General features: G+C 35.3%; 12 protein-coding genes, 3 long non-coding RNA genes and 1 other non-coding gene across 22 annotated transcripts; 9 read left to right on the forward strand and 7 right to left on the reverse strand.

Moving 5' to 3' along the window:
• Positions 1–8,489: 8,489 nt before the first annotated feature.
• Positions 8,490–12,329, reverse strand: LOC105379976. 2 transcript variants are annotated; one of them, XM_011549455.3, is made up of 4 exons: positions 12,080–12,329; positions 11,583–11,693; positions 11,070–11,184; positions 8,490–8,797 (listed from the first exon to the last, which is right to left on the reverse strand). In XM_011549455.3, exons 1-4 carry the CDS (start codon positions 12,128–12,130, stop codon positions 8,661–8,663), a joined length of 414 nt encoding a protein of 137 aa, XP_011547757.3. In that variant the 5' UTR covers positions 12,131–12,329; the 3' UTR covers positions 8,490–8,660. The 2 variants fall into 2 exon arrangements, with proteins under 2 accessions (XP_011547757.3, XP_011547765.3); XM_011549463.3 differs by having other exon boundaries at positions 8,494–8,797; positions 11,056–11,184.
• A 133-nt stretch (positions 12,330–12,462) lies between these two features.
• Positions 12,463–15,581, reverse strand: LOC105379994 (general odorant-binding protein 56d-like). The gene is given in 4 exon segments (NM_001305524.1): positions 12,463–12,865; positions 13,175–13,289; positions 14,810–14,920; positions 15,517–15,581. Coding segments are annotated over 4 exon segments (402 nt in total). The 5' UTR covers positions 15,562–15,581; the 3' UTR covers positions 12,463–12,734.
• A 6,294-nt stretch (positions 15,582–21,875) lies between these two features.
• On the forward strand, positions 21,876–23,908 carry LOC105380005. Its single transcript, XM_011549484.3, has 2 exons — positions 21,876–23,253; positions 23,774–23,908. Exon 1 carries the CDS (start codon positions 21,936–21,938, stop codon positions 23,241–23,243), a length of 1,308 nt encoding a protein of 435 aa, XP_011547786.1. The 5' UTR covers positions 21,876–21,935; the 3' UTR covers positions 23,244–23,253; positions 23,774–23,908.
• Positions 23,881–24,654, forward strand: LOC105380485 (protein tipE). Its single transcript, XM_038107089.2, has one exon. The coding sequence runs from the start codon at positions 23,881–23,883 to the stop codon at positions 24,652–24,654; it is 774 nt and encodes a 257-aa protein (XP_037963017.2).
• An 11,222-nt stretch (positions 24,655–35,876) lies between these two features.
• On the forward strand, positions 35,877–57,769 carry LOC105380014 (protein tipE). Of its 4 annotated transcripts, none has more exons than XM_038106945.2 (4): positions 35,877–36,204; positions 50,433–51,533; positions 56,022–56,074; positions 57,330–57,769. In XM_038106945.2, exons 2-3 carry the CDS (start codon positions 50,569–50,571, stop codon positions 56,047–56,049), a joined length of 993 nt encoding a protein of 330 aa, XP_037962873.1. In that variant the 5' UTR covers positions 35,877–36,204; positions 50,433–50,568; the 3' UTR covers positions 56,050–56,074; positions 57,330–57,769. The 4 variants fall into 4 exon arrangements, with proteins under 4 accessions (XP_037962873.1, XP_037962876.1, XP_037962880.1 ...); XM_038106948.2 differs by having other exon boundaries at positions 35,877–36,096; XM_038106950.2 differs by having other exon boundaries at positions 35,883–35,978.
• LOC125488794 lies at positions 42,664–46,282 on the reverse strand. Its single transcript, XM_048622274.1, has 3 exons — positions 46,135–46,282; positions 45,826–46,050; positions 42,664–44,738 (listed from the first exon to the last, which is right to left on the reverse strand). The coding sequence occupies exons 1-3, from the start codon at positions 46,280–46,282 to the stop codon at positions 42,664–42,666; spliced, it is 2,448 nt and encodes an 815-aa protein (XP_048478231.1).
• On the reverse strand, positions 45,824–48,181 carry LOC125488719. Of its 2 annotated transcripts, XM_048621999.1 has the most exons (3): positions 46,366–48,181; positions 46,135–46,315; positions 45,824–46,050 (listed from the first exon to the last, which is right to left on the reverse strand). In XM_048621999.1, the coding sequence occupies exon 1, from the start codon at positions 47,705–47,707 to the stop codon at positions 46,418–46,420; it is 1,290 nt and encodes a 429-aa protein (XP_048477956.1). In that variant the 5' UTR covers positions 47,708–48,181; the 3' UTR covers positions 45,824–46,050; positions 46,135–46,315; positions 46,366–46,417. The 2 variants fall into 2 exon arrangements, with proteins under 2 accessions (XP_048477956.1, XP_048477955.1); XM_048621998.1 differs by having other exon boundaries at positions 45,824–46,315.
• Positions 57,770–61,981: 4,212 nt separating the features above from the next.
• LOC119690920 lies at positions 61,982–62,100 on the forward strand. Its single transcript, XR_005253771.1, has one exon. It is a non-coding gene; the product is annotated as a 5S ribosomal RNA (ribosomal RNA).
• Positions 62,101–62,511: 411 nt separating this feature from the next.
• Positions 62,512–63,872, reverse strand: LOC119690781. Its single transcript, XR_005253708.2, has 2 exons — positions 63,250–63,872; positions 62,512–62,915 (listed from the first exon to the last, which is right to left on the reverse strand). It is a non-coding gene; the product is annotated as an uncharacterized LOC119690781 (long non-coding RNA).
• A 775-nt stretch (positions 63,873–64,647) lies between these two features.
• Positions 64,648–68,409, reverse strand: LOC105380034 (dynein regulatory complex subunit 4). The gene is made up of 8 exons (XM_011549528.3): positions 68,275–68,409; positions 67,704–67,746; positions 66,907–67,599; positions 66,611–66,798; positions 66,320–66,438; positions 65,477–65,588; positions 65,126–65,268; positions 64,648–64,827 (listed from the first exon to the last, which is right to left on the reverse strand). Exons 1-8 carry the CDS (start codon positions 68,275–68,277, stop codon positions 64,743–64,745), a joined length of 1,386 nt encoding a protein of 461 aa, XP_011547830.3. The 5' UTR covers positions 68,278–68,409; the 3' UTR covers positions 64,648–64,742.
• A 452-nt stretch (positions 68,410–68,861) lies between these two features.
• On the forward strand, positions 68,862–70,513 carry LOC105380495. The gene is made up of 4 exons (XM_038106888.2): positions 68,862–69,253; positions 69,473–69,592; positions 69,965–70,054; positions 70,256–70,513. The coding sequence occupies exons 1-4, from the start codon at positions 69,005–69,007 to the stop codon at positions 70,451–70,453; spliced, it is 657 nt and encodes a 218-aa protein (XP_037962816.2). The 5' UTR covers positions 68,862–69,004; the 3' UTR covers positions 70,454–70,513.
• Positions 70,514–78,337: 7,824 nt separating this feature from the next.
• On the forward strand, positions 78,338–79,697 carry LOC125488760. Its single transcript, XR_007266476.1, has 2 exons — positions 78,338–79,292; positions 79,388–79,697. It is a non-coding gene; the product is annotated as an uncharacterized LOC125488760 (long non-coding RNA).
• Positions 79,698–94,486: 14,789 nt separating this feature from the next.
• On the reverse strand, positions 94,487–184,440 carry LOC105380068. The gene is made up of 4 exons (XM_038106575.2): positions 182,653–184,440; positions 118,196–118,409; positions 117,543–117,696; positions 94,487–97,159 (listed from the first exon to the last, which is right to left on the reverse strand). The coding sequence occupies exons 1-4, from the start codon at positions 182,792–182,794 to the stop codon at positions 97,001–97,003; spliced, it is 669 nt and encodes a 222-aa protein (XP_037962503.2). The 5' UTR covers positions 182,795–184,440; the 3' UTR covers positions 94,487–97,000.
• A 26,353-nt stretch (positions 184,441–210,793) lies between these two features.
• Positions 210,794–212,649, forward strand: LOC105380075. The gene is made up of 2 exons (XM_011549574.3): positions 210,794–211,015; positions 211,123–212,649. Exon 2 carries the CDS (start codon positions 211,131–211,133, stop codon positions 212,496–212,498), a length of 1,368 nt encoding a protein of 455 aa, XP_011547876.3. The 5' UTR covers positions 210,794–211,015; positions 211,123–211,130; the 3' UTR covers positions 212,499–212,649.
• A 36,138-nt stretch (positions 212,650–248,787) lies between these two features.
• On the forward strand, positions 248,788–249,158 carry LOC125488779. Its single transcript, XR_007266501.1, has 2 exons — positions 248,788–248,844; positions 248,938–249,158. It is a non-coding gene; the product is annotated as an uncharacterized LOC125488779 (long non-coding RNA).
• A 27,428-nt stretch (positions 249,159–276,586) lies between these two features.
• LOC119690862 (MICOS complex subunit Mic10) lies at positions 276,587–280,129 on the forward strand. Of its 2 annotated transcripts, XM_048622256.1 has the most exons (4): positions 276,587–276,758; positions 277,323–277,440; positions 277,865–277,915; positions 280,026–280,129. In XM_048622256.1, exons 1-4 carry the CDS (start codon positions 276,689–276,691, stop codon positions 280,036–280,038), a joined length of 252 nt encoding a protein of 83 aa, XP_048478213.1. In that variant the 5' UTR covers positions 276,587–276,688; the 3' UTR covers positions 280,039–280,129. The 2 variants fall into 2 exon arrangements, with proteins under 2 accessions (XP_048478213.1, XP_048478212.1); XM_048622255.1 differs by lacking the exon at positions 277,865–277,915 and having other exon boundaries at positions 277,323–277,491.
• The last annotated feature ends 8,229 nt before the right edge of the window (positions 280,130–288,358 follow it).

Raw genomic sequence — 288,358 nt, forward strand, 5'->3', positions numbered from 1 at the left:
ACAAAGAAGCGAACCGCAAAAACCTGATTTAAGCTGGCATGTGACAGTTATTTATTTTTTTGCTTCTCCCCACCGCACCTGCACATAACTTCAATATTTAATGCACTGTAATACCTATCTCCATTTAAACGGAAGGACACAACGTCCTAATAAACTATGTAAAAACTTTTATCTAAAATCTAGATATGGCTGGTAATTATTGAGTCCAACGGCGGGGAAATGTTTTCAGAAAAAATGCCAGTTTTAAAACATCACAAAAGCGATTTGGCAAAAAATGTATTAAAATTACACCCTACATTCCACGTTACAAAAAGTTACATGTGATGTTCTTAGAAGCAGCTAAAAAACGGCTCTATAGCCTACGGTTACGTGTGAAATTTGAATATATGGAAATAATTTCCGAACGGATGTAGAAAAACTGTATTAACAGTAAACTTTCTGTAATCTCAAGCTTCATAATCCATATGCGGGAGCGAGACGCAAGACTCGGTCACTGTTGGGGTGGCAAATGAAAGAAAGAGACGAATAGAGGTTTATAAAGCGGGGCAGTTTAATTTGCAGGTAGCCAATCCGGGAGCAGTTATGGGCGTACCGGGCACAAAGGAAGGTGTTTCGAAATTCAAATTTGAAATTGGTTAATAATTCCAGTGCATCAGATTAATAATTTTAATATTCTTCCAGAAAATTCGAAATTAGTTATCTCTGTTCTGCTTTAAAAATAAAACAATTGGTTTACCTGATTGGCCTACATTATTATATCACGCCTAAATATCATATAAGTATTTTTCATATCATTAATAAACCTAAATCATCAATTCAACAGGGTTTAAAATAGGTTAAGTAAGTATATAATATATTTATCATTAAGTAGCTACTAGGTAAGTAGGTACATAAGTATGAGAGACTGGAAAATTATTTAAAAAACGGGATTTATGGACGAAATAATGCTCCAGATATCTTGAACATCTGTAAAGCCCAATTACCATGAATGACCACAAAATATCTGGTTTCTGTGTCACGCCACCAGTGGCCGCCACTGAACCTGGTTATAAACGAGTTTCCATTTTTACGTTTAAACCATGTTTAAACCGATACAATGACTACCGGTTTCACAACTGATAACCTAACCAACGTTAACCCCGACATTCAACACCAAAAGTCGCATAATTTTTGAACAGCTTAGGCCTGATTTTTCAATAGTCAGATAAGTGTTATCTGGGGAGTAAAATTGCTGTCACTTTCTAATAGAAACATTCAGTCGCGGCAGCATCAGAATTATTCCTCATATAACTTTTATCTGACTATTGAAAAATCAGCCCTAAGCCGATTTTGATAAATCATAAGCCACTGGGGTAACATTACCTTCCAACCAGCCCTTTTGTAGATACGCTACCACATACAATCAGGGCCTCAAGTCTGCTAAGGAATGACGGCTCAATGCTGTGTCGTCTGAATGGTTTTCCGATTTTAGGTATCCGTTTTCTCTTGGTGAGTGAGTCCCAGTAGTGCAATATGAAACGTTTACACTTATTACTGTTTATTAACGTTAGTTGTTTAAAAAAAATGCAATAAATATTTCCTAAAACGCAGATAATGAATACCTACAGTGCGAAGCCCATGCTGCCGACACACAACTGTGCCGCCATTCCTTAGCAGACTTAGGGCCCAGTTCAGCCGTTTGGGTTATTCGATACCACAGACAGATTCACATCACCATCTCTTTCGTCAGAGGCTTAAACCATCAGGAAAATCGGAACTTAACCTTTTGTCCCTAATTAAGTTGTTATGTCAAATCTGTTATTGTTTTGGTGTACAAATAAAGAGCAGGTACCTACTCTATTATATCTAACTTAAGTAGACTTAAGACGAGTAGACTAGGGCCAATTACCAAACACTAAACATATTTAAAAATGTATTTAAATGAAATTTTAAATACATTTTGTTCTGACAGCCGTTTGACAGGCTACTAAATACGTTTAGTGTTTGATGAAATTCCACCTTATATTTAGGAACGGTGGTAGCTCAGTCGGGAGCGGTGGTAGCTCAGTTGGGTAAACGCTCGCTTCTCACGCCATAGATGCAGGTTCGAATCCCAGCGCCGACATGTACCAATGAGTTCTTCGAATTTAAGTACAATGTATACCATCGCTCTTACAAGGAAGGAAAACAAAGTGAGGAAACCTGTATGTCTAGATTTAGCACATCTAGGTATGTGAACCTACCAACCCGCAGTGGACCAGCGTGGTGGTAAATGGTCCAAGTTTAGGAAGGCAGTTTAAACCTAGGGGATATGCACAAAGGTTCCACTCGAGAGAGCCAGGTACAGGTACTTACACCCCCACAGAGAATATAATAGAATAGACTTATGGGACACAAAACTGCGTTATGATATCGCATCGCAAAAACGTGCAACAGTAATCAAGCATTTGATCTGACAAATTTTTGCCTTGTGACGTCGCAACGCAGTTTTGTGTTCAAGCCCCAAGAATGGCATGCTGCGATTTGATTGGCTGATGTGTCATTGAACAGGACTCTACATGCTTAGAAAATTCACTCAAATGAGGAACTGGACCTCAGTGTTGACACCCGTTGTTGCAGTGCTTAGTATTGCCATAGACCAATATTAATCTATGGTATTGTTATTAGCTATCAGTAGGTCACTCACGGGTAATGAAAAGGTTCCACTGAGAAAAGCACCAAATTATTCCTTAACGGAAAAGGCTAGCATAAAGACGCCTTCTGCAACATTGAAGTACATTTAACAGAGCATCAGGATATTACCAAATAAAAACAGTAAACTGTTCTGTCACTCTCTGTCAGAGAACAATTTGTTTTTTGACAGAGAGTGACAATACCGTTCAATAGCTAAAGCGTCCAGTAAGGGGGTTATAGACTGCCCACATACAACTAAACGTCAGATAACTTACTTACCTACCATTTACCTACCTAGTATGATAGGCAGATTAGTTCCTGATTTTGTCGTAAGACTTCAGAGAAACTCTCAAGTGTTTTCCGTAAGAAACAATCGTTGGACGTTCACAAAAGTGAATAGTTTCATAACAAGAACGAGAGACATACATAATAAAAAATTATGATATTTACGAAAAAAACCCTAGATGTCTAGTCATAATATTATACACCTACTCTCTTAAAAAATAACAGCAGATACCATTTATTAAATACATAATATTATACATTTTTACCATCTAAAGGTTCTTTCGGCATCGTACCCAATGGACGTATCGCATTCAGTAAGCATTGTATTTAAACACAGATATTTGTTCTCGGGTCTTGGATGTGCCCGTAAAATGGCAATAGGCCCGCCCCTATTACATTGGGACTAACATAACACTCTGGCGAAAAGTGGGTGCAGCAATGCACCTCTGCCTACCCCGCAAGGGAGTACATTAGTACAAGGCGTGAGTGCGTGTTTTTTTTTTGTATAGAAATTCACACAAGTGCATTGTCCTCAACGTAAGATACCGATAGGGCGATAGGTGGACGGAACCTACCAACTAATAAAACATAATAGCGACAAAAAACAACACGTTCCAAATACTTATTCAGATAAAAAACAATCCAATTTTGATCCTCCATTTTGGATAAACGTAATTAGGAATGATGATTTCATAATTGTGTAGAAGAATCGATGGACGATTTTTTATCAATGTAGGTAGGTAGATTCTATTCATATTTTATATTTATAACTATAAATGCTGTTTTCAGCTATCTTAGTGTCTATAAATATATTATGTTAGAAATTCCTTAGGAACAATAAGGGTGGCATACACCAAATATTTTAACTCATTTTATCTATTTTGCTGTCATTATAAAAAAGTAGGCTAGTTAAAAAAAACTTGCTCTATCCTGATAGAATTGTGGATAATTGTCTGTAAATATGTCATATTTGATATGTTCCATACACTACCTCACAATTTTATGATCGTGGTTTTAGATTTCATAATAATTGTGTGGTTCATTGTAGTTAGTACCTACTAGGTACTATGATATTTATTTTTCATAATTGAGTAGCTGCAACGTAATAGGTTGTATGTACGTACGTACGTACTATTTGAAAGCAGACCCAATTAAACTGCCAACATAATAATAATTGTTTATGTTTCTGCTTAGTACCAATGTAAAAATATATTATTATACTTACCAAAGTCTTCGGGCAGCTTGAAAACATCTGACAGTCGGGTTGCCCACTTACCCGACAACTCTCAGCACAAGCTTGCTTGTGTTGGGGTCCACCAACCCGCACTTGGCCAGCGTAGCCGTAGTGGACTAGGCCTAAACCCTTCCCTCATTGGAAGAAGACCCGTGCCCCAGCAGTAGGGACATGATGGGTGGTGAAGATGATGATGACTTACCTAAGCATTTCTGTATGTATGAATGAATTAACTAAACTGACTGAACGTTATAGTTTTTACCACGTTTTTAAAATACGGCCTGGGTTCGTTGCCCGGCTGGAGTATGATTTTGCTCATGGATCTTAGGTTGACCCGAAAATATACTTACCTACTTAGAGTCCAGAATAATCGTTTCTGTCACATATTAAATTAACCATTAGTTAGACCTTAGTTACTAGCTAATACTTTATTAATTTTTTATGGATTACATACCTACAGTAAAACTATAAAGTCCTGAAAACGGAAGTGGATTCTAACTAATTGTTACCGACCTATTTAATCGATTTATTAAGGGACAAATTTATTTAAAATCCATAAACAAACGGTATTTTATTTAAAATGTATGTAAATGTAAGTAAATAAATAATAATGATAAATAGTCTTAGCAAAATCGCTCTCTTTATTGTCATGACTTTATAGTTGGACTATAAGCTAGTACTTACATACGTATGTCTAAATTATTCGCGAATATCGTGAAACGGATTCAGCGGGTAAAACCATGAATTTAACACTTTGTCGATGGATAATTCGATAGACACCGCAATTTGTACGACATCTGGATTAGCGCCCCTGTCGGTAATATTGGAAACTACGCGTTTTATTCGCATACAAATTCCCAAATTTAAAATATAGCGTGCTTTGGCTACCGACACAATAAGCAAAAGAAAAATATAGGTATTATGTCAATGTCTTCAACACGCTTGTTTTTTCCACAACCACAATCATTTTAAAAACATGAAAACTTATTCATACTGAATTATAATGTATTTATGTACTAGTAACGCCATCTACAATGACCAGGTAGAATCAATTACAAAAACAAGCTACATAGGCGCTCTCTACTTTATACACGAACTATGAGCATAAATTATTATGTTAGTTCCATATTTGTTGTATAGATGGCAGTATTGTTAATTTCTGAATACACTGAAAAACTAATTATTTATAAGTAGGTATCTCAATCACTGCATTGTAACTAGATTAGACCAATAATTACTTTTAATGTTCATACATCCAATTATTTTGTTGTGGTCCTATAATATTTTAAATCCATCTTCTACAGTTATTCTAAGCAAATTTTTAAAGTGACAATCATGTCGATTCTGAAGGCAGAAATTCTAATTTTAACGCTGTCAAACAAAAAAAAATGCTAGTATAAAATGAGATTTCAAGGAACAGTCATGGAGTCGAATTTTAAGGGTCTGCAAGGGGGAATCGAGGGTTGGCATTGTCATAGAATTATGTAGTAAACGATGCTCTACAACCTTGAAAAAAATCACACAGGTAGCCGAAGAGTCTAGCTAGGTGCTGAATGATTCGAATTCAAGTAAATGATTATGGATAACTGTAAATAAAATTCAGAATATGACGAATAACCAGAAAATCACACTCCCGTATTGTAACAACTGTGTCGTAATTATTAAGAAATTTCATATGATTTTTATCATATTATAAAGTTAAAGGCTTGGACTAGGCGCTAAATACCTTGTTTTTTAATAAACACACACTTATTTTGTGTAAATTAATCCCAAACTTGAGCAATTTTTTTCCCTCAAATCTTCATACAAATATCTATGGCGGCTTTCTGTGTTATAAAATCATAAACACAAGTGACGTTTGACTCAGTTGGCCGCTGGCCTCCAAAGAAGGGTCACGTCGGTTTAGGCAGCACTGACAGCTCGCGATCTTATCGTGTACAGATACAAAATCACTGCACATTGGTTGTCATTGCACTTTTTCAACTTTTATGACACCAACATAATTTGATTTGAAATTGAGGAAGCATAATTCTTCCAGTATATTCAATACATTAAATTAAATTAGATAGTGTGCAATATTCTCGTGACATTACAGTCTCGTAAAGGTCTGATGAGGAGTAAAGGAATATAGCGAATGGATCTAAGTGATGACAACACGCACGAACATTAGGTTAGGGATCAAAAATACAGTCTCTTGGTGCTGGTTGAGGTATGGTCTTGTGAGGATCTGATGAGGGCATAACACGGTGGTGGCTCAATTTTATTTCAAAGATGTTAATAGCTAAAAGCATCGAGTTTAGGCTATTAAGTATGTTTTTCAGAGAGGGAGAAAGAGATTTTATTTTTCCTCTAGATGTGTTAGGTTTACTGGGTTTACTAAGTTCATTCTGTTAATGGCATCAAGTTGTTATGTGTTCATAAGTAATGATTATTTATTAACAAAATGCTGTTGATTCTCCACGAAAATGTAAAAATAAAAATAAAATAAATAAAAATAAATTCGTAACGTAAAATTGTCAATGACGGAATTTCTTCTATAGACAGTAGCCACAAAAAAACAAACGATAGATGGCGTGATTTGAAGATAAAGATACATTTATTCGACACATAGACAGCAACAACAAAAAAAATACAGATTTAAAGAAAAGAAACACATACTTATACAAAACAACAAAGAAAAAAAAGGATACACATCAAAATAACTGGAAAAAATATAAGCCCCAATTTACTTGTGTGGGACAGGGAGTACCATAATATTTTTTTTAGGGTACTCCCCATCAAGGCGAAATATCAGCTTGATATCTTTACCCGTTTCTGAGAAAAAGGGCGGTGACAGACAGTCAGTCAGACAGACGGACAACAAAGAGATCCTATAACGGTTGCTTTTTTTCTTTTGACGTTCGAAACCCTAAAATTAAGTAAAAATATTATGCTGCTACCAAAAAATGTACTTACAGGTATTGAAAAAGCGGTATATAGTACTAAACAAATTATAAACAAACAAAAAACCCGACTGCACGCTAAAAAGATGAAAACAAGTCCCAATGTTAATGGAAAATATCGTAGGCGGGGACCAGCAGAGGGTTCACCATTAAGCTGAATGTTACTTAGAAAACGGCCTTGAGTGGCGGTCAAGTTGGTCCCCGCCTGCGATACTTTCCATTAACATTGGGACTTGTTTTCATTTTTAGCGTACAGTCGGGTTTTTCGTTTATATTTTTTATTTTATAATTGTATTTTTTTATTTGTAACTTTTGTTTTACTAGTTGTTTTTATTTTATGAAATTTTACGTCAGTAGTTCATGATCATTTTTTATTTCAATAATTTTGGTGTTGTTATTTAAATACCTTCAATATGCATATTTTTGTGATGTGAAAATCAAGTCCTTTCATTTGATACCTTACACGGCAAAGTTGAATTATTATTTTTTCGATCATCACGTTATGTCCTCTAGAGGGCGCTATGTACATTTTAATGGAACGTCACATAGCCTATAACCATCGCGCCATCAATACGCTTCTAACAATACCTCATAAATCAAAATCTATCAAGCCGTTTAGGGTACAGGAGGGAACACCCTCCTCCTCCTCCCTCCTTCTTCGGCAGTCGGGTAAAAAGGAGTAAGATAGGGGGTCATTCTGAACTTTTGCTCTACGAGTTTTGGAAATTAACAAAAAAAACCTTTTTCATAGAAACTTTGTTGGACATGTGACTTTTTACCATGGAAAACGAATATTTTTTTTCGCGAATTTGCAAATCTCGTAGAACAAAAGTTGTTCAGAATGACCCCTTGAGTCATCCCCTTTTGGTTTAGTATAGCCCTTTTGCGACACTATGTATTTACTTTGCTTTGTCGTCGGGGTTCAGTTGGCTGGAGGATGCCCGAAACTTATTATCTACACTTTAATACTTGTAGTTACCTTTCTACAAGTAAATGCCACATTTGTTTGAGAAAGCTAATCGAGTTCCGAGTATAGAGTAAAGTGGCACCCCTATTAATTTCTACTCTTTCCTGGTGCCTACCAGTGTAAGTAAGAATTATACTTACTTACCCTAAAATCACCCAAAATGTACTTGAACATAATTGTCAATAAAGTTGGCGAGTAAAAGTTTATTGACCCACTGTGCAAACTTACATGTGTGCGTGTCACTGCGTGTGCTGTGTGAAGAGCATTGAAAACCCAAAATTGGCGCGGCACGTCACCCTGTACGGGCCCTTAAACAAAGAATTTTGAGGTTTAGAATTTCCGCCTTCAGAATCGACATGATTAGGTGATTTTCTTAAAAAAAAGTTCTTAAAAGACGACTGACAGTGTTAGAAATTACAAAGGATTTTTTTAAGTTGGCGCTTGTTTTGTTATAAAGCTTTGTCGGACACACAATCCACACAAACTAAGTGTATCCAAATTCAAAACAAGAAGTTTCTTAATTCCTCTGTATATTTTTTATTGCGTGGTTGATCTTGATTTTTTTAATAATTAGTTACTTTTACAAAAACAATGTATGGACCTTATCAGGGTAGATAGCCTTGAAACATTTGTACAACAGAACAGCCCTATCCTCCAGGCGGTGGAAGGTACCTCTGTTCATACAAGTCATCATGAGCCTCTCCATCAGATCCTTATCTGTAAGAGAAAAAAATATGATTTACCACAAAAATAGTTAACATAATATGTTTTGCAAGAGTTTGATGAATGAGGATGTCTGAGGATAAAGTACATTTGTCTCCAACAATGGTAACGGTCTCATACTAAAGATCATTAGCCCGTAATTTATAAATGATTATATTTAGCAACAATTTAAATCCATTTTCACTATGTACTCACAAGGATTAGTTAGACATGTAGGTAATAGTGATTGGATGGTTCAGGCCGAGGAAGCTAGAGTGTTTTGGTTACGAAGTAACATTTTTTTCCTGTGGCTGTGGCACTCAAGGTGCCTATTATACAGGGTTATTGGTAAGTAGACCGGATCCTTTCAGGAGGTGATAGAGGAAGGCATTTCCAGTCGATTGAACCCAATAATGCATTATCCTAAACTTAACCAATTTTGAGATATTTGATATTTAAGGTTTTTTTAATTTTTTGCCAAAATTTTATGCTTAAAACCGAAAATAAAAAAAACTAGCCACATTTCACTAATTTTTTTGGTTGTTTTGCATAAGTGACACCTTAATAAACTAATTAAAATAATCAAATATGCACTATTCGACTTAAGTTAGACATAATACCTCAAAATAGTTAAACATTTTGAAAAAATATTCAAAACGCAAAAACAAATAAATTAAATTAAAAAAGATTTTCATATGACATTTTTTTGTGCACTTCAGCTTAAAAACATGGTCAACTAATAAGCTTTCAAACAAGATGATTCAATACCAAATCGATTAAGGTATCACCACGATATGGCCAAAACAACCAGAGAAATCGAAGAAAACTGAGCAGGGGTTTCCATACTAAAGTTAACAGGACTGAAAACAATCACACTTTTTACCTTTAAATTGGGCTAATTTTGTTAGTTTTCCTGTTGAATTTTGTCCGCTTTCTCTGGTTGTTTCGGCCATATCTTGGTGATACCTTAATCGATTTGGTATTGAATTATCTTGTTTGAAAGCTTATTAGTTGACTATGTTTTTAAGCTGAAGTGCACAAAAAAATGTCATATGAAAATCTTTTTTAATTTAATTTATTTGTTTTTGCGTTTTGAATATTTTTTCAAAATGTTTAACTATTTTGAGGTATTATGTCTAATTTAAGTCGAATAGTGCATATTTGATTATTTTAATTACTTTATTAAGGTGTCACTTATGCAAAGCAACCAAAAAAATAATGAAATGTGGCTAGTTTTTTTTATTTTCCGTTTTAAGCATAAAATTTCGGCACAAAATTAAAAAAACCTTAAATATTAAATATCTCAAAAATGGTTAAGTTTAGGATAATGCATTATTGGGTTCAATCGACTGGAAATGCCTTCCTCTATCACCTCCTGAAAGGATCCGGTCTTCTTACCAATAACCCTGTATATCCAGCAGTTTACAAAATAGACAACATTTCAAAAAACAAAAGCTGCTATAAATCGAAAACCATTTCGAGATTTAGCTCTAAAGACCACAAAAAAAATGTTTTTGTATTTTTTGGATGTATCATTTTCGAGAAAATCATAAAATAGTAAAAAAGTGCTGATGACGTCATGCATCAGGTGCGATGCATTTTGATGATCAAAGCCTATAGATTTAAAAACAAAGTAACTGTCACTTTCATTTTTGATTGACGTTGACGTTTTATCGTGACGTTGTTGTTTATTTGGGTCATTTTCATTAATTCTGTTCTGACACTTTCCGACTATTTTTTTTTATTTATTATTAAGAGATGACCTCTATATAATATGTCCCAGAGCATGTCACTGCCTTCACAGCTGAAAAAATGCTTCTGCTTATTTTTTTACACGATAAGTACCTACTTTCCATCATCAGAAATATCAAGGTCATTTGAAAATGACCCATTTGTTGGTTGGCATGTAAACAAAGTTTAAATGTCACTTGTCAGTGTCATTTATGTTTTTTTTGCGAGACTCAGGCAATAGACAAAAATAAAAATTGAGCCTAATATGTGACGTCACTTCCGGTTTTAAAATAATTAACTTAAAAGTTAAAAATAACATGGAAAAATTTATGTATATACAAAATAAAAAAATACGGGTCCCCTAATTTTCTATAAACTTTCCGAATAACTAATAAAAATATAGGGTAAAGAAAATGAAATGTTGTCCATTATAGGCTGATGAGTTGATGACGATGATGAATCAATAAAATGAGAAAAAAATATTGCTGTATGCCATAAGAGGTGTTAATTATTGGTTGATGATACACTAAAATGATACTTACATCGAGTCCCTTACCTTCGCCAGGGATCTTATTTAGGAACACATCGAATTTCAAAATACCCTCGTTTGACATCAAATCTGATTGCACCAGCAAGCAGTGAACAAATCTGCCCAATGGGGAATCTTTATCCTGAAAATAAATTAATGTTATCCCACATATTTACTGATAAACATCGCTATTAGTGATAAGACCGCCTTTTTTACCTATATATGTTACATAAAGTTCTGTAATTTTGTCCTGTTTTTGTGTAGGTACAAATAAAGTATAATCTATGTATCTTTTTATACCACGTTCCATTTATGAAGTACGTTCCAGATATGACATGCGATTGCAGACTTATATGCAGTGTAGCAATAAGTAGGTATATTCATCTTTTTTTGTACTTTGTAGGTTCTTCACTTTTACCTAGCTAGGCAGCTAGGAATCGTACCCGGGACTTTAATAGCGTCTAGCTTCTTCTTAATTTTTACATGTAAGAAAGGACGGTGTCGTTTGTTACGAATGTAAGTTCTAACAATGTTATTTACCCTGAAGTTGGTTCGCGACAGTTTCCTCACTAGACTTGGGTCCACTTTAGTGATCTCCATGCAAAACTCCTTCCGTTTCAATAACAAATCCCGTTGTTCTAAATTCAAACACTGAAATCGGAGAAAACCATAAATATATCTGGGTATTATAATTATTACTAACGGCATCAATATCTGAAGAAATTATTTTATGGCCTGAGCTGTTTCGAGAATAGGAGTAGGTACTGGCTGTACGAGGCTTTGCCGTTGTTTTTGATCAACTTGGCGGGGGCCCAGAGTAATTACTACACTTTATATTAACCCGTTATACCTTGTTCATGGCGTGAAAAATAGACCTGGACCAGGATTTTTCACCGTGGTGAATGGATTAGCAAGTCTTATTAATCTTCAACTGTTTTAGGATTTAAAATAAAATTTATTATTATAGTTATGTTCCCTGGTCAAATCGCAGCGGTGTAACTATTTGTTTAATATAACGTAATAATTTATCAACTTACCTGAACATAAGCAACAAAAGAAACAATAGTTATAACTATTACACACTTCATTTTGAATTTAATAATTTCTCCTACCACCGTATTGTATAAGAGCCGGCAAATGATTGATGGTAATGAAGTAGTATGCAATACGTTTTATAAGTAATCCAAGTTTTCATTCATTCAATTTAACTCATAACACTCATTTTATTTCATATCAAAACGAAAAGATTTCACAATAGTTATTATTGTATAGAGATTTTTATTTCTCAGTTCCTTGTTTACGTTTTAAACAAAATTATATGTAACTGGAAATGCATACAATCAGCTAAAGTTATAAAAACCATGTAGGTTTAGCAGGAAATTATCATGAACCCACATGCAAAGAAATAAAACATTCTATAGGATTTATAGCTATTTATTGAAACGGCAGTATTACTGTTCAATTTAAGTATAAATCAAATGGCAATTCGTACAAAAACAACAGCTATTAAACAGTCGCAATCTTTGAAACCATCCTTAGACGAGTAACAAAACAAAACTACTATCAAAATTCAACCCCTGATCCGTAGCAATCAAACATGGAGTTCCAAAACGCGATAACATTGGATCAAACGTTGGTCAAATCAATTCAGATGTTGGTGGATGTTGTTGGAATGTTGGTAGTATTTGGCATTTACAGGAAGATGGCGTGTTTGGGGTCCTTCTCGTGGTAGCACTTGACGTAGTTCCAGGCGGTCTGCTGGGGAGTGTCTCCCTTGTTGGCCAGGCAGGTGTCGATCAGCTTCTCAACCATGGGCTTGTCAGCTGGAAATTTAAAAGAGGGATTGTTACATTTTTTGGGAATCACTTTCTTACTGTATTGAAATATTTTTTTTGTTAGTTTAAGGTCTTGATTGTTTTCTCAGGTTGTCTTCTTTAAGTTGTTTACCCCTAAATACAAACACTTAAATTTTCTTTTTGGTTTTTTTGTCCTGAACCCAATGGGATACAGTTCAAAACGATGCGGGACCCATAACCATTTGGCCCAATAAAGGGTTAACCAAAATTTCGAGATATTGCATTTCGCATCAAAATTGTTTCTTGCTATTTTTATTTGCTTGCGTAGGTACTTACCAGGGTTGGGGACCTTAGCGAGGGCAACATCCTTCCTGAACTTGCCGTCCTTGGTCATCAGCTCCGACTTGATCATCATGCAGTGCGCGTACTTCTTCAACGCCTCGTTCTCAGTCTGCAATGAGAGGAGAGGTTGCTTTAGATTCATGGCGTCCTGGTACTTTTTGGCGGTTATGGAATTAATTTTGTTTCGTGTTGAAGATTTTTTTATCTTGGTACGTGTTACAATATAATTAGTATTAATGTTTCATATTTCATACTTCTTCATCGACTCGTTTTCAGTCTTCAATGAGAGGAGAGGTTTCTTTAGGTTCATGGCGTCCTGGTACTTTTTTGGGAATGTATATTGTCTATAATAATGGACAGTACACAAATTATATAAAGTTTGCTTAAAGTATGTTGTGAGCCACTGTCAATGAGAGGATAGCTAAGAATCTAACATTTAAGGATTAAGATGTTTAGATTTTTGTACACAACTACAATAGGTGAGTAGGTAAGCTATATCAAATTTAATTAGGATGATGATAATAATAATAATTAAATTCATTTATCCAAGTAACAAGACTCAGAGATCGTGTCTACACGGTAGTGATAATGGTCGTAGTTACTTTACTTTCAGCTACGGGAGAAAGAGCCTAAATCTATGTAAAACCTACAAACGGCTCTTAACAATCGTCGCGTCGCTTCAGCATATAAATCACTTGTTTGTAGCAGCAAGTGGCGTTTCAATTGAATTAACTGCCCATTCAATCAATTGAGAGTTCAAAGATCCCTGCAATAAGGACTAAGACCATGCTTAACTGAAATCCTACAGATAACAATGGATAAAACGTATCACGATTGATACTAGAATACATTGCATTCGCGTAAAACCGTACTAAAGACCGCTGTCAGAAGATTGCAGCTCGAATCCTGACAGGGACGCCATGTAAGGTAGGACTGATGGCTGACCAACCGATCAGGAGCCCTTCAGGGTTAAACATAAATGTTTGTTTTCATAATAGGTATACGTAGTTCGCCAACCGGTCAGCGGTCAAACAAACTTAAAAACAACTACTTTGATGACAATGCCAATGAAGAGATGGCAGAACCAGTTTAACCGGATCAGGCACTTGCAACATCTGGTTGGCATAGCAACTATTCTTTTGTTATTTATAAAATAAAAACCTTTTATTCTGGAGGTTAATGAGGATAAGCCAACTTCCTCGAAACGGTAGTTAGAGATGACTGGCTACCTCACTTACGAGCCATCGCTTATACTCAAGTTATTGATGGGTTGGAAACCATATCATTTTGCAATTACTACAATGAACCTACTAAGGGTAGGCATATGGTATAAATATGGAAAAGTTCCCTACGATGTTGCTTCGATATTTTTCTTCGCTGTAACTTCTTTGGTATACACAGCACATCAATCCTATAGAATAGCTTGAACAATGCATCGATGTGATATCAATTTAAATCCTTGAATATACTATATATATTAACTAGGCTTTAAATTGTATATTTTTTTCGTTAATAAAGAACTTAAAAAATCAAAATCATTTGGAATCTTTGGACTAGCGCTTCCATCCCATTTCGGAAAACGAAAATGAAAAAGTACCAGGAGTCTATAAATTATCAGGAAGTTCTCACCGTGTAGTCTCCGTTCTTCAGTTTGTCGACGTGCTCCACCTCGGGCTTGGTCTCGGCGAGGCACTCGGTCTTGTGCTTCTTCAGCTTCTCCTTCTGCTCGTCTGTGAGGGCCTGTTGAGAAAAGCTTCAGTTGTAATAAAATTAACTGTATTTTTAATACGTAGACAATGATAAAGATTTAAAATGAAAATGTTTCAGTGACACAATTATGGAACAAGGGCTTATGGGCTATTTATTAATGTAGACTTGGAACCTTAGCCGGTGGACCTACAGGTTGACGGTATAGGTTACATAAAAAGTTAATGGCATGATGCCATCCATGTCCACTGTGTCCACGACGGCAAAAATTAGCAATTTACAATCCTTAAGCAGCGTTGCTCGTGTCAAATCTGACGTACCTTGTATTAATCTGACATATGATAATATTTGTGAAATGGTGGTAGATTATGACGTCAAAAAAATAAATGATTTCATTTCATTTCATATGTTTGAAAGGCGAGCAACGTTGCATATGTATTGTTCATTTCTAATCGATGGTGGTACCGAAGCAGGCTACAGGTAATAATCGGCCAGAAAAAGCTTACCACTATCATTGGACTTCTTCACCAAACCACCGGCAACCTATTTAAGGTTGTCAGTAAACAGAACTGGTTGGAGTGCATCTGACGATAAAGATTATAATTATTATGAAAATAAATTCAACTCACCTGAGCCGCAACGAGGCAGATGGCGAAAACTACTAGGAATTTCATTTTGATTTTGTTTATTATTGTTGTTGATCCTTTGGACGCCAAAACTGGTCTGTGCCGTGATCCTTCGGGCACCGGGTTTTATACTCCGCCGCTTTTCAAACTTCGAATCACGATGCTAATTTACGATCGAATTCCGGCCCACAGTGTAGGCAGTGCAGAAGAGACGATCTCAGTGGTAATTCACAGAAAGCATGCATTTTTGTTGAGACATATAAAAAAGCACAAAAAGTTGTACGGAAATAAAAAGTTTAAGATGAATAGTTAAAATCATTATGTAGTCATACTATTAGACGATTGTGTAATGTTTCTTCAATAGTTCTAACACAAAAATGGTCTTAACAAGATTCGAACCGGTCACCAAACGGTAGATAAGTATGCAAACCTTCGATTTATTTATTGGATAAAAATGTTATTAATCATATTCGACTTCAAAATATAGGATCTAATAATACAATGTCGTTTCTACTTTACGCTGTAACGAAGCTCAAAGCGTTGCGGGGTAGACAACCTTTTTTTGCACCGTAATATTATGTATCAGGACTAGTTTTTATTCTGTTATCAATGATGTATAGATAGGTTTATAAATAAATAAACCTTAACGACCAATAAGTATGGAAAAAAAGTTTGACAATCCGGTTTTCTAAACAAACCATTTCGCAAAACTGGTTCAAGAAGCTTCTAGTGTTTCTATAGACAGGTCTTATAGGCGTGGAGTATTGACCTGTACAATAATATTTAGAAATAGATATAGGTAGTATTTACTATTAGATATTTACATAATCCTGCCTTATCCATACAAAAACATAATTTCGAAAATGGTGGTAGGTAGGTATAATAGTAAGAAATAGTTCCTTCTGAAAAGCCAGAAAAGAAAAGACAGAAAAGATTTCTACCAATTACATTTATTTAAGTAAGTACTTAAATAAATGTAATTGGTAGAAATTTAATAATATTATGTATCTCCAAATAAAGAAAAGGTTGGTACACACAAGAATCTCATCATGCTCATAGGCATAAAACTGTTTACCTCTGCCATCCTCAGCACCGACACAGAAAATATACATTAACAGTAGAGATGACTACAGTTTTTTACTAATAAAAATATGTCTCACTATTAATAAATATATATTTTTTTCCTAACCTCTAGTGTCCCACTGCTGGGCAAAGGTCTCTCCCTGAACATTCCACTTATCCCTTTCTTGGGCCTGCTCACACCACTCCATTAATAAAAATATATAAAAATAATTATTGTCTCTAATATTACCTATACAGGGTGTTGCAAAAAGAGTATACTAAGCCGAAACGCATGTGTGCTACATGTTATATCTTAGCCCGAAAATTAAATCAGAATATCAAAATTCGCGAAAAAAGTAATTCATTTTCCATAGAAACTTTGTTGGTTATGTGATTTTTTACTATAGATAATGTTTTTTATAGTATACTCTTTTTGCAACACCCTGTAGTCACTTTACAGTTTAAAGAACAATAAGAATGTTTGTATATATAGAGCTTCTCTAGCAAAAATTATTCCTGAATGTAAGTATTCCTTTTCATTAATCTAGGTACATTTTGTCAACGGAATGAAGGCAGTGGGGATAGTACTTACCTTGTTTAGGGTGAATTCGTCCAAACATCACGTTACACGAGAATAACTATACCGGAATAAAATTTATACGCGAGTAAATATCCAGGATAAGTACATTTGCATTCTACCAAGTTATACCATGATTAAATTGGATGAACGAGGAACGAAACTGTAATGCAACTAAAATAAAAATAGCTGCGTTTCAAAGCATGCAATAGAAATGACATGCCAACTTAGTTTGAATTATAAAAGTATGAAATTGTTTATGTTTTAATATTTTATTCGCTGTTGTTATTCGGAGACTTTGCCTTTAAACGTACTTTTGTTTATGTTTTGACAGATGTGTTTATATGTCATTATGACGGTTTTCAAATCAGCTGATGTGCTGCCGCCATTACAAAATTACTCTCGGATAAGCTCGTTACACGGTAAATTTTGGCGGTATAACATTTTATTCTTGGGATAAGCTACTTATCTTGGTTTCAGGTTTGGTAGAATGCAAAATCTGCTTACTCGCGAGTAACTGGTACTTTACTCGTGAGTAAAAAGTTACTCGACGTTGGTCGAATCCGCCCTTAGAAGCATAATTGAAAGATGATGAATCAAATCTTGAATTACTACTTTGAAAATCTAAACGTAAGCACTGTCATTTTATCTCAACCGACAATGTAAATAATGATATGACATCATCATGAATTCAGCAAACTAGAAGAGGGGTGTGACTATTCTATAGAAAATTACTGCTTTTACGACAGTTATACCATAAACAGAACGGTACAAATACTATTAAATTATAGATTTAGATGAAGTGGTTACAATGGGTAAGCACAATCCAATTGTACATTATTCTATTAGTTCAAATCTATTGGAGGATTAAAAAAATATAAATACTTAATATTTTGAGGATATATGTCATAGGACTAAGGTTAGCGAAATAGCTTACCGAGCTAATACCGAGTGTTGTGGCGCTCCTTAGGAGAGGCCTATGTCCAGCAGTGGATGATTATTATCTGATGATGATATCGAAGGACCGGTAAACATTGGGGTACCCATATATTTTCAAATAGTAACAAACTGTGAACTGTAAAGAGCAGCACAGTTAAGTGATCAAGTAGACAAATCCCATAAATTTATCGTAAAAACTGACTTGATGTAGTAAATATATGAAGTACCTATACTATACTGTAAATGCATCTGTGCCGGGCGTGGTCCAGCCTGGAATAATCCGCAGTCGGCCTGTGATCGCTTCACACGGGGTGGTATTTTATTTTTTTAGTATCTTAATGGATTTGATTTTGAAGTATACTATAGTATACTACTGCTATATGGAAAATATGTACATTCACAACATTAACATTCCTTATCGCAAAGTCAAAATGAAGTGACATTTACGAAGTAATTAGTGTCAAATTTAATACAATTTGAATCCCATTGAATTATACTAATATACTAATGTTACTTCAATGTTGAATCCTAAAATCGTTGTCAAAACAAGTTCGCGTTATAGCCTGTAGGGCAAATTACTTCTTATTTTTAAGTCCTAGAGAAAATATTATTTAATATTTCTATCGCTCATTTTACTGTTAACGATTCTAGATTAGATACGTACAGACAAGCCTATAGCTATAGCGTGGGACACCCGACTCTAAATTCCAGCCAGTGTGATCGAACACCGAAGCGGCTCAACTGATAAATTGCAGGACAATCATGTAACAACATAATGTAATAACAAAAACGTATGACAATTGCCATCCGGGCAGAAACGAAATTTATTGAACACCATGTCTTCATTTAAAAAGAAACCTTATTAACTTGTATCGTAACATGGCCTAATCATTATTAAATAATAAAATATCGCTAAAATTATATTGATAAATTGTCCCGGTTTTAAGTGAATTAAAGTTGAATTTAGAATGGCACCAACAGTTGTTGACCAACGACCTCTCTGATAGGGCGTAGGACGTAGACCAAGAAGTATGATTAATAATAAGAAAAATACATTTATTTAATAAGTTTTTTTTCCTTTTTTTACATACACCTAGGTGAGGATGTTGTGGTGGTGCTTTCTATGTCCAGCAGTGGAGTATTACGATCATGAAAGACATGTCAACTTCTGTTCAGAGTAGGTATTGAATGTGTTTAAAGATGAGTAATTTTATGATAAAAATTTTATAGTAAAAATCACTGTAAGTATTTTGACTGTTTTATTTAAGAAATTTTGGAGGTGGATGTACGTAGATACCTACTTACTGATTAAAATAAAACCAATAAGTGAGTCTTGGAACCCAACCAAAAATATAACTTGCTTGCCATAAACAGTCCCACTTGGTCAAGGTTAAGCCCAGACACAGCATTCGGAACCTGTTTTAAACAAACAAATAAAATAAAATCCTTTATGAAATGAATCTTACTTATAATTATTATTATGTAATGACAACGCCAAAAGGTAGTATTTTTAATACTCTTTTATTATGCAATAAGTATCAGATGGATTTACGATTAACCTTGCTTATAACACTACCTACTGTTACAGTACTCCTATGTACAATATTACGTACATTTCTAAAAACTCATTTATGCAGTGGTGAGGTATCAAACTTGAGACTTATTCGAAGTGGCTCATTGTTACCCACCCAATGACCCAACTATCAGTAAGCTCCCGTTACCAAACTAATATTTCTCGATAGTAGCAGTACCTAGTACATAGCTAGTACAGGGGCAACTGAATAGGTCTGTATCAATTACAATATGTAGAAAAAACATTCTGCAGACACAGTGGTCACATATTAAGAAAATAAATTATGTAACGGAAAATGCAGTATTCTACCCAAAAAGCCAAACTTCACACCAAAACTTTCCCGGGACCAGCATTGCGCATTGCGCAGGGGGGTTACTCTATACTAAAGAAAAACAAACGAACGAGAGCTGTCGTGCAATCGGCACGTTTAATACCACTAGATAGAGTCGTGGTTCGCGCGGTAACGCTCCGAAACTTAGTTTTTCGCCTAGAGAGTGACCCTTCAGCACTCGCAGCCAACTTAACAGCAATACCTCATGACAGGCAAGAAATGTGCTAGACCGAAAACACTTCGCTGAAACAAAAAATAAACACGAAAGATAAGATTGTAGATGGAAAATGAACTTAAACATGATAATTTTGAATTTCGTAAAGTGGACATAAGAGCAATTGAGTTGGGATTCGCCGTTTTCGGTAAGTAAATAGAGTAACTGTTGTTTTATTTTACGCTAAAGGTACGATCTGTAAGAAGACACTATTTTGTTCTGAATATTAAGTTACACACTAGAGTTGGAGCTAAAATTAGAACTCCATTGATTTTATTTGCAACATTTACAAAACTTACAACTTTTTGTGTAGCAAAGGTTTGTAAGTTTTGTAACCGCATATCTCAAATAAATGTTATGCGTATCAGTTAAGGGTTTCAGAATTCTTTGTAAAAATATGAGAAAGTACAAAAGCCCCCTTGTTACAAAACGTAGACTAAAGATATCCAGAGCTATCATACAAATCAGTAATCTAAAGCCATTTTAAACTAAATGTCTCTTTAATCTTCGTTTTATACTAAAGGGGAAAGGGTTTAACAGATTTCCTATCCAATGTAGCAACATAAATAAATATTCTAAAGTTATCTTCTACTTATTGTAAAGCCGTATTTAAATGGGTTAATTATTATCTCTATCCTCCACGGTACAGGCATTGCCTAGTGTGGGGGTCAGTACATTCACCATCTCTTGTATATTTTTAAAGGAAATAAACATTTTTACTTTACTTTACTTACTTTATCGTGTTGGTGACAAACACGAGAGAGCTAAATAGGATTTGTCACCGTTGCCGTTGTTGCAATGTCATGTCATGTATCACATACCCACATACTGTTGTCACATCATGGTTATTTATTTAGGAAAAACAAAATAACAAGGTACCTATGTAAAGTTTAATAAGTAAGTTTATTTAATAAAAAATAAAAGGAAACTACTTTGAATATAATACTGTCCCATAGTTTTCATCCAGAACATTATAGTACACTGAAAACATTTGGTGTATCTTAATAGCTCTAAGTTCACTATAATTAAATAGTTAAAAATATTATGTTACTTTGGTTGACCACATTTTTGATCAAATTCTTAGGTTAACCTCTATGAAAATTCACTCCATTTATGTAAACATCCAACAATGTATGTCCGATACCCATTACTTTATTACATACAGGCCAATTACTTTGTATTGTACTTATAGTAGTTCCCGTAAATAGATCGCATTCATACACAGTACCTACATTCTTCAACAGGTCATTGACTCCGAATAACTACATGAATCTGAAATTTTCAAGTATGAACATTGAATATTAAATCTAGAATACTGAATAGGTAGTTTATTTTTTATTTTCTTATAATATAATCCAACTGAATGAGACATTATACTTTTTAAATAATAAATTATATATTACGTAAGTAGTTTCCTACCAGATGTGGCAACACTGTTAATATTATTATGATAAACGAAACAATTCATATTTAAAATACCAAGATTATAAAATAGTTAGTAAAAATGCGAAACATATTTTTAACCATCGCAGCCAATTAGTCAATGACGTAGAATAAAGTAACGACAATTATATCGAGCGTGTGTTCGTAAACGTAACGTGAACTAGCACGACGTTGGGTTGCCTGCACTGCGGCGGTATCGACCGCCCCCGCGCCCCCCGCGCCTGCGCCCTGCCCCGGCGCGCCAGTCCCGGCCGCCCGCCCGACCGCTCGCCCGGCCGTCGCCATGCCTAAACCAACACCCATCGAAGACCTCATCATCCCGCCACAAGACCAAAAAATATGCGGGACCATCTGCATCTGTCAAATGACCGCTGTCCTCAGCACAGTCGCCATCGTCTACCTGACTGTCGCCATCTACATGCCCTACACTCGAGCCATCGCGTCAGGCATCGACCCGACCCCCATCATGTGTTCCACCACACGGGCCGTTAACAAAGACAACTGCGACTGGGGATCCTGCGGCGAGTGGTGCCTCAGCAAGACCTCAGGCGCCTGCATCCAAATCTACGTGAACGTACGCAAGAACGGTTCGTCCTTGCTTCTCGCTGATTGCGGCAGTGCTGCCAACAAAACATGTTACGGCATAGACCAGGAAAACGCTAAGAAATACCACTGCATCCGCGATGAGTGCAAAAATCTCACAGGCACTTTCAACTGTACAGAAGGGAAGTGTATAAACATAACAGATGCATTCGAGTGCGCTTTTCGAGATACGGATCCACCGTTAAAATGCTCGGGACGTCGAGGAAAAATAACATGTATAGACGTGCATGGATTGTTTTCCTGTGAAAGAGGAACATGTCGAAGAATCAGAACTCCTTACAACTGTGATCGTCGCTGTGTTGACATTCCGACCCGGAACAAGAATGTTATTGTGCTAAGCGGCGATCGAGTGTTTCTTGCTAGATGCGGAAAAATAGTGGATCAAGCCAACGCAACAAAGGAAGTATGGATCGACAATGGTGAAGATGTTGTTATGTTGTCGTGTCACTTCGTCCAAAACGGCTCCGCTGGTGTGGTGGCCGTCGATTGCATCAATGCTGCCTTGTTACCAAAAATAGAAATATCAGATTTGACTAATTTCACATACTTGCAATACCTGTACACTGTCAGAGCGACACCCAACAGAGACATAGCACCATCTGAAGTGGAATTAACGCTGAAGAATGACAGCCGACTAATGATCAACCTTGAAGGATGCGTCAACACTCTAGCCGATGAATGCAAAGAGTTCCTAAAAGACTACGGTCGCGACGGTACAGATCACAACGCCAAAGCTCGCTTCCCTTGTTTCTACACGGAGTACAGTGCGGAGACAGTGGTCGCAAGATTTGACCTGGAGACTACGTATCGCCAGTTCGTAGTGGCGCTAGTCCTGCCAACGGTGTTGATCATCGTGTCATGTATAACGCTGATATTCTGTCAGAGGACAGTAGAAGTAGGTGACGACGCTAAGATGCGTATCAAGTTCTGCGGCGCTGGCTCGACCGAAGCGCAGTGCCATCCGACCGATCCTGTGTCTCCACTCTGAGATCAGTCACGTAAGCTTTCTTTTACGTCACAACTGGTTTTCTCTCTATAACTCAGAATTATTTTTGTTTCTGCGGTACACTTTTGGGTACATAAAATAGTAAATAAACTAATTATGTTTTAAAATAATAGCTATGTTTTACAACATAGTTATTATCTTAAAATAAAATTATTACACAAGGTCTGGAAATAAAAGAAGTCAGTTGACCTTGACCTGAGGCATAAATATCCCTTTCGATTGTCGTTTCACAGTGTGGCGTGCTTCTGTGAAATGAATGTATTATTTAAGGGCTACTCCACATCCATCACGAACGTTGATGGCCACAAACATTTATAATTCAACCGAAGAACCCTGATGAGGGGGTAAATTTAACGCGTTTCCAATTTCCATTGTGAACTTTATGTCCTATTTAATTATTGAGCTCCCCTCGACGTGGCCTTTCAAGTAACATGTGCCCTTCAAACTGATGAGATAAGAATAGCATGCAATTCAAAATCTCAACTTATATTATGTTTTTCTTTTGATTCCAGGTGTTCCCCTCCTATGCGAGGGACCGGCTAGTTCACTAAGAGACGACTAAATGCTTAGCATGCCGCCCACTTCTGCCTCCTGAGCCTGAGCCTCGCACTCCGACGCCATGTCAACTTTAAGCAGATCGCGGGCCAGTCTGTCCCCAGCGGCGTCCGAGCGCTCCACTCTGCCCATGGGCGCTTCTGGGGAGCCAGAGAGCCCGGACGACCTAAAGCCGTTGGAACCGACGAGGGAAGAGCTCCTAGCACACTTCTTTGAAAGATTTAAGTTCTACACGTCGCTATGCCTCGGCACTTCAGCTATACTGGCTGTCTTTGCATTCCTCTTCTTGATACCGTTCGTCGTAGAACCAGCCATACAGACTATTCTGGCGGAATTTGTTCCAGAAGCCGGCATCTGTTCGGTGTCAGAGCATGTCCATGCGGAGACCCTGACCAACTGCACCTGGGCATCTTGCAGGGAGGGGTGTACTACCGCACACACTAAATGCCACAAAATCCGTGTTAGTCTAGCTAGAACACCCTTCACCGACCGCGCTAAGGTGCCAACGGAATGGGATGAGACTGATTTAAAATTTCTAATTAATCCCGAAGGTTGTGGTTACCCCCCACGGGTGAACTGTTCAGAGTTTGCCCGCGACTACGCTGGGCCTAAAGCTCCTAAAATATTTCCATGCTACTATAGTTTGACACGACCAGATTTGGTAGTGGCAAGGTATTCTTGGGATTCTACTATAAGGGGACTTGTATTGGCTCTGGTTCTACCGACTACTGTATTCATATTTAGTCTGAGTGTGCTAGCGTACTGGCACTGTCACTGCTGTGACCGGGCCTGTAACAGACGCGTGCACGCCGAATCCTTCGCTAGCAAGGAAGAGTAAGTACCATTTGTTTATATTCATTACAGTAGTTATAATACCACTTATAAATGTACTATTAGCTATTCCAGTATAGTATGAAATGATGGACTTTCAGGTCTGACAGTGATTTCAACTTCGGTGTCAGAACGTCCTAGTATTGTTTGTACAAATTGGAGATCGTTGCAATGCAAGTACTGTTTTGTTATGAACTTTGCACTGTGCTCAACTAGCTACTTCTTCGTATTTTTGATTTATCTATTTTATAGTATGACTCATTAGTAGTTGGTCTATTTTTATACTTCAACACCGACATTAGCACAACTGATAATCTAGCTAGTTAGTGGTGCAAAATTCATCATTGCACGGTCTTCAATATGTTTGAAGCTGTATTTACTTGCCTAACTGATTTTCTCGTTTATAGTCTTGACTGTTATAACCTCTTAAGAAAACTGTCTCCGTATATTGATTGGATTGGCTTCAGCATCAGCGTGTAATTTCCAGGCAATCTCTGAACCACATCTTATACCTCTATGCTTAATACAAAACTTATCTCCTCAATCGCAAAGTACATTAGACCCCTTTCCGATTTCATTTCCCAAAAATATTTCGACTGTAAAAACGCTTTGACTTCTTCGAATACTACTGTCCTAGCTTCGGCTTTTGGAGCCAGACTTCTATGCGCAATGAAAAGATCTCTTCGCACTTCGACATCCTCATTCAAGCCTTCCATTTCATCATTGATTTTAATTGTTTCTTTTTCCGTTTCTACAGCAGCAAGCTCCTGTGTGACTTGGACGACGAGCCCAGTGATGACGTGTTCTGACGCCGCGCCTCTGCCGCCCGCCGCCGCGCCCTCCCCCGCTCTCGCCATGGCTACGTGCAGCTCTAGATCGCTTCTATAGGCTTGAGCACAACACTGCGATATACCCGTCTCTCTCTCACTACTGGGAGTTCCATTGGTGGGAGTGCGACGTCTTGAGGGTTGCAAGCTTGAATCGCGCGGGGAGGCACTCTATATGACGAAAAACTAACTAAATTTCAGGGCGCTGCGTATCGTATTAATCGTGCTGATTGCACGTCAGCGCTCGTTCGTTCGTTATTCGTCAGTATAGAGTAACCCTCATGATTCGCAGTGTTGTGTACGGGCCCTATGACGTTTTTCTTCTCTACGTATAGCCGTATTTTCCGCTCATGATCGAAGTATTTTGCGCGCATGCGGTGTTGCGGAAGAAGTTTGTTCTTAAACTTACTGTCATTTTGGCTGTTTTTAATAGCATGCGGGATTTCACGCCATTTTCTCGCGTCTTGCGTGCATATTCCACACGTTGCAATTAATACTTGTATGAAAGCATGTGGGGCAATCCCGCATGCATGATCAAATCCGCATGCTGTTAAAAACAGCCTTATGGAATGGCGTGTCTTCGAAACTCATGATAATAAAAGCCCTAGGCTTGGTGATTTAGCGCAGTTAATACAATTCGATTTCTATTAAGTATTATGGTTAAAATATTTGCCATCCTGATCCTTATTCGGATTTTAAATCGATTCAGTATTGCTATAAATTATGGGGAGGGTATGAACATTTTATAATATTTGGGCGGGTTGCTAAGCTTGATATTTAAAAGTAATAATTCGAAATTTGTAAAATAAAACGTCTCTATTTTCTCAATTTGAGCTAAGCCGGAGTTATTATAATAGGATAATAATAAATAATTATGGTTATGACGCAAAATTAGTTAGTGTTCAAATTATAAATACCATTCTTTTTCGATGCTGTCGAATAATGTCCTTAACAAAGCACAATTGAGCCGCAAAGAGTTGTGTTCGCTAGAATTTAATAAGAATAAATAATAGTTTAAGGTTTGTATTATGAAAGCTTACACTGAATATGTTATAAAGCTGATATTTTTAAAAATCAAATTATAATGCCACAAGATTACATGTAAGTTTATTTTTGTTTTACATTAAGTATTTATGAAGTTCACTAGGATTTAGTTGCTTTTGAAGATAGTTTACTTACCTAGTTTTCTTTCGTAGAATCAAAGATTTTTTCTATACTTATTAACTTTTATTTAACTTTGAGACTTTATACATATTATTATTAAATCATTTACATTAAAGGTGAGGTGACTGATAAGGTGTAGGAATATAAGAGGCTATTAGGAAAAAATATAGATATCTGTCCTTTAAAATATAAAATTGCTTTTAAGCATTTATTTTGTTTATTTAATCTATTAATTTAAGAATACTAATTCGATAATAAAAATTAACTCTTATAATGGAAGTTATAAAACTAAAATGATTAATTACCGTTTTGGTAAAAATTGTGTACATTTACATAAGACAAATAAATAAAAATACGCGCCTTTCTATTCAAGTACAAATAACTACTCAAAGTAAAATAACTTTAATTTTTCTATAACATTTAAATCCCATACGTTTTTTTTATATATTCATGTCAAAGCACAGGATTAAGCTGTTTGTTTAAGATATAAAATAAAATATGACCTAAAATAATATATGTCATGAATTCACTATAGGCTGCAACCTCTTAATGCAATTTTAGTTTTTTTGTAAAATTTCATATTGTGTTACCATTTTCAATATACATATAAGCAAAACCTGCTGCTGTTGTTTCTCCATGAAAAATAAAAGCCGACAAGGAAAAAGTACTTTTGAAGCAAAATCCTGAAATACCAGTCTTTCATGGCGGTCGAATGGCGTAGTGGTTAGTGGCCCTGACTGCTATGCCGAAGGTCCCGGGTTCGATTCCCGGCTGGGGCAGATATTTGTTTAAAGACAGATATTTGTACTCGGGTCTTGGGTGTTGATATTTATATTTAGTATATATCTATCTATGTATTTGTGTAGATATATCAGCTGTCCGACACCCATAACACAGGTTCTGCCTAGCTTGGGGTCGGATAGCCGTGTGTGAGATGTCCCCACATATTTATTTATTATTTTATTATTATCATGAAATAACAGTCAGTTTTTACAAAATTATGCATTCTATCACAGATATAAAAGTAATGAATTCATACAATTGATGCACTGTGAAAAATACCATAGTCAAAATTATTTCTAAATATCTAGATGTTGTGTCCACTTTAAAGCATTTCATACATAATAATTATCATTATATACTTACGTATTAAGTTGATATATTTTTCATTTACTCATGGTTTTTATGTACTTTAATGTTTATTTGTAATAATTTAAATACTGAGTATGTTTAAATAGTTTTGGTAAGTTCATTCTAATTGTGATCGCTTTATTAAAATTAATTAATGTAAATAAACATGTGCAATTTTATGCAATAATTTGGCATAGTGTAAATAAAAAGAATATTAAGATCTCTTTAATTGCTGGGTTATGTAATTTAAATAGTTATGTTTAATCAATTTAAATATTTATATCTATTCGCCGATGCAAGATGACACTGTGTACTTAAGTATTGACAAATAAAGCTTATTTTCCAAAGCTTGTTGTTTCAATTATTCTATTTAGCTTGTCGATGACAAACACTAGAGCTGGTTTAGGGTACTTATAAGTTTAGCATCATCGTGTTGAACGGATTAGACTGTCAGAATATCGCCACTTGCTAACTGCCCAGCTGGTTCCTTATCGACGTAGATATGTAGGTACGTCACTATATCGCGATTCACCATAAATACGGCCCTATGATTGGTGGAACACGACTTAAACGAGTTTATCGATATCGATAACAAACCCGTGTAGCAGCCGCTGGGGTGCATCGGCTGTACTCATACAAAGTGCATTTGATACGTCACTCATTTCAAAACCTATCAAATGCCGTTAGCCGTTATATCTGTCACTTTCTGTTTGTGTACTGTCAAAGCACGTTTCCTATATCACCTAGCCTACACAGAGAATAAATGCCGTAGCCTTGAGTCGTACAGCGACCGCAGGAAGCATTACAAACTTCAATCACTTGAGGCTCGGAGAAGGTGTAACGACATAATATTCCTGACCAAAACTGTTCAAGGAAAGGTGGATTCTCCAGAAATTTTAGGAAAAATTAAAATATACATACCACGTTCAGGCAGCCGACTTCAAAACAGAAAAACCTTTTATCTTCCGACATACAATAGCGTCCAGGACTCAATTGATGTTTTTGGATCCACTGTCTCATCAATTAAGTACCAGTTGAAAAGTGTTATAATATAATGTATTTGTTTTCGCGTCTACGGGTTATTTTAGTTAATTAAGTAGGTATAGCAATAATATAACACAAATACTGTTGTAGATCTTATTTTATACTGTAGTATGTAATTAACTATAGAGAATTTGTTTAAGTGAGTAGCATAAGTTGTTTACATATTAAGTTATTGGGATAGCACTAAGTTCATTTTTGTAAAAATGGCATAATTATTTTTTATGCATGTTGTGCTCACTTCTAGTAGGGCTTATTCATTGTAAGGTAGTTAGGAAACAGATTTTGAAAGCTGTAGGAACTAAGCTCAGTTTAGTGAGACAAGTAAAAAAAAAATTACAATACAATACACTTTATTTGCACCAAGAACAAAAATTACAAAAAAAACAAAACTTAAAAATAAAACAGTACAAAGAGGCTGCCTTATTGCTTATAGCAATCTCTACCAGACAACCTTTGGATGGAAGAGAGTGAGTCTATATGTTGGTGTGGTAGTTTTACAGTCGAGTTTCTTTGTGCAAATTGGCGTAAATAGCGGAATGATGGAAGCCAATGAAATATTGAACACAGATTAAACACAAACTAGATTAGGAAATTATTAACGTACTTAACTGCCAATCATAAGTGTCATTAATAAAAGGTTATCCGTAATTGAATTACTCACCTACGGGCCTTTACGCAAACGCAAATTTATATGGCGCGGGAGACACGCCACCTAGCGGTAAGTAGCTGTACTAGCTCCGCGCCATACAAATCTGCGTTTTCGATTTCACTCCTCGATAGGTGAAAAAACTCACACTCAGGGCCCTGAGTGATGTTTGTATTTTTTTTCATGAAAACACATAGGTATATATTTATTCTATTTTCAAAACTCGTTGAGCAAAAGTTGTTCAGAATGACCCCCTGAGTCACTCCCTTTCAGCTTAGTATACCCTTTTTGCAACACCCTGTATAAAAAAAATACTTATGATTTTTATACAACAGAAAACTTGAAATACAATCCAGCGCTCCTAGCGGCTAATGTGATGAACTAAATAACCGTTAATAATGCAATACAACAATAAAATAGGTATAATAATAGAGTTATCGAATATTACACTGATCGAAAGTTTTATTATTTAAACATACATATTTTCAATATTATCTCTTCAGTTATTTTGGTACAAAGGCTTGTAGAAATTATGGAAAAAACTGTGCACACACAGTCTAAAAAAGTAACACCCCTTATTATGTTAGTGATAAAAAAAATAACCAAACTAACATTTAAAACCCCGACATTCAATACACTTTAACACTTGAGAGCTATGTTTCCACAGACAGATACGCAGATACACAGACACATTAAACTTATAACACCTCTCTTTTTCGCCAGGGGTTAAAACCAATAATATAGCGACCCTAAGTTCGCCCACATAAAGTACTAGGAGTCAATAACCGGTAGGAGGTCTCCAGTACAGCATAAAAAGAGTTGAATGACCGAGGCACGGAATAAATTGCGTTCTCTGCATTGCCGTATAACACTTTTGTAGGTATAGAATTAGAATAAGTTATTTGTTACCTGATATGACATGAATAATATTGAGACGGATAAAAAATAATAATATTGACTAGTGTTTTGTAACACTTAAGTGGATTGCGGAAGAGCCGTGGCTAGTGTTGCCCAAATGCAAGAACAAGACGAGACTTAGCCAGTCTTGGTCTTGGTCTTGCGCCAATACACCTGGTCTTGGTCTTGGTCTTGGTCTTGCGCCAATACACCTGGTCTTGGTCTTGGTCTTGGTCTTGCGCTCCCAGTCTTGGTCTTGGTCTTGGTCTTGCAGCAAGAGTCTTGCAAGTCTTGCAATTACCTATTAGTCTATTACTATTTATTAAAGTTTACTTTTTGATTTTAATAGATATTTTTTTATTCGCTATGTTTATGGTATTAGTCGTAATGCGCATAGGTCCAGTTTTTCATTTTCTTTGATACAGTTTTTTGCATCTCATAGAATTCCTAAGCGTACTTACCTATACACCGAACTGTTACACCTAACTACTCAGTGAAATAGCGCTCTGCAAGACGCAAGAGTCTTGCAGGCTATGTCTTGTTCTTGCTCAAGTCTTGCACGGTCAGTCTTGGTCTTGGTCTTGCTAAAAATACGCGGTCTTGTTCTTGGTCTTGGTCTTGCAAAAACGCAAGAACAAGACCAAGACTGCAAGACCAAGACTGAATTTGGGCAACACTAGCCGTGGCGTGGCTGTCTCGTACTTACTATAAATAATAAAATAAATAAATAGTCATTTATTTCAGGCTATACACCCATATTACACACACTTTAAGATTACAAGATAGATATAAACAAACTTACTTACACAGATAATGATAAGATTAAGGCCCGCAAGCTCCGCTTCGCCTTAAAAAGTTTATTAAAGTAGTTCTTTTGTCAGTGACTTGAAAAATACATACATTGTAATGTAACCTGTGTTGAGGGCCTAGTACAGGGTATGTATCGGCAACATTAATATCTTTCACCTATGAGTTTTAGCATGAAGTTCGCGCTGGCGCTGGTGGATAATTATCTAATTTGTTAACTGTATGTATGTATGATAATAATATATGCTCTAACCTGTAGTCAGAAACATCAATGAGATAAAATAATAAAACAAAGAAAGTAAGATTTTAGTGTCAAAGCTATAAAAAGTGCAGACGACTTTCGTAGCAAAATCTTCGTAGCACGACGTAGCTCGTAGCCTCGTAGCACAGGCGTAGCACAGCTTTTCTTATTATAATTTGTGAGCTTTTTCCGTTTTGATTTTCAATGTAGAAATATTATGTTCTATGGACTTAACCTCTTTATCTGCTTATATACCAACAGACTGCGTTATATATCAGATGCATTTAATGAAATTATTTTACTACGTAATTTTGTGATCCTATGCATGAGGCTTCGTAATTTTTTGGTCCCATGCATGAGGCTTTTTTACTGATTTCCAACTGTGTAACACGTAAAACTTAAAACTAAAGTTTTGAAAAGTTTTTTTGGATTAAAGTAGGAACCTAATTATACTTCTGCATACACTAATATTGTTATAAATATATCACTAAAAGCAGGTTGCTAACCTATATTTAATGAAACCGAACCACAATTACTAGAAATCGTACGCCCAGCCCGTGTCGTGCAAAAGTGCATATAATAGGTAATTATGTACAGGGTGACCTATTTCTTACGCTTCGAAGTATTCTTGGCCGGTTATCCACTGCCGCCGATTTTACCGGGACAGTAAGAATGACAAGATGGTGAAAATATCTTAATATTTAATGTATGTTGTCGTTTTGCGGGTGAATAACCACCTAGCGGTATGTACACGCTCTACACTTGCTCTGCGTTTTATACAGGGTGGATTGTTATCTTTGAGTAAAATTTTCTATCTACATCATTAAGTGAGGTAGAGGTATGGTATGAGGTACGTACTTAGGTATCCTTCACGCGGCTTCACAAAATTGCCCCCTGTGTACAAAAATTTGCATTCATTTTCACTGCTTCATCGGTAAAAAAAACCTAAACCAGGCTCTTTGCTCACTATTTTGTCGACGGCAGTGGGCAAACTACCTTCAGATTGCATTAAATGCGACTTATTTTGCGGATGCATAGAAATGCGGCAGTGGTTTTTATTATGAGACGAATGGTGACGAGTTGTGTTCTGAAGAACTAGGCCTTTTATTAATTCTCCTCATATTGCAGGTTGTGATAAGAGATAGATAAAGATAAAGATAAAAGAAAGTTTATTTCGAGTTAATCTTAATACTAACATGCTAAAAATCTATTGACTTAAACAATAACAATAGTCACATAGGTACATAGTTAAAAGAACAAAAAAATATAAACTCGAAAATGGACGTGGACTCAGCATAAGGCTACTCAAATATTATAAATATAAGAATAGCGCTGATTTTCAGCCACGCCCATGCCACAATTTAAAATTAAAAGTAAAAAAAAAGAAAACAATATTAACTACTTAACATTAATTTGTTTCAAACATAGCCGAGCATATTACATATTATAATTTTATTACACTATATCCTTATTTTTACTTTATTTTTCATAAGTGGTAGGTAGTTTCATCTAAGTAACTGGTAGGTACATACTAATTCTAAATCCAATAATGTACACACAACGCAATTCTACTATTATTACATACATTATCTTCTAATATTTTCGGTGTCTTTTTGGATCATAAGCAAGATTGTAATATTGATACAATATTGTTTTAGGAGGTGCTGGTTCGAGTCCAAGAAGAGTAGCGTACTTAGTACTAAAACAATTTGTTTTTAATCGGATTTTTGGATACTTATCAGCGACTAGAACATGGAAATAATAGGTGTACTAACATGGTGACACGTCAACAAAATACACAAAAGCGCTTGCAGAGCTACTTAGAGCTTCGAAGTTTGTATGTTAACAATAAATATATTATGAAACATATTTACTGTACTTTACTGAAGCTGTTTGCTCTAGAGGTAGATACTTTATCTCATTTGTTGACTGTACTAAAAGCTGCATGCATTCAAATATAAACCAAAGCCCATTAGCCGCTGTCGCAAAACCGTCAGATCGAACTTGAATTAAATTCCTAGTGATGGAATTGAATCGATTGGCAATAGTTTAGCATACTGAAGGTGACAAATCGTTGACCTAGACTGAGTAGAGCTTTTGGCAAAATACCAGAGAAAGAGAGTAGATAGTTATAGGAGTAGATCATTATCCCTGTATATATATACAGGGTGAGTTACATCCGAAAATAGTCCACAGAGCTCTTCATTCTGAACAAACTTTTGTTATAATGTCATTGGGATATCATAAGAAAACCCTACCTCAAAAAAACTCTTTTCGTATATAGGATGCAAAAATAAGTCGGGCACTGGAAGGAAAATATCTTAAATACTCAAGTTCTTAAGACATTACTTTATTTTTGATAAGAAACAAAACCGCATTTAAAGTTTTTACACTCTTTTGTCTCGACTGGGACTCGAATAAAAATAACTAATCATCTTTGATATAAATTGTGACGTGATTTGTAACCATCACTCTTTATATCAGTCTCAGAGGTCACCCGACTATTTTTAGTTGACACACATACACTGATAAACTTTATCTTGTTTTCTTAAGTACCTATATATATATATTATTCTCTGTTCTATTAGATCTATAACTTCTTTTATTTTTGTTTGTCAACATCGCTTTGCTTTAAAGTTTTAGATTTACAGTGCACATTTAGGAGCAAATGCGAATATGTATATACCAAAAACAAAAATAAACAGCGTTGCCAGAATGTTACAAAAGTAACATTTTACGTTACTTTTGACCCTCTTGTGTTACCTCCATGTTACACGACACAATATGTTATATTTGTGTTACTTTTTAGATTTACTAGGAAATAAAAAAAAATGAATGAAACGATTCCAAGTATTATACATTTTTTTGTTTGTTACGTTGGCTTGTAGGTACTTGATTTTGTGAATTGACTAACGGTGTGAAAATCTTTCAACTTCGTCGTGCCGCATATTCACTCATTCGCGTGAGTCGAGTTTATTTCGCAATCTTCCATCCCGGTTTCTCGGCGTGCGAACAAGTGAGTCGAGTGAGGTTCACTCTAAGTTTTGTCTGACTGTCTGACTAGCAGTGAATCGATCAGTCGATACTTTTTTCAAAGTAACTACCTAATACTATGTGTCGTTGTTTTTTTTTTTGTAATTTGCGTAGTGATTTGTTAAGTAAAAGTTGCATTTATTATTTTAATCCAATAAATGAGTACGTTTTTATGGAATCAGTCATTTAATAACGAGTCGTGTTTGCAACTGAAATAAGTTTTGACTGACAATGACTGTATGTTTTTTGATTTTTAAAATTTTATCGAATAGGACAGGAAAATTATTTTACTTTTTGTATAATAAACTGCCATAATAAGTATTTTGTCGGTTTCCATAATTATTTAAAAAGGTCATGTTACTTTTCTGGGGAAAATGTTACTTTTTGATCTGATTCGTGTTATATTTGACTATCTGCCACTGGCAACACTGAAAATAAATCAAGTTTCAATTAAGTAGTAATGCAAATGCCAAAATCCGTTTTACTGATTGAAAACTTTGCCCTGCGACATTTTGAAACTATTTTCATGAAAGATGTAAATGTAAATCACAAGTTTTTTTTGTCTTTTAATGGATATCGAAACTTGGCAAGGGATAAAAGTAGAAAGCCTTGAAAACTTTGTGAAAATAGAAATTGGTATAGATACCTACTGTAAAATTTTCATATTATATAAGAAAAAAAAAATGATTTAAGTAATTGAATTACTCAATATAATAAAATATTTCCTATAAAATAAATAAGCGCAAAGCTCTTAGTACGTTAAAATCTAATTTTTATTACCTATAAATCAATTAAATTCAAAGCTGCTTTTATTGTTTTTTTTCTGACAACATTTAGCATTCCAACAATAAACTCGGAAAAACTCATCTGTCAAAATTATATCTTTAAACCGTAGCACTGTTAGCATAAAACGCAACCAGCTAATTTAACGTGAGCTTTCAACAAGAGAAAGCATGGAAACACGTGCATACAACACATTGGCTAGCGGGGCTCTTTACAAAATTGCCAAAGGAGCGTACAAGACTGTCTGACGCCCGTACAAAGGTGAAGCAACACCGACTGCTGTATCGACCGGGGCAGCCGACGCGCGCACTCAAACAGACGAATGTTGAAAGCCGCCAAAATGAGAATTTGAAAATGGAACACCGCTATTTTGAAATCCAAACTGGCTGGAGAGAAAAAGACGAAAACACGAGTTTTAATCCCGAGACGGCAAAGTTAGCTGACAGCGAGAGCAATTCGCAACTGGCCGGTTAGAATTTTTAATCGACGAGCAAAGTCAATTTAAAACTACAGCTTGCGACAGTTTTCCATCGAGCTCTAATCGTGTTTAGTTCGATTTTGTTTTCTATTTCCAAATCCAAAACTTTTCCACGGTGTTGGAAACAATTGAAAGCACATACGGCCTTTTGAGCTGCCAGTATGAAGGCTCGGGGTTGGTCGCACGCGCCCAGTCGTCTCTGGCGAGCGGAGTCGCCCTGACGTCGCGGTAAACAACTTAGTGATCCAAAAACGCTGTCCTCACTTTTGAAATTAGAACCGTACGATGGTTTAGTAGTGACACGTTTACGTGGAACTAACCGTAGTTCAGTGCAATTGCTTAAACGGTGGAAGTAAAGACCTTTGATGAGGGCTATAGATACTAGGGCGGCTATTTTGGTATACCTCACATTGGTATACAACGTAGTATTTGAATTCCATTAAGTGTTATTGAGTTTTCTCCGGACATAATACCTGCTTTATGGATTGAGCAGCGAATTGGCCACGGTATTTGTTACTGCATTATGCTATTTTTTTCACAGCCTTCGTGATTTGTCGCCGTTATAGAAAAAAAATATTCAAGGTTTCTCTATGAATTAGAATATTGGCATAGGTTTTCAACACAGTACTGCCAAGATGAAACAAAAATTTCTAATGTTATTAGGAATACTTTACTACGCTTTCGTTACCCGCAATCAATTATCAATAAAATATTGTATACGAATAATGACAAGCATTAAAATAACTAACATAGGTACTTTTAATGCTTTAATAACTGTCAGTTGTTAACATTTGCCTATATCCCGGGGAAACAGGAAAAACAACATAGATTGAGTTTAGACGTTGGAGGTTAGGTTATGTAATACTACTTAGGGCATGTAAAAAAACTAGGGTCCAAAATCTTTCTGCTGAAATTAAGGGGATCCCTAAAGCTAAAATGCTAAAGTCGGCTTGATATACTTGATTAGATTGGAAAAACGGTAGCTTCTATCACATTGATAAAAATATATATTGTAGCAGAGGGTATACTGAACATGTTAGTTGCTTAGAAATTGGTGCAGGATTATAATAAGTATGTTAAAAAAAAATGCAAACACACCATGTCTTTTGCCATTTTTTGACTTATTATGAAAAAACCCTCGAAATCAGAGGGCCCATTTTCATGGAATCTTATATGTATGTGTAGGTAATTAAATTCTTAACAAAGTTACCTTAAAGAGTTGGATTTAATGGACCAGAAGTCAACTTTTTTTGCAAAAAACTAATAAATTCCGGTTTAAAAATGATGACACCGTGACAGATTTCAGATTTCTTCAGTCGTCGCCCTGGTGGCGGCCTGTTAGGAGCGATACCCACGCCATTTTATTTTTTATCAAATATTTCACAAAAACTGATTAAATCAACAAATTATGACTACAAGTATTATAATACATATGCATTTGCTATGGAAAGTTAATTTTCTAATCATTTTAGATGCAGAAAAGCCGAAAATTCTTAGAAAACATTTCGCCTTTTCGATTTGTTTACATTTTTTACTATAGAGTTACAGATGCATAGATAAAGGTAAACATTGCACATAATGACACTTATTAGATTCTCCGAATAAGAACTATACGGTCAATGCAGTATGCCAAAGCGCGAGCCTGTTTATATTCTGAGGGGTAATTTATTTTATTTTAACGGTTGTGTATGGTAGGTAAGCTACACAATATACAGGGTGTTGAAAATTAAGTTCATAATTTGTTTTATTTGAAACCAAAAACCGTAGTTAATTAAAAATATATATATTTTAAGATGTGGTAGTCTGTACACTACAGGTTGTTAAAAATAAGTAAGTATTTTTAAAAATTGAAGATCTAAAATTTACATAATTTTATGCGTTACAAGTGGAATAAAATACCGCATAATATTATGTACAACTATGTAAGAGCCTAGTTTTTAAAAAAAAACTCATAAGAAAATATTAAATACACAGGTTTTTTAACCCCTGAAGGAAATAGAGGGGTGTTATAAGTTTAAAGTAAGGGCTGAATTTTTTTTTTAAATTAGGGTGATAGGTAATGTATATTTTTAATGATTTTTTCAAATAGATAAATGATATACCATTTTTAAATTGCCATAAAATTACCTATAGTTATAGTTATAGAAAAGGGCAGGGCTACCAGTGCCCATTCGCCACTGCAACCTAAAAGATCTATAAATTATGACTCCCCATGCCGAGTCTCACTCTACAGGCCCAGGTCTTTTATAAACCTGATATTACCTATACAGGATGTTGCAAAAAGGGTATACTGTGCCGAAAGGGTTTGACTCAGGGGTTATTCTGAACAACTTTTGTTCTCCAAGTTTTGGAAATTCTCGAAAAATAAATTCGGTCTCTATAGTAAAAAGTCACGTGATCGAATAAGTTTCTATGTAAAAGGTTTTGCTACGTGAATTTTCAAAATTGTAGAAGAAAAGTGGATCAGAATGGCACCTAAATCCACTTTTGGCTAAGCTTTATACCCTTTTTTCAATACCTTGTATAAAATATCGTCAGCGTCACCTTAGATCGTAATCATCGTAACTCCTCGTGACCAAATTTTAGAGGAGACAAAAATACTGTTTTATTTGTAGTTCTAGTTGGCATACTACCCACCTAAAGTTTTTTTTAACTAGCCTAAAAATGATTTGTTTAGACAGTCTATCTTCCTGTTCAACCGCAGCCTGAGTGCCAGTGACTCAATGACTGAAAGGAGGCCATTAGTGCTCCTAAATAAATAAAGCAGGCCTGTAGATTATCTTTCAGTGTACCGACACATCTGATTGCTGTAAGAGCCTGATAAGCTCTTCGAACGAGTCATACCTCTGTGGTGGTACGGTTTCGACCTTTCGGACAGTCAGTTTGGCATCCGAAATGCGGATTCGAATAGTGGGTACAATACTTTGCGTTCGTTCACTGTCGGAGCAGGATAAGAACCACGGGCGAGTTGTTGCGCTGGCTGTTTGCTTAAAAATAGTAACCGCGTTCAACTCTATCCCCTAGAGGGCGAACCTTTAGGGCGGCTCTTGTATACCATCACTTGTCTTCTTATCTGCAGAAAATTGACAGAGGTCATACGTGTCTAACAAGTACATTAAGGATGCGAAAAGAGAGGGTTTGTTTTCACTGAAGAAGTTCAGTTGCGGAGTTCCACAGCGGTAGGTCTTGGACCCCTCTGCTGTGGAACTTGGCATACAACGCGGTCCTGCAAATCAAGCTCGCAAACGGCGTTAGCACAGTGCATTTTTCTAATGTCACACAGGTCGTGAGGTAGGCTGAGAGCCTCCTTCGGGGATGACATCCCAATGATTCATTACGAAAAAATTGCTGCAGCTGTGCTCGCCATGCAGTGCATGGGCTACTTCCGAATCTGGGGGGCTGTTGCAAAGGAGTCCGTTGCCTCTATACGGTACGGGTTCCGTGCGATCTATGATCCTTCCGGGAGCACCTGTCTTGTCAAGTCGAAGAGAATGGCTCGTATTCGACGCAACCTGCAGTACTGGTGGGATTGGTTGGAGGACAGGACAGCAGGAAGCTGCAGCAGCCGTCATGCTGTGATTCGACGCATAGATGCAAAAAAAAGTTGAAAGTAACTTCATGTTAATAAAATATTAGATCTTAATTTAACAACATAACATTGCAAAAAAAAATTAACATTGTTGAGTATGTTATTGTAATTTACTAAAGTAGTAATAAAAACAAAGGCTTATTGCATAGTTTTCGTTCACGTTCGCCTACATCGCACGTTGTATATGAGAATAAAGGGTATAATTACTAAGTTTTCTTGTTTAAAAAACACGGTTTGGGGTTTAGAGGAAAACAAATGGTAAAATGCGGAATACAGTTTTTTTTTTCGAATAAAGAGGAAAACATGTGAATTCAAAAAACGTTTCTATTGACACCAAAGAGTACTTTTCGCCGAGAAAAGTGGAGTTACAATGTTTGCGATCTAAAGTGATGATAGAACTAGAACTTATTTTTTCAGTTCACCTGCTGTTGAGTGAAATCGTAATTAGGTAAATGACTCCTTGACATGAAAATAACTTTTTTTTTATAATCGTTATAACAAAACCGTTTTTTTTAATACAGCAATATTTGTAGGTGTACTTACAGTGAGCAAAAGAGCGCAGGAAGGTGTAAATTTTTTGGTTTTTAAGAAACAAAAATATTATTTCTATCATATCCCAAATACACATAAGTACTTAAAAAAAAAATACACACTCTCGCCTTGTACTAATGTACTCCCTTGCGGGGGTACTTACATGTTATTATTTTTCTGGTGACCTCCCCATATCCCTTTGCCAGCTACGTAACCTTTTGTGACACCCTGTATATGCAGAGTTCTGCAAACTACTGTTCTGCTTTTGAAACACCAAAAAAAAACAGGTCGTCTAACTAAAAGGTCACGTGACCAAAAAAAAATTATATGAAGAAGCGTTTTTTTCATGAATATAAAAAATTACGTAGGATAAAAGTTTTTCAGAGTGACGCCTGAGTAACGCCCTTTCGGCTAACTATACTTTTTTTTATTATACGGGGGCAGAGTTTAATACAACACCCTGAACTATTAAACTCTGATAATATTTTCGCGATTTTTTTACATTCTGATTTCATTTCCTGGCTTAGAAATAACATCAATAACATGCTGCACACGTAGGTTTCGGCATAGTATTAAACCCTTTTTGCAACAACCTGTATAAATATCGGCACGGGTACGACTTTATATATAATTAATTATTAAATATTAAAAATACTTTCAAATAAAAATAAATATTTTCGTATCACAAAACAATATTACTTACTTAGTATATTTTTAACAAAGTGGCATGTCTTCACTTTTAAGTTTTCGAGTACTATGTTAAAATTTCATGTCATTGTCCGTAGAACGCCCCGCATACCTCAACCCCCCCTCACTAGATTTGACAGATTCTGATTTTCTTCCAGCTTTAGTGACAGCCTTAAGCTTAGAAATATTTTAGATTCCTATTTACCAGACCGTGACTTTTTAATTCATTTTTCACAGACAAAAACAGTCTAAAGAAGTAGCTAATTTGTTACCGGTAAACATTACCATGTCGACGCATTTTTTTTTATATGCGTAGAAAAGTTATAATTTTGCTAAATAATATAAATAAGTGTACTAAAGACAAGCCATTCGGAACAATAACCTTGTTTGTACAACAATGATGACTTGTAGGTTATATTTTTAAAGTTTAATTTCCTACTTCTGTTTTTATAATTTTCTTGTATGTTTAGGCCTTGTAATTTATAATCTGTTTATATACGAGTACACCTATCTACCTTAAAACCTACTAAAAATATTTACTTATCATAAAGAAAAATATTCTTAGGTACTAACAAAAAATGTGGTTTTCTATTTTGTACTATAACTTACTGTAAGCGACTCGTTTCTGTTTTGTTACATAAAACACTTCTATTTTCTAAACTGCTCAAAGAAAATATATGACTTTTATTTATTTAGGCTAGAATTTTTAGTAGGTACCTAACAATGCCTTGGAATCGATTCCGGATCAGATAAAATGTTAAAAATGGTAAAATGTTAAAAAGACTACATATCATAGTAAAACTCTGACCGAAATCCTTCGCCTTTGATTTGCTTACTTTATGTTATCTCTAAACTCACAGTTAAACCTGTTGATAAGGTTAATGGGTGGTCCACTGCGAGTAACTTTCATTTATTGTTCTCATGGGACAACGCATACAGAACTTCATTATTGTATTTAATGAAAAATCTCCAAAAATTTCCAGCTGATCGTAGATTGGAAACTAGGTTCAGAGTTTAGACAAAATTATGAAAGATGAAACCTTGTCTCAAGTCATGTGTTAGAAACATTTTTTGAGGAACTATATTATAAAAATGATTACCCTCTCTCTCATTATGAAAACATAATAGTAGAACAACATTATTTTCAGAAGTTCGATATGTAACCACCTCCTAACGGGATTACTTTAATTTATGTAACACCCTGTATGTACCATCTCAAACAGTATACACATATGTATGCAATCTATGCAATAGTATGCATACATATACAGGCATCGCTATGCCTTATCGAACAAAGTTGGCATGAAATCGATAGTTTCATTCATTGTCCATTGCTTTGCATGTGGCGACTGTGAATATTATAATAGCAATTGATTTTAGCATGTTACTGCAACATGACAATACAGCACAGTAAGAGAGAACAAAACTTACGAGAATCTGTAAGTTTTTGTAAAATAAAACACAATTGGCGACCGAATGGCGTAGTGGTTAGTGACCCTGACTACTGAGCCGAAGGTCCCGGGTTCGATTCCCGGCTGGGGCACATATTTGTTTAAAGACAGATATTTGTACTCGGGTCTTGGGTGTTGATATTTATATTTAGTATCTATCTATCTATGTATTTGTGTAGACATATCAGCTGTCCGACACCCATAACACAGGCTCTGCCTACCTTGGGGTCGGATGGCCGTGTGTGAGATGGCCCGCATATTATTATTATTATAATTTGCCTTGAATTTGTCATTGTGAAGAAAATGTGCTTGTTATGAAAGAATATCCTGAAAAAATGTCACAGTTACTTTTGCATTTATAATATTAGTTAGGATTAACAAACAATATACGAACAAGATGGTGTGTCACATACAAAAGAAAAGCAAAAAAACACGCGCATTTTTTTACTCTCAAACCGTTTTAAGTTCAACATAGTTTACCCCCATTGTTACAAAGTTATAACATTAGTCATAAATATTCTAAAGTCAAAGTGAAATGTTTTTAATCATCGTATAGATTTAAAAATTTCTGATGAACGTAAATTTTTACAAATTACTATCCGTTACTCTTATAGTTATATAGTTATATAGTTATAGAAAAGGGGAGGGCAACCAGTGCCCATTCGCCACTGCGACCTAAAAGATCTATTGTGACTCCCCTTGCCCAGTCAAATCTCACTATCCAGGCCCAGGTCTTTTATAAACCTGATGATCTTACCTGGAGAGAGAGACCTGACATCTATGGGGGCTAATTTGTAGCCGCCCAAGATTCTGTTTCTCTTGTGAATGATGGCCTCACATTCACAGAGAATATGCATGGGCGTTTCGTCCTCTTCATTGCAAAATCTACAAGTTGGAGTATCGGACAGACCCATTTTATGTAAGTGACTGTTCAACCTACAGTGACCTGATAAGGTTCTTGTCAAGACCCTTAACTGGTTGCGTGTGAGCTCTAAAGCTCGACGCGTAAATTTCTGCGAATAGCCCACGATTAGGGCTCTTGCATGATGTTGCCCTGGTACATTATTCCAAGCCTCTAAGCTTTGGTTCTGTGCCCAGTCCTTGATCTCGCGACGACTGGTGCATTTTGGTAGCCCGATGATGGGCTCGGGGCCCAACGGTAGGCTTTCTGCTCCCAGACGTGCGAGCTCATCTGCTTCCTCATTGCCATTGATGCCACAATGTCCGGGCACCCATCGCAGGGTCACTCTATTGTTAGCTCCAATTTTGTTCAGGATGAGGATGCACTCCATTATAAGTTTGGAGTTAACTTCTGCAGAAGTCAATGCTTTAAGAGCAGCTTGGCTGTCTGACAGAATAAATATATTCCTCCGAGTGAAGGCTCTATCCAGGTTTTCGTATGCACATCCAATGATGGCATATATCTCGGCTTGGAATACGGAGGCAAACCTTCCCAGGCTCGCATATTTGCGCGCTCTTGGCCTTTCTCCGTAAATGCCTGAACCTGCCAGGCCTTCCTTTTTGGATCCATCGGTGTACCACACGATGTCTCCCGACCGGAAAGTTTGAAGGGCCTTATCATCATTCCACTTCTCCCTTTCTGGTATCTCAACTGAGAAGAGCCTTGAGAAACAGTACTCCGTTTCCATAGCGTCGGAAGGCATCGCCATGGCATGGGTACTGAGAAGCTCTCGGTGGAGCGAGCTGAACACAGCCGAGTGCCATCGGTTCCTGCCTCCTTCAGCAGCCCGTAGCATAGCTGATCGAGCCTCTTTCTGCACATGTATGTGTAAAGGGCTAAGATTCAGCATGGCTTCCATCGCTGCTGTCGGAGTGGACCTTATAGCTCCAGTGGCCATCAGACACGCTAACCTTTGAAGACTACTTAATAGATCTTGACAGGTTTTTTGTTGGGTTTTCCTGTGCCATACTACGCAGCCGTATGTAACCATAGGTCTCACTACGGCTTCGTATAGCCAAAGGGTTAACTTCGGCTTAAGGCCCCATTTTTTCCCAACTAGTCTACAGCACGATCCCATAGCGCACTTAGCTTTCTGGGCTATGTACTGCAGATGTTGATTCCAAGTCAGCTTCTGATCTAGGATTACACCAAGATATTTGGCTTCTTTGGAGAAGTTTACCGTTTCCCCAAAGAGAACCGGTGGTCTCAGACCATCTAGGATCCTTCTTCGGGTGAACGGTACAATTATGGTTTTGCTGGCATTTACAGAGAGTTGATACTCCCTGCACCAGCGCTCTACCATCTTAAGGGCTGTTTGCATCAGATCTGAAATCGTGCTGGCGCTTTTGCCTACGATGGTTATGACGAGATCATCAGCGTAGCCCTGAGTGTCGAAGCGAGCTTCATTGAGCTCACAGAGCAGGGTGTCGACAACAATGGACCACTCCAGGGGCGATAGTACGCCGCCTTGGGGACATCCTCTTGTTATTTTAACCTCAATGCTCTTGTCCAGGAGTGTTGTTTTAACAGTCCTGTTGGTTAACATCGATTCTATCCACGTAAGTGTGGTGTTGTCGATGTTTTTGTCCCTCATACATTTGAGAATGACATTCGTCGAGGTGTTATCAAAAGCACCCTCTACATCTAGAAAAGCACAGAGGGCAATTTCTTTGTCCTCTAGTGCTTTCTCAATCCTATCAGTAAGTTCAATTAGGGCAGTTTCCGTAGATTTGCCCTTCTGATAGGCGTGCTGCTTCACATGTAGTGGGTTTTGTGTGAGGTAGCCCATTCTAATATGAAGATTGATCACCTTTTCCATAGCTTTGAGCATGAAGGAGGTGAGACTTATGGGTCTATAGGACTTAGGTAGGGACTTGTCTCTATTTCCCGTTTTGGGGATAAAGGTCACCCTCACCCTAGTCCAAAGGTGTGGCATATACCCCCAGGCATAAGAAGCTCTGAAGATTTTAACCACAACTGGAAGGATAATATCACATGCTTCTTGTAGTAGTGCTGGAAATATATTATCCTCTCCCCCGGTTTTAAAGGGCATGAAGCTTTTGATTGCCCATCTAACGCGGTCAGGAGTGAAGACCTGTGAGGCTTTTCTCCAGTCCTCATTACTTGGCCTGATTTTGGTAGGCTGCTGCCCTGTATGTGCATCAATGTGCTCATCCAGCGATCCAGGAAAGTGGGTCTGTGCAAGCAGCCTAAGAGTCTCCTCTGGGGATTCAGTAAAGGTCCCATCTGGTCTTTTAAGCAGTCCCAGATTTGCGGAAGGCGATTTAGACAAAATCTTTTTGATTTTCGCAACATGAGGGGCGCTTTTTACCTCCTCACAGAAGCGCCTCCAAGATTGCCTTTTCGCCTTCCGGAGCTCGCGATTAAATTCAGTGAGGGCTTTCCTATACAAATCCCATTCCTTTGTGATTTTAGCCCTGTTGAATTCTTTCCGAGCTGTTTTTCTTAGATGCTCCAGGTTAGAGTTCCACCTTAGTGTTAGAGCATCTAGTTTTTAGAGGGCAACTGTTCTCGTAGGCATCTAACATGCACCTTCCGAGCTCCTCTACTGTAGATTCGAGTTGCTGTATGGATTTGACGGAGCCTTTTATAATCCCTAGGTTTTCCGAAACTTGGTGTCGATAAACGTCCCAGTCTGTAGCCTTAGGATTTCTGAAGGTCTCCACTTGGCTCTTCCCTATGAGAGCAATGTCGAATCGTATGTGTCTGTGATCAGACATGGATGCCTCTTTCGAGACATGCCAGTTGCAAGCACGTCTTTCAAGTAGATCTGTGCAGATTGTTACATCTAGAACCTCCTGACGCGCACGTGTAACGAAAGTTGGTGTGTTTCCATCATTTAGTGTTAGTAAGTTTTTAGTCAGGAGGAAGTCGAACAAGATCTCACCTCTCTTGTTGGTATCCGTACTGCCCCAGGCTGTGTGATGGGAATTGCAATCGGCCCCTATCACAAGCTGGGCATTCTGGTCCTCACAATACTCCACCAGTGGAGCGAGGGCCGTCGACGGATCTGTGTGCTCCCCGGGCAGGTAGGCCGAGCTAACAATGAGCTTCATGCCCTCACAGCCGGGTAGCATTACGTGTGCCGCTACTAGGTCATCAGTGCAGAATCCTGGAATCGGCAAAAATTTCATATTCTTTTTAAAGACTATGCAAGCTCTGGGTCTATTGCCACAAGTATTGTATAAAACGTTACCTGCAGCGGTCAGTCCCAGTACCGTGTTTCCATGGATCCACGGTTCTTGTAACAAAGCCATGTCCAGTCCATCCTCTTGGAGGACCTTGCACGCGACGGCACTAGATGCCTTCGCGTGTTGGAGGTTGGCTTGTAAGATTTTCAACATGGTGGTAGGAAGGGAGGGGATAGGATTTAGGATTTATTATATATTTGTGCAATAAAGAATTAAATAAATAAATAAATAAAAATTTGGAGATTAAGGAGGGTAAGTTGAAGGAATTAGGTTTAGGGACTTGGTGGGTTAAGGTGGGTTGTTGAGGGGATTACGGGAGGCTTTCTTACTGGAGTGCTCCTTTGCCAGAGAGGGCAGCTGCGTGGGCCGCCTCACTCCAGCTGCAGCTCCAGCAGCTCTCCCACGTGGCGCCGGTGCCTTGCGGGCGCCCGGGCGCGCGGGCTTGCCGCCCCGTGGTGCAGCACCCCCGGCCGGCGGCGCGCGTGACGGCCCCGGCCGGTGAGTACTTATACCACTCGGCCCCGCAACTGGCTCTACCGCCGCGCTCGACCCCCCTCGGCTCTCTGCTTCCACCGGCCCATCAGGCCTAGCTTGGCAGTGAGCCGCCGGGAGAGTGGTTTGCGCGGTGGGTTGCTCCACGGCGGCTGCTCCCTTCGGGACTCTGGCCCTGAAAACAGCCCCAGCCATTCCACAGTTGGGACGGAAATTCACGGCCTTAAGTACTTCGTAGGAGTCTTTCGAGAGAGAGAAGGTCAAATGTTGACCATTCTTCTCGAGCCTCCTACCAAGCACTCGCCATGTGCTGCAGTCGAGACCGGCGTTCTGCTTTCGCAGCAGATCGAGGAGGACCTTCGGTTCCGCAAAGGACTTGAAGAAGGCCGTCGCTATCACGGGCCTGGGTAGGGCTTGCCCTTCAACTGTCTTCAGGGCTGCCCCCACCCAGGGCTGAAGTCTGCTGCTACAACCGCAGAGCCAATCCCGACTGGCCTGGTTGAGACACGTGACGATAATGAGACCGTCTGCGTAGGACACTCCCCCGAAGACGGGCGCTGTCCCTGGCGCAAACTCGGTCACATAGAGCTCTCTCTCGATGGCAGCGTTAAAGAGCGCTACGTCCTCAATATTGAGGGCCCTTCGCTCATCGCGCACACCCACCTTGAGAGAGCTGGCGGCGGCACTATAGGTGGGGCGGTCCTCCGGGGTCCCATCACACCTAGGTTGCTTCCGCGGTGGATTTGGCGGCGTTTGCTCCTCCGACCTAGTCCTTTTACTGGCCTGGGTGGGAGTAGCTTCAACCTCCAACTCACTCTCAGTCTCCGCAAGCGGCCTTAGGCAGAGGGCTTTAGCCTCTTCGATGCTTTTGCCCTTTGCCAGCCACATGCGGAGCCTTCTCCTGGCGGCACCTGAGCGAGCCGGTCTTCGGGTAGACACCTGCTCTCTCTGGTTGTCACCAGCCCCTTCAGGGGCGATTTGGTCAGCGGGATTTTCCGGTACCCCAGTGACCAAAGGAGGGACGTTTGGGTCGTCCCCTGCAGTAGCTAACTTAGCTACGTCTAAAATTAAATCTTCCATAGACATGAAGATCCCACGAGTAGCTAGGGAAATAAAGGTCCACCCATACAGAGCCCCGCATGCACAGGTAAGGCGGGAGACGACTGCACCCGGGTTCCGCCTGGTGCCCGGTGCCCTCCGTTTGCGACTAAGCTCCCCCTTAGCCACGCATCCTTCGGCACGGTAGGATCACACCTTGGATTGGGGATTTTTGGAGTCAAGGTTTACTCCTCCAGGATAGCAAGGGATGAAGGAATATGATAGAGTAGGATTAGGAGGGGGCGGAAGGTTAATGCCACTTATACCGGTCAGATATAAGTGACATCTTCCCTTGTCCGGGGTGCGCTGTGCCAGAGTTGTGACCAACAGTGGCACAGCGAACAACTGGCTATCCGCAACCTGCCAACCCGCCCGGTCGCATGGGAAGAGTGCGACAGTCCCGTAGAAGATACAATGCAGCAGTCCTTTAAGGAGCTGCCGCAGGGCACAACCACAGGACTCCGGGATCCGTTACTCTTACCAAACTAATTCAAAATAAGAGCTCAGTGCTACCACTGAGACTTAAAACAAAATGGGGTGTTATTTTGTCGACACTAGAGACGTTTCGTTTGCAATGGCACTCCATCTAGTTCGTATGAAAATATATTTGATATTTATATCACAACCAGTGTGCTGTCATAACTGACATTCAAGACAATCCGACATCCGAAATGAAACCACAGATTCTGGCGGCAGACAGTCTAGATAAGATAGCCCTAGCTAGGTGACCTATAGATTGAGCCTAGACTTAGCCACATTGCAAGCATTATTATAGGTCATGTATTTCAGGCTGACCTGGATGTTGTGATAATTTTAGCATTTGTGCATTTATGTATTAATTTCCATCGTTGATTTTAATGTATTTATTGACCACAGAGCTAAAACATGATGTTATAAGTTTGATAATGTGTATCTGTCTATTGTCTTACACATTATAATGTAGATGTATCTTATATGCTCTTCAAATGCTGTTTTCAACGTAAAATAGCAATAACATTATATATTTGGCCCGGGGGCTTACATAATAAAAAAAATATTTTATCTATTCGAAATCAATCAATCCATACTTTTTATTTAGAGTCAGATAAAATCCGAATATAAAAAAATAGTAGCATGGGCCCCTGAATATGGTCATTTAAACTTGATAATAATGTTTGTTGATTAACCAATTAACGTAAATGGTGTTATTCACTTGATATTTAAAGGGGTAGACGAGTTCTCGAGTGGAGACCACGAACATGCAAACTCAGCGTGGAGAGCCCTCCTGCCCGCTGGACTGACCACCTTAGGCGGGTAGCCGGTAATAGTTGCATGAGAAAGGCCGAGGACCGAGTGTTTTGGCGCTCCTTGGGAGAGGCCTATGTCCAGCAGTGGATGATTATTGGCTGATGATGATCATGATACATTAATATCATATATTCTGTTAAGAGTATGTTTGTAATATTAAACAGCCTATGTGACCCAGTTGGAAGAAAACAAACAAGGAATACGGAATCGTTCAAATATTATCGATAATTCTTTATTCAAATTAATGCAATTCGAAGTCAAAACAAAGAATCCAATGAAAACATTAAACGGCGCCGGAAGGAACCAGCTATGAGGAGTAATATTACAATAACACGAATTATTATTTCTGTGTCTCACATTCCATCGCTTTATCGATCGTTTTTTATTATCAGTGAGTATAGATTAGTGTGGTTTTCAAAGAATATAATTAGATTGTTTAAGTAATCATGGAATCAATATATTCGATATTGTTAAAGATTCTTATGTAATGTTTCTATCCCTCGCTAGATTTAGATAAGTAGTATTTTGTGCTGCCAAGAACACTCCTCACTTTCCAAGTAGAGAATAAAGTGCAGTTAGAAGATTTGTGATTTATTCATTGTTTACAAACTAATGGTCTCGGTATGACAGTAAACAAAATAGGTCAGTATTTAAAAAATACCTACTGTCCGCATTTATCTTTGTATTTGTTTATGACTCTTCATCTAGTTCGTATGTCTTATATCGTATGGTATGGTATATCGTTGGGCGTAGAAGAATTTCTACGGATTCTGGATATATTTTTAAGCAAAGAATCCACTCCAGATTATTAATATTGCGGAAAAACTGGGTTGGCTTGTAAAAAAAATTAAATTTAGTACTTAAAACAATTTATTTCAGCCAAACAACTATCGTAGATATAATTTATAGGATGAAATTACTTACAAGGAAGGAATGAGAAATAATATTTTATTCCCTCGGGTTCGCGTTTCAGTTGGTTCATAATTTATAGCATTTTCACCCAATTACGACGTCCTAATAGATTTTCTAGGCATCAGATTCAGTTACACTCAGAATTTCCCTAAATATATTTCCCAAATATTTTAACTTAACTTTAACTTTTTTGGAAATCTGTACATACAAAATTCACAATGTCCTTTCTCAAATATTCTAACTTTACTTCACTTTTTTATTTTGGAAATTTGTAGAGTATATTTCCATGTACATATAGTAATATATAGGTTTTTTTGCATCTGCGTATCGAAGTACACAGCGTTTTGCTGACGGCAGAAGACATGCACGTTTTGGCTGCTTTTCATTAAACGCTTGTCCCGACCCAGCGCTATTTCCTGGCATCCAGCCAAAATCCATTTAACCGACCATATTGTAGAGTCAGTCCGGCCGTATGCGGAACCAACAGCCCTCATCAAAGTTCTCAAACCCACAGCAACAATGCCTGAATCAGCGCAACAACATTAGTGTCAAGTAACGCGATATACCATAAAGGAATAGGCAGAATTACCACCGTGATGCAGCTCAGCTGAGACGAGCGCTATGGTCGCTAATAGAGCCGCTTCGCCAACATGGCCGATGAAGAGAAACTCCCGATCCCGCCAACTCTTCTTGAGAAGCTCCTCTTCTACACCACAGCTTCGTTCGTCTTGCTCGCGATCTTCAGCCTGTTCGCCTTCCTGTTCTTAGTTCCCTTCGTCATCGAGCCAGCGTTCACGACAATCTTCATGCAATTCGACCTGAACCCGGCGCTATGTGTGACGGCCGGAGTGAAGCATCTGGTCGGCACCAGCAACTGCTCGTGGGCATCTTGCCGCGAGGGATGCACCAAGGATCTGTTTGAGTGCACCCAGATCCGGGTCAACTACAAGCTCGGACCTGACTCCAACATTTCCGCCACTGAGTATGAAAACCTCATCAGGATGGACCGAGCAATCCGGGAGTATGAGTACGAGAACTACGACTCGTCTGTCGACAGAGCGTATCCGGAGACGGCAGAAGAAGATGGCATGGATTTACCCGACGCACTACCCACCGGTCTTCAAGGGAACGATTCCGAATGGTACTTCACTGGGGCGAGACTCTTCCCGAACGTGAAAGGCTGCGGCTACCCGCCCATTTTGAATTGCACCATATTCTTCGGAAAGTACATTAAAGTTGGCAACAACTACACTTGCTACCATAGCAAAGTGGACCCCGGGATAGTAATCACTGAGCTGGACATGTGGCAGAATACGCTGAACTTAGTTTACGCCATAGCCATTCCTGTGCCATCGTTTTTCATTTCGGTGATATATTTAACGTTTGCTTACTTCAAGATTTATAATACTGAAGCAGAGTCAGAGCAGGAGCCTCTACAGGGTGATGCTGAGGCGATGGCTACTGGTGATGATGAGAAGCCGATCACTCCAGGGTCGGATACGTTCAGAGAAGACCTGGCTTGCTTCGGCCATGAGCTGAGACTCGCGATTGAAAAGGACAAGGAAGGCTTCGAGTCGAATAGTCCACCGATTTCAAATTCTGCGTCGTTGTCTGGGTAAGTTTTCCTAATTTTTTATTATCTAATAGATTTGTATTTGTAGCGATTGTTATACTAAAATCTATAATAATACCTTTCTAGACTTTGGCATGAAATGATCGCGCGCAAAAGCCACTATACTAAGTATTTTTTTAAATAAAAATGCGGCCTACATTAGGGCAAAACACCCAGTAACTGACCACCTTAAGGGAGTTGTTCCAGTAATTTATCTGTAGCGGGCTGAATTCTTATCGCTTATTGAATCCGATTTTTGTTTTAGAAACTAGAATAACAGAGCTACATTCCTGAGTAAATAGCAAACATGTAGAAGTTACTCATTTTTTTATATATTTTTGCAAACAAAAAGTAGTGATTTTCCCAGTAACTGACCACTAAAATCTAGTAACTGACCACACTCGATGCCAGTAACTGACCACCAATTTAAAATGGTTTAAAAATGGAATTATGATTAAATCTTATTATTATTTATTTATTTGATTACTTCATGTAAAAGTACCGATCCTCTGGTCTCTTTTAATGTGTGACACATCACTTTTGCTCAAGGTTTCTTAACTGAAAAGTGCATTAAATTAATTAATCAGATTAATGCATAATTTAAATGATATCTTATCCTAATAATTAATTTAAGAGCCTCACGATCATTTAACTCCCTGACCAGAGAATACCCAATTCTTGACTTATTTGTTAGTAACCCTAAAATGGCATACTTCTGTCTGACCGACAAATTCAGCTCAAAATTTGTTAAGTAGGTAGATATTTATATAGATATTTTGTATAATAGGCACATTCACTTCATTTATTTGTAATCTCACTTATATTTACGTAAAGTTATTATTTAAGGCTATTTTAATGTTTTTTACTTTTATTTATTACTATTCACTGAAATAAGTAGAACTTATTAGGCATAATGGCAATATTTTGTTTCTTATATGTGGAAACTTGTAATTGGCTGTCTGTCTCATACTTTGCTATTTTTACTGATATCTCTAGCTGTAAGTTTTCCTTTAAATAAATAAATAAATAAATAAAATAAATAAATAAATAATCAACCATTTATTTATTAAAAACACAAGTTTATGCATTTTTGTTAAATACTAAAAACAAAGAAATAAACACACATGCACATAGTGAACACGCATTTTAAATTTACAGCTTTAAGGGAGTTTAAGTGGCCCCAATGTAGTACCTTCAGATAAGTCACAGAAAGGGCGATTTTGTTTGTCCGGAACAAGCCAGGGTCAGTGGGACAGGCCCATGAAGCATTCATGGTGCCAGAAACGAGCATTTCCTTAAATATAAAGTAGCGAATCCAAGCGCTAAAGCCGGTCTTTTCCATATTCGGTAGGTATCAACTGATGAGGAGGAGGAATCGTGGCGGATTGTTTTGTCGGCATAAACATAAATTCCTCACCGGAAAAGTAGGCCCTTTCCCCGCCGGTCCTTTCAAGGATGTAGGACCAGAGACACATGGTTTTCATTATTGCTGAAACCCCACCCAGAGACCTCCAGTGCGGCTAAAAGAGTCATTGAGGCTAGCCATTGTAATTATGACCGAATCAGATATTCGGGGTTAGTTTTTCAGGATACAAAGATGGATGCCTTGACGAACGGGATTTCAATGACTTTGTTGAGGATTCAACTGGAATATTTAGGATGCTGTTGAAACGTGCTTTCGTAGGTAAGTATTTGGCCAAAGACAGGAGTAGTCATTTCTGCAAGGGGGACAGGGAATCTTTGCCTCGTTGAAGAGGCGTCACTGAAGCAGAACATCGCTATACTTTCTGCATTTTCCGCTGCTGGACTAATGTGTCTGCCAATGATGGTATAGCGTTGCCAGTGGATTCCAGATAGTTGTGGTATCGGTTCCAAATGGCTGGGGTGTTGGTCATGGTAACGACTTATAGAAGAATGCCCCATTTCTTGTGTGCCAATTTTACCGTTCTGTTTGAAATCCGCTGGCCGTTCATAATGCCATTGAAGGGCGTGTTGGTGCACCGGCTGAGGGTGCTAGCATTGTAGTGATGCTTTCTTTTTCCTATTTTGCTGAAGTGGCTTTGCCTGTCTTTGAAAAAATGTGGAGGCGCGTTTCGTCGGTAACGTAGGTATATTCGGGTTGGATCATTAATAGCGTCATTGAGGTCTTGTTTGCCAAGTGCTTTTGTGCTCCGGGAACCAATTTCATCTGGTTCACAAGCGCTGGCATTGGTTAGGTACGCCTTCAGCTGTTCTGAAGATAGCATTTGAGTATCTTTTCATAGAGTGAGATGGTGAAAGCCATTTGTCTCCTGGTCTTGCATTCTTGAAGGGGCTGCTCCAATGATTATCTTTAAGGAAAAATGGTGACATCTGTCTTTATCCTGGAGAATCCACATTATCCTAGGCTGATAGTATGCTCGACTAGCGTTTTATCTTCTTCATCAGCTAATACCGAATCTGGAACAAACTTGGACTTAGTGTTTGAATTCTCTATATTTTAAAAGGTGTCACCCTGAATTATTTTGGAATGTCTTGTTGATCCTAGTTTGTCTCAGACAAGTGGAATTGCCTTTTCTATACTTTTTTGCTATCTTGGCGCTTCTTCATCTCGCTGAAAGCTGTAAAAATATATCATATATAATAATACCAGTAACTGACCACCAATTTACCCAATAACTGACCACCTATGTCAGTAAATGGAAGGAGTGAAGATAGAATGCTCATATTTTGAGACAAGAAAATGGCACATATGAGCTTTAATATTACGTTCTTATTTTGCCTAAATTCAGCTTCAACCAAAAATCCCAATAACCGACATAGGTGGTCAGTTATTGGAAAATCGTTGTTTTGTCGTCCAGTAACTGTCCACCCCATTAAAAACAATCAAACGGGAAATAACAAGCTGAATCTTATCAAAAACGTAATCTTTATAATTAAATCTATATGGTGTAATTTTTTCTTTCAATGATTTCAATTTTTTTCATGGTAAATTTTACGATCAAAAAATTCACTTACCTTAACAAATACGTTAGTCACAACTGCAATTTACTCGGTTCGCGCGCCAACTGAACTTTTTCGATCGCTCACTATCCATCTGTTGGCGGCTGGCAAAATCTTTTGTATCAGTAATGCTCTCAATGAACCACAAAATAGACTGGATGTTCACTAGATGGCCCTGCTTGGCTATATTTCTTATTTATTGGAGTTGAAGAGGAAGGTGGTCAGTTACTGGCACATGGTCAGTTACTGGGTGTTTTGCCTAATATTCGCAATCCATACACAAAAAACATAATAAATATCAAAAACAACTAGGTACTACAAATAAATAAACTATAGGTATACTATGAAACACATAAATTCACACACTGTTGCAAAAACCTCTTCATCATGAATCGGATCGAAGTATGTATATTGTATATCTTTTTATACACCGAATCTAATATTAAATTTTCTTATAAATGTAAGCTACACAGGTTTTGACGAAACCTTTGGAAGCTACAAAACAAAACTTGTCACATAAATTTCCTACTTTCTACAAACATGTAGCTCCAAGAAAGTAGAGCCTGCGAGTACGGCCCAGCCTTAGTTCTTACTTTGTAAGATTTAAAGACGAACTTGCAATGTTTGTGTTCGTCTTTGAATCTTCCTGTCGTTTAAAAGCATCCTTTAGAGAGCTACGTCGTAAAGTTTTACATGGCGTAGCACTCTGAATAAAGATGACAGCAAGCGTAGGTAAATTCTAGGTATGAAGGCTGAAATCCTATACAGGTTGTTGCAAAAGATGGTATACTAAGCCGAAAGGGGTGAGTCAGAGGGTCTGAACTACTTTTGTTCCACAACATAGGCACATTCGCGAAAAAATAATTAAGTAATTGGTTACGTGACTTTTTACTATACAGAAACATATTAACAGTTGTTTAATTTGATTGACCCCCTGAGTCACCCCCTTTTGGCTTAGTATACCACTGTAACAACTCCCTGTAGGTAGTTAGGTACATAAATTTGTGCACATTACAAACAACAATCCTGTCAACAAAACTGTTCAATTTTTTATACATCTGACAGTTGTTAGCGATGCTGCTAAGGTTTGTTGATTGCCTATGTGTCGGTAGTGGTAAGGTAATAGGTCCTAGGTATAATAAATATGTTTGTTTTAGGTAAATTATGGTATTCATTCAGTTCAATTGAATTTCCGCATGTAAATTAACGGCCTTGCCATTCATTTCCCTGGTTAATTTAACCAGTTGAGTGCGACATAAAAATTTAAACAATATTTCCTATTCTCATTAGTTTTAATCATGTGAAATTAAAACTACTTACGGGCTTATATAAATATGATATCATGATATACAATTTAACCCGAATAACACCAATTAATATTTTAGTAAAATTAGTGTAGTAGGCTTAGTAAGCACACAAACACATATAGGTACATACAAATACCTACACTCACACACAAACATACAACCAGCAGTGTTATAAGTTTCTGACGTGTAATTTTTTTGGCAGGACCAAGTCTTCCTTCGTGAATGCCTAGTCCCGGTGATGTAACACTCACCGAGGTATGTTCTCCTGGTTACAAAAAGCTAATGCCCATGCATTTTCAGCCATAAATTTAATTATACTTAGGGCCTGTTTCAAGATGACTGGATAATGCCTACCTGTGAGATAACAGACATGCTATCCGGCTATTATATTTTAGACCGTGACAGAATGTCTTTTATCCCGCAGGTAGTAATTATCCAGACATTGCGAAACAGGCCCTTAGTATAATTTTGAGCTTCACGAATAGGTGCTTGCAACACTGCCCCTTTCATAATTCATAATAATCCTCGCACTATGCACACATTTAGCTTTTTTACTACATCAGTGTGAAGAATATAGAACTCAATTCAAACAGTAATTTAATCTACTAATCGTCATTGTTTTGAAATAAACGTTAAGTACTTACTGCATTTATGAAAGGATATAATTTCATGCTATCTATAAAAATAGTTTACTATAGGTTTGATAATATTCATATCTTTAAAACAATGACGAAAAATATCTGAGAAGTCGTCCGTAACTCTATAATTAGGTACAATTATGTAGATATTTAATAATCAATGCTTTGATGAGAAAGCTGAAAGTAGTAATTATTGTACGATAAAATAAATAACTTATTATAGCCTACCTTTTTGCTTCGCCGTTTACGCCGCAGTAGTCGCAAAAAAATTGGATTATGTTTTTTTATAAATAGAAGGTAGTTGCAAAAGTGGTATACTAAGTCGAAAGAGGTGACTGGATGTGTTTGTTTATTCAAAGTCAAAGTCAAAGTCAAAGTCTTACCAAAGATGTGTTTTCACCAAAAGGATGACCCCATAGGTCACCGGCTTTCAGTTTAGTATACTTACCACTTTACAACACCCTGCACATAAATCTTTTATTTATTTATGTATTTATTTAATACTTTATTGCACAAATATAACATAAGTGTACAAAAGGTGGACTTAATGCTAAAAGCATTTTCTACCAGCCAACCTACAGGAGGTACAAGAAAACAAGTAGAAAGGTGCAAAAAAAAAATTAAACAGGAAAAACTAAATATAGTCACTAGATTTTGGGTCCTTCAATAATATTTTATCAGTCCCTCGTTCTACAAGTTTGTCACTTCATTTGTCACTTCAGTAGAATTATAAAAGTAAATTTTCTTATGATTTCACCCCCAAAATACTCACCAGTTAGTAACCATTGCCTGAAATATTCATCATATATGCCAAATTACTCGGAATGAAAACATAAAAGGTCAACTAACATTGTACTTTTCTCCACTTCCAGATGACAAGACAGCTGAAGTTGCGAGGACTCTCAAAAACTGCTCGACCACGAGTTTTTGTGAAGAGCTAAGGTCCCCTCGGACACCCTGTGTGGTCGAAAATCGACTTGACAGATGACGCCAATAGTGGCGCGTGCGCAGGTCAGGACTAAAGTGAGAAGTGAGTGAGGCATGGGTGAGCGAAAGATAAAAAAATATTTATTTTTAATTTTAAACGCGTTGTGAAGAATATTAAAATGAGGATTTTGAAAACATTTTTTAATACATACTTCGTTTCGGGTATGACAAAAGTTTGATGAAAAAGAATGTATTCGTTTCTATACCCACTGGTACAGTATGCTAAATAAAATAACGAAATTATTTGAATATTGTGTTGCTCAATTTCTTTATTTTGTTGCATTAATAAAAAGTGTTTTCAAAAACGATTCGATAAATATAGTGACTTTATTCAAATATAGAGAATTTTCTCTCCTATTGTAAAATGTAAGAGTTTACAATAAAAATATGCTCGATTGCTATGGTGTTAATCGCACGCGTGCTAAAATTATAATTGTAATTTATAAACAAATAATAAATTAATTGTAAAAAAAAATATTTATGAAAACACAAGCTATTTACGATTGATGGGCGACGGTTGTTGTTTTCTAATAAATGGTTAAGCAATAGTAGTTAAGTTAAAAAATTATAAAGTTTAGTTGTTTAAATCTATAAAAAATATATTAATTTATTTATGTATACATTGTTTAGCTGTCACATTGAAAGCATCGACTTAAGCATATTTCATATCAGCAATATAGGCTGAGCCCAGTGTTAGTGTATAAATTACATTACATTAATTTTTTCATTATAAAATATTAGCCAGAATTAGGAAGATCACAGTACAATTTTGATGATATCATTAATTTAGATAATTAAATATTTCATTTAGGTAGGTATTAAAGGTCAAACTACTACTTATGTTTTACAGAAAAAAAACTAACATTTGACACTTTTTTGCGACCCTGTAGAAAGCCAAATTCAAATCGTTCGCTTAATAAAAAAAGAATACTTACTAACCTAGAAAATTTATCGAGAAGTGGATTTTTTTACTATACTTAAGAGCATTTTTTCTATAACATCAAGCCGTGTTTTATAGTTTTTGAAATGGAAATGTTTCGATTAAAGAAAATTAATTACTATTGCTAATAAAACATAGGTTGGAATTTCCCTTTTGGATTCGTTTACTAGTATCGATTGTCCGTCCCAGGTTAACCTTTTTTAAAAATTCATCGAAACTCATTAGTAGTCCACTTTGTCCGAACCACAATTACCCACTACCGAAAATAGGTATTGTAACTTTAATATGCCTATATATAGCATTAAAACCCGATTCACACACTGTTTAGTGCGAGTGTAAAGTAGACTTACAACATACATTGCACGCACTCACGCCTTGTACTAATGTACTCCCTTGCGGGGTAGGCAGAGGTGCATTGCTGCACCCACTTTTCGCCAGAGTGTTATGTTAGTCCCAATGTAATAGGGGGCGGGCCTATTGCCATTTTACGGGCACATCCAAGACCCGAGAACAAATATCTGTGTTTAAACAAATATCTGCCCCAGCCGGGAATCGAACCCGGGACCATCGGCTCAGTAGTCAGGGTCACTAACCACTACGCCATTCGGTCGTCAACATACATTGCTGGGCTAATAATACACTCACGGGCAATGAAAAGGTTCCACTGAGAAAAACACCAAATTACTTGTAAACGGAAAACGCTAACTTAATTACATGTTCTGCAACATTGAAGTACATTTATCAGAGCATCAGGATATTACCAACTAAAAACGGTAATATTTTTAAATTCGATGTATGAAAAAATCGGGGTCTTTCGGTGTCGACATTTTGTGTGTGGAACTTTTTCTTTGCCCGTCAGCAATGCACGTGAATTTGAACTCGCACTAAACAGTGTGTGAAGTAGGCTTAACGGCTGATTATGAAATCTCCTTGCAGTGTTTATGTGTTTAAGGTACGTCTCTGGACGTGACAGGGCGGCATCGCCATGAGACATCCTGTATGTTAAAGTTTTACCCATGGGTCATTTTTTGATATAGGCGTGTTATTCTAAATCTGGTCGCATTATAGCATATTGTAGCTTATGAACCTAAAATATGGTGACTGTGCACAAATTGTAATGTTGCTAATTCTATGGTTGTCAAAAAGGCTGCGAAATTTAATATCGCTGAAAAATATAAGCGTAGTTTAAGTACTTACTACGAACCTCTTGTGGAAATGGTGATGTAATATGTAATAAGTATTTGAATGGTGAATTTTATATTTAGTGATGTAAATTCATTTGATTCATGTCTTATATATCACTATGCCCCAATTTCTCCATAGTCGGTTAGCTAACCGACCAGGCATTTGTTCATCAGTTTACGTCATCTCCATATAAAATTCTTGACAGATGTGTCAAAAGTCAGGCACTAGTACCTTGTTATGCTCTAACTGACTATGGAGAAATTGGCACTAAAGCTCAAAGCTTCATGTTATTACACGTTAAGAGAATTCAAATATGACTACAGTGCTCCAAAATTGATAATGCGCATAGAATCTTTGATAGATCGGTTGTTTTCGATTATGTGACACATGATATTGACTCCTATTTCTTTCGAACAAGGTGAAAAATGCAAGTGTTTTTGTAAGGCTCTTACGATTTAATGATTCGGGTGTGAAGTTCTGCATGTGCATTATTAATTTTGGACAAGTGTACATACTTGAAATAATGCCTTCATAGATGTCTCTTGTTATGTGTCTTTGTGTTTATGTAGGTATTATTTATGAGAGTCATTTACGTCTTGTATGTTATGATTATAATTTTCAAATAAAAAAAATCTTAACCAAGCTAGTTCTCATGCCTATCTTAATAAATAGGTTTCATAAAACACACTTAAATATAATTATAATTACCTACGTATTTTTTGTTAATGCCATCTTGCACTCTTGAAGAAGAAAGTAAGCTTAGGTAGGTATAACTAGGGTGAAATTAAAACGCACAGTTTAAATATGAATCATTGGTTTTTTATCTTGCAAAAAGTTTCAATCATATCAGAAAATATCTTACTATTTCTTCTTTCTATGTTTTATCTTATGAATCTTATGACAGAGATTGAAGTTCACTGTTATAAAGTATGTATTTAGATAAATTGTATTTAACTTTATTTAATATACAAAGACAGATGAATAATTATTTTAAATCCAATGTAATATGTAAGTAATCATTGGTTTATTTATAATTATTTAATAAAAAAATATTTTTTTCCTTATTTAAACATAAAACTTTTACTTTATAGGAAATATATCCTAATTATGGCATTGGATATTTGTTGAAAACTCTAAGCAATCGATGTTATATCTATTTGGAACTTTATGTCAATTTATTTTAAGACCCTTTTGTCGATTATTGTTGTAGTTATATTATTATGTAGAGGTTTACTATATGTAAGACTTTTATTTGCATAACAGATATATTATGTATATAAATGTAAAAAATATATATTTATAATTCCTGTTAACAATTCCACTGCCTTAAGATGTAGAGATATATATTTAAAATGTTATTACCTATGTTCTTTTAACAATATAATAATGTCGATTCTGCTAGAACAAAATTTAATTTTAGCTAGGTCCTTAAATTTGCAAAAACACCAGAGTCGATTTCTAAACAAAGAATTTTGCAGCATTGTTAAATTTAAATTTTGTGCCTTTAGAATCGCTACCAATGTATGAACTTATAGTAAACATTTGAAAATCACTCCATATAATATATTTAAGTGTCACTATTTAAATATTTTCAATGTTACTTTATTTTCAGGAAAAGAAGAAGGCTTGTTTTTAATAGTGAATAGCTTAGACATTATACCTATATGCTAAAATTACGTTTTCACTGAGTAAATTTAGGGAAATAATGTGTAATGAACTACATTAAATAATGTTACATATTAAGTAATAATCCTAATTAGCTATGAATCTTTAAACCTAAAACGAAAAAATTCATGAAAATACAAAGCTATTGTATGTCCATGAAAGTATGAATGATAAAATATATGACCCATTTAGATAAGAGCAAATTTAATTAATAATAATCGCGATTTTATCTACATTGTAACATTATTTGCATTTTTTGTGAGTACCTTTGATTTATTTAAAAGAATAAGTCATAAGAATTTCAAAAAATGCAAGCAAATATTTAATGTGTCGTTAAAATTCAAGTGTGGCGTAACTTGTTTCGGCTTAAAGCAAATGTTATGTCCCTTTATTTATTGGAAATTCATCGTAATGCGTTTTCATTAATTTTAAACTGTTGCCTTATGACTGTTTTGTATATAAAAAAAAATAAAAAGTTAGTAGGAATAAAGTACACTTATTGGCTTCAATTTCGCCTTTTTATTTTCCTATCGATATGTATTGTGTTAGTTATAGTTTGGAAAGTTTAAAAAGAAATGAGAAAATATAAAGCATAGCATGATGAACATGAACATCCATTGAATCATCCAGAAACACTCTTTTAAAATAAGTACCTACCGTGTAATAGATGTCGCTGTGGTCGCTTTATCTAGTTTAATATTTGATTTTAATAAAGCATTTATATAGGCATTTTGATACTACACCCACGCCAACGTCCATACCATGTTGAATACACCGGTTCTCGTCCGATCACCGAAGTTAAGCAACATCGGGCGTGGTCAGTACTTGGATGGGTGACCGCCTGGGAACACCACGTGTCGTTGGCTTTTTGTTTTATATTGGAACATTAAATTGTGGATTATGTAATATTTTTAGTTAACTGTTTGTTGTTAAGGTACATTATTGAAAATCTTTTGTTTTCCATACTTACTTGTATGAGTCGAGTACCTACTTTTGTCCTTATCATGTCTCAGTCACTTTAAATCGTCTGTCACAGATGTAAGTATAGTAGTACCTATTGTAGAGGTATTATTGTTTGGACGATATCCTTGTTACATTTCCATATTTTAAATGGGCTAAATAACTGGTTTATGTTTAAATTATAAAATCGCACTAATGAAAAATATCATATATTAGAAAATAAGAAGTACCTAAGTAATATTATTTTAAAAACAAACTCGATGCGCGTTGCAAGTACCTTTCCCTTATCAGGTTAATTCAATAAGAAAACAAAGAAGTCTTGTTAATAAATTACCTGTATTTTTAAATAGAGTTTTATAGTATTGAACAAGCACCACATGCGCATTTCTTCCTCTCCTGTGTCTTGTGTAGGACACACTTCATGATGTACTGGAATTTCCTGATGATCCCACAGTCGAGAGCTCCGTCCAAGATGCAAAACAATATCAGAAAGCAATTTAAGGTCACACAACTAATCGGTATCCCACAGAACATTGTGTTTCAATGTAATCCCTCATGGATGTTTTCCAAATTATTTAGCCTGAAGATTCACATGATGAGATTTTAGTGCTGTTTTCAAACGAATAAAGTTTATGTTTATTTTATGTTACGAAACGTCATTTTTATAATCACATAAGGTCCTTTTGACAGTTTGGAATAGACATCAAGGTTTTTATTTTTACTGTAAATAAAATTATTGGATTCAGTTTGGTATACTGACGTAATAAATTATCGTCGTTTGGTATCTTCAGTTTTTTACAGTGCAATCAACACATATCAACAAAATAATAGGTTATATTCGATATTATGTCAGTATTCCTCAAAAGTTGAATCTTAGATGAGTTTACCGTATAGCACTAGATAAAGCTTAAGATCGCATCCAGTGGCTTGCTTTGGGAGAGGCCTACGTCCAGCAGTGCTCTGCTATAGGCTGATGATGATGACTAGATAAAATAATCGTTGTGAGTGCATACCTAATAATCAAAAATCATTTGTTAAAACAACTGTATACTTACTTTACAATTTCATTTTCTTTAGCAAGGTCAATACTTCTTTCTATTGTTTTGTGCTCCAAATTTGATTCAAGCCAAGCATTGCCAATAACAACATTTCATATCACCTTTATTTCCTTTATTAATTTGAGTTAATTAAGTATAATATTTTTGTATTTACTGAGTGAATGGAGAGTTGGTGTATATCAAATAAACGCAAATATAGAGTGACCAGAAATTTCGATTATTATTGCAAACGTAGACAACACTTTCACTTTACACCATCAATACTTTTCTTCATAATATCGTGCATTTAGATTTTTTGCAGCCTTCTGGGACAGAACACTTAACCTTTCTATTTTTCCTCTTCTTCCCATCTTCACAGCGTTTCCGTATGTTTGCAAAGAAGCCTATACCCAAAGCACCATCCACAATAAGACATAGCAATATTGCTGCATTAATGGTCATGCAGGTACTGCCACTTATCATTTTGATACTAAAATAACTGGAACTTTTGCTTATTCACTCGATCATGTTGAAGTTGAATTTTGTGCCGAATGTCAAAATTACTATTTTGTACAGAGCATAATATTATACAGAGTAGGTATTAAAATATAGACAATCAAGACAAAATATTCTAGTCTATGATCAAGATTTGTGCTTTAAAAAATCAATACAGAACGCTTTCATGAAATTAAATTCCATAAACAACTAACTACTTATTGTAGTTATCATATTTTATAAATTTTACGCACGAATAAAACAAACAAATATGTAATTTTAACAAATTGTACCATTTATTTGTACTGAACACACCTATCAGATTTATATCTAACGAACAACTCAATAATTTCACTTGCATTCTGGGAATCCATCAAATCACTCACAACTTGTTTTTATCTCTTTTCCTCTTGTCTTTCCCTTTATTTTTTTTACATTTATCTGTACAGTCAGGCTTATTCCTGTTTCTCCACAAATCTAACAGGCACTGTAGTTTTTCTTGTAATCTCATCATTATTCCCAATTCCAAGGCCCCATCCACTATAAGAAATAGTATTAGCAAGAAGTTTATGGTCATACACGTACTATTGCCGGTAGTAAGATTTAGAAAATCCAAATACATTTTGGAAATGCTATGGGAAGTAACATTTTATTGTAATGTTATAATTTTGCAGCTTTTGTTGATATTTTGATTTCATGAATACATTTTGTGTCAGGTTATGTAGATGTGACACATGTGACATAATCAAAGTTGACTGTTTTTTTTTGTCCGCTAGTGGTAAGCAAAAGTATCTAGGAGCATTAATCCTGGGTTAACTTAAAAAATAATATTACTCGAGTTTGATCAAATCCTTCCTAAACATCTTACAAAGTGTGAGATGTCCACACATATTATATTATTACCTATATTATATATGTTTATATTATAATAAAGCATAATCTATTATGTTATAAAAATACAGTTTCTGCTTGATTATACAGACATTTTATTGACAATTAGGTTTTATTACTGAATATTAAAATTGTTCTTTGGTTACAAGTCCCGCTGGTCCCTGGCCTATTACAGGATTCAAACCTGCTACTTCCACAGCTTTCAATGGTCTGGAAACAACAAACAGGTCTTTAAAAACTATTTCCAACGCCATCTGTTTCTTAAACCACAAACTAACATCAAAACTGGCCAGCCGGGGCCTGACAATGCCAGGGCCAACACCAAACGAGGGATCTGGGTTGTAATAAAAGTACAATCAGTTTTGTGCAGATGGCGCTTTTAACTGTTTAGTTTCTAGACAATAATTTAGTGGTTGGGTATTTGAATGTTTGTTTTGTTCAATGAATGCCCACCTAAAATTGCACAAAGTTACAAAAATATAATTGAAATGAATGTCTATAATCTTACTTAAAGCCTAGTTCCTCTGCAGGTATGCCTAGTTTGGCCAGTTTTGCTTCATAAGTAGCCAAAAGATCGTCATGAGCCTTCTTCAGTCTTGCCGCTTCATAACGCAGGTCTTCTATGTGCGTGTCTTTTTGTTTTAGTAGCTCCTGTAAAAATTTAAATTAAGTACACACAGATGGTGAAAGTAATCAGTAAGCACAGAACTGCTTTCAAATTCACACTAATCCAGCCAAAATCGTTCATCTGTCGTTATTAGCTTCATCGTATTGACCACTAGAGACGCTGCATTGTATGTTAGTATATTTCGTACGTGTAAATTAATTAAAAATGTAGGTAATTCAGTTTCGTTCTAACCTGCATATCCCTCGGGACCATGGTCCTTCCCTCCATGCTCTTCAGCCGTTGCTCCAGGAGTGCTGTCTTCAGTGATGTCTTCTGCTGCACCTCCAACACCGCTCGTGTGAACCTGTTTAATTTTGTCTCATATATTTAAGATATTGTTATTACAGTACAGTATAAAATAATATTATAGGTAGTGAGAGTAGATGTTTTTCGTATGAATTTCTTCAACTTTCAAGTTTATTTTAAATGCGTATGAGTGTTAGTCATAAGGGGATGACGCAGCTGGATATTTTTAACAATTTGGATAATAATTTATGAAAAGCATACCGGCAAGCTAAACTGACAAGCTTGGTCGGTAGTGGCTAAGACCGCAGACTTCAGACTTTTAGTCGGCCGATAGTTTGGTTGGGCTCTTAATCAGTGTGGAGATGTATGGTAGTGCGCACATTCAACGATTATGTATCGGCCGATACTCCATACTGATTAAGAGCCCGACCAAACTATCGGCCGACTAAAAGTCTGCAGTCTGCGGGGGGTCTAAAGAGGAAAAGCTATAAGACAATAAGTTGTTGTGGAGTTGTCCTACTTTCAGCCCATAATATTTTAACTTTATTTTACTTACCGACGACCGAATGGCGTAGTGGTTGGGGCAGATATTTGTTTAAACACAGATATTTGTTCTCGGGTCTTGGATGTGCCCGTAAAATGGCAATAGGCCCGCCCCCTATTACATTGGGACTAACATAACACTCTGGAAAAAAGTGGGTGCAGAAATGCACCTCTGCCTACCCCTAACTATGTACTCCCATTAGTACAAGGCGTGAGTGTGTGTGTGTGTGTGTGTATTTTACCTACCTGTTTTTCAGCTCATCTCGTTCCCTCTTGACTCTGTCAAAGCGAACCTGAAGCACTTCATACTCCCATTTGAGAACATCAAACTGCTTCTCCAGAGACGCTAATTGTTTTGAGTTGGCCTGTGAAATTTACACAATAACATGTAATATGTAGGTATAGAAAAAAATCGAAATGATTGACTAATTATGATAAAACATGGCTAAGTTCAATAACATTATTTCAAAACATACCTACGCTGTACGTTAAAATATAGCAAGACATAAAGAAATACACTATGAAAATATAGTATACCACCAAAGAAGCTTTATCTCTGTCATAGTTCGACATTTGTCTCTTCAGCTCTTTATTTTCAGCAATGGCCGCATCTAATGGATCTCGTAAACTTTTGACTTCAGCTTGAGCGTCCCGAGCAATCTTTTCAGCTCTCTCTTTCACTTTCTGCATCTCTTCCATCTTGCTTTTTAGACTACTAATTAATCCTGAAATAATCATTTTTATTATCCAATGCACTGAGTACTGCTACCGCCTCTCAATCTAACACTTCTTTCATAATAACCTATCACTTAATATACGGCAAAATTACTTACCTAAATTATTTAAAGTGATATCGTTGTAATAGTTTTTCAAATCAGTGAACGCTTTCTCATGATGCTCTATCAACTCAGAAAGCTGTTTGTTTTTCCGCTCTTCAACTTCTGCAATTTCAGTTCTGTGTTTCACTGTCAACTCTACTTTGGTTTCGTTTAGTTTTTTCTCCGCCTTTTCTTCGATTTGACGGGCTTTTTCTTCAAACTCTGCTCTGGTTTTTGATAATTCTTCAGCGTGCACTAGTTTGGCGCGTCGCAGTTCATCTTGAGCGGCCGCCATCTTTTCTCTGATTTCTTGTCGAAGCATTCTCTTGTCATGAAGAAGCTCGGCCTCTTGCTCTGCATGTTCTTCTTTAGCTGCTTTTAGTGCAACTAAGTTTTCAGCTCTCAGGGCTGCTGCAGCGGCTTGCTGTTCATACTTCAAATGTTTAATTCTTTGTTTTTCAGTCTCCAAAATTGCCTCATTTTCCTCTTGTGCTTCCTCTGTCGCTCTCTCTCGATTTCTTAACTCTGCTTTAGCTTCTTCTAGTTGTTGTCTCGTGATTTCCCAAAAAGTCCTTATTTTGTCTCTTTCCAGTTGAAAATAGTTTCGTTCCTCTCTTTCTTTGTCCAGTTCTTCTTTAACTTTGAGGGTGAATTGCTCCAATTTTTCTCTAGACATTTCTGATGTATCCACTCCATCAATTATAATGGCTGAAAATTATAATGATTATTATTATGATATTAAAACTTTCACCTTATACATTTGTCCATCATCATTTCATTAATTTTATGGTTTTTTTTTAAACTTTAATTACCTGGTGCTTTCTTTCCGGCCTTTCCTTTTCCACCCTTTGGGGCCTGAAAATATAAATAAGTAAAGGTCAAAATAGTTAAATATTTCTACTCGTGTCTTGGGTGTATCTATCTATACTGTATCTGCGTAAATATATCAGCTATCCAACACCCATATTACAGACTCTGCCTAATTTGGGGTAGGGCAGCCGTGTATGAGATGTCCTCACATACTATTATAACTACCTAGTAACCCAGACCGCACCCGCGTTTCGATGTGAACACTTTAGGCGCTACCGCTACCGCGATGTCAATAAAGCTGCGTACAGACCGGCCCAACAAACGGCCAACGAACGCCCAACGATGGATATTTATCATACCTAATACAGGGCAGATTGCAGCAACGAAGGTCAACGAAACCCGTTCGATGGCGTTCGTTTGGCCGATCTGTACGCAGCTTAATATGAGCAAGCACTAATTCATTACTGAATCCTTTGTGAAATAAAATTATGGTTCGAACCTCTCTTCTTCGATAAACCCAGACCTAAACATTACAATTTTAATAATCATGCCTAATAAAATACAAGTACTTACCATTTTAACAGATTTCAGTCAATTAAGTATACTAAATTAAAAACCAAATGTAAAATTTAATGATCCTTTACTATTCTGTAAATTTCGTGAAAGTTATCAAAACATAACCTTGTTGTTGTCAAGACAAACACAAACAGATGGCTCGCTGTCATAGTGACGGATGTTTTATCGAAGGAGGCTCTCGAGGCTCTAGATTTTGTACAGATTAACGATAAAATGTTTTTCATAATACTCCACTTTTGTTTTATTACTTTTATGAGTCCACTTCCAGTAAGACTTTAGGAATTTGGCATAATAGTAAGTAGGCGGGTTGGAGAGACTTGTTTATATTACAATGAATTAATGTTATTATTTTTTTAGTTATTGTAATTACGTACCTACCGGAGAATATATTAAAATTTATCAGTGGTCTATTACATGTGAATTGATTTAATTACATTACAGTTGGCGATTATTGGCTGCCGATGACAAGCTGATATTGATAAATAAACTGAAATAAAAACTTCTTTAATTTAATTTATTATAGTAAAAATAATTTATCTATGGCTTAAACGTGTCTGTCACCAAGCTGTCACCACAATATTTATCATTTATTAATTTCACCTGTCATGTAAATCAAAATAAATTATTTTGGATTGAAAAATTGTTTGTGCAACATGTGAATTTCAGTGTTAAAATTCTAATGTAGATCTCCTTTCGGCCTCCACAATATTTATTGTCATTGTCCACAATGATTCGGCCGTTCAATGTTTTATTGTTTGGGGGACTACTTCTGAGTTTGTTCGAGATTGATACTTTCCTCGGCCAAGGGTTGGGGGACTCTATTAAGAAGGCCTTTTGTACCGTATTCTGTACAGTGAAGAAAGCCATTCAAAACTCTGCAACCAGTGAAATAGTTCAGAAACTTCCATCCGTTGAAATCCCTATTGATGTTTCTTTGTTCACTATCGAATTGTGTGCTCTGTTTTTGAGTATGATGGTATGTTTACAAGGACACAATGTCATTTGCACTATCTATATAGGACCTAAGTAAACCGCTGGACTTAGCTGGAGCGAGGCCAAAAACACAGCCGAAGATAGGCGGAAGTGGCGGACGTTAGTGGAGATCCTCTGCACCTCTGGGGTGCTATAACATTACAACAATACCAAGGTATTATTTTTTTATTTAGTAGACTAACAAATATTTAATCTTTTACAGTTTATATCCAAGTATAGACAGTTGCGTTCCAAGGACCGCATCGACGAGCTGCTGCAGGAGAGCAAAGATGCATTACAACAAACTAATGCATTCCTGCAAAAATGGCAGAACCGGAGAAATGTAAAGTATACTTATAATAGTTCACTTTACAAGCAGGTACTTAGGTAGGAATAGAATAGAATGAATCTACTTTGTAGGTATATTTTATCATCAATATAAACAGTTTTATCATCACCAGCCACCACACTACTAGAGATAGCAGGCATCATCACATCATCACGACCCATCACGTATCCACTGCTGGAACACGGTTTTCCTTCCAATGAAAGAACGGTTTAGATTTAGTCCACCACGCTGGCCTAGTGCGGGTTGGTAGGCCTCCTGGGTGAGCCTTTCATAGGTGCACATCCTAAATTAGGCCATGCATGGAGCTCTGTGACCTATTTTCGGATGTACATCTACGGAAGACTCACCGTGTATTTGCTTTACCAGATGGTACCTGAATGTCCGTATCTCTACGAAGACTTGAACGCCGTGTCCCCCACTTTTGAAGTTCCCATACTACAGATGGCTATTATTGACGTAAGTTTTGTTCAATAGTTATCATTCACCATATTGAACCAAACGGATTGTGGAACGGCGGCGATTGTGGGATGCCGTCAGGTCGACGCTTACCTTTAGACTAAGCCCGAGTAAAGTAGTGAACGATGATTGCCTGATGATATTGTAAATATTTAGGGAAGCACGAAGGCATACTTCCTAACTTTCAATCCAAACTTTCAGTCAAAATCCAACCAGCTAGAAAGAGGCGATGCTGGTGACAACATCACCGTGACCAACACAACACTACAATCGATACTCGATGACGACATCGATTCTATAGACAATGGCAACTCTGAAGACCTCAGGAATGTCGACCCCACGTATCGGTACCTGTGGGATGTAGTCGAAGAAGACGCCGATCGAATTGATGACTTGTAGTGAACTGTACTTTTTGTGAACAATAAATTTTGTGTTAAAATCTGGCAAAATTTCGTGTTACATTTTGTGTTTTAATTAGATCATAATTAGTATTATTCGGGTTCTGTTAGGTAATTAAATATACTAATATTATGCACTCGAGAGCAATGAAAAACTCCTAGTTACAATAGCACCAAATTGGGGCCGTTTGGTGTTGGGGTTTTGTAAGTGGAACTTTGCTCGCGAGTTTAGAATATTGCATACAGAGATTAGAAAAAATATAGCATTAGTTGCTGTTAAGGTCCCTGTTGCTGTTTGTCTTTTAGTTGTAGAAACAGACCCCTTAGCATGAATTTTCATCATGAACGTGAAGTAGAATTCATCGAGTAATTTTGTATGAAAATATGAACAGCGCCCCAGACGGTCGGTAGCAGAACTAAAATTTTCCTACAAAATTCATCCAATAATTTTACTTCACGTTCACGATGAAAATTCATGCTAAGAGGTCAGAGCCTCAGAGCCTATATAGTCAGAGTTTGCCTCTCACTCTATTATTATATCAGCATAATCAGCTTCTCTTCCCCATAACCTATAATACCCAACAGCCAGACATATCACACTTAACTACCAATTTAGCCGGGAATTCATCAAGATCACAATAGGTTTTCAAGTCCATACCGCACACTTCAAGTGTCGAATGCTCATAATAGTAATGAGGGGATAAAGGGACGAATAGGCGACAGATATTAATTTTGTAGGTACCCCACAAATATTCCACGGACGCTTTGATGTCAGATTGCCAGCGGGAGACCGAGGATAAGTGGTAAGTATGAGGAATTAATTATTAGTATCGGTGTTAGTACGGTATACCTATAAGAAAGTAAGTATTGGATGGGGTGGGCGCAGTCTAGAGTTTACAAAGTGTGTGATGCATTGTTGTTTGCTAATGTACGAATCCATACCCTAATTAGGTGCCTTGAAGTTCTATTTAGATACATAGATAGTCGATAAAAAACACTAGGTAGTCTAGTAGGGCGCAAGACGCGCTTCTTCTCCGTCCCGCTTGCTCTCGTGGACGCGCGATGTGAGTGAGCGCGGTGCAAAACTTTTGTCTTGTCTTGATATAAGTACGTGTCTTTCGCCCCGTGTTAACCCTTCTAGAGGGTTACTTCTGCTGACATCTTGTATGATAAAGGAAACTGAGGCACTGCAAGGCTGTCATAACAGTTTTCACTCGAATTTTACTGACTTGTAACGTTTCGCCCTACTGAATGCCTACCTAATGGATTTACAAGAAGATATTTGAAACTACCTAACAAAACTAACTTGAGTGAAATAAGAGTGAAACAAATACTGCTTTGAATTGGCCATGAAACATCCAGGGAAACCCCTACGCCGTGTTGCAACCCAATAAACGAAAGAAAGCGAATTAAATAAAACTATGACCTATAACTGATTACATACATCCTACCTGTCTATAATTATTGACCTATATACTACAACTTTAATGTACAACTTTTATTTGTACGATAAATACATATTTACAGGTAAGTACATAAAGATAATAATATAGATAATAATGTTTTTTGGTGTTGGTTAATAAGGGAAGCCCCTCCATACGCTTTGTAGGCCTTGATCACTACACCCGATTGAATCAATATATAAGACTCTAAAATAGATAAATAATAGCAAATATTCAATCGGAGCCCTCGTGGAACACAACCATTGACTTGGACATTCCTCCGACCAACTTATTAATCACTTCCCTTGCTCCTAACCTTATATATTTACATGGTTTGTCTTTTTTGTTCATGTAAATAATTCAACATGACTACATGTTGTCAAAGCTAAGGGGACAATTTTATTTATAATCATAAATTAACTGAAACTAGAATAGTTCAATAATTTATAGTAAGTATAGTAACTTTATTAAATCATGAATTTCATAATAGATAAGTATTTGAAAATATAATAATATGACTCTAATTTTGTAGCCAAGTGGGAAGTGATTTATTCTTTTAAATTACTTAATTGAAAGGTTAATTATTATGAAATAGTTAATATTCTTTGATCTTATTGGAATATGTTCTGAATAGTTGTAGTAAATATATAAGACAACAAAATATCCTAGTTTTATTTATTTACATAAGAATATAAAGCCTTATCAAGGAAACAAATACTTCCACAAGTTAGAATTTACACAACTTTCTGAAATGTGCAAATTGTGACTGAAATCTGATCATACTTCAAACTATTTGTATCCATTGAGTGATTATAGAACCAGAAATGATTTGGTCTAAGTATCTAGAATCCTTATTTGTGGTATCTTGACACTTATTAGAGTAAATTTCTCCGTTAATCAATTCTTTCCCTGCGCTGATACTTGTTGTAAGACTCAAAGTCAAATAATCTTCTCTGCCATATGGATACTACTATAAATCATCTTTGAAAAGTTTATTTAAGTATGTATCTACTTTATTCTTTGAATAATTACTATAACATAGATTCTACAGAAGTATTTATTTACCTAATGAAAAATCAATAATTTGAACAAAGAACCATAGAACAAATTTGAAGGTAGGTGTATACTTTTCATTTGATAAGAATTTATTATTTTTGAAGTAAGATCCATTGTCAGGTTTTAGCTTTTTGATAATCATCATCATCATCATCACCAGCCCGCTTCTGCCTATTTGTATCTATCCAGAAGTCCCTATTCTAAACTAAAATAAGTTGAACCAAAGCTAAAATAAGGGAATGTGTAATGTGTAGGTTTTTCTCTAGCTAGCTAAATACTGAATGAGCGAGGTAGAAGACCTTTAGTGTACCTATCTAATCCCTATACCAGTGTGATGGAAATTGCAGCCGTGGGTTAGCGTCCTTCAAGAAATAAAATGTATAACTTCTCAATCATATACGGAGAGACAAAAAGTAAGTAGAAAGGTGACTTAGCTTCGCACACGGTGTTCCGCCTCGGCTCCACGCGCCTGGTCCTCAAGCTCCCACGGCACCGATCACTCCCTCCATCTGACCGTCTGCTCACCACGGCTGCTCACACAAAAGTGCCGAGCGCTCACGCGCTGCTCAATTACGTGGATATCATCGTCTACCCTCAACTCGCCGATATCAATATTAAGGCTCACCTACACTCAGAATAATTATCTTGATTATTCTGTGATCCGAAATCGGTACAACGAAGCTTGGCACGAAGTTAGCCGACACCCTGAATGATTTAATAGACAACTTTTCCAAAAATCCCACGGGAAAACCCTTCCAAAGCGCAACAAATCCCTCGGAACATCCAGTCGTAGTTTAAATTCATTATTTGCGAAATAGTTAATGTTTCGGCATCGATGGAACATTACATTCAACCCCTTATATTTTTGTAGTATCGCAAGTATATTATATAATTGAGATATGGAAAAAATATACACAATAATATACACCACCCTTTATTTTCGCAAATATCAAATTCATAGAATTTAAACGATGAAAAATTTGTAAAAGGAAATTCCGATCATCACCTCAATATGTCTGTGTGTGTGAGTGTAAAATGACTCAGATGATTAGCCAACAAGATCCCCAGAAATTATCAAAAATCAACGACCATCCCTATTATTATTTATTATTTACATAACTATTGATCGAATACTTAGTAGATTATTCATGCTCCAATAAACCGGGAACAAGGGGATACCCTGTCGATCAGAAGGATCCAATACTAAATGAGAAACCACAGAACCTTAAATTTATTTTTAAGAATTTTATGGCATCTTTAGCACGCCCTCTTAGAGCACGAACTCTCCCACGCCCTATGTTTTCGACGATGCATCATCAATAGAAATTAATAAAGTTCAAGTCTCATTCTAACAATTCCCAGGAACAATGTCCACCAATCTCCGAGCTTGATGTAGAGTGTAGAAATATCAAGTATCATTCTACCAAAACTAGAAAGAGAATTATTATTGTGAACCATTATTGCATTCATGTTTACAACTGATTCACAACTTTTCAATCCCCCTCCAATCCAGCAAAATGACAAAATTTTGTGTTGAAAATAATTTTTTTTCTTTAAGTAAGTAAGTACATGTTGAGTATAGAATATTATGAAGATACTGTACATACAACAGTATAATTTGACTATGCTGTCCTAACCTAACACCAAAATCTTCATAAATATTCTCTTTTGTATAGTGTTGTGTGATTAAGGTGAAATCGGAATCTTTCCTTCAGCGCAGGAGAACAGCCATGATATTTTACTAAAGCCACTTTCACTTAACTATATGTTTGTAGGTATTTTTTTTCAATACATAGGTTCTTAGACATTCGATTCACCACAACTCTCATCCTCTTTCTCTGATTCACGCCACTCTAATAAACATCAAGGCCTTCTTCCTCCCCACTGATTTAATCAATAAAATATCATGTATCTAATTATTAATTTTCTTTTCTATCATTTACCTACCTAAATTGAAAAGAAAATACATCTAGTTTATTTACACTTCGATCAGAATGTGTTTTTGGTGTAAAGTGTATTTGTTTTCCGTCATGATCAACTTTTGGTATGTAGGTATTTTTCTAAAGCAAATTGTTTCAAAGTAATTGTCTTTTTTTTGTGTATAGTGTAGTGTGTCGTGTGGAGTCTGTAAAAGGTACTTTGTAAAAACATCTATAGCCTGTATAGACGTCGATGTGTTACTGCGTGCATAGCTAACTTAAATAATAAATCGACTAAAGCACTTGTACACGTTTGTGCCCGTGTAGAACCGCCTTTCTTCGCCAATTTACTACAAAAGCAAGACTAAGAGTGTATGGTGTGTAAATTACTTGAACCAATTTGCACACTACTAACTGACGGTCCGATACCCATATTAAAGGCTCTGCCTAATTTAGGGTCGGATGGTCGAGTGTGAGATATTCCCACATATTATTAAGTTAGTAGTTTTAAAAAAAAAATAACTATTTATTTATAAAAATCTTTTTTTTTTTTTTAAGATTTTACTCAGTATTATTATTTTTAAATTTTTATTAAAATACTTATAACATAAGTAGCAATAATTCTTGTATCTACATTAGTTGATCATTTGGAAAATATATGTGAAATAAAGGCAACTTTTGGAATAAATTTCTTTTTTAGCTAAATAAGTACCTATATAATAGGTAACTACTCAATCAAGTTTTACAGAAACAATATACCAAAGTTTCCCTTATAAATGTGTGTGTGTGTGTGTCTGAACGAAGTATCAATAAACCCTTCATTTCCCAGTTGTATTTGTCATGATTATAAATCGCACTCAATATTAAATAAGTAAAACTTCATTCTTCATCATCCTTTAATCAACTATGTAAGACCTGGCCAGGTACCTTTAACATTCTTATCATTCAGACTTTAAAATGACGTTTAAAGTAGTTTTCTTCCTTCCACATTCTTTGCCCTTTCAATTTTTCGAAACATTATAATCACGACATAATCCCCGGGAAATGGCTATGTAAATACCCTACCCTTTTGTTTTCTCTGTAAAAGAAAATTATATCAGATCAATTTTACCAAAATTGAAAGTTCCTACTCTCATGTAACAGACAAATCCACCCCAATATTCCATCGATACCAAAACATTAAAATACCGCCATCTAGTTTTTTTCTACAACCTATTACACTAATACACTATTTATTTTATCAAATATGTCTAACTACTACTTCTACTTCAACCATTTTCTACCCTCAGTAACTACCTAAGTCGAAAATAATGTTACTAGGTAACTAAAAATATTTCTGAGATATTACAACTCTCCTTCACAACACAACCCCTATTTGAAAAACACGGTCTCCATTATCCTTATTCTAGGCTGTTTGTGTAAATGTGCCTTACCTGTCTAACTGTCAAATTTATTAAAACTAAACTGTCAATGTCAACCTGACATAACCTTAACCTGTTTGGCTGTTTTTTTTTTCCGCACTAATCAAAACAAAAGCATGCGTCGTTGTGTTCAACAACATCGATCGCACGAAGAAATCTAAAGTTTACCCGATTAAACTTACGAAACTCTAAAATAATGAGTGAATCTTACAGGTAAGTGTCATTATTCTTTCAAATACCCTGTATGCATGCTACTAAACTAAGTCCTCATGCCCAAATTATCGTGATTCAAAATAAACAACCTCTGAATTGTTAGTTATTTATACATACAATAGTTCTGTTTTACGGATCTTGTGTTTATAATAGACCTATTGTTATAAAAATCTAACTCAATTAAATATCTCCCATACAGTTTTTAATTGATACTGACAAGACTAACCAACTTATTGTCAACCCCTCACCATTAAAATAAGTATCCTAAACCTTTGCTCGTCAACTCCTACATTTACGTAACTAATTTTATTTGAATTATATCTTTATAATTATTTGTTTTATTTCAGGAGCAAACATAACAATGCAAACCGAACTACACTCTTTGTTGAACTAAAACCCATGATAAACCACTGATCAAACCATCCACTGTGACAAAACATTCACAATCCCTCACTACTTATAGACCAATGTTACTATTCTTCAATAAGTAAGTACCTATTTTTTTCTCTACATATTGTAATACATTTTTTATTTATACTGCCTGTACTTAGATTTTGTTAGACTGCTATGAAAATCATAACCCTGTAGATCCAATATTGATTACCTATCATAAAACAATTCCCTAAATATATTATTCTATTAGTCTACTTAATTTATATTGAACTAAATAGTTTTTTCCTGAATTATGTAAATCCTCATAATACCCAGCTTTTTTAATTAAATTCTATTTTTCTTTTCAGGATATGACATACTTTTTGAATGCTGATGATGATGACGATGATGACGTCGATATTTGACAACTAAACTCTGAGACTATTTACTATGAAGTAAACATCTTGACTCAGGTGAAGAAGCGGATTGCAACGGCACTCAAAATAGGAACAACTAAACTACCCGCATAATTCTTAAATTACAAAGAATATATTGAAACTGAATGAGGTCCTAGCCTACTTTACCTGGTCTAACACTTTATCAATAACAGTAACTTGCTCTACATTAATTGTTTTCTAAATTTATTGTTATATCTTATCGCTATCCTTTCATCATAAAATATTTTTTTATTATTTTTTCTTTCAAATGAGATTAATGTTATATTTTCTTTTCTTTATTAGCTGTAACTCATACTTGTATTTGTTTAGGGAAATGTCTGATAACATCTGCTCTCTGGAATCTGATAATTAGACATTTGGGCTTTTCCAGTTACCTACTCTAAGTTAGGATGATAGCATAGATGGTGTTACAGTTCTATCCCAACTCCTATGATCAATGTTGTATAATATATCTACTCTTTCAAACTTTCAAGTATAATAATTTAAGAGCCTAGTTTTTATGTAAGTACCCAGACGATGACAAGCAAAGATCCGATCCAGAAGCACAATCAACCACATCAACAAACCAAAGAACCCGCACAACAAAACTCATACAATCAATACCAAACCGAACCAACCCAGCCAAAAGGATAATTAATAATTATAGACTAGTTGCTATAAGTACCGATTCCCCCGCAACCAGGCCAGTCCAGCCCAGCACTAATCACACAAGCTCCGCCACGCAAACTCCTCGATCCACCAATGCAGCCGACCGCACCTCCAGACCAAAATCCCCACCCCTCATCTACCTGTGCCAGAATGTCTATATCTATTCTAATAATTTCAGGTTGTTCATAAGGACTAAAATGCGCCGCGTTTTCGTTACATTTGTTTTTTAATATAATTTTTGTATTTAATAAAATTTTACTGCTTTTACCTAAAATAAGACCATATCATTATTTTACCTACAACCCCTATTCACTAATAATTCCCTAATCAGCTACATAATCAGAGGAACCGTGATTCAGAGCAACACTAATATGACCTACCTACTATGTTTTATGTTATTCTCTTTAAAGGTAAGTAGGTACCTTAAGTAACCTATTAAATTTTATAGATAATGTCCTGAATAAGAATCCATTATATTATACAACTTCTGATGATTATATCCTCTAACTCCACGAGAAACATAGTCTTATACACAAACAACCCCTGATGATGATAATGATTATTTCCCCTTACTCCACGAGGAGCATATCTTAAATACCTACATATACAACCCCTGCTGATGATGATTATTATTTCCTCTCCATGAGGAGCATAGCCACATACAACCCCTAATCTTTTGTAATTTTTTAATGAGCTACATAACATTACTACAACCCCTACTTATTAAGTACATTTTAATAAATGTATTATTTCCAGGAATTCCATCCTAACTTTATCAACTACCTATCTATCTTCACAAATGCTTCCTTATTACGTTCCGTTCCAATACAAAACCTAGTCTCTTGCGCTTCCTATTAAATTTCTTTCGTTTATAAGTTCGATCACTCCACGGCAACAAATTGTGATTATATCAAGGATATAATCACTTTCCTACCCCTAGTATGTAACAAATCATTACGAACAAAACGCAGAGAGACTTATTATAACGTAAACATGTTGAGAGTATTAGTAAAGTGAGAAATTATAACTTGCAGTGATTTTGTGAATGTAAAATAATGCAGACTGCCAAAATATTATACTAGTCTGTGACGCAATAAAAGTTACTCTGTTAAAAAAATAACCTTCTGTCTTTTTGTTGTTTGTGGTGCAATGCTGCATAAAGTTTTTCGAACTAAAAACAAACTTTTGAAACTTTCTTCTATCCATAAAATTAAAAGAAATGCCTTTATGTAAAAACCACCATAACAAGTAAATATTTACTTACTAATCGCAAAGGCAAACAAAAAAACTTAATGTTTTTTCGAGACAAACGTAAGTTACCTATATACTATGCAAAAGAGTGTTCAATATTGTGGTTTATTTGTAAATAAATACTATCCTACTAAAATTTACTTGTAAAATTTCAGATAAAAGAACAGAAAACTTGCTGCCTGACACCTAACAAGAAGAGATGAAGCAAAATCTAATATCCTGGTCTTTCGGTACCAAATTGTAACGTTTCGCCTACCCTGCCGGCTACTTAACTCCTACCTATTGGATTTACTAAGAAGATATTTGAAACTACAACAAAACTTACTTGAGTGAAATAAAAGTGAAACAAATACTGCTTTGAATTGGCCATGAAACATCCAGGGAAACCCTACGTTGTGTTGTAACCCAATAAACGAAAGATAGTGAATTAAATAAAACTATGACCTAGAACTGATTACATACTTCCTACCTGCCTATAATTATTGACCTATATACTACAACTTTGATGTATAACTTTTATTTGTACGATAAATACATATTTACAGGTAAGTACATAAAGATAATAATATAGATAATAATGTTTTTTGGTGTTGGTTAATAAGGGAAGCCCCTCCATACGCTTTGTAGGCCTTGATCACTACACCCGATCGAATCAATATATAAGACTCTAAAATAGATAAATAATAGCAAATATTCAATCGGAGCCCTCGTGGAACACAACCATTGACTTGGACATTCCTCCGACCAACTTATTAATCACTTCCCTTGCTCCTAACCTTATATATTTACATGTTTTATATTTATTTCATGTAAATAAATCAACATGAATACATGTTGTCAAAGCTAAAGGGACAATCATATTTATAATCATAAACAAACTATATTAGAATAGTCTAATGATTTATAGTATAGTAACAGATAGTAACTATGTAAGCATGAATTTCATAATAGATAAGTATTTGAAAATATAATAATATGACTCTAATTTTGTAGCCAAGTGGGAAGTGATTTATTCTTTTAAATTACTTAATTGAAAGGTTAATTATTATGAAATAGTTAATATTCTTTGATCTTATTGGAATATGTTCTGAATAGTTGTAGTAAATATATAAGACAACAAAATATCCTAGTTTTATTTATTTACATAAGAATATAAAGCCTTATCAAGGAAACAAATACTTCCACAAGTTAGAATTTACACAACTTTCTGAAATGTGCAAATTGTGACTGAAATCTGATCATACTTCAAACTATTTGTATCCATTGAGTGATTATAGAACCAGAAATGATTTGGTCTAAGTATCTAGAATCCTTATTTGTGGTATCTTGACACTTATTAGAGTAAATTTCTCCGTTAATCAATTCTTTCCCTGCGCTGATACTTGTTGTAAGACTCAAAGTCAAATAATCTTCTCTGCCATATGGATACTACTATAAATCATCTTTGAAAAGTTTATTTAAGTATGTATCTACTTTATTCTTTGAATAATTACTATAACATAGATTCTACAGAAGTATTTATTTACCTAATGAAAAATCAATAATTTGAACAAAGAACCATAGAACAAATTTGAAGGTAGGTGTATACTTTTCATTTGATAAGAATTTATTATTTTTGAAGTAAGATCCATTGTCAGGTTTTAGCTTTTTGATAATCATCATCATCATCATCACCAGCCCGCTTCTGCCTATTTGTATCTATCCAGAAGTCCCTATTCTAAACTAAAATAAGTTGAACCAAAGCTAAAATAAGGGAATGTGTAATGTGTAGGTTTTTCTCTAGCTAGCTAAATACTGAATGAGCGAGGTAGAAGACCTTTAGTGTACCTATCTAATCCCTATACCAGTGTGATGGAAATTGCAGCCGTGGGTTAGCGTCCTTCAAGAAATAAAATGTATAACTTCTCAATCATATACGGAGAGACAAAAAGTAAGTAGAAAGGTGACTTAGCTTCGCACACGGTGTTCCGCCTCGGCTCCACGCGCCTGGTCCTCAAGCTCCCACGGCACCGATCACTCCCTCCATCTGACCGTCTGCTCACCACGGCTGCTCACACAAAAGTGCCGAGCGCTCACGCGCTGCTCAATTACGTGGATATCATCGTCTACCCTCAACTCGCCGATATCAATATTAAGGCTCACCTACACTCAGAATAATTATCTTGATTATTCTGTGATCCGAAATCGGTACAACGAAGCTTGGCACGAAGTTAGCCGACACCCTGAATGATTTAATAGACAACTTTTCCAAAAATCCCACGGGAAAACCCTTCCAAAGCGCAACAAATCCCTCGGAACATCCAGTCGTAGTTTAAATTCATTATTTGCGAAATAGTTAATGTTTCGGCATCGATGGAACATTACAGACTGAAATTGGCTATACACAGGCATCTGTGACAAAGGTGGACTTTATGGTAACTAGTGTTTTACACATCGTCGTTGTTAAAATAAGACCTTTCGATCTAGGGTGCGCCGGATATAAAAAGTTTATAATTCAGTCATTTAATACTCTACAAGATCAATTGTTTTATGGAACTCAATTCGTAGAGGTCATAATAATACTAATAACGTATCTACTAATACAACGAATAGGAAATTAATCAAAAAACTCCACCAAATCCAAGCACAGAGTGAAATAATCTTGCGGCTCACCACCTATTTTTGTTAATCCTCAAACAGCTTAATTCTCTTTGTGGGATTATCACGGGTGGTAAATCCGTAGTGGTTATTAGTAACGCATCAATGGAGTGTTTACGTGACACTTGATATTAATTAGGAAAGAGATTAGTTTACTAACTAGTAAGTATAATTTGTGAGGGTGTTAGTCCTTGCTGGCCCTTAGCTTCATTCCTAAGCTTTAAGTATCCTAGATGTGCCCAAATATAGCCAATTGTTGGCTAATGACAATTATGGTGATTCTAGTGTCTATATTTATTAGCCCGGAAAAAGAGAGGGGTAAACCCTATCGATACCTTATATACCTACGTAGGTATACATACTTACCTATTATTAATAATAGCCATAGTTTAAACAAGAATGGTAATTACAGAATCATAATCGTTTGACGATAAACACCTATCCCCTAACCAACGTTGGCGCAGCGATGCGATTTTAAACCTATAATTTGTGTCTCAAAACCCAACAATGGTCACGTGACTTGGTCGCAAGTTTGCTCAACCGATGTAATCACAGATAATAGGTCTAGAATGTGACTAAATAATGGAGGTAGTCAGTAGGATATCAACTGATGATGGATGACGCCACGCCTTACTGTTTTTGAGACACGCGTTTGGGGTTTAGTACCCTTTGAGCTGGTTAATATCAACGTTTTTCGACGGTTTATCAATACCAAGCTATTTTTAATGAATGTAATACCTACCTAATAATTATACTGTGGTGGTAATATAATATGATTTCAACGTCCAAAGTTTTATATGAAAATAAAAGAGTTATTTGAACAGCATAGACTCAAACACATTGTGGAAAAACTTAAAAAAATACTGTTCAGTACTAACCAAAATGATATTATAATTCCGAAGCTTACAATGACCCGGCCGGACGAAATTAACAGACATTTCCTAGACGTATCAGTATAACGCGCAAACATTTTCGGGACTCATTTTTCAATTTTCGTTATTCACTGATTTTGAAGCAATTTAACACAATACTCATGTAGTTTCCCAGCCACGTGGCGGTCGCTCTCTGATTATTTAAAGATATAGTTATAGGGTGTCGATGACAAACTAATGGTGGGCTTATTCCGTATTTGCATTGTTCAGTGGGCAATCTCTTTTCATAGCCAGTCTATTATCCATACGTTTGGTGGGTAAATTTCAGTTGTTTGTGGCTATTCATCCGGGGTATTTTTTATTCCACGACTGTGAATTAGGGTGGTTGTTATTGTGTTTTGTTGTATCCGATTGTTCCGGAATACCACGATTTCCTTTACGTTGTTCATAACGCCTCGAAGGTATGAGGTGAGCTTAGGGTATTAGGTTTTGGTAATTTAATACCAATTTTAAACCTTTCCTTCATTGGAAGGAGACCCGTGCCCCAGCAGTGGGGACGTGATGGGTCGTAATGAATACCAATTTTAAGATGCCAACTCTTAATAAAGGTTGGTTCTTTGTTCCAGATTCGTAACACACTGTGTAAATTTACATATCAGTGCCACAAAACTCTGCCTTCGGTCTTCCAGCAACTGTAGGCGTAGACCATAGGGCAGAAGCGAAGGAAAAAATTCAGAAAATAATACACATTTGCATGCATCAATAAAAACAAATTGCAATCAAAAACCCATTACGTTCCTCAATATGTCATTTACGGCTAACGCACTGGCCACAAAAATCATAATCAGCGGTGCACCCCAGACGGGTAAAAACGAAAAAAAAACTTCACCAACTAGATGGGGACATTAGCAACCATTTTACCCTGATATTTTCGGTCTCAATACACCCCTAACATACGCCGTAGGGGAAGATAGGTCTGGTAATGCTGGTTGGTAAGTATTGATGGTCTTAGCTAGATACGTGTCGAAATTTAATCTCTCACACAAAAAGTATTGAATTGAAAGCGACAAAAAGAGTTGGTGATTGATGATTGAATCGCCTCTCTAGATGTGTCAAGCGGAGTTGGTTATGTGATAGTCTGGGTTCGATTCCCGTATCAAATTACTTAGTTGACTGAAAGAAGAACTAAGCCTACGCTATCCTATAAGTCCTTCATCAACTTAGGTTCTACTTCTAATGAAGTGTTTTAGCCCTAGTCCACCCTGCTGGGGCACGCATCTCCTTCTAATGAAGGGTTTAGGCCTAGCCTAGTCCACCAAGCTGCGGGTTAGCGGACCCCAACAGAAGCCAGCTACTGCTGCGAGACTTTCTTAATAAGAAGGGATTTTTATTATGGAATACAAGGTTATACCTAACTTGAATTTAATGTATAGTGTCGAAAGTCCACCCCCTATTTCTAACCATAAGCGTGTGTGCTGAAATACACCTCAGTCAGCCCTTTCAAACATTATCTGCAAAAATATAAATCTCATTAATATTTTCCCACATTAGGCAACTAAGTAGAAAATTATTAAATTCCTGGCACGTGGCTAAAAAATTAGCCCTTTTATGAGGAATAGAAAAAAACGAGCAATGTGTGAACCGCACCTTAGGTCATCGCTCATTTGATGTGGGAAGAGGGTTGGAGGGCTAACTTTGTATACGTAAAACGTCAGGTGTTATAAGTTTGATGTTTGTAATACGCTAGTTTCCTAAATCCTTATTTTTCGTCAGGATTGTGAAGAAGACAAAAGTACAAGATTCGTATTTTTCCAAACTTAATTAAAATTAAAAACAACAGACATACTTACAGACGTTACATCTTCTATCAGAATGTATGAACTGCGACTGAAAAGGTGTGACTTCACTGGTCCCCATCACTAATTACTAATGTACTTTAGGGAGTACAGAATGGTTTAATTGATGATTAAGACAATTTAGGTACTTAATAAAGAATTTATTTTGGATTTGAATCCACAGCCTCTTAATAAGGTGAGAGGAAGAGCTCTTATCCAGTATACCACCGTGGCTCCTGTCAACACACATAATTATAAAAACACACAAAAAAACACGCACTCACGCCTTGTACTAATGTACTCCCTTGCGGGGTAGGCAGAGGTGCATTGCTGCACCCACTTTTCGCCAGAGTGTTATGTTAGTCCCAATGTAATAGGGGGCGGGCCTATTGCCATTTTTCGGGCACATCCAAGACCCGAGAACAAATTATGTATGTATGTATGAAACAGTAGCTCGCCCACCGCAGCTGTAAATTTGCATTGATATTGCATGTCCACTGCTTCTGTTAGGGATGATTATTAGCAATATAGAGTAAGCGTGTTCAACGAACAGATAGGACACTTTCATAAAACATTGCGTCTCTCTACCCACAGACCCCTACAAAATGGCATCAGGTTTAAATTAGTTGTAACCAAATTTAATATGTGGTAGTGCATAAACGTTTCATAAATCGAGTACTACATAAAACATTATTCAAAATGTGGGTAATAATAATTCAATTCAGCATTCAGTACAGTCAAAGACACCGCAAGCGGAGCACATAAAAGTTAATCAAATACAAAGTGTTACGGGTAGTGTGACACCCGAGTCCGCGTTGTTATATGGGTAGTGTGTCATTTAGCACATAACCAATAACTTACAGGGTACAGACAATAATATACGTAAATTTTTTGCCGGTTACAGTTTTAGTCGCAAAGTGTTAGTGATTTTCGGCATGACTTAAGGATATGTTTTGAAGTGGATGGTGCTAGACCCTCAGGAAGATCGTCGTACAAGGTAGGAGTCTCTCATTGCCTTGTTCGTTCACCATAGTTATTGCAGATTTTAGGTACTTACTCTATACATAGGTATTAGTTCTCTGTAGGTACATCTAGCGCTGCTGGGTAAAGAATCAAAGAGTTTCAGAAGCTTTCACAGGTTGCTTCTTGAGAAGAAAATATCATTTTGACCAATATGTTTAGTCTTTGTGTTTAATTTAGTCACTCTTTGTAAGTACTTGCAATTGTATTTAAAAACTTAATCTGTGGATAACGGTGTGGATTGTACACCAAATTACTCTTCTTATATATGTATACGTGTTACATAATGTGTGTGTACAATTGTTTGTTGTCCCTAATAAATAAAATAAAATAAAAATAAATAAAAATAGGTAATGTAGTTTCGTGTAAAATGACCATTTGACCATAATATCGTAAACACGATGTAAATGTTCCAAGCTAAGACTTGCCTATAAAAATACTAGTCACTTCTACACTTCTAATCTTCTTACTCTATGCCCTAAACATTCATCCTATTATATTTCACGCTAAAGGGGCTGAACTAAGTGATATTACATATCAATACATGCAGCAGTGTCGCGGCCATGATTGATTTTGGCACCCTGTTTCATGCCATTAGGCTACCTATGTAGCAATTTGTTCAAAATAGCCTTAGGCTTTGACAATGCAGTGACTAGTAAGTAAATGGTATAATTATGTATTATGTAGCATGGCTATGACGAAATTGTTTGTTCAAATCTTTGAGTGTTGGTTCAAAACCCATCGAATGGTAAAATAATGACAATACTATTAATTTTAACGTGTATACCTAAACGAATCTGCCAAAAAACAACTGTTTCAAAAACAAGAACTGGACTAGGCATTGTCCCCGTGTTGAAAGGATTACCCTGGCAGATAATATCAGTGGTCTGTTAGACAGCCTAGGGTGCGCCAGACGTAGCTATATAGCTACATACACATCACTTGAGGATCCTCCTTTTCTTTCTTTTTTATCAATTTATGAAAGGACATGAAAGAAATACTTTAACTACTAACTACCTCCTAATTCCCTAATACACACACATATATACAGGGTGTGTTCGAGTAGTTTCCATCACATTACTGGCCTAATACGATTGAGTTTGCATTAGATAATGATAATGAGTCATCAGCCAGTCTGTCTGTCAGTGACTGTCATTAGGCGATTGTCATTAGCATCATCTTTGCTGATGAAAATTTCAGCTGCAATGTTTCAGAGATTTAAATTATAAATGCTTTTATATCCAGATAAAATTTAATATTCAAATCATAATGTATTTAAAAACTAAAGTTGCTGTCTGCTGACTAATCTAATTAAATATAAAAAAATGGTTAAAAGTCTTTTAAGTATATGTATTGGCACGAAAAAATATAACATCCTTCATTTTCGGGTTTAGTTTTCAAATACAAACTAACTAAGAACGAATAACAAGTCGTCAGAATAACCCGCGAACACAAATGCTAACAGACAGAATCGCACCCCGAATCAAAAAAGCAATATGTAGCGAATTTGTTTTTCAATTTCATACCAATTTTGCATACCGCCACCGCAATATGCCAATAAAAACGCCCATTGTATGTTTTACGACGCGTAAAATATATTTTTTCGCCTTCTTTTGTCAACTTTTACGGTAACGCATCTTAGATTAACAATATACGAACTAGATGGAGTATCAGGGCAAGGAAAACGTCTCGACAAATAACACCCCACTGATACCACTCAAGTCTTTTTAGTTTAATTTTAATTTTATATTAGTTATTTAGATTGTATTGTGTACATAGAGATATAAAGTAAATTTACAAATATATGAATAATTAAAGTCTTATTTTGAATTAGTTCGGTTAGAAGATTTATTCAAATTCAAATTCAAATTCAAATCATTTCATTCAGACTCAAAGTCCATAAGTTAACACAATTAATATTCACAATCAAATTTAAACACAATAAAATACATATACATAAATTTCTAAAAAATAATCAATGATATTAAAATAATATTTTGACTGCAGCCCTGTGTATCATGCTACAGTGGTTTAGGTACTGGCAGTCAAACCTTTCCGCGAATGTGCTCAGGATAGTGTTGCGGCTGGCGCGCACCCGGCGCAGCAGTGACGTGCAGCGCGCGCGCATGGTCGCGGGGAAGCACTGCACGCGCGCCTCCGCGAACATGCCCGACGCGCTGCAGAAGCGCGGCAGCCCCAACAGCATCCTGAACGCATTATTGTATTGGACCCGTAGAGCGCTGTACTGTTTCTGCGTATAACTTGCCCACAGACTGCTCGTGTAGAACGAAGTACAAAATGCTCTGAAAAGAGTGATTTTGACGTCTCTTGAACAGCGTGCAAATCTGCGGGCTATCATATTCGCACGAACAGACAACGCCCTACGCTCCCTTTCTATGTCTACATCGTCTTTCAGGTCCGAGGTTACAACATGTCCTAGATATTTAAACTTAAACACTCTATTTAGAGGACAGCCGTTAAGTTTAATGGCTGGTATGTCATGTAGATAGTTACCTCGGGCCTGAAACACCATGCATTCACTTTTTTTTACATTATAAAGTATGTCCAGGGCCTCTCTAGTACGGGTTTTGCAATTTACGTAAATGAAAAAAGTTTTGGTTTTCTTCTGTCACCTCCATACATTATCTGTCAAAAGTTTCATGATAGTTTCTGCTAGAGTAAAGTGACGCCACTTTGTATGCGAGAAAACTGAAACTTTTATAGTTTTCGTCAATCTATCAAACCTGTACTAGACGTAATATTCATTGGAACAATTGTTGTCATTAAGTCGAACTTAAAATGATGCGACAGTGAACAAAATACGGACAGTTTTTTTTCTTTGTTTTTGCATGTGACACACCACCATAAATATTGTTAATCTAAGGTAACGCAAGGTGAAAATGAAAAGACTTCGTTTGTGTTACCGCTTGTTATTGTGCCCGGAATGTCTCTCGTGTATTCAGCCTGCAAGTTTATGTCTCTTTCATTAAATATTTTCAGTAAAATCCGTTGCTTATGTCACACGTAAAATAGGGTTTAATCTAAAGTTACATAGGTACATCGAGAGTATTATGTGAGGAAAGCTGACTATACTGGAACATTATTGAGTTAAAAGTTAGTTTAATGTGGTCACTTTAAGTTGATCTATTTCACTTAGATCTAACTTCTCTGTTAGTTTTATGACGGACACGGGTTTGCTAACATGTAAAAAGAATCTAACTTTGTCGGGTTAAAAAGACTGTGTGAAACTCATATTCCTGAAAAATATTAGCCCTCAAATTCATAGACCATATTGAGGTTAAAAATTACTTTGAAACACACAAGTTTCGACTCTTTACTTCAGTCAAAATTTTGAAATCCGTATATCACAACGTCCATTATAAACCTGTTGTAAAGTGTCAAAAAGCTCTATGAATTCGGGAGTAAGTATATGTACCTATTTACAAATTCACTATAATTTAAAAATGTTTCTAATCTATTTTACACTAAGATATACATTTCTAAAATATTATTCACATTTTAGTAAACAATGAATAAGTCAAAATTATTGGCAATATGCGTCCCACCCATAATATAACCATGCTACAGTCACAGATAAGTCTACAGCACTTACAGCATATCACGGCTATGTAGCATCAGTTCTGCGGTATGGACTCATACTGTGGGGAAACGCCAGAGACATCAATAGAGTTTTTATTGTACAAAAACGGTGTATAAGGGCCATTTGCAGTGCAGCCCCTAGAGACACTTGCAAACCATTGTTCCAAAACTTGAATATTTTGTCATTACCGAGTCTCTACATTTACGAAATGGCGTGTTTTGCTCACAAACATAGAACCTTGTTCACATGGTATGATGACATAAAAAAGAATTCTCGTCATCCAAACAAAATAGTGTACCCCCCATGTAGAACAACATTTTGCCAGCGCAGCTGTTACAGAATGTTAATTAAAATATATAATAAATTACCAGCGCCACTGAAGAGTCATCCCCTTATCATATTTAAAAAGAAATTGCATAAATGGCTTGTGAATCAATGTTTCTATTCCATCGAAGAGTACCTTAACTTTAATCATATTTGTATCGAATAACTAATAAAACTAACTTACATTTATAATATCGTAAATAACTGTAAATTCTAATACACCTACTTAAGTTTTAATTATGTAAATAATGTTAGTTTAAGATACCTAACATTAAAATTAACATGAATTATAGTGTATAGCTTTGTGACAAATTTTTGCATGCCTTAACAGGTGAATTGTGAGGAACCTATATTATTGTAATGTAAACTCTTTAAACACCTATACTGTACCACTTTTCGTGCAAATAAACCTATTTCATTTCATTTCATGCCAAAACTCAACCCCATCAAACACAGTTTTTTTTATCAAACAAAAATCAACGCTACGCAATCGAAAATCGAAACACAATATTGCCAGTTGCATTTTAGAGGAATTCCATATTCAAATGTTCCATTACAGTTCGCACTATTAGGCAGCGTATCGAAAAAATAAACAAATAGTTCCAAATTTGAATATTTAAATTTGAGCAGAGATTTTTGACGGCCAACTATTGACGAAATCGAAAAGCTATGGGAGATTTGCATTTAGACGAGGTGCTGACGAATCATCGATCATTGATAATTTGCACATTTTCGGCCTTGGTTACACATATGTGTGCAATTTTCAATGGTTGTAGTGAAACCAACTTAGAGACATCTATAGTAGTGATGGCGAAGCAATTAGTTTTATCACCAACCATACCATGAACCAAAGAAATTAGTTTTACTATATGTATACCTACCTCTTAGAATAAGTTGAATAATTTCACTGAAATAATTATGATTATAAAAAAAACTATGCAATAGATTTATGAGCAGAATCGTACATTCACATAATCAATATTCAATCAAAAGTAAAAAGGGAGATACCGCATCTTTAACAATGGATGAAGCGTGGCAAAAAAATGCACATCATGATAGAATTATGCGTTGCCACAACTTAAGTTTTTATGCGACTAAAAGTGATGGGAAAAAATTGGTTAATCTTTAAAAATGTTTTAATCGACACGTTTTAATTCTATTTATTAATTATTACCTGCTGTGCTTATCGGCATATTAATTTTTTCCCACATTATAGCAGCCCCGTATTTAAGTACTTTTATATACTGCAGTATAGAGTACTTAAAAAATAAAGTTAAAACATAAGTAGGTATGTATAATATTATGTTTACAGATACTATATTTTCAGAATCAGCAGACCAAGTCACAAATAATTTTAATAGAGATGAAATAAATCGTAGAACCAATAAAACTAGACATTAACCAACAATTTAATGAGTGCTCATTTAAATAAAATTACCCCCAAATATCTAGATTACTCCCTAAAGATCATTATTTAAGTCGAGAACCGACAATACAACACAAATTCCCGACATTTTCAATGGTGGTGGTCACATTTTACGAATGTCAAAATAGATCGGAACAATGCAGCTTTAACGTAATTAGTTGGAAATTAGGGAACTCTAATTTCAGAACAATAGTTTCTGAACAAGAATTTGGAAATATTACGATGAGGTTAGACAGAAAGAGCCCCCCCTTATCCGAACGGAGAGTAATTTGTAAAAATTGACGTTCATCAGAAAATTTTATATTTGTACGATGAATAAAAAAAATTGACTTTGACTTTGAGGACTGTGGGTGGGTTTATACCAACCGTACGTTATAAGGGTAAGCGTCCAGCTATTGGTATCGTACGTATCGACCCAAACGGATTGCCATACATGTATTTAGAAACGGCGTCAGCAATACCAATGAAGTGGACGCACTTCTGTGAATTTATATACAACTAGCTGTTCCCGCGCGCTTCGCTTCGCCTTAAAAAGTTTTCCCGTGGGAATTCCGGGATAAAAAGTAGCCTATGTTCTTTCCCAGGGTCTAGACCGTATGTATACCAAATTTCATTCAAATCTGTTCAGTAGTTTTGGCGTGAAAGAGTAACAGACAGACAGACAGACACTGTTACTTTCGCATTTATAATATTAGTTAGGAAGTTAGGATTAGGATGAATACTGCGTTACATACGATTCCGAAAGGTGGAAGGTTACCTTAAGGTGTCGGCCAAACTGCACGTGGTCTATCACTCAGTTCAGAGTTCTGCCTTATGTAGAAGTAAGCAGTCGCGTTCCGGCCTCCTTTGTTTGTGTGGGATTCTATTTCTAAGGCACCTAATTCTACATAACTTATACCTACAAGTAATAAATGTAATTGTAATTTATTTTTATATCTTCCTGGCTATTAAACAGCATCTAATTTAATCTCTTCAACGCCATAATCTAAATTAAAACTGAGTTAGGTATTTAAAATTGAATTAGTATTTGGAATGAAACTCAACTAATAGTACTCAGATAATAAAATGGATGGTGTCTGTTAATTATTTAAATAAATGAACAAACATAAGTAAACCTACAGGTACCAACTTTAATCCATGACATGAATAATGAATCATAGTAAAAAATAGTAATTTTTTTTAAAGAAACAATTACCTACCTAAATTGTCTGACTGCGTTGCTATTGGTCTACGTAATTTATTACTGCGTTGTTATTGGTACTAAGAATGACCCATCTCACCCTGTCAGTATCGAAAATGTGCGAGAGACATAGTTACTCAGTAATCGTTTGTTAAATAAAAATTACTATATTTTCATGGTCTTTAAAACATTGATGCATACATTTGTGCCTTCTTATTTATTTTGTTGACTCTTCATACTCACGTAACTTCACAAAACACCAAGCGGTAGTCAGAGATCATTAAATTTAAAAGCATGTTTTAGCACCCACTTTTTGCTGTACATTTTCTTGTAACGTGATTTCTAATTATGTCGCAAATCGCAATTCTAATTTATAACCATTTCCAAACAAACACTCACACCTTGTACTAATGTACTCCCTTGCGGGGTAGGCAGAGGTGCACTGCTGCACCCACTTTTCGCCAGTGTTATGTTAGTCCCAATGTAATAGGGGGCGGGCCTATTGCCATTTTCGGGCACATCCAAGACCCGAGATCAAATATCTGTGTTTAAACAAATATCTGCCCCAGCCGGGAATCGAACCCGGAACCTTCGGTTCAGTAGTCAGAGTCACTAACCACTACGCCATTCGGTCGTCACCATTTCAAAATCCAAAATGATTCTTTAAACTGGCTCCATCAAAACTTGAATCCCTTTTCCATCGCCTGCAGTTAACCGCCGTAAAACTTTTCAGTCGTTTTCAGTCAAGTTGGCAAGTGCATTTTCAGTTTAAGTACCATCCATCTAAGTTTTCCAGTTTTTAGTTGTGAAAAAAAGCGGATACGTTATTGGAAATATAATGGTTATTTTAAAGAAACATCACCATGTATAATGTTTTTTTAGTAAAACTCCTTACCTCGCATACTGAAAAGGTAGGAATCAATGGTGAGATCTCATCTTGCCTCCACGATTCGATACTATTTTTGAAAGTACACAAACATATTGAAAAAACAAATGTCGCTTTTCGACCTGACAGTTGAACTACACTGTTACTCTATCCACGATGCCCAGCACAAAAATAGTACAATACAGCACTTCTATGACATCTGCATGTCATTGTGTTAGTGGTATTATAAATCATATATAGTGCCACAAACTTATCTGTTCCGGTGAGAGCGAACTAAATTGATACATATCTCATTACTTACTAATTAATTGTATATTGATATAGATTATATGGGTTTATAAAACCTCAAGGGCAAATTAACACTACGGGCAAACTTTAAATCTTATAGAATGAAGAAATATTAGACATTTACGTGAGCTTTCACCGGAACAGATAAGTTTGTGGCACTGTACATGGAAGTAATAAGTACCTACTTTGTACGAAAGTACTTATTACTTCCATGATCATGTATAAATAATTTAAGATATAACCAGCCCATAGCAGCTTCTTAGTGTGTCAGTGAAGTAATAATATGCTATGCCTGTATAGTAAGTTTGTCATCACGATGTAAGGATTGGCCAGTCAGTTTAGCTAGCCTAGGTGCATACCGCACGTACATACATAGGTACCTACTAGGGCATGTAATACCGCAATACCGGTATTAGTAATACCGGTATTAGGGACAAAATTCACGCTTTTTTCAATACCGGTATTGAAAGTTACTACCGGTATTGAAGAATTACCGGAATCGGACTTTTTTAGGCTATAATAAAGCGATTAAGATATAGTATTCCTATGTACTGTGAAAGCGCACTTGTTTCCAACCGTTTTATGCAGTTTTCGGCCGTTTGATATCTACTGTTGTCCATGCGTAAACGGACACTGGATGTAAAAATAATAATTTATTGTATAATTTAAACTCTAATACTCAATTCTCGTAAAAATCTATTACAAAATACTGAATTTCATTGCTTTTTCTCGTTTTATTTTGACCTATACGACCTTTAATCACAATATATGCCATTTATTACAAGGAAATCCAATACCGGTATTAATACCGGGATCCCGGTATTGAAAATAGTTCCGGTATTGCATGCCCTAGTACCTACAGGTTGTAGCAGGGTGTAAAAAAACAATGCAACTTCTTATAAAAAAAGTAAAAAAGTCACGTAACCAACAGGGTATGGAGATTATGGAGAAGCAACATTTTTTTCGCGATATTTTTATTCGCCTCCTTTTGGCTTAGCATACTTACCCTTTTTGCAACACCTGTATAAGGAACAGGTGAACGTCAGAAAAACAAAATCGAGAAGGCGTCTTTCGTGCATATTGTGCTGTGACAACAGGTATTGGAGATATAATGGACCAATTTAATTCAGAAGTAAATGAAAGAAAACACACAATTTATACAAAAGTTTATTTGAAATAAAGATAACTTGAAAACAGGCGTATAATAATCATTATTGGCAGTTTTATATCAAAATGAAAATGTACAAAATACTTTAAAACTAAAACTTAAGTAACTCTTTAGGATTATGTCTATTTATTTTTACATAAAAAACTAATTACAAAGCTATGAGCATTTATAAACAAAAAGCAAATTTGAAAAACACAATATCAGGTGTATAATGAGAAAACAAGAAAATTTCTTGCTTATATATTAAAGGTAGTTTAAATCTCGTATTTAAACTACGTATTAAAAGTCAAATGATGAAAAGTTATAATATTTTTTTTAAATCATCGATCCACAGAATATTGCTTAAAGTTTCATAATTTCTACTTAAATACATTTTATGTAACAAATATGATTTTCTACGAAGCTGTTCTTATAATTTCTTTAAAAGATTTACAAAAATATTATATTGAACCAAAAAGTACTCAGAAAGTCTGTTGTTGATCATTAAAAAAATTGCAGAACTTATCAATAGGAAAACAATAGCTGGACAAAAGTAGAAACATGTAAAATATCTAACCGTCCACGGTTCGCCTAAAGACGTTTAAAGTTATTTTTAATCTTAGAGAGATCAACAAATTATTTTAAATACAGCATGTTTCTAATTTTGTCCATCTAAATACGTTATTACATAGCTTAATACACAGCAGAAGCAGCATTTTATTTTAGAATTTTACTACACGCGTTTTTATTAATGTCAGCAATAGCATACCAATTTTATGTACAAAAAACTCTTAAATGCAAATACACAATAATGTGTCATTTTAAACTTGTGTTAAATAATAAATCTTATATCCTAAATTTTTAATTATTTTTAAACGTTTACTTTTTAACACAAATAAAAATAACAAAAGTCTGCAAATAAGAGTTTTCGAGAGATCATAGGAAAACTTTATTCTTATTTATTCCTCTCCTTAAATACATACATATCACATTTGAACACATCCTTCTTTACATGTTTTGAACCTAAATGCTGAAAATAATCTATATTTTTCAGCTGAAATACGAGTAAAAGTGACAAATTAACTAAAATAATTTGATCCCATTACTTTTGTTCCCGAAATTACAAGCTTGGAAAAAAAAATTGTCACTATACTCTGTCCATTATATTATTGGTTTTTAGACATTCCAAATCCCATGCATATTTGACGGCAGCAAAGGAAAACCAACTTTACTTACCAGGCATAAGGAAACGTCAAAAATACAATAACATAATGGAAGCTCTATAGTCCAATAATTTTCTTTAGAATACAATGAAAATTTTGCATCTATTTTCGTTTTCTTAGTTGGAAACAATCAAGCCTCATCATAATCATATTATAATACACTCTGAGTATAATTATATTTATATAACTAGCACAAACTAGAACGATTATACATGGTATCTTATAAACTATGCCATCCCAATATCTTTAGGATTGATTTTTGCCTCTGACATTTCAAATTTGTTCAAAACAAATCACAATAATGAGCTATTTATCATAATTTACTCAAACAAATTGCTTCTAAAATGTAAATGACGGGCAAAATCAATCAATTCTACAATGAAATTATGTACAATTAAAATTAATTACTAAAATATATTTTCATAATTCTCTGTTAAAATCTCCATTTTCTTTACAAACTTGGCACCAACTGTCATGGCGTACATAAGTTATAATATTTCTAAATTAAACATTTAAAAAATATTAAAATAAATGAGATCAATCAATGAAATTTTAGGCTGCTCTCTTTGGAACAAATTATAGGGAAATAGACTTTTTATAATTATTATGTTACTGTTTTTTATTAAACATATAATATATTATATTTTTTTGACTTCTCAAATGGTCCTTTCCATTTACTTTTTCTACATATTAAATGTAGAGTTTACATGCCTACTGTAATATATTTTAATAATAATATATAAAAGAGTACAAACATTTATAAAATTAGACATCAAAAGCGGAATGTACTTTAACCAAGAAAATATAGTTATTTATTATTTACAATTTAATACAATGTTCATTTTGACGAAACATATTATGGATTATATTAGGGAAATGTACCGACAGATTTACAGTAAAGAGCTATAATAGTAACAGACTCAAATGCATTTAGAATACTTTAGTAGGTATATCAAACTCCTTAGAAATGCAAGATTAATGTTACAGTCAATTATCATTGTAATCAAGAGTAAATTACTGACCAAAAACTTACTGACCGAGAAATCCGATGCATTTTAACAGTCATAGACAATAATAGACTTATATGAATGTAGTTTTAACTACCTACATCAAAAAGACACAAACATTTAGTGCAATCTACTTTCTTGTATAATACTTACTATAAAAACATTATAGGTAAAATGTGCGTTTAATTTCAAAACAGTCGTTACACGAAAAAAGTATATCCGTATTTAAAAACCACGTGAGCTCGAGAATAATCGATTTTAATTAGTCAACGCAGGCGTATTTTTTAGAATTGACCTTTTTGGTTTTGAATTTGGAATTTATTCATCGATTGTTAGCAAGGAGTTTCCAGCCAAGCATGAAGAGAACCGCTGTGCAGATGGATCCAGAGAGCTTGTCTGGCATGATGGAGGAGAAAATTGAACTTTCTGATGATGTAGAGTCCTTCGGCGATGACGATGGCTCGGGCGATGGCGCGTCCGGCTGGAAAATAGAGAAAAATATGTTATAGAAACTTTCACAAGAAAATGACATAATGTGAAAAGGGTGAGGAGTTGAGACTTGTAGCATTGGGTAGTTTTTCAGCTCTACAAATAAATGCAAGTGATAGGTGCATAGACCGCCATCATAATGGTATTGACTAATGGACTATTCATTTTTATGAGATAAACCTAAAAACTAGCCATCCGAAAGTTAAATGTATCTATAATGTATTGAATAAATAAAACACACTCCTGCTTATTATTCCACATGTAGCTTATTATTTTGAAGTACAAAGGGGCTTATGACATTATAAAGTCCACAACAAAAGCTCGTAACACAAACTAAACTCCCATTCAATCTAAACAGGAGACACAAGTAAACACTCCCAAATATTAAATGTGCAGAAAATTGCAAGTTCCAACCGAGTGCCGTAATCTTTTATGTTTTGTCATCCGTCAAAATGTATTTTCGCATTTTGAAGCATCAGCCGAGTTGGTTTCAAGAGGCTTTTTGTGATCCGTGTCCTGTTTCTTTTTCTATTCATTTTATTCGCTCCGTTGCCATTAATATTCATAAGTAAATTGCTGGGAAAGCTCAATGAGATGGTGAACTTTTTCAGGTTGAGTTTTAATTTAAAGAATGATTTTTATGTTGTGCAGCTCACGTTAGCAGTGGATTTACTTCGTGAAGATCATGTTGTAAACGGGCATGTACTAGCTTATGCATGCTAAAACTTAATCCTAACTCCCAATCCTATCCTAACTAATATTATAAATGCGAAAGTAACTGTGTCTGTCTGTCTGTCTGTTACTTTTTCACGCCAAAACTACTGAACGGGTTTGAATGAAATTAGGTATACATAAGGTCTAGACCCTGAGAAAGAACATAGGCTATTTTTTATCCCTGAATTCCCACGGGGAAACTTTTTAAGGCGAAGCGAAGCTCGCGGGAACAGCTAGTCTGTTTGTTATATTTAAAGAGTAAACATGATGAGTTTTTTTTTCTTATTTATCATCTCTACATAATAATAATTATGTTAATATAATATGTACAAATATAGCTCGGTCCCTCCTGTTTTATGCTTATGGGCTATAGGATAGCTGCACATTGGCACAAGCTAAATTTACTTGTGCTATACTGATCCGTACAACGTTGTCATGAACGTTGAGCCTTTAGCGTCAATTCACACTTACCACAACCACACCACGTCGCAGCGACAAAATGTGGTCAAGCTGTGGTTACGTGTGAATTGTGTGACAGCGGCTTTTTGCAGTTGCGTTGTGGCAGCGACAAAATGTCGATGTGGTTGCGTTGTCGCTGTCATTGGGATGTGGTAACCACGTCGTCGTGTGCAGTTAATACGGAAAACAGGTTGCCGCGGTGCCGCCGCCGCGTGGCGGCGTTGCCGTTGCGATGTGGTTGCGTTGTGCTTGCGATGTGGTTGCGATGTGGTCGTATTACACAGGTGGTCGATGACAACGGCAAAATGTGGCACGTGTGAATTGGATTATTCATTGTCAATACAAAATATACGCCCGACCACACCGCGTGGTTGTGGTGTGGTTGTGGCTGTGGTGTGGTTGTGGTACGTCTGAATTGACCCTAATGAGTCTCATCCCCGCAATCCATTTTCAAATCCGCAGTATCTATTAAAACCACTCCTGTCTTTCCCCCAACTCTTATGTGTAAAAGATCTCCCCCCACCAACGTAACGTCTTTTACTTTTTCTAAAATACCTTTTTTCTTTGCATTTCTTTTGCTTTTTCTTAAGAAGCGTCTCAGATGATTGCTCCGTCGTGTAGAAGTGGGCGTTCGTACAATGGGATGGCATTTTCTTTTTAATCCCTTATCTGAGTGGAACCCCATTTCACTTTCGTTGTGATCTTGGATGCAAAGGGCCTCGGCGGGTATTTAAATGAACCGGATATGTTACTGGCTCATGTTTGTGAGTAAACAATGTCACAGTTGATTGCTTACGTATTTGCACGAGGAAGATTTTTAAATGACAAGGCGTGTTGGTTTTGTCTTTGTGAATTCCCGTTTGAAGTACTCGTAGATTATTTATAATTTTGCTTTTTACTTCTCTAATTTTGATTATTGGACAATGTTGTTATCTATGTTATTCCTGGTTTATGTATCTAATCTAGCCAAATTCATTCATTTAACTATTGACTTTAAACAATACACAAAACTTCTAGTTTTATTAATTACTAGCTGTTCCCGCGCGCTTCGCTTCGCCTTAAAAAGTTTTCCCGTGGGAATTTTGGGATAAAAAGTAGCCTATGTTCTTTCCCAGGGTCTAGACCGTATGTATACCAAATTTCATTCAAATCCGTTCAGCAGTTTTGGCGTGAAAGAGTAACAGACAGACAGACAGACAGACACAGTTACTTTCGCATTTATAATATTAGTTAGGATTTTCTATATTGGTATCCCTTGGCATTCTAAACAGTAAATCAGCTTATATCATTTTACCAAGCCCTATTTAATCCGTGCTTGCAAAACCATGGAACGGAACGTTGTGGTTACAATATTCAATTACCCCAGTATATTCCGGATCATCTCTCCTTTGTATTTCTCTATTCCCATGTCCCTTCGAACAGGTGTCGTGAAAAGGGTTACTTTGTGCCATGGATATATAGGTTCTAATTCAAATCTAATGAGGTGTGTGACATGTCGACAGGTATAATTATTTTTTTAGAGCTAATTATAAATTATATTTGGAGTATGTTTATAGTTAAGGTTTTGTTAATGTTAATTCAAGTAATGTTAAGATTGTTATTAGTTTTCGTTGTAATCAGTTTAGTGTTTCGGTGATATGAGTATCTAGGGTAACGTAACGTACCTAGGGACATTTTCGACTACCCCAACTTTGAATGAAACTATCGCAGCGTACAACTAAGATATTAATGTGAAATTTTCTTTATTCGGTAGGATATATAATCTATTATCACTAGTATTTGTGCTAAAGCTTTAGTGTGGCCACATTTTATTAAATTAAGATAAAAGTAAAAATGCTTGTTTTGTCCCAAGGTACGTTACACGTTTGTACCTTGGGACACTGTTTCCCATAGCTTTGTACTATGGAAAATGCAAACTTCTAAATAACGCCTTATATCTCTGTTCTTATTGATTGACTGCATCTCTCTTCTGTCTAGTTTCACTCTGGCACTAATAAGAACAGAGATATAAGGCGTTATTTAGATGTTTGCATTTTCCATAGTACAAAGCCATAGGAAACAGTGTCCCAAGGTACAAATTTAATCGTGTCCCAAGGTACAAAAAAGCCATATTTAACCAAAATTTAAATATCTTTATTTTTAATTAATAGGAATCTTTCAGATAATTGCCATATCATAAAATTAAATAACTTAAAAGTTATACGTGACATCCATGTCTTTATTTTGAGCATGCCTCAATGAGATAAAGCAACACAAAAAACTATACAAAAGCTACTTTTGACTCCAAAAAACTTCATATTGTCTTCACCACACACTCGATGCTGGTATGATCACGAGACTCACTAGTTTTGCCAAGCGAGTAAAATACTATGCCTAGGGTAGAATTTTAATGTGTTTATTTAGCCGGTTTTTAAAATACAATCAATGTCCCGAGGTACAAGCGTCCCAAGGTACGTTACGTTACCCTACATGTAATGCATGTGTGTGATGTTAAAAAAGAAATACCTAAAACCCCTTAAGCTAGACTCCCTAAACCGGTTGACAAAAAAATCAAACTCCTTCAACCCTTGATCATCTTCATAACCCCGCGTTTCCCTTTCGACGCGGATGCCAAAAAAGGATTAACGAAAAAGCATTAAAAAAACCTATCCACTTCGAGTTAATGATACGACACGGCGAGTGGCGAAAAACAAAGATTCAGAAACTTGGAGTTTGAGGCTTGAGACGTTGGAGTTGTCTCGATCCTTTTTCCATTTTATTTTCGATCCGTTTTCCAGAGGTTTCGACGCTGAGAACGTCTAGCTCAGGCTTTCCTTTGAGAGCTTCATGAGTCAGGATATGGTCGGATCCAGATCTTTTAAAGTGTTTTGTGCTGGCATTTGTTTTTTGCGCTGCTCTCTAAGCTCACTGACTTGGTTGAATGTTTTGTATTTCTCGGTGTAAGACGCCGGTTCTGTTTAAATAGGTGCATAGATTCTTTAAGTCTGTCTCACTTAGGTATGATATACTATTGGATTAAGAGTAAGGTTTGTCATTAAAATTTTATTATAAAGTTTTTTTCTACATTTTTACATACCTAATGCTAATGTTAAAAATCTAAAAAGTACTTGCATGGACAGAAGAGATATAATCTAATAAAAATATTGGAGAACACAACTACGGTGACAACAAAAGAAGAAAAGCTAATAATAAATCATGGCATTCATAGCAGATATTATTATCATAATGAAATCGGCACACGTATATTTAGAAAATTTAAGGGAAAGTCACTCGAGAGGATCTCTACGCGCCTTCTTTGTGTATTGACTTATCCTTAGGAAATTACAAAATATGTTTGACTAGATGGCCTAAGAAGTCATATGTTTTTTTTATGTCATAGAAACAATTTTATTAAATTTTTACTTTTAAACTTTAGATTATTTCGTTTATTTATCTAAATAGTGTAAAGCTAAACACCCATTCAACAAGGTTTTTTTATATAATAATACCTACTAATACAGTTTAACAGTACAGTATAATACAGTATGTACAGACGAAAGCGCTTCCCCTTAACACATCCACGGCCAAACACCGAGCGCCGAAACTCCTAACAAAATAAAACGAAAGTGAAATCTTGAAATTCACAATATGAAGAGACGTCATAATTTCAACGGCAAAAGAATAAAGATAAAAAGTAAGGCAAGGAGCGAGTCATAGAGATTTCCCCCGTGTATTTTGGTGTTTTTATTACTTGGACGCCTTTTCAATCAGATAAGTAAGTGACGGAGCGTGGGGAAGCAGAAAATTGTATGAGATTCGAAGCAAATTTGAATATCGGATCGGATCACTTTTAATTATATTGATGTGAAATATGAGTTCTTTATTTTACTATAAATATGCCTTTTGATATTTTTTATTGGTTATTGACTAAACTGACTAAAACTGTCGAACAACTAAAAACGAAATACGTAATTATTTCATTATACCTATTTTAAACGCTGCCATGTAGTAGGTAGATACTATATATTAAATGTATAATATAGGTATTAACATAATTTTAACTATTACTTCCGTACATAAGTATCATGTATACGTGTGTATAGAATAACATAGTCAAACGTAAAAGAAATACTGTGTAAAATAACAAAACACATTAAAATTTACACACACGAACAAATTTTATCTAAGAACAAAATTTTATAATCAAATACACGACATATTATTATGATCTCCCCATTTCGCTATAAAATATTTTACATTCCTAGCATGGCGTTCTTCATAAAGTAAGCGAAAGGCGACGTAAAAAATCACAAATTATTAACACACATAAATCACATACGGTGCATGTATCGTAAAGTGAATCCATATCAACGAATTTCAGCTTTTTTATAACACTTTTTACACTCGTTTGTAATCTACACAGGGTGGAATTTTGTAAGTGATCTTGCCTATGAAATTACTTGTTACGTAATTAGTTTTTATCTAGAGTACCATAATGTAAAGTGCTACAATGGACATGCATTCCTCTCAATGCTTAATTGGTGAAATCCATGGCATATTTTGCATTTTGCTTTACTTTATACAGGTAAAATGTATAGAAAATTCTCCGTCTAAAAAAAACGCTAAGTTATTTTTGCCTTTCCACCGTCGATATGTACCTCCTAAGTTAATACCTAGCCCCCTCTGGTCTAACAAATGACATAACCATTAAAATATTTCATGTAAGCGGGCTCCCAACAACACCTTCCAAACATTTACGACGATCCAATTAAAAAAAGGAACATTTCGTAAGAAAAATTACAAACCCCACCCCAGCCCCAGTCGAAGATATTATTGTAATCTCCGTAATAAAACCGATGTAAAATTTAAAGTCTTTTACTTTTTATAACGGGGATGGGAAATGTGATTTTCATATCAGTTGTTAAAGTAAAACGATGGATTTAGATTATGGTGCCTTCATCTTACTTTGTGTTGTTATAGGGAGTAAAATTATGTTTCTTTATGTATTTGTCGGCAGAGGCAGAATTATGTTTGAAAATAAAAGGTTTCCTATAAAATTGAAATGGTAAAAGTACCTAGAATAAGTAATGAAAAAATAGAGGTAGGTATAATTGAATAATAACAATAAGAATACATAATTATATGTATATATGCGTTTGTTTTCTTCACTTTGTATCTTCTACTCTAAACATTGAGTAGTAGGTACACCCGAGTCCGCGTTGTTCTATGACTCTAGAGATAGATTGAAACCGGTAGATAATAACACGTATATAAAACTGATACATTGTGTCCGTCACTGATATACCACCACTACTCTTTTATATACCTACCCTTTATTCAATAAAAACCACAATCACAACAAAAAAAGAAATACCTATCAGACTCGTACGTTGTAGTCTTAAACATAAAATTAACAGGCTGTTAAATTTAACAAATTACTTGGCTGTTAAAAAATATATAAAAAAGCATTTAACTTTTTGGACCATAATATCCATCCTTGTCAAGAGTTCAAAGTTCAAAAGTTACTTTTTATTTTATATCCTCACGTCGCGTGCGCATATGTTAATAACTTTGGGACATTTTATGTACAGGGTGTTACGTTTTACGATGCGCTGGGATTTCTTGATAAAGGATGTGCGCCTATTATCGACCATTTAATTCTTATTGCTGTGGTTAATAACAAATAAAAAAATTACTGTCGTTTAGGCTATAATGAAATAAATTATATCTTCATAATAAATATTACATTACAAGTCATCAGAGTGTAAGATTTTTTAAAGATTTTATCATGTGTATAATAATAATCTTGGTTTAAACCTCAAAGTTAACTAAAATCATAGGGTAAATAAATATTCAGAAAAACTAATTTTACTGATAGTTTAATAATACCTATATTAATAAGAAACAAATATAAATACCGTAGGTAACTTCTTAATTATGCAACTTGTTAAAACACAATAATTATCTATACATCTTTGTAAAAAAATATGCTTATCCAAATACATATTTTTTCAAAACTATTTAGTTTGAATAGTGCATCTTTTACACACATTTTTTGCTCTAATCAATCGTATAATATATAAATATACTTAATATAAAATCCTTATCCCTATATACCTATACAATCAAAAGTATAACACAATATTTTTCGATAAGCTGGCGACACTTATCCATCAAAATATTCTCGGATCTATAAATTGTTTATGACAACATATCAACTGCGACACACGGAGTGGTTTTACGACGATTTCAGTTCGACTTTATTACGAGACAGCGATTAGCCAAAATCCTTACGATTTGACCGTAAATAATGTGGGCAGGCATAAAAAAATAATGCACTAAAAGTTTTTTTTACGCGTTATATTATTTATGCGGCCTGTGTTTGTGGTTTATTGTGGTCCCGATGTCGGCGGAGAGAAACGGGGTTCTGTGTATTATCTGTACAGTTATTTTTACTTCAATGGTTTTAATACATTCAATTCACGTTATGTGCTATTGAAGGCATATATTTTGTTATGAATCTGCTAAGAAACGTAGACGCAAATTGTATCATTACCTATCTATATTTTGATATAAAAATAAATCTTTAATACGAACTATTTATAATTTCTAATTGGGTGTATGCCATATGTGGTTATTATTATTTTCGCCAAAATGATTGCCGAATTTTCCTACATTTTTGGTATTTAGCAAATACACCAAGTTTATTTATTTATTTAGGTATACAAAACGGCACATAGTTCATACATTAGTTGTAAACAAAATCATAGAGTCTGATTTAACTATGTTCCAAAGCATGTACACACAGGTGCATTAACAAATTGTGCTTAACGTTAACTTTTAAAATAACCAATAACAAAATTATACATAGCCATGTGTGGTGCCAGCATAACAAAACACTGCACACACTTGGCCATATTTTGTCACTATCGTCTCGCATCGCACACGTCTCGAGCATTATGTCCGATTCGATATTTTTTACGATTTGAGATGAATTTATTCGAGTTGTCATAAATGTCATCGGGAAGTATCGACGGATGTATCGTTTAAAATCTGTTGAGGTTCGGCTAACGGACGAGGGAGATTTTTATGTCAAAAGGAATACCTATACATTCTTACTTATAATGTAACTTAATTAGTAGGTATTATGTTATGTTCCTAATTAAATATACCTACAGGTGGTTGCAAAAAGGGTATAGGTACTAAACCGAAACCTACGTGTGCCGTATGTTATATCTAAGCCCAAAAATAAAATCAGAAGCCCGAAATCAAAAAAACATTTCTCATAGAAACTTTGTTGGTTACGTGACTTTTTACCATGGATAATGTTTATTTTTTGTATAATTAGAATTAGGTAAGTACATTTATTATCAATTTACCTAAGCCAGGTAACCTAGCCATAAATAACAATAAAAAATATTAACGATTATTTATTGATTTTTGATAGGTATTTAGATTTTGAGCTACTATACCTGAGTATAAACTATAAGTAACTCGAACTCTCATATACCTATCGCAAGACTGCCTCTATAAAAGTTACATTTCTCAGTCAATAGATGGCACTGAGTTGACAGTTTTAAATTTAAGACGTTTGAACTGTTCGAAGTTACGATTCTTTGAAGGGGCAATAGAAACTACAATGTTACTGGATTCTAAACTAAAGCTTAAATAACGACAATACCTAGGCGGTAAGGTAGGTAACTGATGCTAGTCATAATAAACTCAATATAAACTGAATAAGTTGCAGATAGGTAGGTATAAATACGTAGGTAATAGTTGTGAAATATGACTGTACTTATTTCAAAATTGAAATTAAATCTTGTGATTCATTTGACTTTTTATTTTTTTGTCTAGTAACTGTACAGCAATGAATAAAATATTACAAGAAATTTTTACTCTACAACGTTTAATTCATTTGGAAAAAAATCCTTTTAAGCTGATCCTTAGGATGTTTATCTAAAAGTGCCAATTTGTCGGGATTGATTTATAAATTAAACGTCATCTCCATATAAATAGTTCATGACAGATGTGTCAAAAGTCAACCACTACTCCCTGGTTATGCTCTAACCGACTATGGAGAAATTGGCACTAAACATTGTTAAATTCAATTGATCCATTGCACGTCTCACATAATATTTAATACATTGAATAAATGTGTCTTTGTCAAGCCACTGCAGAAGCCATTGATAGTTTTATCTTTTCAAATAATATTGCATATAAAACGTTTTGATTTTATTACTATATTCGCTAACTTATGTATTTTTCAAACAATATGTTGTAGTATTTTTTAAAAATCTTTGTGAACTAAATAATACAATTACTTTTTAACTCTCTAAGAACGGGGTCAGTTTTTTGTTTCAGTATAATTTTTGTAATGGCACCAATACCAGCTCATAAGTACTTTATTTCAGAACCAGATCATAATTTACAATTTGATGTCACCAAGACGACGACCGAATGGCGTAGTGGTTAGTGACCTGACTACTGAGCCGATGGTCCCGGGTTCGATTCCCGGCTGGGGCAGATATTTGTTTAAACACAAAAATTTGTTCTCGGGTCTTGGATGTGCCCGTAAAATGGCAATAGGCCCGCCCCCTATTACATTGGGACTAACATAACACTCTGGCGAAAAGTGGGTGCAGCAATGCACCTCTGCCTACCCCGCAAGGGAGTACATTAGTACAAGGCGTGAGTGCGTGTGTGTTTTTTTGATGTCACCAAATTTACCTGAAAATCATCAAAAGATTGAGCGTATTCCTTTCAATACAATATCACATATTAATATTAAGACGAAACTCATTCAATCTCATTTGTGCCAAACAAAAACTTCGCTATATTAAATAAAATCTCATTTGGCGACTCCTTTATTATTTATTGAGCTACTGTAAATAAACTTCGACTGTCACTGAATCTTGGATCTTATGTCCTTATTATTCAAAGTGCAAAGAAAAAGGTCTTTCAAAGCAGCGAGATCGGTTTTAAATTTTTCGCTTCATCCTTTGAAGCGATTTGTCGTGCTACGTTGAAAAACCTTTTGTTAAACTTCAAAGGTATTTTTTTCTTGTCATTCCTTATTATTACGCTCGCCCGACTGTGTAGGATTATTTTTGCAAAATATTATTTTTATATTTGGATTTATTTAAGCAGATACCTACATAATAATATTAAATAAACTAATAATAGAAAACTTATATTTAACTAGATGTTATATTTACAAATGTTGGTGGCGCTCTTCTGTTGCATATTTGGATGCATTTTTTTTTATAATTGATGACATGTTATTCTTATATCCATGTTTTTTTTTTACTTCGTACCTATCTTAAAGATATTATAAGTATTATTAAAACATACTTACTCTTAACCTTCAGAAAAAAAAAAAAAAAAAATTATGTGCAATGCGGCAATGCCATGCGTCGCCTTATAAAAGGTACCTAAATACTAACCAGGAAAAAAACTTAACTATTACCAGTAGGTTCATCTGAACTTAACAGAAAACAAATATTAGCATCTTTTATCAGCATTATATTATTTGAATGAAAACTAAACAATATTGCAGTCAATACAATGTTACAAAAAAACATATTGACAAAATTGTACCTTTATTTATATTTTGTTGAAGTACAACTTTGTTTATTTTAGCTCAAGATTCAATCTTCTATGCAAATAAACTCACCTCAATACAATAATTGAATTTGAATACAATTGGAATTTGTCATGAATGACGATGAAGATAAAGTCGAAAGTTATTTGCAGAGTTTACGTAAGAGGGTGAAATGATCTCGGCGATTCTTTTGCCAGTTAAGTCTAAATTGGTTTTTATTTGCTTTGTAAAAGGTGTGTTAATAAAATATTGATTCCTAGTTACCTGCTCATGTAACTTATGATTAGTTTTGAGCTTTGTTTCAATTATTTTCCTACTTTTATTGTGCTCACAATCAGTTGCAATACGCATTCAGGCAACATACCTAAATTAAATTCATTAAGTTTAAAGCTAAAGATTTTTACACTTAACAAAGTCCTTATTAAGTCCTATCCTACATATGTTCTACTTTTTTGTCTCTCTCCTGGACAAAGGTTTCTGCACCTACACCTATCCCTGTCTATGGCACCTTCGTTCCAATTCCTATTAAACAAGTCTGTTCTTCTAAGTTGTACTATTATTTCACGATACCTTCATTACAATAAATACAGCAGGATGCAAAGCAAATACTTCTTGCCTTAAATTTGTCCACAGGATTATCAGGTGTTCCAATCTCGTCCCCTATAAGTACATAACAGAGTAATTGTATCTTTTGTCCTCTAGCGCCGATCTTTTTTCCTCTTTTAATGAAAGCAGTTTAGTCCCGTTTCAATTTGGAAATGCAAAATTAGGTATAATAAAATTATACAGGTCTTCATTTAACCGCAGAATTTGCTTCGCTTTTATAACATGTCGTAAGCGGATTTGTGTTTTTTGTTATTAATGTGGGGTGTGTTCGTTTATTCCTATGTTCTATAATGACGTCTCGCCGTATTAAGTTAAATAATATAATCAAAGGCTTCCTTACTGTTTTATTCAATTTCATCATAGGTTGTCAAACGAGGGTCCGATCCGATTTTCACAAAGCAACGTAGTACTACGCCAAGTGAAATAAACGAAAGTGAAGATTTGTGTGAGTTTTCAACTATATAACCGTACCTGGAGGGTTAATCTATACTTGAGACCTTATTCTCAGTTAAATAAAGACACTACTACTATAAAGAAGGCTCATACCTCATACTACAATAATGACGAAATTGCGAATTGACAACTATCAAATAAATAGTTTCACCAACTCATAATACCCTCCATTTGAGACTGCACAACCCTTGAGCAACTAAACTATAAACAAAAGCGATACCTTCATAAAATTCGGCACATAACTTGCGGGGTCACTCTATATGACGAAAAACTAAGTTTCAGAGCGCTACTGCGCGAGCCACGACTCTCTCTCGTTGTATTAAACGTGTCGATCGCACGACAGCTCTCATACGTTCGTTTTTCGTCAATGTAGAGTAACCCTCTTGTAACCAACTGTAGTGCATCGACATCGTTAGAAGCACTTTTTATAGATATTAATAAAAAGTGCACTCGTAAACTTTATAGTCTAGGAGCTCCCGACCAGGAGCTGGCAATCCGAATGAGTGATATACTTGACTATTTTATTGTAAGGGATAATTTAAATGGTCGTTTTACTGTCAGGGGTAGCGTAACAATGCATGCGTTATGGCCGTATTAAAGAAAGTTACGTTGTTTTTACGTGGGCTCTCGAATATCGATAATAAACTTTTGTTTTCGATACAAAAATGCTGCGTAAAACAATGAATGGAGGTTTTTTGTAACGGTAGTGAGTTTAAAATAAAATCCTGTATCTTCAGAACTGTACATAATATAAATGATGGTAGTTACCAATATGTACCTACTTCATCGACTTAGTATATTGTTGGTCATTAATGTTAAAATATCTAACAAACATAATGTAGGTAGACTAAGTGCCAATTTCACCATTCTCTGTTAGAGCATAACTAGGGAGTAATGGTTAACTTTTGACACATCTGTCATGAATTTTATATGGAGATGACGTTTAATTTATAAATCAATCCCTGTCGGTTAGATAACCGAGAATGGTGAAATTGGCACTAAGTGCCAATTGGCAAAAGTTAACCATTAGGGGAGCGGGGGGCTAGTTGTAACAATTTTTGGTTTCTTGGCTATAAAAACTTACTTGTTCAGTATTCAGGAAATCTAGCAATACTATTCCAATTAACAACTAAGCATCTATCAATTTCAAAGAAAATTTTAATCAAAACTGTCAAGACTTTTTGTAAAAACGTGTTTGAAAAAAAAGTGGCGGGTGTTACAACTTACCCCGTGATTGGGGCTAGTTGTAACGAGCTGGGGGCAAATTGTAACATTAGGAATTGTAAAACAGTTTTACATTTTATAAAGATTCATTTGACATAAAAAGCCTTCAGACACTTAACAGGTTTAAAATGTTCAAGTAATCAAGCAATCCAAAGTAAATGCCAGAGCAAGTACTCTTGAAAACCAATATGGGTTTGACATAGCCGAATGATAAAGATATGTTACTCTTTTTCTTTTTTACATATCCATATAACGTAACATATCTATATACATGACATAAATTAAAAGTTTTTGCGGCTTTTCGTACACTGATTCTATTTTCTAAGACTTCAGCAGAGGCCAATTCGTAAACATCTTGACATTGGCTAGCACATGTAGATTTTCTTTTGTAGTGTCTCATTCTGAAAAAGAACTAACGAAGCTAAACGAAAAAGTATTCAAAATACTAAAAGAATAAATTTAAGTATGTCCGCAAAATTTCATAACAAATAAATACATAAGAGGTTACATGTTACAACTAGCCCCGTAAAACTGTTACAACATACCCCATAGGATAGTTTTTAAAAATAACATTTCTTAAAAATAAACCGCTTAATTATTATAAAATTAAAATTAATTATAATGTAACTAAACAAATTCTAAATGTATTTTTATTAAACAAAAACCGCTAAACAATATGAATTTTATGCTAGTCAATTTCTTATAAACAAAAAAAAGTCCGTTAGCTTGCTTTTTCGGAGCGCCTGCTCAACACTGCTTCCTGCGCCATCCGGCGGAATGCTGACCGCACTTAGATGATACATTGCGTATTAAGTAGTACATTGGATTGAAAATCAAATCAATATTCTTCTATTATGTAGCTAAAAAACGCTTGTTACTACTTGCCCCTGTTACAACTAGCCCCCCGCTCCCCTACTCCCTGGTTATGCTCTTCTTATCTAACAGAGAATGGTGAAATTGGCACTAACTCTTTCCGTAAATTAAGTAAGTAAGAAATTATGAGTTTAAAGTGTAAGTAACTTAACTTTACAACTACAGAATAAGCCCACCAACAAGCCAATAAAATTAGTTCACAAATCGATTGAGCTCTGTGATTGATCTTTGCGCGTTCGAATTTCAAACGAAATCCATTGCGGTTCTATTCTGTAACTTCAAAACAACAGTTGTTACTGGAGGGTTACTCTATACTGACGAAAACCGAACGAACGAGAGCTGTCGTGCAATCGGCACGTTTAATATTACGAGATAGAGTCGCAGGTAGTACAGCAACGCTCCGAAAATTCGGTTTTAAAGATAAAGATACGTTTATTTGACACATAGACAGCAACAACAACAAAAAGAAAAAATACAGATTTAAAGAAATACATATACAAAACAACAAGAACAAAAAAAAATAGAAGATGAGACAAAAACAAAAATACAGACAAAATACAAAACAATTACACAACGAACGGGTTGCTGTCTCGAGTGTCAAAACAGCACCAGCTCAGCATAAGCTGTGGACAGTAAGGATACAGCGCTGATTTTCAGCTGGCCCTTTTAAATGACCTCAGTCACGTACACGAGTTAGCTATGTACATACAAAAAAATAATAGTTTTCGTCACATAGATTGACCCGCCTATTCTGTAACTTCAAAACAATCGTTGTTATTGGAGCACTCTAATGTTTAGGCTATAAAGTACTAAAGCCCGTGACAGGCGGTGTAATTTACATATTGCGCTGTATTTCAGTTTCAGTCGGGTAATAAAGTGCCTATGTGGATACCTACGATACCTACTAAGCGAATTCACTTACAAGTTTGTTATATTATATTTGTTTTAGAATGACTAACAAGTTTAAATTATTATTATTATTGTCCTTGAACATTTACACTATTGCCAAAGTTGGTTTCAGAATATAAACTTTATTATTTCAAATTAAACTTTCTTTAATTTGAAATAATTAAAGAAATACCTTATTTGGCGTTGAATTATTTTTTAAAGCGATGTAAATCTATCCTTGTAGCACGCTGTATAATGTATCTTGTTTCAGTATATATTGTATAGGTAGTATTACTAGGTATAGGGTCATATATATTTATTTACTTAGTTTTAGGGTTAGGTATTATTTTTATTTAGGCACTTCACAATCATACTGATCTTTTTTTTCCGTTTTTGCACACCCGTACTTTTTATCTTTGTACCTCCTGCGGGTTGACTGGCAGAAAATGCTCTTAGCATTAAGTCCACCCTTTGTACTTTTATTTGTAATATTTGTGCAATAAAGAGTTAAATAAAATAAAATAATTACCTATTCATTTTTAAACTATATAACTCTAACTACACATATACGTCTAAAACTCTATCACCATCTCATCATCATCAGCACCTACTGAAACGAATGAGTAATAATGACCTTACAAACACATTTTAGTACCTTCAGCGTGCATCAATAAAACCTATCTGTCTAAATAGCAGTAAACTCCACACTCGGTGTAGCCAGCTGAAACAACAAGATTCCCACTCGAGGCAAAGATTTTAATGCCCGTAAAGTCAGACTGTGGTGCGCTCACCCTAGGGTGCGCTACACTTGTGCGATTATATTCTAATTCGGCGAACTTAACAAACTTTTTGTGTGTAAGGTGTGAGTGTGCAGTGCAATAGATAAACGTTTTATTTTTATAGTACTAGTTAAAAAAATTGCAATCAAGGTTGTAACCTTGATGTATACCTAGTTTTATTTACTGAAAATCCGTTTTGGGACTACAATTACACGTAAGTATCGACAAAAATACACACTTAATTCTGTATCACATACATGAAATGTTTCGTTATGATTACCTAAATGAACAAGATATATTTAATTTAGTAAACATTTTCTTTTTCGCAAAAACAATGTAAAAATTTACACACACAGGTACCGATCCTGCGAATCACAAAAAATACTATAGACTGTAGTCGATACGTAATTCGATAACAATTTGTATGACATCTTGATCAAAATTATAATTAGCGCCTCTATCGGTAACGTTAGAAACTAATAAAACGCGTACGAACTCCTGTGAACCGCACATTCGTGATTCGCATACAGGTACCGATCGTGTGTGTAGTGTAGTCTGGTGCGACCCTCATGTCTTTGAAACTTTGTTTCAGATATCTCGATGATTGATGTATCCTTTCAATGTTACTTAATTAAAACCGCGATAAGATAGGTACATTTATGAATCGAGTACTTATTGCAAATGTATTTAAATTAATTGCACCGTTAATGGAGACCTAAGCTCATCAAGTCATCAGTGATGTTATATTATTATTTAGCTTATTAATATTAGTCTTAATTAGTTATTTGGTTGTACCAGTTATTACGTGTATTGAATAAAGTTGTATTTTTACAAAACTCGTCCGCTATTCTATTTTGGAGTGGGAAAACCGATTCTTCCTGGGAGAGGTAGGTTATTTGGCTGAATGCCGACATTTGTAGTAGGTAAGTACTTACCTACTTATATTTCATAATCACTTAAACGAAATGTTAACATATTATTATTATTATGTTATTATATAAAATGACGTAGGTACTGTTACTATCATTTTCTTATGCAAAAACTAATTAACTATGTAAAAATAATTGCATGTGTCTGTGGCTCGGACGGTTAATAGGTTTTATTTATGAAATACTAGCTGTCCCCGCGCGCTTCGCTTCGCCTTAAAAAGTTTTCCCGTGGGAATTCCGGGATAAAAAGTACCCTATGTTCTTTCCCAGGGTCTAGACCGTATGTATACCAAATTTCATTTAAATCCGTTCAGTCGTTTTGGCGTGAAAGAGTAACAGACAGACAGACAGACAGACACAGTTACTTTCGCATTTATAATATTAGTTAGGATTTAGCTTTTTTTTTAGTAAAATCAGTACATAACAACGATACAATATGAAATAACATATCTTTTTTTAGAAACAATCTAAATGTATAAGGTATAACACCTTATGTACGATTGAAAAACAACACTTGGCAACAAATAATAAAGCATTAAGTAGCTTTTAACGTAAAATATTTAATCAATCATGCCACGCTAGGCTAGGACACATACAAATGAACTTTACATGACCTATATACGTTAATGTAGCTAATAGAAACTGCGCATGAGTATAAAACATGAATCTTTGTCCCATCCACAAATCAATCAATAGTGCATGAAAATATTACGCCTAATCCTTAATCACTTAATGTGACAAAGTTGCATGTGCAGTTATTGCGAAATTGAAAGACAATGGATGTTTTGAGTAATACGATTCAAATTAATGAATATTCATGATTAAAAGATAGTGTTTTGTTTTGATTAACGAAAACCATTGTTTTAGAGGGCAGCTTGTATTTCATTTTGTCAAAACATAGAATTTGTTGTGTAAGCTAATTATTGGTTCTTAGACTTTGACCTGTAATTCAACAAAAAAAAATACTTCATACTATTTATAGGTATGAGTAGGAAGGTAGGTACTACATACTCCATATTGCTTATAATTCAGTAAATTTTTGCTATAATACTGATGTATTCGCATGCAATAATAATAAATAAAAAAGAAACATAAAAAATGCTCGAGATCCGTCTTAAATCCGGCTACCCTCAACAACAAATCCATCCAATAAAGCATAGCAATATAAATCCTCTTCAGCACCCCCTGCTTGCACTTTTGTGGGGCAATTAATTTGGTACTAAATACTAAAATACTTTATTGAGAATAGTCCGCTCCAGCATGCAGCAAAAATCAATGTAAAGAGGGCTAAGTCAGTGTGGAAAGGATTTTGTAAAAATGTATCAATTTTCAATTCGTTTGTCGGGTTAAAAAAGACGTTGTTAAGCGTAATAATTCTATTGTTTTTTTGGTTACATAGTTTTTTCTATTCTATTTTACAGAGAGGTAAAAGCATATTTTTTATATACATATAATTTTGTCGGATGTGTTCTTACCTAAAAAAAGCTTACTGGATTGGATAAGGTTAACCTTAACTAAAGGTTTTCGTAATAGGTGCATTAATTTATTATTTATGATTTGATACATGTATTACTACTTGCTCCACCTCCAACGACTATACTGTTGACGTCCAACTTCTAGCAAAATTCCAAGAAACTTTAACAGATACATTAGTCGTATTTCCGACAAACAATATTTAATATTACGCAATCCAACACTTACTGCGGTCCTTTTTGATCGACTGAAATAATAGTATCTAAAATAGAGTACGGCACCCTATTCTGACAATGTTTATTCCTGTGATTGAAAGAAAGAAAGAAAGAAAGAAAGAAACATTTATTTGACACACTGAACAATAAAAAACAGCAACAAAAAGAAAAAGAATACTACAAAAATTTATATGAAAAAAAAAACAGAAAATAATACAAACAAACACGGTTGCTGCGGTGATTGTTATATAGAGGGTGATATTTTATCAGTATCCTTTCATTTGACATGTCAATGTTCATCTTGACGCATCCTGTGACAAACACTAAGTGCCACTTTCTCTATTGTCGGTTATCTAACCGGGATTGATTAATAAATTAAACGTACATTTTGATCCAGTTGATTTGACTAATACTAAATTGACTCTGAAAATGCTGTTTTGTTTTGGTTGCAGATCGGCGTAAACGAAGTCGTCCTTGGTAAGTTATTGCAGTTACACAGACCGTTGGAATCACCAGAATAAGGCAATTAGCCGTGTGGTGAGTGGCAACGTGCCAAGTCGCGCGTGCGCCGCTCGTGGGTTACTCTACCTTAACAAAAACAGACCAACGAGAGAGCTCATGGACGAGAGAGCATGAGAACTCATCGGTAACTTTAATGTAACTAGAAGAAGTCGTGGTTAGTGCAGAAATGCTACGAGTATGAAACAATGTTTTGCCTAAGGTAGAGCGACCCTACTGCGATTGTGTGAGACGTTTGTTTACATTTTACTATATCTTGTGCTGCGCAAGATTGACTGTTTTGGTTCTCAGTGTGGAGGTACATAGTGATTGTTGGTATAATTTTGTGCAATACGGTTTTACGCTTTTTATGTAGCCAGGTAGTTAAGGAAGTTTGAATTGGGTAGAGGTTTTCCAGGAAGATTCATTTTAATTTCAAGTTAGTATTTTTACTCATCCAACCAATATCAAATACTAGGCTATGTAGATGTGGAAGGTTAACAGAACATAAAAATAAATAACAAAAGCCTCTTCCACACCAAAAAGCTTACCCAATCCAACATTTGACACAGGAACTAACTTTTATTAAACGTAAAAACGATACAGATCCTATTGGAAAGATTTAAATGCGTCTCCGTCAGCACTTTTTACTTTACGTCGGGCCATTATCAACATAATTGCTTAGTATTACATTTTTAGAAGCGTTTACTGCTTTCATTACATTTGCAGCAATAAATAGTATTAAGTAGTGATTTACAAGCTATGATTTTTGTCTATTGCTGTTTATATTTAATCTTCTAGGATTATAAAAGCGGTGTTCCTCAAGGGCCTTCACTAAGACCACATTTATTTAATATACATATACATTTTTAAATATGTATAGTAATGCTCATACTCTAATTTAAAGCAAGAATATTGTCGTTTCAGAGACATAACCCAGAATAATGTTGTTAGTAAAACAGTCCATCACAGTTCATCGACTGAGTACGAGGATGATTCATTGGCAGACAAAGGAAGGCAAAACACGTGTCACTTTTTAGATAAATATTTTTACTACATTTGTGCTTTACTATAATTATTTGGAATACGACGAAGTTCTTTAATTGCATGCGGTTTTGGATTTGTATGATTTTATTTAATTATTATTCGGTTTTCATAGTTAGTTATGTTGAGTTTGGTGAATCGAATTCTCGGAAAACTTAGCTTTGATACTTGGCCGCATGTGCTAACGACATTATTTAGGTTGTTACAAAAGTGTTATAGTAAGCCAAAAGGTGTGACTCCATCGACCGGTGGCGACCATCCTGTCTGACGGGATGACTATTTACTGGCTGGTGGTGATGCTATAAAAATATTTTTTTTCATCATCTTCGTTGGTTCATGACTTCTTTGACTCTGTATTGACATTCCAGTTTAACTTTCTACCTCATAGCGAACCAACCCAGGTCCAGCTACCGTACCCACCACGGATACATTAGCTATAAACAATCCATAAGCAGAAGATAAGCAGCGTCGCTCGGTGGTTGCCTATCAAACTTCTGTCAGACCTATACAAGTTACGTCAGATTTGACAAGCAAGCGACGCCGTTCATGGACTGTTAATTGCTAATGTGTCGGTGCTGGTAGCCCCGCAGCTCAAGTGTTTGTCACTAACACGCTATAAGAATAAGAAGATGATTCTCACCTCATCAGTGTCACTGATAGGAATGCCGGCGTCATCATCCTCCCTCGTCCCACCCTTGTCCCGCCAGTGCTTCTCGCTGGTGACGGCGAAGGTGAACCGGCGCTCGCGGCGCGGACTCAGCAGCACCCCTGCCGGCGTGCGGGGGTTGCCGAATCTGTGGATAAATTATTGGGTTACCTACTGCCTGTTTCAATGCTCTATCTATGGATAGCTGACAGTTACTTTCATAGGATTTTGACAGAATGTTACTTTTTATGTGTCAAAGTTGGCTATCGATCTCAATCGATAGATAGAGTATTTAAACTGGCAGTTAGTGAATGATGGATGGATGGATGGTGGATTTTCTCAAGGGAGGTGCAGACCCAATGTACTGAGTTACATAGTTGTACTATGTATTAAACTTAACAATTGTTCTTTTGTGGTGCAATCACAACAGTAGGTACTACTGTTTTTTTTTTGCAGTCACATTATCAAAATTTTGATAGCTAAAAAATCTGTAGATGTCAAGTTTACATAGCCATCCACTTTTCGCTGTACAATACAGTATGTACCACGACTGCAAGTTAAATAAGTTATTGGATTCAAGTAAGTACCGAAATACCTCCTGAAAATCCTGCAAAAGTGCGTAACAATAAAAATATAAACCAACAAACCTGCTCCCAAAAATCTCCATGGTCCGTGTGGAAAACAGATCGTTGCCGTTATCGAACCTGGGACTGACGAACACATCGTCTTCTAGGTCTTCCGAGTCTATGTTGAGCAGCGCTGGTGGAGGGAAGACCACGGACCCTGGCCTTCTAGGAGGAGGTACTTCTGGTAGACCGGAGAATGTTGGCCTTTCTATGTCGGAGTCTGAGAATGGACGGTCTGAAAATGAGGAAATATAATCGATTAGTTTATTTGAAAATGAAAAAAGTGTCTTTGTTTTGCTGCAGCAAAACAGTGAGGGTAAAAAATTGGGTCTGTTACGCATCATCTTTAGATTCTCCTAAATGAATCACTTTAACCTTATTTGGATGTTATAAAAGAAATATTGACTTAACTTTATGGGTTCATAAAATGCATGCCCTATTTAGTTATTGACAGTGAAAACGTATACATAAACAATATTTTGAAACACTGACCGCAAACCGCTAAGAATAACACCCAGTTTACAACCTTTTTAATCTATCTAACAACATAAACTTGACCATTCTGAGCAAAACTCGCACGCGCATCTTTAGCGTAGGCGAAATTACAACTGCTTATGCCAGTAACAGTCATAACACCAACACCGTCTTACTTTACCTCTTTGCACCTTACATTAAGGTTGAAATTTGAGTCTTCATTACCAATTTCAAATTGTTCATCCAGCACTGTATTCTCAACTTCTTTCGTAGCAATTAAGTTCGAAACTCGACTGCAACTTTGGTTTTAGTAAGTGGAGTTAGGGCCTAAAGTGCGGATAATAAAGATGGTGATTTATCTCCACAGATTAGAGGTGGGACACGTGCCGCTAGTCTATTGTTCTGTGAACTATTGTTTTTATGTTTATGAGGTATAGAGAGGTCAGCGAGATAGAGAAATGGGGACAGCGGCTTTTCACCTCTTTCGATGTTGCTGTTCCTTTAATTAGATACTTGCCATGGAAACAGGATGTGACAAATAAAAAATAAAACACAAAATCTCTTTACCTACTGATACATAATGCATTGAAATCAGTACCTAAAAAATCTGATATGAAATAATCATAAAGCGGAAATTAAAATCGTGATACTGAAAAGATGATTTTGTAAAACTCAGATTTATTTTGCTTAACGTTATTATTATGCACGACTTATAATTTATTATAAGAAGATTTCAGGACAATTATTCCCGTTCCGAACCTACCAACCTATGTAGGATCCTAGATGAGCCTAGCATCATGATTTAAAAAAAACAGATTTATTTTTAACCTTTTTTATTCGATTATGGAGATATGCGTGCTATGGAGAGAGCTATGCTTGGGGTTTTTCTGATGGATCGTATCAGAAATGAGGTTATCCGTCAGAGGACTAAGGTTACCGACATAGCTGTCAAAATATGCAAGCTGAAGTGGCAGTGGGCTGGTCATATCTGCCGAAGAACCGATAACCGTTGGGGTAGACGAGTTCTCGAGTGGAGACCACGAACAGGCAAACGCAGCGTGGGACGCCCTCCTGCCCGCTGGACTGACGACCTTAGGCGGGTGGCGGGTAGTGGTTGGATGAGGAAGGCCGAGGACCGAGTGTTGTGGCGCTCCTTGGGAGAGGCCTATGTCCAGCAGTGGATGACTATTGGCTGATGATGATTCGATTGCGAGGATTATGTAGTATCTTTAAGGTTTTTATGCGTTAATTATTACCGATAATCTATAATTCAATAAATAAATAAAAAAATAACCTATTTCACGGATTTCAAATATTTTTCAAATAAAATTAATTTATGTTTGTGTCAGGATATGATTACGATAAGACCGTTACTAAACATTATAATATAAACCCCAGTGTTGCAATTACATACACTATCAGATGAGTAGAGCCTCCTCGAGCTAAGCTGTAGTAATTACAGAAGCGCCTGTCTTATGCATCCTTGGAGAAAAAACACTAAGCGCATTGTGTTATGGGTTCCGTTGGAAAATTTTAGATTGTTTTTGAAAATTTTATGTTTCTTTTTTGGTATTAAAACGTCTCCAAACTTAATCCTATCTTTTAAGAGAAAATAATATCTTAGCTTGTGATTTCAGTGTACGGCTACGGTGAGTTAAGGCTTGTACGGGACAGGGAGCTTTATAGATGTGTTTACAGACCTCTATTTATTCTATTCTATTCTGAGAGGGGGCGAAGTTTCCTTACGTGACGGAACCTTTGTACATATCCCCTTGATATCATATCGCTCAGCCAGCCTTGCTCCCGTTGTACAGTACAGTTTACAGACCTCAAAAATACTCTATAGAAAACTAAGTTGGTCCAAAGTCTGACATTTAAGTCCAACCAAAGCAAGGACTATAATAAACTAGCTGTTCCCGCGCGCTTCGCTTCGCCAAAGTTTTCCCGTGGGAATTCCGGGATAAAAAGTAACCTATGTTCTTTCCCAGGGTCTATACCATATGTATACCAAATTACATTCAAATCCGTTCAGTAGTTTTGGCGTGAAAGAGTAACAGACAGACAGACAGACACAGTTACTTTCGCATTTATAATATTAGTTAGGATATAGCATTGAAAGTGCCGTTTACAATGTTTTGTTACGGGTCACTAATAAGAGGCTTGTGCGTGTTGAGTGTGCAGTGCTTTGCTGAGGTTTGAAAGAATATTGTGGATACTCTTACTAAAAGCTCACCATAATATGTTATTTTTGTTATACAAATGTTAGATATAAGCATTTCCGTTATAACTGTAGAAATGTTTGTTACTGGTGGATGATCATTTCAACTCCTTAATAGGTAACGTCTATACATTTTGTTCTATTTGGTTATTTAGTTTTGAATCAACAGTTCGTATTGAATTACGTGTTCTATAAGTTTTTGTATATTTAGGTTTCTGTTACCGAAAAAAAAACATGTTTTTGCTATTATTTCAACCTTATGCACATCCATACTATTCTAAACTTTGCGTTGCAGCGGAGCACTTATAAAAATGAGATGCAGATATCTTCGGTCTCTCTCTCCTGGTGGCAGCCGGTCGGTGCACGTGTATCGTGACAGACCGACAAACTTACTTCCAGACTTATCCGTTATATTATTACCCTCTAGTGCCTTGTGATAGAGTTTACAACTGCCCACTCTGTTGGCAAATGGAACTTTGTCGAAATGAAACGGGTTTTGTCCACGGACAAGACATTATTAATTTGTACTTCTTTATACACTTTGTATTCACTCTTCAGGCCTCCTGTCTGCCTGGTACTTGGTATCGATTTCACTGATAACAAATTGTTTTTTTTTGTTCATTTGTATTTTTAGGACGGGAAAGTTCGATAGATTTTTGACAGCTGAACAAATAACTACCGTCCGTCCTACATTCGGTGATTCAAAATTTGAAACAATCTTTATTGTTTCATCTAATTTTTGTAGTAAGATATAAATGTGATGGTGCCTACAATAAATTATTTATTTATAGAATTAAAGTATATACATACAATGAAAATAACCAAAATAGTAGTAGGTACTACACAACTGGGAAATCTAAGTATCTATTGGTATACCTAAGATCTCGTGGCAATTTGTGAATTTAATACCATGCAGATCTATCTCGATTGGCAAATCCAAATCATAAATAAGCTCCAATATTTTATGATATTTATCATAATCCAGAATAATATTTTACACTTAAATGTATTTCCTTAGGTTACAGACCTGATTTCATCACCTAGCATCGGTCGACTTACGGTACCTTAATTCGATAATACACACGCAATTTGAGTACTAATGATAGATAAGAGTTTACTTGGAAAAGGACTTACTGACGTAAATGCTAGACTTGTGAAAGTCTCAGTAGTAATTTTAGTGATTTTCATTATTTTGCGTGTTTGAACGTTGACCATGTCAGGGCTGATTCCAACTAGTTCTGCGGTGGTTGTAATGATTGTAAAAATGGGTTTATTGCTATGAAGGAGGACTAGCAGCATATACATCAGTTACCATACCTTATTGAATAACATTTGGGATACACGGTCGTATTTATAACGTAACTTTCACAGTCTCAGCATATAATGTACACACAACTCTTCATAATCCTCATTTTAGTTGTAAAGTGCTTTTTTTGTATAGGTATACCATATTGTGTTTTTAAGTGAGCAAACGTTTAATCTATCTAAAATATTTGACAATATACTCTGAAATTATGTAAAATACCGATGTGATAATTGTAATGAACCACTGCCATTCTCAAAATGACTACAAGAGCACAAAAGGAATAAGGCAATAACATGTCTAAGTATCTTCCAGAGCTTCTTTCTAACGCCTGCTTCACTCACCCCAAGCGTAGCTCTGCTAAGAACTTAATCCCATCTCCAATTTACCACAAACTAGTTTAACGGAACCCGTTGCATCACTTGCTTCAATAATTACGGTCATCCACTGACGGACAGACACACCAGTTGCAGCCAGCGACAAATTATAAGACCAACAGATTGAATGTTGCAATAATTTGTAACAATTAGAAGATTTATAAGCAGGTTTTCCGAGAAAAAGCGGAATTATAGATGCCTGAAGAAATATCGTGACAAGTTGATGATGATCGTAAGGTGTCGTTTGTGAAGGAATGTGAAGATGTGAGTCTACTTATAAATGCTAATTACAATAGGGATGATGCACTATAAGCTATAATAATACAATACACAAGAATTATAACACAGTATGTAATTAATTGTAAAAATATTTTCAACTAAAACGACGACAACATTAATTGAGGAGACATCTCTATTGAGGACCATGAGAACAATTTTAGGTAACCGAAATATTGAAACTAGTTTAAACTGTGATCACGATTCTTCAATCGATTAATCATGCACTCGAGATGATGTAAAACGGACATTTTGTGTAAAGTCATTGAGTTTAAGTCCTGTGGGATGGAATAATCATGTTAAGAAAGGACTGTTGATATGGTCATTGTGACAACTCATCTAATCTTTTATTAGGGGCATTTTGTTATAAATGATTTGAGTCACTGAAGTGGGAAAGAGGTTTGACATTCAATGTATATCTTGTTTTATGGGAATGAAACTATAATGATGAATACTCTGTAGCTTTTCTATGTAAGAACCCAATTAATGTAAGTATTAGTTATTAATACACAAGACCACATAAAATTAGTATGTAGATATTTTATCAGGCAGTATCTAAGTTATTGAGTTACCTAATACATATTTTGTTTACAATCATAATAAAGTTAAATTAATGTTTCTGCTAGAATATTACTAAGCACTGCTGCAAACGTTTAATGATCCACCGAACCTATGATTTATTACAACTATAAATCTGTGAATCCAATATACAGACATTTGTTTCGTGAAAGTTTATGTTCTGTGTGAATTTAATTTTATTGCGTTTTTTTAATTTAAATGTTTTTTTTAACCACGAGCGCTTATAAAATTATCGTGGTCAATATTTTGAACTCTTTTTTAAAAGTAGACTCATCGCATAGAAACATAATGATCATAGAAACATTTTAAATGGTTTTTATATAATTTAGTGCTATTATAAATAATTGTTCGCTCTGCTCGTATTGAGATATATTTAATCATGTATACCCATGAGAGTAATATATTAAACGCTATTAAAACTATGAAAACCCAACAATTATTCTCCTTTGCCTTCAATCAAATCTATCGGAGTAACCATAACAGTCTTTGGATAACGTTTTTGGTAGGTTTGACTTATTTATAGCTTTTAAACTACTATTGTAGTGTATAATTTTGTATCAAACATTTATTAATCTTTTAACATTTTTAAAATCGTGATTTATGATTCATTCAAAAATTACTACTATCCTAGCTCAAAGATGTTTTATAATTTTTTGTTCGTCTAATTTACATCCACGACTGATTTTACAATTTTACAATTCATAATAATTAACCGGAGTGATTTGCCCGATACGGTTTATTTGAGGGCATTTTTTCGTGTGTAGTTTTTTACCTCCATAATACCTATATTTTTCTCAATGATATACCTAATAGCGATTTTAATGAAAACATCATGCATTCATAGGTAAGATAATTTAAAAAAACACAGCCCATTAAAGACAGAAAAATAAAAGTAGTAATAGTTAAGAATTTACTGTGTATAATGTTTTATTAGGCTCTTATGTAAGTCTGGAGGTTAATTGCCATTATCTCCACGATTGGTAGGCAGATTGAAGATATAACGCAACACAAACGTCCAAGATCCCAAAGAAAATAGGCACCTATCTGTTGTAAAACAAATATCTGAACCGGTGGGTATGGAACCCGGGACTCTCTCCACAGCAGCCAGAGTTACTAAGTACTAACCAACGCGCCATCCGGTTATCATCATCATCATCATCATGTTACAAGGTTGTTTCTACATTATTACATAAAGTACCATGTATATAAAACCCTGTGTTTATTTCTGTACCATCAAATGCGTCGGCATTGTATGCAAATTTGAGTCAAACCTCAAACTTATTAATTAATGTGGTTTCATATGCTATGAATAGTAATAAGAATCTTTATGAGTGAAATAAGTAATGGGTTAGTCAGTGCAACTGTGTGTGCTTGTATCAATGATATTTTAATACCAACCAGATGGAGTATCAGTGTAATAAATAAATAAATAAATATGTGGGGACATCTCACACACGGCCATCCGACCCCAAGCTAGGCAGAACCTGTGTTATGGGTGTCGGACAGCTGATATATCTACACAAATACATAGATAGATAGATACTAAATATAAATGTCAACGCCCAAGACCCGAGTACAAATATCTGTCTTTAAACAAATATCTGCCTCAGCCGGGAATCGAACCCGGGACCTTCGGCATAGCAGTCAGGGTCACTAACCACTACGCCATTCGGTCGACTAGAAGATTTGTGACTTTATTAATTTGAACAGTGGTTGTTAGGTTGAAAATGCGGACAGTTTTTTGCTTTGCTTTTGTATGTAACACATGATCAACCTAGTTCGTATATTTAATCGTTAATCTAAAGCTAGAGTACCTACTAGTTGTTATCATAAATTTTAGTAAGTACCTAACAACATCATGGAGTGAAAAATTACATAACAATATTGCTAATGAGAAATAACAACTTAAAAGAGTTAGATTTGTCTATTCTAATTTGAAAGTGTAATATCCTGTAACTGTATTAACTATTTCGTTTAAAATTTAATGTTTGTCTTTAAAGCATGTGCCAAGACTGCCAAGGCAACAAAAAAAGAAATTAATCATTGCCACAAAAACATTTGTAAAATTGTTTTTGAAAAAATGTATTTTTAGAAGCAAAACCAGTAGCAGCTTCAATTTTAAAGACTTTTTGAAAATGCCACTGGGCACGTGTCATTTACTAAAACAAAAGGACAAATATAGACAGTGACCAAATTAATACGTAACTATTGTTACCAAATAACAAAAACGGCAGTTAAAAATACATATACTACTCCTTTTTGAAAAGAACCTTCAAGTAATAAGTTAACAAAAAGTTGCTACCGGACTACGCTTTCTTTTAGATGGTAATAATGCCTCAACTATTGTTATAAAAAATATCTTTCAAGAGTATTTTAGACTTTAAGCTGTTGAGTTAAGCTTTAAGATACCAGCTGGCTATGATTGATGTAAGAGGTTGCTTGGTAGGCTTCGAAGGCTTTGTTGTTAATTCATTTTAAAATATTGGTTTTTGTCACTTAACCTGCACAGTGCATCTGTCATTGTCATTAAAGGTTAACTTGAGTAAAATAAAGAAGCTTTCAATGTTTTAATGCCTTAAATACTAACAAGTAGGTCTCTTGGAGGAACCTTTCTTTCGCAAATTTCAAGTAGAAATGGTAAAAGTACGTTACTTTAGGAAATATTTTGTTTTGTTTTTCATCGTCTAAGAAACTCTATCTTCTGTGTTTTATAAAGTAAAAATATTAAGTCTTCACAAATAAAATGTTCCCAAAGTTACAAAAGGGCACAAATAAACCTGTATTCCTAAAATAGCAATTTGTGGCTGACCACGTAGCGTCAGCAAATTCGGCAGCCGAATATTTTTTACCACCACCGTCATTATTATGGAGGGCCCCTATTCCGTAAAACCGAAAGATGGTAAAGGGGGTTATTGTGTTTCTTTTACGATCAGCATTAAATTCAAAAGCGAGTCTATGTCATGATTTGTGACGTCTGGCGATCGAGATACGGTGTAGGCGTTGGCCCGGCTACCGTATTCAACTAGGGATGGGACAGTGTAGAAAGTGTCGATGTTCAAAATTTAAATGATAATGTTATTATTAATAATACAATACAATATAGTCGTAGTGGTGTAACGGATAAAGTTTCGGCTCTCATTCGTAAGGAAGTGGGTTTGAATACTGCCATGTACCAATGAATACCTACGTACTTTAGAAATAAGGAAGCCGTTTAAAAACAGAAATAGAAGAAAAAAACAAAGTCTTGCTACTCAACCTTAAAAAGTTGTGAGATCCTCGCCGATTTTATTTATTTAGTCTCTACTTATGGGTTCTCATAGCCTAAATTATAATTGAATTCCTTAACCTAACAATGTATTACAGAGACTTAAATGTCTTAGATAAATAGATTTACTTGACAGAATGAAGGTGCTGTACACACTATGGATTTTATGCTGTACCCTTAGTATAGGCATTATTTTTTTTTATGCATGTCTACATAATAACAATGAACAGTTATCGACACAATCACGATCACTACTCTAACACTCAAACAAGGTACAACACTCAAGCCGATTCAAAAAGAGTCTGTTAAAAAACCAGATAATAATTTATTTTTCGAGATACAAGTAGGTACTATATCGTGGCATAAATTAAAGGGTTTATTATTTTCTCCTTTTCTCGCGCACGTCACGTGTTTTGAATGTTCCCAGTCGTATGGACGCTGTGCCTGTATGGTTAGCAAAAAAAATTATATGTTTTGAATGTGGTGATTACATTTTTACTGTTGAATCGTGGTGTGATTATTCACATACGTAATTAAATTAAGATTTAATTGTATTACACTACTTTTTTGAACAATGTCAACTTTAACATTGCAATACAACAATGCGTAATAATATATGTTGTGTCTTTTTATGAATAAACTAAAATTGTGTTGTATTGAGACATAAAATATTCTATAATGGATTGAACCAGTAAAAAGCGATGCGAAGGAAGCGCGATCAAGCAAAGTATTTGGTTTTGTGTGAATGAAAGTTTTAAAAAAGAAATTTATAAATGGGTGCCATACTTATTTGACATTATCTGTCAAACATGTGCGCCAACTGTACCTTACAATTTACCGATTATTACCATTCGGCTTCGTTGTAAACCCTTGGCCACTGGCATTACGCGTTGTCTTTGTGTGTGTGAGCGAAGTTATAATATATTTTGGTTGGCTGAGTTAGCAATACAAGACAAATTTGTTATTTTTATAATAATAATATTATGGAACAGCAAAATTTTTGGACAAAAAGAAACGTTTTTCTAAATGAGAGAAATTGGTGCCAGCCATCAGATTTAACATTACCTATTATCCAAAGAAAACAAATCGAAAATTGGTTGAGCCGGTTGGGGGATACGCTACTACAGACAGATACACCAACATGTCAAACTTATAACACCCCTCTTTATTGTCGAGGGTTAAAAACACAAGCTTACACACAAACAACTCAGCACACATTGAAATGACGTAATAACAGTGATACCGGTACTGTGGCAACCTCTATTGTGTTATTATGATGCACTTATGGTATAATGCGCCACAGATCATCTCGAAAGTGTAGGCACTGTTATATTTTGGTTAGACATCATTCAAAAGAAACCCACAGCAGAAAATTTTATTTGCTGCGGTTGTTGAGTAACTCAATAAATAATTATTAAAAGACGATGTTTTAAAATGGTTTGTTTTTGTTACTTTAGTTCAAACTACTTAATGATACTCTGCAGTTTAAAACTAAGAGTGAAATTTTGAATTTTTACTTGTTCATTAACAATGAAGTAATCAATTTTAGTTTGAAAGTTCAGCTCCTTTCAAAATGCATGCAATAATGCAAAATATAATAAGTAACATTAATAATCGAGTATAAAATTTTTCTATACGCAATGTTGTTTCAAGATGCGCAAACGCAGACCCTTGTGTTAAAACAACAACAAAAAACCCAATTAAACTTACTCTAAAATATAGCTAAAAGCAAAAAATAAACCAAAAAGGCTTCGTAAAAGCAACAAAACAAAAAGAAAAAAAAGCCGTCACTAACATAGGCGAGGGCGAGCAAAAAGAAAAAAAAAACATAGTACACAAGTTCAACGTTTATTTTGGTGCTGTCTCTTTCTAGCTCGTACGATTTTTGTACGACTATCTCTTTCAGTTGGACCGAACGCTGGACACCTGTGCTTTAGTTTCCCTCGAGTACCAACGACCTCTGGTTGGATTTAATAAGAAACGTCTTATGAGGCTGAAAAAAATATTCAACTCTGCATCGTAACCTTTTATACCAACGGTACTTATTTGTCTGTCTCCTGTTTCTGATATCACAGTTAGGGTTTAATTGTAATCATTGTCGTATACCGATTTGATTCGTAGCAAGTTCGAAAGCGAAGACGATATTAGTGTACCATAACAAAATAATAAAATCTTATTTTTGTTTGTTTGTCTGCCTACTACGTAGCAAGGAGGATTTTCCAAGGTTTGCCTGTGGGTCGTTGACCTTATTCGTACAAAGTATGAGCTTGGCTAGGTACCGTTGAGGACGTTGTGCTCACATGGTATTATTATTATAATCTAAAGTGAATGTATTTAAATCCCTTCAAATTTATTTAAGCAGATACATAATAATAAAATTACATCGTGGAATAATAAGGGTGAAAGCGGGTTAGAATAAGTATAAGATTATGACTATAATACTAACATCAATGCAATTAGGCGTCCAATTCCGAAGACTCCAAAAACAATTCACAATTAGCAAAAATGAAAATGCTATTTAAATAAAACTGAATTGATGCCCATCAATGCTGTAGTTTATAAGATAAAAAAAGCAAATACTGTGTTAGAAATAGAGTAATAGAAAAGGCTGAAATTCCTCCCCCAACAAATCAGAGCCTATTATAAATGTATCAGACAACCTGATAGATATATATACACAAATAACCACATAGAATGCATACGTATTATAAATAAAAAAAAAACATCAGGATAGTACTTAATTATAATATACTTACATTATTTCCAAATATATTGTGTAAGCGAAAATTTTAATGGGAATTCAGCTTTTTTACGTAAACAAACAGCATTAGATTCTATTGTTAAAATGTAGAGGCGAATCTTTTGTATTTTTCCGTTTTTGGGAGAAATTGGAGTACAAAAGTGGGACGCATTATCCAGAATAAAAGCTTTTTGTATAAAAAAAGCTCCGATTGAAACACCTGTGCCTGCGCATCTGTTCGCGTGGGGTTGCAAAAGCTTTAGAAAGCCACCTGTTAAAGTATCTTAGGTAGTTTACCTTTTGATATTAACCTGTCATTATTATTAGTTGAAGAATAAAGTAAATGTCGTTGCAGTAGTGAGATAATAAAAATGCGAATTGCACTGTGTGAAGCATTGATTCTATCCAGACTTAATTACGGAGACACTGTTTATGGCCCTTGCCTTCTGGGTAGAACTCGACGTTTAATCCAGCGGGTGCAGAATGCTTGTTGCCGATTCTGCTTCCATGTTCCACCACGTAGTCATATCACTCCCTTTCTTAATAAAGCGTCCATGCTTAACATGGAAGCCCGTAGGCATCTACATATCTGCAGCTTAGTTTTTGATGTATTAAAATATAAAAAACCAGAATATTTGTACTCAAAGTTTATTTTCTCTCCTTTTCATAATAGGTATGGTACTAGATCTACGCGTCCAATCTTGTCAGTTCCGAAACATGTTAGTGCTTCCTTTGAAGGAAGTTTCCGCTACCATGCAACAAAATGCTGGAATAATATTCCACCACCTTTTAGGCTTCTCAAAAATAAAACTAATTTTAAAAATAAAATGAAAACGTTTCTTCTTACTTAACAAAAGCTTTGAATATTGTCTTAGTTAATACATTATCCTTCATTGTAGTAAATACGAAACTACATAAAAAACTTATCTCTCTTGTTCCTAACACAGTCTGTGTTCGTTGTCTAGCTACGTATGGTGCGGAGATAGGTATGGTACTCCTTTACTCACTTAGTGCGTACCTGTTTTTTCTTCGTCTGTTGAAGAGTCACGTTCCAACAAAAAAAAAATTAATTGTACTTAAATATTTTTATTTACTACAAAAATGGTCTGTTTCTAAATTGCTTTCTTCTCTTTTTGACGGGTTTACACTTACATTAAATAACACTAATTTTACCTGTAAGTATTTTTACAGGGCAGGCAGTTTATGACGCTCTCGAAAATTAAACTACGGGAGGTAACTGAAAATCAGTGGTTTGTCCCTAGGGGCAAACATATGCGCTGAGTTGCTTCCCTTTTGGTCTGCTTCAACACACACATTTCCATAATTTGTGTACATAACTGTACTTATCTAATTTGTTGTAACTATTTATATGTGTTATGTTTAAGTGGAACAAATAAACGATTTACCTATCTATCTATCTAAAATGAGTCCATTGTAAAATTAAATAAAAAAATATAGTTTTCAACTGTAAGTACGAAAAACATACATTTTGAACGGGTGAAAAAAGGAGTTGAAAAATATATAAGATCAAGAAGTACCTACCCTATATCAGAGGGGGGTTACTGTCTAAATCGTCGAAGGAACGAACGTAATCGGCACGCGTCGTGGTACTTGTGTTTAGCGCTGCAGATTTGCAGGTCAGTAAAGTCAGTGTCATAAATTACGAATTGCATTGTTCATTTTATACTTTTTTAAGTATTTTTTAAAATATTTATCCACTACAATATAACGATTCCTTGAATTCAGCAGAAGCAATTATTTATTAATCAACGTTACGCTCGTGGCCCGTCACTTAACACGTTGACCGTTCGTTTCAACACTAATGGGGAATTGTTACTTTGTTATGGTTCCATAAATAGAACATCAGTTGACGAGATGCGATGTGAGGGAACCTTGACTAAGTAAACAGGGGTAGGTGGTACAGTGCCGAGAAGATTCAGCTTACAGACGGCAATAGCGAAATCATAATGCAAACAATTGGACGCCATTCTGTACGTTAGATAGACGAAATTAGATAAGTGTTCATTGGTAAAATTTAAATAAATCTATACCATCAACTATAATTTTTTGTAAAAATTCGACTTATTTTTTACCGTAGACAAAAAAATTCAGTGGCTAAAATACACTCGCAGGCAATGAAAAAATTTCACTTAGGTACCTACCTGACTTATGTTTTAGTATGTTATAAGATTTCAATACTAAACTCTATTTCACTTCACTTTTACTTTACTCGATTGTACTAGCAGAATACCTACATTATTATGAAAGCGAAACAAGGTCAATGTATCTTAACATTTCAGCTGTCGACTGAAACGCCCTGCTAATGTTCACGAGTTTTGACATTTGAAAATGGAATTGATTTATTGTTTTGACTAGAAGAGTCTGTAGTTAACCGACCTTTTTGGTGTCGTGTATTTTTTGTAACTGGCCAGTCAGACAATAATAATATTGCACTTATTTAGTGGTTAGAATAGCGTTCGAAATGTAAATATTTTTTTTGTAATTATGCATAGGTGCATATAATTATAAATACGTATCTGATCAAAATTGATAGTAAAAAAAGAACAAAATACTTAAAAATAAGTTTAAAAAAAGTTTTATAATATATAAAAATAAACGTTTTAACCAACTGATTTGAATAAAGAGAGTCCCACATCGATACGGTAGCATTTTGAATTCGTAATGTAGTTTTTGCCGCTTCTTTTGGGATTTTTGAAAGCTATTCGATATAATGATTATAGTGTGGATGATAAATTGTTATTTTACAATGAGATGCGTTGTTGAAGACCGTGTGTTAAGTCTAATTGATAGTGTAGTACACCATGTAGTAAAAAACACATTTAAATATCATGAGATTAAACTATATCGCGTTACTGTGACAGGGTTGTCTAACTAGTAGTGGTGCTATTGTGTGAACAACTTTGTTTTTTAAAGGGGTGTGATTTGTCGTATCAATTTACTTATTCTGGCTTAAATTCCATACACATAAATTTATATTAAACTCGATGTACGTTCTATATTATCAGTTTTTAAAATGATTTGAATTTACATAAATGACAGCTTTGCCGGGTACGCTTTGCCTTTGGGTTTAGGCTCCGTCGACGTCTCCAGTAGACGACTTGTTCTCCTCAATCAGACTAATGTGACTATATAGAGTTGTGGTTAGCGCATAAACTGTTTTTTTAAGCATGGATGACCTATTTCTTTTTATTCTTATTTAAATAAAAGCGGTAAAGTACAAAGAAAAATAATTAGGACGACCGAATGGCGTAGTGATAAGTGACCTGACTACTGAGTCGATGTTCCCGGGTTCGATTCCCGGCTGGGGCAGATATTTGTTTAAACACAGATATTTGTTCTCAGGTCTTGGATGTGCCCGTAAAATGGCAATAGGCCCGCCCCCTATTACATTGGGACTAACATAACTCTGGCGAAAAGTGGGTGCAGCAATGCACCTCTGCCTACCCCGCAAGGGAGTACATTAGTACAAGGCGTGAGTGCGTGTTTTTTTTTTTTAAATAATTATTTGGTTAATTAAGACGAATACACTAATAACTTAGTAAGTAAACACGACAAAAACGTGGCGCCACTAGAAAGTTTCCTACTATTTATCAAACTGGAAATAACTTAACACAAACTAATTTTCATACCACCCTTGACGCAACTGCGTTAAGTCTTATGTTCTTTGGCTGAAAACTACTGAAGTAGCAACACAATACCTATCACAAGGTGTTAGGGTTTAAATTGCTATGATTTTGAGACGTTTTGTAGTAAACATTCAATATTGGTGTAGGTCGGGAGAACATCTGGTCCAGGTTTTCATTATAAAAGTTTCTGTTTATTTTCATAACGAGTTTTTTGATGTCAGAAAAATGTGCGCCTGTGAAATGTCTGAAAGGGTGTAAGTTATGGGAGGAACGGTCGGGTTGAGGTATATTTGCAGGTGATTTCGACAGTAACAATTATCCAGAATTATTATGTAGGTACTTAATTCGGCAAAATTTGAGTAACACTGAGTTGCACAAAAGAATGTCAGCGTTAAATGTACCTATTGCTAGATTGCTACCTCGCTTTGGCTGTATACGTGCCGACAGCTAGTGTGGATGACATTGCTTGTAGCTATAAGACCTCAATTTGTGCATTAATGTTATTTACGTTATGTTTTATGATGTGCAAGTAAATTGTTACGCATTGGCCTGCCTGGTGGCCAAGAATCGAAGAGTGGTGGGAGGCGCTTATTAGCAAATGGCAATAGGACCTAAATTATATCACGTGGAGGGCCACATATCTGCTTGGCAGGCTGTACTTTGAACAACTACATTCTCATTTTTCCAAGTCAAGTGTTATTTTCACTTAGAGACTTGCAAATGATCTAACACAGAACCACTTAAATGTTCTCATGTTGTTTTGAGTTTACTCAAATATTTGCTGAAGTCATTTTCAGCTGTGGCACGACCACCGACTTTGAAAATGTTCTATTTATGAATAATAAATATACTTCATATTTTATATTTGTTACAGCCGCACTATAATAATGTTCATAATTTTAAACTATCAATCATTGATTGCTGCCAATTACACTGTATGAAATGTATGAAACATTCTTTAAAAAAACATGAAAGTCAGAAAGCAATAATAATTAAAATGTTTTACAAGCAGTTAAGAATCTTTACCATTTTTATTAACCACTGAATAAGAGGATATTACATTATACCTATTTACGTGTCAACACAGAACGTAATTTACCAACTACGTAAGATAGCATTCTAGACCCCTAACATCCTCTCATTGATCTAATTTCACCCTAATTACTATCACAATAAATGCTTACGGTTGCCAAACACAACCTACATTGGCGATAAAGGCATGTAGATAATGTGGAGTCAACAAAACAGGCGGCATTTTTGTCCAATTAGAATCAGTCCTGAGCTAATACTTTTGTAAGTACTAAGTGAAAAGTCTCGACCAGTCAATGCTTGGCATTTTTGTGAAGGTAAAATAGAGAGTGTGGGAAAATAGAAATAAGTAAGTAAGGATTTCAAAATATACAGGGTGTTGCAAAAAATGTACCTATACTAAGCCGAAACCAACATACGTGCAGCATGGTATATCTAAGCCCAAAACTGAAATCAGAAATGCAAAATTCGCGAAAAAAAAAAACCATGCTGCACATATAGGTTTCGGCTTAGTATACCCTTTTTGCAACACCCTGTATGATATACAGGTTATTACGTAAATAGTGGACCAACGGAAAGGGGGTGAATCAGGGGGTCAATCTATGACATGAATGAATATAAAGTATATAAGATATATGAAAGTTGATCAGATTGACCCCCTGAGTCACCTAATTTCCGTTCGTCCACTATTTACTGCCAGTTTCAATACTCTATCTATCGATAGTTCTCAGTTACTATCATACAATTTTGACGCATGAAAAGTTGCATTCAGTAACTGTCAGCTATCGATTGAGACAGAGTTGAAACTGGCAGTTAGGCGTTATCATAAATTTTATAATCTTATGTTTTATATTTTAATCTACATTAGATACTTAGTCTAACAAAATACTGAATTCATAATAGTTAATACAACTTTGCAAAACCTTTCACACGTACATTATCATACACAGACTTTCAATAACTATTGCTCATTCAATATTCAGCGCACGACCACAAACATATTCGACTTTATTATTACTACCTTATTCACCTCATAACACTTTTATCACCTCGCGTTAAAGTTTACTATGAAACTTCTTCAAAATACTGACTGCACTACGAAACTAACATACCAGGACCTCCGTCAGGATTGTCAATGTTGAGAAATATAGGTCTTCTATCGTGGTTTTAGTAAATTATTTGTCGCACGTAGTCAAACAATCGGTCAGTCGCCCAGAGACCGTCGGTAGTAACGGACGTGTCTTTGCATCAATATGAGGCTGGGATAAAGCGATATGAAAGCTAAATGATTCTGTTTTGATTGCTCGCTTTGGTATCGCATAAAGGGAAATCCTTTCTCCACAGAGTCCAGCTCTAGTGTTTGTCACATATGCGCTAAAAAGAAAAGTTCTGATCAAAATACGCTACTGGGGATTATTTTTCTGGGGTAAATTAACAGGATATAATAAAAATAAAATATTAGTATGGTACTGAATCTATATCACAATCACAAATCTTTGAAAAACAATTAAAGTTCAATAATTAATATTTAAAATAATATAATTAAATTAAATATATATATATATATATATATATATATATATATATATATATATATAATTTAATTAAATATCATAAGTACTTAAATGATTTAGAAGTTCGAAAGATAACATTATCCTGTCCTGCCACGGTATATAATTGGATAATAAACGGATTTTCAACCAGAAGCCTATTTAGAACTCGACTCGTGGATATCTCTCGATACTACCAACAGAATTTAGCTTTTAACTTGAGCGGCAAAACCAATTAGTTGTGCCGATAAATTGAGAACCGACCCTGCTGATTAAACAAAGGACGATATCCAAAAATGAGCAGTAAATAATTCAGATAACGTTAGCAGTACAAACCTGTTTGCAAAAGAAAATAAAGGTGATTGCGACGAAATTGGAAGAAATCCCGTTACAAGAAGTGAAGGGACGAAAATGAAACATTAGGATTCAATTGAGGTTCCAAACCTGATTGTTAATGTACCTTAAACGGATAGTGTAGTCGTCGATGTTATATATCGCTGCAACTTACTCTCATAATATGTAGTGCATAATAATAATACACTGTTTTATCAATAGTTAGTTTATATTGATAAGTAATTTAAAACTTTACATCAGTAAACAACCCAATGTAACGAAGAAGTCGTTCCTAACATAAATACGTAATGCAAATTTTCAAAGCTTTAAAATAATAAGAAAATACCTAATAATTACACAGAGAAACTAAAACATTAGTAAGTATTAAAACGTAAACAGAGAGTTGACATTAAACTTGCACTCTTGTAGACCTTGATCACAAGCCTATACTCTGGAATATGATTAACAGAATCCACCACCATTGACGCAAAGAAAATTGAACCCAAAAATGAGCAAAATAAAGATGAAGTTAAACAATCAGTAAACGGTACTTAAGATGCAAGAGAGTCGTAAGAAACCGGTGCATATGTGGAAGTTGAATGGTGCTTGTTTTTACTGAAAATGGAAACTTGGAAATTGTTTGGTTCATACACGCGTGTCCTTGGCATTACTTGACATGGTGTTTTTTCATTTCAGTTATTTTTCTTCGTTTGTACTATAATTGATTTCACTAGATGGGTAGACCACACCGGCTTTCGATTAATATTATGATTCGTTTTGGTTTGTTTAGTATATACATGTTGTTGGGCTATAAATGTGCTGAATACTTTTATTGTTGTTGTTCTTTATCTTTAATACGACCTTAGGCGGGTAGCCGGTAGTGGATGGATGAGGAAGGCCAAGGACCGAGTTTGGTGGCGCTCCTTGGGAGAACACGTGTCCAGCAGTGGATGATTATTGGCTGATTATGATGATGATGATGATTTTCAAATTGAGACTGACTGAGTTAGTTAAGCGTCACGTTTCAAAAAGCGTTTCCGAGATCTTATTGCGATGAATCCAGTTTTATGGTTGCCAATGCACAACTGTCTTTGTGACAATGAGAATCTAAGTTCAGTGCCTGTACAAGATAATTATTTGCAAATGAAAGGTTGCGACCTTGTGGGCACTATGGATACAACTACTTCGTCGACGTACAAAGCTCGCTACGTGACGTTGTGCTAAACAAAAGATTGTGTTACAGTAGAGTCGCCAGGCTGTCTCGGTGTTGGAGCGTGCTACTGGTTTATACAATACGGCAAACGTAAATATAAATTCAAAGGGAAAGGTTTTTTTACTACGTACTCAATGTTAGGGATGTTCATATAAATGTGTGTATTTGTTAATATAGAGGTGGGTATTTGTTTATACCAAAATTTACAACTACGTTAAAATTTACTTTAAAACACACGAGTTTTGACTTTACATTAGTCAAACAGTTGAAATTCGTTTATCACAACGTTAATTTTAAACTTAATTTAAAGTGTCAATAAGCTCTATGAATTTGGGGTCAAGCCTATAAAGTCAGAAAGAGATACCACTACGTAACCCTGTCGTCGAAACTACTTTAACAAACAAAAATACACTGTAACACATTCCTAGTGTTTCCAACTAATCCATTGTTTCTGCCGAACAGCATTAATCACCTTCCACCTAGTAGGCCAAAAAGTCTATTAATCTTTGCTAAGCATTTCTCGAAGGACCAAATGTGGTTAGTGCTAATGCTGAAAATAGGCACAAGTATGAAACAGAAAATGCCATTGCGACAGATCACAGCAAACATGTGTGCATAGTGCCTAGTAGTTGCATTACAGAAATAACTAAACCAAATGTTAGACTGTATGGCGACTGCGATACCAAATTGGTCAGCCCACTGATTTAATCTACTAGACTGCAGACTATAAACTTCTTTAGCGATCAAAGCATAGAGCTGAAACTCGCCAGCAGTTGGACGGTTAAATATGGTTTTACTGCTACTTAAAATCAAAAGCTGCAATTTTGAATGAAAATTTATTTGTAACAATTACTTGATCAGAAAATGGGCCAAGATACGAACGAGTCAATTGTGTTGTTATTGAAACAGCTTAATGTTTATTAAATAATATGCAACACATAACTTTGTTCCTAGTTAGGTGATATTGCGAATTCTTAAATGCTGATAAGTACCTACCTATAAATTTATACAATAAACGTTTCTTATTTGTTTTCATTCATTTATATCATTTTCCCACGAGATTATGGATTTTTATCATAGGAACTTATGTACCATTATAAGATATCTGCTTTTTTGCACAATTTACGATGAAGGTCTTAGTTGCAGAATACAAATTTTTAAACAGCAGTTTTATAAATATGTTATCGAAATTAATGTATATACTCTACACTCTACGCATTACACTGGCCTATCCTGAGATTCAGCTGAGAGAGATAAATACACACTTAAATTTTAGTTTATTCTAAAAATATTCTTAATTCCAAAGGCATTCCACAAAGCTGTACGAAGCTGGCTACGACTACTTGTCATGTTACATTTTAAGGAGCGCATTCCATTCGTTTCTGGGAGAAACATGCTAAAAGCAATCTCGAACATTTCACCTCTGTCATGAAAAGGGGACGTCAATTAACCGAAAATTAAAACGTCGAAAATCGTCGAATGTCACGTCAAACTGTCACGAGAAAGATTGTCACGCCTGAGACCTTGACAACAGAAGTAACAAGAATTTCGCTGTGACTAAGTATAAATAACAAGAATGTTTGAGCAGAAATATTTCTCACTCACATTCTTATGTGATAATTATAATCCTATGGGATACATAAGAATTATGGTGTCGATCCATAATAACAAATATTTCGATGTAAAAAGTAACCCTAGCCCTACCGCTATTTAAAATGTTTGTTGACGGTTTCTCACTAATTGTCAATTATAAATCGACAACAATATTTCAAACGCACTTGATGTAACAAAAACATTCGCAAGACAAATCACTGTTTATAATTTAAAATCCACACTCTTAAAATAGTACAATAGAAACTAGAAATAACCTCAAAAATCTTCTAAATGAATATTAATATGCTCGACACAAAAGGTTCTCCCTAATTTTAGGGCAAACTAAATAAGTCACCCTACGGAAAATACGTTTTAAGTCCACACACAAATGCTTAGATTAATGTATGTGTTTTTTTCAAACTCCAACTTTTTGTCAAACTGACAAAAGATCTCCTTGGGTTGGCAGACAGTCAATAAATTCCGGAGTAATTATAGTAAAGGCAATCTGTTGACAAGCAGTTTGAGTTAAGAAGGGATCCTGTTTTAAAATTTATTAGAAAAACAATAAGCGGAGAAGAAAACAAATTGGTTGAGTATAAATCTAGTAAAAGATCTTACAATGATAGAAGTCATGATTTACAGAGCAATTAGGTACCAATTTAGTGTTGAAAGTTTTTTCCTCGGTGCTTAGATACCTAAGCTCATCACCTTCAGACACACGCACTCACGCCTTGTACTAATGTACTCCCTTGCGGGGTAGGCAGAGGTGCATTGCTGCACCCACTTTTCGCCAGAGACTCATCACCTTCAGGACGATAAAAAATCCAAAATAATAGACATCTAACATTATTTCCTTAAAATATCCGTTAAAAAAAATGTTGTTTTCAAGAGAGTCTTCAAAGTCCATTGATAGAGTTAACTGAAGCATTAAACTGGATACAATCTTGGGCAAGTTCACTCATATAGATGTCAATTTCGTTCAATGATGTCATTACATAAAAAATAATGACACTACTTGAACAGCGTCTGAAGAGGGAATCAGTATCGCCTTTGGTATTATGATGAAACTTGTTTAAAAGCTTAGATTTTTATAGGTGCTCATCGGGACTTAAAGGACTTAAAGTACATAAATTTGCAAGCGTAAGTTTATTTAAATACACATTTGGATCATTTATATATGTAGGTAGGTTCTTTTCATTGTGAACTATGTAGATTTATCGACTATTATATTTTTTATACTATGATGGTTTTCATCTTAGAAGAGCATGGTAACTAAATATAATTCACGAAGCAAGATCCTTACAATTTACTATGCATTTACTTATAAATAAGCATTGTATTATACATTTTATATTACTATTATCATTATAAAACTATACGCCAACTGATAAATACTATAAATAAAAAACACAATCGTAAATAATAGCCCAAACAAACCGCATACATCTCCCGGCAAACTTAGAGGTGATAAAAAATCTCATTATATTGTTTTACGGGGTGCTTTAGTTAAAATGTTTCCGACGATCGCTTTTAAATCTTAAAAGCCGCGGTAATGAGCTGGCTTTGAAAAACCATTGAAGTGTCATGAAAAGTTATTTTAGAAGTTTTAACTAAGTCGGCAAGCTTCTGTCTGGATCGCAGTATTTCATACTGATATTAAGTAGGTAAAAGGCCTTAATACAAACGGAAATCTTTAAGAAGCCGTTAGTTTAATTAAGTTTATGTCAATCCGCAGTGCAATTCTTTCTTTCTATTCTGTCATTAGTATTTTCCATAGAACAACGCGGATTTAAAAGTTAGAAGTGTGATAAAAAATATGATGGTGCCAGTGGATGTAAATGAATGTTATTGAAATCAAAAATATTTGACCATCAAACTCGAAACTTGAAACAAATTTTAATTGTATAAAAATTCTAAAAAATAAAATTAAATGTATCCATATATCACATAAATATGTTGTTCTCACTCAAAAACTAATTCAATGCTCTCACATTTGATACGAAACACAATATCTATTTTCGGTAGCATGTGAACTTTTCTATCCACTCCACCGCTATTATGTAGTTTCAAGTACTTTAAATATTAATTAAACTAAAGAATAACTTTGTTTAGTTACTTAAATAATCTCTAACGACTCTTGAACATTTTCTAAGGAGTTCGATATTGTTCGTTATTAGATGTTTGAAAATAGAAGTGTGGGAACGATCGAAGTGGAAAGGAAATATATGTAAGGTAGCTAGTATTAGTAGACGACCGAATGGCGTAGTGGTTAGTGACGGTAGTCAGTAGTCAGGTGCTGAGCCGAAGGTTCCAGGTTCGATTCCCGGCTGGGGCAGATATTTGTTTAAACACAGATATTTGTTCTCGGGTCTTGGATGTGCCCGTAAAATGGCAATAGGCCCCTTATTTCATTGGGACTAACATAACACTGGCGAAAAGTAGGTGCAGCAATGCACCTCTGCCTACCCCGCAAGGGAGTACATTACAGTACAAGGTGTGAGTATTGGTTTTTTTTAGGTAGTAGTAAAATATATTATTAAAGTAGTATCTATAATAGTGTTTGTTAAGATAGTGTGAGCGCTTGTGATAAAACTATCGATCATTTCGAGTCCTCCCTAACCCGAGGAACGGTTTTATATTGAGATTTTTGACCCATTCCATGTATGTAGCTTTGCTCTGGACTTAATGTTAAAAGCATTTTACACCAGCCACCTACAGGAGGTATAGGGAAACCAGGGGTAAGGTTTCTTGAACTCCAATATTAATGAAGTATTTTCTAAATCGTACCTACCTATAAACAATTATTTTATTTTGTTTCTATAAATGTATGATATGCACTCGGACCGGTGCGTGGGCAAAAATTATAACCGGGTAGACCTAGATGGAGTTGGCGGGATGACCTGGACAGATTTTTGCCGGATTGGCGTCAGGTGGTCGACAGCAGAGACGTGTGGATTAAACATGGGGAGGCCTTTGCCCAACAGTGGGACACTGAATTGGCTACTTTAAAAAAATGTATGATATGCCTATGTTAAACAAAATAGTAAATATGAGTACTAAAGTAAACTAGCCATAACAACTTACAGAGGGGAGCACGCCAGCAGTACAACTCTAATTACTAGAATTGGCACAAATTGCCGAGTCTCATTGCGTTAGTGACGACAATTAAACTGACGTATTGTGAAACTTATACAAGCTTACTATTAACTACGAACAAGTTGAAAACATAGTCCCCCTTATTATAAAATCAAGACTAAAGATAGTTCTAGTTTAAACCAACTAGTGTAAGATTTATTTTTTATGAAAGCTCTGTACTATAACTGGATCTAAACCAGGACTATCTTTAATCTACGTTTTATAAGTAATTTTACGACGTATAGATACCAAATTATTACGATCCTAGTTACAGTTGGTGAAGTAGTTTCTAATCGTCACAAAATTACAAATTATTTATTGAATTTATTTAAATGGCGGTAAAAAAATTACATGGCGGGGCGTGGTATACAATCCTAATTCTAATATCCTAATCCTATCCTATCCTAATCCTAATATAATATTATAAATGCGAAAGTAACTGTGTCTGTCTGTTACTCTTTCACGCCAAAACTACTGAACGGATTTGAATGAAATTTGGTATAAATACTGTCTAGACCCTGGGAAAAAAGCATAGGCATATACTTTTTATTGCGGAATTCCCACGGGAAATCTTTTTAAGGCGAAGCGAAGCGCGCGGGAACAGCGCGATTAATGTAATGAAATTTTGGTTTTTTTTTATCTCATACATCTTATCACATTTTATTTTATTTTGCTTAATGTTTCCTACTAACTATCTGTATTTTTAATTGGCAAGAAAAGGGATTATTACTACATTTATTTAAACTTCATTGTTGCGTCAGATTAAATTGTTTCCTTTGGGACGTTTTTATTGTAATTTTATAATTATTTTCTGTTCACGATTCTAAAGTATCTTGAGAACGGATGCGTGTGATTATCTGTTTTGCAAAAAAAATAAAGATTTAATTAGAACACTATATTTTTACTTTCGTGATTTTGTTTTGTGTAATTGTATCCCTTAGTTTTTGCCAAGTCCTTTGATTAATTTTCGGTATTTAAGTTTAAACTACTTTTGAATTTACAACTTTAACCTTACTATTAGACATACTTACAAGTGAATTGGATAAAACATTTGAATTTTATATTAAATATACAAAATATTAATTTTTATACCGAAACCGTCTTTAAAGCGAATCAATATTATAGTGAACTAGCTGTTCCCGCGCGCTTCGCTTCGCCTTTAAAAGTTTTCCCGTGGGATTTCCGGGATAAAAAGTAGCCTATGTTTTTTCCCAGGGTCTAGACCGTATGTATACCAAATTTCATTCAAATCCGTTCAGTAGTTTTGGCGTGAAAGAGTAACAGACAGACAGACAGACAGACAGACACAGTTACTTTCGCATTTATAATATTAGTTAGGATTAGGATTAGGATTAAAGCAAAATTCGAGATAAAAAGCCTTATCCGAACTGCACTATGTCCAAGCCGGTGCGCTATGTAAACAAAGCAATAGTATTTTATTATGTAAAGCGAAGGACAGGCTTGTGCGTACGCGCATGTATAATGGACGTGGTCGAGCCCACACGCCCCGGGGCATTCCTGTTTGATGACAAAAATCTTGTTTCCTTTAAAATAATACCTAATAATATACACTCACGTGCAAAGAAACAGTTCCATTTACAAATTTCAGACACCAAATGGCCCCTTTTTTTACATTTAATAGGAAGTTTGAATTCAAATTATATACGTTTATATAGTTGTTTATCTTCTCATGCGTCGTTTAATGTAGTTAAGTAGGTATTGCAGAAGGCGTCATTAACTTAATTTATTAGGAGTAGTTTGGTGATTTTCTGAATGGAACTTTTTCATTGCCCGTGAGTGTATTGTTTAATCTTATTTTAAATAGACCTGTCTTAAGAATAAAAATAATTAATAGTTACCGAAGTAAATTAGGTATATCTAATTTTAAATTGACGACGAATGGTGTAGTTGGTAACTCTGACTGCTATGCCGAAGGCCCAGGTTTCGATGCCCGGCCGGGGCAGATATTTGTTTAAGAACATATATTTGTAATCGGGTATTGGCTGTTAAATTTTGTATCTTTTGTTGTGTTATTATTATTAATATCGTATTTGATAGTTTTATAACTAATCTTATTTAATTTTATCAAGTAATAAAGAAAAAGATTATAAAAACAGATCCATTTATTTTTATACCTATTTTTTTTTGTTTTATAAAGATTACGTCGCTTTGTTGAACAAGGCTTCGTATATTTTTTTGTCATAGAGTTAAAAACAGATAACATGAGTTTATAAAAACCTAAACCGAAAAACATATGTAAAGGATTGTTGATATCTCACCACCGTGCAACTCTGAACTTACCTGACTAGCCCTGATTAGCCGAACTGGACCAAGCGGTGATCAGTTAGGAACGCCCCTAACCTAGGGTCTAAGATATATTCCTGAAGATATGTTAGATGGAACCGGTCCTAATTGCGACCCAACTGGTTTCTGAACGATAGCCGAGAAGGCTCTGCATAGAACTTGCGGATAGCCACTTTAATTCCGCCATCGTTTAGAAATTTACGCGGCGAAAAATACACACGCAAGTAATGGAAAAGTTCCATTCACAAGATATCGACACCAAAATTACGATAATTTTTAAAATATTTAGTCATTAGGCTAGTCGGTTAAGTGCCAATTTCTCCATTCTTGGTTAAAGCATAACCAGGGAGTAGTGGTTAACTTTTGACACATCTGTCATGATTTTTATATGTAGATGACGTTTAATTTATAAACCAATCCCTGTCGGTTAGATAACCGTCAATGGAGAAATTGGCACTAAGGAGGTTAGGAGTGATTTGATGCTTTTGTCACTGAAACTTTTTAATTGCTCGTAAGTTTAAGTTGAAGTAGGTAAATGATTATATTGTTTTTTCTCCCAGCATGTACTGTTGTTACTAGACTGTACTGTTGGCACTACTATGTTATCGCAATTTTTTATTGAAAACCTATTAAGGTCGACCTTATGCGACTAAACGTCTAACGTGGGATATACAAAAGGAACCTCGAGTGAAGTCAAGAAAATTAACTTCTGATATTTTTTATCTAAATAGTATAATACTACATATTACTTGTAATTAGAAGATTATTCTGCGAATGACCTATACGACTACACATACAGTATTCGCTGCAAGTCAATACTAACGTTATCTGTTTAATGGCTTTACCATGCACGTGCGGACACAATAACATAAATTGTATACTTATTGCGTTTTATTATGCGTGGTGCGATTTTATCATTGAACTACTTGAAGGAAGGTCAATGTCCGACATGCTGGCCAAGTTCCCCTATCGGATCAACTCCAAAATCAAGAAAGAAAGCAGAAATATTATTGTCTTCGTAAGACTAAAGGAGGTGACTCGAATCAGGTTGAAATTCTGAACAACTTTTTTTCTACCCACAAGTTATGGAAAATAATCGAATTTACTCGATCATTAACGGAAAGTTTCCTTATAAATTTCGGCCTGTGTACTCGTATATGTATAAACATCAGTGAATTAAAAGACGTAATAATACCAATATCTAATTATAAATATGGTTAAGTACATGATTTATCTACGTGCATCATTGAAATCTAAAATATAGTTTCCAACAATAAGGGCAGTGTGACATTTAGTAAAATTCTATATACAGAGTGTCCCGTTACTAAACGTCATCCCGGTAGGAGGTGATATTATAAATTTATCATTCTAAACAACTTTTGTACTTTTTCTGAAGTAGGTACTCCTTACAAATTTTGATGGTTGTATTGCTTTTTAGTACCTACTTTTTAATTGCGAAATTTGAAATTTGATAACAAAGGCTGTGTTTGTTAGTTAGTTACTGATTAGAATAACGATAAAATTGTTATGAGTAGACTTATTTTGGTTTTATAACTAACAATTTAAAACATTGTTCAAAGTAAGAAAAAAAATCAATGAATTTTACTAAATTATATCCGTGATCAGTTAGGAATAGTCACTAGGCAGTACGGTGAAACTCTTGCACAATCTAAAAGCCCTACGATGACCAGTTTGGATTAGATTTAATGCTTTAGCCAGATTTATTGTTCAAGACCTGAGTTTAGGTCACAATGGTAATGGATTTACAATTGTTCTTGAAATAACTGTAACAGAAACAGATTTGGCGTTTCGAGGCCGTAGGTAATATACTATATACTATATACTAGCTGTTCCCGCGCGCTTCGCTTCGCCTTAAAAAGTTTTCCCGTGGGAATTCCGGGATAAAAAGTAGCCTATGTTCTTTCCCAGGGTCTAGATCGTATGTATACCAAATTTCATTCAAATCCGTTCAGTAGTTTTGGCGTGAAAGAGTAACAGACAGACAGACAGACAGACAGACAGACAGACAGACACAGTTACTTTCGCATTTATAATATTAGTTAGGATTTTGTAGCAGATAATACTACACTCCCGGGCAACGAAAAAGTTCCAGTGAGAAAAACACCAAGTTCCTCTTAAACGGATAAAACTAAATTGACGACGCTTTCTGCATTATTTTAGTTAATTTAATGGTGCTTCAGAATATTGAAACCAACTGAAAACGTAAATATTTTGTTGATATTTCCTGTAAATTTGTCAAAAAAAATTGTGCAAGTGGAACTGTTTCTTTGCCCGTGAGTGTATATTGGATGCGGAAACCTTTAGAACGCATCCAGTCGCGTCGTTTGAGAAAGCCCTTAGTGAGTTTTTTTTATTATTAATTATTTGTTTATTTTTCTTAGTCAAGTTAGTTGTGTTTAAATTATTAAGGTTACGAAGTATTAGAACGATTATTCTGTATGTCAGTCCCTGCCTCAGGTGAAGCAAGGATGAGAAGATTCAGATGTCGTGATAGGCCAATACTTTCACAATACTGAGCTCAGTATGTTATTCTGTTTTACAATATATTAGACATTAAAATTTAGGTACCTAATATAGACCTAGTAGACGACCGAATGGCGTAGTGGTTAGTGACCCTCACTACTGAGCCGAAGGTCCCGGGTTTGATTCCCGGCTGGGGCAGATATTTCTTTAAACACAGATATTTGTTCTCGGGTCTTGGATGTGCCCGTAAAATGACAATAGGCCCGCCCGCGATTACATTGGGACTAACATAAACATTGGTGAAAAGTGAGTGAGTACATTACAAGTACAAGGTGTGAGTGTTAAAATTTACCTAATATATTTCAGGGCATCTGATCGTTTCATATTTGTTTTTTTTTTTAAATACTGTATTAATGTGAATGCAACGGGCTATTTTCCATGTTCATGTCATGTCACAGGATTTTTTTCATGGCTCGCGTTATTATAATGGAAAACTTTGAAATTATAGTTTAATACATATAAAATATGTATGATACATTATCATCTCAATAATTAATTTAAAAGTTTCAGGATATCAATTCATATAAGTACTAATGTGCACCACATCTTTAATTTTTTGGTAGAGTTACATGAAAGAATAAGAGGAATGTGAAAAAAATTGTTGTTCACTTTACAAAAATTTGGATAACTTTTTACTACAAATGGTAAGATAGGTCTGCCAGATGTGTACAGAAGACTAATTTTACGACGCACGCGCTGAACCACGTGCCTTTTCGTTTTTCAAAATAAACAAATATGACATTAAAATCTCGCGCAGTCGTGTAAACACACCCTAAGTTTTTTTCGTAAATTTTCTAAGTTAAGACCACTTGGTGTGGGGTTAACTTTGATGTAGGTAAATATTTAGGATGTAGAAATTCTTTTTGAGGTTTTTTTCAATAGGTACAATTCTTGTACCTACCATTTTAGGGGTTTTGTAGTTATTCCAGTGATATTTATAGACGTAACAGTGATAAACGTGATAAATAACAACGCATGAAATCTTTGGAGGTGGTGATAATATTGTAAGTATGTATAGTACCCATCATACTGGTAAAAATAAAGTCGAAATTGTAAACATCCAAAAATACACAAGTTAAAACGAATTAAATTCAATTAATTGTATTATTACTAACCTAGCTTTTAACTCAAAAAGCTGCAAGTAAGGATAATCAGATAAACACATTATTACTAACAATCGCCTCAAGATTGAATAGACCACAACAAATCTCAAAGAAATCTAAGATGACCCTGCAAACCAACCTCAACATCTTTGCTATCCATCAATATGGTATAAAATCGCTTGCAGATTCGAATATAGGTACACCGATAGACCATGTACGAATGCAGGTGTGCAAAATACAATTATGATCTTAGTAGGTCCTATCCTATACGTGTCAAGGGCAGAGAATCAAAAGGACGATCATGTATACAAATTGCCAGCGCTAAGTGAATTTTCTTGGAAGCGTTTCAGAGTTTTTGCTGGCTTTGATGACGACTGAAGTGGTTAGTGACCCTGACTACTGAGCCGAAGGCGCCGGGTTCGATTCCCGGCTGGGGTAGATATTTGTTTAAACACAGATATTTGTTCTCGGGTCTTGGATGTGCCCGTAAATTGGCGATAGGCCCGCCCCCTATATTCACACTCACACTTACACTCAGACTCACAATCAAACTCACACACACATACCACATACATATACACACTACAAATATTAGATATAATTGTTTTCTTTTCTCTTAAAGTTTATTTCTTAACTGTGCAGTATTATTATTTTATTTTTGTTATGGAGAGCGAGACCTCCTGGCACAGGTATTTTTATACTTAATAGGAGGCCTTTACCTTGTTTTTGTTAAAATTAAGAAAGTTTTGAAATAAACAATTTTTAATTTTAATTTTAATTTTTATATTACATTAATTGTGACTAACATAAACACTGGTGAAAAGTGGGTGCAGCAATGCACCTCTACCTACCCCGCAAGGGAGTACATTAGTACAAGGTGTGAGTTATATATACTACTAGCTGTTCCCGCGCGCTTCGCTTCGCCTTAAATAGTTTTCCCGTGGGAATTCTGGGATAAAAAGTAGCCTATGTTCTTTCCCAGGGTCTAGACCGTATGTATACCAAATTTCATTAAAATCCGTTCAGTAGTTTTGGCGTGAAAGAGTAACAGACAGACAGACACAGTTACTTTCGCATTTATAATATTAGTTAGGATGCTGGGTTGGTCGTTTTGATAAATACATTATAGTGAATCGAAATCGATTTCATACAAAACGGTGAAATTAATTGCTAGTTATCATTACCGTAATCAAAAACAGTTTAATTACCATAATATTATGTTACTTAAGAGTACAAGTTTAAACGTAAATTACAAACAGCTTTATTAGTAGTTATTTAGTAGTAACTGTTGAAGTTCGTAAACTATCAAAACGGTTATCAGTATAATATGGTTCGTATCTACCCATACCTATATTAAACTTTCATTTCCAAAGTTATTGTAAAGTTTTAATTTGATACTAATACTTATCATCGTATGTAAATTTGCCAAACAAATTGAAATCAATTGAATGGTAGTAGCTAATAACCATATAATTCAACAGTTAAGCAAAACAAAACAACTTACCGAGAACATTTGAAACTCAATCGCCGTAAAAAAGTTAAATGCCAAACAAACATTAAGGGCCACTTGCACAAACATTTAAATCGAGATTTAGTATCAAATCACGATTTAAGAAACGTCAATCCATATAAAATTTGACACTAAATCGAGATTTAACATGAAATCTACATTTAATATGTTGGTGCAAGTGGCCCTAACTCACTGACATTGACCTTACATCTCTTAATCTAAGTTTACAGTAAACGCTTCTCAGATAACAGTATCAAGTATCAAGACTGACTGAAAGAACTACACTGTACTCCCTATTCACTTTACCTTGGCCCTCAGGTATTGATACAAAAACGGTAAATTCTAGACCGTATTTGTAGGCAGCACAGCTGGATTTCGCTTACCACGATGTTACAAACAGGGGCCAGTTAGTATAGTGAACGAGTAGTAATGTAAGTGAGATGCGATGGTTAATTAATAAATCAAAAGATACATCAGGTTAACTCAAATGGTAGTTGTTGATAGCATCGTAAGGAGTAACTGATCTACGGAGCCCGTTGCTCGATCAGTCGTATTGTGTTTATAGTCACTTAAACAGTCTTAATACTAATTGAAGCTAACGGGCCTTTTTCTCTTTATATCCTAAGACGTACCTATGAGCTAGGAGAACTCAGAACAGGGCTCTTAAAATCTGCAAGTTGAAGTGTTAGTGAGCCACAATTCAACAAATTTCGATTGTTTGTTTGTTTTGTATTGGTTTCAAAACTACTGATTACCCTTTCGAGTTAAGTCGAATGAAATAGTTCATGACAAACTAATGACAATCGCCTTACCGACGACGAGTGATCGAGAAATTTCCCACTGGACTGATTTGAAAAATTCATTCAGTATGCTATTATACCTCAAATATAAGTAAGTGCATCAAGCTATCATCCGAAAATTCCCTCGGAAAACACTTTTGAACTTATTAATTTCCATGAAGATTGAAACCTAAATAAGCAAATGATGTTGATTTTTCTTTTATAATACGTGAATTAAGACTCTACATAATATATAATATTATTAGCAAAATCTACCGCCATCGCAAGCAACATAACTCAGCTTCATTCATCTAGGTACCTAATAGTACCTATCCTAACTAATATTATAAATGCGAAAGTAACTGTGTCTGTCTGTCTGTCTGTCTGTCTGTCTGTCTGTCTGTCTGTCTGTCTGTCTGTCTGTTACTCTTTCACGCCAAAACTACTGAACGGAATTGAATGAAATTTGGTATACATATGGTCTAGACCCTGGGAAAGAACATAGGCTACTTTTTATCCCGGAATTCCCACGGGAAAACTTTTTAAGGCGAAGCGAAGCTCGCGGGAACAGCTAGTATTGTATAATCCTGCTCAATTTCCTCTAGGAAAAAACCATACAGACCTAGGTCTGCAAAGTAAATCTTAATAAAATCAAGGACAGCCTAGACAGTTGTTTAAATTGCTAATAGCGGTAGCCGGCATGCATTTACTTCATTACGCTATAAAACCCAAGGTCTAGAGTAGGAGCCCTTTGTTGCATGATGAGAATACAGAGTAGGTGGCGCTAGTAGTGCAGGCACTGCTTAGATTTACAATATACGGACACGATGGTGTGTCACATATAAAACAAAGAAAAAAACACAATGTTGTTTTTCTTTTTTTTTGGTAATCTAAGATGAAACATAAGTAATATTTGTAGTATAGTTAAACAGTAATTACCGAACGCGTTTAGTTTTTCTCTTCTACTATTGTATTATATGATTTATATGTACTTATACTGATTAAAATGTTGATATTACTATAATAATTATCTAATGAATTTCATAAGTAAGTACTTAATTTTTTATTAGGTGTCAATTAATTATTTTAAAATATGCGGAAAAGTATTCAAAAGTTTTCATTGTAACTAAATATTATGGTGAGTTTATTGTATTTATCATTTACGTATCCATATTGTACCTACATACAAGCTTCTAATAAAATCCCAACCATTATTATCTAATCTCTGACCACTGTCCCTAGTATTGCTGCTATTGCTTCTACACCAGACTGCATCATAATAATATCTGTAGCTACTTGGCTGGCTCGCGTGAGTCACGTGACTGACTCTGGAGGGTTACTCTACACTGAGAAAAAACGAACGAACAAGATCTGTCGTGCAGTTTGCATGTTTAATACAACGAGATAGAGTCTTGGCTCGCGTAGCAGCGCTCGGAAACTTAGTTTTTCGACATTTAGAGTGACCTCTCTGGACTATTGCTTGCTACCGGGCTACTCGACTCTAGGGTTGCCTATTCGTTGCATATTAATTTTTATCCATTGGATGGAAAGAGCGGGGTACCTAGTAAGACAGGCTACTGTCTAGTACTAGGGCCCTTGCAATTTATTGATGTTATATGTGTTTATGACAATAAACTATTTTGTATTTTTGAAAATAATTGTCTGAAGACCAATGCTTTTGGAAGTTTAAAGTAAGTAAGTAGAAGAAAGAAGTTTCTCATGCTTTTTTTAAATAATACTAATATAATGTGGAAACATCTCACATGTCATGGTCATCTCACATCCAATACAATACATTTGATACAATAATAATGTTGTATAAATTCAGTAACGCAGTGGCAGCCCTGCAGCCAGATGCAGTTCTAACACTTTTTGCCTCCAACAGCTAATGACAAAGGCATCATTATCAAATCACGCTTGTCGAGCTTTTTACAACGGACTTGGGTTTGAAATAATAAGACCCAATATGTCTATGATGCCATAGAGTTAGTTTTATATTTATGAATACAGGTACACTACTGTTAGAATAGAATATCATTTATTGTTTACCTGTTCAAATGTACAGCTAAAAGTGGGAATGTGTATCATTTATTTAACGTAAAACTTTTAAAATATGTACGTATTGATTGTAAAGATTATGAGTGTACCACCATTTTACAAAGGCTCAGACACTGAGGAGAAGAAACATATAGTGTTTATAACACAATTTAAGAAACTGTTCAAGATATTGTGCAAGATGCTCTCAAAATAATCAACTTAGCGTAATCCATATGCATAATTAGACATATTTTCAAATGTATTTTTTTATTACTACAACCAATTTAGATTTAACTATATCCATTAAAACTTTATTTTCCAATATGGTCACCAATCTCAATCAAATTACTCTTACATTTACAGTGGCTCACCCGATGTACATAATAAGTTACCATAGAAAATCTATCCAGACAACATAATAAGGGCATGTTCATGGCAATTATTTATCAATTTACTTTAATGATAGGTAGCCTTTGAATTAGTGTACATCAAACTTACCTTAAATTAAATGATGCTGAGTTTTTTTGTTAGTAATGTATACGTATATATATTTTCTGATGGTAATAAGATTACTGAAGATCAGCCAGCTATTGAACAAAAGCTTAATAATGGAGTCATAAAAGATCTTAAGCAGGTAACTGAAAGGCATTGTTACAAGCTAGTTATGAGATATGTTAACAAGGATGACGATGCTATGATACGATAACGATGAAAGAATGCTTGAAGTGGGTACCTAATACCTAATAAATTAATCATTTTAATAGAGGATAAAGAAGGTGTTATTTCTATAAGGGCTCATATTAATTTATCACTTATCTTCCATATCATTAATTCCATCAAGAAATTTTAATTTTCCTATTATTATATTATGAAATTGTGAATCTACGCTTTAATACCTTTTTATCTATGTTGTCAACTCATCACTAGTCGTGAATCAATTAGTAATTCTAGACGGTATGTCAGGGGGCGTGATAGGTATCCTAGCCACGTCCTAGGCCCATGTCCACTTTGAATGTCTAGATTCCAACGTTTGAATGACAACTACTGCCGTTAACTTTCGTGACTATGTTGGCACGATGGGGAATTTATTGACAGAGACTGTTAATACCGTATAGAGTGACCAACAAAAAGTCACACCATGTCCTAGTATACTTCCATAAGGGTAGGTAATTTAATTTTTGTATTTGTATTTATATACGAAGCGAGGTTGCCATATTCCATCCTTCAGGGTTTACAGGCCTTTTGGTCTAGTTTGATGGAAAAAAAATGTTCACTCAATAACATTAGAAAACAATAAAGATACACCCAGAACATTAGAAAACAATAAAGTTTTTAAGCCACGACTATGTTACCCTACAAAAGAGTCACTACCACTTACATATGAAAAATATTATTTTACGGTGTACTATGAAGTTGGAGCTTTTAGCTCGGTAACTATGTTTAGTCATGTTTTCCTGAGTATGACTGTAGTCAGTCCTACTTACAACAGTCCTATATCCTTTGTTGACCTAAGCTCTCACGGTTGTAAGGGAACCTGTGAATCGTGACACGGAATTACCCCGTGGCAATAATGCTTACTGAACAATTTAATACGAAAGGTAGCATTTAGTACCCCTTTTGGTCACGGGTCAAGGAAGTATCGTGGATTAAAATAAGCTTATTTTGGGGATTGGATTGAGACCAATAATAACGTGTAGCCAGTTAATTTCAAGTATAGGTTTACAAGATTATAAGTAACTTACCTATTACTAAATCAAATTAAAACTAAATACGTAGGATAAATAATAATTATTATGGCACCAGATATCTACCTCCTTAGATATTTTTGTACTGTAACATAGAAGAAGTGATGTGAAGTCCGTATGGCTCTTTGGTTTTGAAACCAAACCAACAACCAACCCCCGTTACTCAAAATCTATTCCCACTCTCACCGTAAGAATACAATAAAACATACACATCGTAAGTATTAGGTATATTATTATCATGACAAGTTATCGTATACGAGATCGCAACATAATGATTTCCTAGTTCTGCACACGCATGTGCAAGCCCGAAGTGGGTCATGATCGTGTACAATTATGATTCATTTTTCTACGATCATCGTTGTTAGATTTGTGCAATACTACTGCGAATTATTGTCGAGGTTTTTCTCATTTTTATCTTTTCATATCCGGTTGTTTTGCAAATTGGACCACTTTAGTCCTTTTGATCCTTATTTCAGGCGTTTACGCAAATCATTTGAATACTTAAAGTAATTTGATACAGCAAAGTACTTACAAGTTTAAAAAAATGGAAGGTGCATAGAAACGTCTGTCATTCGTTTGCTAAAAAGTTAAGCTAAATCGTATCTAAAGAAGCTAAAGGGACTGCAGATTGTGCAGATACAAACTTTCAATAACATCGTTTGTCTAGAGTTATCTACAGATAATCTTCTGTCATTAAAATTTGAAAGCCCAAACAAACCGTAAAGAAGGCCTTAAAATCAGGTCCATATTGGGATATGCTACTTAATTTAATAGTCAAGTTGCGATAGTGTCCCTGGAGACGCCTACCTTTTGTGAAATGTTGCGAATGCCATGTGGGCGAGGCAGGTTCTTGCAGGTAGACGGTTCGACTCCCGACAGGTACTTTAAATTGAATTTTGAAATGCTTTAGCGGTTTTTGTGAAGTTTTGCGCATTGGTCATACATACATTGTAAAATATATTCGTAATCTGAAAGAGTTTTGCAAGGGGTACAATGTAAGTTTAAGTTAAATATTTAGTAATAGGAAATGAAAGAAACATAATTGAAGTAACAATTAGACAGATTTGTGTGTAAAATAAATAAAGATTTGAAGTAACCTCGTTATACACGATAGAGCATTTTTTAACAAGGACATGAAAATATAAAGAAAATTAGCAAAGTCAGTATTTGCCCTTAGCCTTAGCACCGATTCTATCTTATTGCATGTAAACTGGTCACTGAAATTACTGAAACTACACGAAAGGCCACTTTTAATACACTTATAACATTCATAAGGTAAAATTTTCAAGATCAAAGTCAATGTCAAAATAAAAATAAAAATAAATTAGAAAAAACTTCACCGCGAATTAAACAAACAAGAAAGCATAGCAACTTTCCAACTTGTAACCCTGAGAAAAAGTACCTCAAGCTAATAACCAAGTAATCAGAACAAAACTAGTATTGGTGCGTTTGCGAAATGTTTTTGCACCTGCCGCGGCCGCGTGCGCCCAGTTGTATGCCTTGATGGATGTTCGAGCCACTACGAGAGTAATAACCAAGAATTACACAAAATGGTTGTTTACGAAAGGTATTGAATTTCAAATTGTGTTATTTAATTAAATTGGTGGGTATTGGGTATAGGGCTTGTGTTTGTCGTTGGCTTTAGGGTTTTGTTAATGACCGTTTATTTGGCTACTGGGTTTTACGAACGATTCGTTTTCGGTTTAGCAAACTCAAAAATTCTCTTAATATACCTATATATTTTTTCTGATGATTTTACGACGATAGCCTGAATGATATCTTCAAATATTCTATCATCATCATCACCAACGACAAACAACATTTAAAATTTAATAAATAAAAACCATTCTTCGTACCAAGAAGAAACACCTATACATTACATCTTACTTACAGAAAATCCTGACTCTTGAGCTACAAAATTACATGGCATAGACGTATCTAATTCTAAAGCCGGTCCTCAAGCAAGCCATGAAATAAGCACCTAGAGGGTACCAGCTACCGTCCTACGTCATACTATATATGTAGCAACGTGTATGGACGTTCACCATGTAATAGCAGAAGCTGGTTTGAAACCGGTTTCTAGAATAGTGTACGATGACTCTGGGAGTAGAAGCGTGGAGTCGATAAAATACTACGTTGTTGTTATTGGAAATGTTCGTGATGGTTATGGTATAGGAAGGTGATACTGTAAAGATTATAGGAGTTACTAGAAAAGCGAAGTATAGATCAATAATGAATAGTATTTAAATATTTTTTTGGATTTAAAATGCACGTTTTTGATGTACAAATCACACATAGGTATAGAGAATATTATTAAAAAATCACATGCCTCTAATATCCTGAAATTTAAAGTGATCATAAATTATACTTAAAAAATCAGTAATAAAATTATAAAACATATCTTCAATAAAATTTAAAGAAACAAACTATAACAACATAGACCTGTGCGATTATGGAAAGTTACAGGAAAACAGAATAGATTCATGAGAGGAAAGAAACATTATCGACTCCAATTGAGTCTCTATTCCGAGTAGATTTTGCTGTAAGGCGTCTTTATTACCCGCTGTCCCGCGATTCTATATATTGTGTTCGCTTCGCCCTCTCCATTTCCTAGTTTATGTTAAACGAAGACTTAAGTTTCAGGTTGTCTGTTAAAAAGTAATGTTTTGAAAATAGGATCCTTAGTTCTTACTTGTGTGAATTACTGTTTGTTTATTAAGCACGCGACGGTTTGCACACGGGTAAATGTATGGCACAAGGTTTCATACACAGGTTATGTTAGTATAACCAGTAAATAAGCAGAGGTTTTTTGTCTGAAAAGTTTCCTATAAAAACGTGAGTTGCAAAATCTTGGAATACTAGTCTGAATCTATTAAATGCAAGGAATATCTCTGAAGTTTAATCTATCGTACGTTTCGCACCAAACGGATTGTTAAATGTATGGAGAAACGGCGTCGCGTCGGCAATGCCGATGAAGTGGACGCACTTGTGTGAATTTCTATACAAAGAACACTGAATGCGATGCGTCCGTTGAGTACGATGCTGAAAGGTGGGCGCTTACCTTTATTGTGCATAGGAAAAGATGATACACAAATACACATGCGTAAAGTATGCGATTGTGATAACTTTTCCATCATCCATTTTGCAGTTTACAAAGGGTGGTGCAAATACAAATATTGATAACATGGCATTTCCCACCAGACATGTTGGCTGTGCAATTCCTTGTTGACACAAAATTCAATATAAGCTTTAAACTAACAAACTCTGATATTATCGATAAACACACTTCAACAGAAAATGATACTGAAATGAGAATGTGGTGCAGCAATGAGTGGTTTCATTTATTTTAATAACGAGTAGTTTGAACAAGGTGATAATGATGACACAATATAATATATGTATGTGCTTGTAATGCAACATTAATAAATCACGAGACATTTTAATAATACACTCACGGGCAATGAAGAGGTTCCACTGAGAAAAACACCAAATTAATTATAAACGGAAAAGGCTAGCTTAATGACGCCTTCTTCGTACTAAATATTGAAGTACATTAAACAGAGCATCAGGATATTCCCAACGAAAAACGGTAATATTTTTTTATAATTTTTAATTTAATGTTTGAAAAAGTTGAGGTCGGTTTGGTGTCGGTATTTTGTGAGTGAAACTTTTTCATTGCCCGTGAGTGTAGTAATAAACGTGCAAAATCACTAAAGTTATCCCAAAAATACGAAACAAGTATCAACCCTTCCTACGACAAATAGGTAATAATATATTTATGTATGTACTACATACCTACAAGGAAAACAATAAAACTAAATCTCAGCGCACGCAGAATAAATTAATTGTTAAACTGCTATAAAATGCATTTGTTATACTAGCTTGATTAAAACACAAACATAGGTAGGTAAGTTATGTATATTCCTAGTGATCGACCTATCGCGGTTTATATGGAATATTATACCGGGTGTTGCAAAAAGGGTATACTAAGCCGAAACCTACATGTGCAGCATGGTATATCTAAGCACGAAAATGAAATCAGAATTTCAAAACCGGAAAAAAAATTGACAATTTCCATAGAAACTATGTTGGTCACGTGACTTTTTCTATGGAGAATGTAATTTTTTTTCGCGAATTTTGTAATTCTGATTTCATTTTCGGGCTTAGATATACCATGCTGCACGTGTAGATTTCGGCTTAGTATTACCTTTTTGCAACACCCTGTATATCTATCTAGTGGAATATGATTGTATTTTTCACAATAGGTACATAAACAAAATGTAAATTAAACTCCGGTATCAGAGGAAGCGCAGTAGCAAGCTTGATAAGAATGAATTTATGTTTTTGAGGCGTAATCATAGTAGGTAATTTTACTATTAACTGATAAGCTATAAATATTTTATGTTGCAGTCTGCGTTATAGAATAATTGTTATATTCATAGGGAGTTTAAATCAAAAGGGGATATATTTAAAAGGGGTAAAACATTCGGAAGCAATGAAAAAGTTCCTCCCACAAAATGACACCAAATGGACCCACTTTTTTAAAACATTTAATCTAAAAACTTGAGTATTATTTACGATTTTATTTGTTAATATTCTAATGTGCTGTTAACTGTACTTCAACATTTCAGATTTTATTCCGTTTAGGTGTTATTTAGAGCTATGTCGTTACAACTTTTTCATTGCTCCTGAGTGTAATAACACCCCCACAAAATAGGCCTATAATATAATAATAATAATATGTGGGGACATCTTACACACGGCCATCCGACCCCAAGCTAGGCAGAGTCTGTATTATGGGTATCGGACAGCTGATATATTTACACAAATACATAGATAGATACATATTAAATATAAATATCAACACCCAAGACCCGAGTACAAATATCTATCTTTAAACAAATATCTGCCCCAGCCGGGAATCGAACCCGGGACCTTCGGCTCAGCAGTCAGGGCCACTAACCACTACGCCATTCGACCGTCTCTATAGGTATTACTCTCACAGTCCGGACTCAACATAGCTACCAATTAAATTAGAAGTAATAAATGACTTAGGTCTCCTAATGATTTATCTCGATCGAGTCTCAAATCTAGGATACCTAAGGTACACAAACACAATTTACCAATCACCGTGGGTGGTAAATATTCAGATGTATTCCATCATTTTGTAACCGATAGTGTGTTTGTTTGGTTTCATTTTATGGCTTCGCCGACTAGCTTATTGAGAAGTGGAAATAAATTAATAAAATTTAGTTTATATGTAATTTTTACTTAAAATAAGATTAGAAATTAGGAAGCCATAGCCATCTTAATTTCTTTCTTTTTAAAACGCCGTGGTAATCTGTGTTTCTTTTAAATTTTTGATATTTAAGCATTTAACGGTTACCTGAGGAGTTTAACTCAAAATAATATGATTAAATGGAAGAATTAACAACGTATAATTTATTTACAACGTGTAATCGAAGTATATATATATATACTTTAGCTCGGAAGCATTAAATTATATATATATATATATATATAATTTAATGCTTCCGAGCTAAAGTAAACTGTCTAAAGTTTTATATTGTCTAGAAATAACGAAATAATAAGAAGGTTATATTTATCGAATTCATATAACCACAAAACCGTATGATATATCCGATGACGACTGAAGATAGAATAGTGTTGTACGCAGCCTGCTACATTTTGTAAATATATAAATTAGTTACATTGTTGATATAATAATTAGTTACTAAGGTTACCAGCCAAAGAAAGAGCCCAGGACAGGAACGTCTGGAGAAGAACTGTGGAGGCCCTATGCTCCTCGTGGAGTTAGAGGAATTAATAATGATGATGATGATGAAGGTTACCAGCTAGGTAATCCTATGAAAATCATCGTAGCAACAACTCTTATTTTGACGTTGACATAGGTATACATGGAGTTACTAAATTGATATAGTAAAGCGATAAAAGTTACAAACGTGGTAAGCCGATAGCTGGAACTTTTAGCAATTCGTGTGACACTCCTAAGTCGACCCCCTTGACTTGCCCCATTTTAACTTCGTGTTCGCGATCGTTCACTCCGTCAAAGGCATACCCAAAAATAATTATGTAATTTTGTATTGTCATGTAATTTTATTTTTATTTAATGTTATTTTTATTAGTAAATTGTTTTTTTTTGTTTAAACTTTGCATGTAATTTTAGCATGTTATTATTAGAAAACATATAAATATTTGTACGCCTAAGGGTAAGACATGACGATCGATGCATTTTGTGTACTTACAACTATGAAATACTCATGTTCTGACAAATAAATGATCTTTATCTTTATCTTTATCATTAAAATATAGAATTACCCAACACGATACACGAGTCATTATCAGCCAATAATAATCCACTGCTGGACACAGGCCTCTCCTAAGGAGCGCCACAACACTCAGTCCTCAGCCTTCATATACACGAGTGAAATATGTTTTCTCGATATCGATAACATCACGATTTTACCCCATCACTAGCAACTACGCTGGTTGCGTTACCACGCACGTGCCAGTCACACTTACGGCTGTAACATAATTCTCGGTACAGCGTCATAATTACAGTTGGTTTCTTCCTAACTTGGGCTAATGTAATAGGTAAGTTACTCCTAAGGTAATCGTCAACCTTTTGGCATCGCATTCAGTATTCTTTATCTAGAAATTGACACAAGTGCATCCATTTCATAGGTATTGCCGACTCAGATATGCCGTTTACAACATATCATAACAGTGGATTTTGAGTTTGTGTTTCTGCTAGGTTTTAAGGGCTCAAGATGGTATAACGTAAAGCGGGGTTTAGACTGGCAATACATAGTGCAGAAGTTGACCTGTGTTTCTCGTGTAAACAGGCAACAAACATACTCAGTTTGCAACATTATCATTATGATAACTTCTGCAAGTGCAAAGCATTCCCAGTATTAGCCCTGGTTTAGGTAGAAGTTTGAGTTCATAAGTGTAAAGGCTGCTTTCCCAGTATAACTAGCGCCCTGAAATTACACAATATTTTATACAGGGTGTTGCAAAAAGGGTATACTAAGCCGAAAGGGGGTGACTCCCACGGACTGTATACCCTTTTTGCAACACCCTGCATAGGTTTAGGTACCTATAGGTACTAGGTACCCTAAAAAAAATTTTTGCAATCGATTCGCATGTTTATTTTTATAGGTATGATATGCGGAGCATTAATAGTAGATTCTTACTCAAAATCATTACAAAGAAAATGCTTAAGTAGAACGGTTTTAAATAGTTTTAATATACAAAAAGAAACCCGTCAAACATCACATTAGGAGCGCATATAACACTCGAACAATTAGCACCCATCAAAACAAAGAAAGCTCCAAGTAACGACCACAACGAATCAAGTTCGTGACTCACTATCATCAATATGCACCCATTTTTACACTTAACAATTAAAAAATCACTTAACCAAATACATCACTAAATCACCTATGAATTGCACAATTTCAACGGGCCGGTTATCACCGCTTCGAGTCGTACTTAACTCGTGTTAAAGTAATCTGCGTTTCACCGTTACGCTGGCTTACACTTCTGATACGCAGAGGACTAATAAATCAAAAGTTAAACGTGGCGGGGTTACTCCAGCTAACAGAAAAGTTTCGCTATCCACAAAATTAAATGTATTTCGTTGTCTTAAATGATGTCTGTCATTTGACAGAGCTGAATGTCAGTGCAAAAGAAACGTCACGACAAATAACATATCCCACATCTACAACCGACCTCTTCTTTAGAATTAGTTGAATTAGAAGATTTGTGATTGGTATATATTAATTCTGCATCCAGCGGCTTCCCGCTACCTTCCGCAGATCATCAGACCAACGGGTTGGGGGGCGACCGACACGCCGTTTGCCGACACGGGGTCTCCACTCCAGAACCTTTCTACTCCAGCGGTCGTCGGCTCTGCGGGCTACGTGGCCAGCCCATTGCCACTTCAGCGTGCTAATCCTTTTGGCTATGTCGGTAACTTTAGTTCTCCTGCGGATTTCTTCATTACGAATCCTATCTCCTAACGATCGCCACCCCAAACGAGACCGTTTGGGGTGGCGATCGTTAGGAGAGGCCTATGTCCAACAGTGGACTACGGAAGGCTGAGAGAGAGAGAGAGAGATATATTAATTGTCATTAGATTGAACTTAAAACGGATCGACAGTAATAAGACGCTATTTGAGACGGTCGAATGGTGTAGTGGTTAGTGACCCTGACTGCTATGCCAAAGGTCCCGGGTTCGATTCCCGGCTGGGGCAGATATTTGTTTAAATACAGATATTTGTACTCGGGTCTTGGGTGTTGATATTTATATTTAATATGTATCTATCTATGTATTTGTGTAGATATATCAGCTGTCCGATACCCATAACACAGGTTCTGCCTAGCTTGGGGTCGGATGGCCGTGTGTGAGATTGTCCCCACATATATATTATATTATTATAAGAAGGCGGTATTTTTTTTGCTCTGTTTTTGTATAAGGCACGCCAACTAGTTCGTATAATTGTGAGTCTAAGTATTAAACGTACCATTACATGACAGCTTTCGTACAGTAGTTTAGTAGGAAAGCCAGAGTAACCCCGCAGGTTTATTCGTGGTCGTCTGTTGTAGCACGTTTCGCGTTGGTTTAAATCTTTTGTGTTGTTTTGCTACCGGTCGCGTTATGTTATTGCGTAGGTACTCATAGTACTATGATTAAGATAGTGCGCTCGTCTCTGTAAAGAATACTAGAGTTTGTGAGAAGATATGAAATTCACCAAAAAGTATTTTGACCAACAAAGTTCCTCTAATTTTGGTTTGGGGATGACACCCTAAGTCAGCCCTATGTATCTATGTATAATTATGTACCTATCTATCTATGTATTACAATAATACAGGCCCTGCCTAGTTTGGGATCGGATGGCTGTGTGTGAGATGCCCCCACATCCTAATTATTATTATCTGGACTATACTGACGATTCATTCTCCTCTTTATACCTCTAATTCCATATTATTTATCATTTGATCAATTACAATTGCGACGTAAATTTCTGTACATTTTATTTTCGTCACTAGTCCATTAAGTGGCACATAGATCACACATAATCACCAGGCACTTAGTGACGGTAATGTATCAACATGAGCTTTCGCTCAAAGTTTAAAACATGTCCATTATCTGAATATAAAAATCGTTTCTTGTTTTATAATCGCGGCCGCCATTATGAGGCGCTGTCACGGTGACGATGCGCAGGCGCAGGGCTCTTCCAGTGCGATGCAATTATTAATTTATTTTAATGTAAAAAAATATTTGATGAATTCACAAATAACATTCACATTTAAGTTAGATTAGACAAATAATAATAATAGAAAACTTATATTTATAAAGGTAAAAGTGCTGTAGTTGATTGGGTGCTACGCTTCAACACTGATTTGCGTTTTTGTTTTTTTATAGGGTGATACTCCGAGATTAAGATAGAAAAATGTTACTCCGAGTGTTCTCAGACATGTTTCGTGAAAATCGGTTTAGCCGTTTCTAAATTATCAGCAATTTTTTAGTGGATGAGGGGATCTGATAAACTACCTTATGTCGATAGATTCCAAATATCGTAATCGTAACATCTTACTTCAATTATATTAAAATGATATGTTAAGATAATTAATCGTGACTCGTCGTGAATCCTGATCAGCATCAGTTTCAACATCATCAGCTCTTTAATATCTGATGAGGGCATCTAACTTCCTTCCATTCGTCTTTGAAACTTGGTAGGTACCGTGTTTCCTTTAAAAAGGATACAATAAAAGTTCATAAATATAATTTTATAAATTAAATAAAAACCTCCTTTTTTAAGTCGGTTAATAAATTAAAAAGAGTGAGTCGGTTGAGAAACATCCTGTAGTAGCGCAATCGCGTGTGGCTTACGTTTTGAATTTGGATCGTCATTTTCAAGTGTCAAAGCTTGGGGGGTCACTCTTCGACAAAAAAACGAAGTTTCGGAGATCTTCTGCGCGAGCCACGACTCTGACTCGTTGTATTTAACGTGCTGGTTGCACGACGACCGAATGGCGTAGTGGTTAGTGACCTGACTACTGAGCCGATGGTCCCGGGTTCGATTCCCGGCTGGGGCAGATATTTGTTTAAACACAGATATTTGTTCTCGGGTCTTGGATGTGCCCGTAAAATGGCAATAGGCCCGCCCCCTATTACATTGGGACTAACATAGCACTCTGGCGAAAAGTGGGTGCAGCAATGCACCTCTGCCTACCCCGCAAGGGAGTACATTAGTACAAGGCGTGAGTGCGTGTTTTTTTTTTTTTGGTTGCACGACAGCTTTCGTTATTTCGTCAGTATAGAGTAACCCTACTGGGCACGCTCTACTTTATAAGCGGCCAGTTTTATGACCATAATCGATTACGTTGATTTTTTTAAAGCATTTGATGGCTAACAAATGTTACATGCGTACGCACTTTGCCATTAAACGTTTAGACAAGTCGGTTGTCGCTTTTGGGACGAATTTTCAAATAATATAATCACTTCTTTGTAAATGTAAGTACGTAAATGGTGATTTCGGGTTATGCAAGTATAACGATGTTAGTAATAACAGTGATCAATATTAAAGCTAGTTACTTAAGGTGTTTGTTACTATTAGAATTGCGTAGTTAGTATTAAAGTAAGTTAAAATCTTAGAAGAAAAATAATCTCTATTTTGCTTAATATGTAAGTTGTGTTGATCTAAATAGCAATTTCGTGTATTATTAATGTATGTATGTATACTGTATGGTTTTTCTTGTACTGTATGTTACTTACACGTGCTATGATAATTATTATTGACATGTCGATGACAAAAACTAGTGCTATAATGACCAGATTTTGTCACCGTGGTGAAATGACTGGCCAGTCAGATTAGTATTGGACCTTTTTCATTGCTCATGAGTGTATATGGAACAGAGTTCCGATAATAACAGGATTCGATACAATTTTCGAATCTACACAAACATATGGAAAAAGAACAGTATCGTCAACTGTCAATGTGAAAATATAAGGCAAAGAAGAATGGCAAAACCTGACCCGCTTTGCGTAAGTTAGCAGCCACTAACCAAACCTATTTTAAGTTATTGATAAAAATGTCTACTATCAGGGAAAAATATTTAAAAAAATCTAAACCATGGGGTTCTTGAGATGTTAGGGTTCAAAAGTAAATTAATTAATATTTTATTTTTTTCGTTAAATAAGTTTTTGATGAATAGTACACGCACAAACAAGTTTTATAATCTAAATCATGAGATTTCCAATACATAGTGCATCACAAAATGTATTACATGATTTTATTTCTGCAAATAATATCAAGATTATTTTTGCACATTTCACACTCGGAAACCTATTTTTATAAAGAGATCAATTTCAAAAATTATTTCATTCTATTCAAGTTCCCGTTATCCCGAAGTAACATAGAATACTTTTTATCCAGGAATTCCCACGGGAACACTTTTAAAAACTATTTTTAGCTAAAAGGTAACATCTAGTACAGTAGAAAGACTTGATCTTTCGGCACTTATATCTTCGTTCTCCCATGCCTCATAATAATAAAATTAATACCAGTATATACTGTAGTCACGGACTACACATCAGTGTATGTTTCATCAATGGCCGCTCTGGGTCATGGCGCTATAGAGAAATTGCCATTCTCCTTTGTCAGTTTCGAAAGTGATATTTGTTTTTTCCATATGTTAGTGTAGATTCGAAAATAGTATCGAATCCCGTGATCACTGTACAGGTGATTCGCCAATACAGAGGGCTCGTTTCGTGCAACCCATGTGTGATAAAATATTACCATTACATATTTCCAAAATGTTAAGTACTTAATGTCAGGCATTCGTGCCTTCATAGTTCCAATAAAAACAAATGGCGACACCCATCATCGGATGTCACATATCGATAATTTGAATGTCACAAAAGCATTTGAGTGTGTCGTGACGACTTGTAAATGTTGTGTCCATTAGTTTAGCATAATGGCTACTGCCGAGATGAATCATACAAAAGGATAGCTTTTAGTGCTTTAGCTTTTAGTTAATTTGAACGGGTTTAGTGCGGAATGGTTTACGTGGGCTCTCAGATTTATCGACAGTTTACTTATAATTATTTAAATTATTATAAGTAGGTACCTAATAAAGATTTCTTTACATTTGGCTGTTATTTTAATCAGATTATTATAATATGTATCTGTGGAATCTGTGCAGATATCTCAGCTGCCCGATACACATATTAAAGGCTTTGCCTAGTTTGGTCGGAGAGCCGTGTGTGAGATATCCCCATATTATTATAATTATATTATATTCAAAACTGCTCCGACCTGGATTCGAACCCAGGACCCTTGGCATTAGAGTCAGTGCACTGACCAACTAGACTGTCCGCTCGTCATGGTGCTCAAGACTCAATGGATGCTCTAGATTAGACGCGCAATATGCTGCACCAACTTTTATATGAATAAAAAAAACATTATTGTATGGACAGGGAAGATCAATTTGATATAGTTTTGCTAAATGAAGCGCAACGCCCATCGCCGTACCATTTTCTTGGAGCTAAGGTTTTCTTATTATGTTTTATATCTGATAATGTCCGTGGAAGCTTAAAGGCACTGGTGTTAGCGTTGCCATGATTTATGTTAGCTCGTTCTAGACTTTTTGTATTCAAAGACTTAGGAGAATATAATATTTCTAATATTATTGTAAATAGAAAACACACAATGGATGTCATAATTACCTATTCTTATAATGATAATAATAAGGCATATTTTCCTTTGATCTGGACATTGATCTTTAGTCAACCGTTGAGGATCGGTGTCCTATTACGGTGAAATAAAAACTAAAAAAGTAATCGAAAGTTAATCTGACGTTTAATAAAAACGTTTGATGGATGAGCTAAACTTTAGATGTGAGGTTAAGAAGAAAATTCAATTATTATACTTTGCACGGGGTATAGCATAGTGCGGATGACATCTGCCAGCTACGAACATTACTACTGAATTGGTTAGTAGGATAGGTACATCACCCACGCTATCCTATATCGCGCAAAGTATAGTTATTTTGGCACTAGATTAAACCTAAACAGAAAATTATGTGAAATTGATTTATTCTTTAATCGACGTAAAATTTTGTATTTGTCTATTGTCAAAATTTCAGTCTACAACCATTTCACAGATGTAGGCTCACTGAAAGAAAAAATATGCGAAAGAAAACTCCTCTAGCATCATATTAAGGGCGTCTTGCACAACAATGTTAAATAAAATTAAATAGTTTGTCTCTTGCTCTGGCAGCATAATGTCAGAGCAAGAGGTCATAGATTTAATTTTGATTAACTTTGTTGTGCAAGACACCCTAATTGTTGAACATTAAATTACTTAAGTTAAATACTCTTACAAGCTCTTAATGAATTCAAGTAGGCATTTAATTCGTACCATACGTTTATGTTACGTTAATGTTTATAAACAATAATATACTTACCCGATCAGATCACATTTGCAATTTTGCACTAACATATTCAAGGCACGCAGACACTAAATACAAGTCTATACATGACCCGTACACTGATCTAGAACTTACTGCTTCAGTACTAAATAACTAGACTGGAACCCGGTACGTACCTGAAACAATTTGAAAGTTTACAAGATTAGATATTTTATAAAAGTAACCCGCACGCTTGGCTAGTTTATGCGCAAAAAGTTGCAAAGTCAAATGGGCATTAATTCCCAAAGACAATAGACGCTAAGAATTCGTTTCCCACGATTCTGTTAAGAAAATTATTTTCACCCGATTGTTAGTTAAGGAAGAATAGCGTTTTTGCAGTAACGTTATCGTTTTGAGACCGTTATTTTTGTAACAGTTGTTTTTGCTTGCTGTATCAGGTTTTGAGTGATGATAATGTTGCTTGTAATTAGATCGGGTTTAGTTATTATCTGAGGATGACTCAGGGACTTCGACGGATCAGCTTCGGTTCAACATTACGATTTACGAGGGAGTTATTATGATAATTAGCTCGCTTTATTATTTAGCTATGGTATTGTTGATGATGCAGTTTAAGAACCAAATTATATGTGATCGTATAATTTAATGTTAATTATAGTAATTATAAAGAGTGATATTTTATCAGTGAACGGCAAGCCTACTTACCTATACTTGCTGTATTTAAAGGTGGAAGGTAGTGACATGCCCTATATTTATGGGTTATTTAGGAATTTCGACCGTAATCAAAATAAATACCTACTAAGTAATTTTTTTTATAAATGTTTTCGAAGGAAATTTAGCTGTACAGGTTTATTTATATCATCATTATCAGCCCGTATCTACCCACTGCTGGGTATAAGCCTCTGAGTCCCTATCACGCCATCTCTTCCGGTCATGTGCGAGTCTAGTCCAGTGTCTACCGGCCACCTTAACAATGTCATCAGACCATCGGGCCGGCGGTCTGCCTATTCCTCATTTGCCAGTACTGTGCATATTATTATATAAATAACTATATATTTTGTTCAAGATAAATTTATAAACAATACCATTATTGCTGCTCAAACGGAAATAAATTTATTTGTAACAATTACGATCTATAGTTATCAGACGTATAGTAAATCCTTCACCACCAGTAGTTTAAAGGTTCATAGTAGTGATGTAACGAATGTGTGTTTTTGGACATTCGCGAATGCGAATGCGAATGCGAATATCTGAAATCGACATTCGCGAATGCGAATGCGAATGCGAATATTCAGTTTGTGTTCAAATTTTGCGTTATTTGTATGGTTTGGTTCGTACTGAACGAGGTAGGTTCCGTTCTAGGCGCATTCCGAATCAAACAAAACAATACTAGGCGCAATTTTTTTTAAAACTTTATTTAGTTCCGTAACAGTTACGACACATTGCGACTGTGTGCAGTTTCTGAGGACGATTTACACGAAACATTTAAATTTATGGCTGTCTTGCTCTGACACTATACTGTCACAATACGCTTTTTGTTTGTTTATTTACACTCACGGGCAATGAAAAAGATCCATTAAGAAAAACATCAAATTACTCCAAAATAATTAAGCGCAAAAAAAAAACTTAATGTCGACATCTGCAATTTTTAAGTTCATTTAACGACAAATCAGAATATTACCAACTAAAAACGTTAATATTTTATTAAAATTTTCTATTAAATGTTTAAAAAAATACGGGCTATTTGGTGTCTGTATTTTTTAAGTGGAACTATTTCTTTGCACGTGAGTGTAATGTCTTATGAAACAACAAGGTGGACCAATAGAAGTCATCCGATGTTGTTTGGCTCTCATTTTTTCTAAATTAAAACTTGCTCTGTTATTTGATTATGTTTATTTGAACCTTTACAATTTTATTGGTAAAGTCTAAAAGATGATATCGGCAAAATGGGCGCCGTCACAATTGATTGCCATACGGGCTCCTTTTATGGCATTTCTCATCATTCCAGTGAGAACTTCAGGCGAGAGATTCTCGCACTCGCCTTATGGGCTTCCAGAGACATGGGCTTATTCACATAAACATGGGTCTTCAAAAAAAACCCCTCAAAATCCGTCTCAAACGGCGAAATCGGGTGATTTTGCAGGCAAAAATTACAGCTAAACGAAAAAAGAGGCGTCCCGAAAACTAAATAAGTATACACAATCATTCCGCGATCTTGGAGAGTATATCACTCCATGGCTTCTGAATTTGTATTCTGCATTTGTCTAGTCCACCAATATCAAAACAAATTTGAAATTGACGGCCATTTGTACAAATGAGAGCAACTTCCAATAGGGTGATTACTTTTGGCCCACCTTGTATTAACTATTTCTAAAGTTTCATTGGCCAAAAAAATTAATAAATAAATACCAAATGAGAAAGTAAGACTGGTAATGTGATTAAGAGGGTAACTTGTAATAATAGGTTATAGACGAATGGATTTGATTTTGTTAACCTACCATTATTTTAAAATACTTTTTTCCAATAAGTACTGATATTCGCAAAACATTCGCACAAAATTTTGCGAATGCGAATGCGAATGCGAATATCCAAAAATGTGCGAATATTCGCGAATGCGAATGCGAATGCGAATATTCGTTACATCACTAGTTCATAGTTACAAAAGCAATAAATTCGTAGTTAAACATTAAGAGCTAATAATAAATTTATTCAAAGTTAAGTTGCTTGCCTTAAATCAAAATGACTTCCACATTAATTTAGTTCTACGGAAAATATATATTAATATTTATGGTATATTCTTTATTCCTGCTACACTTTACCCTTTACATCTAAATATCCTTCCACCCAAAGGTTGTCTGGAAGAAATCGCTTTAAGCGATAAGACCGCCATTTGTGCATATGTGTAAGATTAAGTTTTGTATTGTTGTCCATATTTTTGTGTGCAAATAAAGAATATCTTATCTTATAAATAAAAAAATATAGTAGCCGACCCTAAACAAAGCAAAGACTTGAGAGAAGTTACAGAAAAAAATATCTCTCATTTTTACCCATTGCAAATTATTATGCGTTGTTGCCGTACTCTTATTACTCTAATGTCATTAATACTAAGCCTACACGTTTACCTATACAATAGTATACCACATACATATTTTTAACCCTGACCACCTAAAATATTTAAAAAAAAATAATTTATTAATGCAATCCATTAGTTTTTCGTAAATAAATGTATTGGTGCCTTGCTTTGACAGTATGTACGGAGAAACGGAAGAAAGAGACAGACATTGATTTAAAGACGACAGACATTAGCTTAATATTCCTTTCTGCAACTCAGTGTTAGTTTATTACTTCTTTGATCACAACAGTCACACGAAACCACTATTTAAAGCTTGTCAAACAAAACTCCAAGGGACAACAGTACTTATACAGTTTAAAACTGCGAAACCGAAGTAGGGCAACACTCGTGCATTTATAGCACAAAACATTATCTAATCAAGCTGGGTCGTACTTATCAATCAGTTCAACAATTTGTTGCGATCGCCATTTTATGGGCACTTCCACTTTGGTCCCGATAATATTTAAATTATAGTGGAGTATCAGCGGGTGAATTCTCAACCAAACACCTAGTAAATCATTTGGATTGTCTGATTTGATATTTAAAATGTAAGAATTAATAAGTTTTCTAAATGACTTCGCCTACAATGTAACTCACCCTTCAACAATTTGTCTTGTACCTACTGACTGGTGACTTTTGTTCAAGATTTCGTGGATCAGACAGGCTAAGCCCGTTTTAATGCAGTTGCTGTAGTTAGCAGGTCGTGACGTGCTGTGGCCATTATGACTCCGACACTTATTGTTTTGTCTATAAAATATAATATGTTGTGTTGTTGTTCTGAATTATTTTTTGCTTAGTGAGTTTTTTATACACTTGCGAGCAATGATAAAGTTCCAGTGCCATAGTTCCAAATTACTCTTAATCAGAAAACGCTAGCTTAATAATAATGGTCCTCCTAGCCGAATTTCGACTACGGCGGCCAATCTCATTTGAGATCAGCCATCTACGCAGAAGTAGATTATAGTGTCCAAGTGTGTGCGCAGTACACAGGAGCACTCTCTGTTCCATCACTCTCATAGCCCAATGGGACGGATTGACCGACACTACTAGAGAGAGCTAGGCGCAGGACCGACTGCTTTACATGCCCATCCGACAGCATGGATCGTTTTCACTGTTTCGGACTTCAGGTGATCAGCCTTCTATATCCTAACCAAACTTAGATCCACAATTTAGAAACACAAATTGATGGTCCCACCCGGGAATCGAACCCGGGACCTCTGGGTCATGAAGCGAAGCTTCTACCACTAGACCACAGAGGGCTTAATGCACCGACTGCAATATTGAAGTACATTTAACAGCGCATCAGAATATTACTAACCAAAACATTTTTTCTTTCATAATTTTTCGTTAGCTACAAAAAAAGTAGATATACCTACCTACCTACTAAGGAAATAGGTCACATACACCAGACTGCGCAAAGACTCAAAGATCAAGTGGATCAACTAGGTACGAGAGTTCGTTACTATCTGTACTTACTACTTAGTAACTATAGTATAACCATAGTATAACTACAGTATAGTAACAAAGCTAAGCTGGTTGTAGCCACGTGTCACCAATTAAACCGAGACAAAGCTTGTTCGCCTGCGCCTATTGTCTTGAGACGAATTATGTAGAGCACCTTCTAACGGTAGTGGGATCTTTATTGTATTATACCACAAAAAACTTAAAAAATTGTTTAACAAGTATTCAAAACGAAATTTTACAGATTTTTCCTATTAGGCGTTTGACAGCGCTAAACATCTGTTAAATACTGTCTAAGTTTTTGTGGTAAGGACTTTATTGTTACAATTGACAATGTCTCTTAATTAACGATATTTTCATACGACAAACCTAAAATATTGTCCCTCCATTGTTATGATCTAACATTTTTTCAGTGTATGTAGTTGTCAAGAGAATATTTTTATGAAAAAAATAAAAAAATTCAGGTAAGTCCCTGAATTGCGCATTAAATTATGTCACTCTATAAAGTGAGTACTCTACAGCGGTTATAGTTAAATCATGCTCTGTGGTACTATGATTATGATGATGGCAATGATTTATAGCAGAGTTCAGACTGAACTTTAAATTAAGTTCTCTTTATTAGCTACTCTCGTCATAAAAGTGTTGTAAGTTTGGCGTATATCTGAATGTCTGTGACTGTAGGTATAAATCAAACTGGATGAATATAGATGCGATATTCTAAAAGCAGTTACAATATAAGCCTATCAACGACCACTGCTGGATCCGTAATATTATATTATTTTGTGGAGTAAAGTACCTATGTGAAAGTACGCAGTAAGTATAATAAAGTAAGTTTGTGCTCAAAAGATGCACTATTAAATTTGCAGGACCGATACTCCCTAGTAGTCTCGCATTTGTAGAAAAAACTCTCAACTGTAAGGCCGGGGTCTTCTATTTACTCCGTAGGTCGCGTCAATATCAATGTTGTAGGCCGCGTCACGATGCTCACTACAAGTACGCGCCAACGTCGGCGTGTGAGAGAGACCGCATCAGTACATTTCTATAGTGAGCATCGTGACGCGGCCTACGGCGTGACGCTGGACACGACCTACGGCGTAAATAGGAGACCAAGGCCTAAGAGACTGCGGAGAGTTGGAGACACAAAGCAAAAAAAATTCACTTTCAGTGTCTTTAGCTTAAACTATGCGATTACAAGATTTTCGATTTCCTCCGGTTACGTTGCGTATCGTCAATTGTCACTGTTGAAATGTAAAGCTAATTTGTTAGTTCCAAAAGTGACTACGTTGGAGCTGTTCTTTTTCCATATGTTTGTGTAGTATCGAAAATAGTATCGAATTGCCACGTTAGCCCGTGATAGGCCCTCTAGAAACTATACATAGAAAGAAGATATAAGAAGTTGACAAGTGTAATCGAAAACGTCGTCATGTTTACTCACAGGGTGTGTCCTGAAACGACGCAGTTATGTCATATCATACCCATTATTTCATAAACATTCCAGTACCGACTAACCTACGCATGGGAACTGATATGGTTCACTGGATGTGAAAGCTACAATTTTGAAGAGGTCCTATTATAAAGCGCGTATAAGTGCGCTTAAAAAATTAAAAAGACAATTATGTTATTACATTGTAGCTAGTAAGAGCGTACCGTTTTTAGTGACTCCTCTTTTTCTTAGGAAAATGAGATGTTAACTTTTATATTCCTTTATTACGGGGCTAATAAGTAATAACACATGATACTATCTAAAGAGTATCTTAGGCCCGTTTTATTTGTCTTTAGAGGTACAGTAGATAAAAGTACTGCAATTAACAATATAAAAACTTATCGTGTCTGATTATCACAACATACCTACCTATATTCAGGTTCAGAGAATCACAAAAATGTGAAGATAGGCCTTTGTTTACGTTAGTAAAGTTAAGTTAAACTAAAAAATTAAGCCAACATTTAAATTTGCTAAACTATGTACCTACCTACTTACTTAAAACTATAAAAAAACTGATTTGTGACAAACCATAGCCCACTGGTTTTAACAGATTTTGTCTAAGACTCGTAACTCTTCACTAATTTTACTAAATTACAGTTTCGATGTACAAAATTGGGTTTTAACCCTTCATTACAATTTAAACTGTTGTTTTTTGATCGTTGGGAACCTGTTTCGTAACTAAGACGGTCGTAAAGGCTACGTTATGATTCGACCTTTTTTGTGGATCCGAAGATTTAGGATACCGTATTCTAAGAAGTTTTTCAAATAGTTTTTTGACGATTATTGTTTTATTTATTTTCCTGTAACATTTTATATTGTAGTAGAGTTTTTTTTTGGACTATTTTTTAAGACGATTTTTTTTTAGTAATAATTATTGCCATAATACTATAAATTAAAATATAACATAAGTCCACCTTTTTTAACACTTATGTTATATATTAGTGCAATAAAGTATTAAATAAATTAGTCACATTTGAACGACAGAACAGTGTTGCGGTTCGATTGTTCGAGATGTTGGGCGCTTGGAGTAGTGAAATGAATAACGCGTCGTGTCTAACTGTAGTAAACTCTCTTTATTCAGTAAAATAGTAACATATTTATATGAAGATTCTGGAATGCGCTATGACGTAGACATGTCAATAAAGTCTAGTTTGGCTATCTATTAAATAGAAGGTATGCGACTTGTGACGTATGTTGTTTAGAGATAGTCAGAGATAGTATTACAAATATTTATGGAATGCATCGTAATACGTCACATGCTACACCACCCCCCTAATTTTGAGAAAAAAAATTGCAAATATTTTTGAAAATTACACAATACCAAATAAAGAAATTGAAATTATAAGTAGATTTCATAACATAGTAAAAGATTACATATTCAATTATAGTTATATAGATTACATGGTTTAGGGTTACATAACATAATGTTCTTAAGATTACATTTCGGTTAAATATTCTTATTTCTAATGGTTACATGTTTATATTTTATAACATAATGGAGCGTTGTACTTGACCTTTGATTCCTACATCCAAATATGGATTATGTTTTTATTTAACTTAGATACAACAGGCAAGATCAAGATGAAATATGATACGTTGGAATTTATTGATGACACTCTCCTATTGCAACAATAATTATGATACCAGTAAATTTTAATAATTCAAAGTTAAACTGATCAATGAAATTATACAAACAGCAATTTCTCAATACTGGGTACCATTTGAATTTTTAACATATTATTAAATATTGGAAACGCATTGTTGACGACTTATTAATCAAAATACAGTATTACATTAAAAGTTGTCATTACTAAGTCTTCATATATCTGGTATATAATTACCACTCATAGATATTTTTCAGTAAGTATTTATCATTCACATTAGGTATTTTATATGTTTACGTTGACTACACGTAGATACACTACGGCCACGTATGTCTTTCATCATTGAACTTACAGTCAGTAATTGTGTTTTTATATTATTATAATTCATTTTATTTTATCATCATTTTCTTTAGTGCGTAATATAGGTACCCACACTATTCCTTTATTTAGTGTCACAAAATATATCTAATTCCCTCACGAAGGAAGCTCGTTGCAGACATGATCTGGAATTAAGATTGAGTAACAAAATCTGCAGTTTAGGCAAATAATCGCATCTTGTCTCATAAATATGTTTTTTTTTTTTCATAATTAATCATGAAAATAAATGTCAATTCCGGCAAATTGATCGATTTTTAAGTAGGTATCTATATTATTAAAATCACAATTTAGATACCCTTGAATCAATAGTAGTATTTTTCCTTGGCTCTATGAGATTTTTTCTTGAGTTGAGCTTTTGTCATAATCGATAGCAAATAAGCATATTTGCATTTTTTTGTTATCACTAGATATTTCTAGGCGCGGTAATCGTCTCTGCGACGTTGTATTTTACTCATTATTTAAGTATTTTTTTTATTTGTATATTTGCATGTATCATTTACACCATGCTTATTATGCGTGTACGTCTATACTATACTACGCTTATATTTATAGCGTCCATTGCGCGTTGTGTACCTTTGCACTATTATTTATATAGATAGATATTTTCATTTTCATTTTCATATTTAATATTTCTTTACTTTCGTGGAAAATTTCTACACAGTGGATGCTCGATCACACCATGATCAGAAAGAGAGTCCACCACTCTTTATTGAGTTATTATGCCTTCATCCTTGTATTTATAATTCTTTAAATATTGATAAATAATCAGTATACATATATTTTCTTGTCTATATTAGTGTAAATGTAAACTGTTTTTACGGTTTTTAAGCCCCTCGTGATTATTAAATGCTATTAAATATTTTTGTTAATATATTTTGTGCCGTCGTTGTCGTCAACAATCGTTTCTAAAATATATCTAATTATTAAAATTAATACCTTAAAGATCCAATAAATTTCTTTAAAAAAAAACATAAGTGAGACTACTTAAAAAAAAATAAATTAATAGATCTATTAAGTAGAATAAAAAAAAAACCTAAAACCTACATTACATTAACGAACTATTTACTTAACTTTCGTCATATTAAGGATGACCCATGGCCCCATGGCAAGTTTTCACTTCACTTTTTTACTTTACGCACTGCACTCATCACGTTACACTTTGACGATGACATCACTGCACTGCTCGCATACGTTGTCAACGCATCACGCTGATTCACATCAGCCATCAGACCAGTCTCCCTGCTCCGTCTGTCTCCAGCTCCATCACCAGCCGTCAGCTCCATTTTATTGTACTGCTCCAGACTCCAGGCGCCATCCAATTATGCTATTTATTTATATTAACTTTTAACACGCACTCCAAAAATTTTTTTTTTTTAAAGGATTTTATTTTAATTTATTTATTCCGACACATAACGCGTACTTTTACGTTCGAGTGCAACCGGCACTGCCGCGAAGAGGCAGGCCGGCTGTCGCGGTCGCCATGAGATGTTGGGCGCTTGGAGTAGTGAAATGAATAACGCGTCGTGTCTAACTGTAGTAAACTCTCTTTATTCAGTAAAATAGTAACATATTTATATGAAGATTCTGGAATGCGCTATGACGTAGACATGTCAATAAAGTCTAGTTTGGCTATCTATTAAATAGAAGGTATGCGACTTGTGACGTATGTTGTTTAGAGATAGTCAGAGATAGTATTACAAATATTTATGGAATGCATCGTAATACGTCACATGCTACACCCGGCCGGACTAGGTTCAGAAAAAACTTTATGTAAATTTGAAAGATCAATCTCATTGATAATCACTACAACTTTAATTTTACTTCGCTACCGGGCTTAAGACTACGCATTCATTTATTATCATATAGAATATCAAAATCTTTCCATAGCCCGAAGCTATCATAAATTTCTTGAGAGTAAGACTGAGATTATGTAAAATATAGTTCTTATATTTTATGTGTAGTTTAAACTCATAGTGATTTAAAGCTTTATTGGTATAAGGTATATTCATAAGCTTTTATTGTTTTGGAAGTTTATTTAGTTCGGTGTGAGCTTTTCTTTTACAATATTAGTACCTAGTTATACAGAGAGAAATGAAAAAGTTACAGTTACATATGGAACGGCAAGGGGAGGTGGGACTTTTTCATTGCCTGTGAGTGTACCTATCACTCCGGCAGGAAGTCGGCGACCCCTTGGTAATATTTTTGTAGATATTGCAGATACATAAGTACGGTGGCCTGCGCCTAAAAGTATACAGGCGGAGTTTTTAAAATAGCGATCTCAAGCTCACATGCTGCTCAAGCACATCCACATAAACACCACTGCTACACACATCACACACAACACGTCCCCGGATTTATAACAGATGTAGCTGGTCCCTTCATCATCAGGGATCGCTATTTTAAAAACTCCGCCTGTATACTTTTAAACGTAGGCCACCGTACATCGACAACATAGATGCATGAAGGTACACATAAAAAGGTCGCAGGTCATGTTGCAGGCAAAGTGAGGATCCTTGACATTTTCGCAGACGTCTAGTCTCTATACAAGCTAATGATCCAAGAACTACTTACCTATTTAATGGTAAGAGATACTGTTATTTAATTACAAATTACGATATATCTACGCAGATATAATGCAAATTACTTTGCGGTATCCTTTATTGATGAAAAAATATATATGTACTTATTACTTATACATATAATTATGGTACGAGTATACTTACTGGTATTAATTTCCAATAGACTGGAAGAAATTTAAATTCAAACGCGTTGGTATATATATTCTTAACTGTGTAATGTGTATTATAACATAGTGTTTAAATTAATAATTGAATAAGTATACTCAAACACATACGAGAAAGCCAAGGCGCGACTAAAATATATCTACAAATACTGTACATACAGCGTACACCTATGTCCGATTGTCCGGTCGCTGACTTCTCAAACTCTACAGTAAGTTCACAAACTCAAAATCATATTTGCATATCACCACAATTAACTTATAAATACATATATATATATAATGCAGTCTAGCTTTAAGGGAACCGGATAATTTTCCAAGCGATTTAACTATAATCCACCGTCTTGGTCAACTTGACTCGTTGTACTGAACACTATGCTAATTTTATAATTTATCTGTCGGGTACAAGTGCGGTTATGGCAAGTCATATTTCAAGTGCTAAATTTTAATGTATTGTAGATTTGTGAGTCGTTTTTGAAATTATTATACACTTGACATTACTTTTAATTTTTAACCCTTTATTTACTTGACAGTTCCAGGGTACACCCGAGTCAATAAATATTCAGCAAGCTTTTTCAAAGCTCGACTATAATCTAAGGTTACGGTTATAAAACTTCGCCGTTCTCACTCGAGTAAAATCATCATACATAAGACTGGGATATAATATATTCCACAGGTGTTACCTGAACAGGTGCCTGGTTTAAGGTTTTTTTTTCTTTTTTCCCCAACGAGTCCGGACATGTTCAATAGACTTTTGTTCGGGAGCGAACGCTCTATATCTTTGAATTGGTTTATAGGTTAACCTTTTTTTGTGAACCTTCGTCGTCGTCGAATATGTTTTGGAACCGATTTAAATTTATTGCAATGGGCTCGAATATTGAAGCTCCTTTATTTTTGTTTGGGGTAACGCTTGGGTCACTTTACCTACTTTTACGTAGATTTAAAATTAAATTTGGCAGATAACTAATCACAATCAGAGAAATATTAGAAAGGTTGAAGTTTTGTGATAGTGGGTGTATTTTTTTTTCAGGGGAAAATGGCAAACTCCATATCCATTTTGTTGTACCTAATAAAATAATGGCAGACTCAATATTCATAATGTTGAAAGCTACAACTATGGAATAACACAAAGACCTATTTTTATCCCGATATTCCCGTGGGTGTATACGGTTAAGTGAAGCCCGAAGGAAAAGATAGCAACTACATTTAAAGTAACAAGGTCAAAATTACAAGACGAAATTTTGATCCTCTACTTCAAGCTAATTATTATATTTTTGCCATAAACTGCAGATACTAATATTAACCATACTTCTGACAACTCAACAATGATAAATTATTACAATCACGAAATTATTGTACCTTTAAGTACCTAGATAAATTTCCAGACCACTGCACACAGGTGCAACTCCGAAGGCTGACCACCTTATTAGTTATGTTGATTTGATAGATTAAAAGTGCGTTGTGTTCCTCAGTTTAATAAAGCACACGCAGATTTATTTTATTTTTAATAGTTTTATCTGAGATAAGTTTGGTTTTATTACTATCATATTGTGCGTAGGTATATTAATATTTATTAATTATTGTCGATGATCTTAAGGAATTTAGTAATAAAATTATAATTATGGAGTTACTCAGATTATTTATCGAAAGAACTGAAAATAGCAAAGAAAAAATAAATACGCATATTACATAAGTAACTTTACGTTACTCGTGGGAACTGCAAGCATCATAATTATTATCTAGTTTCTTTACATTCAAAGAAACTTTTGCTTTAGGGTACATGAAGGGTACATCACACTTCATGCTACATAAAACCTCTAAACAAATTATAAATGTTTACATCAAATTATGTTGTTATGATCTCCTTAATTTTTCTATTTTTATGTTTATGATATTTCACTTGAGGTGAAATTAGGGTGAATTTAATCAGCACAATGAATAAAAACTTGTGGTATGAATAAAGTGAATATGGGTCCAACATATTTATGCATGGGTTATACAAGTGGCATTACGCTGTAACATTTTAATTACAAAATAGGACTGGATTCTATGGGTGGAACTTATTCGTTGTTTCTGTACTTTTTCAATTTACTCTAGTAATAGTATAACCTACCTCAAGAACACTAGATATTGAAATCAACACCTGATAAATATCAAATATAAAATAACGTTACTTACGTATCTTTACGTTACTTACCTTATCTTCAACAGCCGTCGTCGTAGCTACCGCCGCAGAAAAAGAAGACCCGAACCCAATGACAATGGACAATCGAAATGACCAAAATGTTACAAAAAGCTTTATGATCATTGCAAGCATTGAAGCGTTTCTTAATTTTCTTTCCACTCTGTAGACCGAGTCCTAATAGCGTGACTTACTTGCCACGGGACAATCGAACAGACCACACAGATCATTTCGATTTCATTTCTTCGAAAATAAAAGGAGTGAACTTCGACAAAAACACTGGGGACAGTTTTTTTCAGCTAATCAAGTAATTTTGATTCACAACGAGTCTACCAATTGTTTTTAACTCATTTTTTATTAGACTTTTCATATTGGAAACCTTTCATTTAATATTTTTTTGCCTCTTATATACTTATTAGAATTGCCAAACAAAATTACCAACACCTAACCTAACTTTGTGCATTTAAAAAGAAGATGCTTTGTCAATAGCATCAACAATAAAAGCAGTTTCGATTTCGTTGCAAGTCCGTCGGATTCGCTTTCCGCGACGTCGGTGCTCCGCTCTACTTCGGTCGACTCCATTGCCAATGTTGCGTCGTGACTGGCTCCGTGATTTAGAGCAAGTTCGTTCCACTGCGAATTGTTCGAGAAAATGCTTCGAACAATGAAGTTCTAGGCTAACGCTCGGCGGACTTGTTCGATTTTAAATCTTATTAGAAATTTTTAGTTTTTGAATGTCATGTAAAATTTTCTTATTGAATTTTTGAGCAAGAAGCTAAGGTGATCTTTCTATATTTTTTAATAATTCATTTACTAACAACTCTCTTTATTTTTTAATAATTCATTTACTAACAAATTAGGTATTTATTTTAAAAGTGATGAGGGTTCGGGAGCATGAGTATAAAATATTAAAAGATAGCGTGTAAATTTACAAAATAATATTTATTTAATATTCCCTTATATATTGTAGGGTTTTCATTTTTCGTAACACAATCATGATTATGAGTTAGGACATACGGCGGCACTTATCTAATAGGTATGATAGATAAAAATAATTGTAAAGATTGAGAATGCTTATGGTAAATCACAAATTCTAAAATGCATTATTTACAAGTTTGTAGAAAAATTATATTCTAAGAGCATTTTATTATAATTTATACAATTTTAACATTTTGTATCATCATTTTATTAAAATAAAAAAACAATGACCCTTTAAACAATGTTGAAATCCATTCAAATGCTTGTCTTACGATTAAAATTACACGAAATATTTACAAGTATCCTAAGTTATTTTTTGTTACAAATAATTGAACAAATTAGACAACGTAAGTCATCATCATAAACAATTTCTTTTAAACACCATCAAGAATTTTAATAATCAACTAATATTTGGCAACTAATGTGATCAGATTTTTAAAGGAACCCACTAAACAAAACCTATGACTATCGAGATTATTTGGAACTAAAATAAAATTTGAGATCCATTTTGATTATAAAATATGGTTTAACTAAATGCTAATTATAATTCTGCTACAAGAATACCAAACTCTTTTATGGAGTGAATAAATTAAACTAGACATAATCTATTAATGTTTTAAAATTCATAAAACAAAATAAGAGATCAAATGAAATGTAACTAAAGTTTAAACTTAACAACACTACCTAAAAGTATTTAGCGTTACACTATTTTTCAGTAAGCGGAGTATGGTTTATTTTAAGAACAGTAAGTTAATTAATTCTAGGACGTTATAAACACTGTAAACTGATTCCAAAAATATTTAATTAAAATAAGATAATTTAGATAAATGCACATTGTATCAAAATCTCATGTAACTGTTGGCAATCAAGTATAAATTTTGAAGAGGCGTTTTGTCGAACTTCACTCAAATTATTTCGAGAGATGAAAAGCGTTAAACGAAGAAGCAGAAATTGTTAGCGAGACCAAATCTACTCAAGATTAAAAAATCTTGCTTTTATCTGGCCTAGAACCACCATTTACAATTTAAGTGCAGTTTGACACAACATCTCTAGCAAGCCATTTTCCACGATAAAAAATAACGAATTCACAAAAAAAAACTGATGACCTTAAAAATACATAACAACAGTCCCGACCTGCTATGCAGTATCACCGTCAACAATACTTAACTAGTCAAATTTAGAGTCTTCATTTTATCTGATCGTGTTGAAGAGTGAGGATGCAAGCGACACTTTTATGATGGCCACAACCATCACTAGGTTCACGATGTAGGTCGAATTGCATCTTAAGTGGTAAGGTGGCGTGGTGTTAGTTTCCCGAGGGCACTCACCTCGGCGCTCCTGGGGCTCGGGCTGGCGCGCCACCAGGATATGGCACAGCACCTCGTACAGTTCAGTCAACAGACGGTTCAACCGTGAGAAGTTCTCCTCGCTCGCCTCCCTCTCGCTCGGAAGGTTGAATGCTATAGCCATGTCTGTTTGCTCTGTCGCACGAAGCGCCCTTTTCTACGGAAGAAGCGCGGACAGATCGCCGATGTTTGTTTTGTATGCATAAATGCTGTCGTGCCGTTTGGGCGTCGTGTCGCTCAGTGTGAGCTCAGATGCAGCGCCAATGTGGTTTCAGCAGTCTTGTCCGGAATTGATGCGATGCAGCTCTTTTTTTTGCAGACACTTTTGAAAAGTTTTTAGAAGTTGGTAAAAAACTTTTTAAATTTTTCTTGAGTTTTTATTTTTTTAATGTCCAAAAACTCAATTCACTATTTTGGAAAAGTTTGATTTAACACTTCGGAAATTTTCGCTACAATAGCACAATAGTTCTATGGCATACAAACACTTTCTTCAATTTGGCTCTACCAAGATCACCAGTTTTGAGTCCAACAAAAAAATCACAAGTCCACACGAAAAGTTTTAGCGCGTACTAAAGTCCGTGAAACGTTCGACATTGTCCGTAATTCACTGCGATAACTGCGAACGCGGCCGATGGCACAGATCCGGTGCACGCTGCAGCGCTTGCCCCAAACTCGATTCGATGTAAACAAACTTCCAAGTCCAGTTCGCGAAACGCGAACGCGACGAGACAACACCGCTCGGCGGAGGAGGTCGGCAGACAACTGTGCACGTGCGGCGGCCGCGGAAGCGAGTCGTGTAATAAGGGATAATACGTCGTGCACATCATTGCCTCGACGCGGACGCCTGCCAGTGTGCGTGCGGTGCATCTCGTCCGTACACACGCACACAGACAAACCCTATTTGATTATAAATAGTACAACGCACAGTAGCACGTTCCCTTCACACTCAACTGCTACAATCAGCGTCACACGCCACGCTTTCTTCTCTTTCGCTCTACGTCGAATCTCTATCTTGCTGTCTCTATGCAATCGGATTACATCATGTAACCGCAGCGGTTGAGCTCGACGGACTTTCTCGTTCTGTCGCCGCGTTACAAGTCCTTTGCGAAAGGGACGGAAACACGGTAGAGCTTTTATTTCTTGGTCTGAGAAAGCGCGGCAAAACGAATGGGCCAATCGGCGTCGAGTTTGGCGATGGGGTGAGGTGACGTAGCGAGGGCCCGAGTGCACGGGGTTGATAGTCGGAGCGAGTTCACTCGGCTTCGGACCGGCTACCGGTGTTCACTGAATACGTTATTATCGCGCGTGAGCTGTCCAAGAATAATCCTCGACTGACGCGGTTTAACGACTCTTTGTTCTTGCGAGATACACGTATCGTTTCGTGAAGCAGGTTAGTCTTAACGCGAGTTTAGGATCGGGTTACGATTTGATACTGTGTCAGGGGTAATGGAAGCCTCGGATGTGTGTTTCTTAGTTTTATTCGTTGCAATTTAGAAATGGGTTGTTTGGCTGGCGTCCGCGTAAAATCTTTAATGGCTCGGTGTGGTTTTGCTATAGGCGGTCGAGTTTGTGAAACCGTGTGTTTTTGATTTTATAGGCGTTTAGGTCTGAGTGAAATCCTTTGTTTGGTTTGGAAGCACATTGACTTTGGACTAGTAATTAAATTGAAAATACAATTCATGGTAACTTGGTCGTTAATCGTGTAACCCGACGGTAAAATTATATTTAACTTCATCAAAGATTTGATACGGTGCGACTCGTAAACAAACTGTCACAAAGTTTACCCATATTAAATTTATCGTTTATCATCAAACTCAAAATACCTATGCTATGAAAAAAACTGTCTAGTATAAATATTAGAAGTGCAAAAAAAATTCTGAACAAACTATATCAGAGAGTCTTCGTTAAAAAAAAAGGTTCACCATGAAGCTAAGTATTATTACATCACTTTTACCGGAGGACACCGAATGTTTTTTTTTATGTATTTTAGCACTACAAGCAGTAAAATGTATGCAAAGGTAAAATTTAAAGTAAGTATATAAAATCTTATTACACATTATAGTGGAAACTATTACTAACCTTAACGTCACAGTCTACATTTTCTTTTTCTGCATTTTAAAACACACACACAACTGATCCTTTTTAGAAGTTGGCAAACACTACAATAATTTCAAACCTTACCACCATTTTCAATATAAGGTCTGAAGGTCACTGACACCTCAATCATGATTAGTCATCAAATTAATTGGCTGTGCCCATTTTATAAAACAATATATTTATGTAAATAAAATTATAATATACGCTCTACCAAGAACCTAATTTAAACCAATGAAATGTTTACAATCTAGAAAAGATCTAGTTAAAAAGTTGAAAAAAATGTTATGAACACAATTACAATAAGCCCGTAATTTTCATCAAAAACATTTAAAAAAATTGGAATTTTCTTGAAAAAGTAAAATTATAACAAGACTTTTATTCTATTATTTTTAAAGCTGGCCAATAGATAAAAATAAACCGCAGAATAATAATAAGCCGATTAACAGGCATATCAGGCTATCCTATTCAAGTTCAGACATGTTTTGTAAGAAGCAGCCAATGAGTTAGCACTAAAAGTAGGTCACAACTTATGACTAAGCCTATGGACATGACGAAAAAAAATACTGTTTATGACTGCAAATAACAAGATTTATATGATGCGTATTTTTTTGAAAGTTTTTGTCATAATTACGTATGATCCCGCTTTTAATACGGTTGACCTTAATTCAACGCAGCAGGATGATTAATAATAATACCTACTTATCATGTTAGTATTTTATTTTGTATTTGAGAAAATGATATACCTAACTTGTAAATCGAATTTGTCACGCCTCACACCAAAATTGTGATGTTACCGACCTCACGGCAGCCCTCTGGTTTATGATGATCGTTCACTGTCTGATACTGAGAAAAGTAAAGCTACTACACACAATACAAAAATATCTACACCTCATACACTGTGTCACTTAAACAAACATTTTTTTTATGGGATGCATCTTTTTTTCGTTATATAATAATAATTCCTTTTGTAGGTGCATATACTTCCGGATATGCACCTACAAAAGAATCATCCTGTATTTTTTGAGTATGTATGCAATACAGGGTGCGGTTTTATCTGTTGTCGTCATCGAGGACTATGTAAGTATTACTTTCGGATGAAGAAAACATTCTAAATTAGCACTAAATTAAACGGTGTTACTGAATTTTATTGCGAATTTAATATTGAATGAGTAAGTATGAAAATGAATACAATAGATGTAGGTGTATAGGCGTAACTTTACCTAGATTAAAAATTGACCAATATTTTAAGTCAGATAAAGAAATAAAAGTACGCTATTTCTCTACAAACTTGTAAGAGATTAAACAAGCCCGTCCACAGATGGCGTTAGTGATCTTCTTTTTATAGTATCTTCTTATTACCCAAGTTTTTTGAAACCCTGAGTTTTAACCAATTAACTATTTAACATTTTTTGATAGATACATTGATTTTTTGATCATACTTATTTACAAAAAACATACTATAAAATTGTTTTGTTTTGCTATAAATTATCGATAAATTATCATCATACATCACTAATTCATCCTATCAGTCTCTACAATTTCTTTAGTACTATAATTTAAAATCAGATCTTTACAATTCATATCTGTACATAACTTTGCATGTTTTTTTATTTTTATCTTTATCGAGAAAGGCTCTACCGCGTTTCATCTTTAATCTGGCGTGTCGGCTACTGCTCAGCGATTTCACGCTTCGGATTGAGTTCTGTGATTGGTTTTTATGTTGACCGTCGCTTTGACTACTGATTTGCTTGAGTCGTGACTGTCTTGAGTGTGAATACAAATTTATTTCAGGAACCGGTTTAATTTAATTAAGTAACTATGCATCAGGTATTTTATTTTTAGCGCATTAAAATAACAAAGACTTGTTTTAGTTTTATATCTGACTTTTACCAACTCATTTTGGGCTGATTTTTCAACAACAATTTTATTCGCCAGATAACGTTTATCTATCTGACCATTGAAAAATCAGCCCTTAACCATTTTACTTTATCTTTCATACCGACACAATTGTACAGAAAATATAGTGGGAATTAGATGGAAACAATTTTAAATTGATCTTTCAATTTACTACCATTCATATGAAGACCTATTAAATACTACTTTGTAACCATCACACACTTTGTAACCATCACACAGTCATAATAAACTGAGATTAGGTCAACTTTATATTTTGATTGCAATGACGTTTATGGTGAGAATTATTCATTTAAAATTGTCAGAAGATGATTTGATGCCATATAGAGCATTAATTTTGCAGCATGTATTTTAAGTTTGTAGGTAAGTAAAACATAATAGGATGAATAATATTTTTTAACGTATCTACGTAACGTTATGTAAGTTAAAATTAAATTTAACGCAGCAATGAAACCATCAATATATTATGCTTTAGTAGCATCGGAGCGGGTACGGTATCGTTAAAGTTTACAATTTGGGCAAATGGCAAAATGCACTCAAATAGCTCGTATTATAGACTTAATAAAAGCTTTTGCCAATCATTTTCAGGTACGTAGTTAATAATACCAAATATTTTCAGCATTTCATTTCATCAGCATAGCATTTCAATGTTTATTTACATTTTTTTCTTGTAAGTATAAGCAATAATATAAAATTTATAAAACATTTGTTAGGTACTAATAACATATATTATACGTGTCTTCTTCTAAATAAATTTCGTCAGTAACTATATTTAGGCACTAATAAACTAGATATCCTTAAAATATGGTTGAAATTAAATACAGTATACTTGAATAATACTCGTAAGACCTTTTTAGCTCCTTTGTGTTATTATTATTTTTCCTGTTTTCACTTTATTGCCGAAAACCTAACATGGAAACCTCGTATTTTCATGACTACTTTACTAGCCAGCCAATATTTAAATATTTCCCCTCCGATATGAAAGCCCAAAGCGACAAACATCCATACTGACGGACACAAAAGCGTTTTCAATACATATGACTCTTTTTAATGACCTTTTTCGTTCGACAGCATGGAATAGGCTTAAAAAACTATTAAAAACCGCTCCTGTAGCACTACTATGTTGCGGATGTAAACCTGACGGGAGGGTGTAGTGTGGGAGAGAAACTGATCATGAAGATCAGTTAGGAATAGCAGTCGGAAATAACCAGTAACACTTTTCTGAAAATATTTCGCTTTGATTGCTCCTTAATCCTTATGAGTTATGAGATCTGAAAAGAAATACCTATTACAAGTGTGTAAATTCAAACAACTGGATCAAACTCTAACGAGCCACGACCGAAAAATATTCATTGAGTAACTTAAGTGCTTAGTTGGTAGTGGGCGGAGGAGGAAGGCTGGATGGATAAACAGTTAAATTAATCCTTGGAAAAGTCAACCATATTGCAATTTTATAAATAAAATAAGCGTCCTCTGCTTCTGCATCTGCTTTCGGTATTAGGCACAGAGTACATTATTTATACGTATTAGGTACTTACTTTTATATTCTTACATGGACGTAGTCTGAAACTCTGATCCGTTGGGACACGCACGCTAAAAGTAATCAAACGGGAGTTTTCCATATTGATCACTGTGGCAAATTGAATAGTGGGGGCCGGTGCGGTGATTAAGACAAATACTTTTCAGCGAGCCAGATGATGGACAATTCATCCCAACTTCATTGCTGAGTGCGGGTGCGGCCCTCCGCTCTGTAATGGACCCGTGTTTGTGCCTACCGATGTGTGGGCTTTGTTTTGATTTGCTTACCTAGGCTAGTAAGTACGTAGGTACTGTTGTAAGTAAATCATGTTGGTGTAGATAATATATCATGTTTACTTGTATAAACACAGTAAAGATCGAGAGTACTGAAGAGGTATTTCTAGGCATCGAAGGAGTGTAGTTAAATCTAATGGCAAATAATAATGTACTATTGTATACATAAATAATACATCGTATTAACAAAAAGAAACTTACATTTAGCTTACAACTATTATATAAAAACCTTACTAATTAAATTAAGTCTTGTTTAAAAAACAAAAAGCTACACTGAAAAAAATAATTTTTAGCAAAGTACCAATTTAGCTTGGTAAAAAATTATTCAGCTGCATTCAATCAAGACATATTTAAATTATGCAATTAAGCTTAGCTAATATTGTACAAGCAAGTATTGCTAAATATTCTTGGCTATTATTAACAAAGTACTAGTCTATTTCTAAATTACCGACTCGACAAAAAATTACCAAAAACATATTCGGTTGAAACTAAACAAGTCACATATTTATTTCATAATAAGTAAGTTATTTAATTTTAGTCATAATCATAGTTGGCAATAGTTTACACCGAGCTTGGTTAAAAATAGACAAGCTTACATTATTATTCCATAATAAGTAAGTTATTTAATTTTAGATATAATCACAGTTGGCTAAAATTTTCATTTACGAGTTTGGTTAAAAATAGACAAGCTTATATTATTATTTAATGATAAGAAGTAATTTATTTAATTTTAGACATGAACGTAGTTAAAATTAAATAACTCACTATGATGCATGTAACCGTGGTACCTATATATTGGTAAATAAGCACAGCTCATTAATTAACAATGGAGTGGGCAAATACTATTTATATCCGAGTAACTTGATAAAAAATAAACAAGGAATTGGCTGCATAGCCTGAGATTTCGGCCATTTCTCCCAAATCATAGCCGCGTGACGGACGTGTCTGTTGAAGCTCCGCCTGAGGCGGAGGTCTTCACCTCTATCTCCAAGCTTACGTTTACCAGACGGACTAACTAATAAGAAAGATGAAGAAGACAAACTGTTAAGGCTTCAAAATTACGCTTAGGCCTTGGACAGCTGTTGAACAAAGGTGTGAAGAGACCACAGAGACAAGGATAATTGCTTCAAAAGAGTTATCCATAGCTCAATACTTCAATGAATATGCCGCTCTTAAAAAACCGAAAGGATATGTCCTGGTGAGTTCAGTTTATTTTTATTTTTTGTCTGCTTTAGTTTAAGTACTTTTTAATACGTCTACCTATTCTACCCCTACCCTACCCGACTCGTATAAAAATTCTAATATGTTTTCTCATTCCTACCTATGTTTTTTACGGAATTTTGTTAATCATCATAGGCAGTATCTATAGTTTAAATGATACCTAAATGATAACCAATATGCAAAGGGTATAAACTAAATATATTCTATATTTCAGGTTCACAGGAGACATCAAACATAGCCTGTTTGCTGTTCATACCACCGTCCACCACCCTTAGCAGTCACAAGCATTCGGCTGAAAAACGCAGCAAGAAAGCAGAGACAACGGCCAGTTTTATTCTTCATGTCGAAAGTTACTCCGATATCTGTCTGTACTATAGTACCAAGTAAGCAAACAAAATTTCTTTAGTATGGGCTCACTGTCACCTTTTATAATTATTGTCGGTGAATCCATTGATACCTAATATCCAAACAATTTAAGACCAAGTTTGATAGCAGCTCAACTTCTGCTCTTACGCTTTTGGGCGAGTTATGTTTAAATTTTATTCTTAAGTTACTTCTCATCAAGCAAAATATTGTCTAATATTACTTTAATGTGTAAATTACATTAGGTACGATATATTGCTGATATGATATTGACAATTTTTTAACTAAAAATCATTTCCAATTACTGAAATACTTAAAATGGCCTTGGGTAAAGACACATTTTATTTTGTCTAGTAAGTGTTTTGGGTGTGATTGTTTGACGGTTTGTAATGAAGCTCAACCAGATCATTTTGTAATAGAAAACGAACAATATGTAAAGAATTTATTGCACTTTAATTTTTTTAGTGCAAAAACTGTTTAGAGTGTAGCATTTATGATCATTTTCCCGATGACGAATGTGAATTATGTTTGATTTAGATCTATTTAAAAGTTTATATGACGGTATTATTGGGTTGTATAAAAATTAGGTCATTACATACCTATTCTCTTAGCTTATTCTATATTTTTTATCTAAGCTTCTGGCTAATCAACTAAAAGTATAAATTTAGGTAAAGTAACTTGCTAACATTACAATAAGTGTCATTTGTTTTTTTATGTAAACAAATGTATTAACAAACACAGTTTCTTGATATTGTGTATTATTTTTAAGATTAATTCTTATAACAGAGTAGTTTGTTACCTGAAATGACTGTATGGTGTACTGAATAAAGCTAATTTCGTATTTACATAATTTTCTTTCATTTTTTTTTCTTAGGCGGGTTTACTGGGAAACCATAGCTAAAATACTTTGTTGAAAGTACCATTTTAAACGACCACATATCTAACTACATATTTTCAGTATGAGCTGACTTTGTATAATGGCTTTACGTAGTCATAGTTCAGCTTATACTGAAAATATATAGCATAATATGTGTCGTTTAAAATGGTACTTGCAACAAAGTATTTTTGCTATGGTTACCCAGTAAACCCGCCTAAGAATACAAAGTAACTTGGCTAAATATACCAATCTTAATTGACTAGAAAGAACATAGTGTATTAGTTGTAGTTACCCAATGAACTCGATTGGAAGTACCCAGTAACTTGGCTACGTATACCAATATGAATTGAGTAGAAATAACCAAGTAGATTAGCTGTCCCTACCCAATAAATTGATCATCATTATCAAGCTTCTTGTCTAGTTTTACGAAGCGACATATTTAAGCCTACTAAATTACTTTGCTAAACACAACAAAGCCCGTTGGTTGTGGCGACAGTTGTGTTCATTTCTTCAACCAAGTTAGTTGTTGCAGTTACAGATTGAATTGATTTGTAATACTAAGAAGCTTGAGTATTTTTAACAGAGTAACTCGATTAACTATAGAAAATAGGTTTGTTAAGTTTACTAAGAGAATAGATTAGAAGAAACCAACCTTGTATACGTATTTTTGAGCAACTTACTAGGTTAATATTACCAACATATGTTAACAAAGTTGACTTGTATAATTTTAGCAACAAACTTTGCAGGCTCCCTCCGAAGCAAGTTACTCGGTTGTAAATAGCAGCGGCTTGTTTATTTATAGCTGTTAATTTTTTTCAGTGTATAAACCAATTCAACAGCAAACCAACGCTAAAAACCTCGGAAGCACTTTCCAAAAAAGCCATAGAAAACGTGTAAAAAACGCGACAAGCCGTCTCATGTGTCGCAAGTTGGGCAGAATGTCGCGGTGCTAATAAATAGCGAGCGGCTGATGCGCTCAGATTAGCGGCCAGCGCCCGCGAGGGGTCATTGCTCGGAACTATATGGAGCTTGTAATGCCATGCGTCAATTTATTTTGTAACTAGCTGTTCCCGCGAGCTTCGCTTCGCCTTAAAAAGTTTTCCCGTGGTAATTTCGGGATAAAAAGTAGCTTATGTTCTTTATCAGGGTCTAGACCATATGTACACCAAATTTCATTCAAATCCGTTCAGTAGTTTTGGCGTGAAAGAGTAACAGACAGACAGACACAGTTACTTTCACATTTATAATATTAGTTACGGTGAAAATAAATGTTGTGATGAAAATTAAAGGCTTATTGCTACGTGTGTTAGATCCTAATGGCCAGTTTTTTGTATTACCTATATTAGAATCATGAACTAAAGTTCTGGTAACTGACAATTACAACAATCATTGCTTAACTTGACGTTCTCAGTAGTTCTACGTATTTAAATTTTGTACTGTACAATGTATGTAAAAGTCACTCTTAGTCTAGAAAATAGTCTATAAGGTATTGTTATAATCAACTTGGTGGATAATACGGTTTCGAATATTATATAAGAGAATATAAATTAAATATGTTGAAAATACATAATTTTACTCATTATACTTAATATAAGTACCTAACCAATTTATAGAACAAAGACACATAGTATCATGATCTAGAATAATGAAGATACTTACCAGATAACAAAGTATTTTAAACAAAATGTTGTATTGCGTACAAACCAGACTAATCATACAAATAAAACATGATAAACCACACAATCCACAGCTCCTACTACATACAGTTCGTAATCCAGAAGCGACGAGAAATATGACGAGAGATTTTATCGCACCGCCGCCACCTGTTATTTCGCGAATCCATATCATTTGGTAGCTAAACGTAGCTAATACTTACCTATTTAAGCGGCGGTCCACTATTATAGACTTTTGCTTTCGAGACCATTGTGTATGGAGAGAAAGCATGGGAATATTCTTTGGACCATGGTCAGTATGTAGATATGTAAGCATGTGCATATGGTATAATGAAATAAAATGTATAATGCACAACTGTAAGGCCAAAGGTAGCTAGTCTAGTGTAGCTGTCGCAATCGACACCATAATACTAACTAGGGTTGCGAGTAGTAAACTATTACCTAATTTACTAATTATTAAGATTTTAAATCAATTATTACTGAATCCCCAGCTGAAATGCATTATAATAAATATCTTTGATAACCGCAGAAACAAAAAGTTACCAACATCATAATCAAATAAAGAAGATTGGTTTTAAGAAGTCTGTTATTATTGGAAACAAATACTTAACCAAAAAGGACACTCTTTTGCATGATGCCTCAACAAAGATAACATGAAGTGACTTGCAGGCAATCAATCCTATTATTTCTAAACGGACAGATACATTTGTGTTAATATATCTTTACAAATGGACTCGCTTATCTCTCAACAATATTATGTAGTCTGAGCCTATCTGAAACCTAGTTAAACATTGTGAGATATGGCGTTTCGACTTTCTCCGTGTTCGGCATCATAAGGGTCACAGTGACAGTTAAATAAAGTCCATTTTTCTCTCCACCTTTAATTTGCAAGGTGCGGGTGCCTATATAAATAGAGTGAGTCGCCCGCGCGCCTCAGTTGGTTTTTGATTTTTGAAGTGAACACTTCGGCAAAATGGCTCAATGTAGCCACGGTTCTCGTCGGCTTCGCTCCGACGGGGAAAAATATAATATTGAATTTGCGGAGTCCTCGCTGCCGGCAGCTGTAGCGTGATGCGGACCAGGCGGCGCGGGGCCTGCCGGCTGCTGCGCACGCAGCCATGCTGCTAGTGGCGCTTGAGCTAGATACTTACATTAATGACCGCTTTAAGTAAAGCATATGTTAATTTTATACAGGAAAAAATAATAAAAATATATTTTTCTACCCTCAATTTCTAATATTTTTAGAAAACAGTTGATAAAAACTTTGCTATTACAATAATGCACTTGATTATAGCTTATGTAAGGCTTTACAAACAGGAGCTTTCCAGGACCGTCATAGGATTTTTTACAGGAAGCACGTGGCTCCGAGTTTCAGTATGTTGGGACATTGTGGCATGTGCGGCGAGTAATGTGATCCGCCGGTACCTACCCGCTGAGGGTAGGCAGGCCGATTCGGTGAAATTGAAGTTTCGTGTAACCTGCACCCGGCCCTGTGCTCCTGCGCTGGCCGCCGTCTTGTGGCACCTGCATCGCAGCGTACACCCGGCCCTGCGCTCCTGCCCTGGCCACCGGTTCGTGCCACCTGCATCGCAGCATACACCCGGCCCTGTGCTCCTGCGCTGGCCGCCGTCTCGTGCCACCTGCATCGCAGCGTACACCCGGTCCTGGCCCTGGCCACCGGTTTGTGGTACCTGCATCGCTGCATAGACCCAGCCATGCACTCCTGCCCTGGCGGCTGTACACCCGGTCCTGGCCCTGGCCACCGTTTTGTGCCACCTGCATCGCAGCGTACACCCGGTCCTGGCCCTGGCCACCGGTTTGTGCTACCTGCATCGCTGCATAGACCCAGCCATGCACTCCTGTCCTGGCGGCTGTGTTGTCCCTCCTGCATCGCTGCGCACACCTGGCACTCCTGTTCTGGTTGCCAGATCCAAACGCCCCCTGTCTGGGAAGAGATTTTATGCTCAGCGGAACCGCCTGCACTATTGCTAGTACGGTCATCATCATCATCAGCCATCATTATGAGTGACTTATTTAGAAGGTATCGAGTAACGTGCGCTATTCATCAGTGATTTTGGCATATGCAGACGAACGTTTACTGCCAAGGTTGGTCATGTTAGCCATACAAGGGCACACCAAGGAAGCCTGAGTAACCACCTGCAGTTGCCGTAGCCGCATCGGCATGGCTGACTACATATCGGGTAACGTGCACCGCTTCTAAAAGTGTTATAGCACTTCAATTTGATGCCTCCACTGAGGTAGGGTATTCTATTAAAGCAGCTTTCTTCTGAACCGCCCAAAGTGACCTGTAGACTGCTCCTGGGGATAGTTGTGCAATCAATTTTTTATTTCAATGTCTCTGCTGAAGAAACTGTCTAATGCAGCTTTTGTTCTAAACTGCCTTAAGATCATTGGACTGCTCATGGGAATGGTGACGCACGGTAAGTAGGAGCGTTACTCTATACTGATGAGAAACGAACGAACGAGAGCTGTCGTGCAATCGGCACGTTTAATACATACAAACAGATAGAGCGGCTCGCGCCGCAGTGCACTGAAAGTTCGTTTTTCGTCATATAAAGTGACCCCCCAGACACTATCTTAAGTGTCATGACACATCGGCAGATTCCAGCTTTGAGTCTTTTCTTTTCTCGGCTGTGAGCAAAGTGAATCCCACCGGCGAGTGTTCAACCTAAAAGCACTGAGCTAATTCCTGATTTCGTGAAAGTCGCTGTTGCTATACCATACCGCTTCACAAGTTACCGAATTTATTATGATCCTACTGTCGGGTGATCATGATCGGAGTGTCATCGCGGTTTCTGAGTGGCACCATATTAGCTGTCTTCCTTATGTCCCAGTGGATTGTGAGTGTGTATCCGAGCTCTTTGTTGAAAAATGCGTGAACCTCCTACGCAGCAGCTGTCTACTAGTTGTGTATCGAATAAATCGAGTAACGGTGCTCTTGCACGAGACGACTACCTTTTGGTAAAATTATAACTTCCACTATTCTGGGAACATGCATATACCTACTGTGTACTGTGTATCACATCACGTGTAGCCGCAGCCCTACTCAATGTACGGGGCTAGATAATAAACAATGGCAGTCGTCATTAAATTTCTATGAATTTCGAAGGTCATCATTTGGAGCACAATCCAAAGGGTGAAAGTACCTATTCATGCCTAAACGGCTTCTCTAATGAAAATGTATTTTTAATTCGATTCTGGCGCAAACGTTTCATAACTATTTTTCAACACTGTATCTGCTGAAACTACTTAGACTGACTGGTTAAGATGCAGACGTGCCGTTTTCACAATTCCATTTTGAGTAATCCTCAACTGTTTTATGGATCTTTCAGTTAGTTACGTAACTAGTTACCAAGTAAAAAATTACTCTTGTCATGCTCGTACTCGCATCTCATTTAGGAGCTCTCTGGCGTCTAGCTGAAGGCTAGAACTGGTATATATATCTACTAAGCTAGTACAGAGTTATAACCGGGCAGCGGTGACGTGGTAGCTGCTTGATTTATTAGTTTGCTGAAAACTTTCTAAATAAGTAATAATTATTGGTCATAATAAACTCTTCGCAGTTCTTTCAGAATGCAATACCAGGTCGCTGAAGTAGGTAACCTTCCTTAGCTGGACGACAACAACACCAAGCCTTTTTGTTTTAAAGAATGTCATAGTTATTCGCCGTTCCACTGTCATATCGATGTCCAAGGACTTTTTATTGGGTATAGCTAACTACCTAAGTTTACCTATAGATAGCCGCAAGCTATCTGCTGTTGGCGAACTGTCAGTTCTGATTGATAAGTCAGGCTCGAGGTGGCTCGTCCAACTGTCCATGTTCCCGCCACTATGATTGTTGCTTCCACAGATTAGAGAGTCTACGTTGGCTGTCGTTGCATCAGGTCTGATCAGGTACAACTAACATCTTTACGTACCATCTTTATTTAATCGAGCTATTTTATTTTGTTTTATCTAGGTTGACTTAATGGTTTCAAAATCGAACCTACAACAATGTAAGTAGGTACCTACCTACGTACCTTTGAAGTTGCAACAAGGCGAGGCCTTAAGGTTTTGGCCGAGGCCTGCCCTTAGTGTTGACGAAAATACCTAAAGGTGACCTTGTTAATGTTTTTCATATGAAGTACTGAACATTTTACTTATCCTGGTGGCATGACTGATCATTTACTTACCCAGTTAAGACATGTTAGCCGGGTTTCATTTATCAACTATTATAATTGTTATTGTTGTGTTAATCAATCTTTATTAATTGATGTCATCTACCAAGGAATGCTGCCAGAGCTCATAATATTCACACATGATGATACAGAATGATAGTAGCCCACAAAATCGGTGCAAAGGCTTATAAAATAACTTTCCTTCCTAGTAGGACTGCACAGGAACTCGTTAACCGCCGAGTTAGTTAGAATACAAAATTAGACTGTGTGTTACTTGTCAATCTAGAATATGAATATAGTGACCTGCATCATGTTTTGAAAAACTGAATACTTAGTTATCCGCCAGTGTCACAGCCTTCATCTAATCTTTTCCAGTAGCTGATGAGGCTGAGATATTTAGTAAAATTATCTTCCCTTCAAGCACCACTCCTCGTTCCAAGGACTAGATGCCACGCCAGGTGTTGCAGGCCGTGTCGTCGTACAGGACTGACTGAGCAGGTACACGAGGCTCCAGGGTCGGCTGCTGCATTTCTGAGGTCAGTCCAGAATTACATACCCTAGTCAGCATGTGCTGACCTGAGCCCCAGCGGCCTGGATCGATATTCTACATTTTACAGCTTTTAAATATTGTTGCAAAGTATTTCACTGGTTCCGTCCATTCGGCTAGTGTATGTTAAAAATATTGCCTTGACAATAACAAGATTTTGATCAATAATTACTTATAAGTATTGCTTTCGAAGAGGCACTGTGTGTATCCATATGTATAAATACCTACCTATATGTATAGGTACATACCTTCCATAACTTTCTGACAAGTCAGGAATAATAAGGAAGTACTTAAGTCTTATGTATACTTATACCTTTCTTTTTAGTATATCTATTACCTAGAAATCTATGCATTATAAATTTATAGATTCAAATATTTATCTACTGATATACTCATCAGTAGCTTATGGGTCACAGTTGGTTTTCTCTCCACCATGCGATAATAAACACATCTCACAATGTTTAACTAGGTTTCAGATAGGCTCAGACTACATAATAGACGCATTTTTCCTGAAATAAAAATGACATATTATGTATCTAGCCTATCTGAAACCTAGTCATTTCTGCATGGTGATATTACAACTGAGGCGCGCGGGCGACTCACTCTATTTATATAGGCACCCGCACCTTGCAAATTAAAGGTGGAGAGAAAAATGGACTTTATTTAACTGTCACTGTGACCCTTATGATGCCGAACACGGAGAAAGTCGAAACGCCATATCTCACAATGTTTAACTAGGTTTCAGATAGGCTAGATACATAATATGTCATTTTTATTTCAGGAAAAATGCGTCTATTATCAGCAGGTCTTCTTTTGCCACTATTTCTACTACGCAGTTAAAAGGTTCACAAAAAATCAACCCATGCTTGAGGGTATAAAAAAATGTAAACAAGTTTTTCTGTGGGCAAGTTTGGACCAGCTCGGACTGCTGATAAACCTTTTTGGTTAAACCTAGAAAGTGAGATTATGGTGTTGACATAATTTAGATCGAAGATGGGTTATAGGTAAATATTGTGAGGTTTGTGTGCGGACATGGTTAGCAAATGTTACTAGTGTAAAAATATGGTAGCATCATTTTGAAACGAAGCGAAAGATAAGAAATTTTTGATGTGACACAAATTTGCCTGTGTTTATATTTTACTAAGGGCTAATTTTTTAATGGTCAGATAAAAGTTATCTGAGCAATAATGCTCATGCTGTCGCGTCAGAATGTTTGTATTAGACAGTGACGGGAACAATTTATTCCTCAGATATCATTTATCTGACTATTCAATAATCAGCCCTAATAAATAAAAATAAAATATTAATAGTTTATTTTATTCTGAATAAGTAGTTTAACCTAAAAATAACATAATAACTGCCGTGCATGGGCAAAGGTAGGCTAGTTAAATTAATTTAATTGATTGATGTAAATGTGTAAGTCACGATCACAATTCATTTTTTTTATATTAGGTACAGCTTCTATGGAGATTTTAAAATCAAAATCCTGCCCTCAGTATAATATCTACAAAATAAATGAAACGGACCGAGAAATTGACCTAAAACTTGCAAAACCGACCCAAATCCATTACGGACGACCACAAAAGTGAGTAAAAAAATTACAACCGCTCTACGAATAGCCGATACAAAAACTACGCCTACACTTGCAGGGCCCTTAACACAAAAACTATAAAAGCAAACCTTTTTCACAACAAAGAAGATCTATCAGCTGTGTCAACAAAACGAACAGTTGGCTCAAAACTATACCTTAAAGCAGAACGCTATTCTAAAGCTGTAGTTGAAATATAACTTTTACGTTGCACGAAATAAGGATTGGTCAAAAATGAAAGGCTACTTGGCTTAGTTGTTTCGACTGTACTGCTATAGTAAGTTACTCTATGACTGGTAAAATCAATCAGGCAACGTATCTTAAAAGTAGACCACCATCAAACCGCGTCAAACTAGGTATCTCAATGATCTGTATAGATAATAATAATTAAATCAATTAAAAGCAGATCGCGATTTAGAACTGTAGATAAATTAGATAGTGTTAGTTGTTATTGGATCAATATAATTTACCTATAAAATGATGTTAACTCAGAAAACGAAGAGTATATGATTTCACAAAATATTAATTATGTATTGTGGTTGTAAGGCTATTTTATTAACTTTTGTTAGTTTACGTTACATTTAACAAAGCTTACGAACGTGTATACTTAATCTCACACACGTGTGTAATGCAAAATAAGTAGTTACAAAGATATTTATTTTCTGAAACGGCTTGTAACTTCGAAAAGGGTCAAATAATTGCACTTGTTTGCAAACTGTATCGCGTGAAATAAAACGCAGAAAGATAATTAACATTATAGCTCAAATTTAATATACCTAGCCTATTTTAGTCTACAACAAAGTTTCAAAAATGAATTTATTACCTGTTGCGAGGTTTTAAAAAAAAAACTTTTGTTAAGCAAGGTAAGGGTGGTAGAGCAGGTTTTAGTAAAAATACAAGTGCCAAGCCTTTTAACAAAATCGTCAAAATGTTAATAAGCAAAGTAATATTTCACAGATGTGAAGATAGTGGGTCACACTTTTAAAAACATAAAACAGACCTAAACACGTGCTCATCCCTATAAAAACACTAACACACATTTAGAGTGTGTGAAAAAATCACAGTTCTCTACCATATCGCACGAAAAAACTAAAAACCAATCCATGAAAAAGACCCCAGTATATAATAATTATCTGTTACTTAAATTATCACCTTTGATCGAGACACAACTAAATTACATTTTATAAAACGTGTACCTAAGTGTAAATTACTGATCGACCCTATCAAATTTATAATCAAAACCCTTTATGCTAATACCTTTTTCTACTCTTTCAATGCTATCTTTTAGAATTCCTGCACTTATTTTATAATTACCCGCATAAACCAAGCACCTGCGAACACCTGCTAGAATCATGCAAAGGATTACTTCCTGACTTTTTCATACAGCTTTCTATATTCTTGATATTGCAAAATGATTTTTAAATGAAATTGCGAAACCAATTTATTTTCTACTGCTTTTCATTTCAAGTTGCACCTGCAGAGAGTATGTATCTAAGTATATATTAATGTGTCTCGATATAATCTATATAAAATTTTAAATCCAAACAGTGCCTATAAAAAATACAAGCAATGAAAAGTACAATATAAATGCAGAAGGTTAGCCAAAAAATATGCCACATTAATATTGAGCTTATCTATAGACAATCTTCCGAACACCATAACTACATAATACAATAAGAAACTGTATACAATAACAAACAAACACAGTACTTTATACCTAGCCCTCTCTTACTGGTTGTATAGTTATTATCTAAATCACCTTTACTTACTTCTTGCAGGTACCGGTTTAAAAACAGGATATGACATCATATTTGCCTAATGGTCAGTAATGAATCTCATTAAGGGACAGTAAATAAAAGCAAATCTATTCATGTTATTGATAGTGATTTCCGGTGAAACGGTCGTACACAGTTTATAAGTATGAAATTTAATTGAGTGGAATCATAGATAAAATACATTCAATGATAAAGATAAAAGAAGGCGATACAATACGAGTACAGAAAAATCTTAGTAGCATTTTTTTGCCAGTTTGTTGGATGGAGTATAATATATGAATTTCAAGTTTGGTAGTTTTCAATTTTGCCTATTGATCATAAAGCTTTCAGTAGTATTATATTTATGAAAGGGCACATTTCGGCTATTATTTCATGGGTCCCGTCAACTCCCGTCGTTTTAAGTAAGTATATCTGTGTCGAACAAAGGTGTCTCATAAAACTCTATGTGGAAAAAATGGCTAGAAAATACTCAAAGGAAAACATTACCCTCCTCCTTCGGCAGTCGGGTAATAAAGGAATAATTAATAACTTAAAAATCTAAATCAATAAAACGGTGACCTAACGCGAAAGACACTGAAGTAATAATCCAATCGCATGGCCTCTAACATTATGGGACATCGTTAATCTAATGATCCTTGTTTTAGAATATGGGGGTTTTATTGGTTCTCATGCAGGTTTGTCTCATTAGGTTTATTTAACCCTCGGCCAAAAAATAATTATGTCAAAATGAGCAGATTGATAACTTTTATAAACTTTTACCAAACGGTTAAAATGTGGTTGGCACTGCACTGGCTAAAGCCCCCATGATCTATGGTCCAATTTTCGGCAAGCACAGCAGATTTTACTTGGGTAGAGTGGTCTGTGCTTGAAAATTGGATGCAGCAACGCACTTCTACCTTCCCGGTAAGGGATACAAGGCGTGTTTTTTTACTTACCTAATGGGATTTTGACCGGCCAAACCTGCTGTTCATAGTTATTTTCCATAATGTCATTTTCATACATATTTTTGTACCGTTTCTAAATATGTATCTATCTATTTTTGGATCAGTAAATAATCAAAATATGAAGGGAACACAAGCAAAAACCCAGAACAGCAAACCAGCGTAGTATGTAGTTCTTTTCTTAACAGCTTACCAATGAAAACTCATCAAGGCTCGTACACACTGAAACAACATGACAAAAATGGCCGAAACAACACACTGAAGTTTATTGACGCTACTAAAAGATCGCCCCCCAATCACTCACGGGCTGAGCTGTAGTATGAGGTTTAAATCTCTGACAATTAAACTGCTTCTTGGCATTATGGGAGGGATATTATCTTGACAGATAGTGTGTACGTTGCTTTATGTTCAGGAATATTGTTTGTGATTGTTATTGCAGTAGTGACTAAAATAGGTCTGGATCTGGGCGAAGTTTTTTTGAAATAAAACAAGAACTTTCGAAAGAATTACTTAGTGCTAAACTTACTTCATGAGTATTAGTTTATTTACTACTTAAAATTGCTCTTTTCTTCTTCTCTTACATAGCCTAGAAGCGAAGATGTATAAAACCTGAGCAATGTTAAAAACCCCCGACATTCAACTCAAAAATTCGCATAACTTTTGAACGCCTAAGCCGATTTTGATAAATTAATATAGCTAAGAACACTCGGGGTAACATTATAACATTAGGTAACATTGATTCAGTCGTTTAGGAGGTATGACAGACAGATATATACGTATATACATAGATACACAGACAAATTGACATTGATATTAACGTTATAACGTTTATTTATTTATTTTCACTGATAAAAATAAGGCATTACTACAACCCCGCATACTGAAATGAGATGCAGGCCTGAAATGAATCATTAAAAGGTGCTGGTCCAAAATAAACAGCAATTTTCAAACTGAACCGTAAAACAATGTAATAAACAATTTTATTAGAAACGCAGTTATCACTTTCAGTACTTACTATGGATAATTAAAACCATTGTCTTACCGTAAAAATTATGGTCACCATAAATTCTAAAACCAACGTCGTTTAAGTCACCATATTTAAATAGTACGATAAAAACAGCCCTGACAAAGCAACCAGATTAGGAAGACCCTTCAATGTCACTTAAAACGAGACTATAATTTAAGTAGCATAAGATCATTGAGGGGTCAAAATTAAATGGATTTAGGCTTAAAAAACACGAGACATCAATATCTGGCTACTCGTAGAATCTTGACGGTGTTAAATATTTTATTGGCAGTTAAACCTAGTTTATTATGCGACCATTTCGAGATTAAGATAATAGGAAAAATGGTTATACGAGTTTCTGAAACAATGAAAGTAGATTTAAATTGTAAAAATTAGCAGGTATATCATTATGTGCTATGTTATACTTTTTCAGTTAAAATATTAAGTAAATAAGCAAAAACTATCTTTTTCTTAGTTTGTATATATTGTCATAAAATGTAACAATAACAATCATTGCTGCTTAAAACAATATAAATGAAAAGGTAGAAGTAAAGGAACTTAGAATACTTTATTAGTTTTTGGTCACAAATTTACAACCCTATGGGTAGTTTATTATAGTTTTCTATTTAACTCCTCAAGTGATTGATTTTACAGCCTCATCATCTTATGGTTACGTTCTTCGGTCGATAAATGTCTCGGAAATGTTCGACTAGCCCCCTGAGTATTTGCTACCGAATGATAATAATATAGATTGGGGTTTAAATTTGTTTAAATAATTTTCATCTAGGTAGGTATATTATTTATTATTTTGGATCATTGGCACTTGTATGACATGACACAATAACATAATGATCATAATTGTTTTAGATAGACATCATAGCTAATATACACAGGTTTGATTACGCAATAGTAATATTTATTTCCCACTTCTAAAGCTAAATAGCTATGTTCATGTTCACTACAAAGTATCAACAATTTTTTCACTCCCCCCTCTTTATGTAGGAATGCAAAATAGTCAATCGTTAAAAATAATGTGTCATTTTTGGTACAGAGCGGATACCATTCAAATAACCGGAGGCCATCATCATATTTTGCAATTTTATGGAATGAGAGAAAGTTGTTATTGAAAAAAATAATTTTTAGTGATATTTTGAAGGATTAATAAATTCCTGATGTGGAAAGAAAGTTAAATTATGTTATCAATGTCTGTTTACTTTTTTGCGCTTATCAGAAAAAAAAACATACCTCATGTACTGACTGGTAGAGAATGCATGATACGAAGTCCACTTATGAGCAAGTTCATAAATTTTTATAATTTTATTTGTACATAAAAATATTTATATACTTAGCTGTAAGAATAATAAACGTTGGTGTATTTTTTTTATTAATATAATCTTTTAAAAATCCTAACACACTACAAACGTCACGACACATCAATTCCAGCCGCAATCGTTGTCCATTTTATTTATTTTTTGTTAAAAAATCCGTAGCGTTATAAAAATAAATGAGCCTTCCACAGTTAGGGTGAGGACAATAGTGACGTCATTATAAACGGTCATTTGGACAATCTATGGATTTCATTAGAGGGGAACGAAATGAGAGGTCATAGATAACCTGTATGGTTTTTTTTATTGTACAGAGGAATATATCCTCACAGTGATATTTGTGGTGTAACACAAATAGTCAAACATACACAAATGGTCGAAAACTTGGAGTGAAATTTGAGCCCTACGACGCTTGAATCGAAAAACGATAAATAGTTTAAACTTAACGGCTAGGGACTATAACATTTCCCTTCTAGGCTTGACTTAATTTTTATAAAACACTGTAGCATTTACTTTTTAAATTAAAATTGTAAGACACTTGATTATTTACATGCCACAACATTACAAAAGTTATAAGTATATTTTTAAATAAAAATAAAAAAATACGCACAGCTTAACCTGGCTCAATGTCATCTTTCAGGTGACTTTCAGACTTTCATTATCCCTCAAGAGCACTCAACGTAGAAGTCTAGATATTTCTGGACGGCCACTTCTCTTGCCCAATTACGTTTTGCCCAACTGTTTGCCCAGGTCTCCAACCGTCTGTTCCGGACTTGGATAGGCACTTCAATTTTGCATACCCAATTAGTTTTACACAAACTAAAACAGACAATTTTGTCTTTGAGGTCGTTGAGTAGAGCTGGGGTGGCGTGGAGTTGCTTTGTTGATTGTTGGTAAAGTGACACTTTATAAGTTTTTACAACAATATTTTAAGATGAACGCGAAAGTTTGTGAGTATGAATATTTGTTACTCTTCCAGGTAAAAACTATTGAATAAATTTTCATGAAACTGAAACTCTGAATTAACATAATCCTATTTTATACCGGACTTTCCACGGCAACAGCTTGTAGAAGAATATTGTTGTTATTCATTTTATATAACATTTTTTTTACATAATGCTCTACTCCACTACTTCTTTAACTTGGTCCTTTAATTAGTACGTTAGCTAATAAGATCGTATGTCCCTAATTACAAAAGAAACCTAACGTAGAATATTCACCACTGTTGCCTGATCATAAAGTCTATTTTTCAAATGTTTGTAGTTTACTATTGTCACTAGCAGAGTGTATTGTATTATGCAAAAGGGAGTTTGAAGTGTTTTTTCTATTGATTAAAACTAGAATTCATATCATGGAATATTATGCAAGTGACACTGTCTAATTGCATTTGTGACAAAATTACGAGATAAGTTATAGTCTACATACGTAGCTGAGATATAATACCTACACATATTGACATAAGCATATAATATATGGTAAGTAAATGTCAGAATTTGGTATGTAAATAGCAAAATTTCGTTTTATTAATTCTTTAACGCACCTTTAGTTTTATATGTCAATGAATATATGAAATTCGTAAATAAATTGCCATTTGTACTTGTTTCTGTTTGTGTGTGCAATAAAGATTTGAATCTATCTATAAATCTAATTCAGGTACTTTCAAAAGGACAAGTGATATCTTCAAGAAAGTTGAATTAACCTATTTGTAGTAGTTTGGGTCCTTGTTGATTTAACAACACTAATTACTTTAGATTGTCAATGACTTACCAAGTGGGGTCATGTGTTTTCTTAGGATTGGCTGGAGACCTCACTGTTTAATTAGCAACTAAGGTGCTTTGATAATAAACAGTCGGTAGGTCTTAACCCCAGAATCAAAGAGAGGGATTATATACGTTAAGATATGTAAATATGACTATGTGTATATAATGTGTTTTTTGTTCAAAAGTTACAATAACCAAATTTATATAGTAACGAGTATGTTAGTACCTACAGTTACTACATTTTTTTTTATTTATTATTAATAAGTAAATACTACAGTATCTGTCGACTGTGACGATACTTATGACCATAAATATTAGTATTACTAATTGTGTAGCCATATAACTAACATAATATATATGTATATATAACACTGTAGGTGTGAAATTTCTCATACTAATAATAATTTATAAATGAATTAGGAATTGATAATGAAGACTTAATTCCACCAGCTACCATCAGGTGGCGCTGTATTCACAAATAGGTTATTAACCCTCACATTTTTATGCTACAATTAAACACACAAACAAACGATATAATAAACATACGGACAAGACTAATTTACAATTATTGACGTGGAGCTTTAGTTTAATGGCCCCATGGCTTTTCTGTGATTGATGAATTGTAAATATTGGCTGTTATTTTAAACAACAGACCTACTGAGTTGCATTTGATTTCCTTGCTTGGTGTAAATATATTAGGTATGTATGTTACATTGTATGTACTTATACTATGTATAGTAATCATTATGCATATTTACTGTAAAAAAGTTTCAGTTCTTATAATATTAATATAGGTTTCCGTATTGTCAATGTGACATACCCAAAGGTTATGGTATATTTCGTTATAATAGGTATTACCTCAGAAGGAATTGAACGCTCCAACGTCCACGTTTGAGGTTGAGACGGACAGTCAGTTCTGTTATTAACCACTCCACCGTCGATCAGATATAGGATGGAAAATATTTAACTTTTATAAAGTTACAAAGTATTTCAACTTATTAACAACTTTGGCTTCTAATAGGTGATCTTTCATAATATGAAGCCAATTTAAACTTCAAAAACCTCCTTATTCCCGACGCTATCATAAGTGATTCATCAATTTTAATCGAAAGTTTTCTTTGAAATTGTTTCAATTGTTTGGGGGGGACTTAAAAATGAGGACTTAGAAATTCCTTGAATAGTAGGTAGGTACCTACGTAAGTTTATACCTAATTTAGTACGATGTTAACACATCATTTATAAAATTGTTTAGGTACCTACTTGATATCGAAACCTGCCATGGCTAAATCTGAAGCCAATATCTATTTGAATACAGAAACTTGAACATTCAAGACCTAAACAATATCTATAGAAAATAACAATTCTAACGCTTTGAAAGGCGAAGCTTTCTCATAAATCATACTGTGAATCTAAACGCCTTGGAAGCTCCTATAAAAGCCATAACTAAACTAATATCTTGCTACTACATCTATAAAGTCCCTTTCAAGAACAGTTTAACTGAAGATGTGCCTTGATATCCCTGGGAGCATGGATCATAGGTCGAAGTAGAACATTTAATATTTTATTCAGTTTACCAGGACACTATGGATACCTATGTATAATTATATGATGAATACTTATGTATCCATAGTGTTAGTTAAGATTTAAAACCAGCTCAAAAATGTATAATCCCGCATTTATTGAATGTTTTAGCTATTGAACTGTTCTATAACTTTTTATGACTTACAGGGCTAGTCTTTGAAATATGCTTAAAATTGTGGTAGTTTTCCACCTGTTTTTACTAGTTTTATTATCTTCTACTGCAGGTTATTTTTATATTTATACGCATGGAAAAGTAAGAACTGCCAACCTAAAGTTACTGTTCACAATAAAATTCTTAGAATATCGTATTACATGATCAACAAGCCGTCCTTTTAAAAGAGGCAGTTCCTAACTGCAGTCGATCTGACGTTGCAGAGGGAATAAATACGGAAGAAAAACAAAAACGAGTCGGCCGATCCCGCTAAGCACACGTGCACGAGGTTGTAGATACTATACCCACAGCTACAGCTACAGCAATAGCTATAGCAGCAATAACAGTTGCTATATTTAGCTATGCTCCTATAGCAAGTGGTTTGACAGCCAACGTAAATGTCAAGTACCAGCTTGGACAGGTTTCAGCAGATGGCGATAAAAATTGTGGCCGCGGGATGAAGAAATGGCACGCAATGGGTTAATTGGTGTGAATAGAGGATAGAAGAGTTTGCATGGTTTGCAGTCGGTGGTGTGTGATTTGGTATTTTAAAAAATAATGACCGTATAATAACGTACGACCGTATAATATAATATGAGGATGTCACTGACCTCTATACACTCACGAGCAATCTAAAGTTCCACTTAAAAATGACAACACCAAATGACTCCCATTTTTTAAACTTTATACTGTTCAAAATATATAAATTTGCGTTTTTACTTGGTAATAGTCTGATGCACTGTTGAATGTAGCAACTTCAATATTGCTGACGGCGTCATTAAGCTAGTCTTTTCCATTCAGGAGTTATTTTGGTGCTATAGTCACTGGAACGTTTTCATTGCTCTCGGGTGTATTATGTTAACCTTCTACATTACTCTACATCCAAAACCATATCTATATACATACTTACTATATCTTCTATAGCTACGTATTCCACCCACTACATCTATATCTAGAGGTAACCTACAGCTTCAACATCTACAACTAAGTCTATACCTATATCTACTTATACTATACTTACTACATCTGCACGTTTGTATTTCTACTCGGTCTTGGCGTTGGTTGCGCGTACTCTAAGTACCAACTTGAGTACCTACATGTACATGTCTTATTGGTAAGGGTATGTTCTCATCGTTTCATTTAAAATTAAATCTCTTAGCGCTGTCCGTGTTTATGAGTTGTGCTTACTTGCTGTTACACAAATTTTGAAGAGGCTTTTTGAAATATAGAGATGAGATGAAACATATGATTTTTTATTTTATACTAGTTATTTGCAAGTAGGCAAAACCTAAGAGTTTGATTAGAGATTTAAAGCTATACCTAGTCCGAAAATCTGGAATTACTGTTCCAATGAAATGCTGTGTAGAATGTAACATTGAAAATTTTCGTTTCAAAACTTTTATTTAGATGTAAACGTTGATTCACGAAAATCAATATATTCCTCATTAGCCACTACTAGGTCCACAGTTAGCTGTATGACTGGACGAAACGTTTCTATTAAATTATTCAGAAGCAACACTGGCTCCTATGACATATTGACGCAGGTTTCTTGGGAATTTATTCTTTGAGTCATATTTCGTGAAATTTACGACGATTTATACATTAATGCATACGAAACAGTTTCACATATTTACATAGTTTTTCATATTTTGTTGAGTTTTGCTTTAACTTGCAACACTCTAGGACGCTTTGTTTTAATTACCTACAATCTTGACCTGATGAGCTTTAGACCTTCTATTGCATTGTAGTCATATCGCGAAGTGGACAATACGAGGATTAGATATGGTGCGAAATAGACAAAAACGTGATTAAACAAAACGATTTTTTTAAATAGAGTACATTTAAGCATAACACGAAAGAGACAGTTTTTTTTGTCTATGGTTTTAGCCGCTCAGCGACGAAAGAAATAAACAGCCTCCACACTGAACGCAGCCTTACAGTCGCAGGCGCAGCTGCAAGCCGGGCGATGCGCAGCGGCTACCGGTTCTAGCTAACGAGCCCCCCCCCCCCTTCCCCTGCACTAGAGACCCCCCTTCCCCTCCCCCCGCACTAGAGACCCCTCGCCCCTGAGGCGCCCGGAGCCTATCGATACGAAGACTGTAATGTGGCGGGAAGCGGAAAATTTTGACGTTTTGTTTTCTGGATTTCTGAAGATATTGTTTTAAAGTTATTGGTATGGGTGGGTTGCGTATTTTTTGAATAGATAACCGTTTAATTGTGGATGAAAAGGTAATAATAATATTTATAGAAACATGATGGATTTACATGCATAGCTTACGCAACAACGTTGTAAATCAAAATTACAGTGACGTCTTCTAAAATATTCAATTTATTCATTGGATCCTGGCAAGTATTTTAATTATACGTAACATAGTTATTCAAGCCTTATCTGGAAGTAAACATAGGTAGGTTTATTGCAATTATTCCAAACCACATAACCGTTGTCGCGGATTCTAAATTTAAATATCAACGTTGGAAAGAGATCGATAGAGTTTGTGCTCGTGCGCAGAGTCTTGGAATACGAAACCACTTTGCTTAGCTTCAGCTATTGTCTATGGCTATGGGTTTACATTTTCGTTAAATATTTGAATTTATAAATCTACAAAATATTGTAATTTTTGATTTATTAAATAGTTTTGATCTTTAAATTCCATCTGAATGTTACCTGCAAGGCTTTACTTAACTTTGTTTCCGGCGTTTCAACATGACCTCAAAATCAAAAATACTTATCCGAGAAATCGCCAATCATTTTCATCATTATTGAAAATTCTACGTAAACTTTATAGTTCCCATAACTACATGAGAGTACCACGAGCGACTCCATACAAAAACGTCCGCACGAGCTATCAAGCCTCATCCAGTGACTTCTCAAATCCATGACCACCAGACTAGTTTGGTGCCAACAAACCCCTCCCCCCCGCTTCCCCTCTACGCTACCCGCGTGCGTAAACGTGACCCCGCCACATGAACTCTAGTACCGTCTTTTATTTATCTTTTTTACTCCTCTAGACTTGAAGATCTATTGGTGGTTGGGGAGTATGATTTTTGTCCAGTGGGAATACGGTTGGGTTTGCTGGAAGGTAGGTAATATTGGGATCTTGTAAATGATATCGGGAATCGCCTAGTAAATTTGGTATCTTGTTTTGTGGTTTGTAAGTGTGCTGAAATTTAAGAAACTTTTGAAAGTTATTTAATTTAGTTCTTATTCTGAGAGGTGTGTTATAAGAAAGAGGTTGTACTTGATTGTTAATTGCAACAATATGATATAAAAAATATTCAATAACCAATAAATTGCTGTCAATTGTCAATGTTAAATTGACGTTTGTCTCAAAAAATCAACAAAAAATCGAGATAGTCAAAATCATACATAATAAAAATGTCTCAATTAATAACGAAATGCAGATTTACTACAGGCAAAAACAATTCATAATAATCAGCTAAGCAATGATTGCGTTGAAAGCAACATTATGCTACTTCCTACAGCCAATATAATGGTTTTGTCGACTTAATTATATTTCAAAACTGAACAAAATACGGTAAGTAAATTATAAGTAAAGTTTAACAAATACATAATTACACATTATTAGATACGGGTATTATTTTCATTAGACTAACAACTAACAAAATCATATTTTACTTTCAGCATTTAATATGGAGCAAATTTTTATGGTAGAAGTATTAGTCAAAAGAGTGGTGCTCAAAATTGAGCCCCCAGTCATAACACCATCAGAACTAGAGTTTTTAGAAGAACAACGGAGACAACAGGAAGCGCAGTTAGCTTTGAGAGCTGGTGGGAAGAAAAAAAAAGAGAAAAAAAAGAAGAAGAAAAAAAAGAAACCTAAAAAGAAAAAGAAGAAGGGAAAAAAGAAGAAAGGGAAGAAAAAGAAAGGTCCTAAAGGACCTTCTGAAGAAGAACTCAAGTTTCTGCAATCATGCTCTATGCAGATGAACTGTTTACCTGTTTTCGATTTCACTGTCGCTCATGATAACTTTATAGCTCCACCTCCCCCACCTCCTGTCAAGAAAGGCAAAAAAGGTAAGAAAGGAAAAAAAGGTAAGAAAAAGAAGCCTAAAAAGAAAAAGAAGAAGGGAAAGAAGAAGAAGAAGGGGAAGAAACCTGCAGCCAGAGTCCTGAAACTACCATCGGAACCGATACCACAACCTCCATTCATGGGAGTTGGTAATGCAGTCATATTCTTGTCTCGACCTTCGAAACTAAAAGAAATAATGGAGAAGACCCCATTACATATATCAGTATGGAACAGAGACCAAGACATGAATTGTATAGGATTTGTGGATGTTGAATGGCATAAATCTTTCTTGGAGTGTCTAGAGCGATCAGAAGAACTGAACCCAGCAGATATGGATGCAGCCCAGTACAGAAACACTACGCCACCAGAAATTATCACCAACACAGTTGAAATGGTCAAAAGATTAAGATGCGAAGAGAACCTTCTACCTTCAGGTGAAATAGAGTTCTTCCTTAAACTTTCTTGTTTAGGAAACAGAGTTCTATCCCATTTTGTAGCCTTACCAGAAATGGAAAGAATACCAGGGCGGAAATACCTCATAGACGATCTCAAGTTAAAAGACGTTGAAGTAGTAAGACATTGGGAAGGTACAGCTATAGAATCTGCCCCTCCAGTTGCATACTTCTATAGTGCACCGGATATAATCAGAGAACCTATAAGACCAGAGGAAGAGCATAAAGTATTCGAAGATTTTGTTGCACCGTTTACCAAGAGTGAGCTTGCTATTCTGGCCATGGGATTCCCGAAAGGGCCTTGTGGTGGTACTAACTGTCCAAGAAGAATGGACTATAGAGGCAGTCAACATCAGTTCATTTTCGGAATGACGGATAAAGGAAAGTATCAACACGGCACCTTTATAAATGAAAGAGATATGCACGGGCCTTGTGGTAGGTTAGATTGTCCACTTGCCAAGAGGGTACGGTCATACCTCTGCAACGAAGGATGCTACCAACCTTGTAGGAAGCCATGTCCTAAAGAACTTTACTAGAAACTGTGATTCAATCATTTAGGCAATAATCAAATATAAATAGTATCTATACTTATTATTATTACACTATTATGACTGATCGCGACTCTCTGGTAACTTGTGATTGTAATATTTGGGTCCAATAGCAATAAATGAGACATTGTAAAATAAATCTTAAAATTTTATTTCCAATTTTAAAACTTTCTCTTTTAAAGTAGGTATGTCCAACACCTACTCGTTGAATTTATATGGTAGTGAAACAATTAGTACCTAAATACCTTTATTATGAATCATAAACTTATAGACAGGCATATTCCAGATCCAATTACATTTCAAAATGGTTTTCATTCTTAAAAACTCACGCCTTGTGCTCGTGGTGAAATGTAAAGTAGTAGGTACATTGTCCCGTAGGATAGGTATTAATGGTGTTTTTTTGTGGTTGTCTGGAAGAGATTACTTTTAGTAACAAGGCCGCCGATTGTGCTATTTATTTTCTGTTCTATGTACCTATGTGAATTTTTTTGGTGTGCTATAAGAGCTATTTGAATTTTAACGTATCAAAATAATTGCCCCAGTATCTTCCATTAGCAGTCACCAGAATATCCACCTAACACCACTCATCACCGGTCGGTGAAACCAAATGATTCCAAGAAACGATATGCAGCAAGACAATGTGAATCCGTTCCCTTGGCCCATATAATTATTACAAACTTTGTACACAATGCTCTCCATTAAGATCTGGATAAAAAGGTTCTTATACAGAGACAGAAGAGGACTTAAAACACCTGATGGTGAACTGCATGCATCGCAGCAAGATTTGACACCAACAAGTCTGCTTGGTTACGCTGTAGTGCCCTCAAATAAAAGCTCAGTAATTAGGACTTGGATTTGGTTTTGCACACCTTTTGTAATTATGGACTTTTTATTGCCGATTTACAGTTTTTTTAACGGCCTCTCTTTGTGTGGCAAACCACTTATTGTTATCTTGATTCATATATCTTTTCACGTCACTGCTGCAATTAGTACCTATCTTTCGTATTGAGTATATTTTGTATTGTACTCTTTCTGTATTACTTTTTTATGCTCCTTTTACAAACTTTTGTCTCAAATTGCTTTTACAATCAATCAGCGCGATATTTCATATAAATAGTGATTGGTGTAAATATGTGTTTATTCATACCAAGAGTATACCTACCTACCATGGCCGATATAACCTAGCTACTCTTATGTTATTAATTCCTGTGATATTAACTCAGGAACTATATGAATTGTAAATTTGAGTATTTATTTCTCCCCTGCCGAGCTTGGGGTCGGATGGCCGTGTGTGAGATGTCCCCACATAATTATAATCATATTATTGTAGTACTCCTTGGGATAGGCGTTACATATATAGGTACGTCCAGCAGTAGACAGTCCAGTGACGGTCTGATGATGTAAATTTATATTAACATTATCAGACCGTAATAAGTTTTCATTTGTACACCTCTACACCCGGAAGCGTCATCAATCGCACATTAGTCATTACAAAATGGTGATTGTAGTCATGATTTTAGTCATTTGCAGCACTTCAGACTAATTTACATCCATTATTTCAACCGAGCTATGTTATTGTTATCTATCTATGCTAGGTACCTAAAGGTACCATAGTGATATAGGCCTTTCATAGTAAATACGTCGATTTTGTCCTATTACTAGGTTTTATTTTTTATCTAACAATAATAATATTTAAAAAAAAACAAACAAACACTCACACCTTGTACTAATGTACTCCCTTGCGGGGTAGGCAGAGGTGCATTGCTGCACCCACTTTTCGCCAGTGTTATGTTAGTCCCAATGTAATACGGGGCGGGCCTATTTCCATTTTACGGGCACATCCAAGACCCGAGAACAAATATCTGTGTTTAAACAAATATCCAGCCGGGAATCGAACCCGGGACCTTCGGCTCAGTAGTCAGGGTCACGAACCACTACGCCATTCGGTCTTATTATAATAATATTAATAGGGCTGTAGGTATTAAGACCACACTTTGCCTTAACTTATTAGCCCATTATCATTGAACAATATCATCAGTTTTCCATTGTCTCTTAGTATAGATAACTTCAATGTATTTAATTCCAGGATTATTATATGATGTATTATATGTTTATTCACCAGAATATTATGTACCATTAATTAAAATACTTTTACATAAACAGGTAAAAAACAGTATTTTGTAAAAATTTCAATAATAATAATATGTAGGGACATCTCACACACGGCCATCCGACCCCATACTATTAGGCAGAGCCTGTGTTATGGGTATCGGACAGCTGATATATCTTCACAAATACATAGATAGATACATATTAAATATTAATATTAACACTCAAGACCCGAGTACAAATATCTGTCTTTTAACAAATATGTGCCCCAGCCGGGAATCGAACCCAGGACCTTCGGCATAGCAGTCAGGGTCACTAACCACTACACCATTCGGCCGTCAAACCATCAATATCTTATCTATAATAGGCACATATTGAATATTTTAAAGGAAATAAACATTTTTACTTTTACTTTACTTTACATAGTCTCATCAACAATTATCCAAAACAATTTCATTTAAACACCAAGGCAGTGGTGCAATGAAAACGGAATGCATGGTAATATGCCTATTGTGTATCGGTAACTAAGCGATTAGCCTAATTTATTCAAATCGACGCAAATGTAACAGCCAGGCGTGCACTTATCATTGCACCTATGTTACTTATTCAAGGCCGAAGATGCATGTGTAAAATATACAGGAAATGTAATTACTTACGTTTTGCTGGTAAACAAAGGAACCGATTAGAAGTTTGTACTTTGTAGTAAGCCAATGTTTTTCTAAATGCCAAAGAAAATAGGCTTCCGGAAAAGGAAAAATTGGCAGGCTTAGTTCTACGTAAAACTCCACGGTTGCAAATTTACAATGACCTATTGTTAATTGACTTGCATATTACGAATTTATTTATTTAATACTTTATTACACGAATTAAGAAGGTAGAAGTAAGTAATCATAATTTTTGATGATCTCTGTTAAAGTCCACGGACAACGGACGTATACAAATACAAATTATGAAATATTTACCTAATACCTGATACTAGAATAATCTGAAAGCTAAATACCATGAAATAAACAGTATTGTGTTACTATGGATAGAACATAAAACAAAGTGTTACAAGGCAAAAGGGGGTAGGTAATTCTGCACAACTTTTATATATTTTTTGTGAATTTTCTAACTTAGCATAAACTCAAAGATATACCTAAAAACCCCCTGATCATCCCCTTTTGGCTCACTATAGTAACCCTCTTTGCATCACCCTGTATATGTTACATTAACTCAAGCGCCTGCTAGAAATCTATAGCAGTAACTCCCGTTGCGTCGAAGCCTTAGAACAGTACAAGGAAGGTGGCTGGAGATAAATTTGAGTTTCTACTACAGAAGTTATCAAAAATGTAGAACCATCATTAGTGTCAATTTCTCCATAGTCGGTTAAAGAATAACCAGGGAGTAGTGGTTAACTTTTGACACCTTTGTCATGAATTTTATATGGAGAGGACGTATAATTAATAAATCAATCCCTGTCGGTTAGATAACCGACTATGGAGAAATTGGCACTTAATGTTGTCCAGAATGTCCCCCTAAGTCCAACTTTTTCAGCTAAGGGTACCTTCTATTCTATTCTATTCTATTCTCTGTGGGGGTGTCAGTACCTGCACCTGGCTCTCTCGAGTGGAACCTTTGTGCATATCCCCTAGGTCTAAACTGCCTTCCTAAGCTTGGACCATTTCCCACCACGCTGGTCCACTGCGGGTTGGTGGGTTCACATATCTAGATGTGCTAAGTCTAGATATGCAGGTTTCCTCACGATGTTTTTCCTTCACCGTAAGAGCGATGGTATACATTGTACTTAAATTCAGAAAAGAACTCATTGGTACATGTCAGCGCCGGGATTCGAACCCGCATCTCTGGCGTGAGACCTGTGTGTACCTTATTTATGTACCCTTTCTGCAACATCCTGTATATATTTTTTAAGATTAATCGATGTTTAACAAGATAGCATGAGTAATACCACTCTCGATTTCAGCAAGATCTATACTACGCATAATAATTGCATATTTACCACTCTTATGATTCATCTAGCACCGAAATAGGAAGGTCAGTGTTAGTTACTACGTGACAGGAACCGCGTGTGAAGTACACAGACACCATGCAATACAATCCAATTAGTTTAAGTTATTGTATGATTCATACACACCACAGTTGAAAATTATAAAATATTGGTTAATATTATAGGTACTTTGGGTTGACCACTAACCGGCAACTCTCTCAGTACAAGCTTGGTTGTGTTAGGCCGGCGTGGTGGACTAGGCCTAAACCCATCCTTCATTGGAAAGAGACCTGTGTCCCAGTAAAGATGTGATGGTTTGTGATTGTGATGAGGTTTACCGAGAGCTTTATTTCGCGTTAAAAACTTTACCCGTGGGAATTCCGGGACAAAAGTATCCTTTATGTTCCTCCAGCCATATTCAGTGTCCTGTTTGCCATGAAAACTCTGCTCCAGACGGGAATCGAACCCGGAATCTTAGGCGCTCTACACTACCGCACCGTTCGTTTGTCAGTCGTCACTATCACTCCATTCCAACGTTTACTGGTAATCGGCTAACACCGGCTAATCCAGGATGGTTATTCTATCTCCACAGAAAACTTATCGGCATGCCATCGGAACGTTACAATGAGTCGTGGTTCGCGTAGAGAGCTCCGAAACCCATTTTTCGTTAGAGTTACCCCCCAGTCATGATGATCATGACTCATCAATCATCAGAACTATCACAGTGGGTGTGGTCTCAATCCTCGGGAAACGTGATTTGTTTATTAATTAGTTGTTTGAACATACTATTAGTTAGTCGGTGGTTAATCAATAGTTTACTTTTGATTAACCGGAATGAAGATGGATTTGTGTTTGATGAAGAATACATTATTCTGTTTTATTTATACGTAAAGAGTTGAGGTTGTAAGTTTTTTGCAAATTAAATATAAAAAAGAATGTAAGTATTTATATGATATTGATAATTGTGTAGACAATTACCAAAAAATACGCAGGTACTCCCGATAAAATTAGACTCAAATGAACCGCTCAATACATGCTCGAAATAAATGAATTAGAATTTGAATGGAATTTGAATACAAAAACACTCTCAAGCAATGAAAAAATATTAACGTTTTTTCTTCGTAATATTCTGATGCTCTGTAAAATTTACTTCAATATTGCAGACGGAGCGGCGTCATTAACCTAGTGTTTTTTTCTGTTTAGGTCAGAAGTAATTTGAGGTACTTAAACTATGACACTGGAACTTATTCATTGCTGCGAGTGTATTTTCGGCAACATGATATAGTCAAATTAAAAATCTAAATGCCTATTAAAGATTCCTCTACACAACAGTCATAGCAAAGTTCATGATGTAACATTCTCCACTGTTACGGGAGTGACTCACCTACAGTTGACCCTAGTAAGTATAGAGTAGACAAATTGTAGGTCACTATGCAAAATTCACAATACGCGTAGTATGCCACTGGCTCTCGAAAGATTGTTACAGTTTGCGTTATATCTACTGGAGTGCTTAACGAAATCCTCTAATCAAAGAAAATTACGTACTTACTTAATTGCTTGTATAGTAATGCGGTTGTTTACTCTGCACAAAGACTTAAAAGTACAAAAAATCATTGCATTAAATAACCACTTCACCGATACACCTGATTATCATCATCATTACCCTCAATTCTGTCAATTTACAGACGTGTGTTTTTCCTCTGAATCACGATTTCCCCGAGAGAAATTCCATACACAACGGATCTCTTAATGCGCCACTGAACTCGTGACTAACCTGTGTTCTTCAGTGGACCTGTTCATGACACATCGTTTGGAATCCACCTTTCTGTAACGTTGAGACTCTGTTTTTACATAGTTACGTTATTGCGAAATGTTACCTATTAGCATTGATATTGATTTGATGACGACATTTTTTAAAGTATTTTTTGTTATTTATATGTTTGAAATGAAAAAAAATCGAATTGAAATCAAACGTAAAACATGTTTAAAGATGGGTTTGGATTTATTTGGTATTTGATCGAATTGATAAAGTATTTGATGACGCTAGACATTTACGTAATCCTAGTTTTAGTGTAACCTTTAAATTCAAAATTGTGTTAACTAAAATCAAAGAAATATTATACCTACCTTGATAGTAGGTACCTAGTGATACAACATTTGATTGTTAAGGGCCCCTCGTTTTAACGTAATCAAACATATCATAGTGATACACAAACATACAAAGTGGCTATCCATCTTTTTCAATCGACTAATGAATGGCTATTCAACTATGTTTGAACATATGCTACGAAAGTTTTATTTCCACTGTGCTTCTATTATCCTTTTAAAATAAAACATACAACATAGTTTTTTTTGTTTGTTTACTGAAAAATATCTAACTTGATTTATAAAAAGTCTCCTAAAAAGCATTATATCAATAGTAATTCGCACAATGGTCGTCACAAATACACAGACACAGGTCATTTTATAACACACCTAATTCTAAAACGGCGTTTAATTTAATAATATCACGGGGGAAATTATTATAAAACCTTTTTTAATTGCTGAAGCCCACAAAATGTGCCAAACTTCCCTTTACAAAGTAAAATTTACACGCATCATTTCCACACTAACGCAGCAAAATATTTTCAATTAGCCTGACCATTTTGCTGAAAGTTTAATAAAAGCACTATTTAATTTTACAGCAGCCATTAAAATTTAATTAATGATCAATCACAAAATTTCGTCAACCACTTACCACAGTTTTGCGGTTGGTTTGATTTAAAGTTTTTAGACCTATTTAGCGTCGTACGAAGCGTCCGTAGTCGAGCGGGCCTCGCAGTGATCGTAACTGATCACTGAGGTTAAGCAACAACTGACATGGTCAGCCATTGGATGGGTGACCAATTTCAAGTGATGCTTTTCTGGATGCTTCCGTGCTTCGGACGGCACGTTAAGTCGTGGGTCCCGGTTGCTGCTTCGGCAGCAGTCGTTAAGCCTAGTCAGAGGCCTTCGGGCAGCTTAAAAACATCTGACAGTCGGGTTGCCCACTTACCCGACAACTCTCTCAGCACAAGCTTGCTTGTGTTGGGGTCCACCAACCCGCACTAGGCCAGCGTGGTGGCCTAACTAGGCCTAAAACCCTTCCTTCATTGCAAGGAAACCCGTGCCCCAGCAGTGGGGACGTGATGGGTGTGAAAAAAAAAGACCTATTTACTGTCTGGTAATGTCTGGATGAGGAAGGCCGAGGACAGAGTGTTGTGGCGCTGCTTGGGAGAGCCTTCGTCTAGTATTGGATGAATACGGGCTGGATGTGATGATGAACCAAGATTTAAATAATACACAGGTTTATTTGTAATATTTTTGTACATATCCTGCAGTAAATAGAGTACGCAAAACAAACTTATATTATCAGATCAGTATAGCTTGGATAGCCACTGCACTAAACCTCTAGGGATGTCAATAAACGGCAAAACAATAAAATCAACGAGACTATCGCAGCATTCATTAGGCAACTTCAAACTTCGTCTGCTGACCGTAACCGTATGCTATGAAAGCCCACCTTGCCAGGGTTTCATTACAGACACTGCCGTATTCTAGACATCAAATCTGTTTGGTTAATTCTTTTCCTACGGTGAAACAGATAATATACCACCACCGATACATAAGCAATAAACGATCCATTTGCAGTGTTGCTCGCTTACCAAAATCTGACGTAACTTGTATGGATCTGACAGATGTTTGGCATACGAGAGCGAAATGTGTCGTTGATGGTACGGTAGCAGTCCACTGCTACTTATATTAATAATGTAAGTATAAGTAGTATTTTATCCTAACTAATCCTAATCCAAACTAATAATAATTAGGAAATATTATAAATGCGGAAGTAACTGTGTCTGTGTGTGTCCGTCTGTTACTCTTTCACGCCAAAACTACTGGACGGATATGAATGAAATTTGGTATACATATGGTCTAGACCCTGAGAAAGAGCTACTTTTTATCTCGGAATTCCCACGGGCAAACTACTTAAGGCCAAAGCAAAACTAGCGGCAACAGCTAGTATTTTATAAATCAAAGAATGGCTAGCCATAGCTATGACAAAAATAGACAACTAATAAGTACTTTTGCGGATAAAATTGCATCGCTTGTCCAGAATAGGCCAGTGATAGTTCAGAAACTGTAAATTTAATCAGGACATGTGAAACTTGCGGGCGCGGCGCTGTTGATTAGTTCTGCTTAGTTTAACTTCCGAGGTCGTTATCCGAATTCGTATTGAAATTTCTGCTTAGAAATGGGGATAGGGTACTAGTACATAATGTATATTTTGGTATTAAATCAGTAAAGTTGTGTGCTGTAACGGATAAGGTCTCGGATCTCATTCGTGAGGCTGTGGGTTCGAATCCTGCCATGTGCCTGAATTCTTTAGAAATAAGGATAATACTGTCAGTGTAAAACACGAGAGCATGATCTAAGGTATATAGGCACTTGATTATCAAATCATGACATCACATACCGACTTTCTATGATGTCCTACATAAATGAGATATTTTAAACGATATCTACACCGAATAAATAACTGACGTCCATGGGAACATTACTCGAGCTTTTATCAAAGGATTAAAATTAACCTACCACATACAGCCGGACCGAAATTCGGTCATTTTCATGTCACTCCAATCAATGTACCCACAAAATAAAAAGACAAGTTAATCCAATCCATCACAGTCAAACTTTACGTTACGAAAGTCATCTCAAAAGCCATCAGAGCCACTTGTATCGAATAAATAATAGTTAATAAACATTAAAGAAATTCATAGGCAATCTGTAGTGACAATGGGCGACATTTCAAGATTAATATTGGTCATTTGAATCGTATTAACATTGTCAGGTAAAGACGCGACGGAGGTGGTTTGAAAAGGTCCTAATTATAATTTGAACGGTTTAGTTCAATATTTTCGGCGTCAGGATGGAGAAAATAAAAAACGATCGTCGTCTGTTTGTAGTCTGGTCAGCGAAGCGTGAGTTTGAAAAGGCTTGGAGTAGCTATTCTATTGTGGAAGTTCCTGTAGGTACATAGCTTTCTTGAGACTTGAGACGTGTGATTGTGAGAACCTGTCCACGTGTTTCTGTTTCCGTCGCCATTTCTTCTCCCTCAGTGACTGAGCCTTTGTGAAATGGTGGTAGAGTAATAATTATGACTATGAATAAACAATAATAAAATTGTATGTTGATTAAAATGATACTCTATTCTGTGTACTTACTTTTAGCTCATCCAGCTATGTGACTTAATCTGACCCACCAACGATTTGGTACATCTAGGTATTTCCACAATGTTTTCTTTCAAGAACTCATTGGTACAATGTCAGCGACGGAACTCAAACCAGCATCTCTAGCATGAGAGGCAAGTTACTTAAATATAATTGTATAAAGTCGTCTCCACGGATTCCGGGGCAGCATCTCCCGGCGTGAGTCACCCGCGAGTAGCAGAAGTAGAACGGTGGTACGGCCCGGCACGGCTACAGCGAGGGCCATTCTACTAACGTATAACACACCATGACTTGACTTTGGAGAAGCCAGCGCACTACATGACTACATGTGATTACACCTATCCTAAGTTGGAAACTACATGAGGTAGTGCACTACATGTAGTCTAGTCCAATCGCCGCTTAAGCCTGTAGTAAAGTGCATATCTAAGTATCTAAGGCTATAATCTAAAGTATCTAAACTAAGGCAGTAAAAAAGCTAAACAGCGCAGCCAAAAAAAAACTTATATGGAATAAATAACTAAACTTATGGAGTGTTCTACTTATCAGAAGGTAGGTTCTCAAAAATGGTATGAGTATGAAGAACAGATTAAGATTTAAGAAAAAGAGAAGTTATGTTTTTTTTCAACTAAATTTGAAAAATCTTATCTTATCCTTTTTTAAACACGCATTTATTATACTGTACTCTATTGTAAGGTACATAGGTAGAGGTGCACCTAACCTTGTCACCTAAAGGGCCTAGCCATAGTAGCCATGCCTAGGTTAGGGATTGCACAAAATTTGAAACCTATATAAATTGGCCAACGATGATTTTTCAAAATAATTAAAAAAATGTCTGTTGATTTTCGCAGGAAATTAATAGCGGAATAGGGACACAGGCTTCACGGGCGGCGCTTGAAAAAACCACGTGTGTACACACCACCTTATCTGTTGCATCATATTCCCTGTATACAGAGTGATGGAATTTTGCTTCATTGGAATGGGCTATCGATGTGTCATAGTTTGGTAGAAAGTATAATTATTTAATGTACATATTTATTAGAGTTATGACCCTACCGTATTTTTCACTTTAATTATTAATAAATTAATTATGAATGTATGACCTATAGATGTAGATTGCAGAAACGTCCGTAGTCGAGCTAGCTCCAGTGACCGTAACCAGTCATTGAGGTTAATCAACACATGGTGATGTAGATTGAACCTTTGAGAGTGACAAAACCACGGCACTTCAAAATAAATAAAATAATATTACACTAAGGGCGGATTCGGCCAACGTCGAGTAACTGTTTACTCACGAGTAAAGTACCAGTTACTCGCGAGTAAGCAGATTTTGCATTCTACCAAACCTGAAACCAAGATAACTAGCTTATCCCAAGAATAAAATGTTATACCGCCAAAATTGACCGTGTAACGAGCTTATCCGAGAGTAATTTTGTAATGGCGGCAGCACATCAGCTGATTAGAAAACCGTCATAATGACATATAAACACATCTGTCAAAACATAAACAAAAGTACGTTAAAAGGCAAAGTCTCAGAATAACAACAGCGAATAAAATATTAAATCATAAACAATTTCATACTTTTATAATCCATTCAAACTAAGTTGGCATGTCATTTCTATTGCATGCTTTGAAACGCAGCTATTTTTATTTTAGTTGCATTACAGTTTCGTTCCTCGTTCATTCAATTTAATCATGGTATAACTTGGTAGAATGCAAATGTACTTATCCTAGATATTTACTCGCGTATAATTTTAATTCCGGTATAGTTATTCTCGTGTAACGTGATGTTTGGACGAATCCACCCTAAGTAAGTACATATATACATTACATACTATGAATGAGCCCTACGGCAGGATCCATTGAACTCAGAAATGCCCACAAAATCTCTATTTTAAACATATATTGTTAAACCACGTTGAGTGTTGACAAAGACAAACAGACTATAGTAAGTCTAGACAAAGCACACAGGACGCTTGGATGCGGTGATTGCGCCCAGCTAGTCCAATTTAGTCTGATGTGATGACACGCAGTAAATGCGACTTTATTAGATCTTTCACACTGGCTGGAAACTGTCAACGATGTGTCACTTGGATTTAAATTAAGAACTTGGGTCTTTCGGTTTTTAAACAGTTCCATAAAGCTTAATAAAAAATAACTACTGATTTTAGTATACATAACAAAGTTATACATCTTTATAAATTACATTCAGAACTTGAACATATTGCAAATTTTTGAACTAACTAGGTACTTAACTACAGTTCTATATACTCAAAATTTAACTACGAAGAACGGAGGCATGAGTAAAATGATCAACCTGTATAATCGTCATCGGATGACTCACGCGAAGTCAGTAAACTTGATATAGAGACGCCCGCAGCAACAATGCCGTAGTAAAATATAGGCCTATTCAAATTAATCACCTGTTAAGAAAATAATTCTGCTTATGTTTGAAAAATTATGGATTTGGGTGAGTCTTTTACATATTCTAAACAAGCAATAGCAATATTGTTAGTTTGTAATCTAAAACGTATTTTATGATAACACCCTAAAATATTTAATGTACTAAGTAATAATTACTTTCATATAAAATATGTATTTTTTGTATCTATCTTATTGCACAGAGTTAATTTTCAGGACTTTAATCGTGTCATCGGCTTCAAAATAGTCATATTTTATGGCTCTAAGATACCGTGAGAGAAACGACAGATAAAATATCTGACGTTCTGTAGGGATTTGATACTTTTTTATCAAGAACACTAAAACCTTTATAAAACGCACTAAGAATAAAAGGTAGGTACGAAAATAAGCTCACGTCTTACATTTTACGCACAATTTCTAAAAAGTATAATGTCCAAAAATTTATGACAAAAGTCATTAAAATAACGGTTAATTCAACGTGACGTTTAAGTTATTGCTCTATTTAACGATTTGAAACGTCAATGGACAATAGATCGCATGGTTTATGGCAAAAGTGTGTAAATCAAAAATGTAATAAATTACATAGATTCTTCTTCGCCTTTTAGTACCTATGAGAAAACATTGTGGATTGATTTTAAAACGACAATGTTGTGAAAAAATTATACCGTTACAGAAGCTGTTATTTTATCTACATCAAACAGGGATAAGGTTATCTGTCTCGATAAAAAATATACTATTTATATTATTATTATTTATGTTTAACATCAGACAACTCAATACTTTTAATGTAAGATTATTAAAGCATTTCTTTATTCATTACTTATTATTATTTTTTCATTTATTTTACACTAAAAAATACTTAACTATTAAGTTAAACATTTATTATTTACCAAGGTAGAGCTTATATTCAACGAGTACTCTAACTTGCAGCCAACCACCTTTCTGACATAAAACGTTATTTATATTTCAACTAAAAACCTAACGGGCTCATTGACAAACTTATATGGTCCGTCACAAAAGGCAAAGTGATAATTCTAATCCTAAACATAGTACTCACAACATAAGTAACGCGTCTAAACCATTTTAATAGCCAATAAAACTCCCTAGTCCATTACTCAATACGCTTAAAGGAGAATAGAAAACCACTACAATGTATTTTAACTATCGATTAGAAGCTGTTAGTCTTTCGTCAGAGTCTTTGACTATTCTGCTTAGTTGTTTTCATTGTTCATTCAACTTCCTCAGTGGTTTAGTGGTAGAAGGTTTGCTGTTGTTTCGAAAGTCCACACCGTCGAAACCAAGTGATTCACAGAAGCAGTTGAATCCTAACTAATATTATAAATGCGAAAGTAACTGTGTATGTCTGTCTGTCTGTTACTCTTTCACGCCAAAACTACTGAACGGATTTGAATGAGATTTGATATACATACTGTCTAGACCCTGGGAAAGAACATAGGCTAATTTTTATCCCGGAATTCCCACGGGAAAACTGTTTTAAGGCGAAGCGAAGCGCGCGGGAACAGCTAGTATTAAATAAATGATTCAATTAGGAAAATGTAGTTTAAAAAAATACTTATGTTATTACATTAATTACAGATATTTTTTAGCTTTCTTAGCTTTTCTAGTAAATGAAATCGGTAAACGTGATTTTGTCATGTCTGAAATAATTAATGAAAACAGATTATTAACTGGATACAAAAACTATTTGTTGCTTTTGATGCCAGTATTTCCTGTTTCAAGATCTCGATTAATTTCGATGGAATCATTATGTTTTCCGACAGAACACTAAGTTTATCGCAAACAAAATTTCCCCAAGCACGACACTATGACTCAATTTTTTATCGGAAAATGACAATAAAAGTTCAGAAACCTGTTAATTGTCCTTACGTTATCAAAGTGGTTGTTTATTGCTAGTGATGGCCTACTCATACTCAGTGTTATTACTTATTATCTTCGTGTATTGTTTATTATATCTGCGTATTCTAGTGTAAATACCTGCACCTGGTTCTCTAGAATGGAACCTTGGTGCATATCCCCTAAGTCCAAAGTGCCTTCCTAAGCAAGGAACATTTCCCACCACGCTGGTCCACTGCAAGTTGGTGGGTTCTCATTATCTAGATGTGAGAAATCTGGATATGCAGGTTTCCTGGCGATGTTTTCCTTCACCGTAAGAGCAATGGTATTAATATATTGTACTTAAATTCAAAGAACGCATTGGTACATTGGTCAGCGCCGGGACTCGAGCCCGCATCTCTGGCGTGAGAAGCGTGCACTTACCAGACCGAGCTGCCACCGCTCTGATTACGGGCTAATAACGATGTCTGTATGAAGTTATGTATTAAACCAACAAGGTACACCACTACTTATTTCACGCTTCGGCAAACAAGGTAAATAGCCGTGTTGTTAGTAGTAGTTATGTTTGTAGTTATATCCAAGTCAATTAGGTATGGTTTAGTAATAAGTAATAACCTGTACTTATTTTTCTTTTAAAGGCTTTCATGAAACATTTGATGAGGTTGCGTTACAGGTTTTTGAGCTCAACATTATTGCAAGCAACAATGGAACAGTGCTGGACCATACCAAGTCTCCTTATCCTAAGGCTGAGGAAATACACAACACATGTTGTAGTGGCGAGTCACCCTGTCTGCTATGTTGAAGGTACCGGCTTTGATCTGGGGCAGATATTGGTTTAAAGAGAGTGACAAGCCCTGGTTCAGTGTTTCTCGCCGGCAAGCTAAATAGAAACTGTCTATTATACGTGTCTAATTGGTGGTGATGACCTAAAGTAGTATAAATATATCATAAGTTATCACTAAGACTAAAGGTTAATGCCCACACCATACACCATTCATTGTTTAGCTTATCACTTCTACAAAATGTAATAAAACACATTAACGGCGACACCATAAAAGTAATCGTTTTACAACAAAGAATTGTTATTTAAAATTGACAGCTCATCTTCTTATCAAATAATGATTTAGGGCTTGGTTAAAATATAGTTACCGTATTATGTATTGTATAAGTAGTTATATATTTATTTTATTTATAAGTAAGTACTTATATTCTAGTGTAATTTTGTTTGAATACCTATTCAACTTATATGCTCTACTAGAGTCTCAGCTACAGCCCTTTGAAAAGCAATGGTTGTTAATGCGATAAAGCAAAATATTATAGATTTTAAATAAAATTTTCTGTTCCTGATAGGTAGGTTATAAATTCAGTAGCATGCTAATAAATACATTAAAAAAATAAAACCTTAAACTCGTATTATTATGCAAAAGAATATGTATCATAATATAAGTATTAAATTTGTCATATTACTCCAGCTTATCTTTCAAACCATAAAACATAACATTTTTAATATAATACAGGTACAAGGGCAAACAATAATCCACAAACCAAACTGCAACATATTCCCTTACCGTAAGGGCTACAATACCTTGATGCAAACTTCAGAGTTAAGGTAATGTCTAACATCGTAATATGACAATAATTTTCATTCAAGGTTTTCTTTGTTTCACATGAATCATACATGCGGGAAATTATACTGAAGAATATGTCGGAAACGTGGAAAACTGTTGTAATGTACAGAGGAAAGTACACTTACCTACTAAAGTCGGTGGCCGAAGTAAAAATATATAATATATACCTGGTAATTTTATTTTGAGATTCCATAGTTAAGTTATTATTGATCACGATTCTGCGAGCAGAAAAGTTTAATAATAACAACGTCAAACCAAAAAATTGCCGTTGGAAAATGAGATAGATATCCGGAAAATTTCCTAGAGTCGAATTTTAATCAGAGCATTTAAGGTAAAAATAAGACTTTGTCAGCTCTAAAATTAGAATTTGTGCCTTCAGAATAGACTTTATATTATTATTCAATCAATGTAAGACATGTTGTAGCAGTGACTAGCGTTGGCTGAGACATGAGGAACCGGGTTCCTATTCCCAGTTTGATAAAATATTCTGCTATTTTCTGAAAAAGGAGAGAAGGATTGCATCATGTGTGTTTACGTAGATATAATTATGTTCAGCTTCTTTAAATGTTGATCGTTTATAACTGAATATTATTAAGTCATCTTTGTAGCCATCTATTAGCACTGTCAATCATGACTCAATTTAGTCATTTAGTCGTTTTAGCTCCTGCATTCAACCCTTTGTGCAACCCTGACATGACAATTCTGTGCGTCCATACCCTATCCTCGTCAATCCAATTTAAACCCAATTTTGTACATCATTGTGTTCAATGTTCGTGAGTCTTCAAACTAATCGATCAACGTGTATTGAAATCAATCGCAGGTGTTCAGACGATGCTTTTGTGTTTGTATGATTTTGTACTTTTTTTCCTGAGTGTACAATTTGTTCTGCTATGTTAGGTTAGGTAGGGATGTATGAAGGTGGGAAGCATATCGATACTTGCATATCTGATGATAATAAAAAGATCTATCGTAATTGTTGAAAAAACAAAGTAACTTATTTAGTAGCATATAAGTAGATTTATAAAAAAAATATAGTAGATATTTTCCAACCGACCATTGTTGGTGAAATAATAGACATAAATATATACATAGGTACATAATACATCATACGAATCATTAATCCCTCAATTAAAATAAATGGTACATATTCATACTTTTATACTTAATCTACGAAATACTTTTTCCATTTACCTGCAGGGCAAAACACATTCAGGTACGCTTATAAACCCTAAACCTAACACTAAAAGCTAGACTCAAACTGTCACGCGTCACAAACTACACACGAACCGTTTATGTTACTAATTGGAACGAACTAATCCTAATGGATTATGAATGAGACAGAATAACATTGTTATTTCAGGGAACAACAGACGACTGAATGGCGTATCGTTAGTGACTACTGAGCCGAAGGTCCCGGGATCGATCCCCGGCTGGGGCAGATATTTTTTTAAACACAGATATTTGTTCTCGGGTCTTGAATGTGCCCGTAAAATGGAAATAGGCCCGCCCCCTATTACATTGGGACTAACATAAACACTGGCGAAAAGTGGGTGCAGCAATGCACCTCTGCCCACCCCGCAATGGAGTAGATTAGTACAAGGTGTGAGTGTATATACCCTCCTGACCCCGAGAGGTATAAACGTATGCACTGTTCTTAAATTAAAAAAAAATTAAAATTTTAACTACTGAACTGTTTTGTCACTTTGTCAAAGAACAAATTGTTTAAGGGATAGGTACTTTATAAAAAATTTCAATGTCCTACTCATAGCACGCCAGGTGTCAGGAGGATATATGTTTTTTTCCAGGGAACATTCTCAATCACACGCTTCTAAAGTCGCTTGATAGATAAATGACATCAAATCTAATAATAATAGTGGCCATTTCGCTATTTTATAAGTATGTTTAATCTATTTTGCTATTTTGGTGTGGTGGTATCTTTTATGTAGTTTATGCAAATAAGGCACAATTTAATGTCATCTTTACACAATAGAGACTGCAATAAGTACAGTTGAAAAGAAAAGGAGTTTTTAAGCAGAAATTGCAATAAAAGTGTTTTTATAATGTTATTTCTTAAATTAAGTACTATTAAAAAGAAAGTAAGTACTCGTGGTTGATTATGAAATTGGAAATACGTATTCATTGTAAGTTATGTTGACAGCTGTACCGAAGGTTTGAGTTCAAATTCCACTTGGGACAATTTAAATATATAATTATTTTACGTGTTAGGACGTATGAAGGGAGAAATCACAATTATATAGTATAAATATATTAGATAATACCTAGAATATGACTAAAACGCAAAGGAGTTGAATTCGTAAGTTCAATTAATGTCAGATATCAAACCTTATTAATAAACCGTAGCTTAAAACTTATCAGAAAGAATAATAAAGATCCCTAGTTCTGTAATTATAAAGAATGTTTTTAAGTAACTGTCAACAAGATATCAATGTCGATCATGATTGGCTATTAATTATCTTAACATAATTAGCATACTGGTTTTATGCATAAAGAAAATATGAATGACAGTAATGATACATGAAGCTATAATTATAAAGTCATTCATTGCTTGTTTGTGGATTGAATCAAGTATTGAAGGCTCTGAAGTCCCAGGTTTGATAGCAGGTGGTTTTTTTTTAGTATTGGAATAAATCTTACTATTAAAGTGCAAATAATTGTGTAAAACAGAAATATAAATTGTGTAGAATACACGTTGTAAATCAAAATAGGTACATTGATTACTGTTGCCCGCTATCCCAAGAACGTACTTAAAACAGTTTGCAATTAAAAAAAAAAAACGTATTGGTACGCCATATTAATTTTAAATCATTGACAAAAAACTTTTCAACACGACTCTCCCATATTTACACTTCACGCCATATTATTGTAACACCCCGGTCTAGCTTTTAGCTCGGCATCAGTCACCGCGTTCGGCTGCACTATTCATTAAACGCGGCTTAGTAACTGTGCATTCTGTGCAACTATTAATTCTGGGCAACGCTTTATGCACGCCATTGTACCAGGTATTGAAGAAGGCTGTGATGGTGCGAATTGTTGTAGGGCTGGTAGAGGCTTGTTGCATTGTAACGTAATATGGAGTGAAATGTTCTGGGCGAGCGTCTCGTTGATTTATCATGTACACCTCTGATGAATTTATCAACTTTCATTAACTTGGGCCGATCATTATCATGCCTTTACATTTTAATTTAGAATAAAGTCCTTTAAAATATTTATAAGAATGGCATCATTAAGTAGGTACTGATGTTGATTCTGAAGGCAGAAATTCTAATTTTAACGCTGTCAAACTAAGAAATTTGCTAGCATAAAATGACATTTACGGAAACAATCATAGAGTCGAATTTTAAACAAAGAAATTAAGGTTTTGACATCGCTAAATTTAAAATTTCTGCCTTCAGAATCGATATCACTAACTAACTAAAATTTCTGCAGATAAATAGTAAAAAAATCTATCTACTTTTTTACTTCTTATACTTTTGATACTAGTACCTGCCTACTATTTATCATAACGTCAGTAAGTCTTTTCCTAAAAATCCAGTATAATTACTCAAATCATTTCTAACTGGTCCTCGCTGGTTATACCTAGCACATTTAGCATTTAGCTGGAACCTCGCAGCACCCCTGAACCCGTCTCTTTTGTTCCCGCTGTCAGCTCGGCCAATGATTAATTACATCTATACAGCGCGGTAATTTCCAGCGAGAGATTGTATCGTCTGAATCCCGCGAAATGAGCTGAAAACTTTAATATATGAAACCCCGCCTTTTAGCTGTTGCTGAAAGGTTCCAATTATTCTGTGAAAACTTTTTAATTTTGTTCGGCTTCGTTTTATTTGTTTGTTGCGTTCAAAACTGCGGTGGCTAATTTATTGCCAGCGACTGTATTTAAAATGCTTGTTTCGGCACATAATAACTTACCCATCCAACACGCCTGGTGTAGTCATAGTGAATTGTCAACAAAAATAAAAATAAAATCAGTTGTATTTAACTATTCATAGTACTTATTCATCATACTGGACTTGACCATGAAATCAAAGTCGTGTTGTCATACTCTTAGGGATCTCACTTTTCTTTTTTAACTTTCCTCATGTAAGTAATTATTACTGGCTGGCTTAATTTAATTAGAACAGCGGAAAAGGCAAGTTTTTTTTTACTTTTGACTGTTTGAAGTCTAGGGAACACGAACATACCATTTAGGCACACAACACATAGGTACAACATTTCTGCAAATATCGGTTCTTCGGTAGATCGAACCATTCGATTGTCGTTGAACATCAAAACAGGTGACATTCTTGGCGTTATAAAGATAATATATTAATATATTAAAAATAAATGTGCGAAAAATATCAGTCGAGAAGTCAAAACTTCATGTTTCACACACAAGTCAAACTATCGAAATACCAATAATCGTTTCCACATGATAATGTTCACACTCAATTTGAATATGTCAATAGTGCTCGTCAAACAGAATCAGCATAAGAAGATATACAATATTGTGAACAAGAAACACTTGCAAAAAACACCTTGTTATACAATCGACTTGACTAATGTGACCATAGATCTGACACAAATGATGCAGACAAGAAATGTGATAAAGAAACTCTCACGGTCAAATTGGTGCCACCCCATCCGCGAGAGAATTTAAATATTCAAATTCTATAAACATTTGTCACGGCTAAATTATTTAAATTGTTCTTGATTTCGCAAGAAGGATCCAGGATGGGAATGCAAATTTGCAACGCTGCAATCCCAGATGATCGGGCGCTAAATGAGAATTTTATACAAAAATGCATACGGCAGGGGATTCTCTTTTTAAGGTAAAACTTGGTGTGTATGTTTTCTTATTTCGTAAATAGTGTGCGAATTTTCACTAATGTAGGTTTTTTTTTCTTTACTTCATATCCGAATTAGGTATTTTTGTCATTGAAATTAATATTGGAAAAGATATGAATCATACACAAAACACTCTATAAACAATCTCACAGTTCATATAATTATCTCAATGGTACATTATAAATAACCAAAAATCTTTGACAAGTTGAGAACCACAATTACAATTGAGTTCCTTATTTCAATATTCTACACGGTCAATTTAATTTCTAACCAAGCCAAAAACGCACAACAAAAGGGTACCCAATTTGCTTCATTGCAAATTAATTTACATGATGATACCAGCATAAACATTTCCTTATAAACAGATCATTATCCTGTCTTCAAATGTGTTAAAGTTATTTGCAAATCAAATATAGAGGTACATAAAGTTCATCTTAATAATTTTGAAACGACCAATAATTTATTTAAATTCAATCTTATTCGATGAGAAATTTAAAATCATGAAATTCACATAAACAGAAACTGTTTGAACTGTATGCTAATTTGATGTGGCTTGTATTTTTTGTTTAAATAACGGTGTTTGAGTTTTGATACTTTAAAGTATGATAAGTATGTGATCAATCAATCAATAATTTAGGTAGCCATGGCCATAGATAAAACAAGTCAAGCCAAATAATTTCAATATTCATTAAATTTGATCTTTATCCCCTAGAGACCCAATTTATCAAAATTGTATTGTGTTTTATTATTTATTAATGTATTCCATTTTTGCCCTATATCTAATGGCATGTGCTATTGTGCCAAGGATCAATAATTCACTACGGATCTCTATTGACCTGATTGTAAGATCCTTCATGAAGGTCAATTTGTATGGTATTAGTCACGTGCTGATTTGATAAATAATCATCAAGATTAATATTTATTTCATTGGGATTTAGTTCAAACAATGGATGTATTAGATAGGTACTTATTTATAGAGATTTATGTAGAGTACAAAATCATACTTATCATAAATATTTTTTAAAGAAAGAAATATTTAAAAAAATATATTTTGATTAATTCTGAAATATAGAACATTACCTAAAATAGAATTCCTAGCACTTACGAGGGCTGTAACTTACAGGATTTTCGTTTATGTGAGAAACTCAATTTAACCTATATACGAGTATTAGGTATAACAATCTCACGATTCCAAAAAAACTTTTTGTATTAACTGAGTCCAGAACATTTTCGCTCATCTAAAATTGGCTTTGGGGCTCATTCTGGTTGGTTTGAATAACTTTTTTTTACAATAATGGATTCTGCGGAGTTAGGGTCATCTTTGTTATCGTTTTTGCCGTCTGTAGACGACCAGGTAGCCTATTTCCTTATTTTTTGTGGTTTCATGAGTCATACAGCGTTCATTATGTTATAGCTATTCATTTGATGTTTTGAAGAAATTGCTTAAGTATATTGAAATTCTATTAAATGAAATCTGGCAAAATTGGCTCACATATTTCCCCTACCCGTCTTTGTTCATCGTTTATCCGCCACAACTATGCCACTAATTTATATCTTAACAAAAATGCCTGTAGTGTAAAATAGCTCTGTAATTAATAAAGTGAAAAAACAGATATTATCGGCAAGTAATTCATTCAACATAATAACCCTCAAACGGTTGATAAAATTTGCGTAACCCAGTAATGATACTCAAGGAAATAAAATCAAAATAAAAACCGTAGCCACCAATAACCAACTTAAATTCCAACCTAACTAAACTCATATTCGTTTGAAACTTGGAGAGTTTTTACGTCATTTTGAAGTCTGATCATAACAAAGACACCCAACGCTCAATAGTGCAGGTGTCCACCAAACAAAAGGGTTCAGGTTCGATCCCCATCTCAATTTCAACGGTACGACGTAAAGTAAGGTAAAAAAAGATGCGTCATATTGAAAAAAAAGGCAAGTTGATGGTGCTTTGCTTGAGGGTGTTTAGGAGATTGAGTGTCGTATGCTATGGTGGAACGTGTTTTAAAGTCGATTTGATGTAAAAAGTGGAGTGAGTACTTTCATGTTAGTCTATAATAGGAACTTACATACATTGATGAATAATAATAATAAATACCTATAAACACTCACACCTTGTACTAATGTACTCCCATGCGGGGGAGGGAGAGGTGTATTGCTGCACCCACTTTTCGCCAGTGTTATATGATAAATAGAAACCGTAAAATTAGAAAACTTTATAGGTCGTGATAAAATTTGCATACTGTACCATAAAGATAAAATGTGCATTCATTTTTAATCATTTAAATTAACCCATTACAAGGTGAAAAGTTCCACTCAGGTAAAATTTTCCGCCTGGAAATGTCGAAGTGCAGGTGCTCTAGTACGATTGTAATAATAAGACTTGTCCTTGTGCTAACAGGCTTGAGTATATAATAAGTACCTACCTCCCTGATAAGTAACATTTATATTTAATATTTATTTATTTTAACACTTTATTGTACACAGAAACATAAATACATAACAATTGAAAAACACAGTAAAAGCATACAATGGCGGGCTTATTGCCAAAAAGCAATTTCTTCCAGCCAACCTTTGCAATATTGCCTAAACAAAAGTAATACTCACAAAGGACAGTTCTGTTAATGTTAACTTGTATCTCCAAGGAAACTCAAATAAAGTCCAATTAGAGAAACTAGCAAACGCTAAAGTGATACTGCACTCAGCATTCACAGAGGAAAGTCCCTTGCAGACACGTCGGCAGTCGTTCTTCCTGGACCTTAAAGCTTTAAAAATAAAGTGTTTTATTGGTTGAAAATGTTTAAAGGTCTGAAATTTTCATGGGTTTATCTTTGTCGTTGAGAAGGTGTCTGTTTATTGTTATTATTAGTATGCAGAGTGCAAGAAGACGTTTGGATAACGGAAATGAAATATGAGAGTATCTCACTGAAAATGAGTAGTAAAATTACATAGTGTGCACTTATTAATTATCTTCCTACCTACTTATTTCCTTCGTTTAAAACATGCATTCACAACTAATTATTTCTATGAATAATTAATTACTTTTTAGTAGTAATAATAAAATTATGTACAGTAGGTACCTATAAAAATTATATGTATGAAAATTATGTATATGTAAAATTATGTACGGTGGCCTGCGCCTAAAAGTATACAGGCGGAGTTTTTCAAATAGCGATCTCAAGCTCACATGCTGCTCAAGCACATCCACATAAACACCACTGCTACACACATCACACACAACACGTTCCCGGTTTCATAACAGATGTAGCTGGTCCCTTCATCATCAGGGATCGCTTTTAAAAACTCCGCCTGTATACTTTTAGGCGCAGGCGACCGTACCTACGTGTCAGTTTAATAGTGACTAATATGAACAGGAAAATACGAAAATTCTTAGAATTCACGGTCACAATCACAACACACGGTTCGCTAAGCGATCCACCTTAAATGCTTTAACTGTATTTAAATTTCTCGGTACACCTTAATGATCGATATCGGAAAAGGATCATCTGTTATGTTAGGGCTCCCACACACAATATTTTTTTTATTTTTTTCATAAACGTTTTTACGGAAGTAAAGCTGGTTGCACATTTGTGTAATTTCCCTGTATCTATCCTGTATTCCCTCTTTGAGACATATTTTCTTTGTAATCCGGGTAGTTTGACGTAACAGCTATTAAAATATTTAGATCCTACCAACACAACTTAGACAAGTTTTAAAACACAACAGACATTGTTTTCATGGTTTGACTTTATTGATGGTAAGCATTACAGTTTGCGCCTAAGTAATGATACAAAGTAGAATATAGCGTTATTAAAAACAATGCATATTAAAAAATATTATCTTCCCCATTACAAAGAATACATTTTATTCCTGGTCACTTCACCACTAGATTCCTAGAGTAAATCAAACCTTGTATCAAGACCTAAATTATTACACCATTAAGTTTGCAGTTTTCCTTATAATGGCCCGTCTGGCTCAGGTCATAGATATTATTATATTCGAATTAGTACAGGATCAACGGTCTGTAGCAAATGTTTGTAGCAATTTGAAAAACGATTAAAAAGCGATAGCTTTGTATAAATAATGTATTGCCTTTGTCCGGGCTAGACTGATTCATGGTGAAATGTGACGAAGCAATTTTTGGTGAAGTTTTCAGAGCAATTATGTGATGTAGTTCTCATAGTAAGTTGGTTCGCCAATTCACTACAAGTAACACTTTTAGGTAGTACTTTAAGTACTTACATGATTTTTTTCGCGAATTTTGAAATTCTGATTTTAGAATCGGGCTTAGATATAACATGCTGCTTTCGGCCTACCCTTTTTGCAACACCCTGTATACGTACGGTGGCCTGCGCCTAAAAGTATACAGGCGGAGTTTTTAAAATAGCGATCTCTGATGATGAAGGGACCAGCTACATCTGTTATAAATCCGGGGACGTGTTGTGTGTGATGTGTGTAGCAGTGGTGTGGATGTGCTTGAGCAGCATGTGAGCTTGAGATCGCTATTTTAAAAACTCCGCCTGTATACTTTTAGGCGCAGGCCACCGTACACTTAATTCCAAAATTCCATAATATTTAGCGAAAAACATTATATGTACCTACTTTAAAAATACCACAATTCAAATACAAAAGCATAATTTACACAAACCATAGAGCAACGGTTAATACGGTTAATAAAGCTGCAAAAAAGGTAAAAATGCGGGCGAACTATGAGTCACTCGGAGGTGCACGACCGTTGCAGCGGCACCGGCCGAGCGGTCAGCGGGCAGGACCCGTAGGACCAGGGTGTTCGACTCTGATATTTTTTTATTTTTTTATTTAACTCTTTATTGTACAAATATTACAAATAAAAGTACAAAGGGTGGACTTAATGCTAAAAGCATTTTCTGCCAGTCAACCTGCAAACACAATATTTCTGATACTTAAGTAATACAGGTGTTTCGCAAATAGAACATAATTTATTTTTTTAATACAGAGGAGGTCATGGAAAGTATTTTCTTCTTTGAGACCTATGTCCAAAACCCAAAAGTTATTGAGATATTGTTTTTCTACTTTTTCAATAGTTACCCAAATTTTCATATACGGTCATAACTTTTTTTGTTTTTAACTTATCAGGGCAAAACAAACATTTTTTTTTCTACTCTATGTTTATTCCAATTGTATGCTATATAAACTTAACTAACATAGCTAATAAAAAAAAGTTATCACCGTAAAACAATCAATAATAAAAGTATTAATTACAAGTACGCTTCTTTAGTTGCATCATGAAACCAAAATGTTTCATACAGTCATAAGAAATGAAAACATAATATAGGAGTATTACTAAAGTCAAATGGGTCCACTAACCATGATGTTTGATGTGCACTGGTAGGATGGGTTCCATTGTTCTGGTTTTTAGTGTTTTGCGCTGAAAGTTCAACTGAAAGTCTAGGAAGTGCTATTGTATAGGTTTTGTGCAAGTCATTAACATTTTACGTAGGGTTTTTTTGTTGGTTTGTATTGTTTGGGTGGAATGTCCAAAATGTATTGAAAAATATAAGATACTCGTATTGTAAAAGTGATATGGAACTCTGAAAAGGTTTTCTTGTAGTTTTTCGTAGACAAATAATATCTACTCTCTCAATATTAAAAACTCACGTTATCGATAATTTGGTCGTGTGTTATCACATTTATAAGAAACTTCACCTTTTAATATTTTTAACGAATTTACTATACTTACGTCCAACAGAGCGCCTATCTCAGCTATTGCAACACCCAGGCTTGCTACTCCAGTTTACTCGGGAGCTAGGCTGGCTGAGCTGAAATCAAGGGGATATGTACAAAGGTTCCGCTCGAGAGAGCCACGTACAGGAACTTCACCCCCAAGAAAAGAATAGAATATACTTACGTCCGTTTCTCATTTACTACATCGCTGTCAAACGACCAATAAAACTCTTGCAAATTAGTGTAAAGAGCTCCTAATTTAGGAAGTTATAAAAATAGCTACAAAATTTGAATCTGCGCCCTTAGTTTTACGGCGTTTGATTCCATTTTACGAGTTTTAAATAAGTTTTTTGTAAGATATACTTTTATAGCTTTTTGAGGCAACGAACATTGCTTAGCATTTTTATTTGACATCTTGATAATTTTTGTTTTAGTCGTTAATTAAGTATAACGTAGCGTCGAAATTATAGCTCTACAATTTAAAATAGGAGGGCAGCAGTTAACGTTTAATACCTCGGTACTACCTCTATACATAGATCATGATTGTAGATTCCAGAAGGTTCATCCTAACTAATATTATAAATGCGAAAGTAACTGTGTCTGTCTGTCTGTCTGTCTGTTACTCTTTCACGCCAAGACTACTGAACGAATTTGAATGAAATTTGGTGTACATACGGTCTAGACCCTGGGAAAAAACATAGGCTACTTTTTATGCCGGAATTCCCACGGGAAATTAAGGCGAAGCGAAGCGCGCGGGAACAGCTAGTTATTATAATAAAAAGAAAAACTATCCAAGTGCCTGACTTGAAATACATGGCAAAGCATAAGCCAGGAGATGCGGTTTACAGTATTGAAGACAAAATGTTTTTATTTTGAAATTCTTCATAATTATTAATTAAATAAGAACGGATCGAATATCTATTCATTGGTACAATGGTTGTCATTCATTGGTAAAACGGTTAGATACGAGAACAAAATGCGAACAGTTTTTTTTCCTTGTTTTTTTTGGTGTCACAACAGCTTGCCTGTATATTGTTAATCTAAGCCGAACTTGGTACATCATCTACATCTACATATATTACTATATAAACATAGCTAAATGCTATGGTATACCTACTTCTCTACTAAAGTGACATTATTATTCCGAGTACTCTGTATGAGCTAACTTTTCCGACTTCATTAATTTCCCGACACATTCAAACAGCCACTTTCATAATGCAAAAGCTTGTGTGGGGGGCCAGGCAAAGTGCGATTCTGTTATTCAGAATGAAATAATAATAGGTAAGTACCTGCATATCAATTTTTTTTTTGCTCTTTTTGATCATGGTTGTTTTGTGATAAAATTCACTAAAGGAATACTTGACGACCGAATGGCGCAGTGGTTAGTGACCCTGACTACTGAGCTGAAGGTCCTGGGTTCGATTCCCGGCTGGGGCAGATATTTGTTTAAACACAGATATTTGTACTCGGGTCTTGGGTGTTGATATTTATATTTAGTATCTATCTATCTATGTATTTGTGTAGATATATCAGCTGTCCGACACCCATAACACATGTTCAGCCTAGCTTGGGGTCGGATGGCCGTGTGTGAGATGTCCCCACATATTTATTTGTTTATTTATTTAATATTATCTGTCCATCATTTAATAGTACCTACCTGCGTATAAATCTTTATATAAGTATATGGTATGCATGTATGTATATAAGTATCTATTATATTTGTATGTATGTATCTAAGTATGTATTATTAAAACATAAAAATATCAATAGTATTTAAAAAAAATGCAATACGTGTACACCTTCCTCTTCTACTCAATAAGTCTCTCATTCACCCAAAGGTTGCCTGGAAGAGATCGCTTTTAGCGATAAGGCCGCCTATTGTGCTTACTCCTTTTGTTATTTAATGTATGTTGTGTGTTTTGTTCAATAAAGTTATATTGAATTGTATTGTATTGTAAAGATTTACTCTACTACCACAAAAAAAATTAAAACACTGTTTAACAAGTGTTTAAAATGAAATTTGACAGATTTTGTAGGCGTGTGACAGCGCTAAACATCTGTTAAATACTATCTATGTTTTTTTAGTAAAGCCCTTATCGTTTTTTATCATGTACGGTATTGCTTTGAATTTAAAGCTATATATGTATATTTAGATGTTTTTTTTTTTAAACATTTTCCTTGAAAATTTTCCGCAAACTTATATGATTGTTACGATTGATAAGGCTTCTAAGGCTGGGTCCACGTCAGTGCTATTTCCCAGTGACCCAGTCATAGCCGACTATCATTCCCTAGCCCAACCGTAGTCAGGATTAAGATAAGAGGATTCACGGCCATTTTCATCAAACGTCCACGTTTGCTGAAGTAAAATTCAGAGACACGTCAGACATAAGCCAGTGGCCGCCATGATGGTTTTATTATTCAAAACTCACAGTACAGATTATGCTGTGTCTGTTCCGGTGGAAATAATAATAGGTATATTGTGATCTAAGTTATCATAATTATATAGAACATTCTTTCTTTGTACACACACAATAGAATTTACAAAGTTTATATACTAACGCATAGGTACAATAATGGCGTTTATAACCCTGAAAGCGTTTTTTTTTCAATTTTTACTTTCTGTAATAGATGGAGCGTTGTGTGGGACGCCCTCCTGGCCGCTACCAAAGGTATTATACAAGTAGCCGGTAGTAGCTGGATGAGGAAGGCAGTGGTTTTATGGGTTGACATTTGTTTCTGTTGTAAAGTTAGCTTTGTCGGACTCAAGTATCTAGTGATGTTTACATTTCACGTAATGCAGTGTAGTAATGGACGGTTTCTTTAAATTCAATTGACTTTTCAAGACATTATTTTACTACAAATCCCATAATTATGTAGGTAGATACATCCAAGACATTTACACCCTTGCACAAGATTATGGTCATTACCACCTTAAGTTTACGAGCTAATTTCCTGAAAGCTACTCACATTTCCAGGGGAGTGTATGTTGATACGTGACATTCGACTTTTATGGTCGTGAGTTGCATTGGAATTATTCAATTTGTGTCTGAATATTCAAAGTTTTGATTAAATTGTCTGGTTAATAACGCTTCAAGGTATCTTTATGAGAACAGGCGAGTAATCTTAGAATAAGGCATGGCATTACGAGCGTATTTTGGAACGTTTAAATAATATATTTTATTTTATAAAACTTTTAGATGAGAACATATAATTATATTTAACGGGCTAGTGCTGTAGATAAAGCCTTGGTCTCTAGGTACTTGATAACTGAACAAAGCCTGATTCTTTCATTGGGGAGGCCGTAGCTTCTAATCCTAATTTACAAGTGAATTATTTTCAAATAAGAAATTTAAGTACATTCATACCACGTGTGAAAGAGGTTACGTCGTCGTCATTATCACTGAGATAAATTGTGTATGAGGGTGAGGTAAATTTTTTATTTTTGTTACTAGCCAAAGATACTAGCATAATTTTACCTGCAGAGCCTAACTAAGATACCTGCTCCTGTCCTGAGATACACAGTTCACTAGACAGTCTAAACATTTCTAGAATTCGTATTAAAACCGTTTATACATTCGTAGATGTTTAGTTTTATCTCGTCTAATTAGAACAATTATGCTACAATCTTTTAATACGTGGATAATATCTGTAAGCGCTATCCATATCCAACCCTTCCACCATTATTATAGCATTCTGAGAAATACTGCAGTATCAAGCGGTACTGATTTTAGAGTTCCTTACTCAATTTATTTTATTTAGGGCTGATTTTACAAAAGTAACATTAAGATTATCTGAGGATTGATTCTGATGTTGTCGCGTCTGAATGTTTGTATTAGACAATGACAGCAACAATTTTATTCCTCAGATAACATTTATCTGAGTACTTATTGAAAAATCTGCCCTTAGGCAGTCAAAACATATGTATACATCATACCTATTTATAGAGGTAAATAAATTATGGTTTAAATACACATACAGACCTACTTGCGCAACATGTTTTGAAATTTTAGTTAAGTTTCGCTAAAAGGTTGTCAGTGCCTTCCTAATGATCGAATAAATTTATTTCCTTTTTTGTCGCATAATTATCTTAATTCAAAATACTTATATTATATAAATATTTATCCTACAGAACCCTTTTCAACTTTTAAATTAAAGAAAATAAGTTCCTTTGTATAGGTACGAGTATATAGAAATATTTACACCTCTCATACAAACCGTCATAAAATTCATACAAAGTGTACTATGCAGTAACAATTTGGTGTCATTATACATCGTTCACAAAAGACTTTGCATCGAAGAGATTGAAAAACTGCTCGCTTGTTGTTAAGGGGATGATTCCATTTCATTTTATGCTTTAATTTTATATAATTTTACTAGTAGACAAATCAGAACATTTTCGAAAGTCTTAGAGCTTTTTTCTCTTTCGGCTTTTTGGTATACCATTTTTTTTCTTGTTTCCACTTATTTCCGTCGCAAAATCAAAATGTCAAAAGTTATTTTTGTGTTACCGGGAATAGTCCGTATTCGAAAATACATTATACTTACCTACATTAGTCCAGTAGGTAACTGTAGTTTGGTGATTGTTTATTTTTAAGTGATTGTTTAACATATTTATTATTTTAAAGCCTAGTTTTTCCTTACTCTGTTAGATCATAACAAGGGATTAGCTGTTGGCTTATGTCAAAAATTTAATACGGAAATGATGTATAATTAATGTTACAGGGATGTTAATGATCTAAAAGACTATTGGAAAACTAGGCATAAATCTTATACAAAAATAGAGGTTAGCCTTAACAATGTTACAATTACCTACTCGTCCGCCGGAAATCGTATTAGCTGGCATGATCAAACTGTAGACCGTTTTTAATTTCTGTCATTTTGAAATGGAGTTGGTATTATTAGAAATATCGCATAAAAAATATTAAAAACAAAAAAATATCATATTGCAATAAATGACTGCACCCGTTTTATTGCAATTTGTGTCGTCCATATTTTTCACAGAAGAAGTAGGTGTGAGAATGTAGAATATTTATCATCATCATCACGACCCATCACGTCCCCACTGCTGGGGCGCGGGTCTCCTTCCAATGAAGGAAGGGTTTAGGCCTAGTCCACCACGCTGGCCTAGTGCGGGTTGGTGGATGGTGGATACAAGCTTGCTTGTGTTAAGGTATTATGTAGAATATTATTATGAATTGATTGATGGCATGTGACAAACACGATATAACCCACAAAATGGACTCTAAATAAGACTATAAAAATGTGAAAATAGAGTAAATTAACAACAATAACAGATTGTGCCTTAAGTATTATTAAATAGACAGATTCTTAAATTTACGACACGTCTAAACAATGAGCATGCTGCATCACAATAAAACAATCAGCTTAATAAAATAATGACTAGTTACTTGAATCCGGATACTCATAACATGTTGTTAAAAGCATTAAACGTAGGTTATATTACCATAAAGAGTGGTCATTAATTAATGAATATGTAATAACCATGGTTAAAATCACATTTCTTTTTTGGTGGTCTTGGGATGTGTGGTAGTGATATATTGGTACTAATTTTAGTTCATTTTTGTGTACCTATAATTTTGGTCTGGGTTCTGCCGTAAGTGTATAATATATATACAATAAGTCAATTTTATTAAAGTTCGGTAAAGTTGATGATATTATTTTGTGAACTAGCTGTTTGTGCCTATGTTGTTTCGTAACACAAGGAATCGCTATTAAGCTGAGTCCAGATTAACATCATATTTATGTGAAAAATACATATATTACTCAATAAAATAAAATAACAAACTATGTACGGGTATTTCTAACTACGTACTTTAACGGTTTTTTTAATTAACGTTTAGGCCTAAGTTGTGAGTTTTTTTCCACCTCAAAACATCAGGATTTTTGAAGGGGAACCCTAATTCAACGACTAATAGAATAGATAAGAAATATTTGTATGATGCCCCCATCATATTTGTTAAATGAAAAAATACAGGATACCACCCACTAATTTGTAAACAAATTATCTTTATTTTAAGTAGATGAAACTTATGTAAGTTTGATTGAAGCTAAAAGCTTTTGTGCAGTTTGTTACTAGAACTTTCTGACTAGATTTTTTAGGACTGGAGCTTTAACAATCTGTTACTTACCGTCATTTAGCTTGTTAAATGTGGCTTTTGATAGTTCTAACCTGGAATCAGTAGTAACCGGATTCCTGATGAATACCAGCCTAAGAGGTTAAAGGTCATAAAATGTGTAAAAAAACGCACCTGGTGTCATCAAAAACCGTTCTCACGAAAAAGGTGAACCCTAAAAAGTATTTAGCTTTTAAGAACTGTCATAAAACTTTTGCTCGGCAATCGATCGTAAAAAAATCGCAGAATCACTCTTTAAATTCATCGATTATTTCAATGGGACATCACTTTTTTATTGCCACTAATGAATATAGTTTTTATCGAACCCTCTCTCCTTTAAAAAGAGAACACAGTTCGTGCAGTTTATTAAATAATAAAGTTTTAAATTCGGAACATTAAAATTTGTAAACGGTTTCTTTTTCTTTTTTGTCCGCATTATCTATGGTGGGTGCAGAATGGGGTGCAAAAGTCGCGATTCCATATTTGAACTTGCCCCTTCCGTTTGACACGGTTAAACCAGTTACCGGTATTTTTGTATTGTTCCAGTGACTTCTCAAGATGAAGTGGATTTTTATTGAGGCAACAATGAAGTAAAGCGTTACTAATTTGTTGATATGGACGTAGAATGAGATCGTGTCATGTTTGACTTACTTACTCAGTAACAATGCACTCACATTTTGGCAAGGGGTTATACAGTGTTAGTAGACTATGATATCGAAAGTTTTGTAGATAAATAAATTTATTTTCAAGTTCTTTATTCGTAATACATTTTTTTAAAATTATATATGCTTATGCTTCATGCTATGTTGATAAATGTTATGTACATTACCGCTATAATAGATATCTACGCCAATACCTAACGCTTACATTTAAAAAGAGCTTATATTGTAGAGATAGGTATGTTAAATGTAAAATCATGTTAAGGGCAAATGAATCAAACGGTAGATAAAGAAAATACCTCTGAATATGAATCACTGATACATAATCTATAGGTCCTATACAGGGTATGGCAAAAATGCTATAGTAAGAAACGGGGTAACACTAGGGGTCATTCTGTACAGTTTTACCTCTGCGGGGTTTGAAAATTTGCAAAAAAAATTACAATATTCTTTATAGAAACCTTGCTGACCACGTGACTGTTAGCTATTTTTCGCGAGTTTCTGGTAAGTACAAAAGTTGTTCAGGCTGACCCCCTGAGACACCCCTTTGCAGCTTACTGTACCTCTTTTCCATACTGAACGTATACTATATTACGTATTGGTGTTTCTAATCATAAAAACCTACGTAAAATCATCATTGACCTAACGTTCAGATAACTAACGAACAGTTTTGTATGACTAATGCACCCATTGATTCACAATAACACAGATATCACCCCTGAATAGGCTTGCCACCGTGATAATTGGCACCACAATTAATTATTCCAATTTAAGACAGAATACATTCGCATTCAAATTGGCTTCACAAAATTTGCTTACAAAATAAACCCCATTTCATCAACATCATCATTACCATTCATGCGGACAATGCAAGTACATACATGACAGATAGATAATCAATTTTCCATTTAAACTGGATTAAAATATTCATATCTAGAAGAGGGAGGGACTTTGAAGCTTCGTTGTATGTACCTATAAATTTTTCCCTTGCGTTGGTGTAAATAGAAGAACCTAGACCTATCTTTCATACATAACGATAAATACTTAAGGCCTAAATGCCTAAATTTTTTCGCCACTATTGTTTCTGTCATCTCTCTCTGGATTCAAAATACTCCACAATACAATACAAAAAAACACAAAAAAGTGTATTACTAAAAAGAAAAACGGAATAAAAAGGCTGTCTTATTGCCTATACGCAATCTCTACCAGACCAACATTGGATGACAGATTGAGTTTAAAAATATTCACAAAGTATAGAGGTTTCTGGCCTCATCACTCCAGTCTTGCAAAATACGTCTAGGTCTTATCTACAAACAAGCTTGGCTACCTAACATACAAGGTTGGTTTCAATAGGCCTCATATTGCATGCAAACTGACAGTTAATTAAGACATTAGCATCCAAATAACACTAACAAAAGGTGAACCCCCTGTATACAGAAATCATGTTAACATGTCTACCGGAGGACTTCAGAAGTGGTTAAGATACTGCATGCAGTAAATGTATGTGCAGTACCTGAAAAACAAAATTTCAATAAAATTTCATACCTAACTAATACAATAAAGTGTTAAATATCTGTCCGTCTAGATTTCTAGATATCAACTCTAAGTGCATTGTTCTCATTCCAAAACGGCGATATGGCTAGCGACCTATCGCGTGGGAGTAAATAAATGTACCTACCTACAGCGATTATAAAAGCGGGTGATTCGCTTGCGGGTCACCGCTGACTACCCGTTCGAGTATTACAGTCGCAAGCATAATTAAGTATAATAGGTACATAGTTATGTTGCATACAGTCGCTAATCCTTCTTATGTGTGCTTGTATTCTATTCTTGAGTGAAATGAGACACCGTATAACTTTCGACCATTCGCTTATATTCGTACTTTTCGCACTTTTACAAGTTTTAACAACAATCGCAAAATCCAAGAATCAATCCATCTCCAGTCCATAGACCAAATTCCCCAAACGTCACTTGTTTTTTTTTTAAAACCTCCGTTACATTTTGTAGTTAAAATTCAATTCTTATTCCAACAATGTTAATGAACCTAACAATCGTCCATCCTGACAACGTGTGCGACCCCGCGCACGACGCCGGTGCGTAACCTAACAATCGGCTGGGAACATTGGTCCATGGCACAGAGCTTACAATCATCAAACCAGAAATAAACTATGTTTTATAAACTACAATTTAGAAACAGTTAACATCAACAATATGTTTTATAATCATTAAGTTTAACAATAATATAGCTAAGTTTACTAATATTATATTTAAACAAAATGTAATCACAATGCTTTTTTAAAGTAAATTTAAACATAATTAAATGAATTAAAGTTTATAAAAACTGAATGTTCAAGAGTAACCCAACTTGGAAGAAACAATAAATGCATTTAACAATAACAAATGAATGGGAATGTTCTTCGGTTAACACAAATTATACAAAACAATCCAACTTAATAATATATACCCAACATTTATCATTAACTAAGGAGTATAGGAAACGAACTTTCTCAGTAACCTAACTTACAACCATATTCATAATTTACCGAAACCTTATCAGTAATATAGAGTATAGGAATCTAACTTTATCAGTAACCTATCTTACAAACATTTTCATAATGTATTAAACTTTATCACTAATATAAATAGTATATGAATCTAATTTTATCAGTAATCTAACTTACAAACATATTCATAATGTACCGAACTTTATCAGTAATATATAAAGTATAGGAACCGAACTTTATCAGTAACCTTACTTACAAACATATTCATAATGTATTGAACTTTATCACTAATATATAGTATGTAAATCTAACCTTATCAGTAACCAACTTACAAACATATTCATCATGTACCAAACATAATCAGTAACATAGATTTTAGGAACCGAACTTTATCAGTAACCTAACTAACAAACATATACATAATGTACCGAACTTTATCAGTAGCCTAACTCACAAACATATTCCTTATGTATCGAACTTTATCAGTACTATAAAGTATAGGAACCGAACTTTATCAGTAACCCAACTCACAATCATCTTCCTAATGTACCGAACTTTATCAGTACTGAGTATAGGAACCGAACTTTATCAGTAACCCAACTCACAATCATCTTCCTAACGTACCGAACTTTATCAGTACTGAGTATAGGAACCGAACTTTATCAGTAACCCAACTCACAATCATCTTCCTAATGTACCGAACTTTATCAGTACTGAGTATAGGAACCGAACTTTATCAGTAACCCAACTCACAATCATCTGCCTAATGTACCGAACTTTATCAGTACTGAGTATAGGAACCGAACTTTATCAGTAACCCAACTCACAATCATCTTCCTAATGTACCGAACTTTATCAGTACTGAGTATAGGAACCGAACTTTATCAGTAACCCAACTCACAATCATCTGCCTAATGTACCGAACTTTATCAGTACTGAGTATAGGAACCGAACTTTATCAGTAACCCAACTCACAATCATTTTCCTAATGTACCGAACTTTATCAGTACTGAGTATAGGAACCGAACTTTATCAGTAACCCAACTCACAATCATCTGCCTAATGTACCGAACTTTATCAGTACTGAGTATAGGAACCGAACTTTATCAGTAACCCAACTCACAATCATCTTACTAATGTACCGAACTTTATCAGTACTGAGTATAGGAACCGAACTTTATCAGTAACCCAACTCGTAATCATCTTCCTAATGTACCGAACTTTATCAGTACTGAGTATAGGTTAAAGTGGAAGGAAAAAAGGGGAGGCCTTTGCCCAGCAGTGGGAAACCAAATAGGCTATGTAAAAAAAAAAAAAAAAAAAAAAGAGTATAGGTACCGAACTTTATCAGTAACCCAACTCACAAACATATAATCTGAAATAAATGGATTATTATCATTATTATCATAAACAATGTACTGAACTTTGTCAGTAACCAATCTGAAATAAATGGATTATTATTATTATCATCATAAACAATGTACTGAACTTTATCAGTAACCAAACTCATAAACATATTATACAATCTTTAGCAAGCAGTCTTTCAATAATAATGCCAAAATTGTTTTTACAAAATTACAATGTTTTGGGTGCTGAAAATGCCAGGCAAAAGAGCTACTTCTCTTCCTAAGACTCTTGCAACCCTAAATAGATCTATGTACGGCGATAAGAGCTTCTAGTTCTGTCCATCATCGTCAGAACAAGTCCTTGTGCATAAGTTGCTGTTTTTCTGCCTTTGTCGCCCTATTAGTTTTGTGTCAATTAGGGTTTTCTTTTTATTTGTATGTGATGTAATCTTAGTTTAGAACTAGACATTTTCCACCAGCACACCGAATGATGGGATAGGTTGTGTATTACTCATGCCGAAATCGAGTGTACTACGAGAAATTTGTCCAAGAAGGGACCTGTGTATAGGTTATTATTGTTACCTTCCATTTATTTCTGAAACTGAATAATTTAAATGATAATTTGATATGGAGAGCGAGATCTCCTGGCACAGGTATTTTTATGCTTAATAGGAGGTCTTTACCTTGTATTAGTTATAAGTGAAAAGTTTTTGAAATAAACAATTTTTTTTTTTTAATTAAAATTTTCTTATACATGTTCTGCTCATACGTTCCGAGCATACTCGACTACGCCTCACAAGTGTGGAATCCTAGGTACCATGAATGTATAAACTGGGTTAACAAATACAAAAGATTTTTAGAATACCTGCCCTCCAGGACCGGTGTAGCTGTTCCCAGCTAATGATGACAGCTGCAAGCGTCATCACCTCCTCCATTATCCAACCGTAATATAGCTGACATCATATTTTTCATTATTATTATTCACGGCTTAGTAGACAGCCCTACGTGGCCCCTTTTTTTAAATTAACTTTGTCATTCCGATCACACATATTTTTATTTTATTTTTAATAATACTTATTTTACGTGACTCTGACTATAAAGCCATGGTCATTCCTATCACTAGCACTAGCTGTTGCCTATGATCATCGCTTCGCCTTAAAAAAAATTCCCGTGGACGACTCCCGAACTACCCACCCAACAACTTGTCATGGTGGTACTACTTACATGAGAATTGACAAATACTTCACTAAAAATGATTTACCAGACTTCATACGGCAAAGACTTGTATGGCAAATGGCAATGGCAAAATACTCATTTCAATTAATAATCTATGTGTTTCGCATGTAGCCAATTAACGCAATACCAAATAACTTTGCATTCACTAAGGTTGGCATGTGAATTTTCAAGCGTCTAACTTAAACGGTGCTATGCGATATCCCATAATATGACCGGTACAATTCTGATCAATAACTTTGCTCTAAATCGCGTCACGCGGAAATTTTATATTTATGCATTGAATAAAACATTTGACTCTGACCTTGACACCCCCTATTTCCCCTTAGGGGTTGAATATCCCAAAAACCCGTCTTAGTGAGCACCTAAGTTACAAAATGGACCCCATGCAGCACCAGACTCCCAGCACTTGTAGCTTCTAAGTTTTCGTAAAGACTCAGTGTGCACGTCACATTATAGATTATCATTTATTTCCAATAGGCTGATTAGTGATCATTTTGCTTCTCATAAAACTGGTTACTTTAGTTCTTTTTCTTTTTAAGTTTTTATTTTATAATGTCGTTCTCTCCTTTTGTATGTAGGTATTGTTCATAAATAGCGGTTGCTCATAACTCTTACGATTAGATTTAGTTTATTATAGGTATAGTTAAACCTCCCTGTACCATTTAACTAGTCTACCTAGAGTAACAGTAGAGTGGAAACTTGAGTAACATAATTTACTTTTGCATCGTTACCTATATTAAAATTTAGTTAAGTTTTCTCAGTATTATAAAATAAAATATTAGATATAGATTTGGTATATAACTCTGTAATGTAGAAAATATGTAACTTTTTATGTTATTATTTGTTTATAATTATAATTAAATTCTTAAAATGTAAAAGTCTAATTCGGAATTTGTTAATTAAATTTACTGGTTTTGAGTGAACTATGCACCATGTATTTATTAAGTTATAAGTTAAGTTGCAATTGTTTCAGAATGTACATTTACCTACCTATGGTAAAAATATTACATACATAATGTAACTATTATGATATGTTTAAAACAATTGTATTTTTATTTTTATTTTCTTCAAGAATTTGCACATTTATTGTTTTAAACTAATTTAATGTTTTATTTGGTTACTAGAGTACCTAACTGTTTAAGTTTAGCTAATTTCATTCCATTTTACAATATTTGGAGAAGTTACTGCTATGTATATTATAGCACAATATGAATATCTTAGGTAAATAGCTACTAGCTAGCTAATTACACTTTTCCACATGTGGTTGTAAGTGTAAGGGTCGCATTCTAGAACCCATATAAAAGATCTGTAGACTCTCAAGGGTAAATGTAGCATCAGAAATTCGCTAGTGCTGAGACTGGTTCTAGAATTCGATTCTTAGTTATTATTCATAAGCGTTTCATGACCCCAGATGTGACACACACTAACACTATACACTATTAGCTGTACTTTAATAAATTCAATCAGATAATAAAACTAGTTGAAAAAATATACTGATTTAAGTTAAATTGTTCACCAAAGCAACTGTAAGGTATCTATTTGCATCACAATATTTTCCCTACTGAATGTAACAAACTTTGAATAGTTTTTTTTTATGTTGTGTTTGAAATGTGATTAGTTAAGGTCAAGGTCAGGGAAAACTATAGATCGCATCCAGTGTTATGCTTTGGGAGAAAAGCCTACGTCCAGCAGTAAAGAGCTATGCTGATGATGAGATTCAACATTAGTATTTTGTAAGCATTTGAGTTTCATCAATATCTAATAATAGAGGTAGGATAAGGGAATACTAAACATCTAATTAATTGTAACTTCATTCACAATTTGACCTATCTAGTAGTTTACATTTACCCCATTACCCTTTAATTTTTAATTTCATCTGTAACTGTAGTTTTACTATTATTGGCTTTACTAAGTCAATCATCAGTTGTGAACCCAACCCTGTTGCATTAAGTGCACTCATAACTGGCTTAGGATACGGTGAAAAAAACCGGTGCCCCCTTACTTTACAGTCATAACAAGTCTCTAAAAGATAAGTTAAAACAGATCCAAAGTTGAGCTTTGAATAACATCACAATAGTTTTGATTGTTGTTAACATGTCCATCTTGTAACATATAAAAATATAAAGTATGTCATAATTACAAAAGAGCAGGGCCGCCTGTCCTGTAGGGCTGGAATCCCCACTGCTCATCAAGAATTGCAACAACAGGTCTAGATGAAAACAGCGCAAAACCAAATCATCCAATCTAAGTGCCTGTTTACCAAGTCAGTGTATGATACAGTTAGCAGCACTCTCTCTCTCTGAACACCACATTGATTGAGGAGAGACAACCTCTCACAAAAACAAACCTCAATTGACCAATCAAGTCTTCTTTTCTGCCAAGCACCTCTTCCAAGATCTGGCCATAATTTGTTCATACGGAACACACTTAAAAGTTTTCCTTGCCACTCTGGTCTAGTCAAGAAAATAGAGTTAAGACCTTCATACCAAATCTTAGCCAGACCTTGAAGCTTTTGCAGTGCAAAGTGAATGGTAGTGTTGTAAAGCTATCCCTTAAACATTCAAAAATATCTATATCGAGACAAGACCAACCTCTTTACCTCAAACCAGTCCTTTGCTATCTCCAGCTTTCCTCTGCTCCAGCTGTCCTCTGCTACGGCTGTCCTCTCTCCGCTCCGGCTGTCCTCTCTCTGCTCTGGCTGTCCTCTCTCCGCTCCGGCTGTCCTCTCTCCGCTCCGGCTGTCCTCTCTCCACTCCGGCTGTCCTCTCTCCGCTCCGGCTGTCCTCTCTCCGCTCCGGCTGTCCTCTCTCCGCTCCGGCTGTCCTCTCTCCGCTCCGGCTGTCCTCTCTCCGCTCCGGCTGTCCTCTCTCCGCTCCGGCTGTCCTCTCTCCGCTCCGGCTGTCCTCTCTCCGCTCCGGCTGTCCTCTCTCCACTCTGGCTGTCCTCTCTCCGCGGCTGTCCTCTCTCCGCTCCGGCTGTCCTCTCTTCGCTCCGGCTGTCCTCTCTCCGCTCCGGCTGTCCTCTCTCCGCTCCGGCTGTCCTCTCTCCGCTCCGGCTGTCCTCTCTTCGCTCCGGCTGTCCTCTCTCCGCTCCAGCCTCCAGCTGCCTTCTGCTCCTCTGCAGCCTCCGTCTGCTCCGCTTTAGCCTCCTGCTGCTTTCTGCTCCTCTGCAGCCTCCGTCTGCTCCGCTCCAGCCTCCAGCTGCCTTCTGCAGCCACCGTCTGCTCCGTTCCAGTCTCCAGCTGCCTTCTGCTCCGCAGCAGCCACCGTCTGCTCTGCTCCAGCCTCCAGCTGCCTTCTGCTCCTCTGCAGCCTCCGTTTGCTCCGCTCCAGCCTCCAGCTGCCTTCTGCAGCCACCGTCTGCTCCGTTCCAGTCTCCAGCCGCCTTCTGCTCCGCAGCAGCCACCGTCTGCTCTGCTCCAGCCTCCAGCTGCCTTCTGCTCCTCTGCAGCCTCCGTTTGCTCCGCTCCAGCCTCCAGCTGCCTTCTGCTCCTCTGCAGCCTCCGTCTGCTCCGCTCCAGCCTCCAGCTGCCTTCTGCTCCTCTGCAGCCTCCGTCTGCTCCGCTCCGGCTGCCTTCTGTTCAAGCACAGACCCTGGCCCGGGCCTCATCCTCCATGGCACCCTGGACTCGGTGATCTCGGCCTTGGGCACCTTGGGCCCTTCTTCTTCTTTTCAAACCATGGTCCTGGGACCATCTTGGTCCCCAATGTGGTGTCTCTGAAACTCGCACACAAAAAAAACATGGTTTGAATCGGCACCAGACATGTACCACCTCTTAGGCAGTATTAACTACTCTGTGTATAAGTTTTGGGACCAAATATCAATATGTCACTTGTTTCCAAAGGGATGCTTTATGGGTCGCGTAACTAACTATATTCATATAGACTAACAGTCATGTCTAGAAAACTGATTGTACTTGCATTCATAATTAAACCATTTTTTCCTTATTTTCTAACTATTTGAGGTTATGAAAACTTTGGCATTTAAGTTTAACTTCACTCGTGGGTAAAATATCCATTGTTAATTGAAGCTATTAAGTATACTATTGTATTCCACATAAAATCGTAGTATTCACAAGATTAATAAAGTCATTATTAAGATTCTTACTACAAAAATGCACGCGGAAACTTACCACTCCTGAAATGTTGCATACAGTCGCTAATCCTTCTTATGTGTGCTTGTATTCTATCCTTGAGTGAAATGAGACACCGTATAACTTTCGACCATTCGCTTATATTCGTACTTTTCGCACTTTTACAAGTTTTAACAACAATCGCAAAATCCAAGAATCAATCCATCTCCAGTCCATAGACCAAATTCCCCAAACGTCACTTGTTTTTTTTTTAAAACCTCCGTTACATTTTGTAGTTAAAATTCAATTCTTATTCCAACAATGTTAATGAACCTAACAGTTACATACTATGTTTGACAGGGCCCTTTTTTTCTTTTGTATACCTCATATCATGACTTTACCACAAATGAGGTGGGTATTCCGGGCTATAAGATGTCTTTGGCCTGCTTCAAAAGAAAATTGCTTCTTTAAAGTTTTCACCACAATTTCCCGAACAAACCATACCCCAGTCGAACCCAGCACAGAAGTGGCCTGATTACGCTATTTACTCTATTACTCCTGTAATTGTTTACTGAATGGGCCCGCCATATTGCCTCCCATTGTGCTGTGACGGCAAAATGCTAATGTCTTTCATATACGAACAGATATTATGAAGATATATTATAGACGCAAAGGTGAATTTTAGTTATAGATTGACAGTATGTTGTTCATTTTTGTGATGGATGCGATGGTGCATAATTTTTAAGTCGGTCTGTCTAATTGATCTATTAAATTAAAATAGGCATTTGAGAAGTTTTGACTTTTAAGATATTAAGAGAGCGTTTTTTTAAACATAACCGGCGAAGTAAAGTGTGTAAAAACTCGATTTAAAAAACTTTTATGTTCCCACAAAAATATACGATTTATGTATTCCCAAGAGAGAAAGGATTAAACGTTATGTATGTGACGGTATTCCATCACGGCAACATCTCATAAAGTATTTTTTGCAAAAACTGTAATTCATAAAATTGCTAACGTCATAATTGGTAAAAAAAAGTATTGTCGTTAAAATATAGCGACTCGTGAAAGAGGGTTCATTCTTTAATATTTTAAATGTAATTATAATACAAACATAGATTAATTTATATTATTAAACACCCAATTTCAAACGCAGTGCATAGTTGCAAACGTACCTACTTGATTCCTTTCCTCCTTGCCATACTTAGTTACTTAATATTGCACCAATGCTACTCGTATCTGGCATTCAAAATAAATTATGATGGTAAATCATTATTAAAAAAAATCTCTTGTTACGAAATTTTCCAATATCGATAAAAGTTGGTACAAAGTTAATTTTCAAAAAATATAAAAGTCAAATTTATTTATTTAAAATTACGACTATGTAACATGTGCTAGAAAAACTTATAACTAGATAAAATTAAATATTAACTAACTAACTAAAATTTTCAAATCAATTTTCTTTCTTCCCATTTGAACCCTGCCATCAAATGATAATTCTCACGCTATTACTAGTCACACATATTATATCCATCAATGGAAACATAAAATACTTTGACATTTAATGACGAATCTAACAATCTTACAAAAAAGTGGATAAAAAATAGACAACCGATATTTACGAGTTCAAGCCCTTTGGAAAAAAAACTCCATCATTTTTGGGGGAAAAAGAAAAAAAACCAACCGCAAAATCGAAAATTATTCCGATTAAGAATTTAGGGTCCGAATAGAGATAGAGGGAGTTTTTTGCTAAAGCCGTTTTGATTAGATTATATTTGGATGTCTGTTTGACCCTCAGAATTTTGTTTTTCGAAGCGTTAGACCGTGAACTGCTTATTAAATTAATTAGTAATAGTATTGATCGTTTATAAAATTTGGTATACATAAACAAGTGTAGTGATACCTACAGGAAAGTTTGAGTATTTTTTAATAGTTCGTAATAGTATATATTATGGCAACGATAAAATATTATTTGATACATAGATAGACCAAAAAAAAAACAATCTATCATTGAAATTGTAATCTGCAGTTTCCATTTATTTTATCATTATACGGTGAATGATGCAAAAATGCATTGTAATACAAAGTCATAAGTAAACTTTAATTCTTAAATGCTTATTTGTTTAACCTCTCTTTTATTTGACAAATAGGCAATTTTATGTATGATGGTGATACGGTAGCAGCGCAATTTCTATTCATCATCATCAACCTATGTCAACCCACTGCAGGGTACAGGCCTCCTCCATGTTATGCAAAGTCCCACGGTCCTGTGCTACACTCATCCAGTTTGGTCCAGTCACTCTCCTAATGTCATCGGACCAACGGGTCGGCGGTCTACCGACTGATTTCTATTCAAAAATATACAAAATATACTGTTTATATACCTAAGGTTTATACAAAATATCTATATCTACAGCCAATTAGAACAAGAGCAGTCTTCCACGGAGCGAGCTACGAGTATAATCTGTGTGCGCGCAACCGGTTCACAGATTAGTTGATCTGCCTCGTTTATAACAGTACATAGAGCATCGATTATGTCATTAAATGCACAACTACTATCTTTGTATTGTACATATGTAGGTAAGTGAGGTCAACGACTTGGATGGCTGACGTTTTTAAAGTGATTTTTTGTGATGTTGAGACGTGGATGAAGGCGTTATCATCAGCCTGTAATCGTTCACTTCTTGACATACATATATGGCCTTTCACAACAAGCGCCACAATACTCTGACTCTGATCTGGGCCTTCCTCATGCCTCCACCCTTGCCTGTTCTGTTTAAAAAAATAGTGGTGTAATGTATGTTTCTGTGCAATGTGTATTTTTGTTTCTCAAAAACTGGAATGTTAGTCGAAGGAAATTCGTTCATTTACTCGTAACTTTAGGTAGGTTCCCTTATTATTATTTTCTATCTTCTAAGTTTAATAATATACCTACCTTCTTACCTAGGTATCACCGGCTCACCGAATATGTCCATTTGATCAAGTCTTTGTAAGAGAACGGAAATCGACAATTACAGAATCCACCAAACCCTGCGGTAGTCATGGTGCATTCACTTTATACAGTCCGTGGAACTATCTATACTAATACCCTATTGATGATTATAATAGAGATCAGATTTGCAAAACATTCACTGTTGTAGGGGACAAGCAAATAGTGTCTCTCGCTAAGCTGACACGCAAATATCAAAGTAAACCAACGGATATTAAGCAGGCTTATGGACTTAAGGGGGATGCATGAGGTTGGTAGCATTATGCACTTGGGGTAGTTAAGGTAGCAACAGTAAATAGTGATGGGTTTTGGTTCGCTTTTTGTCATTAATTTCATAAGTAGTTTGCGACTAAAGAGGATGAAATCATGTGGAAGGCATTGTATGCATCGCAAGTCTGCGTTGTTGTTACTGTATTGTATGTATTTATAAAAAGTCCCTGAATGTTTTCGGAATGTAGGTACTGTTAAAATCGAACTGGAAACTCTTCAAATGAATAACAACTTAAAACTTCATATAATTGTGTACATATATAGAAACAATGCGTTTTGAATTAATAACAGACAAACAAAGACATAGAATATTGTTCTCACTAGTATGAAAATCATTATCTTCAATAAAGATTAAAAACCACAAGTGTACATCCTTAAGTACCTAACCATTGCCTTACATGCCCAATTGAAGTGCACACCGATCATGTTTGCCAAAACTGACCACAATAATACTACCAATTTGCAAAGGCAGAGCGAAGTCAAAGCAAGCGTTAAAGGATGTTACGTCTCCATTCAGCCGGATAAGCCATCATCGGTGGAGGCAAATACACCCGGTATTGAACATCTAATATGGACATCGGTTTTGTGGATATGTGCTTATGGTCTAATAGTGAACCGTGAATGATGATTGGAAGCAAATACGGCCCCTTAGTAAACTTCCGACGCATCAATCTGTTGGTGTCAGCTAGAAGACATGTAATTGAGTTAGAGAGAGATTATGGCGTATGGCTTATAGATTAAATATTCACAACTTAATTTTATGCTACTTATTTCTCAAACTCCCTTACTTAGGTAAAGGTGAGGTTTTGAGTGCCTAAGTGAAGATTACGAGTTTGTATGACTATATTACTATTACTTTACTTTAAAAGACCCTCCAGGTAGAAGCGTTGGTATAACCTATGTCCAGTAGACAAAGGGACAAAGCATTAGAAATGAGAAGAGGCAATCTAACGCTCATTGTCAATAAATACTTGCACTCAACTAACCATAGTAATTCATCAATAACAGCTTAGCCCATCAGAAAGTGCACAGGCGAGGGCTACTGCAATGAGCCAGCATTTATTGACTTTACTAATGCACGCCATCTAGCTTCGGGCGGAGTAAACAAAGAGACCTGCCAACTGTTGTTTAGTCTACTAGATTATGAGGTTTGGCCATTAAGGGGTTGGGTAAGACTGGTCTGATGATTGTACTAGAAGGTATTTCTTTTAAGGACGTTTTAGTGGTACTTGTAACGTTCATAAGTGAAGAATTTGAAATGATAATGTTACATATAGAATCTCACAAACGAAGAAAAGACGTAGCATGGCAGTGTCAAAAATACAATGAATAAATTGTTGCCCAAATAAAACTTTACACTTATTGGTGTTAAGAAGTTCGCTTTGTAGGACGCTATATAGTTATCTTCATTTTTTTGCACAAAAATATCACAAGTCACCAAACGTTTTCCATCACACATTCTTCCTTCACAGAGAGCACTACTGATTTTTTGGCAGAAATATGTTACAGTAAAATCGTATTAGTGATGATTTATATTGTCAGCCAGCGGTCGAGGGGTGGCGATCCACTAGTCATTGTAAATAATGCCCGGACACTATATCTCACTAAGACCTGCGTGTATTTTATTTATTTGTGTCTTTATCGCTATTTTTTCTTTGGCTTAGTCATGTGAAAATTCAATAGGCTTTTTCGTGGTCTCTGTATACCTACCTACATGTTTTGTAAAAAATCTTGTTTAGGTACTTACCTAAACTATAAAATATTCCTTTTTATTAGCATTTAAAAAATATATAAATTATATTGCAATCCTAAAGATACTCTAGGATAAGGTATAATTTCAAGACGCCTTCTATATATTATGTATTTCTCTCTCCTATTATACTCATGAGATTGTGTTTTGTGTTCTGTATGTCACTGTTCATAGCTAGTTTTTACTTATTACATAGGCTTTACTTATTACACTTTTTATGTACCTAGAATCTAGAACTTCAGTTTTCGGTATATTTTACTAAGTACATCTACTGGTTTCGTGATAAAATTGCAATTTATTAAAATTTATCGATGAACAATTAATGTTAAACTCTGTACTAAAATATAGTAACCACATATCCTCGTAAGTGTTTAAAAATTACATCAAATTAGAGCAAATGTTATCTGTAGATGAAAATAAAGATAAAGTTAAATAGGGGAGACCTGCCCAAGTTAGACCACAATGATTCATGGTAACTAATTGCCATGATAATTTTATTCAAAAACCGTATGCCTCAGTCAAAGTTTGTTTATGTAAAAAAGAAACATTTTTGTGTAAAATGTGTTTCTTTTTTCATATTTTTTATCATTGATTATCTATATAATTGTGAGTAGATATATGTATTGTATAATTGATTAGAATAATATTTGTATTTCATTCTCAAATATTGTATAGTTACTATTATTTATGTTAACGTTAAACATTAATTCTAATTACTTTTTTACGTTAAAATAGGTTAGTTTATATACTTTGAATCACTCCGATTATTTGTACTTTTTACTATAATTATTGCCAATGGTTAATTTATAAAAATCCACCCGATTATTTTAAACAATTTTATTTACACTAGCTCATAATCTGCTTACCGCATTAAATAACGCCATACTTTCAACAAATTAATCTTTCCAAAGCTAAATCTTGCATTATCCTTCTAAATAACCACTCATTGAGTCAGCTCCTATTTTACGCTTCTGTTGCGGATCCCTAAAAATATAATCCACCCCAAAGTTTAGTCGAACGAAGCTCAGTTTTGAACACCTGCAGGTTCCCCGCCAACTTGCACAATATGTGAGCTTTGCCACTTGTTCCATTATACGGTCACTAATTTCAACTGCGGTATCGTAGTTTTTTATTTTAACAACCTTTGATGCTTTTGTTTCTCTTTCTGAAATATTGTAAGTAAATTCAAATGGATTTAGGTAGATGGATAACGTATGCTAACATACCTACTTTAAGGCTTACTAAATCTTGCTCAGCAACAATCCAACTCATCACAGCACTGCAATTGATTATGTTATATTTGATACTATAAACTTATTTATGGTATTAGATTTTAATTTAAAGGAATACAATAATCTTATTCATATATTTGTATGATTTTACTTAACGCAGTAGCTTTCATCGAACGGTTCATCTTCACCCCCAACCGTAATCGTAATGAAGAATTATTGTTTTTAACGTCACAAAACGACGGCCGAGTGTTTTGTTTGAAGGATTTCCCTTCGCTAAGTCGATCGTTTTCTTCATCAAACACGTTTGCACTTGTGCCCTGTTTTTGTAGGTGTCATTGTTGTATTTTTTTTTACTTTTTCAATGGGTCTTCTTGTTAGTTTAAGTCCCTTTTGTGACTATCGGTTCGTGACAATTAAGCGTAACAAGTTTGGGCAAATTTACATGTGGAATAACAGTGGTTGGTTTCAAAATCACGGATTAGGATACGTTTATATTTTATTTGTCATGAACTTTCAGAATATTAAGTGTATACATAATTTTTTTTGGGGCGGTATAGGCCGTAAGCTGCAAGCTTTCTTTCTGTATACGGCCTAAGTATTGTAGAACAGATGTAAAGTGACGTCCAAAATCATTAATTTGAATCTCCTCAACACGAAAGCCTGTCTACTGGAGCGTTGAATATTGGGTACACGGTAAAGCACTTAGAAAACGGAGCAATCATCGCATTTTGTACCGAAATCGCGTCATATGTGCTAGACACCCGACCCGCCTACCGGTCAAATTTGATTTACGCTCAAATTACATGTCATAACCCCGCTTGTGCGTACTCAGGAACTTCCCCTTAATGCTGAGCCACAGAGTGAAAAATTCCATAGTCAAGTCTTTCGAACTGGGTGTTTGCTTACTAGTTAGGGTGATATATTTCTAGTCTATGGTAAATGATAAGTTAAGGTGAATATGTAGGTGTCATAAAACTACCCTCAAATCATTGGAGTGCACCTTTGTTTCGTGTTTAGTATCGATAATGCATTAATTTGAATATTCGCGGTGTCATATGTCAAATGGTTTGTAATTTTCTGTTTGTCTTTTCTCTGTTGTTACTATAATTGTATTGAGGGTGTGAATGGTGAACGTATGTTGCTTAGTTTTATGTTAATAATAAATGCAGTAGACTTCACATGCCTCCAACTTATTTTTATTCGAAATTTATCATTTTTACAACCAAAATGGATATAATTGGTAGTAAACTGGATCGTAATATAAAGGTAAATTAGCTTTTTTGTATGACTAGGCGGCATAAAATTGATATAAAAATATATTCACGCGATACCCCATGCAGAGATAGTTGAAGAAACAAATGTTGTCTTCACAAAAATGCATTTGACATATTGCACTTTAATGACTATCAAACATAATAATTATTATTATCCTAGTCGTTTTAATATGGCCTAGACAGTCATATTTAAACTAAATGATTTTATCATAATATAACCTAAATTTCCTAATTTCCTAAATTTTCCTAATTTATACTATAAATGTGAAAGTAACTGTGTCTGCCTGTCTGTTACTCTTTCACGCCAAAACTACTGAACCGGTTTGAATAAAATTTGGTATGTATACGTATGGTCATGGTAATAGATCCTGAGAAAAAACATAGGCTACTTTATATTGCGGAATTTCCATGGGAAAACTTAATGCGAAGCGAAGCGCGAGGGAACAGCTAGTACTTTATATAGGCGTATGTTTTTACCTTTGTACCAAAAAAAACCTACTAGAAGTGTTATTTTCCAACTAAAATAAGTATAATTATGAGTTTAATTAAAAATTTACCAGTTTTTAATTTAAAGAACAGGGTCATCGCAAACATTACAAAGGTGACAACAACAAGCATCTTCAAAAGTCAAAATGTTAATTTATCTACCATAACAGTGCACGAAAACAAATACTTACCGCCCCTCACAAAATATTACTCAATGTCATACAAAAAAAAAGGTATGCACCTCACAGGTGAGCCCATTACAGATAACTCACGGCAATTTGCAAGCAACACTCGTAACGCCATCTGTTGTTCAACTTGCGTATCACGGATCGTCGATCACAATCTATCATTCAGTCACTTATTGTGTACAGCTAACTTACGAAATGTGATAATTTTGTGCAGTTTGCGTAAAATCGTGAATGAAGGGGTGTGCGATACAGTATGTCATGTTTTGATGATGGAAGATTGTTACTCAGACTAAAATTAGTCAACTAAAGTAGCGAATGTTAATTAATATTAGAGAATCGGGTCCATTGCAAGTAGGTGTAGCTGGTGATGATGATACTTTTAAACTTAAATTAGTAAATATTAATTTAAAATGAAAAAAACCATGCCAGATAAATTAATCCACTTTTTTTATAAATGAAATTTAATTTGTATGTAGATATGGAAAGAATAGATAAATGTTCGTATATACGTATTTAGAATTATAAATGCAATTACTAAGTCAGGCATCTTTAGCTCACTCTCCCCTATTTTAGCAATCCAGCAGATCATTGTAGTAATCAATCAAAAGGCATTTTTCCGTAATGTTGAATCTTCTTATTAGATTATAACATTAACTACAATATTGCTGAATCAGTTCAACCATAGTCATACTTATTCCGCATTCTGATACAGTCCCCTCACTTGCTCTGGTATTTTGCGTTACATTAGACGGATATCTTTTGAAAAAAAAAAGATTTGTGCTTTAAATATGATGTTTTTTAACAAAATGATACTTCTATACCTGCATAATAATCTGAAATTATTTTACGTTATCATTCCCGATTTACCATAAGTATGTGTGAGCATGTACCTAAATCATGTTACGCCTAAATAGTTAAATTAAATATTTTGAGTTCAATTATTATTCATCATCACGACCCATTACGTCCCCACTGCTGGGGCACGGGTCTCCTTCCAATGAAGGAAGGGTTTAGGCCTAGTCCACCACGCTGGCCAAGTGCGGGTTGGTGGACCCCAACACAAGCAAGCTTGTGCTGAGAGAATTATTATTATTATTATTAAATTCTTTATTGCACATAAATTTATTTGTACATAGGCGAACTTAATGCTAAAAGCATTCTCTTCCAGTTAACCTTGGGCGTTGTGGAGAAAATGATAGGTAGTGCGAAAGACAATGAGAAAAGTTTAATTCTGTTTAATATCTATTGTTTAACACTAGAATATATACTTACTTATACATAATATCATAAAATAAACGTAAAAAATATACTTATAAATACATAATATATATATACCTACATAAATAAATAAAATATATAGTTACTATAACAAAAAATAATAATATCATCGTCACACTTACAAACTACAACAAAACAGATAAACTATATATTAGATCTGCTGCTGATTGTTCTGTTTCTGGATTAATACCAAAGTACTCAAATTGACTACGGCGTACTTATAGAAATCCCTATAAATTTAACCAGAAAATCAAAGATTAAATTATAAATCCGCAAACAACTTAAGTAAAACGCATAACCCCATTTCAGCCACCCTTGCTCAAACATTTATAAGTATCAGTTCACTATCGATGAAAATGCTCTTTAGCTTTAAAACGCTAAATTTATCATAACTGACAAGTGTAAAGTTAATCTGGGATTACATGGTATGGTTGGTTATTGCTGTTGCTGCAAAGTAAACCATCGGGCCTTGCTTGGTCCAATTGAAAAATTTCAATTTATCTTATACATAGGTACTTTATTTTTTAAAGCTGTAAATGTACGTAAGGTATATTGCAAATACTTTTTTAAAGTTAACTATTTATTTATGCAATTTACACTACGGTAAATTAATTTATTTCGTATTGATTGCTACGAATGTAAGAACATCTTCCTAAGTATAAATTTTGTACACCTTGGTACTAAATAAAATAGTAGGTACCTATTGAACATAATGTTTATCATGTTTGTCTACTCCTCTATTTGTTCTAAAACCCCAAAAACAATTTGAACTAAGTTAGACGTGAGTTTTTGGCGCTGTATTTGACAAAATTTAAAATGCATTGGAAATCGCAGAACTATTTATAAACATCAGCTGTTTTAAGTCTCTGTGTAGTTTTACACTTTTACATATTCTAATATTAGATTTTCCGTCAAAATAAATATTTACATCGCCATGTAAGCCAACCTTAGGGGACCGTGTATCAGAATTCTGTACGCCCATCCTAATGCCGGGAGATAGGAGCCAAATGTTGCGATTGAAGTCATCATGACGAGGCTGCTTTACCATATCGAGGGTAGCATCACTGTTGACTTGTATAGTTGTGTATGTTTCGAGCATAGAACAACGCGTACACGGGTATGGTTTTGAGAAAATAATACCTAAGAGTTGAAAGAATGAAATATCCGTTCTAGTAAAATATCGTGAATCTCAGAAATCGAAGGGCAAAAATTGATATCTCTTTCTTGTAGACGAATTAAGAAGATGGCACACTTATAAAGAAGTATGTAGAGGTAGTAGATGATCAAGTCGATGATCCCATAATGTGCCCATGTTTCATATTACTGTATCTATCGACCGACGACTACTAGTACCTTTAAGACACCTACATAGAACAGCAAGGACACGGGTGTACCATCGTCAATGCTTGCATTCATTGTAACATAAAAGTTTCAATTTGACAAAATTTTAATCATAAAGTTAAGTAGAAATGTAGCCAGTTATCTGTAGACATAATTATATAATCAATGATTATAATACTCTCTGACCCCCTGAATATCTACCTGCCTCATTATTCATAATGAACCACATCGCATTGAAAACAACAACAAATAAACGTGCGGAAAAGTGACCACGTGCTCTTAAAATTAGCATAAAATAAAAGATAAAACGTTTTATTAACTATTATCGTTCCCAAACATATGTCCATTCTCTTACCAATTGAATATTTAATTTGAATAAGCTGATACATTAATTTATGCTTGTGTGAGCTCCTTTTCATACATTATGAAGTTTTCAATCGACTTCAAAATTTGTCTACGGTCAGTGCCGCAAATCCACGCAAATCTGCCAAATTGTCGTATTTTACTGTGTAGTAGATCTATGTATTTGAATTGAATTGACGGTTATTTTGCAGGCAAATATGTAATTTCCTCCTATTGACATTATACAATTTAGCAGACTCTGGGCCCTATAATATCATCCACGATATTAATTAAAAACCTTATTTTTAATAATAAATTCAGTCTTTTCGGTTTGCGGAGTTGTAATTTTATATATATTAAGTTTATCATTGTCACACTGATGCAGTAAACACTATTGTTTTACGTCGTACGGTTCCGGTCAATTATTTATTTGGGGGTGCCATTGAATCAGGTGTCAAAGGTTGCACCACCCCCTAATTACAGCTGTAAAACTTTTGATTATTTCCGCTTTAAAACGGCGGTTAAATGTACTAAAAGGTATATTAAAACTTATTTCGGTCGTAAAGTTACCAAAATTTTACGTTATTTAAACAGGTAACTAAAGTAAATTAAAAGTTTGTATCCTTTGTATTATTATGTACCTAGCTATATGAGGTGAGTGCATTAAAGGAGCCTCTTATTAACTATACAAACAATATAAATACGTTTTGGAACTCTTCTTGTAGTTTTTACAAAACCTGAAGTAGGAGAAAGAGCACAGGATTTATCATCTGGTGCACTAAATGTTAAGTACTTAGATATTTTATCTACATAGTTTCTTATACATGCTTATAATTCTAAAGTTAAACCGGACAAAAGATAAGATTTGAAAAAATACGTACGAGTAGGTATGGGACCCGTGCAATTATATATAGCGGAAACAAAGTGACAATTTAGAGGGCGGTGTAGCAACAATAACAAAATAATAATATAACTATGTACCTACTTATAATAGCCTAATATAAACCTATAATACTGTAATACATACCATAAACATACATATGTACCATAACATAATATGACCGGCTTTCATGTTATTAATCACCAATTACGAGGTAAAATAGTTAACACTTGTAAGGTGTGTTACACATTTATCGGAATGACAGACGTCATTAGTCGGAAGTCGAGTTTTGGTCTATTTTTATCCACTTGGTATTCGGGCGAATATTTCAAAAATCTTGGATTGTTATGTTGCTCCCGTGGGAAAATAGTTTATGTTTATTAATAATATGCATAAATAAAAGTATTTTGGTAAAATCTTAGATACATCCGATAGTCTCACCAATAGAACGATACGTCACTTAATCGCGGGACAATGGCCTGTGGTGAACCGTTCACAATCTGTCAATTTAGTATCTGAGATTAAAAAACAGACTTTAGGTATTTTATTTTATTTTAAAATACCGATACATGGAAGTGCAGTCATATAGCCGTGATTTAAAAGGTATTCTTAATAAAGTTCAACAATAAAACTGCCAAAGTGTTTAAAAAAACATTAACATTTCTGATAAAAAAATATATACGCTTCAAAGATTTATAAGGTCAGATGATGCTAACAATGTGCTTTGTTGAATAACACCTTTATGATTATACTTTTTGCATTCTTCAAAGAGTGTACTGTGAGCTTCATCGTGAGAGTGAGAGACTATATTCAGAATATCTTGTCTACCTCTGAGGTACATATACATCGACACTCAGGAAGGTTAGGTATGAAGACTACTACATATATTAAATTTTACTTATTAAAGAATTAAAGTCTCAGGAGTTTAGCCATAGCACTAAAAAGGTCCTTCCTTAAAATGTGGACTTATTTACACTCGCTAGCAATGAAAACTATTGGAACTTTTTCATTGCTCGTGAGATTCATTCATTGTTTGCCTCTCAGCCTGACGCAGAGATATGCAGTTGAGATCGTCGTTTCCTTGTGACTGGTACGAGCTATAGTGATGAGTCGATCATTACCGTTTCCCGGACAATGAGTGGCCGCTGCAGTATGGGCCTCACCATAGCAATTAGTTACAATTCGCAACGATGCTAATTTCAAATCATCATCAGCATATAGCAGTCCACTGCAGGACGTAGGCCTCTCCCAAAGCACGCCACTGGATGCGATCTTTAGCTTTCCGCATCCAATCATCGCAAGCCCCCTTTCGCAAGTCGTCACCGTCGGTGACTTTAGTTATCTGTCGGATTACTTCGTTCCAAATACAGTGTGCCAATCGCAAATATTGTCGACTTTAGTCCATAGGTACCTAGTTCAATAGCAATTTTGGATGTCATCGTGATTAGCGCCCCTGTCGGTACTTTTAGGTATCCGATATGGGTCTTTAAGAAGACAATACTTCCCATGTCATCCACGTGCCGAACAGTCGAACAACCTGTATAATATTTGTTTCAAATGTAAAAAAAATCATACATGGTTACTTAACAAAAATTTAAGTAAACTCTTACAAAATACAACACATTCTGAAGACATCAGTAAACATTTGACTACCCCCCTAAAAGCCAATTACTTGGCATCGCCGAATTTCTCAAAACGAACCAATTATTTATTTAAACATTCTGAAGAATTACGTGGCTTGACACGGATATATGTAAATGACACTTTTGTTACACGATTCACCTCATCCATTCTACCGTGACCCTTCCTACACAACATAAATGCATTTTATCTTCAAGAAAATAGAGCTAAGAATTAAACGGCAAGGGTTTTGTGAAGGTTCCAGACAGAATGGGCGATGTTTTCGTTGGTGACACATCAGTATTGACATAAGACGTTGTGTTTGTTCAGGGGGTGAGTGGAAATTGTCTCTGTTGCATGATCTAGTCGGGTGATTATGTCGGGAGCTCGAAATTAGGGAAAGAAAAGTCTATTATTTAAGCTTCAATCGTTTAATTGTATCTTTTTGGACAAGTATTTTGATTATCTATGTGGTGCCATAGTGGTGAGCAATGGAAGTGGTTAGTGGACCACAGAACTACAACGTGAATAAATATAGGGTCTCTATAACTAACGAAAATCGAACCAATAAGAGCTGTTATATATGCAATATAAATTGTTCATTTTGTCTTAGTTACTGTTCGCCAGAAAATATATTATTATATTTGTTTAGTCCACGTACCTACATAGTATGTAATAAAATGTACCTACCTAGACTTGTTTAACAAACTAATTCATTTAATATCTAAAAAAAGCCGTCACGGAAATCCCAGCTGTGGATATGGCGAAGAATCTTAATTACCGTTAAACCTAATTTCCTTAGCAATAGGGTATACATTTGATATCAAATACCTTGATCACGATGCTCTGATGGCATTGCCTGTGACCAGACCTAATTTCCTAAGCAATAAGGTATATATTAGTTATCAAATACCATGATCATGATGTGCTGATGGCATCGCCTGAGAGCGGGCAAGTGTCCGGTTGTAAATAATATGAGGCGATCGATAGAGTCCGTTCCATGCGGGCTTAAGTGCGCGTGTTGTAAGGACGCTTTTATATTCTTATGCACAGGTTTAATAGTTTGTCAAAAACTACTTATACGTTTTCTCCCATACAAAGTGGCGCCTCTAGCAGGAACTATTATGAAAGTTTTGACAGGTAATGTATGCAGATGACAGAAGAAAACCAAAACTTTTTTCGTTTACGTAAATTGCAAACCCCGTACTAGAGTCCCAGGTCTCTATGGTACTCAAAAGAAGCCCGAATGACGTACAACTACGTTACATGCTCTAAAATAGCATGCCGAAAGCGTGTTTAATAGTATGCTCAGAACTAATACTAGTTAATCCAACAATTTTTCAATAACAACATAAAATTGACGCAGCAAGCCCGCACCCCGTTATGGGGGAAGTGTTTTATTATTGCTTTTATCTTTGTAAATCTACTTTTTTTCCTTCCATTTTTGTGCTCGTCATTTATATCGCGACTTCTAACAATTAATTTAATTAAAGCGTACAATGTTATGACCCACGCATTACGTTTTTTTCGGAGCTCGTTGTTTTTGATGTAATCATTTGTCACTTCCTCCATTTCGGTCGGTGTAATGTCGCGGAAACGAAAAAATTTTCAGAAATATTTCTGTTTTGTTTTATAATATCTGAAAAACATAGAGGTGATCTACCGTTTCAGCTCTTAGATTTTATATTGATTTTGAATCTAAACTCAATAAAGTCTATGAAGTAATGAATTAACTATGTAGGTATAGGTATATCTACTACTGTGTTTTAAAATTTTTGGTCGTTGTTAATAATAATTAATCTATGATTTTCAACTTATTTTCTTATTATCAGGTAAATTACCGTAAATAATTAGATGAATAGAGATGCAGCAGGTGACCCTATTCCCTTACAAATTATCGGTTAATAATCAAAATTGGCCCATCAATGACCTTTGATCCGTTTTTAATATGCGTACCGTGAGCGTAATTGGAATAAACGATGCACAAATCTATTTAAAAACCATAAAACCACAAGCTTTTTATTTTGGCATTAAACATTCCCACGGCTAAATGTTAAAAATGAAAGTGATGAATCACGAACATAATATAAAAATAATCATCCTCGTTGTTTTTTTTGTGCATTTTAATCATAGTAAAAAAGGCGGGTGTTAGTGTTGCGATTATATTTTTCATTGACTGTTTTTTTGGAAAGGACATCGCTTGTTCATCTTATAGAATGAGCTTTATCATGATTTATTAAGTATACTTATTCGAAATTTCTGATCTAAGTAACTATCCAATCTAAGCAGATCATACGTGAAAAATACACATAATCGGGATGAACTTATAACATCTATCATTTTCGGACAATGGTAAAAAATAACAATATTATAATGTTTAACTTTAACATACAAATAAAATAATTTTGTATTCAATCGGTAATTTACTTAATATTTATATTGCATAAGTTTGGTAAGTATCTACTTTATTGTAATTATAATTTTTAACTAACTAAAATAAGTACACACAAACATCAAGTGAACCAGAAACGCTAACGTTACGGTAACGCCCACAGTGTGCTCTACCATCAACGCACTGGACATATAAAATTATTTTTAAAATTATAAAAAAAGAAACAAATGACGAACGAAACTTGTGACGAAGTCGTGTGAAGCGGCGACACCTGTGCGACCGCACAATTGTAGGGGGAGAGGTGTAGAGTAAGTACGTAATATTAGAGTACAAAATAATACAACTGGACGAACAGGGTGAAATGTTATCAGTGATTGCCGCGTATGCAGGTCACTTGTAGTACTTACCACGCCGTAAAGGTTTATAGATGAAGAAGTTAATTTTAATTATTGTGATTATGATTCTTACTTTATGAGAAAAATGCCAAAAGGTTTTACTGTAATACTTTTTAAAGCCTAAAAAAATGCATATACCCTAGCTCTGCGGTTATGTTCATATCCACTTTTACTTCTTATTTCCGATAATAATGTTATACGTAACTTTTTAGAATGTTATTAATAAATTAGATCTGCACCTACAGTCTATGTCCACTATATTTCCCATACCCTACAAAATCACCCGCACGCCGAGTCAAAATAATGAGCGAACAGACAAAAACCCCGGAAACATACTCGGAACGTGACGAACACAATTTCTTAGCGATTTCTCATTTCACCCCCTCACAATAACCATTTGATTTGTGTAATCAAATGCGGGCATTCAAATTAATTAGTTTGTTACGCACCTGAGCTTTTACAAACCTTTTGTGTCCGGAATTGATGATGGGTTAGATTCGTTTTAATTGTACGTTGACGGTAATATTGTTAGTTATTGTAACATCTAATGATATGGTGGGTTCCTCTTGATTGTTGGGTTGGTGAGGTTTTGATTTTTGCCACCTGTGTCAGTCAATTGAATTGCTAGAAAGTTTATTTCGTACAATAATTTTAAGGTAGGTAATCAGGGCCCCAAGTCTGCTAAAGAATGGCGGCACAGTTGTGTGTCGGCAGCATGGGTTTCGCACTGTAGGTATTCATTATCTGCGTTTTAGGAAACATTTATTGCATCTTTTTTAAAGAACTAACGTTAATAAACAGTAATAAGTGTTCAGTGTTTCATATTGCACTACTGGGACTCACTAACCGAGAGAAAACAGATACCTAAACTCGGAAAACCATTCAGACGACACAGCATTGAGCCGCCATTCATTAGCAGACTTGAGGCCCAGTGCACAAAGTTTATTGGTTAAATTACAGATTGCAGGTATGGCGTACAATATTATTACCTACAGTTACCCATATTTTTTTAACTTTAAAATGTTATTGATTTTCGACAACGTCTTTAAATTATTATAATTTTACAACATCAATAGATACATATTCAATTAAAACTAAATTATTATCAATAAACATTAAATTACTTTCAAACTTCAAACAAAGTAAGGATGAACTTAAAATGAAATGGTCATAAAGTACAAAAGTGAAGAAGGGCGTATTAAACCTTATACTTTAATCAAACATCACATTCTTTGTACGAAAATTTACTATCTACATCATAAACTTTTCCTAGTTACTGCTAACAGAAACCGTCCCATGGTAAAACTTGTCGTCATAAACTTACTTTACACCATTTCTGCGTAGCACTAACATCCCTTTACTTGTTTTAAATCCGCTTTATGATCGAATTTTTAATTCGGATCGCACAAAGTGACATCTGAATATTTATTATGGTATTTTTAATGTACAAACCGATGGCATTGGAAATCTACAGAATGGCAATTATCTCGCCTCTTTGACTTAAACAATTCTAACATTTTCATTAATAGGATACAAAATTACAAGTGATTTCTGCAGTGATGAAATACTTGCTAAAACATTGCACCTACTAAAAACCAAATTAACCACTGATTCTTATCCGAAACATTTTGAGACACGCTTCAAAATTTTACGATCAGCCTAATCCAGACCTGCTTACATGGTGGGCCCAGATTACTGTGTCGTTCGCTCCTTGTATTTGCATAGTCGTAAAATTTACTACCCGCGTGCATTTTGTCTGCTAATCCGAGTGATTCGTACCACTGTGCGGTAAACAGGGTTTTGTACCGGAATAGGTCATTTGTAACTAATCTCACGGGTTATGGTGTAGATAAGATTTTTATGTCTTGTTTACCTTTTGCTATAACCAGCATAGTGAGAGCATACAAATAAAAATCATTGTTGCAATTGTTCAGATTCGAATGTGCAACAAAGTGTAACAGTTAAGATGGTTTAGTGCTATTTTTCAGAGACGCTGCGATGTCACATATTCTTGGGTCGTTAACTTGATTTTCAGTTTATTGTCATGCCTCTTTATTTATTTGGAGAAAACATTTTAACAAATTGACTAGTCACCAGAAAATACTTCAAAAAATTAACTTAGTAATAATAAAAATACACAGTTAGGTACACACAGCAAATTATTTACAATTAAGTAATAGGTAATGTATGATTATAGTTGTAAGTTGTTATACCTACTATACGTACTTTAGGGACGTACTCACAAACGTCAATAAAGCAGATTTCAAATTACCCGACACTCGTAAACTCGTAGATGAATTTCATGCAAATATCGCGATAGTAAAATTTCAAATGCATTAATTCTCTTTCATTCTGACGACTGATGATCCTTAGCATACTGTAACAAGGATCATAATAGCGTGTTTTGTTTTGATAGCCACTGATGACTTCGATGTTACGAGTCCTGTGATTACTATTAAAAGTTGACGAAATGTTCAAATAACATTTTGATCCTAACTGTACAAGCCATGATCATAATAATATTAAATATATCAAAAAACATCGAAGTTAATGTCCCACTAAATCATGTTGAAAGTCTTAATGAAGGTTCACAAAATTAAGTGAATGGTATAAAGTTGGGTGCTTTATCGGTGCCGATCAAATCGAAAGTCGTAAACTATAAATGAGGATATTCGTAGGCTGACAATGCAAATGAAACCGTTTGCTAAATCTGCCAATATCCTCACGTAATTTGTGACTAACAAGCTTCAGTTTTGTGACTTTTTTACGACGTACAAGATTTGAGTGTTTATACTGCATCGTGAAACGTGTTTTTTCTTTTACGCAATTATTCCTCAAACTTAGTTTCTAATTCTTGTATTACACAGACTAAATGAACAGTTGACTTTGCCCTTTCATAATCGTTATTAAAATGTTATAAATTTCAGAGACAAAAATTTTACGTCCATCACTTTTTTTTCAATACTATTTATTCGATGAATAAAATCATTTAACGTTGACTTTGAACATTATAAACAAAAACAACAAAGAAAGAGAACAAGCCTCTCAATTAAGCGAAAGAAAATGTGTGTTGAAATTTCAGCGTCAGAAGCGTATCAGTAAATGCTGCATGTAATTGAAAACACATGACACGTTCTTGTAATAAACAGAATGGGTTGTGACCGAAATATATCACGGTGTCATTGTTGGAGCAAATTGATGAATTATGAGAGGGTGTTTGTGCTACGGTGTTCACGGTTTATCTGTCAATGTCGATACTGATTAAGATTTTGGTTTAAATTTGACTTGACATATGAATGACTGTATTTTGTATTAACATGAGTTCGTTATGTAATTTAAAAAAAAATCTTTTACAAGGTGATATTTCTTATATAAAGTAGAGTAATAAACTTAAATAACAAGATTTTGACCATCGTCATAATAATAGGTATAAACTGTTAAATTCACGGTTTTTATCCAATAGGTGCACAATGAGCAAACGATATTATATTAGAGTATTATTTAATACAGATTGGATGCCTTTTACAGCAATAAAATAACTACTGAGCCCTTGAAAAGGCCCATTTAAAAATCAAAAATTTTCACGTCAATATTGTGTGTATACATAATAATGTACCTTGTAAATATAATCTGTATGTCAATATCTAATTACTTAATTAAGCAATATTATGTTTATAGCTTCAGCGTTTACACATAACTTAACTAAAATAATACTGGTAGGTATGTACGGTACTATAAAATAAGATCAAAACAGATTCACTTTATTAACTCAAAGGGCAAATTCACCCCTTATATCTGTCAAAATATTGTCATTTGGCATTATGGAAATAACCTTTTAATTCGTATCAAAGTACATTGCATTTAATTGATAAATTTGCTTGAGGCTATTTGCAATATCTTTTGCTGTATTTAAATATATTAGGACCACTTGATACGCTATTATGCTTCTTAAGGGGTCCTTTTAGGAGATTAGGCCTAAAGCCTGTTTGGCTACTTTACCTACTTTGAGTTTGATTAATAATAAAAATTCTCATTTTGAATAAAATTTGAATTTTTGCAAAAGACAGCCTAAAACTCTGTGAAAGCACATTCGAAAGTATAAATTCAGACATTTTAATGTCTACCCCGTTTAATCCAGATCATAAAACTCAATTCGGCTCCAAATTAAAAATTCCTGCTGATCAAGTGAGCAAGGGTCCACGCATGGACTGAATTAGTAATGGCGTTTTTCCACATACACGTGATGAATATTAAGTTATGGTCACTTTTTACACCATTCAATATTATGTCCGAAAGTTCTTTATCATGCCCACTGTGCAGGAGAACTTAATTTAATTTCACATCTACGTAAGTAGATTACCTACTTTTTTTTAAATATTCTCTCTGCCTCTATCGAATTTATTATAAAAAATATTATATTATTATCATATATATCGGTATCGGTATCTCACGTATCGGACGGACCAAACGGGTTTTCATAAATGTATGGAAAAACGGCGTCGGCAATGCCGATGAAGTGGACGCACTTGTGTGATTTTTTATACAAAGAATTCTGAATGCGATGCGTCCGTTGCGTGCGATTCCGAAAGGTAGAAGCTTGCCTTTTATATACTACCCACCCCTAACTAAGCAGTACAGTGCAGACTATTCGATTCCGCATCCGAATTGCAGTAATTTGAGTAATAAACGCACAACACACACTCACGTAGCTAACCAAAGGATTTTCCCGAAACAGGGGCCTAATCACGGAGCCCAATAATCTCATCTGCATGTCTTATCAAAGCGGTTTTGCGATAACGAACTAGAATTGACATCCGTGATTGACTTCGCAATCGGAACGCCGAATAGGTGTATTCTGTTTCGGTGAATCTTCTTGTTTGGGTGATAAGGTTTCGTTTGGTTATTGGGTTAGTTATCGGTTTTGATTTAGCATTGAATTTTGTTATTAATACCTGGGTTAGAGATATAGGATTCCGTTGGGTGAAAAAGGAATTGAAGAAAAGCATCATGGGATTCCACAAATAACTTTAGCAAGCTTCAGAAAATATATTGAAGACACCGTAGCGAAAGCGTTACTGATCCTGCTTCGTAAAGGGTTGCAAAATATTTTTCCAAAAAAAACTGTTAAAACTCCCTAATTATGCAAAAATAATAATAGTATTTTAGTATCATTCCGAATGACAATACCTAACCAAAGCTCCCACTGATTTGCCCCCGAATTAATAATTAAATTACCGTACACATAATCCTGTTTGATTGACTCTGTGCATTAATTGGTCGTAATAATTCTGCCTGTAGCTCGTGGAAAGCCTCTTGGCGGCTTATGTTGGGGGTAAAGGGGGGTTAATTGGCTGTTACTGTTACAGGTACCGTCTGTGAGGCATTGAATATGTTGTGCGATACAACAGATTACAAGCGGTGTTGTATGCCACGTCAATACAGCGTCCCGGTAGTTAGCTGAATGTATACCATGTGCTGTCTTCGATGATCGAAGTGTGCTGTAGATACGTTCTAAGTAGCAATGGCGGTGCGGCCTAGCTCTTCAAAGATAAACGTTCATCTTTCATTATCGTATGTAACGGGCCAAACAGATGTTCATAAATGTACGGAGGAGAAACGGCATCGGCAATGCCGATGAAGTGGACGCACTTGCTGGAATTGCGATGTGTCCGACGGACACTATCCGTTGCATATAAAACGGACGGTGAGGGGGTGAGGAGTGGGGACGTGAAGGGTCGTGATGATGATGATAAGGAAACATGAGTCATGAGCACTTTGAAAATGATTGTTTTCAAATCGTACTCCTTTTTTAACCTATATAAAACTGTAGGAAATCCAGAGTAGGCACTTGTGGCCAAACGCCAAAGACTACAATTACCATATCCTTATGTCATTGTCAATTTTCATTGACCAACAAAAATTTACAAATAAATAAATATTTTGCTCAATTTTAAATGTATTTTAATATGTTAAAACTACAAATTATAACAAAGTGACATGGTGGCAGACACTAGAGATTTTGAGGAACGATACTCGGCGTGCTTCAAGGATTTTGCTCTGAAAATTGGTAAATGAATGAAGTATCGAGTGTAGGTATTCAAAATAACAAACACTCGTGCGTATGGTGCCCCCCTGTGCTGTGATGTTATAATGCGCCTCATTTTGTAACTCCACGAAAAGCAAGGTCTAATGATTTTTTGTGGAGTCCGTATGGTTTTCGTGTAGTTGTGAAGATGTGGGAACATGTGTGGACATCTCACACACGGCCATCGGACCTCAAACTAGGCAGTGCCTGTAGTATGCCTGAAGATAAGGTGCATTATAACACCACAGCATAGGTGTGCACCTTGGTTAATTGAAGGGGTGCACGAAAAGAGCCTCCTCGAGTGAAGTAGTTCATTAATTAATAGGTCCGGCGCAGTCTGTGACTGACGCTATTCTGCCTGGCTGATTCTTTATTATTGTTATTTCGAACAGTTCCTCTCCAGACGTTTCTATCCTGGACTCTTTCCGTGGCTTCGTCCCAGGAGATCAGAGTCATTGCATCTTTATCATCTCCTTCACCATTCGTTTCCAGCAGCGGCCGGCGCGTCTTCTAGTCATTTTCATTAACTCCTTCACCTTTCCCCAGCGGCCGGAGCAATAATCGGCAGCATGGCAGGCGGCTTCTTCCTGCGCGGCTACGGGCGCTGGCCCACGGCGCTGGGCGGCGGCGTGGGGTTCGGCGCGGCCTACATCAACTGCGAGAGGAGCCTGAATAGCTACCTCGTGGGTCATGACCAGAAGGCGTGCCGGATTAAGTGAGTAGCTGTCTTAAAGCATCTCTAGTGTCTTTAAAGGAAGGGTACACATGGTGATTCGTACGTCACGCGCCTCCGAGTGTTTTAATACACAGCACACGCTATCACGTTGGCCTCGCGTCTCCGTTCCTCAATCTTCCGGATAACAGCGTGTCGGCGACAAATACTAGAGCTTTGTACTAGGGTTTGTGTCGAGTTGTGTCGATGTCGATAAACTCGATTAAAGGCCGTTCCACCAACCATAGCGTCGTATTTATGGCGAATCGCGATATATACCTGTGTAGCGGCAGCAAGTAAGCGTCAGTCAAGTATAGCTGGTGTATCTTCCTGCGAGGCTTCGGGCGCTGGCCGGCGGCGCTGTCAACTGCGAGAGAAGCCTGAATAGCTACCTCGTCGGTCATGACCAGAAGGCGTGCCGGATTAAGTGAGTAGCCGTCTTTAATCATCCCTAGTGTCTTTAAAGGTACGGTTTACACAGCCGGCGTAGCGTGGTTCTTGTGTCTCGACGCCTGCGCGCCTAATTATTTATTTATTTTTTTATTTTAATTTAATACACAGAGCGTCGAGGGTGATATTGTCACGTCACGCCATGTCGCGTTGAGCTTAGGCCGTATAGCACTGCACACGTCTAGTCTCGCCCGCAATCTTCTCATACCGTTGCGGATGTAAGCGCGTCGATGATATACGCTAGAACTTTATACTGGGGTTCGTATCAAGTTAAAAGATTAGCCATCATATAAGCGTCGGTAAAGTATAGCTGGTATCTTCCTGGGCGGCTACGGGCGCTGGGCGGCGGCGTGGGGTTCGGCGCGCGGCCTACGTCACCTTTGAGAGAAGCCTGAATAGCTACCTCGGCCTCGTCGGTCATGACCAGAAGGCGTGCCGGATTAAGTGAGTCATCATTTTTTAACGGAAGCTTTATTTATGGTCTTTCAGGGGGTCTCAAGGTTTGGGTAGATAGAAGCATTGGTGTCACAAGGTTGTAAGACCCTACTTTTAGCGCTTGTACCTATACTAAATATCGACTACGGTTCGAAATCGTGATAGAAAGATCACCCAGCCAGATTAGCGTCTCTCTAATTTGCTTAGGGTGCACCGAAATGTTTCAGTGTTGTTATTTAGATTCCATGACTTGTACAATACATTGCATGTATTTTACGGAACATTATTCACAACAGCCACTTTCTAAAAGGTTCGGCAGTCGCCAAAGCTACTTCCTTTAGACACAAAACAAAACGATTGGCGCACAACAAAACCAATTCTCATCGCCACCCTAACTCACCGACTTTTGGCCAAACAATGCAACGGTAACTAATTACAGCACTAAAATACTAAAGAACATCTTTGTGCTACTAAAAACGGACTGCACCATTGTGGAGAGTTATAAATATTATGTCTACGACGACAGGACTATCAATAAAAGCCCATGAAAGACACATTGTCGCAAATGAGTAGAAATGAATGTTGGTCATTGTGTTGGCTATAAAAAAAACGCCCTGAAAGGACACAGTTGGGTGGAACGGTGAAGATGTTAGGCCCCTTTTATGTTGAACAGCGGGGTGTTTTCCGCTTCTGGTGGGCTTATTGTGTAGGTCAGAAATGCCGGCGGCAGTGGTCAACTGATGATGGTAATTTGATATTTAAAACTGTATTTAACCGACGTCGGAAAAAGGAGTTTCTCAATCAAAGACAGTATTTACAAAAAAATAATTATAAGGTCCTGTAATATTGTACATAATCAGCGACATGGCAAAGTCTCTGTTGATATTCATTAGATGCGTTTATTAATCCTGAATTCGATAGTAAGTATCCTTAACCAATGATACAATATTTTCATAACATCATGAATATCATGATGTGATAGAAAGGTGCTTACTACTAAAGTTTCTTGTTAACACAGGAGGTACAAGTGATTTTTAAGTGATTAAATACCCTTAAAAAGGTATCTATAATAAAACCTTCAGTTTGCAAAGGCTATACCAAATTTGCAGCACATAAACCGATAAATAAAATTATTACCACTGCCCAAAACTATTTACACCATCAAGAGATTAGTTCCACCAATAGAGGCCTTCGTTTATTGTCCAGAAAAAGGGCAACGATTGTAACTTGTTTAGTAACTTGCACAGTTTTTGTGCATACACTTTCTATGTCTCCAACAGTCCTGGTACCGCCTACTTTCCCATCATTATTGTCTATGTTTGTCCACGCACCGCCCCGGCCATTGCCACCCACAATGGCGGCAAAATTGTTACCAGTACTTCCATTTACAACGTTTTTTATACCTCGTTCCAACGTTTCAATCGGTGAGTCACGTCGGTGTAGCTTTGATGTTGGATTTGAATGTGTTTCTGCAGTTGTATGGTTGGGAAAAAAAAACTAAAGTGTCAATTACATTTTCGATTGCGTTTTTATTTTGCGCATTCAATTGTTTCATTTCAAAGGATAGACGATCTGCGCATGAAACCCGTGAAGTATTGTGCTTCGGGTGGATATTTTCAAAGGCATTGATTTTGTGTTTTTTACTTTTTCAGAAAAAGGCCTTGATATCTGTTCGGTGCAGTAAAACGTCGCATGAAAGGAAATGTGGAATAAAGATGTGTATGTAAATGTAACATAATAAAGGGAAAAGTTTAATTATAGTTTTTTTTTTGTATTTATATGTATTTTATGCAATAGTAGAGAGGAAAATATAAGGCATATTTCCCAGATGGACGTACGCTAGGCCGATCGGTCTATTGCGGCAATGGAGCGTAATCTAAGTATTTACGTTTTTAATTGGTAATATTCTGATGCGCTGTTGAATGTAAATTCAATACAATGTAATTGCATAAAGAGTTAAATAAATGTTTTTTTTACATTTTTATTTAATTCAAAGACTTAGGTTTAGGTACATTTTACAAATAATGTTTTGCATCATCAGTGGCAGTTTATTCTTTCATACGGTGTATTTAGGCTAGCTTTTCAGATTAGAATTTGGTGCTTTTCTCACTGGCAGTTTTTCATTGCACGTGAGTATGATTATGATACAGTTCCCACTACAATGACGATCATCGATGACCGTGCGCGGTGGAGCGGCGCCGGAATGCTCGGATGACTCAGAGCGGTAATCGCGCGGCGGTGAATCATCATCAGGCTGTGATGTGGAAATCTGTGGAGTTGCCATTATCATCCTGATCCTAACTAATATCTGTCTAATAACTATAATGTCTGTCTATCTGTATGTCTGTGTCTCTGTATGTGTGTATGTCTGTAACTCTTTCACGCCAAAGCTACTGAACGGATTTGAATGAAATTTGGTATACATAATTATGGTCTAGACCCTGAGAAAGAACATAGGCTATTTTTTATCCCGGAATTCCCATGGGAAAACTTTTTAGGGCGAAGCGAAGCTAGCGGGAATAGCTAGTTAATTATAATGACCAACCCTCGACAAAAAATATGGGTGATATAAGTTAAACATGTTTGTGTATCTGTCTGTGGTAGCTTAGCTCTCAAACAGCTGCGCTGATTTTCGATTTGTTTGTGTTTGGGTGAGTAATGTTACCCTGAGTTTTTTTAGCCATATTTCATCAAAATCGGCTTATGAGTTCAATAGTTATGCAACTTTTAGAGTTGATTCTCGGGGATTTTTACATTGGTTAGGTTAGTATAGTTTCAGTAGAGCAAGAGCTGGTTTATTTTTGAAATGACTACGGCTTTATTCTATTGATAACTTGTTACTCGTGTTATATAAATGTATTTTGCCCAATTAGTAACAAATTCTCATAGTTTTTTATTTATTATATTATATTTTAAGACTAAAAGTAAACTATCAAAATTGCCTACTCCATTCCTTCTCAATTTGTGTATAAGTAGAGAAGTAAATTATTTCACCTCGTAGTGAAACGGGTCAACGGAACACTTTTAAATAAGCTTTTAAATGTTTTACTGCCCTTTGTTTGTTGAGGCTTTTATCTTCAAAATTTGAACTTAATTTGTAGATGTATCGAGATTTGTAACTCGGATTAACATAAGTAGTCTTATTTTTATGAGATACTTAACGATAGTCATTGTTGGAAAGAAATGCAATTTTCAACTTACTTCATTATGGGAACAAAGTAGACAGGTCATTTAGGGTCAATTCAGACGTTCCACAACCACACCACAGCCACAACCACGCCGTGTGGTCGGGCGTATATTTTGTATTGAAAAATGAATAATCCAATTCACACGTGCCACATTTTGCCGTTGTTATCGACCACCTGTGTAATACCACATCGCAACCACATCGCGTCGGCAACGCCGCCACGCGGCGGCGGCACCGCGGCCACCTCCTCTCCCTATTAACTGCATACGACCACGTGGTTACCACATCGCAACCACAGCGACAAAACAACCACATCGACATTTTGTCGCTGCCACAACGCAACTGCAAAAGGCCGCTGCCACACTATTCACACGTAACCACAGCTTGACCACATTATGTCGCTGCGACGTGGTGTGGTTGTGGTACGTGTGAATTGACGCTTAATTAAAATTATTGCATTCCAACATTAAAGGCACTTTTCAATAAAACAAAGGATACACTAATAAAAAAAGTTTGAATACCCGACAATGAAAATGGTATCAAGTTAATATCCGCAGCAGGTTTTTTGTTTGTTTGTATAAAATTTTAGTGAAGTTCCTGTTATTGACTGGTAATTTTTTTTTACTAGAAAGATTATTAATAATGTACTCAGTTTTAATGTTAGCGGGTGAACAATGATTTTTATACGGGGTACGGATGAAATCGGATGAATCGGATCTCTTTATGTACATAAATTAATTGTCTTAAAAAATATATATTTTTTATTCTTAACCCATATCTACATTTACAGCTGCTATATGGTGACGGCATTTTAATTAAAGCATAAAAAATATGTTTTTTTATCACTAACATTTATTTTATTCGGAGATGGTATGCATACCATATTTTGCCCCACAGTGCTTCAGTGCAATATCTTTCTAATGAGGCTTTTACATGGTTTTACCTGTGGGCGTGACTTTTCATATTGCTGTCTGCAAATAAATGATAGCGCAATATGAATCGCCACGCTATTCCCATATTAGTAGAACACTATTAGGCTATCTTATATCTACTATTCAACACACCAATGTTGTCCCCTCTCGAATTCAAGTGACCAAACAAATACCTTCCTAATTTCCGTGAAATACGACTCACAAGTCTATACATAAGAATGTTGTAAAGGGACAGTATGAAAATAGGATGGTTTACCTTGTATCTGATTACTATGACGGGAAATGGGAGTGATATTCATCAAAAAAGGGTTAGTTTTTATTATCACTGATTGATTCATAGTAAAAGTTAACTGCGGAAGTTACTTAACTTTTTCAGTATACAAAGTAGCTAGTAGTATAAGCCAACTCTACTTTGCTACGGATATAATATTCCCTATATTATGCCACACTGCTACAGTGCTCGTAGCAAAATCATCATATTACACGGAAAATGTGAACAATATGCTTTAAAATGAAACAATAAATTGACAAGTTTATTATTTAATCAAATGAACACTAACATTGTAATTCTTCCTCCAATATTTAATATTACAGCAGCGCTGAGCTTTTAGCATGAAAATGGCTTATTACGTTCGCTGCAGTGTCAGGCAACCGTAATGAAAATATTTTCCATCTCTCCTTTATTACCAGACTGGATATTAAATCCAGGTCTCAAAACAAGTTTTAAAGAGATGTCACTATGTTATGAGTAGCAACTGATCATAATAATGTTATTTGTGTTACGTAATATGGTTTTTTTTGTAAATTTTAACTTATGTAAATTTTCAAAGTATCTGCACAATTTTCTTAAAGTCTCACCGCACTTTAGAATAATTATTAGAACGTTTTTTTTTTTTTTTTTTTTTCTTAACCTCTATTGTCCCACTGCTGGGCAAAGGTCTCTCCCTGAACATTCCACTTATCCCTTTCTTGGGCCTGCTCACACCATTCCGTGTTAAAATTGTCCAAGTCGTCCCGCCATCTCTTTCTTGGTCTGCCTCTGCGCCGGCGGCCGTTGTTGGGTATCCATTTGGTGGCATTTTTTGCCCACCTCTCCGGCTGCATACGGCAGACATGCCCCGCCCAGTCCCACTTCAGTTTAGCAGTCTTGGCACCCACGTCAGCTATTAGAACGTTTGCGTGAATAAAATGTTAAGTTGTAAAAAACAAGAAAAGAATACGGTACGGTAAGTAGGCATTAAATATTTCTTGCTTCTATGTTAGGTAACTGGTACAATTATATACAGATTTACCCAAACTAACTCAAATACACACTGAAAGTCTGATCATAAGAAAGTCCAAAGAGATAATTATAAAATTATCAGACGAAACGCGAAAGTACAGTTACTTACAAAGTTGTCTCGCAACCTTTTTCATAGCAACAACTAAATCCAACAAAGGATAAGCGACGTGAGCTAGCTTGTAATATTTTATTGCTTGATGTAAAACTTCATGTAGGTATGGTCCATTACAGTATTCTATGGTCAGTTTAAGAGCTATGAAAGCTATAGAAAAGGCATATTTGCCGTGAAGAATCTAAATAAGTACTAGAACCTGAAAGTTTATTTGAAGCTGTCTGTATACAACTTCTTTCTGATCCAGAATCTCTTACTGGTAGGCTAAAATGTTTTTGCCCTTATGTCTACCTGCTTGTACATTATTTATTAATTACTTGAGGAAATTCTATAATAAAATGTGGAATATTTTAACACTTAACACCAGTATTCTTAAAGTTTATTATTATAATTTTTACAAGTTGAAAGAGATGATCGAGAATTTGGTGAAATTTGCCCAAAATTTTCTTTAAGTCTCTTCTGAACTGGTTCCGTAGTCTGTGGGTCAAGTGGATTCCTGTTGAGTAAGGTCAAGATTCAGACGGTATGATTCATCTGTCGGTGATTTGGCCCGCAATTACGCAAACTGGAGTGCAGTAAACTTTGAACGTATTAAGTTATTACACTGTCTGACTTGTTTTATTGGCAACTTGAAGGAGTATTTATTGTATGTACGAGTATTGATAAGTATTTTTATGTGTGTATTGTTACACGATATAATATCAGTGCCAATTTTAGTATTTGTCTGTTTATCTGTCTCAGATGATGAATTCTACCAATTATAAGGAACTTTATTAGGAACTGATTACATAATTATTTCATGATAAATAATGTAAAGTTACGGTCAGGTCAAGATTTGTAATGGTAAAGCAAACATGACGCGCCCATTTTCGTAATTTATATGAACACTATTTTATTAGATAGAGTTTGATGCAGATGAGAGGTTATATTTGTAAAGTACTTATAACTCTATCTAATAAGCTCAAAAAACTGTCGGTATAACAAAATGCACTTAGATATAATCAGTGCACGCAATGTATTCCGTCGCCGGTGCGTCGAACCTGTAAACCTGAGGTTTACGAGCTCTGTGTATGCTCTTTACTGCTGCACTACTGGTGTATCTCGAATATTGTGACACTAGCTTTACCCTCAGCTTCACTTCGCTTTAAAAAGTTTTCGATTAGATTCCGTGAAACGAAAAGTTGCCTATGCGATGATGCAGGTCTCAGATTTTTTTTTAAATTTGTTTATTTAATATATATAAATTATTACATAATATTATACACAGTACCATGCGCTGAAACCAACAGATTTAAGTGCGACATGGTGAGATCGCTGAAGCACTCGACGGTAAGTACATAATAAATGTTATAGGTACAATAACAAAAAACAAAAATACCATACTATACAATGTTCACTATCATTAGCTATGTCTACGTATAGGTACTAAGTACATATATTGCAAAACAAATTAAGCTTGCCAAATTTCATGAAAATCTGTTCTGAAGTTTTTCCGTGAATGAGATACAAACATCCATAATATTTACTTTCGCGTTTATAATATTAGTAGGATGGTTTTGTGTAGAGGGAGTGTAGTGGACCAAAGGTTTAGTATCTCTTACCGTTGGAATCAATTGTATGAAATACACTGTGTCCAGTGGGTTTATTGAATTTGATGCTTTGCTATCGCTGATGCCGTTAGTTTTATTGCTAGAAGGAAAACATTGTGTTAGGAGGCTTTACTATTACTGCAGTTTCTGGCTTGTTTTTTGTTTTTATAAGTATCCAGTTAAATCTTTCTGGAATCTGGAGTGATAAAATTATTGTGTACATTTATTTATTTCTGTGACGTGGTTTTGGAATGACCTTATAATATACATATTAACTTCCAAGACCCGAGTACAAATATCTGTCCATAAACAAATATCTGCCCCGGCCGGGGATCTAACCCGAGACCTTTGGCATAGCAGTCAGTGTTACTACACCATTCAGTCATAGTGATATATTCTTCATCATCCAACGATTGTTACATAGCTGGTCGCAAACTCTCCCTCAATAGTATAATTGAATTATTCGCTAATTTCTTCATCCACTTCTAGGTAGCTTATGTTATCATAAGTGTAAATGGTAACAGCATTTTTTTACAATCTGCACTACTGTGCCTCCATAATAAAAGGATGCATCCGCGTTAATTTAATTTTTCGATAGCACTCTCTGTGACATTGTAGAGGGAATATGTCGCATTGTGTGGTTTCATTTATTAGCCGTAGCCATGGCTTTTGTGTTGGGCGTGGATTTGATTAATTTTTCCTTTTCATTATACGGTCTTGATACGGTTTGTGGCTTGATGATCTTTTATATTGGATTTATTTTTTTACTTATTTTGAAACATTTTACGTACAAACAAAAAAATTATTATATTTATCAATCTTCTTATTTTCCGCAATGGTGGTAGGCTCAATTTTATGTTTTGATAAACAAAAATAAGTTGTTAATAGTACTTAAGTACACAAATTAATACTTAGATTTTTTAGTTGCAGTCTTTGAAGTTCCCACAGTAAACACTATCTTAGGTAGGAAAGTATGAATATTTTCCAACAAAATACATAATTCTTCTTTCTAAACCCAAAATAAAACCAGCTACCGTGGCAGTACATACAAAGTGCACCGGACAATGGTCGACCGAGGCAAATTATTACTATCCCAACGTAAGCTTTTCCTACATACGAGACTATTTGTTTCTTCCAAGAGTATCGCAATAACCTCGCCTGAAAAGAATATAATTTACGAGTTGTACGGGACGGAAAAATATTAAGCTAAGGAGTAAAAATTTCCTCCCGTCTTACACTTTGTACGAATGTCGTCATAAATATTGTTGTGAAAAACGTCGCTAATGGTATCTTGGAATATTGTGCACTAGCTATTTATACGGTGGATTTATTGCAACGAATAAGTATTCGATGTTTTGCACTATGGTTGTACCTACTTATAATATTACTTTCATTCATTATCACCTAATTAATCATCCATTCTAATGTTGTTGAAGTACTTAATAAACTATGAATCTAGACATAGATTAGGATTAGTGTTACCTACCCTAATCACTATCATAATCAGCCAGTTATCATCCACGGCTGGACATAGACCTCCATTTATACCTATTTAAATCAAAACTGCAAGTTCGGCACCGACCAAAGAAACCGTAACTGGTTTAGCAAATAAAGAAACATATAAATGATCGCGATTATTACCTTGTTTAATAAACATTGCAACATTGTTGTAATTTCCGAAACCGGTTTCAAACGTTTAAGCGATCGTGTTGCAGAAAAAAGGGTCATGCTTTTAAAAATTCAAAAGACATGGTCGATGACATGCAAAAAAACAAAACACACAAAGAATAACATTAGAAAGTGGTGTTTAATGTCCTTGTCTAAATAAAAGAACTTGAAAAATGTGCAGTTAAATTTTTGATGGTCGATAACGATGTCCTTTTTGATGACGAACTTTTCGATGTGAATTTACGTCATTAACAATTGTTGACAAATTTTAATTTTGAACAAGATTGTAAAAAAAATGCTTTAAATATTTTTTATGCCTGTGAAAATTTTCACGTCAATGATTGTGATACTTATAATGTAGAACAGGATTAATAATTTGCCAAAAACCCAAACAAAATCAAAAGCAACTTTATGCCGTGAGAAACATTATTATTATTAGGTATAATGCAAATGGCATTTGGGCTTTTACGTAGGTTTATCAATAATATTATCAAATCTAAGATAGTTACTCTACATATAAGTTAAGTAAGGGCAATACAATACAACAGTGAACCCGGAAAGGGCATTAGAGATCACATTTCACGCCTCTCAAAGATTTAACTATCAAAAGGCCGTTTAGATACAAAGATCACACATCATTAACAGCACAACGGTCAAATAATGACCAGGAATAAATAATAAACATAAGGGTAGGATCATCTAAATCATAACAGTCACACAATAGGACCCTAAGGATCAGGGTACAGGAGAAGGAAAGGTGATATTAATTGTCCGTGACACAATTCTGTCAGTACGATTGATGCTACTAACTGACACTTTTGTTATTGAGTTACATACGATTCTCATAAATAATTTCGGATTCAATTAAAAGTTTGTAACTGATGAAGGCCCGACATATATGATATGGTATACAAAAGGAATTAATCTTCAAACTAAACAGTGACAAACTTTCGGATTGACAAAACGATAACGAAGAAATTCCATCTACACACACAAACAGTCCAACATCATAAAAATAAAGATGAGTCACCCTCATTCGTCTTGATCTAAACACAATCTAAATCCATAAGGTCTACGACCTTTCCCATAGATATGAGCACGTACGTTTTGTTTTTTTACAAAAGGACCTCAATAAAACCACATGCCGTCACAGTTCACAGGTCATTATTTATTCAAAATATGCAGTGTGTGTGGTGCATCCTATTCTTCACAACA

The sequence above is a fragment of the Plutella xylostella genome, chromosome 7, assembly GCF_932276165.1.
Source record: "Plutella xylostella chromosome 7, ilPluXylo3.1, whole genome shotgun sequence".
In the NCBI taxonomy this organism is placed as follows: Eukaryota; Metazoa; Arthropoda; class Insecta; order Lepidoptera; family Plutellidae; genus Plutella; species Plutella xylostella.

Coding starts and splice junctions, on each gene's coding strand:
- LOC105379976 (XM_011549455.3), bottom strand. CDS start 12,130: ATGAAGTGTGTAATAGTTATAACTATTGTTTCTTTTGTTGCTTATGTT. Junction 11,694..12,079: donor CTTTTGTTGCTTATGTTCAG/GTAAGTTGATAA, acceptor CTCCGATTTCAG/TGTTTGAATTTAGAACAACG. Junction 8,798..11,069: donor AAATAAGATCCCTGGCGAAG/GTAAGGGACTCG, acceptor TTTCTCTTACAG/ATAAGGATCTGATGGAGAGG.
- LOC105380034 (XM_011549528.3), bottom strand. Junction 66,799..66,906: donor TATCACTTTAAATAATTTAG/GTAAGTAATTTT, acceptor TGATTATTTCAG/GATTAATTAGTAGTCTAAAA. Junction 64,828..65,125: donor GCAGAGGAACTAGGCTTTAA/GTAAGATTATAG, acceptor TGTTGTTTCCAG/ACCATTGAAAGCTGTGGAAG.
- LOC119690862 (XM_048622255.1), top strand. CDS start 276,689: ATGGTGGCAGACACTAGAGATTTTGAGGAACGATACTCGGCGTGCTTC. Junction 276,759..277,322: donor GGATTTTGCTCTGAAAATTG/GTAAATGAATGA, acceptor ACCTTTCCCCAG/CGGCCGGAGCAATAATCGGC.
- LOC105380068 (XM_038106575.2), bottom strand. CDS start 182,794: ATGGCTATAGCATTCAACCTTCCGAGCGAGAGGGAGGCGAGCGAGGAG. Junction 117,697..118,195: donor ATGGAGATTTTTGGGAGCAG/GTTTGTTGGTTT, acceptor ATTTATCCACAG/ATTCGGCAACCCCCGCACGC. Junction 97,160..117,542: donor CTATCAGTGACACTGATGAG/GTGAGAATCATC, acceptor TCTATTTTCCAG/CCGGACGCGCCATCGCCCGA.
- LOC105380005 (XM_011549484.3), top strand. CDS start 21,936: ATGCCTAAACCAACACCCATCGAAGACCTCATCATCCCGCCACAAGAC.
- LOC105380014 (XM_038106945.2), top strand. CDS start 50,569: ATGGCCGATGAAGAGAAACTCCCGATCCCGCCAACTCTTCTTGAGAAG. Junction 51,534..56,021: donor AATTCTGCGTCGTTGTCTGG/GTAAGTTTTCCT, acceptor TTTTTTTGGCAG/GACCAAGTCTTCCTTCGTGA.
- LOC105380495 (XM_038106888.2), top strand. CDS start 69,005: ATGATTCGGCCGTTCAATGTTTTATTGTTTGGGGGACTACTTCTGAGT. Junction 69,254..69,472: donor CTCTGTTTTTGAGTATGATG/GTATGTTTACAA, acceptor AATCTTTTACAG/TTTATATCCAAGTATAGACA. Junction 70,055..70,255: donor TACAGATGGCTATTATTGAC/GTAAGTTTTGTT, acceptor CCAAACTTTCAG/TCAAAATCCAACCAGCTAGA.
- LOC125488794 (XM_048622274.1), bottom strand. CDS start 46,282: ATGTTGAAAATCTTACAAGCCAACCTCCAACACGCGAAGGCATCTAGT. Junction 46,051..46,134: donor ACTGGGACTGACCGCTGCAG/GTAACGTTTTAT, acceptor TGCCGATTCCAG/GATTCTGCACTGATGACCTA. Junction 44,739..45,825: donor TACGGATACCAACAAGAGAG/GTGAGATCTTGT, acceptor TCATGCTCAAAG/CTATGGAAAAGGTGATCAAT.
- LOC125488719 (XM_048621999.1), bottom strand. CDS start 47,707: ATGTCTATGGAAGATTTAATTTTAGACGTAGCTAAGTTAGCTACTGCA.
- LOC105380075 (XM_011549574.3), top strand. CDS start 211,131: ATGGAGCAAATTTTTATGGTAGAAGTATTAGTCAAAAGAGTGGTGCTC.
- LOC105380485 (XM_038107089.2), top strand. CDS start 23,881: ATGTCAACTTTAAGCAGATCGCGGGCCAGTCTGTCCCCAGCGGCGTCC.